Source organism: Myotis yumanensis, unplaced genomic scaffold (genome assembly GCF_028538775.1).
Source record: "Myotis yumanensis isolate MYYU_CA2020_CCGP unplaced genomic scaffold, mMyoYum1.0.hap1 SCAF_3, whole genome shotgun sequence".
NCBI classification, from domain to species: Eukaryota; Metazoa; Chordata; class Mammalia; order Chiroptera; family Vespertilionidae; genus Myotis; species Myotis yumanensis.
This window is the reverse complement of record NW_027223754.1, coordinates 93,221,328-93,439,390: the sequence shown is the minus strand read 5'-3', so window position 1 is coordinate 93,439,390 and position 218,063 is coordinate 93,221,328. Positions and strand designations below refer to the sequence as shown.

The 218,063-nt window shown below is 39.5% G+C and overlaps 2 protein-coding genes, 2 non-coding genes and 2 pseudogenes across 13 annotated transcripts; 3 read left to right on the top strand and 3 right to left on the bottom strand.

Moving 5' to 3' along the window:
• Window positions 1-1,808: 1,808 nt before the first annotated feature.
• Window positions 1,809-66,134, top strand: CPB2 (carboxypeptidase B2). Of its 2 annotated transcripts, XM_070409150.1 has the most exons (11): window positions 1,809-2,019; window positions 9,483-9,558; window positions 14,871-14,995; window positions 16,935-17,076; window positions 24,778-24,879; window positions 27,328-27,432; window positions 35,601-35,711; window positions 38,815-38,908; window positions 55,448-55,650; window positions 57,493-57,580; window positions 64,867-66,134. In XM_070409150.1, exons 1-11 carry the CDS (start codon window positions 1,946-1,948, stop codon window positions 65,049-65,051), a joined length of 1,305 nt encoding a protein of 434 aa, XP_070265251.1. In that variant the 5' UTR covers window positions 1,809-1,945; the 3' UTR covers window positions 65,052-66,134. The 2 variants fall into 2 exon arrangements, with proteins under 2 accessions (XP_070265251.1, XP_070265252.1); XM_070409151.1 differs by lacking the exon at window positions 27,328-27,432.
• LOC139007710 (small nucleolar RNA U3) lies at window positions 12,534-12,745 on the bottom strand. The gene has a single exon (XR_011470883.1). It is a non-coding gene; the product is annotated as a small nucleolar RNA U3 (small nucleolar RNA).
• A 385-nt stretch (window positions 66,135-66,519) lies between the features above and the next one.
• On the top strand, window positions 66,520-210,291 carry ZC3H13 (zinc finger CCCH-type containing 13). Of its 9 annotated transcripts, none has more exons than XM_070409142.1 (21): window positions 66,520-66,860; window positions 71,505-71,627; window positions 71,946-72,055; window positions 75,118-75,229; window positions 94,392-94,500; window positions 109,242-109,381; window positions 110,989-111,149; window positions 118,895-119,092; window positions 145,285-145,335; window positions 157,175-157,485; window positions 159,839-160,303; window positions 180,977-181,168; window positions 185,320-185,403; window positions 185,750-186,284; window positions 189,403-189,506; window positions 189,844-191,043; window positions 191,687-192,199; window positions 195,117-195,266; window positions 196,543-196,743; window positions 200,670-200,833; window positions 209,580-210,291. In XM_070409142.1, exons 2-21 carry the CDS (start codon window positions 71,511-71,513, stop codon window positions 209,748-209,750), a joined length of 5,088 nt encoding a protein of 1,695 aa, XP_070265243.1. In that variant the 5' UTR covers window positions 66,520-66,860; window positions 71,505-71,510; the 3' UTR covers window positions 209,751-210,291. The 9 variants fall into 9 exon arrangements, with proteins under 9 accessions (XP_070265243.1, XP_070265242.1, XP_070265244.1 ...); XM_070409141.1 differs by having other exon boundaries at window positions 195,114-195,266; XM_070409143.1 differs by having other exon boundaries at window positions 66,521-66,860; window positions 185,320-185,373; window positions 195,114-195,266.
• On the bottom strand, window positions 68,521-68,671 carry LOC139007859 (small nucleolar RNA SNORA23). The gene has a single exon (XR_011471002.1). It is a non-coding gene; the product is annotated as a small nucleolar RNA SNORA23 (small nucleolar RNA).
• Window positions 105,572-108,621, top strand: LOC139005105 (cell division cycle protein 16 homolog pseudogene; annotated as a pseudogene).
• A 6,455-nt stretch (window positions 210,292-216,746) lies between the features above and the next one.
• LOC139007813 (U6 spliceosomal RNA) lies at window positions 216,747-216,840 on the bottom strand (annotated as a pseudogene).
• Window positions 216,841-218,063: the final 1,223 nt, after the last annotated feature.

The following is a 218,063-nucleotide window of genomic DNA, read 5'->3' as shown; positions in this document are numbered from 1 at the left end:
CCCGCCTCGCCAGGTTTTTGCCTTTGATCTGTGGCATTGGTGACAGCACACTCCTAGCAAGCCTTGTACCCAGAGGGGCACAGGGTCAGTTCTTTGCCCAGAATGTTAGAGGTTGCAGTCGCATTTGCAGATGTCACCCAGAGCCTGATGGTGAAGGCAGCACCTGTGTGGGGTGTCCTCATAGAGGGACAGTGCGGCATCGCTCTGCGCCCTCCGGCCTCCTGGCCATCACTTTGCCAAAGCCGTGGTGCTAGCCCGGGAGCCGCCCTCAGGCAGCCCGCAGTCTGGTCTCCTGCCTCTGCTAGGTCTCCACCCTCACCTGGGTCACCTCCTTTCTTCCACATTCGGCCTTCATCCATCCCTCTCTCCTGCAGTGCTTGCACTCCAGGCCCAAAAGAAAAGGACCAAGACCAAGAAGGACAAAGCCCAAAGGAAGTGAGTCTTGAACCCCCACATCCCATTCTCCGGATTTCCTCCTGCACCTCCTCTCTGTGTCACATCTTGAACAGCACCCTGCAGCCCAGCCTCATGGCCTCCCGGCGGCCTGGTAGAGTCAGTCTCCGGGAAGCTGTGGATCTGTGGCCAGAGGCCCAGCCTGGGTCTCAGCAACCCCATGCCTGTTGGAAAGGGCTGTTGGAGGAGGACCAGAGCCTTTTGGTCATTAGCTCCTCCCCAACTCCAGAGGAGGCACCACAGGCTCACGTCCCAGCCGCAGGCCACACTCCCCACTCCCCGCACCTCCTGCCAAGCACTCATGACATTACGAGTCCCCGCCTAATTTGCATATTTCTCTCTTATTATATAGGATATAATAAAAAAGTAATATGCTAATTAGACCGAACATCCTTCCAGAGGAAGCCGGGGCCCAAGCAAAGCCCGGGTCCCAGGTGCCTGCCAGCAGCCTGAGGGCAGCAGCCCGATCCCAGGTGACTGCTGACAACTGGAGGAGAAAAGCCCAGGTCCCGGTGCCAGAGGGAAGCCAGTGCCAGCAGCCGGCGGAAAGAAGGCCTACTCTTGCACAAATTTTTATGCATCTGGCCACTAGTACTTGATAATGTCCCAGAGGTCCTTTGAAGTCTCCTCATTTTTTTTTAATTCTTTTTTCTTTTTGTTGTTCCAACAGGGTGTATCTACTACTTGGTCTTCTAAAGTGCTGATTCTATCCTCTGCTTCATCTAATCTGTTATTGATTCCTTCTAGTGTATTCTTCATTCCAGTTATTGTATTCTTCATTTATGACTGGTTCTTTTATGGTTTTTATGTCTTTTTTTTTTTTTTTTTGCTTATTGTCTCTTTGTTAAATTTCTCACTAAGTTCCTTGAGCATCCTTACAACCAGTGTTTTGAACTCTATCAGGTAGATTGCTTGCCTTCATTTTATTTAGTACTTTTTCTGGAGTTTTGTCCTGTTCTTTCATTTAGGACATTTCTTTGTCTCCTCTGTATTTGCTTCTATGTATTAGACAGATCTGCTACATCTTCCAGTCTTGTCAGGATGGCCTTATGTAGTAGGCGACCTGTGTGTCTCATTGGCACAGTCTCCCTGATCATCTGAGCTCGGTCCCTTGTGTGGGTTGTGTGTGCCTTCCTGTAGTAATTGAGCCTTGATTGCTGTTGGCACATTATTGGGTAGAGTTGACTCTCAGGCTAGCTGGCTGTGGCTCTCCAATAAGTCCAACATGTTCCTATGTTCCTGCTACATTACTACCCGTTTATTCTTGGCCTCATCTTCCCTGAGAAGTTAAATATTTTCTAGATAGTCTCAACTAAGAACAACAACTCTCATTATACTTCCTTTTTGAGAGTGGAAATGCAAGTTGATTGATTACAGAAATGGGAGGAAACAGCATTATATTTTAACCAGTGTGTAAAGAAAGCTCTTATGTAACCAGTTATCAGGGCCCTTTACTTCAGAGAAATTTGTTTTTCTGCAAAGAACTGTTGGGATGAAGTTTTATAGCTTTGGAGTCCTGGTAGCCACTGTCCTCGTTTTTGAACAACATGTCTTCGCATTTCAAAGGTAACCTAATGGAATCCTAGAGGGTGGTTGGCCATTTTCCCACTTGCATACCCCATAGAATGTGGTAAGTGCACTGGAATGGGGAGCAATTGTTAAAGTTTGAAGGTCAGCTCTTTCTGAAATTTTCCATGTTGCCCTTACAGATATTAAATTTCAAGAAAAGGATCTCACTAGATCTAGGGTCTGTCTTTTTTCTTATCTTGTTCCAGTTTTATTATCAGGATTATGTGTATATCTGGATTACATGTATATTCAGCGTGTATGGAGATTAAAGAAAAATAAACATTTATAAAAAGTAATTTTTACACCCTAACACATATAAAATATATTAACTATAGGTAATTTATTTTATTCTTGGACATGAAACATAGAAGGGAGAACAAGGTCAAGGTATCAAATAGGAGGTTAGGTTTTGCATGAGGATTCAAAGCATGGAATATAAAAGGAAGAATAGTTGTGTTATAAGAACAGCTACATGTATATATCTAATTCTTATTTTGCTTGGTAGAGTGATTCCTTTAGGGTTTTCTACTATAAATCACTTAGAAGAACACAAATGAACCCATGCTCTGGCATATATAATATGAGGTGAAAATAGTCGTAGTTCGTGGCTATGTGTAACATTGTAATGTATTCACTAGCTAATATTTAGGGTTTTTATTGATATTGTTTTCTTTGGAATTATTTTATTTTTTGTTTTGCTTCTATGATCCTTTTCTTCTCCAATTTCTGCTGAAACGGATTCCTCTCCCCATGTTAGTGATTGGCAAAGAGAGAAGGGACAGAGAAAATTATACCAGAAAAAAAGATTTTGCATTATAAAGAGTATTTAAGGTAATAGAATTTTACTGGTAAGCCTGAAGCTGTGCTTGCACATCATCACTGAACTAACTATAGTTGGTTGATTCTTTTTTGCTCAATATGATTGTCAATTGTCAAGCACAAACTTCACCACTGAATAATTACTGTTATTGAGGTGACACAGGAGTCAAATTGCTAGAAAAATCAGTGATTTATGTCTCCATATTTGATCAATAACTCAGATGACTATGATTTCTAAGGTCCTTGCCAGTTCTAATATCCCATAAATTGGTGATTGGCTTTAATTAAGGGTAAGGGAGAGGGAACAAGAAAAACTGATACAACATGTCCAACCTGGTACTGTAGACAGTGACACTCACTGACAGAGAGGGGGAAGAGAAAATGCATGGTATTTAGCACCCGTGTTATCCCATTCATCAGTCTAGGCACTTAGAAGTGTGACCTCTTCAGATGTCTGCAATCCTACACTCTAGGAATCTCCATTGACATTTTACCAAGGAGAAACCTGAGCCTCAGGAAGGAAAAACCATTTGCCCCAAATCAAATAGTAAATGTAGAGTTTGGATTCAAACCCACTTTAGCCTCATTTCCATTCTGCTCATTGCACACCATTGCCTCTAAAAAAATCTAGAAAATATGAAAAGAACCAATTTGAAGGGATATCAGATTTGCAAGTTTGTGGAGAATATAGTCAGTCTGGAATGCAGGGTAGAGAGAGGCCGGAGCTGGAGGTCCAGTCAGCTGGTCCTCACCTATGGCAGTTCTAAAAGTGGCCTCAGTGCCTGCTTCAGAGAAAGCCCGCTGGGTACAGGGCTTTGTGTACTCTTCTATAGGGAACCATATGATCACACAGTCAATCAAACTCTTTGAGAAGATAACCCTTGGCAAGATATACTAAAAGCTTTATCATGTGCCTTCAGAATGAATACGCATAGAACAGTGTGCTGAGACTAAATGTTATGCAAAGAAAATAGACAGAAAGGAAGAAGTGGTGAAGAAATACATGAGAAAACTCCTTCATGCATGGCTTTTCTTACTATTTTTTGCTTCAACATATACTTTGAAGTCTGACAGATCTGTGCTCTCAAAGAGAGAACTGAGACAATGACTATATTTTAACCAAATAATATAAAAAATATTTAATACTTTGTGTCGATGGTGATGGTCTCTGTGTGTTGGGGGAGGGGAAACTGCAGTAGTGTGAGCAGAAGCATATCTGATTTCTCAGTCCCATATCGCCACTAGAAAAAAACACAAACTCTTCTTTCTGGGAGAAAAAAAAAATTTTTTTTTTGTACCAAACAATTCTGTGTGCTGTTTTTCCAGGAATAGCCAATTACTGAAGCTAAAAGAGAAATCTAATTTCATTCATGGTGACAGACTTTGATGAATTATTTCTGAGGGAAGAATATAATTTCTTCTTGGACTAGCTAATGATGTGGCTTTTTCTAAAGTGGTTCTTTGTTATTGTTTTCTTATCATAATCATTTTCCTAATAATGTTTTGTATTCAGGCAATCTCTTAGTGGCAGATTTGTAGTTGTATTGAGATAAATCTCATAAGTGAAATGCCCTGAAAGACAAAAAAAAGTTTTAAAGGCATAAATACCATCTGCCTAGGAGAAAGGCAACAACAACAAAGAAGTCTCCATAGTCACTTGCTTTTAAAGGTCAAACACAATAAAGGGTACAGCTAAAATACTGGCAAGTATGTGGTAAACAACCAATAATTGCATTGTGCTATGATTACCTAAGTATAGCCTGTCAGGTGAGGCTATTTATTTAGAATCAGAAAGTAGGGAGCGGGGAGAGGAGGAATTAAAAAGGGGGATCCATGATACTGGTGAAGTAGGTGGAAGGTACACTCACCTCTTCCCAGGACCAAACTGGAATTACAAGTAAATTATAGACCAATCATCCTGAATAACCAACTGTAGACTAGCTGAAAAGAAATGTGTGTGTGTGTGTGTGTGTGTGTTTGAAAGGGAGAGAGAGGAAAGGGGAGAAAGAAAGATAAACATCAATTTGTTGTTCCACTTATTTACTCATTCATTGGTTGATTCTTGTATTTGCCATTAACAGGGATCGAACCCGCAACGTTAGCATATCAGGACAACCCTTTAACCAACTGAGTTACCTGGTGAAGGCCTGGAGAGAATTCTTATAACCAGGGATTTACAGAGAAAGCCACATCTAGACTTGTAGAAAGGGTAGAGATGAGAAAAGGGCTAGCCCTGCTCCCATGGGCAGCTGAGGTTCTGGAGGGATATCTCAGCTGTGGGGAGGGTTCGCCTGGGAGGTGTGGGGTCTCAAACCCAAGGTGGGCTCCCCAGCCCAGAGCACCAGAGTCAGAAAGAAGCACCCACATAACATTTGGCTGTAAAAATCAGCAGGGTTTCTGTCCACCAGGGCGAGACAAGAGTCCACTAAAGACACAGGCAATCTCTTAAAGGGCCAACACACAAAATTTTTTCACTCACCCTGGGCTCCAGCAGAGGGAGGGCAGAATGGACTAGAGTTGTGTGGGCAGAGACTGGGGTTTGTGGTTCTGGGGAGAGAGCTGAAGGGACAGCTGCCAGGACCCTTTTGCTGAGTCCCTCTCCCTTACCACAGATGCCATCTTTCTTGGGTGGAGCACTCCCCTACATAGGCCATCAGCCTGGGGGAAAGCAATAGCCCCACCCTCTGGACTCCCTCTCGCCCCACCCTACAGAGCTTATGCTCTACTGAGGAGTCAGCTGCCTTGGATGGGGTGTAGAGGTTTGGGCAAACTCAAGGAGTATCAGTGGCTGAGTTGTGTGGTATTGGGACAGGAGCCATTTCCTCCACTTTCTTGTGAACCTAACTAGCATTTCTCCCTCATGGGTAATCAATCTGCTAGTCCCACCCTCTGGGCTCCTAGCAGACCCATTTACCCAACTTCTGGTGGCTCCACCCTGCTGATGGCTGGGCAAAATCTGGGACAGACTGAGCTGTGTGGATCTCTGGTGAGGAACACAATCCCCACTTTCTCTAAAGCCTGACCAGCACCTCCCCTTCATGGGAGATTCACTAGCCTCATCCTCCCAACTCCTGGAGGCCCCACCCTACTGAGCTTGGGCTCCTGTCGGCAGAATCTGAGACAGACTGAGAGGAGCGGCTCTAGGACAGGGACCATTATTCCCTTGCAAGCCCAACCAGAGCAGAGCCCTGCCTTCACATCATCAAATCTTGGTCTTTTGGGGGATGAAAACTGCTAGCCTCACTCTGATGACTCCCTGAGACCCCACCCCAACACAAAGGTGTGAGAGCATCCAAGTTAATTATTATAAATCTATCTCATCCTATATAATAAAAGAGAAACATGCAAATTAATGGTCCCTTTGCTATACTCAAGCCACACCCACAAGCCAATCAGGAGCAAGTATGCAAATTAACCCAACTAAGATGGCAGTGGCCAGGGAGCTGGAGTGAGCAAGAGGCTTGGGTTGCCCCCAGCGATGGAGGAAGCCAAGCTTCCCGCCTATCCTGGCTAGTCCTGGGCTCTGCTCAAGGCTACAAAGTTTCAATTATAGAAGATAAATAAATCCCAGGAAAAAAAAAAAGTAAAAAAAGGAGAGGCTGGGAGCTTGGGTCACTGGGGGGCATGGCCAACCTGAAAACAACTCTCAGCCCCTCACCCAGGCTGTCCAGGCAACCCAGTGGGGACCCTCACCCTGAAAGAGGTGTGGCCAGCCTGAAAATGGCCCTCAGCCCCTCACCCAGGCTGGCCAGGCACCCCAGCAGGAACCCCCCCACCCTGAAGGGGCTGTGGCCAGCCTGAAAACAGCCATCAGCCCCTCTCCCAGGCTGACCAGGCACCCCAGCGGGGACCCCCACCCTGATCCAGGACACCCTGCAGGGCAAACCAGCTGGCCCCCACCCATACACCAGGCCTCTATCCTATACAATAAAAGGGTAATATGCAAATTGACCCTAACAGCAGAACGACTGGGAATGACTGGTCACTATGACACACACTGACCACCAGGGGGCAGACGCTCAATGCAGGAGCTGCTCCCTGGTGGTCAGTGCACTCCCACAAGGGGGGCTCTGCTCAGCCACAAGCCAGGCTGATGGCTGCCAGCACAGTGGTGGTGACAGGAGCCTCTCCCACCTCCTCAGCAGTGCTATGGATGTCTGACTGCAGCTTAGGCTTGCTCCCCGCTGGCAAGTGGACATCCCCCGAGGGCTCCTGGGCTGCCAGAGGGATGTCTGACTGTCAGCTTAGGCCCAATCCCCTGGAGAGCGGGCCTAAGCCAGCAGGTGGACATCCCCAGAGGGGTCCCAGACTGTGAGAGGGCACAGGCCAGGCTGAGGGACCCCCCCCTGAGTGCACAAATTTTTGTGACTAGGCCTCTAGTTCTTTATAATGGCTAGAAAATATTCTAGGATGAGGAGGTACTACCAATATTCTATTACTGATAAGCATTCATATGAATTCCATCTATTGTTATTATATATATATATATATATATATATATATATATATATATATATTGCAAAGTGTCCCCTTGGGAGTTCGACCAGGAGACTGGTCCTGATTGGCTGGACCCCAGCAGCAAGCTAACCTACTGGTTGGAGCATCTTCCCCTTGGTGGTCAGTGCACATCATAGGGACTGGTCGAACAGTTGAACACATGGTTGGACACTTAGCATATTAGGCTTTTATTATATAGGATAATGAGTTCACCCTGAAACAGTTTCACTTGCCAGAACACAGATTTATTTCTCACTCATATCACCAGTTGTTGAAGGTCAGGAGAGTTGGTGCTCTCCTGCAACTTGGAGATCTGAGCTGCTTCCATTTTGCAACTCCACATCTTTGGGTTCTTTGTTTCTAGCCACAGGGTGAGAGGGAACATAAGCATTGAAGACTCCCACCTGCTACTCCCACACACATTCCCATTGTCAAGAATTCAGGCACATGGTCTCAATGCAACCACAGGAGAGGCTGGGAAATGCAGTTTTTCTGTGTGCCCAGGAAGAGGAAATGGTGTGATGAACCAGCATTATCTCTGTAAAAAAAGAAAAATGTATGAAAACTTATATAAGGCAGAATTACCATAACTGAACCCTGAAGAAAGTATTATTGATTGATAAATTATACTACTAGTAAGAATAAAAAAAGAACTCAATTTCTTCTTTACATTGCACTCAAACAAATAACTTTCAAATGGATTAAATGAGAAAGACAAAAGGAGAATATGACCCAGGGATCAGAAAAGAGTTATTAACATACAGACAAAAAAAAACACAAACAAAAATACCACAAACCCATAAGGAAATGATAGATAAAAATACATCATAAAGAGAGAAAAGACAAACTGGTAGAAGATATTTTCAATACATACAACTGAAAAAAGATTAGTATTTAGACTATAGGAAGAAATCATACTAGCCTATTGCCACAAAGAATAATCTACTGGAAATAATTATACTTCATTGGTAAGTCACAAGATTCCATTTCACAACCATTAGACTAAATGTTAGCAAGGAGGAGGAGTTATGGGAAATCCTTTCCACTACTTGTGAGAATACAAATGGAAACAAAAAGTTTGAGGAATAATTTGACACTATCTCACAAAATTAAAATTGTGCATACCCTGAAGAAATATCAATTCCACTTGTAGACGAATTCTTATAATTATGAATGAATTATGGTTAGGTACTTCAACACAAATAGTAATCTTGAAAATACAATGTTGAGTGAAAAAACAAGATACAGAAGAAGACATTGTGTACCATTTTATACAGTTAAATCAAGCAAATGTAAGGGTGTTTTGATTATCCACACATACAAAAATCCATGCATGTGTTTAAGAATCCATTCTATAAAGAAAAGCAAGAGAATAAGCAAAGTGAAAATTTAGGGTAGTGGATAACGTTGGGGATGTGGCTGTGGAGCAGGGGTGGGGAACTTCAAGGACACCAATAAAGTTAGATTTCTTAAGTGGGGTAAGGGCTTCACATGCATTAATTTTATTATGTAACCAGAGGCCCGGTGCACAAAATTTGTACATGGGTAGGATCCTCTAGGCCTGCCTGGTGATCAGGGCCGATCAGGTTCCCCACCTCCCGGCCTCCCCGCCTCCTCCTTCCCTCACTCCCTCAGTGTACCACCATCATCGCTGTTCACCTGCCATGTTCCACTCTGCCCCCTGGTGGTCAGCACACATCATAGCGAGCAATCGAACTCCCGGTCTCCTGGTCAAACTCCCCAGGGGACAATTTGCATATTAGCCTTTTATTATATAGGATAAGCTGGTGTTGGCATAAATATTCCCTATGTACCAAATATTTAATTTTTAAAATCAACTCTCTCTCCTCTCTCTCTCTCTCTCTCTCTCTCACACACACACACACACACACGGAAAAGAGAAAGCACTCTGCAAACTGACTCCCATTTAAGAGAGCTGTTGATATTGCAATTGTGTAGGAGCAGAAAGAATGAGCGAGTATATGATCTCTTTTTAACACCACATAGTCTGTAGCAAGATCCTCTTTTCTTCTAACATTTAAAGTTTGTTTCATTTTTGTAATTATCTCAAAGCCCCTAATAGTATAATTTATTTCATTTTTGCTTTTTATTTAATATCAAAGTTCTGTTTTATTTTTCCCCAGTGGCCAGGTTTTATCTGCTCTTCCTAGAAGCTCTAGGGAAGTTCAAATTCTGCAGAATATTACTACAACATATGAGGTAATTTTTCCCTTATTTATTTGTAAACTAGAGGCCCACTACACGAATTCGTGCATGGGTGGGGTCCCTCGGCCTGGCTGGCGATCGAGGCCTATGGTGGGGGGGGGGGCAGCTGACCAGGGAGAGAGGGAGAGGGGCTGTGGTAGGTTGACCGGCCGGCTGGGGGGAGGGGCCATGGGAGGTTGGCTGTGGGAGCACACTGACCACCAGGGGGCAGCTCCTGCATTGAGCATCTGCCCCCTAGTGATCAGTGCATGTCATAGCGACTGATAGACCAGTCGTTCTGATTGTTCGGTCACTTAGGCTTTTATATATAAACTAGAGGCCCAATGCACAAAATTCATGCATGGGTAGGATCCCTAGGCCTGGCCAGCGATCAAGGCTAATCTGTGGGGCAACCAGTGGGGCAATCGGGGGTGGGGGGGAGAGCCCGCTGGCATCCACCTTGGCTAGCCTGGTGCCACCCACTCACCATCACCGCCCCCTGCCACTACTACCAGTCGCCTCCCTCTGCAGGGTGACCCACGGGGCGATTGGGGGGCCCTTGCTGGCACTTGCCTTGGCTGACCTGAGGCCTACAGGCTGGGGGCAGCTCCTGCATTGAGCGTCTGCCCCCTGGTGGTCAGTGGGCATGATAGCGACGAGTTTTTCCACTGGTTGTTCTGCCATTCGATCGATTTGCATATTAGGCTTTTATTATATAGGATTATTTCATTTTGTGGAAGTATTGTGTGCCATGTTCTCTCCTATATGTTGTCTAACTTGCATATCACTGGTATAAACCCCTCTTCTTATACCCTTTTTCCCCTTCCCATAATCACATGATTTTGCTGGTTCCCAAAATCAAACCTTCTTCATTTGTACTATTGACTTTTTAGCTAACCACATAATAGTACCTTGGGATTGAAAGTGTGTACTTATAAAGATACTATGATAAAAGAAGTCCAATAGGACTTTGCTTATAAAACAATAGTTTTTAACCAAGAAGCAAACATCAAAAAGACAAGGGAAAATTTACTAACATTTTCATGCCTGGGACCCATTTCCCCAGAATGCCTGATAAGAGTTACAAAATATCATGGTAAAAAATTGATGGCTCCATGTTTGTCAGACCAGATTAAAGTTTCAAGAGAAATGCACGTGAAGCATGAAGAAGGAGGACCTGGAGTGACTTGGAGCACCCTTCGACCATAATACAGCTCTGACCTCTGTGTAGAAAGGAAGATTGTGCATGAAGAGTCTCTATACTGAAGGGCAGTTCCAATGTAGGTCTGGGGGGACCAGTGATGAGTCCTTAAGCCAAAGCCACATGTAAGAAGAAACTCCTATCTAGCAGGAATAGACCTGCAATTTTTTTTTTGGACCTGCATTAATATAATCATAATGCTTGATCACTGGCTGTCTGCAGCTCCAGAGAGCATGGTCTCAGTCTCTGGTGGATCAAGAACAGGAACAGCTGGTGAGGTCAGTCAACTATGTTTCTCCCAACAGAAGAGTTGAGCAGTGAATTTTCACAGCCAACACATTGTGGACAGAGAAATACCAACAAAGGAAGCATCAGAGATTTAAAATTTAGTTCTTGGTCTGCCATTCCTAAGTGTGTGATTTTAGACAAGTTAGCTATGAGCCTTAATTTCTTCACCTGGATAGTGAAAAGAATGACACTTGCTGGGTTTATACCAAACTATGACTATAATGATCACAGGAAATGAGTGTGAAAGGGCTTTGAAAAAGTGCAGTGAAATAGGGGGAAAAATGTGAATAATTTTGGAAGATATTGACCAAAGCCCATAATTGGATTAAAGAATGGGAACACAGACATGATGATAACATCAAGAATATGGATTTTTTATTATTAAAGAAAATCACCATTTAATCAACTTTCTATACAAAATTTTCTCTTGAAAGTATCTGACATACACATCCAGTTTTATACAGTTGGGCCTTAAGTATATTCATTCACTCCTTCATTATTTTTTTTCTGTAGAACTTTTTCATCTTTTATTTTTTTAAATGAAATATTTATTGTTCAGATTATTACAGTTGTTCCTTTTTCCCCCCCATAGCTCTCCTCCACCCAGCTCCCACCCCACCCTCTGCCCTTACCCCTCCCACTGTCCTCATCCATAGGTGTATGATTTTTGTCCAGTCTCTTCCTGCACCCCCACACCCCTTTCCCCCCAAGAATTGTCAGTCCACTCCCTTTCCATGTCCCTGGTTCTATTATATTCACCAGTTTACTGTGTTCATCAGATTTTTTATTCACTTGATTTTTAGATTCACTTGTTGATAGATATGTATTTGCTGTTCATAATTTTTATCTTTACCTTTTTCTTCTTCTTCCTCTTCTTAAAAAATACCTTTCAGCATTTCATTTAATACTGGTTTGGTGGTGATGAACTCCTTTAGCTTTTTCTTATCTGTGAAGCTCTTTATCTGACCTTCAATTCTGAATGATAGCTTTGCTGGATGAAGTAATCTTGGTTGTAGGTTCTTGCTATTCATCACTTTGAATATTCCTTGCCACTCCCTTCTGGCCTGCATAGTTTCTGTTAAAAAATCAGCTGACAGTCGTATGGGTACTCCCTTGTAGGTAATTGACTTTTTTTCTCTTGCTGCTTTTAAGATTCTCTCTTTGTCTTTTGCTCTTGGCATTTTAATTATGATGTGTCTTGGTGTGGTCCTCTTTGGATTCTTTTTGTTTGGGGTTCTCTGTGTTTCCTGGACTTGTAAGTCTGTTTCTTTCACCAGGTAGGGGAAGTTTTCTGTCATTATTTCTTCAAATAGGTTTTCAATATCTTGCCCTCTCTCTTCTTCTGGCACCCCTGTAATTCGGATGTTGGTACTCTTGAAGTTATCCCAGAGGCTCCTTACACTATCTTCATATTTTTGGATTCTTTTTTCTTTTTTCTTTTTCAGTTGGGTGTTTTTTTTTTCTTTTTGTTTCTGTTTTTTTTTTTTCCTTTTTTTTTTCTGCCACTCAGAATGCATCCTGTCCCTCTTCTCCCCCGAGAGAGAGAAGAACAATCATCAATGGCAAGCGGCAGTTGCCAAAGCAACACCGAGAGCCGGCTTCACGCTCAGGAGAGAATGCTGCATCTCCTCCTCGTGGTTTCGGATGCTCTACACGTTCAGAGAAACTTCTCTAGTAACGAACTATAGAAATGATCCCTGAAAGTATAGTCTTGTTTTTTGTTTCTTTGTATTTCAAATCTTTGACTTGATTCTTGGGATGCTCTTGTCTGCTGTTGGATCTCTGTATATTATTCTTTATTTCTGTCAGTGTATGCTTAATTTCTAGTTGGTCTTTTTTCATATCCTCCAGGGTCTCACTAAATTTATCGGTGGTTTCCAGAAAATTCTTGAAAAACCTTATAACTGTGGTTTTGAACTCTATATCCAGTCGTTTGCTTTCCTCCATTTCCGTCATTTGTGACCTGTTTCTTTGTCTCCACATTTTTTATGCTTCCTTGTGTTGGTAGATTGACTCCCCAATTACCTGAGGTGGACACTCTTGGTGCACCCCTTTGTGGGCTTTGTGCAGGGTCTTGTTGTAGTCTTGTTGTAGTTAAGCCTTGACTGTTGTAGTTATCACTGGGAGAAATTGACCTCCAGGCCAATTGGCTGTGAGAATCAGCTGTGTCTGCAGTGGGAGAACTTCTTTGCTGGAGACACCCTTCTGGGGCAAGACTTGCTTCAGTGGGGCTTTGGTGCTCACTGAGTCTGCCCCCTGAGTGTGACCCTTATGGATCTGAGAAGTTGTAATCTGGATGGTCCCACTCTGACCACTGGGTACACTGGCTCTTGGATCTAAGGAGGTGCTAATTTAGCCTGTGCCTGAGGCTACCCAGCAGGAGCTATGAAGAGATCTGCAGATTCCCCTTCCTTATTTGGGGTTTGGAGGTGCCCAAATGAGGCCCAGCTGTGAAGCAATGCAAGCTGCTGTGGGGCCTTGGGCCTTCTCTTGGAAGTTCTGGGTCTGTCTGGCCCAGCTGCAATTTGTTAGGTAATTTTCAGATTGTAAAGGGCCAGGGCATTCATATGCAAAAGCCTCTGCCACAGCCTGGGTGGGGCAGGGTCTCAGGGAATCAACAGGGCTGAGCAAGCAGCTGTGGCTGATCCTCAGCCCTGCCCTAAGAGGCCCTGCGTCTCAGTGTCCCTTGGTACTTGCTGCAAGCACCTTTGAGGGAAAGCCGCCCTCGAGTTCCAAGTTCTGCCTGCTGCCAGACAGTCCAGTTTCTCCCCGTATGAGTCCTGGTCCCCAGAGACTTCCCGGAACTGGAGTTCAGAGCAGTTGGGAGCTTGTGACTCCCTCCCGATTCAAAAAGACAGCCGTGTCCTCAGGTGCCAGCCCCTTTCTGCGCGCGCTCGAGCCTCAGTACCTCTGCACTTTACTTCCGCACCTCCTCTGAGCCTCAGCGTGCTTTTCTCTTTCCTTATAGTTCTAGAATTTCCACTCAGCCAGCCTTCCTGTAGTTCTGGATGATGTCTGTTTTGTCTTTTCGTTGTATTTTTGAAGTTGTTGTGGAAGGCAGCAATTTCCGGTGTTTACCTATGCCGCCACCTTGGTTTCTCCCCTTCATTCATTATTTCATATTGAGTACCAACCATGTTCCAGGCCCTCTTTAGCAACTGAAATTACAGAGAAAAATAAAACAAGCTCCACACAAAATAAAAGTTTAGAATGCCATGTGTATAAATGAGGACCAGTGGCCAGGAAGTATATTTTCACTAGAGGCCTGATGCATAAAATTTGTGCATGGGTAGGGTCCCTAGGCCTGGCCGGTGATCAGGGCCAATCTGTGGGGCAACTGGTGGGGCGATCAGGGGGCCCCCATTGGCACCCACCTTGGCCAGCCTGGTGCCGCCTGCTAGCTAGCCCTGCCCCCCTGCCGCAGTTGCCGGTTGTCTCCCTCTGCAGGAGGTGACCAGTGGGGCGATCGGGGCATACACACCCACCCACCCACCCACCCCACCCCACCCCACCCCCCCACCCCCCCGCCGCCACCAGCCTACTCACTGGCACGCCCCACCCCCCTCCACCAGCCTGCTGGCTCCTGCATTGGCTGGCCTGAGGCCTGTGGACTGGGGGAAGCTCCTGCATTGAGCGTCTGCCCCCTGGTGGTCAGTGCGCATCATAGCAACTGGTTGTTCCAGGGGTCGCTCTGCTGTTCAGTCGATTTGCGTATATTATGTAGGCTTTTATTACATAGGATTCTCCTTATAGATACACTTTTATGACATTAGCTACAGATGAGAATAATATAAATAACCATTTTTGGTTTTATCAATTTTTCCATTTAAAACTGCAGATTGTTCTGTGGCAGCCAGTAACAGCTGACTTTATTGTCAAAGCAAAAGAAGTCCATTTTTTTGTGAATGCAGTTGATATAATCAATGTGAAATCCTATTTACATGAGAACAGAATTCCATTCAGGTAAGCATCATTCAATATTCATTGAATAAATATTATAAGCACCCACGAGGCATTTAACTAGCCGATGGTACAATTGCTTCTTGGAAAAATAAATACTTATGTTAAATCTCCAAAACAGACTGGTGATAAAGCCCAAGTAGCTGGCTCTGTGACCTTGAACAAGTGGATTAACCTCTCATGACCTCACTCCCTTATCTCAAAAGGATTGTTAGACTCAATGATCTGTGCAGTTTCTTATAGGTCTTCCTAATTCCTTCCTTCTTATAGTTCCTCTACTGCAGTGGTCAGCAAACCGTGGCTCGCGAGCCACATGCGGCTCTTTGGCCCCTTGAGTGTGGCTCTTCCACAAAATACCACCTGTGGGCGCACACGTACAGTGTGATTGAAACTTCGTGGCCCATGCGCAGAAGTTGGTATTTTGTGGAAGAGCCGGTATTTTGTGGAAGAGCCACACTCAAGGGGCCAAAGAGCCTCATGTGGCTCGCGAGCCGCAGTTTGCTGAGCTGCAGTTTGCCGACCACTGCTCTACTGTATACCCAGACTTGGGGAGCAAAATTGTCATTCACTTGAGTAGACTTTATGGTACCTCTCAAAAAAGCAGCTGGTAAAGAGGATTTTGCTTCCTTCACTAGGTCATTGAACATCCCTGAATGTCTGCCTCAAGACTAAAGTGTAGCAAATGGCAGTTTCTGCTCAGAGTTCATGCCCTCTTCCTTTTGAAGTCTCCTATCCAACATCTGCTCTCTATGTCCATTGTTCAAATGTTCATGTCCTCCTGTTGCCCTAGACCAGTGAGGGCGAACCTATGACACACGTCAGAGGTGACACTCGAACTCATTTTTTTGGTTGATTTTTCTTTGTTAAATGGCATTTAAATATATAAAATAAATACCAAAAATATAAATCTTTGTTTTACTATGGTTGCAAATATCAAAAAATTTCTATATGTGACACGGCACCAGAGTTAAGTTAGGGTTTTCCAAAATGCTGACAAGCCGAGCTCAAAGGGTTCGCCAAACTGCGGCTCACGAGCTACATGCGGCTCTTTGGCCCCTTGAGTGTGGTTCTTCCACAAAATACCGACTTCTGTGCATGGGCCACGAAGTTTCGATCGCACTATATGTGCGCTCCCGCACGTGGTATTTTGTGGAAGAGCCACACTCAAGGGACCAAAGAGCCGCATGTGGCTCGCGAGCCACGGTTTGCCAACCACTAGAACATGGCAGAGCTAGGAGTTGAACCCAGACCTTTCTGATGTCAAAGCCTTGTTTTTTATCAATTGGCCTCAATAAAAGTAAAGAAATATTATTAAAATGATAGCTAACTTTCAACTTGTTCATCTCAGATAATTAAATGGCTTGATTCAATGTTTGTCTCGTTAACAGTGTGGCACTTCTCAAGAGACATTAAATAAGATGATTTTCCCATACCTACCCTATTCCTGTGCTTCTACTTCTCTAGAGATTTTATCATCTTTGGCTATTCAGAACATCTGGTATAGTTCAATGATTATCACAATGAAAAAGAAAAAGAAAAAGCTTTCTTCTTCTCCTTGGTTTTTAACTGAAAATAGAATAATACAATATTACTCTGGGTTAAAGAAAGCTGTCCACTAATCTATATGCTCACATAAAAGACACTGATGAAGCACAGTTGAGAAATGTTGATAATAGTAGGGAAAGGGTGATATTTTGGAGGCCTTGAAAACAGACCACATAGAAGTCACTTTCACCGGTGTCCATATGGGCTCTACCAAGAAGGTTTGTGAATTTCAGCTCACCATAATGGTAGGTGATATAGTTTTCACCTTGATGAACTTTTGCTTGTTAGATTTCTTAGTGATTTTTTCCCCATGCTCACCTGTTGTGGCTACAATGGGCCATGTGGGAAAATCAGAGCCCTTTTCGAAAACCAGCTCACCCTCTGTTTTATCATCTAGTATCTTGATGGAAGATGTGGAAGATCTTATCCGCCAGCAGACTTCCAATGATACCATCAGCCCCTGCCAGCAGACTTCCAATGATACCATCAGCCCCCGGGCGTCCTCCTCATACTATGAAAATTATCACCCACTAAATGAAGTAAGCCATCATATTTCTCTCCAAAATTACTATTTTCATACCAGCATTTTTACTTCAATTATGGAAAATTACTAAAATATCATAATTAATGGAAGAGGGTAAAAAATATTACAATTAGGTTGATCATATGGTGGTAACTCATCCTTTTGTAGATATTTTCACTGGGAAAATTGCATCATATTTGGTAAACTGCCTCTAAGCAGGATTTTGTCCATAACTAAGAGTATCTGTACCTGCTAGGAGTAGTACTGCATGCTAAGGAACTGCAGGGAATAATAAATAGGGACTTTTTATTGAAACTGCCACACAAAAATTTAACAGTCCACTGTGTTAGTCTGCCATAACAAAGTACCACAGATTGGGTAGCTTAGACCACAGAACATTATTCTCTCACAGTTCTGGAGGCTAGAAGTCAACAATGGAGTTATCAGTCGGGTGAGCTTCTCCTGATGATCTCTCCTTGACTTGCAGATTGCTGCCTTCTCGCTATGTCTTTACCTGCCCTTTTCTCTATATATACAGATCCCTGGAGCCTCTATATGTCTCAATCTTTACTTCTTATAAGGACACCAGTTAGAATGGATTAGGACCCACACTAACAGCCTCATTTTAACTTAATTACCTCTTTAAAGGCCTTATCTCCAAATATAGTCACATTCTAAGATACTAGACGTTATGGGCTTCAACATATGAATTTGGGAGGTACACAATTTAATAATGACATTCCAGAAAATGCCTTGGAACTCTCCTCCCTTCCACTCCTCCTTTCTAGGAGGTTCATAGGAACCATAGTAATCTTGCTCTTAGAAAATTCCTCCAAATCCTCCTTCCCCTTCAGCACTGATCTCTTTTTCAGTCCTCACCACAAGGTGAGCAGGAGGTATTCTTTTGTCATTGACTCTCACTTAGAAAACTTAAGTAATCCGACAGAACCTAGACAAAGAACCTAGAGACAGGAGAAAAAAATGGCGGAGGCTTAGACGGACGTGTTGGTGCTTTGTCCCAGAGCAGATAAGGGCGAGCAGCTGAAACGGGTAACAATCAGCCCAATCAAGCTAAGGAGGCTCAGCTGAGAGACAGTCTGCAGCCAGGAAAGACAGAGAACTCCTAAAAAATGGGGATGGTTAGAGATTGAGGCTGAAACCTCCCCCTGGGCGCCAGCGCAGCGGCAAGACCGTGCCATCTTGTGTAGCTGTTATCCGCATCCAGAGATCGGCTACTAACCCGGAGGCAATGACTCTAAAGCAGCGCGACTGCAAGAGCCCAGAGGAGACCTGCATCCCTCCACGGAAAGCAGATTCAAGCAACAGCGGCCTCCTGATCACCACACGCTCTGCCTGGGGAACAGTGGCTGTGTGTGAAGCCTCCATCCACCAGCCAGAAGAGCCACCACAGCTGTGAACAGCACCCACCAGAGGCTCTGCTATCAACAGAGGAGCCACTGCTACCACAACCGCCCAAGGAGCAACCACAGCCCAAGGAGCCACTGCCACCCAGGGAGCAGCCACTGCCACCCAGGGTCCAGCCACTGAATGACTCAACAACTAGTCATGTCAGTGAGATCAAACATGGGTAGACAAAGAAACCCCCAAAGGAAAGAAAAGGAGGACTCGCCAGAAAAGCAGCTAAGTGAGACAGAGATATGCAACATGACGGAAAAAGAATTCAGAATAAGGTTCCTAGAGTACATGCACCAGATGTTCAAGAAGCAAGAAGAAACAGATGAAAAAATCAACTACTTATGCAAGAAGCTAGAAGAAACAGATGAAAAAATCAACAACTTAAGTAAGTCCCAAGAAGAAATGAAGAGCGACATAGCTGCAATAAGAAACACCATTGAAAGTATCAACAGTAGACTGGGAGAAGCGGAGGACCGAATTAGTGAGTTAGAAGACAAGGAAGCAAAACACACTCAAACTGTACTGCAAATGGAGAAAAAAATTAAAAGACAGGAGGAGAGCCTAAGGGAGCTTTGGGACAACATGAAACGAAACAACATACGAATAATAGGGGTGCCAGAACAAAAGAAAGGTGAACATGGATTAGAAAACCTATTCGAAGAAATAATATCAGAAAACTTCCCAGAGGTGGGGAAGAAAAAAGTCACACAAGCCCAGAGAGTCCCAAACAAGGTGAACCCGAAAAGACCCACACCAAGATACATCATAATTACCATGGCAAATGTTCAGGATAAAGAGAGAATCTTACAGGCTGCAAGAGAGAGACGGAAAGTAACATACAAGGGATCTCCCATTAGATTATCAAATGATTTCTCAACAGAAACACATCAGGCCAGAAAAGAATGGACAGAAATCTACAAAGCAATGCAAAGCAAAGGACTGAATCCAAGAATACTCTATCCAGCAAGGCTATCATTCAAAATTGAAGGGGAAATAAGAAGCTTCACAGACAAAAAAGGGCTAAGGGAGTTTATCACCACCAAGCCAGCCATGCAAGAAATGCTAAAGGGGCTGGTGTAAAAAGAAGAAATATCAAGCTCAGAAAGAAAACAGCCACACACAAAAAAAAGAAATGGCTACAAACAAGTACCTTTCAATAATAACTTTAAATGTAAATGGACTAAATGCTCCAACCAAAAGACATCGAGTGGCTGAATGGATAAAAAAACATGACCCATACATCTGCTGTCTACAAGAGACCCACCTCATTAGAAGGGACTCACACAGACTGAAAGTGAAGGGATGGAAAAATATCTTTCACGCAAATGGAAAGGAAAAGAAAGCTGGGGTAGCAATACTTATATCGGACAAAATACATCTCAAAGTGAAGGCCATAACCAGAGATAAGGAAGGCCACTTCATAATACTAAAGGGATCAATACAACAAGAAGATATAACCCTGGTAAACATATATGCACCCAATGCAGGAGCACCCAAATACATAAGAAAACTTCTGGAAGATATCAGGGGAGAGATCGACAACAATACAATCATAGTAGGGGACTTTAATACACCACTGACATCACTGGATAAATCCGCTAGACAAAAACTCAGCAAAGAAACAGCAACCCTAAATGACTCACTTGATCAGATGGACTTAATTGACATCTTCAGAACACTTCACCCCAAAGCTGCAGAATATACATTCCTCTCAGGTGCTCATGGGACATATTCAAAAATAGACCACATATTGGGTCACAAGCAAAGTCTCCACAAATTCAAGAAGATTGAAATCATAAAAAGCATCTTCTCAGACCACGAAGGCATAATGTTAGAAATAAACTACAATAAAAACAACCCAAAATACTCAAACACTTGGAAGCTGAATAGCATGTTATTAAATATTGATTGGGTTACCAATGACATCAAAGAAGAAATTAAAAACATCCTGGACACTAATGACAATGAAAACACAACAATCCAAAACCTCTGGGACACAATGAAAGCAGTCCCGAGAGGGAAGTTTATAGCTCTACAGGCCTATCTCAAAAAACAAGAAAAAATGGTAGTTAATCATCTAACTCTACAACTCAAAGAATTAGAAAGAGAGCAACAAGAAAACCCCAGAGTGAGCAGAAGGAAGGAGATAATAAAGATTAGAGCAGAAATCAATGACATAGAGACCAAAAAAAAAATACAGAAAATCAATGAAACCAAGAGCTGGTTCTTTGAAAGGATAAACAATATTGACAAACCCCTAGCCAGGTTCACCAAGAAGCAAAGAGAGAGGTCCCAAATAAACCAAATCAGAAATGATAGAGGCGAAATAACAACAGACCCCACAGAAATACAAATGATTGTTAAACAATACTACGGGCAACTCTACTCCAACAAACTAGACAACCTGGAGGAAATGGACAAATTCCTAGAAAAATACAACATTCAAAAACTCAATCAGGAAGAATCTAAAAATCTCAATAGGCCAATAACTATGGAAGAAATTGAAGGAGTTATCAAAAAGCTTCCAGCAAACAAAAGCCCAGGACCAGACGGCTTCTCAGGGGAGTTTTACCAAACTTTCAAGGAAGAACTAAAACCTATCCTCCTCAGATTACTACAAAAAGTTCAAGAGGAAGGAACACTTCCAAACACATTCTATGAAGCTAGCATCACCCTAATACCAAAACCAGGTAAAGACAACACAATGAAAGAGAATTACAGGCCAATATCCCTCATGAACATAGATGCCAAAATCCTCAACAAAATCTTAGCAAATCTGATCCAGCAGTACATCAGAAGGATCATACACCATGACCAAGTAGGATTTATCCCAGGGATGCAAGGATGGTACAACATCCGTAAATCAATAAACGTGATACATCACATAAACAAATTGAAAGAAAAAAACCACATGGTCATATCAATTGATGCAGAAAAAGCATTCAACAAAATCCAACACCCATTTTTGATAAAAACTCTCAGAAAGGTGGGAATAGAAGGATCATACCTCAACATAATAAAAGCCATATATGACAGGCCCACAGCCAACATCATACTCAATGGACAAAAACTAACACCATTTCCCCTAAGAACAGGAACAAGACAGGGATGCCCACTCTCACCACTCCTGTTCAACATAGTACTGGAAGTATTAGCCATTGCAATTAGGCAAGAAGAAGAAATAAAAGGCATCCAAATTGGAAAAGAGGAAGTAAAACTGTCCTTATTTGCAGATGACATGATATTATACATACAAAACCCTAGAGACTCCATCAAAAAGCTACTAGACTTAATACATGAATTTGGCAATGTAGCAGGATACAAAATTAACCCCAAGAAATCTGAGGCATTTCTTTACACCAATAGTGAACTTTCAGAAAGAGAGATTAGAAAAACAATCCCATTTACCATCGCACCAAAAAAATTAAGATACCTAGGAATAAACTTAACTAAAGAGGTTAAAGACCTCTACTCAGAAAACTACAGGACGTTGAAAAAAGAGATAGAGGAAGACATAAACAGATGGAAGAACATACCATGTTCTTGGATTGGTAGAATCAACATCATTAAAATGTCCATACTACCCAAAGCAATCTATAAATTCAACGCACTTCCCATTAAAATACCAATGGCCTTCTTCAAAGATCTAGAACGAACTCTCCAAAAATTCATCTGGAATAAAAAAAGACCCCGAATAGCTCCAGCGATCCTGAGAAAGAACAAAGTAGGTGGGATCTCAATGCCAGATATCAAGCTGTATTACAAAGCCACTGTTCTCAAAACTGCCTGGTACTGGCACAAGAACAGACATATAGATCAGTGGAAGAGAATAGAGAGTCCAGAAATTAGCCCGAACCAATATGCTCAATTAATTTTTGACAAAGGAGGCATGAACATACAATGGAGCCAAGATAGTCTCTTCAATAAATGGTGTTGGGAAAATTGGACAGATATATGCAAGAAAATGAAACTAGACCACCAACTTACACCATACACAAGAGTAAACTCAAAATGGATAAAGGACTTAAATGTACGACAGGAAACCATAAAAATTCTAGAAGAATACAAAGGCAACAAAATCTCAGACATATGCCAAAACAATTTCTTCACTGATACAGCTCCTAGGGCAGTTGAAACTAAAGAGAAACTGAACAAATGGGACTACATCAAAATAAAAAGCTTCTGCACAGCAAAAGAAACCATCAACAAAACAACAAGAAAACCCACCTCGTGGGAAAACATATTTGCCAACGTCATATCTGATAAGGGCTTAATCTCCAAAATTTATAGGGAACTCACACAACTTAACAAAAAGAAGATAAACAATCCAATCAAAAAATGGGCAAAGGATCTAAATAGACACCTTTCAAAAGAGGACATTCAGAAAGCCAAGAGACATATGAAAACATGCTCAAAGTCACTAATCATCTGAGAAATGCAAATCAAAACAACAATGAGGTACCATCTCACACCTGTCAGAATGGCCATCATCAACAAATCAACAAACGACAAGTGCTGGAGAGGTTGTGGAGAAAAAGGAACACTTGTGCACTGCTGGTGGGAATGCAGACTGGTGCAGCCACTATGGAAGGCAGTATGGAGGTTCCTCAAAAAATTGGAAATGGAACTCCCATTTGACCCTGTGATCCCACTTCTAGGAATATATCCCAAGAAACCAGAAACACCAATCAGAAAGGATATATGCACTCCGATGTTCATAGCAGCACAATTCACCATAGCTAAGATCTGGAAACAGCCTAAGTGCCCATCAGTAGATGAGTGGATTAGAAAACTGTGGTACATCTACACGATGGAATACTATGCTGCTGTTAAAAAGAAGGAACTCTTACCATTTGCAACAGCATGGATGGAACTGGAGAGCATTATGCTAAGTGAAACAAGCCAGTCAATGAAGGAAAAATACCACATGATCTCACTCTTTCATGGATAATTAAGACCATTACAAACTTTTGAACAATAATAGATACAGAGGCAGAGCTGCCTCAAACTGATTGTCAAACTGCAGTGGGAAGACCAGGGAGGGTTGGGGGACTGGAGGGAGGGGAGTAAGAGATCAACCGAAGGACTTGTATGCATCCATATAACCATAACTAATGGACATAAGACACTGGGGGGTAAGGGAGGGCAGGGGCTTGTTAAGGGTGGGGGGGGGGGGGGAAGGACACTTATGTAATACCCTTTGTAATACTTTTAGCGAAAAATAAAAATTAAAAAAAAAAAAAGAAAAGAAAACTTAAGTAATCCACTGTGGGGAGAAAAACAAATACCCAATAAAAATACTTTTTAAAACAAATAGCAAAAGAAGATAGTTATCCAAAGGATGTTATCTTCATTACCTCAATTAGATTGTGAAATAAAGAGTCTTCTATAAAACTACCTTCATATAATACAGCCTCCCCTGTTGAAGGAATTCTACTGAACCATTACTGAAACACAAAATAGTTGTATGTAGTTGTTCTTCCAGATGTAGTCATTCCTTAGAAGAATAGCACGGTAAACAGAGGCCCACTGAGGAAATCCCTGACGGCTAAATCTCCAGCCCCTCAGACATTGACAGCACTGGTGTTTGGCAGCAGGTAGGCTTCCCAGGAGCATCTTTGGACACCAGCCTAAAGTCATGCCTAGAAATTTTTATTTGTCCTTCCACTACAATCTTGATGGAATCACAAGTACCACTGGGCTGTCATCTAGGAGACAGGCCCAGAATCAAATGCCTTCTCAGGGTAGAAGAGAATTGTTTTCCCCTCCAGATTGTTTACACCTTTGCTTCTCATCATCTCACAGATCTTCTTGTGAATTCACAGGTTTCTAGTGGGAAATAATGGCCCTATCATTTATCCTGTGCAAAAACAGTGCCCAGGCCTTCCTTAGGTTACTCTTAAAAAGTGAAATTTTTTTTAAAAAAATTCAAATAAAAGTGAACTTGTGAATGAATGGTAAAGAGGATTTCAAACACAGAGGCAGGAATTTGATGTGATGAGCCTTTAAAAATAACTCTTAGGCGACATACTTTAAAGATGAACTTTTCCTGCTTTGTCATATGGTTTTCAGTACTTTTCTACTCTTTCTCTAAACCTTGGTAATTTTCAATACTTTACTTTTATTGATTTTTCCTAAACAACAGAAGAAACACCTGTCCCAAGCATTTTAGTTCCTCATTCTTTCTACCTACTCAGGTTTTAGAGAGCTCTCCTTCCCTTGAAGATGCTGTCTGCTTCCTTTGGTCAGGGAAATGCTTCAAACTTACTCTGTAACTGACTTCTTATGTCCATTTTGATAGATCTATTCTTGGATGGATGTTATAACTGAGCAGTATCCTGATATGATTGAAAAAATCCACATTGGATCCTCATATGAGAAGCGTCCACTTTATGTTTTAAAGGTATGTCATGGGGGAGACTCATTGATCTGTCGACTCCAGGGGATGTATTAATTCTCCAGTGGTACTTGTTATAATTTGGATTTTTTTTCTTTGAGTTCTGTAAATATTTGTGTCACAACTGTTCCTTCACTTTAATACTCAGCTACTTAGGGTTAATTTTTTTTTTTTCGCTTTACTAATGCAGTGTTGGTTTATGAGTGGAAACCCCAATTTTAGAATCAACTCTGTCTCTTTTATGTGACATAGATAAATTCCCTGAACTTCAAGATCTACTGTCATAAAATAAAAGGTGAGCGGTGTGGTCGGGATTATTTTTCATGTCCTTGTTTTATTTATACCACCACCACCTCTGACTGCCTTACATAGGAAGAAAAAAAGAGAGAGATAATCTGTTATTGGACAAACACTGACACTGACACTGACACAGTTTTTGGAACAAAACAAAGCAAATAAAAGCTGAACAACCAAACCCAGGGAAGGATAAGAACCAGGGAAATGCTGGGGTCCTGACAATAGGGTTGATATGATAGCTTCTGGTCCAATCACAGTTCATTTGGTTACTCATTTTCAGTTGAATAAATTGGCCTTAGTAAAGGTGAGTAAATGTGGCCAAAGAAGAATTTGGGGGAGACATAAAAACATACTAATTCTTTCTTGATAATTTATAATGATGTACTTCTGTTTTGTACCACTTCCCCCACCCTAAATATATATATTTAATTATTTAATATATATATTATTTAATATATATAATTATTAAATTATATATTAAATTATTTAATATATATATTAAAAGGAGCTCTGGAAAAAAATAATCATTGGAAAATATTTTATTTACTAATATTTAATTTACATTTACTTTCCCAACATTATCTAAATTGTGATAGGTGTGCCTTTTTGGTCATTCAAAGATAAGATTTTGAATCAGAATTTCTAGGTTTTAATTTGTTCTGAAGAAACTTGCAGTGCAGACTCAAGACAGACATATGAAACATTGGGTCTTCTTGGTGACTGAGTTGCTCAGATTGGATCCTTGTAATCATGGCATCCCATCCATGACATTTGCTTTCAGCATGTTGTGTGTACTTACTGGAACTTGTGTTTCTGGTACTTAGATGTACATGTGGGAAAGCCATGCTTCTTGCATGCTTTAGTCTCACTCTTACTTGGCCAAGGATGCCCAATAAGGACATAATGTAGGTCTCTAGGGTTCCTCCTGCTTGCCAGTGTCAGGACCAGTACCAGCAGAGCTTGCTTAGCACGGACAGAAGACAACTAATTCAGACAACTCGGGGTATTCTATTAAATTGAATAGATTAAGTCAGCCAGGCAGTTCTCTTCTTTGAGTAATTTAACCTTTCACGGTCAGTGCACGTGACTTTCTCACTTGCTTTCTCATTAAATATCACTATCTCCAAGTTAGTTAAGAAAATCCTCCTTGGGTAGTGCAGATGGCAATCTAAAAATCTAACTCTCTCTTTTCTTATTTTGGAATTTCAACCCCACATATTTGTTTGATTTTACAACACTCTTCTCCCTTCCATCCATACTCTAAAGTTAGTTGTAACTATTTTTTAAAAGCAAATGAAATATAATTCATTTTGTTTGGAGGTGAATTTGAGAATTCTGCTGACGATCTTAAAGGAACAAAACAGTGATAACTGAGGAAAGAAAGGTTGGAAAATATCTCTTTTTCCAGAGATTTGACATCATGCACTAGCCCCCCACCCCCCAATACTGTGAATCAGAATAAGCCTACTGTCCCCAGATATATTTGTGATAAGTTTGTGCGAAGTTAGATGTGTGATTCTTTTTGTATGAAAATGGAGAAATAGCCTACTGGCTCCCCTTTATCAAGCCTTTCTCTGTTCCACACCTCCCACAGAAAGCTGCCTACCCAACACATACCATTTACCTCTAACAATGTGTGAAGAAAGTGCCTGAAGCACTAGTTCTCTGGTCTCTACTTCTACATTCCCACTAGTTATAACTAGTCTATGAACCACAAGTTAAATGTTTGGGGAATAAAAGAGCTTTAAGTCAAAAGTCCTCGCATCAATTCTTAATTCTGACTCTTACCAGGTATGTGATCTTAATAATTTTATCTCTTCACTTTTAATCTCACCAGCTTTTCATTTTTCTTCATAATTCTCAAAGTAATTCAGAGACTAATGCATATGTCATATATTTGTTAAAAGGGTCTATAATAATAAAAGCGTAATATGCTAACTAAACCAGACATCCTTCCGGAAGACCTTCCAGAGGAAGCCAGGGCTGCGAGGGAAGCCCGGATCCAGGTGCCAAAGGGAAGCCGGTGCTGGCAGCAGGGGAAGAAAGGCCTACTCTTGCACAAATTTCGTGCATTGGGCCTCTAGTTAAAATATAAGCCCTAAATAAATGGAAATTATCCTGAGGCTCCTTGTTATTATTTTTATTTTCTTTGGGCAGGTTTCTGAAAAGCAGCAAGCAGCCAAAAATGCTGTTTGGATTGACTGTGGAATCCATGCCAGAGAATGGATCTCCCCTGCTTTCTGCTTGTGGTTCATAGACTATGTAAGTACAGTATTCACATTCTCTTAGACCAGAGTTTCTAAATATGTGGCCTAAGACCATCTGTGTCAAAATCAGCTGGATTGTTTACAAAATGCATTTTCCCAAGTCACATCCTAGAATTCATGACTGAAAATCTCTGGAGGTGAGGCATTGAAATCTACAATTTTCACAAGCTTCCCAGATGACTTATATGCATATTATGCTTTAGAGCCATAACTTCAAGCATTAAAATCATTCTAAAGATTGTCGGCCTTTTCTTTCTTACATTTTAAGCTAGGGATAAACACTAGAACATAATTAAGAAGTAGCATGCAATTGTAATATTTTTACATGTAGAAGAAAGAACTAAAGCAATTATATAAATTAAGTTTCATTTAATTTCTTATTCTTTTGATTTGAATTATCCAGACATTTTTTGCCATATTCTGCCCTTGCAAAATTAATATAAAGTACATTATAGGGCAGATCATATTTTTTTCTTATATCATAGTAGAGGATTTTTGTCCCTGAAAAAGGCCTTGGCATAAAAAAATCCATATAAAAGACAAAGAGTATGTCATAAAAGTAAAAATTATAATGACTATAAACCTGAAACTATATTTGCATATACACAGTAACACAAAACAAATGAGTTAGGAAATTAAGAGATTACCACTTAGATTGATGTCTTAACAAATAAAGTTCATCAAAAGTAAAATTATTTCTACCTCTTCTGACCTCTTGTCAAGTACATCTCTAACTATCTTCATTTGACTTATCCTTTCTTCCCCATGGATGGGAGCTGCAGCATTCCTGGACCTACTGAAAAGTTCCCAACCACCGCTGGTACTGCCTTGACCAAATGAAGGTAGTTCCCAACTGAGCAGACCCTAACACAGCCCAGTCATTGGATGATCTGGAATCTTCTCCACATTGGGTAGTTCTACTTGTTTTAGTTAATGAATGAAGTAGCAGTTGGTAGAGAGAGAAAGGTGCAAAGGAGGAGAGAGTACATTTATTTTTTATTTTATAACTGAATCTGGATTGGGCCAGAAAGAAATTTCAACTCATATTGACTCTAATTTATATTGGTGAACTTGTCCTTAATTGCTGTCTGTCCCAAATTTACAAACCTTTCCTCCCACTTGCGGAATCCTTATAAGGTTAAATTATTTATTTCACATTTATAAATTGCCTATGCAGTTACAGACCCTGGAGAAACGATGGAAAACAAGATACATTTCAAGAAACTTACAATCAAGTATTTTGCCCCAACAATGTCAGCCTGATTTTTGTAGCCTAAGTCAACAGAGCTCTTTTTAATGGACATTTAAGCTCCATCTTTGCCTGCTCCGTCTGACTTTCATAATGATTCAAACAACTGTATGAGGAAAATAAAATATTTAGCTTTAAAAAATTTGTGGGGGTGGATTTTATATTTAAAAAGTAAAGCAACCTAGCCCTGGCTGGTGCTGCTCAGTGGTTAGAATGTTGGCCCACTGTAGGGTTGTGGGTTCTATTCCCAGTCAAGAGCACATACTCTGGTTGCAGCTTCCATCCCTGCACAAATGCGAGAGACAAACAATTGATCTCTCTCTCTCTCTCTCTCTCTCTCTCTCCTCCCTTCCACTCTCTTTCTAAAAAATAATCAATGGAAACAATATCCTCAGGTGGGGATTAACAACAGCAACAACAAAAAAAGGTAAAGCACCCAAAGGTGAATTGGCTTAGCTTTAAAGTCTGTGTAAAGAAAACCAACATTACTCCTGAGTTTTTCTTTTATTTTCACATTAACACCACACTCACAACACTCTGATACCAAATGTATGAGGATTTTCCCTACACCAAGCAATTCTGTGACACCAGCTATGTGTCCTACAATTTAACTCAATTCTGACACTATTCACCTGGAGATCGCATTCGATGCCACAAGACTCCTTTTCCCCTACCTCACTTCAGATGCTAATCTAGCTGATCCATTCAGCCCTCTTCTCTACTTACAGGCATTGAGAAGTCCCCTTATTGTACAGTTTCCCTCTATCCTTCTATTTTCAAAGGCTATATTTCAGCTCTCACTCAATCCTTCTGTTTGGAGCCCTGCTTATTAAACAAGAAATTTCTGGGCTAACATTGATCATAAGCCTAGCTTATGGCTAAAGTTCCCATCTAACCATTGAAAAAGGTAAGAAGGAAATAAAGAGAGTGAAGCAAGAAAAATCTCTAATAAACTATCTAACTCTACTTCTAAAAGAACTAGGAAGAGAACAAGAACAGACCAGAATAAATAGAAGGAAGGAAAAAATAAAGATCAGAGTGGAACTAAATGACATAGAGACAAAAAAAAAAAAAAAAACCAAACACAAAAAATCAATGAAACTAAGAGCTGATTCTTTGAAAATATAAACAAAACTAATGAACCTTTAGCCAGACTCATCAAGAAACAAAGAAAGAGGGCCTAAATAAATAAAATCATAAATGAAAGAGGTGAAGTAACAACTGACACCACAGAAATACAAAGGATTATAAGAAAATACTATGAACAAGTATATGCCAACAAATTGGAAAACTTGGCGAAATGGACAAATTCCAAGAATCATGCAATCTTCCAAAACTCAACCAGGAAGATTCGGAAAACCTGAACACACAAATAACAATCAATGAAATTGAAGCAGTAATAAAATCTCCCAACAAACAAAAGTCTTGGTCCAATGACTTCACAGGTGAGTTTTACCAAACATTCAAAGAAGAATACCTATCCTCCTCAAACTATTCCAAAAAATCCAAGAGGAAGGAAAACTTTCAAGTTCTTTTTATGAGGCCAGTATTATCCTAATTCTAAAACAAGATGAAGATTCTACAAAGAAGGAGAGTTACAGGACAGTATCCCTGATGAACACAGATGCTAAAATCCTCAACAAAATATTAGCAAATCGGATCAAAAAGATAATACACCATGACCAAGTGGGAATTATTCCAGGGATGAAAGGCTGGTACAATATTCGCAAATCAATAAATGTGATACATCACATAAAAAAAACTGAAAGATAATAATCACATGATCATATTAATAGACACAGAAAAAGCATTTGACAAAATCCTGTACCCATTTTTTTATTTTTAGAAAGAGAGTGGAAGAGAGGGAAAGACAGAGAGAAATATCAATGTGAGAGAAACACATCAATTGGTTGCCTCCTGCATGCCCCTGACCAGGGCCTGGGCTAGAGAGGAGCCTGCAACCGAGGTACGTGCCCTTGACCAGAATCGAACCTGGGACCCTTTGGTATGCAGGCTGAAACTTCATCTATTGAGCCAAACTGGCTAGTGCCAGCACCCATTTTTGATAAAAATTCTCAGGAAAGGGGGGATAGAGGGAGCATACCTTAACATAATAAAGGTCATATATGACAAACCTACAACCACCATCATACTCAATGGGCAAAAATGAACACCATTTTCCCTAAGAATAGGAACAAGACAGAAATTTCCCTTTAAAAAAAAAAAATTCCCTTTTACCACTTTTGTTCAACGTAGTACTGGAAGTCTTAGCCACAGTGACCAAATTTTCTAGAATACAGTTGGGGATTTGCTTTATGTTTACAAACCAGGGTCAGATCAGTACAACCAAAGGAGCCATCAGGCTACAGGAGTCTTCCCAGCTCTAGCCCCTGTAGCTTTTAGAAAGTGTTGAATTCAGTTTTAAAAAGCACTGAAACTCAAGACTTAACAGTATCCTATCTAATAAAAGAGAAACATGGTAATTAGAGTACGACCGATACCCTTCCCATTGGCTAATCAGGGCGATATGCAAATTAACTGCCAGCCAAGATGGTGGTTAACCGCCAACAAAGATGGCAGCTAATTTGCATATGTAGGCACAATGCTGGGAGGCGAAAGGGAAAGGACGGAAGAAGCCCCCTGCCACTGACGGTGATCAGAAACCCGGGGGGGAGCTAAGAGCCAGCTGTGATCAGAGAACCAGGCACCTTTGCCGCCCCGGCCAGTGATAGCGGGAAATAGGGGTGGAGCCAGCAATGGGAACTGGGCAGGGACGGAGCCGCAGTCCCTAGGGATCCCTTGCCCAGGCCTAAAGCCTTGGCCAAAGACGTTAGGCCTGGGCAGGGGCAGAGCCTGCAACCGTGGGGAGCTGGGGATCCCCTGCCCAGGCCTAACGCCTCCGCCAGAGGCGTTAGGCCTGGGCAAGGGCAGAGCGGGAGATCACGGGGAGCTGGGGGTCCCCGGCCCAGGCCTAATGCCTTGGCCAGAGGCATTAGGTCTAGGCAGGGGCGGTGCCAGAGATCGTGGGTAGTGGGGCGCAGCTGGGAATGGTGGGAGCTGGGGGTCCCCTGCCCAGGCCTGACACCTCTGCCGGAGGCCTCAGGCCTGGGCAAGGGGCCGATCCGGTGATCAGCGATTGGACGGTGATGCGGGTCAACTCCTCTGGCCGAGGCATCAGGCCTGGGCGGGGGGCGGAGCCAGCAATTGGAGGGGGGCTGGGGGTCCCCTGCCCAGGCCTGATGCCTGGGCCAGAGGCATCAGGCCTGGGTGGGGGGCGGAGCCGGTGATTGGGGGTATAGGAAGGTCCCCTTGTCCAGGCCTGAAGCCTGCATCAGAGGCATCAGGCTTGGGCAGGGGGTGGAGCAAGCAATCAGAGGGAGATGGGGGTCCCCTGCCCAGGCATGATTCCTGGGCCAGAGGCATCAGGCCTGGGCGGGGGTCAGAGCCAGTGATCGGGAGGAGATGGGGGTCCCCTGTCGAAGCCTGACACCTCTGGAGGAGGCGTTAGGCCTGGGCAAGGGGCCGATCAGGCGATTGGAGGGTGATGGGGGTCGACGCCTCTGGCCGAGGCATCAGGCTTGGGCGGGGGGCAGAACCAGTGATCGGGGGGAAATGAGGGTCCCCTGCCCAGGCCTGACACCTCTGGCAGAGGCGTCAGGCCTGGGCAAGGGGCCGATCCTGCGATTAGAGGGTGATGGGGTCAATGCCTGAGGGCTCCCAGTATGTGAAAGGGGGCAGGCTGGGCTGAGGGACACTCCCCCCCCCCCCACCCAGTGCACGAATTTCGTGCACCGGGCCCCTAGTCCTATATAATAAGGCAGGAATATGCAAATTGACCATCACTCCACTACAACAATGACGGCGCCCACAGTGGAGGGGGGGAAGGGGGGGCTCTGTACACAAGATGGCTGCACCCACAGCTGAGGCTGAGTTCCCAAAACAAGCCTTAACAAGCAATCAGCAGGGACCTGAGGCTGCATCCCTCCCAAACCCTCCCCATGGGGCTTGACAGGGGACCTCAGGCTGCACCCCCCACACCAGCAGGGCTTAACAGGGGAACTCAGGCCACACTCCCCACCCCAGCACCAGGTCAGGGGACCTCAGACTGCGCCCCCCGCCCAACGGGGCTTGATGGGGTCCTCAGGCCATGCACCCTGCCCGGCGCCAGGCCAGGGGACCTAAGGCTGTGCCCCCTGCCTGCCGGGGCTTGACAGGGGAACTCAGGCCATGCCCCCCACCTGGCGGGGATTGACGGGGGACCTCAAAGTGTGCCCCCCACCCTGGTGATGGGCTGGAGGACCTCAGGCCGCACCTCCGGTCCAGCAGGGCTTGATGGGGGATCTCAGCCACATCCCCCACCCAGCGGGGCTTCACCAGGAACCTCAAGCATACCCCCCACCCCAGTGCCAGGCCAGGGGACCTGAGGCTGCAACCCTGCCCAGCGGAGCTTGACAAGGGTGAGACCAGCTGGGTCTGGATCTAGCCCAATGGGGGTGGGGCTGGCCAGGTCTGGGTCTTGAGCAATTTTGAGGCGCACATGGGTGGGCAGGTACTTGACTCTGGGTCCCCTGGTGTGCCGCAGACTCTGACAGGAGGAAGATTTTCATATACATTTTACTAATTTCCTTTCATCTCTGACACTTCTATTATAGGGAAAGGGCAAATAGCAATATTAAAATATTTTCTCTAGTTAATCCCCTTTTAATGTGCACAAATTTTGTGCACTGGGCCACTACTTATATTATAATCTTCAAACTGCTGAGAGACTAAATATTGATTATTCCCACCACAAAAAAAGAAATGATATGTGATGTGATAGAACATACGCACATATGCATTGCCCATGGACATAGACAATAGGGCAATGAAGGCTTGGGGCAGGGTGGGAATCTGGTAGAGGGGCACAATGGGGATAAAGGGGAGACATCTGTAACACTCTCAACAATAAAGATAAATTTTTAAAAAAGAAGGCCATGTGACAATGGAGGCAGAGATTGTAGTGGTGTAGCTATGAGCCAAGTAATGCCAAACAACCCCTAGAAGCTAGGAGAGAGTCATGGAACAGATTCTTCCTCAGAACCTCAAGAAGGAACCAATCCTGCTGACACCTTGATTTTGGATCTCTGGCCTACAAAATTGTGAGAGATAAATTTTAAGCCAAAGAGAGAGATAGAGAGAGAGGCAGACAAAGAAACCTACTGGGCTACGTATATTAAAACTTCAACAAACATTGTAGAAATTAAAATGATAAATGCTTTATTAGTTTAAAATAAATCAGGTCTCTAATCTTTTTCTGATAATTAACTGCTATGTTAATACTGAAACATGACTTCAACATAAATTTACAAATTTAGAGCATAAAAATGTATTTTACTAGTTGCTCAACTCTTGAAAAAATCGCTTCTTTTAGTCTATAAAATTTGCTTTCTTCTCATTAAGCTTTCATTTCTGACCCATAGTAGATTAAAAAACAATTTGTATTTTAGCTTTCCTTTCTCCCATATTTCATTAGTGGTTGTCCATTGCAAAAATTTTTAGCATGACTCATGATTGTTTTAGCAGAATATGAAAATGATATTTTAAATATTTGAAAAGAGAAAATGGTAAAGATTTTACTATAGTTCAAGTAGGATTAAAGACATTTTTCTTTTGTCAATAATAAAAAAATATTTTTTAAAAACATCTTTTGAGGTGTTTTTGAGTAAAGTTTAAAGCAACAAATAATTGTAAACTAATCCACAAATTAAAATATATCAATGCTGCCACTACTTCATTATGATAATGTGTTTATACCAAAGCTTAGTCCTAGAAGCAAAGGTTTAACCAGCTGAAATTTGTCTTTGTGGTTATCCTGCCTTTATATTTGGTTATTTTGTGATGCACTTCTCAGTCATCAGAATGAGGATGTCAGTAGATCATGTTGGAAAATGTGACCCTAAGGTAGGTGTGGGTCTAAACCAGTGGTTCTCAACCTTCTGGCCCTTTAAATACAGTTCCTCATGTTGTGACTCAACCATAAAATTATTTTCGTTGCTACTTCATAACTGTAATGTCGCTACTGTTATGAATCATAATGTAAATATCTGATATGCAGGATGGTCTTAGGCGACCCTGTGAAAGGGTCGTTCGACCGCCAAAGGGGTCACAACCCACAGGTTGAGAACCGCTGGAACCAAATGAGCAGTATCAGATGATGCCTATTCAGAAACTCATAGCCAGTACTTAGGAAAAGCTACCACTGATTTTAAAGCCAAATGATCTGATGCTTGGGAAACATACTGCTATTACAGCAAAAATTTAGCCCCAAAAGTTACAAAGACAATGTAGAAAATATCACTAGTCCTAGCTGGACATAAGACAAAAATTAAAGCTCTGATTGATATGGATCATTGAAAAGAACTATATCTAGGTTTTTGCTTCCTTAAATCTTTGTAGTGGGCTTTATGGATTTAATAAATAATTATTTTTGTTTCTCAAAGGAAATTTTTATAAAACGTATGGTTCTGTTTTCTGCCTCCATCAAATAGGAAGACCATTTGATACTCTTCCAAGAAGTTAAATTTGTAAATCTAAAAATGCCAAATGACTTTTAAAAAAGGGGGGCGGACATATAAAAGAAACAGACTAGCCTGACTGGTGTGGCTCAATGGTTGAGCTTCAACCCATGAACCAGGAGGTCATGATTTGATTCCATGTCAGGGCACATGCCCGAATTGCTGGCTCCATCCTCAGTAGAGGGCATGCAGGAGGCAGCCGATAGATGATTCTTTCTCATCATTGATGTTTCTATCTCTCTCTCCCTCTCCCTTCCTCTCTGAAATCAATAAAAACTAATTTTTAAAAAGGAAAAAGAAACAAACTAAGTTTAGAAGAACTTAAAAGATATTATTTAACACACTTGGTTTTATTTGTAGGTAACTCAGTTATCTGGGGAAGAAAATCTGTTTACCAATATTCTGAGGCACCTGGATTTCTATGTTATGCCAGTAGTTAATGTGGATGGTTATGACTACTCTTGGAAAACGGTAGGTGAAGGCAAAGAAAAAACTTGCCCCCTTTGGGAATACATGATACTCTGAATTAATTATTTATAAAATCCTGGATCTTGGCACAATGGTTTCATTATGAAACAAAATAATTCTCATTACAGAAAAGATCAACCTTATGTGAGTGGAAATAATTTTATAGTACACTCCTATGTATCTGTCAGAGAGCTTCAGAAATAATCATCTTAAGCCGATCTATTTTGATCTATATACTCTTCTACCTTACCCATATTATTTTAAAGCAAATCTCAGACATCATATCATTTCATCAATAAATATTTTAGTATGCATCTCTAAAAAAGCTCTTTAAAAAATAACCACAGTACAAATATATCTAAAAATTAAAAATAATTACTTGAAATAAAAGGTTCAATCAATATTTAAATTTTTAATCACATAATAACTTTTAAATAAGTTTCTTTGTTCAGGATCCAAAGAAGGCTAATATGCTGTGATTGATTTATATGTCTTTTAATTCTATTGTAATCCATAAATGCTCATGCTCTCACTCTTCCTTGCAATTTATTCATTGAACAAAAAAGTTTCCCATTGTCTGAATTTGCTAGTTGCATTTTGCCATGTTGCAATTTAACCTATTCCTCTGTCCCCTGTATTTTCTAAAAATTGATATTTGGATTCTGTAAGCTTAATCAGATTTAGAATTAACTTTTTTGGCAAGACTACTTCATTGTGATAGTGTGTTCTCAGATCAGGATGTGTATAATATCTAGTTGTGACTCTTTTTGAGATATTAGTTACCACTGATGCACAATGCCTAGATTCATTTATTCTTACTAGGAATCCTTTAAATAGCATTTTTTTATTTGTAAAATCATAAATTGCAAGATTTAGAACAGAATTAATTGAACTTTTATTCTAACTTATATGTGAATTTAAACCTTAGTACACTTTAACTCAATCATGAGCATGAGTATCCTGATCAATCTCATCTCTATTGGGAACCATTATCAATAATTTTTCTAATCTATAAGTATCATGATTCATGTAAAATTACTCAAGCACTATGAAGTACATTCCTTTCTAATTTAATGAGGGGCACATAAAACATAACTGAGCATATATCAGTTAAGAGAAACCTACTTGAGTAAGACTACAAGGAATGAGAAAAGTGCAGGGATTAGAAACATATGGGATTACACAGGAATAATTTCATGTTGGAGGTAATTTATGCAGAAGAGATCAGAATGGAGACTGATGGGAAAATCAACTCAATTAAGAGGAATACTATGAATAAAAGTTTGCAGGTGGGGGTGGGAAAATCCTAAACTAAGTAAATGAGAAATACCTAGCATCGCACATAATACTAATTTAATGTTCAATAAGTGATCACATCTAGATGTTGATGTTATAATAAATGTATGCCTTCACCAGAATCACAGTGGAATTTAGCCACCCTTTAGATGTTTCCACTTTTCAGTTGTTCTTTGTGTCTGAACTCTGCCAAATAGTAGTTCCTGCAGTTCAAGAACCTCATTTCTCCACAGAAAGTGTTGCTACCAAACCACAGGCCAAGGTTTGGAAGCAGAATGGGAGGCTTGGTAGAAGGGTTGGTGAGAGTAGGGGAAAACAGTGCCACATCACCCCAACCTTAGAACTAAAGGCTGTGCAACTATTTACATGATCAAATCTTCTAGTTTACCTCAGGAATACAGTGGGGGATTTGCTTTATGTTTACAAACCAGAGTCAGATCAGTACAACCAACAGAGCCATCAGGCTACAGGAGTCTTCCCAGCTCTAGCCCCTGTAGCTTTTAGAAAGTGTTGAATTCAGTTTTAAAAAGCACTGAAACTCAAGACTCAACAGTATTGTATTATAATCTTCAAACTTGTTGAGAGACTAAATATTGATTATTCCCACCACAAAAAGAAAATGATATGTGATGTAATAGAGGTACTAACTATCCCTACAACGGTAATCATATCATAATATATAAGTGTATCAAATCAACATGTTGTACACCTTAAATTTATGCAATGTTAGATGTCAAATATATTTCAATTTTAAAAAAAACGAAGGAACTCTCACCTTTTGCAACAGCATGGATGGAATTGGAGAGCATTATGCTAAGTGAAATAAGCCAGTCAGAGAAAGATAAATACCTCATGATTTCACTCATTTGTGGAATATAGAGAACAACATAGACTGATGAACAGGGACAGATCCAAAGACAGAGAAACAGCGATCAGACTATTAATCCCCAGAGGGAAAGTAGGGGAGGGAGAGGGCAAGGGGAAGAGATCAACCAAAAGACTTGTATGCATGCATATAAGCCAAACCAATGGACATGGACAACAGGGGGATGAGAGCATGAGTGGGGGGGGGGGGGGGGGGGGGGGGGGATGAGGACACATTTGTAATAACTTAACTAATAGAGAATTTTAAAAAAATAAAAGAAAAGTCAAACTTGGTGCCATTCAAAAAAAAAGAAACTCATGACTCATAGTTTTAATTTGAGTTGAAACACAAAGTTATTTTACTTTTCTTAGAAGGAACTCAACAATGCATAAAATTACTTTAAAGGAATAAGACTAAACAAAAAGGCCAATAAGCAGCCTAGCAAAACCAAATGACAATATTATTTCTCTAGGTCAAAATTAATCAAATATTATTATTTTGTTCGGTTTAAACTAAAATAGTTTGAGTTAATGTGATTGAGACCTAGATAGAAACAGGAGCTGTGCAGAAAGAATGCCGTGAAGAAAGTGACAGGATGAAGTGATGGGATTGCAGGAGAGAAATATAGCCTGGCCACTTAGGCATTAAAAGTCATGTCTTGCCCAGCCAGCATGTCTCAGTGGTTGAGCGTGCACCTGTGAACCAGGAGGTTATGGTTCGATTCCCACAACCCAGACATATACCCAGGTTTTGGGCTCAATTCCCAGTGTTGGGCATGCAGGAGGCAGCTAATCAATGATTCTCTCTCATTATTAATGTTTCTATCTCTCTCTCCTTCTCCCTTTCTCTGAAATCAATAAAAAATATATATATATATTTTTAAAGTCATATTTTTCCTTAAACCACAAACATGGCCACACTGGTTATCTGTATCTTGTTTACTAGAATCGAATGTGGAGAAAGAACCGTTCTGTTCATGAAAACAATCCTTGCACTGGAACAGATCTGAACAGGAACTTTGCATCCAAACACTGGTGTGGTAGGTTGTTTGTTTCGTTTTGGGTAATGTTTCTTCATTAGAAACGTGATATTCATAAAGAAAGGTGCATTAATTCAAAGATAGCAGGTCTTTCTGAATCAGGAAATAATTTAAATAATAAACTTTTTAGTTAAGAGTGGTGCTGTGAATATTAACTAGAGTCAGCAAATTATCTTAACCCAGTAGTTCTCAACCTTCCTAATGCCGCAACCCTTTAATACAGTTCCTCATGTTGTGGTGACCCCCAACCATAAAATTATTTTCGTTGCTACTTCATAACTGTAATTTTGCTATTGTTATGAATCGTAATGTAAATATCTGATATGCAGGATGTATTTTCATTGTTACAAATTGAACATAATTAAAGCATAGTGATTAATCACAAAAACAATATGTAATTATATATGTGTTTTCTGATGGTCTTAGGTGACCCCTGTGAAAGGGTAGTTCGACCCCCAAAGGGGTCGTGACCCACAGGTTGAGAACCACTGCCTTAACCTCTCCTTCGTGCTGTTTCCTCATCTGTAAAAGAAGGAAGTTAGACCAGTTCTTTAAGTCCCATCTAGCTTCAAAATTTTAAAATTCTATTTTTCTAGAATAATAAGGATGTGACTATTAAATTTCCTGTTTAATAAACAAATAATTTCATCCCTAGGATAGCAAAGACCAGGGTCAGGTGGGTATCTCTTATTTTTAATTGCATAAATGTTTACCTCTATAGTGTTTGAAAGCATTTTCTTTTGTGTTAACTCTTCACTTTCTTAACATGTTCTTACTTTCATGAATATTATAAAGATAAACTTATGTCTAGCACAGTGGGAGTTTATCATTCCTTGATTTGGATGAGTTAAGGAACTCAGTGAATATTGATCTAGGCATTCAAGAATATTGTCTGTTCTCAGGGAAGTAGGTGTTAGTTCACCCTCATACTCCCATTATATTTCATAGCCACTACATTTAAGAAACAGTTACAAATTAAAACTACACAGATAGATGTCAGAGAAATGGCAGTATGAGAGATCCCCTTAGCCTCTCCCCCTGAAATTATAACAAGTTTACCAACTATAATTCAACAAAGAATTCCCTGCTCCATACAGAGGCATGCGTGAGAGATTTGCACATTGAAAGGTCTAAAGGTGGGCAACCAGGAATAAAAAGGGATATGAGAAGGGAGGAAAGCACCGATGGCCCACAGATGCAACCCTGAAGCTGGACCTCAAGGCCCGGCCTGGAGAGAGGAGGAAAACAGCAGTAGCAGGCACTTTCTTGGGCCAGGAGGAACAGAGAGCTGTAGGGGACAGTTCAGCAGGGCAAGCAGTGAGTGGAGGGGAGAGTGACTGAGCCAGCAGATGCCTGACAGAGCATGGGGCTCTGCCATGTGGCTCTCCACTGTCAGGCTACACAGTACTGTTTCAGACAAAAAAACAGAACCACAGAACACTACTACCATTTGAGCTCTCAAAATTCACCTCCTGTTGCCCTTGGAGTCAGGTCGAGGAGCATATTATCTGTAAACCAAGAGCTATTGCAGTAAAACCGCTGTTTCCCTCTGTGACTGATCTCCACATGGGGTGCTTGGGGTGGGACCCAATGGAGGTCAGGGGTCACCATTAGGGTAGGGACAAAACAAACCCCGCCCATAAGCAGCACAGCTGAACTGTCTTATGGAAGCCCTGAAAGTCAAAACTGGGAGACCACAGAGCTAAAATAATCTTGCAATTCAGCGCCATCTACTGGAAAAATCATAGAAGGACCTGTTCAGAGAAAGCTGCTATCAGCCATTAATATTCCTAGATAATAAAAGCCTAATATGCTAAGTGTCCGGTCGGCTGGTTGGCTGTTCAACCAATCAAAGTGTAATATGCTAATGATATGATAAGGCTGCTCAACAGCTTGCTACAACATGCACTGACCACCAGGGGGCTACAGTCGACCAGTCAACCAGTCGCTTGATGTGCACTGACCACCAGGGGGCAGATGCTCAACTGGTAGGTTAGCTTGCTGCTGGGGTCCAGCCAATCTGGACTGAGGGAGATGGGCGAGACACGCCCTGGAGCCCTCCCGCGGTCACTCTCTGGCTGGTCAATCTCCCACGTCCCTCCCCAGCACCAATCATGCACCAGTAGGGTCCCTCGGCCTGGCCTGCACCCTCTCACAATCCAGGACCCCTCAGGGGAGGTCAGAGAGCCAGTTTTGGCCCAATCCCACAGGCCAGGCCGAGGGGCCCCACTGGTTGCAAAATTCATGCACCAGGCCTCTAGTAGACAGATATAGATGTCTAAGCAAAGGAGAACAGCAAATACCATGAATAACCATGGTAACAAGGGCGATTAGCAAAAAAAATGAAAAATCCCCAGAAAACAGGCTGGAACACATGGAAATGTGATATAAATGATGGAGGTTTCAACATTGCAGTTCTGAAAATACTCAACAAGATGCAAGAAAATACCGACAAGCAATTCAATGCACTCAGAAAACAAATCAGTGGACAAAACAAGTACTTTGCCAAAGAGATTGAAACTTTAAAAAAGAACCAATCAGAAATCTTAGAAATGAAGCATGCAATCAAGGAGATTAAGAGTAAACTACTGAGCCCTAGCTGGTTTGGTTCGGTGGATAGAATGTTGGCCTGCAGACTGAAGGGCCCGGGTTTGATTCTGGTCAAGAGTACATGCCTGAGTTGCAGGCTTGATCCCCAGTAGGGGGCATGCAGGAGGCAGCCAATCAATGATTCTGACTCATCATTGATGTTTCAATCTCTCTCTCCCTCTCCCTTCCTCTCTGAAATCAATAAAAAAATATATATATTTTTTTAAAAAGAGTGAATTACTGAGCATAGAAAACAGAGGCAATCAGATGGAGGAAAGAATTAGTGATAATGAAGATAGGAATCTATAAATGACACAGAGGAGAGAAGAGATAGCTGGGCATAAAGAAAAATGAAAAATGCCAAAACCGGTTTGGCTCAATGGATGGAGCGTCGGCCTGTGGACTGAGGGGTCCCAGGTTCGATTCTGGTCAAGGGCATGTACCTGGGTTGTGGGCACCTCCCCCGTGGGAGATGTGCAGGAGGCGGCTGATCGATGTTTCTAACTATCTATCTCTCTCCCTTCCTCTCTGTAAAAAAAATCAATAAAATATATTTTTTTTAAAAAAGCTTAAAATATTAAAAAAAAGAAAAGAAAGAAAAATGAAAGAGCTCAAGAATTATCTGACTCCATCAGAAAAAGCAATTGTAGAAGTTTAGGCAGGGAACAGAGAATCTATTCAAACAAATAGTAGATGAGAACTCCCCAAACCTATGGAATGAATTAGATTCCAAGATCTAAGAAGCAAACAGAACACCTAGTTACCTCAATCTAAAGAGGCCCTCTTCAAGGCACTTTGTATTAAAACTATCAAAAATTAATGACAAAGAAAAAATTCTCAAAGCAGCCAGGGAAAAAAGGAAATGACTACAAAGGAAAACCCATCAGAATTTCATCTAACTTCTCAACAGAAACACTATAAGCCACTATAAGAGAATGGAACCAAATATTCAGACATCAAAAAGAGATAAATTACCAGCCATGAATAATATACCCAGCAAAATTATCCTTTAACCATGAAGGAGAAATAAAGTCACTCCAAGACATACAGAAGCTGAAGGATTTTATCACCAGAAAATCTCTATTGCAGGAAATACTCAAGGGAGTTATTCTACCTCAAACAAAGAAAATAAGGTCACAACACTACAAATAAGATCACCAAAATACTTACAGCATAAACAGGGATAATTTGTGACAACAAAAACATAAAAGGGGTGTGGGTAAAGATCTGAACTAGTAAAGGAAGATGAAGATCAGACTCACTCAAAAGAAAAAAAACCTATAGTATATATTCAAGTTTATTATTTATAAACCTAATGGTAACCACACAGAAAAATCTCCAAACCAGTACACATAGCTTAAAAAAAGAGGAAACAGAGGAAAGAAATATGAAACACCACCAAACAAAAACAACATATAGAAACATAAAGGAAAAGAACCAATGGAGGTACAGAGCTACCAGAAAACAAAAGATAAAATGGCTATAGGAAATCCTCATACATCAATAATTACCCTAAATGTAAATGGTCTGTGTTCAACCAATAAAGAGAAACAGAATAGCCGTGTGGATCAAAAGCAAAATCCAACCATATGCTGCCTACAAGAGACACCTCTAAGCTGCAAAGACAAAGGTAGATTCAAGCTAAAAGAATGGAAAATGATTCTACAAGCAAATAACACCCACAAAAAAGCAGGTGTAATCATACTTATATCTGACAAAATAGATTTCAAGATAACAATAGACAAGGATGGACACTTTATAATGACAAAGGGGACTCTACATCAAGAAATCATAACACTTCTTAATTTATATACACTCAACCAGGGAGCACTGAAATATATAAAATAATTACTCACAGAACTAAAGGAAGAAACAGATCAAAACACAATCATAGTTGGAGACCTTAATACTCACTTGACAACTCTAGACAGATCAATCAAACAGAAAATCAATAAAGAAATATCGGCCTTAAATGAAACACTAGACCAAATGGACATAATTGACATTTACAGAAACTTTCATCCCAAAACATCAGATTATACATTCTTCTCCAGTGCACATGGAACATTCTCAAGGATAGACCATATGTTAGGTCACAAAATTAGCATTAACAAATTCAAGAAAATTGAAATTATACCAACCACAATGCCTTGAAATTAGAAATCAACTGCAAAAAAAGGAAATTAAAAAAACACATATCCGTAAAGATTAAACAACATACTACTAAAAAATGACTGAGTCAAAGAAGAAATAAAAGATGAGATCAAAAGATATAGAGAGATAAATTAGAATGATAATACAACACATCAAAACTTCTGGGATGCAGTGAAAGCATTATATAATTATAGGCCTATTTCAAGAAACAAGATAAATCCCAAGTAAACAAACTAATATTATATGTTAAAGAACTAGAGAAAGAAGAATAAAAGCAACCCAAAGTCAGAAGTTAAGAAATAATAAAAATTATAGTGGAATTGAATGAAATAGAGAATAAAAAGACTATATAAATTAATAAAACAAAGCTGTTTCTTTGAAATGATGAATAAAATTGACAAACCCCTGGCTAGACTCACTAAGGAATAAAAGTAAAAGACCCTTATAAACAAAATCAGAAATGACAGAGGAGAAGTCACCACAGACATCATAGATATACAAAGGATCATAGTAGAATATTATGAAAGACTATGTTACCAAATTCAATAACCTAGAAAAAATGGATAAGTTCCTAGTATTATATAATCTGCCTAGTCTACTCGTAAATCATGAAGAATTGGAAAATATAAATAGACTGATCAGCAGTGAGGAAATTGAAACAACCATCAAAACCTCCCCAAAAAACAGAAGTCCAGGACCAGATGGCTTCACTAGTAAATTCTACCAAACATTCAATGAAAATTTAAAACCTATCCTTTTCAAAGTCTTCAAAAAAATTGAAGAAGAGTCCATCTTTCTTAACGCATTTTATGAGGCCAATATAATCCTAATACTAAAACCTTGCAAAGATAACACAAAAAAAGAAAACTACAGACCAATATCTCTGATTTATACAGATGCAAAATCCTAAACAAAATACTGCAAATCAAATATAATAGTACATTAAAAAAATACATCACGATTAACTGGGGTTCAGTCCAGGGTCACAAGGTTGGTTCAACATACACAAATCAATTAATGCAATACACCACATTAACAAAAGAAAGGATAATCATATGATCTGATAAATAGATGCAGAAAAAGCATTTGATAAGGTACAACATTCATTTATAATTAAAACACTAAATACAATAGGAATACTGAGAAGAAAATAAACAAATGGGATTACATAAAAATAAAAAGTTTCTGCACAGCAAAAGAAACCATCAACAAATTAAAAAGGGAGCCCACTGTATGGGATAACATATTTGGCAATAATATATCTGATAAATGGCTAATATCAAAATATATAAGGAACTCATACAACTTAACAGAAGGAAGACAAATAATCCAATTAAAAAATGGGCAAAGGACCTAAATAGACACTTCTCCAAATAGGACTTAGAGATGGCCAAGAAACATATGAAAAAATGCTCAATCACTGATCATCAGAGAGATGCAAATTAAAACGACAATGAGGTATCACCTCACACATGTCAGATGGCTACCATCAACAAATCAACAAATGACAAGAGCTGGCGAGTATGTGGAGAAAAGGGAACCCTAGTGCACTGCTGGTGGGAATGCAGACTGGTGTAGCCATTATGCAAAACAGTATGGAGTTTCCTCAAAAAATTAAATATGGAACTGCCATTTGACTCAGAGATCCCACTTTTAGGAATATATCTTAAGAAACTCAAAACACCAATCAGAAAGAATATATGCACCCTTATGTTCATAGCAGCACAATTTACAATAGCTAAGATCTGGAAACAGCCCAAGTGCCCACCAGTAGATGAGTGGATAAAAAAGCTGTAGTACATTTATACCATGGAATACTATGCAACCATAAAAAGGAAGACTCTCTTACCCTTTGAGACAGCATGGAGGGACCTGGAAAGTATCATGCTAAGTGAAATAAGTCAGTCAGAGAAAGACAAGTATCACAAAACCTCACTTATACCTGTAACCTCAGTAACAAAATAAACTGATGAACAGAGTAGATCCAGAGACAAGGAAGCATGAAACAGAGTGTGGAATCCCGGAGGGAAGGCGGGGGAGGGTGGATGGGTGGGAGGTAATCAACCAAGGACCTTGTATGCATATATGCATGGCCCATGGACACAGACAATGGGGTGGTGAGGACCCGGGGTGGGGGACAGGGGTGGGCTGGATGGGGTCAATGGGGAAGTGGGGGGAAATATGAAATACTTTCAATAATAAAGAATTTTTTTAAAAAAAGAAAAGAAATATATTTAAAAAATTAGAATAGAAAGAAAGTACCTCAACATAATAAAGGGCATATATGATAAACCCTCAGCTCATATCATATCCAATGGTGAAAAACTGGAAGCTTTTCCTCTAAGATCAGGAACAAGACAAGGATGTCCACTCTCACCACTCTTATTCAACATAGTGCTGGACATCCTAGCCAGAGCAATAAGGCAAGAGAAAGAAATAGAAGGCGTTCAAATAGGGAAGGAAGAAGTAAAACTGTCACTTTTTGCGGATGACATAATTCTGTATATAGAAAACCCTAAAGACTCCACCAAAAAAAAAAAAAAAAACTATTAGAAACAATAACCAAATACAGTCAAGTTGCAGGATACAAAATCAATGTGCAAAAATCCATTGCCTTCCTGTATACTGACAACAAAACTTCAGAAAAAGAAATAAACAAAGAAAACAATTCCTTTTGCAATTGCAACCAAAGGAATAAAATACCTAGAAATAAATTTAACAAAGAATGTGAAAGATCTATATACTGAAAATTACAAAGCTTTACTAAAAGAGGATGAAAAAGACACCACAAAATGGAAAAATATCCTGTGTTCATGGATTGGAAGAATCAGCATAGTTTAAATTGCCATATTTCCCAAAGCAGATTTAAGGCACTTCCTATCAAAAGCCCAGTGTCATTTTTTAAAGATAGAACAAGAAATCATCATATTTGTGTGGAACCACAAAAGACCCCAAATAGCCAAAGCAATCCTGAGGAAAAAGAATAAATCTGGAGGTATCACACTACCTGACTTCAAATTATACTACGGAGCTATGGTAATGAAAACAGTATGGTATTAGCAGAGAAACAGTCACACAGATCAATGGAACGGAATAGAGAGCCCAGCTATAAAACCACATATATATGGACATATAATTTTTTTAAAAAGAGCCCAGAAACACACAATGGAGTAAACATAGTCTCTTCAATAAATTGTTCTGGGAAAACTGGAAAGGCACATGCAAACAAATGAAATTGGATTGCAATTTGTCCCTATATACAAAAATTAATTCAAAATGGATCAAAGACCTAAAACAATAAGTTACATAGAAGAAAATATAGGTACTAAACTTATGTACCTTGGTTATAGAGAACATTTTATGAACTTGACCCCAAAGGCAAGGGAGAAAGGCAAAAATAAATGAATGGGACCTTATCAAACTAAAAAGCTTTTGTACAGCAAAAGAAACTGACAACAAAACAAAGAGGCAGCTAATCAGATGGGAGATGATATTTTCAAACAGTAGCTCTGGCAAAGGTTTAATTACCAAAATATATAAAGAACTCATACAACTCAACACCAAATAAATAATCCAATCAAAATGTTGGCAGAGGACCTCAAAATACACTTCTCCTAAGAAGACATACGAACAGCCAATAGATATATGAAAAGATATTCAACTTCACTAGCAATTAGGGAAATGCATATCAAAACTACAATGAGATACCACCTCACACCTGTTAGAGTGGCCATTATCAATAAGACTAGCAATAACAAGTGTTGGAGAGGTTGTGGAAAAAAGCGAACCCTCACTCACTGCTGATGGGAATATAAACTGGTACAACCACTATGGAAAGCAGTCTGGTGATTCCTCCAAAAATTCAGAATAGAGCTACCATACTACCCAGAAGTCCCTCTCCTGGATATATACCCAAAAAACTCAAAATCATGTATTTGCAAAGATATATGCACCCCTATGTTCATTGCAGCATTATTCACGGTGGCCAAGACATGGAAACAAAGTGTCCTGCGATAGAGGACTGGATAAAGAAGATGTGGTACATATACACTATGGAATACTGCTCAGCCATAAGAAAGGATGAAATACTGCCATTTGTGACAATATGGATGAACCTTGAGAATATCATGCTAAGTGAAATAAGTCAGTAAGAAAAAGCTAAGAACCATATGATTTCACTCATATGTGGGATATAAACCTGAAACTCATGAACATAAACAACAGTGTGGTGGCTGCTAGATGGAAGGGGATGGGGGGGGGGGGGGGGAGAGGGTTCTAATATATGGTAATAGAAGATTTGACTTTGGGTGGTGGGCCCATGGTGCAATATACAGATCTTGTAACATAGAAAACCACACCTGAGACCTATATGTTCATGTTGACCAATGTCTCTCCAATCCATTAAATTACACTGAACAATAAGTTTGAATCAACTATATTTTGGGAAGTGGGCACACGTGGATCCTTGGAGACTACAAGAGAACAAAGATAATGTAACCTCAGAAACACCCTCTTTTTCTTACTCCTTTGTCCTACACAATCCTATGATAATGATCTTACATTTTTCTTTAAATTTGTGCTTTTGAACATTTCATCATTATTCCAAGGCACATAGGGAAACCCCACAACAGAATACTTACCTTATTTGCTTATTTCCTTCCCCCTCCAGGTTAGAAACTCCATGAGGGTAAGAATCATTATCCATGACCTAGTCCAGTCCCTGAAACATGGAGGGTTCTCCAAAAACCTTAATTCAATGATCATGTAAATGGATTTAGTTGTTCTAAGAGAGCTAGAGATGTACTCAGTAAGGAGAGGAGAGTTGTTAATCCTGCTTCAGGCTCAAGGTAATTATATAGTGGTTTCTCCATAGAGCCGTGCTTAAGATTATTCAATAGAAGTGCCTGCTGAGGCCCAAAGACTGCTGAGGCAGTAATTAGTTGGCAGGGAGTCAGAGAAGCAGCAGCTAATCTATCCTAAAAGGCTAATATGCAGATTGTTCCCTCAACTGGGAGTTCGACCAGGATTCGACCAGGGGGTGGGCCGGCCAGACCCCACCCATGCACGAATTCATGCACCGGGCCTCTAGTATATATATAAAAGGCTAATATGCTAATTGTCTGACCATCTGACCAGTCACTATGATGTTCACTGACCACCAGGGGGCAGATGCTCAATGCAGGAGCTGCCAAGCTGCAGTGACTTGGCAGCAGCAGTTCTCGGGTGACGCACCCCAAAACCAGAGAGGAGGAAGAATGATTCCTTGCGGGGCTGCACAATTCCACCTTCAGCTGTAGGTTATGTTGTTGCTGGGGCACTGTCAGCCCTGAATCTGGTTTACTGCACACTTGCATTTGCATTCCACACCCTGTATGACAGCAACTTTGCAGAGTGCCCTCTTGCACTCCAGGACCCCTCAGGGAATGTCAGAGAGCCGGTTTTGACCGCATCCCCGCAGGCCAGGCAGAGGGACCCCACCTGCCAGAGGGACCCTGCTCACTCTGCAGATGCCGGGTAGGGACCGTGGGAGGTTGGCTCCAGGGCATGTCTGGCCCATCTCGCCCAGTCCCGTGCCACCAGCCACCTTCTAATTAATTTCCTTTCAATGTGCACGAATCCATGCACTGAGTCACTAGTCCTATATAATAAAACTCTAATATGCAAATCGACCAAATGGCGGAACGACTGGTCACTATGATGCACACTGACCACCAGAGGGCAAGAAGTTCAATGCAGGAGCGGCCCCTTGTGGTCAGTGCGCTCCCACAGGGGGAGCACCGCTCAGCCAGAAGCCAGACTCACAGCTGGCCAGCACAATGGCAGTGGCAGGAGCCTCTCCCGCCTCCGCAGTAGTCGGACATCCACTGAGAGGTCCTAGACTGAGAAAGGGCACAGGCCGGGCTGAGGGTCCCCCCCCTACCCATGCAAGAATGTTGTGCACCAGGCCTCTAGTATAAAATAAAGCTGAATAAATAGGGCTGACAGTTACTAAGTGTGGAGCAGTTTACATAGTGTATCTCCTAGATTTCATTATCAAAATATCATGAATGGAGAATCCCAGACTTTAAAAGGTTAAGTCCCTTGCTGGAGATCATGGAGCTAAAAAGTGGCAGATATGGGATATAAAGCCAGGCTTTGTAATTTATTGATTTTTAGAGAGAGAGAGAGGAAGGAAGAGGGAGAGAGAGAGAAACATGGATGTGAGAGCATAACACCGATGGGCTGCCTCCTGCATACCCCCTACTGGGGATTGGGGATGGAGCCCACAACCTTTTGGTGCATGGGGTGACACCCAACCAACTGAGCCACACTAGCCAGGGCTTACTGAAATTCTTGGATATCTGACAATCACTCTTCAGTTATATATTCCCTTTTGGAACTTCTTATTTTATCTTTAAGCTCTTTTGGTGCTCTATTTTACTTAAAACTTCCATGGTGAAACCAATATTACCTAATTTAAGTAGCAAAGTGGTCAAAATATATTGTTATTGCCAAAAAAAAAATATCTCAGACCCTTCTTAGGCATGGTGCTATATTATATTATGTTGCCATATATTATTACATATCACAAGAATTAAAAACAGAAACAGAAGCAGCATGCATATAGACAAGAGAGAGTTCCAAGTAAGCCAGTGAGAAAGAAGAATTAAATCTTCTGTGTTCCCTGTCCCTACAACTAGAATGTGCCTTTATGATACTTTCTAAAGGATCTATTAGAGCACCTCATTTACTAATAGGAAATGACATATCAAGCCTACTTATTCATTTTATGTTTATTTTACCCTTCTTCTGTACTAAAATTGTCTGTATGTTAGAGATGGGAATGAGGTTGAGGATGCCTTATTCTGCTAGGGCTGTCATAGCAAAGTGTCACAGACTGGGTGGCTTAAACAGGAGAAAAACTGGAAGTCCAAGATCAAGATATCAGAAAGATGAGTTTTTCCCAAGACCTCTCCCTTTTGGCTTGCAAATGGCTACCTTCTAATTATGTTCTCGCATGGCCTTTTATCTGTGTTGTGCATCATTGCTCTCTTCTCTCTCTCTCCCTCTCTATTCTTATAAGGACACCAACCATAGACTTACCTCTATGACTTCATTAAAACTTAATTACCTCCTTAAAGGCCCTATTTGCAAACACAGCACATTGTGGATTAGAATTCAAACATAAATTGGCGAGGGGGGGAGGGGCAGAATTCAGCCTATAACATGGGGAATTTTGTGAAAACCTCTGTTCTCAAACTTCCTAAGACAGATCCACTCATTTTCTCAAATGGTAAGTTAAATTACAAAGTTTTTGCAATGGGTATGCACTTTTAAAAAATCCATTATTTCTCTTTCTATGGACGGTAGTATCTCTTAATTATTTTTTATTGTAGTAAAATATATATAACATAAAATTTGTCATTTTAACCATTTAAGTGTACAATTCAGCAATGTTAAGTCCATTCACAATCTAGCTGAACCATCACCTATATTCATTTCAAAACTTTCATCATCCTAAACAAAAACTCTGTAATCATTAAGCAATATCTCCTCATTCCCTGCTCTCTCAGCTCCTGGTATTTCTAATGTATTTTATGTCTCTATGAATTTGCCTCTCCTGATATTTCTTGATTCTTTGCCTACAAAGCAAATAATGTTTGAACTTGAAGGGACCTGGTAGACCAGGTACCTCTTGGCACAGATGAAGCACGATGAAGCAGCTTATTCAGATTGACATGCCTGCTTAATGGAAAAGCAGTCTCAAACTCAAGTTTCTTGACTGCCTGTCTCTTTCCACTAAAATGTTTGACATCTCTAGAATGAGTCACAGAATGAGAATCTGAAGCTTCACTGTCCATTACAGTCGCCACTAGTCACATATGGCCATTGAGCACTTAAAATGTGGCTTGTTTAATTGAGATGTGCAGTGAATGTAAAATGCACACCAGATTTTGAAGTCTTAGTGTGAAAAAAGTAACAAAATATCTCATGAATAATATTTATATTGGTTATGTTTGAAATGATAATGCTTTGTAATATTGTGTTAAATAAGCTGTATTATTAAAATTAGTTTCACCTGTTTATTTTTTAAAAGTGATTACTTGAAAACTTAAATATATGACTTATATTATATTTCTATTAAACAGCTCTGGTTTGAGGATTTACATGAGGACAAGCCTCTCCAACTCTTTCATGTCCTCTCCTACATCTACACCCAATATCCATGGTGGGGTAGGTAGTGGAGGCAGGGTGGAGAGGGTCAATGGGGTAAAAGGGAACATCTGTAACATTTTCAACAATAAAGATAACTTTTTAAAAGTAGATTATATGAATACACGAAACACAGTTTATTATTATTTATCAATTATTGTATTACTAGAGGCCCAGTGCACAAAAATTTGTGTACTCGGGGGGAGAGGGGGTCCCTCAGCCCGGCCTGTGCCCTCTCGAAGTCTGAGACCCCTCGGGAGATAACGACCTGATGGCTTAGGCCTGCTCCCGGGTGGCAGAGGGCAGGCCCAATCCCTAGGTGGAGCCCCTGGTCGGGCTCAGAGCAGGGCCGACTGGGGAGTTGGGGCACCGCCCCCTGTCATGCACAGAGCAGGGCGGATCGGGAGGTTGCAATGCCACCCCTAGTCACGCTCAGGGTAGGGCCGATTAGGGGGTTGGGGCACCACCCCCTGTCACACTCAAGGCAGGGTCGATGGGGAGGTTGCGGCGCCACCCCCTGTCACGCACAGAGCAGGGCCCATCAGGGGGGTTGGGGCTCCGTACCCTGTCATACACAGAGCCACAGGCGATCAGGGGGTTGGGGAGCTCCCCCCTGTCACACACAGACCAGGGCCCATCAGGGGGTTGGGGAGCTCCCCCCTGTCACGCACAGAGCAGGGCTGATAGGGGAGTTGGGGAACTGCCCTCTATAACCCACAGAGCAGGGAGGATCAGGGGATTGGGGCGCCGCCACTGTCACACTCAGGGCAGGGCCGATGGGGGGGGGTTGGGGTGCCACACCCTGTCACACACAGAGCAGGACCGATCAAGGGGTTGAGGAGCTTCCCCCTGTCACTCACAGAGCAGGGCTGATAGAGGGTTGGGGCACCGCCCCCTGTCACCCACAGAGCAGGGCGGATCAGGGGGTTGAGGTGCCGCCACTGTCACATTCAGGGCAGAGCCGATGGGGGGAGGGGGGGGTTGGGATGCTGCACCCTGTCACACACAGAGCCGCAGGGCGATCAGGGGGTTGGGGAGCTCCCCCGTCACACACAGAGCAGGACAGATCAGGGGGTTGGGGCGCCGCCCTCTATCACCCACAGAGCAGGGCCGATCAGGGGTTGGGGAGCTCCCCCCTATCAGGCACAGAGCAGGGCTGATCAGGGGGTTGGGGTGCCTTCCCCTGTCATGAACAGAGCAGGGCGGATAGGGAGGTTGTGGCCCCACTCCCTGTCACACACAGAGCCACAGGGTGACCAGGGGGTTTTGTTGCTGCCCCCTGTCACACTGATCCCGGTGCTGGGAGGCATATTACCCTTTTACTATATAGGATAGAGGCCTGGTGCATGGGTGGGGGCTGGCTGGTTTGCCCTGAAGGGTGTCCTGGATCAGGGTGGGGGTCCCCACTGGGGTGCCTGGCCAGCCTGGATGAGGGGATGATGGCTGTTTGCAGCTGGTCACACCCCTTTCAGGGTGGGGGTCCCCACTGGGGTGCCTGGCCAGTCTGGGTGAGTGGCTGAGGGCGGTTTTCAGGCTGGCGGGTGACTGAAGCTCCCAACCTGTCCTTTTTTCCTTTTTTTTTTTATTCTGGGCCAGCTTTAGTTCTGAGGCTCAGCTCCAGCTATGAGACCTCCGCTGCTGAAAGCAGGTTTCTGGCCTTTGTTTACCTTCTGTATTTGAAACAATGTTGCGGTCCGGCTGGCTGAAACCTGGCTGACTAAAGCAGGTTTCCGGGGGTTTGTTTAGCTTCTATATTTGTTACAATGTTTCTTAGAGTTGCAGCTCAGAGGCCAGCAAGGCAGGCGGGGAAGCTTGGCTTCCTCCGTCACTGAAGCAAGCAAGCCTCATGTTCCGCTTCAAGCTGCCTGGCTGCAGGCCGCCATCTTGGCTGGCAGTTAATTTGCATATCTCCCTGATTAGCCAATGGGAAGGGTAGCGGCCGTACGGCTAATTACAATGTTTCTCTTTTATTAGATAGGATTTTCCATATAAACAACTGTAAATTAACTTTTTACCAACCCTGTACAATCTCTATTCTTTAGAAATATATATCAGGGAAAAAAGACCAGGAGTATTCAAAGTTGGCCAAACTCTCAAAACTGGTTTGTCCATTCACATTATTGGTTAAAAATTAAAACAAATAAAATACTTGGAAATGCGTTGGCACATTTCCACGTGGGTAAAAGAACATTAAGGTTGTTTCTGTTGCAAATAACAGGAAGAAAGCAGAACAAACTTAAATAAGAGACAAGCTCTGTAAGGTTAATGGAGTGGCCCAAGGAACCCAAGGACAAGGATGCAGCTGAGACTCAGAAACAGACTAGAACTGGGCCTGGAGCAGTGTAGGGGGCTCAGTGCGTCCTTTCTCTCCCCATCTCGTCTCTGTGATGCAGACTGGCTGTTTTAGGTTCCAGTACAAAAGATGGTAATGATAATGATGATGACTACAACAAGAAACAAGAAACAGTAAATACTTAGTATTTGCCAGGCACTGTGTAAAACACGTTATATGCATTAACTCATGGGATCCTCATTAAATACTCATTTAATGTATTTTTTTTTTCATTTAACAAATAAGGAAATTGAAGTATGGATAGGTTAAAAAAATTACCTAAAGCCAAGATTAGAAACAAGTAATTGGGTGATTAACAATATGTAACATAGATCTTATTGTAAAGGATGGTTACCAACAAGAGTGCCCAAATTGCATCTCCTAAAACAACAGCGTTTGCTTCATAGGGTTGCTCTGAGGCTTAAATAAAATATTTTGTGTAGATCTTTGTAGAGTTCCTGATATATAGCATGTGTTCTGTGGGTGTCAGCTGGCGGTGTTATCTTCTTTGATCAAAAGAGCAACTATACTGAAACTAGTATTTTCATCTTGATTTCAATTTATCAGTGGGGGGATTCAGATTTTCAGGACACAAGTTAAGGACCCAATTCAGACCTAATCAGCTATTTCCAGAGGGGAGTAATTTTTCAGTCAGGGGTGGCTCCCTGGGGATCCATCCCTATGAATTAGGGACAGAAAGGAAAAGTGTTGGGGGGCAGGCTACCATTCGAAGTAATATATGCTATACTCTTTCAAAGGAATGAGTAAACATTACTCTGGCACCAAATATCACCATCACATTTTATTTACTAAGCCACTTTAGCAACTTAGAAGTAACACTGAAAGCAGACTTGTATATTCTCAGTTCCCAAATGAGTCTTTTCTTTTATGGGCTCTGTTAATTAGCAGTTTTTAAACAACATAAAAAATAAACTTACAATGGATTAAAGAAAATGGGGTTTATTGTTCTCACATAAGCAGGAGTTGGGAGACAGGGCGAGCATTTCTGAGACTCAAATAGACTTTCTCAAGGTTGCAAGATGGTTGCCCCCAGGCAGCAACTGTTAGAGGTCTGCTATTGGGCATGTGAATAATCAACTTCAAACGGGACATAAACAATTTAGTGGATATCATAAGTATACTATTTACAGAGCTCTATCTAATCCATTTCTAAAAATGTTACACCATAGATATTAGGAGAATACATTGTAAGGGAAATCACAAATTACAATAGAATGTAATATAATTTCAGTCTATCAATTTCACAACAGAGAAGGGTGCATCAAGTTTCCCGTGCTCAGAAATCTACTGTGGCCTTTTCCCTGAGTCAGAACCAGAAGTGAAGGCAGTGGCTAATTTCTTGAGAAGAAATATCAATCATATTAAAGCTTATATCACAATGCATTCATACTCCCAGAAGATAGTGTTTCCGTATTCCTACAACAGAAGCAGAAGCAAAGACCATGAGGAACTGGTAAGTGCTGCTTAATTATTTTTATCATTAGCATTTCAGAAATAAAATAATATTTAGTTTCAAGAATTAAAAACTCTTCTAGGGTTTTGGCCTAACTCTACAAGAAGTAACCCAGGGGGAAAGTTCATTGCATGACTGTAAAGCACAGGGGCCTTACACTGAGGACATGACCTTCAGTCCAGCCAATGGGCTTTCTAAGAAAAATATCACACTCCTTGAAGGTCAAGACGGAACCATTATACCTGGATGTGATCTACATGTGAAGCCATATGAGCAAGGACCAGGACAAGAGTCTCTGGAATTATGCATCTGCTTTGTGGTCACTAGATTTCTACAATAGCCACCACAGATCAAGTCTCAGCACAACACTTATCGATTTGGTATCAGCATTAGGAATTGGTTGCATGCTGACATCTCTAACTCCAAAGGGTCCTATTGAAAGCATCTCCAATTGCAGTGTTGAGCAAGAGCAGCCCCTCCCCTTTTTTTGGAATGTAGTGGACAATACAGTAAAAGTAAAGGGAATGATAACATGCTATGATGCCAAGGAACAGATACAATTTCAGCCAAACATTGAAAGATGGGATTTCTATATATGGACAGGGAAGTGAAGACATTCCAAGCTGAGAAGATGGTGTTTCCCACAAGAAGTATGTTCAGGGGATTGTGAGAGTGCCAAAGTGAAGGGTGATATCATCAGAAAGTAGGCGAGGTCAGCTTGTGAAGATAAGATCAGTTTATTTGAATGTCAGAATAAATTTACATTTCATTCTATAGACAATGGGGTTCCATTCACATTTTTATTTTGAATAAAGGAATGGCACAGCATCATACCCACTGATATTCCTCTGGGTTATTCAAGAGAGTGACAAGTGAGCACCATCCAACTTCAGAAAAGATCTGAGTATGCTAGAAACAAATATAGTGGCACATGGGACTTATGATCTTGCTTCATAACCAAAAACAGATACTTTTTTATTGGATGAGTCTTAGGGAGTTACTAGACATTTTACTCAAGACTAAAATAAAGTTTCTGAGAAGGATGAGAAGGGAATCAGGCACACTTAGGTATAATATTGTTTAGAGAACTTGGATTTAAAGTTTGGTGATAATTTTATCTAGGAATGGGGTAGCCTCAAGTTGTTTGCCTTTGAAATACAGTTATACTTCATTTTATAAAGTTAATAAATTCCTATAAAAGGCTGATGAGAATTATTTTTTTCTTCAAATTAAACACAATTTTCAAGGTATTATAAGAGTTTACGGTTAGAGTCACTCAATTGTGATTTCCATAAAGCAAAACAGATCTTTTTGAAGTTAATTTATTCTTCTTGATTTACCTTTGGGTAAATGCAGATTTTTTCATACATACAGTTTTTTTCCAAATTTATTGAGATATAACTGACATATAAAATTATGTAAGTTTAAGGTGTAAAATGTGATGATTTGACACACATATATGTTGTGAAATAATTACCACAAAAAAGTGAGTTAATACATCTATCATCTCACATAACTACATTTTTTTCTTTTGTGGTGAGAACATGTAAGATCTACTCTTTAAGCAACTTTCAAGTATATAGACAATATTGTTAACTATAGTCACCATGCTGTATATTAGAGCCCCAAGACTATTTCATCTTATAATTGGAAGTTTGTATCCTTTGACCAACATCTCCCCATTCCTCCCACCCTCAGCTCCTGACCACTACCATCCTACTCTATATTTATTCATGTATATAGTCTGAGTCAATTAATATATGATTGAATTTTTTAGAAACTTCCACCTGTCCTGTTTTAAAGTTTTACATTAACTGAAATTTCATATTCTATTGATTTCAGTATCTACTGGCCAGTGAAGCAGCCCAGGCTATTGAGAATATTAGTAAAGATACTAGATATACATATGGCAGTGGCTCAGAAAGTTTATGTAAGTATTTCTTAAGATCTTAGAAAACTGAGATATTTTTAAAAATCTGTGTTTGGTTTTTCTGTATAGATTTAATTTTTCTAAATGGAATCTTTAAACAAGGTCACATGTAAAACAATTGGATTATAACAATTACAAATGGAAGCATAATAGCTATGACAGCACTGAACAAGCTATATTAACAAGTGAATATTTAAAAAGAAGACAAAATTCTATTTAGGAAATATGCTCATTGCTCTAGAGTAGGGATTATAGAAATGGCATCACACTAGTTGAGTGAAGCAGAAAAGGTAATAAAGGGTGAAAAGAATATGTAAACAGTCCAAGGCCACCCTGTAAGGTTGTGCAGGTTGAACACTGTACACATCTAGTGTATAACCATTACATTAGTTGCCTTTTAGTGACAGTCTGTGCCCTAGAGTATAGTACACTATAGTTGAATGTCTTTGGTTTCAATCACAGTGACGAGAATATGTATGTGGCAAACTCTTAACAAATATTCTAAATATTTGTTGAGGGATTCCTTTGTAGGTACAGTGGGATAACAGACAATGATTTTACTTTTTTGAAGCTGGAGGGGGAGATTAGAGAAGAGGAACAGAAAATAAACCTGTAACCAAGAATCAGCAAATCATGACCCGCAGGTCATATCAGCCCACTGCCTGTTTTTGTATAGCCGGAAAGCTAAAAATGATTTTCCAGTTTTTTTTATGATTAAAAAACAAAAGAAAAGAAGAATAAGATTTTGCGACCTTTGAAAAGTATATGAAATTCAAATTTCAGTGTCCTCAAATAAAGTTTGAGGACACAGCTACAATCATTCATTTGTTTGTGGTCTATGATAATTTCATGACACTAGAGTTGAGTAGTTGTGACATAGACTATGCTGGCCATAATGCCTAAAATATTTACTATCTGGTCCTTTACATAAAAATATTTCCATTGTTGATATAAGCAATTAAATAGTAAAATATAGTATAATTCCATTGATGAGTAAAGATAATAAAATAGGTTTATGGGTTTGAGAATGACTGTAGTAGAGAGAGGCTATTTGGTTAAAGTTCTCTGGAAGGTCTCTCTCTGTAGCTGACATTTCTGGGAGACCTACCTGATACGTGGCTTCCAAACAAAGATGTGAGGGAAAACCAGATAGAGGAAATAGCATGTAAATAGGTATGATCTACAGGGTTATAAAAAACACATTCATAACAATAATCACACCAGATGCCCTATTAATAGAAAGTCCAGACAGGAAATTTCCCCTTCCTTCTCAACAACCCAAAATTGTCTCAGAAAAAAACTGAGGCCACGTGGTATCTCTGTCTCTTGTGTCACTGATCCATTTATTGCTGCTTTATCTGACTTGGGTCCCCGCTCTGTCACAGAAAAATCCCACAACTTCCTTTCACAATTCAGAGCTTTCTTGATTCTTATCCTCTTCTCTACTAATGTTCCCCAAAGCATGACCATAGTGCCTCAGGGCTAGAGGAACTTATAGAACAAACTTCCTGTTATGAAGAAATCAGTCCATCTCCACTCATTCATTCATTCATTCATTCATTTATTCAGGACACATCTATGTGTATGTGTATGTAAGCATAGGAGAATGGTTAGAATAAACAGCAAATATTGATAATGGCTGTCAGAAATATTTGCTGAATGAATAACAATTAATCCACTGTTGATTAATATTTTTCAATATTAAAACAATGTTTCAGTAAACACCTTTGTATTAATTCAAGTGTAAGTATGAGAAAGAAGCAAAAATGATCACTTTGTATATTATACTAGAGGCCCAGTGCATGAAATTCATGCACTGGAGAGAGGGGGTCCCTCAGCCTGGCCTGCGCCCTCTCCAAGTCCAGGAGCCCCTCGGAGGATGTTGGGCCTAAACCAGCAGTCGGACATCCTTAGCGTTGCTGTGGAGGTGGGAGAGGCTCCTGCCACTGCTGCTGCATTCGCCAGCCCTGAACCCAGCTTCTGGTTGAGTGGGGCTCCCCTTGTGGGAGCACACTGACCACCAGGGGGCAGCTCCTGCATTGAGCGTCTGCCCCTTGGTGGTCAGTGTGCATCATAGAGACTGGTCATTCTGCCCTTCAGTTGATTTGCATATTAGCCTTTTATTACATAGAACTAGAGGCCCAGTGCACAAAAATTTGTGCACTCGAGGGGGAGGGGGTGTCCCTCAGCCCCACTTGTGCCCTCTCGCAGTCTGGGACCCCTCGGGAGATAACGACCTGCTCTCCAGTGGCATACGGTAGGCCCAATCCCTAGGTGCAGCTCCTGGTCGGGCTCAGAGCAGGGCCGATTGGGGAGTTGGGGTGCCGCCCCCTGTCATGCACAGAGCAGGGTGGATTGGGAGGTTGCAATGCCACCCCTAGTCACACTCAGGGTAGGGCCGATTGGGGGGTTGGGGTACCGCCCCCTGTCACACTCAAGGCAGGGTCGATGGGGAGGTTGCGGCGCCACCCCCTGTCACGCACAGAGCAGGGCTGACCAGGGGGTTGGGGAGCTCCCCCCTGTCACGCATAGAGCAGAGCCAATCAGGGGGTGGGGGAGCTCCCCCCTGTCATGCACAGAGCAGGGTCGATCAGGGGGTTGAGGAGCTCCCCCCTGTCATGAACAGAGCAGGGCTGATAGGGGAGTTGGGGCACCGCCCCTTGTCACACACAGAGCAGGGCAGATCAGGGGGTTGGGGCGCCGCCACTGTCACACTCAGGGCAGGGCCGATAGGGGGTGGGGGGTTGGGGCGCCGCACCCTGTCACACACAGAGCCACAGGGCGATCAGGGGGTTGGGGAGCTCCCCCCGTCACGAACAGAGAAGGGCGGATAGGGAGGTTGTGGCCCCGCCCCCTGTCACACAGAGCCGCAGGGCGATCAGGGGGTTTGGTCGCTGCCCCCCTGTCATGCTGATCCTGGTGCCGGGAGGCCTCGCTGCTCCACTGATCCCAGTGCTGGGAGGCATATTACCCTTTTACTATATAGGATAGAAGCCTGGTACACAGGTGGGGGCTGGCTGGTTTGCCCTGAAGGGTGTCCTGGATCAGGGTGGGGGTCCCGCTTGGGTGCCTGGCCAGCCTGGGTGAGGGGATGATGGCTGTTTGCAGCTGGTCACACCCCCTTTAGGGTGGGGGTCCCCACTGGGGTGCCTGGCCAGTCTGGGTGAGGGGCTGAGGGCCGTTTTCAGGCTGGTGGCTGACTGAAGCTCCCAACCTGTCCTTTTTTCCTTTTTTTTTAATTCTGGGCCAGCTTTAGCTCTGAGGCTCGGCTCCAGCTATGAGACCTCCACTGCTGAAAGCAGGTTTCTGGCCTTTGTTTACCTTCTGTATTTGAAACAATGTTGCGGTCCTGCTGGCTGAAGCCCGGGGTTTTGTTTAGCTTCTATATTTGTTACAATGTTGCTTAGAGTGCAACTGAGAGGCCGGCAAGGCAGGCGGGGAAGCTTGGCTTCCTCCGTCACTGAAGCAAGCAAGCCTCCCTGTTCGTGTCAGCTGCCTGGCTGCCAGCCGCCATCTTGGTTGGCAGTTAATTTGCATATCTCACTGATTAACCAATGGGAAGGGTAGCGGCCGTACGGCTAATTACCATGTTTCTCTTTTATTAGATAGGATGGTTGTCTACATGGAAAACAGTAGAAAATTCACAAAAAATATTAGTAACAATTAAAAAGTTGAGTAAGGTTTCTGACTATGAACTAAATATACACAACTCTACAACTTTCTTATATACCAAAAATAATCAGGTAGAAAATAAAATGAAAAAATGATCCTACTTCCTCTATATATGTACATATATATACATGCACACATATTACATATAGTTACATACATATATGTGGATTCATTGTTAAATGTATATATGCATGTACACACACAAATCCATATAATCTATATATGTTAACACTTGGATTGCGGGAAACGAGTTAAGTCGGCTCGCGTGAATTGCGCGTACTCCGCGGGAGCTGTCTTAACTCGGTTCATATAGATTTGCGGTGGAGTGCGGGAAACGTGTAAACTCGGGCCGATTGTAACTGCGTATTACCAAATATTTGTTTGTTTGCCGTTCACAAAGATACCTACCTGCGTATGCGAACCGCCATCTTATATTTTGGCGGGAAATTCACCCGACACCGTAGTGTTAAAAACCTAGAAAATTTTACTGGTGTACATAAAAGAAGATGAACAAAAGGAGAAATCTGCCATGTTTTTTGGTGGGAAATCAATGTAAAAAATGTGTCAGTTGTTCTAAATTAATTAGTGCATAAATCCCAATGAACACTTAAATGATTTTGAACTTCATTTGAAAGAATACATTTAGTAGAAGAGCTTGTAGAATTCCGAAAAATAAGGCTAATAAGAGAGAATTCACCCCAACCAAATATTAAAATACGTTAGAAACCTCAAATATACAAGAGATGTAGTATTTCATAAATAAAGCATTTCTAACCAGTTAAGAATGTTAGATTATTCAATTAATAGGGTTGAGAAACCTGATGTTACTTAGAAAAATAATTGAATTACTAACGTATTTTTCTCCAAAATAAATTCCAGATAGAGAAAATATTTTTATATAAAAATCCAGTCATAAACCAAGTTGAAAGCTAAATAACCAAATAAGAAGAAAAACTTCTCCCCATATTACACAAGGATAACACCAATGTTGCTTTTATAAACAATCTGTAAATTGAACAAAATAGAAATTAGTAAGACAATTAATGAAATATCTACACTAATAAAAGAGAAACATGGTAATTAGCGTACGACCGCTACCCTTTTCATTGGCTAATCAGTGAGTATATGCAAATTAACTGTCAGCCAAGATGGCGGCCGGCAGCCAGGCACTGAAGCGAGCATGAGGCTTGCTTGCTGAGGACTCAAACATTCCCCGCCTCACTTGCCATTCCCCGCCTCACTTGCCGGCCTCTCAGCCGCAAGTCTAAGCAACTATGTACTATGTTGCAAATAAGAAGCTAAAAAAAACCCCAGAAATCAGCTGGACTGAAAGCCAGGCGGACCGAAACATTGTATCCATGTTTTCAGAGGCGAGGCCTCAGAGCTAAAGCTGGCCCAGAATAAAAAAAAAGAAGAAGAAAACAAGGAGCGGTTGGAAGCTTTAGTCACTGGCCACCCAGAAAACAGCCCTCAGCCCCTCACCCAGACTGGCCAGGCACCCCAGTGGGGATCCCCACCCTGATCCAGGACACCCTTCAGGGCAAACCAGCCAGCCCCCAGGCTTCTATCCTATATAGTAAAAGGGTAATATGCCTCCCGGCACCAGGATCAGTGTGACAGGGGGCAGCGCCCAAACCCCCTGATCGCCTTGCAGCTCTGTGTGTGACAGGGGGCGGGGCCACAACCTCCCTATCTGCCCTGCTCTGTTTGTGACAGGGGAAGGCACCCCAACCCCCTGATCAGCCCTGCTCTGTGCCTGATAGGGGGGAGCTCCCCAATCCCCTGATTGCCCTGCGGCTCTGTGTTTGACAGGGGGGAGCTCCCCAACCCCCTAATCGGCCCTGCTCTGTGTGTGACAGGGTGCAGCGCCCCAACTCCCCCCCCCACCACGGGCCCTGCTCTGTGCCTGATAGGGGGAGCTCCCCAATCCCCTGATTGCCCTGCGGCTCTGTGTTTGACAGGGTGCAGCACACCAACCCCCGATCGGCCCTGCTCTGTGTGTGACAGGGTAGAGCCATAACCTCCTCATCGGCCCTGCCCCGAGTGTGACAGTGGTGGCGCCCCAACCCCCTGATCAGCCCTGCTCTGTGGGTGATAGAGGGTGGCGCCCCAACCCCCCTCCACTGGCCTTGCTCTGTGTGTGACAGGGTAGAGCCATAACCTCCCCATTGGCCCTGCCCTGAGTGTGACAGGGTGCAGCGCCCCAACCCCCTGATCCGCCCTGCTCTGTGTGTGACAGGGAGCGGTGCCCCAATTCCCCTATCGGCCCTACTCTGTGAGTGACAGGGGGGAGCTCCTCAACCCCCTGATCGGCCCTGCACTGTGCATGACAGGGGGGAGCTCCCCAACCCCCTGATTGACCCTGCTCTGTGTGTGACAGGGTATGGAGCCCCAACCCCCTGATCGGCCCTGCTCTGTGCATGACAGGGGGTGGTGCCTCAACCTCCCCATCGACCCTGCCTTGAGTGTGACAGGGGGCGGTGCCCCAACCCCCCAATCGGCCCTACCCTGAGTGTGACTAGGGATGGCATCGCAACCTCCCGATCCGCCCTACTCTGTGCATGAAGGGGCGGCACCCCAACTCCCCAATCGGCCCTGCTCTGAGCCTGACCAGGGGCTGCACTTAGGGATTGGGCGTGCCCTCTGCCACCTGGGAGCAGGCCTAAGCCAGCAGGTCGTTATCTCCCGAGGGGTCTCAGACTGCTAGAGGGCACAGGCCGGGCTGGGCGACCCCCCTCCCCCTGCCCCCCGAGTGCACAAATTTTTGTGCACTGGGCCTCTAGTATATATGTAAACATAGACAATAAATGTATCAAACAAAACATTCAATTCACTGGTAATAAAAAAACATAAAGCAAGACAATTTGATATTATTTTTTCACCCATAAAATTGCAATAAATGCAAAATTTCATGGATAATGTGGGAGGGAGAAGTGGGCATATTCATACCTTGCTAGTGCAGGTATAAATTGGTGAACCTTTTGAAACTATTTGACAACATGTAGAATAATTGTAAAAAGTACATACCCTTATGCTAGCAATCTACTTCTAGGAAATAATATTCTAAAGAACAAAGAAGCAGTTATGCATAAACAAGGTTTTCATTGTAACGTTGTTTATATTACTTAGAAATTAGAAAAATCTAAAGGTCTCAAATAGGTATTTAAATTAATTTACATCCAACTTTACAGTGCAGTGCTATGAGTTAAACATTATTTGAGCTAATCAATACATAAAACTGGTCACGACAGATATCATGTTTAGAAATGTTACAAAACAGAATGTATAGAATGATCTTATGTATGTAGGAAAAATATTAACTTAGAAAATTTTAAAAATTAAGTTAAATATTTTTTGGTTATAGCCTTCACTACAAAAAAAAAGGCACTAAGACATTAATGGTGATTATCTCTTCTTGGTAGAGTTATGGATAATTCTTATTTTCTTCCTTAACCTGTTTTCCATGAATCTCCATTGTTTTTACCAACAATGTATATTACTTACTAATCAGAAAAATGCAAAGCAATTTTCATTTTTAGGGAAAAAAAACACATTTTGTTAGTTAATTTGAAACATCTGTATTTTGAAAAGTAATTTCTTTTTTCTTCTTATAGATCTAGCTCCTGGAGGTCCAGATGACTGGATCTATGACTTGGGCATCAAATATTCCTTTACAATTGAACTTCGAGATACAGGCAAATATGGATTCTTGCTGCCAAAGAGTTTCATCAAACCTACTTGCAGAGAAGCTCTTGCTGCTCTCTCTAAAATAGCTTGGCATGCCATTAGGAATGCTTAATGCTCTTGATTTTTACACTCTGTTCTCACATTTTAATTTAAAAATTCCAAAACCAAATCATTGTACCAGTTTCTTTTTTAAGTTTTATCAATAGTTTTGGTTAAAACGTTTTCTTATTCCTTGGTTTTGTCAGAGAACAAAATAAGTGTAATAAATAAATTCACATTTTCCCCTTTTGTTTAACTTGTAAGAAGCTAGGTACTGAGTTTTTTTCTTTGATTCATGATGTTTGACTAATTGTAATCGGACAACCAATGGGTCCTGACTGCCTGTCACTACTTGAGCTAATTGAGAAGAGACAGGGTTGAATCATATATGAGTGTTTATTCCAATAAAGCCGGCAGCATGGGAGAGGGAGAGCAGCAGGTCATCCACAAAAATCTGCTCTGCCCCTCCCCACAAGCCAGCTGCTTATATTGGGTAGAGGGACAAAGATTATGTAGGAAAGTAGGCAAGGTATAATGGTTACAGGCCATGTGGGTTTGGGGGTCGCCCAGGGACTAGGACTAAATTGTTTAATCTTTCCACAATAGGTAGTTCTGGAAGAAGGAAAATGAACTGCATTCTGATGTAGGCTCTCATATCCCAGGGCCTACATCTTTCAGCCAGGTTAAAATGTGCTTTCTCTCATCAGAATAGAAAAATCATGGTTAACAGAACATGATTAATATTTTTTATAATTATAGCTAGTCCCCAATAGTCTATTTCTGCCCCTATCATAACCATCTCAAGTAATTTTAATAACTAGTTTAACGCAAATGATTAGACCCTAAACAAGAAAAAAAAAAGGTTGCCAGAAATACATTAAATATTTTTGCTTTAATTTTCAACAAATTCTGCTTGTGCCTTTAAAAACACAGCTGTGCTTCCGTTCGCTCCACAGGAATAGACCATGGCCCAGAAAGTGGAGTGTCAATAACAGAATAAATATTTCCTTTCGCTCCAGCTCAGCGTTCATTAAACTTTGTAACTTTGTAGAGCCAATGAATGTACTTACTTTCGACAACAAATGTGGCCTTTACCACATTTACAACAGCTTATTGCAAGAACTAAGAACTAATGTAATAAAAGAACAAAACTCTCCCTCTTAAAATATTTTTATTGATTTCAGAGAGGAATGGGGGGAGGGGGAGGGAATTAATGATGGACAGAATCATTGGTCAGCTGCCTCCTGCACACCCGCACTGGGGATCCAGCCCTCAACCCAGTCACGTGCCCTGGCCGTGAATGGACCCTGACTTCCTGGTTCACAGTTTGACGCTCAATCACTGAGCCAGGCCGGCTGGGCTTAAAATCATTTTTAATTGGGAATTTGAGATCCTCTCCAGGAATCTCTCACCAAGACCAGCCAATTCCCACTGCCGCCTCCGGGGGCGGTCGAGGGCGTGTCCACGGAGGGGCGGTGCCTGCGTGCTGACGTCTAATTTGGCAGCCGGAAGCTGCCTCGGCCTGTAGAGGAACAGGGCAAACCCTCGACTTCCGGCGGCATTTTGAGGCGCTCCTTCTGGTGCCCTGAAAGTGTTTTCGTTGGCTTTTCTTATTTCCCAGCGTCTCTTTGTTGTTTTTCTCTCTACGTCCCAGTCTCGCTTGATACTGGCGAAGCGGCTGGCGAGTTCCGCTTCTCAGCCGCCCCCGGGCCCCCTCGCCAGCCGAGGGCCGGTTCCCGGGAGCCGCGCGCGCATCTCCTTCTTGTTGTCCTCCCGGGGCCACGCGCGGGGACAGAGAGTCGCATCCCCTGCTCCTCAGAGCGGTGGCGGCGGCGGCGGCGACGCCTCCCGACTGTGCCTGCGAAGGGAGCTCGGGGAGGAGGTAAGCTTGAATTGTGTGCTTTGGTGCGGGTATCGGGGGAAGGCGTCGGGCGGACCCGGGCTGGGAAGGCCCGGAGTCGTCTCCTTACCACTTGGGACAAGCCGCGATTTTGAGCCTCTTGAGCATCCTTCTCTCCGTTCTGCAAAGCCTCCTGTGCTCAGGTCTCCTTTCCCGCCCTCTTTCTGGTCCTGGTGAGTTTGTCTGAGGGGCAGGTGGATTCAGACGGAAGGGCCGTGTTTGAGGTGGGCTTGGGAGCCCTTGCGTGGTATTCGCTTTTGAATGCAGTGGAAGGCTGTAGGAATATAGTTTTAGATTTAGAAGCCGCCCCCCCCCCTTTTTTTATTACGCATTCCAGACTTACTGGGGGAAAGTATCTTCCTTTGGTTGTATTTGGTCTTACTTCCCGGCACTGGGAACTTAACGACTTGGGCCCTCGGAGTTGAGGGGTGCTACTTGATCACATTCCCTAGGGAGGTAGTTTTGGCAACGACATGGCAGAAACCGGGAAGAATGAAAGGAGAGGGCCTGGTGTTTGGCATTATCTGATGTATGGCAAAATACCTCATGTGGCTGCAGGATTATTCGGAGTTAATATTACTTAAATGATATTGGTAGGATCTTGTCTGTGGAGTGGAGTGTCAAGCTATTCAGTTATTTTGCGAGGTTTTCAGATAATTTGAACTACTTTGAAAATTATGGGCATATGCAATCTCTTCAGGTTTTTGGTTTTGTGAAAAAAATTATTTACAAAATTTAGAAAAGATCTTCACACCTCAAGTTTTCAAAGTTCATGATACTGTTGCAGCAAATCTAAATATGTTTGTGAAGTACAATCCAGGCATAATTAGCAGTCTCGTTCTGTAATATTTGAAATTACTGATTGTCTTTAGTACCTAAGCGAAAGTATTTTGGAGAATTTTGTGAACAAAATCTATAGATTTTCAAATAATTTACAATTTCTTAATGAAGTATTTAGATTGTAACATGACAATTTCAACAAGATACTGAATGTTGATGCAAATTGTGTCTGTAAAAATAGTTGCAGGGTGAAACTAAGACTGGATCTGGTAGGATCCAGTTTTATCAAATACATGACTTTTACTGGCTTCCTAATTATTGGTGATTTGAAATGAACATTGATTGCATATTTTAAGATATGCAAATCCATCCAATTTCCATATCTGTAATTTCTGCGGGCGGATGTTATTTTAACTCACGAACAAATTATCAGTGTTACTTTGTATTATAATATGCATTGCATTTACATATAGAAAGCAAAGTTGTTTAACTTACAAGTATTTGAAGAAATGGTTTTCAGTGCTCATTACTTTCCCCATCTCCCCCAAACCTCTCTCCTTGTCATATAGAGTTAGAACTGTTTCAGCAGATACTTAGTAGCAGTTGAAACGCTAACTTGTGTTGATATATAAAGTGCCTTTTATTCTTTTCTTTGTGTTTTTGTTTGTTTGTTTGTTTTGTATTTTGCAGTTCTGTTTACTTCTCTTTAGTTACCAGAAAGGGATTTTTCTGCGCATAGTCTTTTTAACAAATTATTTTTTCTGCACAGTGCAGCAGTATTGCCTTGTTCATACCTGTGTAGTCACGTTAGTTTGGTCACTTCTTTTTTTGTTTGTTTGTTTGTTTTGTGGGATTTTTTTTGCTCTTTATGGGAATTTGGAGGCTGGCCAGTGGTAAATTATGTCCAATGAGACAACACTAGACCAGTACTATGATCCCAACTTACTCTTTGGCTGCATGATGTTTGTGTGGATAGCAAGATCTAGTTTGGTCACTTCTGTTCACAATTCAGTTTGGAATTGTTTTAGTCTATTTACATATAAGTGATGTGCAAGATTGTTTTAGAAAGTTCTTTTTAAAAAATTCTACCAGACTATGCATCAAATAAATCTAAATTTTTTCTTTCAAAAATATGAAATATAAATGTGAAGAGACCTAATATTTAACATAACCCTTTTTATTTTAGAACTGCAGTAGATAAGGATTTATTCTACTACCAGTTAGTACACTTATGTAGTTTTAATTGTTTAATTATTTGACGATTTACTAATATGCTGCTGCTTATCAGATTATGCTTTCATTTTTGCTACTGGAAGATGAGGCCTCAAAAAGATGTAGTTAAGGATTGAAGAGAGCATACTAGAACTGATACATGTTTTATTGACAAGATTTCAGTCATTAGACCTCAGAAATAATTGTTTACAAAGAGGCTGCTGTATGTTTTTTCTTTCTCAGTCAAATTTATAGTACGAATTACAAACATTATGATGTTTGTAAGTTTTTGAGGGGCGGACAGTTCCTATTTATTGAGACTGTGCTTTATTGTGTCTTAATGATTCAAACTTTATCACCTATTTTTTTTTCAATTGAAAAAATATAATGACCTCTGATCTTTTATTAACTCTGAAAATGAAGAGGAGAAATAGGAAAATATTGTAACGATAGACTCACCAGTGTCACTCTGGTTTTAATAATGCTGCTGTTTGGGAAAGATATAATGTGAAGTGTGGTGGCAACTTAAAACCAAAGAAAAATTTGAAAACAAAACTAGAAAGAAAACCTTCAAAGACTCTGAGCTAGGGAAGACTTTAATATTTGCATTTAAAAAAAATTTATGGTTTCTAATTTTTCTCATACTCTGAAACATTTACTTCTTATTGAAGCCTTTGTAGATATTAATTGAAAAAGCCCCTCTTCCCCAGTCAGATTTGCATTTTATTCTGTTGCGGTATTTATCTTCCTTTGTAGGCCCAAATTTTTAGATTGAAAATCCTAATTAAGTCACACTAGTTGGTAACAGTTTTAAATTCATTAATTACTATATATGAGTAAATGCTTTTCTGGTGTACTTTAGATTATGTGTACATATTTAGAAAATTGGATATAAAATATTATTTTTTGTATTTGCAAGCATAGAGCATTTATCTATGCAAAATCATGAATGTTTCAGTAATATTTAGATAACTTGTTGACTACCAATGAAAGTTCTTAGATAGATGATCAGAAGAATTCTTCTTTCTTTCATTTAGAAAACTCCAGTTCCTACTTTTCCCCCTTTGCTTCAGATTTATTTTTTATTTTTTTTAGTCTAGGATCTTCCTGTAACCTAGACCTGGTACTCAAACTCATTGGGGCAAGGTCTGACACTGTTAGACTCTGAGAAAAGAGAACACACCTTTACTTCATTGCTATTCTTCTTTAAGTTGGTGGACTCAACAGTAGCTCGAAGTAAAATTCCTGGATAAGCACTATGTTGGTGAATCTCTTGAGATGTTCTTACGTCACCGTAAAAGCAACTTTGTCTCTGTGTGAAGGAACTTTTTTAGTGGCAAGAATACAAGGAGAGGGGCAATATGGAATTATTAGTCATCACTTGATAGTCTTTAACATAGCAGTCCAAACCCTTTGAAATCTTTAAAGCTTATGTTACGGATCTGGACTTGAAGAGAAGCTGGGAGACTATACTTTCCAGCAGGTCAGGGAAGGAGAACAGTGCTGATCCAAGCCACAGGTTACAGAGCAGGAAGAGAAACAAGAGTTAATACCGGGAGCCCTCAGAAAAACAAGAAGCTGACAGATGACCATTGTTACAAGTATGATAATAAATAGCTTGTTGCCCCAACTGTGGCACCATTGGAGGAGAGTGTATTGGGGATGAGGGCATGTTGGGAATATGGGTTTTGAGGACAGAACTAACCATTTCAATTGATAGTGGAGAGAAAAAATTGTAAGGTTAGGGTTAGTTTTCTTTGAAGCAATATGGTGGGATGGGTGCCTCTTTTCCACATTCCACATACTAATAATAGCTACTATGGAAATTTTAAAACTCATGTGATTTTAAGTTTATTAACAAATGTTTTTAAAATTAGTGAGTGAGCATTACAATGTAATCTATATGTTAATATTTTAGTAACAAAATGAAACTTTAAAATGTGTTTTTGTTCTAACTTTTCCTATATATTTTATTACATATGTACTTTTCAAATTCTGCTCATTTTTAAATTATAAAATAGTAGTTTTCTTGGTTAATCAAAGTTCTACATTTTCTACATATTTCTCATCTCCACTCATATTGGCTTTAGTTCTTTATGTTCAGTAAAACAAATAGACATACGAAATTTTACCAACTTTTCCTCTGTAAATTCACATTTGGACTGAGAATAAGCCCAAGAAAAGTTAAATCAAAGATTGTCTTATAATACTGAGTACATGATGTAGAGTTCACTGTATAGTTTTTTTACTTGGAAAATAGGGAGGAGGGGAGAGGGAGAGAGATAGAAACATCAATGATGAGAGAGAATCATTGGTTGGCTGCCTCCTGCACGCCCCCCACTGGGGATCAAGCCTGAAACCTGGGCATGTGCCCTGACCTGTGTCTTAGAAGATAACGTCTGTTTACCTATATTTACTTGTGACCTCCTATTCCTTTCTTTTTGTTCTGAGAAAAATCCCTTATAATTTTACAGTGTTATCTACAGTTTTATCTACTTGCAAGTTATGTGCTATGTGCTCAGTTATTTTAAATTGAAGAATTTTACTGTTTAGCTTCTCTCTCTCTCTCCCTCTCCCTCTCCCTCTCCCTCTCCCTCTCCCCCTCCCCCTCTCTCTCGTTTTTTGTTAAAGTAGTACAAAATGTCAAAAATTAGAAGGAAAGTCACAGTGGAAAATACGAAGACCATATCTGAAAGCACATCCCGAAGACCCAGTGTCTTTGAGAGACTTGGACCCAGCACTGGCAGTACAGCAGAGGTGAGTTGTCACTTGTAGTTTCAGGGATTCTCTTGCAATCCTTTTTTAAAAATACCGATTTTGTATAATAAAGGTGAACTGGTTGTATGTATGTTGGTTCAGTACATTTTTAAAAAATAAGTTTCATTAAAAGACTTGAAAAGAGTGATAGGGTTTGTGAGTTTGTTTGTGGGGTTTTTTTCTCTGATGTTTTATTATTTGGGGAATAATGTATATCTCAGGTTAGCTGCAATTTTGATAGCATTTATTTTAATTTTCCACTAGCATCTTTTGTCCAGAAATAAATATGAAATTTACATAGTAATATCTGTCTCTTAGACACAGTGCCGTAACTGGCTGAAGACTGGCAACTGCCTCTATGGAAACACATGTAGATTCGTACATGGCCTTTCACCCCGTGGTAAAGGTTATAGCAGCAATTACAGAAGGTAAATTGAGAATTTTGAATTGTTCATATACAATTAAAAAATGGCTTTTATAGTTTATCTACTATAAAAATCTGAAATAAAACCATATATTTGATCAGATTTTTATCTTGGTAGTAGTCTTGTTGATGTAATCAAATATAGATAAGATCTTTTTAGTTTTAAATTCAAGGTTAATAAAATATTTGCTTTAAAGTTAACTTCTTTGTTCAATATTTGCTGTTTTGACAATAGATCTTTTTCATAATATATGTGTGGCTTACTTAACCCTCCCAATTATGTATTAAACTGCTGCTAAGACAGAATTTTATTGAAATTTAAATAGGATATAATTTTAGCTTTTTAAGATGTTCTAAATTTTAATCTTGATGACAAAAGATAATATAATGCGAACTCTGAAGGTTAAAATGCATTTGCCAAATCCTTATCGCAGTGTATTAATGTAAATGAAAATATGTATTTATATAAGGATAAATGGAGCTATTTTGAATATCATATGCCTTTAATAATGGCAGTACTAAATTAATCTTTCCTAATAAAGACCTTTTATTTTTCTTTTGGTTTCCTTATGATGATTTTATTATGGTTGGTGTTTAAAGATGTAGCTTATGTAAAGATTGTCACAAAAAGTTTAAACTTGATTGGTAAAGAAATAATTTATCTAGTTTTAAAATTGGGTGTACTGATTGCTTTGGTTATAGGAATAGTATAAAAATTGAACATTAGGATTTGGAGATTTTTTGTGTGTATATATAGGTTTTCAAGTTTAATTGCATTTAATATATTTTATTGATTTCAGAGGAAGGGAGAGGGAGAGAGAAACATCAGTGATGAGAGAGAATCATTGATTTACTGCCTCCTGGGGATCGAGCCCACAGTCTAGGCATGTGCCCTTGACCAGAATTGAACCCCAGACCCTTCAGTCCATAGGCTGATGCTCTATCCATTGAGCCAAACTGGCTAGGGCTCCAGTTTACTTGAATTTAAAATTCAAACTTTCTGTTCACTTAAATGTTTTATATTTTCGTTTACTTGTGATGCTGAATATTGTCTTATTTGTGTTTAGATTGTCATTTGTCTTTTCTGTTAATGAGGGGAGATTAGTCTTCATAAGTTTAATTACCTGTATAAACACATACCTGGTCAACTATTTCAGTAATATTGTTTTGTTTATATTATTACTACACTTTTAACAATTATTTAATTCATCTTTGAAATTTATTACTAACTGAACAATTTTATACAGGAGACAGTTTTGAGGAAAATGGCAAAGAAATTTGTCTAAAGTGGAAAAAAATAGTATCATACTAGACAGCATAAAGGAATTTTTGTTATAATTTTGCTCTTTTGTGTATTTTTTCTTTTATCTGATAACTTGTATTTGTGTAATTTACTTTATTTGTAGGGAAGAAATATAGTCATAATGTGATTCAAAGAAGGAAAGAAAAGCAATGTATTTCAGATAATGCTTATTTAGTCAAAAGACGTTTAAGTCATTTTTTGAGCATTCATGGTATATATATATAGAGTACTCTGTTAGGTGCTGTTTAGGATAGAAACAGATTTACAATAAATTTTTGTATTATGCAGAAAACTAAGACAAAAATTTACATGTACATAATTATAATTTAAAGGATTTATGTACTGGTTTATAATAAGAATTCCATTTTTTAAATATATATATTTTTTATTCATTTCAGAGAAGGGAGAGAGAGAGATAGAAATATCAGTGATGAGAGATAATCATTGATTGGCTGCCTCCTGCATGACCCCTACTGGGGAACGAGCCCACAACCTGGGCATGTGCCCTTGACCAGAATGGAACCTGGGACCCTTCAGTCGGCAGGCCGACACTTTCCACTGAGCCAAACCGATTAGGGCTAAGGAGTTCCATTTAAGTAAGCTTTAACTGTTAAAACATTTAATATAGATCTATAAAATAAACATGTAAATGTTAGATCCTTTAAAGTGAGTTAACAAGTTATTTCTTCACTATGTGATTTGTATTAATGACTGATACATTAAAGGAATTGATATGATCGATCAACTGTTACTTGAAATAGATGTGAATATTTATGTGATTTGTATTTATCGTTTGAAGATATTATATATAATATTTTTTAATGGCTAAAGAGAGGCATATTCTTTAACTTATATTGCCTTCTTTTTTAAATGTTCTGGGAATATTCTTTAAAGGCAGTATGTTTTCTATCTCTGTTTTGTTTTTCCTACTTAGTAATGGTGTGAAATAATTGAACAGCCATTTATCAAATTTCCAATTTAAATTATAAAGCCTTACCAGTGTTGAATATAAATGTGGGTATTTTTTTAAAATCCAGAGCAGAATATAAAATCACTGTCTAAAATATTACTATGAATCATTTCTTTTTATTATGAAATAATTTTAAATTTAAGAAAAGTTATAAGAATTACACAAAACTTCTCTATTTAACTTTGATTTTTAAGAGGCATAAAGTATTTTCTCAGTTGTTGATGTTGCATCCAACTAAATACATGTGTAGATGATTATACTGTTGCTTTTAGATTAATTTTGCAGTGCCATGGCTTAAAACTTTATCTTCCTACTTTTTTGTTTTCAAATATAACTAATACAGGGTGGGGCAAAAGTAGGTTTATGGATGTGAGTACTCAAAACACAGAGTTTACTCTTGTTTATTATTTATTAGTTATTGTATTTTCCATATGAACAACTGTAAACTTACTTTTGTTACACCTTGTATATTTATGTGATTAAATTGTTAATTACTAATTGGTTTTTTCTCAGCTCAGACATAGTTTCTTATTCATGTTACCAGTACCTGCCCCCCCATGGAATTTTAAAGTATACATTGGATTGGTATTGGGAGAAAATTTGTTAAATGATGCTCATATTATTTATGTTAATATTAAACTGAAACAAATTAATTATTTTTTCTGAAATTTAGGAGCCATGGGCAGTTAGAAAAATTATATTGAGATTTTTGAGTTTATTTCTGCAAATATACTCTTAAAAATGATATATAAATATAGATTTTTGCTGTTTTGTTTTTGTTTTGTTTTTAAAGGTCACCAGAAAGACCTACAGGGGATCTTAGAGAAAGAATGAAGAACAAACGCCAAGATATGGACACTGAATCTCAGAAACGAAATACAGAGGAGTCATCCTCACCTGTTAGGGTAGGAATAAATTTCCCAAAGTAAAGTTAAATTTCAGTAGTGACCTATTATTTATGTTCCATTTTAAATATTATCTTGTGTGGTAAATATATGGTAAATGTGTACTATTGCATTACAGTGTTCTGTATAGATAATGTAATTTAGAGAAAAAAAGTCCTCCGGCAAAACTCATAATTCTGATTGTTTCACTTCTTGGTGGTAGCTAAGGTGAAGACAATTCATTGGTAGAGCTCAAGCTGAACTTCTTAAGGTTTCTTTACCTTGGTAGGGGTCATGAATATCTAAACATATTCTTAAGTTTTCAGAGTTCAAGCCAACCATCATATTCTGCCTGCTTCCAAGAATGAAAAGGCTTAAAATAGAACACTTAAAACAATGAAAGTAAGGCATGGTGGTAACGGAAACTGAACTAGAAAATTTAGGTAAAGTAAAGCTCATGTGACCACAAAATTTAGTGATGAATTCCTGGCAGTTAAGCTAAAGAGAAACACAATTTATGATGTAGTAATTGGATAGAAGGACACAGGTGTTTGCTAGGAATGGAAGTCTTTTCCAAAGCTTCTCCCCATACCCCCAAGAATGTAACATTTATTGAGATATAATTCAAACTAGAGGCCCGGTGCATGAAATTCGTGCACCGGGGGAGGGGGAAAGGCCCTCAGCCCAGCCTACAACGACGCCAGCGTCCCTCCGAGCAGCTGGGGTCCCTCTCCTCCCTCCACGTGGCTGGGGCGCGGATGCTGGGCTCACGTTGCCAGGGTGACACCGCCAGGGTGCCGCCATCTTTGTCATGGAGTGACAGTCAATTTACATATTACTCTTTTATTAGATAGGATACTGTACCATTCACCCATTTAAAGTATACACTTTGGTGATTTTTCGTATATTCACAGTCATCCAACCATCACCACCATCAATTTTAGAACATTTTCATCACTTCCAAAAGAAACCCCATGTCCTTTAACAGTCATCCTCTTATCACTCCAACTTACCTGAAACCCTAGGCAACCACTATTTGACTTACTATCACTGCAGATTTGCCTGTTTCAGATATTTCATACAATAATGCAGCCATACAATATATTTTTGTGTGTGTGATTAGCTTCTTTCACTTAGCATAGTGTTTTCAAGGTTCATGAAAGATTATAGGGTGTATTCGTATTTTATTCCGTGTTTTTGCCAAATAATATTCCATTGTATTAACATATCACATTTTGTTTACTCATTCATCAGTTGATGATCATGTGGGTTGTTTCCACTTTCTGACTATTATGAATAATGCTGTTATGAATTATGAACATTCATATACAAGGTTTTGAGTAGACATATTTTTCATTTCTCTTGGGTTTACTAGTATATCTAAAAGTAGAATTGCTGTATCATGGCTTAAACCTTTTTTAACCTCTGTGTTTAACCTTTGGAGGAACTGCTTGATTGTTTTCCAAAGCAGTTGTACCATTTTACATTCTTGCCAACAGTGTACAAGGTTTCTAATTCTCTACATCTTTGCCAATAGTTGTTGTTATCTAACTTTTTGATTATAGCCATCTTAAATGGGTGTGAAGTGGTAATCTCGTTGTAGTTTTGATTTGCATTTTCCTGATGGCTAAATAATGTTGATCATCTTTTCATGGGCTTATTGGCCATTTGTATATCTTGTTTGGAGAAATGTCTATTTAGATCTTTTACCCATTTTATTTTTATTGTATTGTCTATTGTTGATTTATAACAGTTCTTTATTTTGGATATAAGTTTCTTATATATATGATTTTCAAAAACTTCTTTCATAGTATGGATTGTCTTCATGTTTTTGATGGTATCCTTTAAAGCACAAATGTTTTTAATTTAGTGAAATTCAATTTATTTAAATGTTTGTTGTCTAGGTGTCATTTAAGAAACCATTGTCTAATTCAAGGTCACAAAGATTAATGCCTATGTTTTCTTCAAAGACTATTAGAGTTTTAGCTCTTACATTTAAATCTTTGATCTATTTTGAGTTACTTATTATTTATAGTACTAGAGGCCCAGTGCAAAAATTCATGCACAGGTAGGGTCCCTAGCAGCTGCCAGCTGCCAGCGGGGGCCTCCCTTCCCCAGCTGCCAGCTGGGGCCTTCCTTCATTCTGCGCTGCCCCCTGGCGCACGTCATAGCAAGCGATCAAACTCCCGAGGGGACACTTTGCATATTACGCTTTTCTATTATTATTATTTACTAGAGGCCTGGTGCACGAAAATTCATGCACTCAGGGAGGTCCCTCAGCCCGGCCTGTGCCCTCTTGCAGTCCGGGACTTCGCAAGGGATGTCCACCTGCTGGCTTAGGCCCGCTCTCTGGGAGAACAGGCCTAAGCTGGCAGTCAGACATCCCTTTGGCAGCCCGGAAGCCCTTGGGGGATGTCCGATTGATGGTGCGGGACACTGGCCTAAGCAGCAGTCGGATATCCTTAGCACTGCGGAGGAGGCGGGAGAGGCTTCCGCCACCGCCACTGCGTTCGCAGCTATCCATCCGCCCAGCTTGTGGCTAAGCGGAGCTCCCCCTGTAGAAGCGCACTGACCACCAGGGAGCAACTCCTGTGTTGAGCATCTGCCCCCTGGTGGTCAGTGCGCATCATAGCGACCAGTTGTTCCCGACGGTCCTGCCGTTCGGGTCAATTTGCATATTATCCTTTTATTATAAAAGACTAGAGGCCTGGTGCACAAAAATTTGTGCACTCGGGGGTGGGGGGAGGGGTCCCTCAGCCCGGCCTGTGCCCTCTCGCAGTCTGGGACCCCTCAGGGGATGACCACCTGCTGGCTTGGGCCTGCTCCCCAGGGGATTGCGCCTAAGATGGCAATCAGACATCCCTCTGGCAGCCTGGCAGCCCTTGGGGGATGTCCACTTGCTAGCGGGGAGCAGGCCTAAGCTGCAGTCAGACATCCGTAGAGCTGCTGAGGAGGCAGGAGGCTCCCACCACCACTGCTGTACTGGCAGCCATCAGCCTGGCTTGTGGCTGAGCAGAGCTCCTCCATGTGGGAGCTCACTGACCACCAGAGGGCAGCTCCTGCATTGAGCATCTGCCCCCTGGTGGTCAGTGTGTGTCATAATGACCAGTCATTCCCAGTCTTTCTACTGTTAGGGTCAGTTTGCATATTACCCTTTTACTATATAGGATAGAGGCTTGGTGCACAGGTGGGGGCCGGCTGGTTTGCCTTGAAGAGTGTCCCGGATCAGGGTGGGGGTCCCGCTTGGGTGCCTGGTCGGCCTGAGTGAGGGGCTGATGGCTGTTTGCAGTTGGTCACACCCCCTTCAGGGTGGGGGTCCCCACTGGGGTGCCTGGTCGGCCTGAGTGAGGGGCTGATGGCTGTTTGCAGCTGGTCACCCCCCTTCAGGGTGGGGGTCCCCACTGGGGCGCCTGGCCAGTCTGGGTGAGGGGCTGAGGGCCGTTTTCAGGCTGGCGGGCGACTGAAGCTCCCAGCCTCTCCTTTTTTTTAATTTTTATTCTGGGATTTATTTACCTTTTATAATTGAAACATTGTTGCCGTTATTGGCGCTCCCAGCTCTGAGTCCGCGGCTGGCTGAAAGCAGGTATCTGGGGTTTGTTTAGCTTCTATAATTGAAACTTTGTTGCTTTTGGAGCTGTTGCTTTCGGAGCTCAGAGCCAGGCCGCGGCAGGCAGGGAACCTTGGCTTCCTCCATCACTGGAGCAAGCAAGCCTCATATTCGCTTCAGCTGTGTGGCTGCTGGTCGCTATCTTTGTTGGCAGTTAATTTGCATATCGCCCTGATTAGCCAATGGGTAGCGTAGCGGAGGTACGATTAATTACCCTTTTTGTCTTTTATTAGATAGGATAGTATTAGGTAAGGATCCAACCTCATTTTTTACATGTGGATATCTAGTTGTCTCATTGTAGTCTTTGTATGAAAGTTATTGAATAGTATAAGCAGCAACCTCTTTAATAATTTAAAACCTAAAGAAGCTTTCTTATGGCTATTTTTTGATCCTTGATAAAACAAAAAAAAGCTGTGTCACAGTTTTACTTACAGTTTGCAGAGACTTATTTTTGGGTCTTAAAGTAATGCAGTTTTCTGTATGTCTCTTTCTAGCATCTAATATGGTAGATACATAATATTGTTTTAGATACCTCAAATAGTTGTTCTTAGGTGGAGGTGTGTATCAAAATTTTTTTGGAGGAGAGATGGTCTTTTTAAAAATACATGTAAAAAAATACACATGTATATACTCCTACTGAATTTTAATTTTTGGGTAGGGGCTGAGCATGTGAATTGCATTTTGAAATAATCTGTTGATTCAGAATAATGAATGGACTTTGTTGTTTGCTGGTAAATGTTTAACAGTTACTCAGGGAAAAAAGAGAAAGCCATGCTTTGTAGGATTTACCAGTTCCTTTGTGTAAACACTCCTGTCATGGTCAGTTTCAAGCTACCAAAGTATTGTCACTGAATAAAAAGCTGGGTAAAAATACTATTTCCTACAATTCTATATTATTCTCACACACGAACATACATACGTACATACATGCATACATAAATATAATAAGTGTAATTAACCACAGAGTAAAATGTGCTGAATATTTAGGAAGTGAGTTTGGACTAATTATTACCTTTGTCATATTATTTGTTTAGTTTTTACTTTATATAATTTAATTCTTAATCATAGTTTTGTTTAACAATGACTTGTACAGTTCTTGAAATTTTAACAGTTGGGCCCAGCCGGTGTGGCTTAGTGATTGAGCATCAACCCATGAACCAAAAGTCACCGTTTCGATTCCCAGTAAGGGAACATGCCTGGGTTTTGGGCTGGATCCCCAGTTGGGGGCATGCAGGAGGTAGCTGATCTAGTATTCTCTCTCATCATTGATATTTCTATCTCTCTACCCCTCTCCCTTCCTCTCTCTAAAAACAATTAAAAACATTAAAAAAAAATTTAACAGTTGGCTCTTATGAGTCAGTGTATACTGGTTCCAGCACACTACTCATGGACTATAGTTAATGTAAAGGACAAACATCTCGAATTTATATTCTGAACACATTACTTTAGAAATTATTTAACTCTAGTTGAGTTTTCTCTCTAATATAAATTGGTTTTAGGTTCTTAATAGGAGATGAACATCAGCAGTAGAGATTTAGGTACTTAACGGGTATCTTAAGTTTAAGTGTGTTGTTGATCATAAAGATTTATATGCTTAGCATCATAACAGTTTACGTATTTATCATATCAGCTTAGTAAACAGCAAGGTTGACATTTGATTAAGAACTTTAAAGCCTGATTTTTGCTTTCCCTAGATGAGAAAGCCCTCAAAGGCACTGAGCTTCATGCACACCTAAACGATAGAGTCATAAGATTGTAGAATGGTCAGTTTTCAGGGAATTTGCTATCCAAACTTAAAAAAATATATACTGTTAATAAGCTAGTGTATTAGGATATTCATTATTTTGAGTGATAACAGGGTAACAGCTGCTAATCATTTCTGCGCTACATTTCTACTGCAGTTCATGTGACTCTTGATCTTCATATAATGAATTTCTACGGGAAAATTAGATTTAGTTTAAGTAGGGGCAACTATAGCAAAGACAAAAGAGCATAGTTAAATAATGTGTATGTAATTCTACCCCTTCTCTGCCGCTGACCTCAAATCCAATGTGTCTGAGTTATGAGGTTGATAACCCCTGATCTTGTGGAGAAATAAATTGTAATTCTATAGTGTGCTGGCATGTCCGAGACATATGAACAAATGGAGAGAATAAAGAACTGTCTTAAGAACCAGAGAGCACTTTACAGAGGAGAATGACATTTTGCACTGGGTGTGAAACATAAATGGCATGGAGGAGGGAAGGGGTGAGTCCAGGAAGAGGAAAAAACCAGCACAGTAAAAATAGGAATTTTAAAGGACTACTGTGTTTGAGAACCTACTTTGTTTAAAGGACTACTATGAAGCTTTGTGTCCAGTGTATAGGAATTATAGCATGTGAATGTGAGTTGAGGGCTGAAGAGATCTATCTTGTTCACCAACTCACCTCCAGACCCTGGAACTAGTAAGTTTACTTACTGAGTAAGTGAAAAGTGATTCTGATAATGCAGCCAGTATTGAGAACTCTGGTAGTCTCAGGTCTGCACTGTCCATTAGGGCTATTGAACACTTGAAATGTACCTAGTCTGAATTGAGATGTACTGTAAGTGTAAAATACATCCTGAATTTCAAAGACTTGGTATGAAAAAAAGAGAGTAAAAAATCTCAATAAGTTTTATGTTGATTATGTATTATATTGACAGTATTTTGGATATATTTGGTTTAATAAAATATACTATCAAAATTTTAATTTACCTGTTTCTTTTTTCTTTCAAATGTGGCAAGAAGAAAGTCTTAAAAATACACTTGTGGTTTGCATTATATGTATATTGGAAAGAGCTGGTCTAGGTATTTGAACCAGATTTAAGACAATGAAACTGAATTTAACACAATCAGAGGCTTATTTGAAGTAGAGTCAATAGGATTTAATGAGGAGACAGAATTGGTTTGTGGTCCCTTTTTTATACTAGACTCATATCATCATGAACAACTAATTTTTAGCACTATTTACAGTACTTGTGCTGACACTAATAGGCTATTTTGAAACATTTATGAAATACATTTTATGGTACTAGATACTTTTTATGGTACTAGATCTATAGAACTTTGCAAATGCAGTAATTGAATTGTGTTTTCTTCTATATTAGAGACTATACTGTGGCACACCAAAAAATATTTATTTTTGTTGAACTGACAAAAAATAGGTATAATTTGATTGATTTACACAAAAAAATAGTAGTAATTAGTCACTCTTGCTCCAAAGTAACTTTTTAAAAAATCATGTGCCTATTCTTGAATGTAAGAATTTCTGGTACCAAGAGTTAACCAATCAGACATAATTTTATTATGCAACAGGACCAATAAGATGCAACTCTATTGTATGACCTGTGTATTTATGATTTAAGATCAGATGGCGATTGTTGCTTTGGCTGTTGTCATTTTTTTAATTTGACAATCTAAAGGAAAAGAGGTCATCACCACCGATAATTAGCAAGTATTGCATGTTGTAAAAATTCTTGCAGCGTACCAATTGAAAATCAATGATCTACATTATCAAATGTGGGTACAGTATTGTTAATAGTATTCTTTTACTGTTCTTGGGATCTATAGTGATGTTTTCTGTTTTGTTTCTAATATTGATAACTTATCTTTCTCTCATTTTTTCTTAGTTAGCCTGGGTGTAGGCTTATTGATTTTATTGATCTTTTTAAAAAACAAGCTTTTGGCTTTATTGATTTTTCTCTGTCGATTGCCTGTTTTCAATTTCATTAATTTTTGCTCTAATCCAGTGATGGCGAACCTTTTGAGCTCGGCGTGTCAGCATTTTGAAAAACCCTAACTTAACTCTGGTGCCATGTCACATATAGAAATTTTTTTATATTAAAGATTTATATTTTTTATATTTATTTTATATACTTAAATGCCATTTAACAAAGAAAAATCAACCAAAAAAATGAGTTCTCATGTCACCACTGACACGCGTGTCATAGGTTCACCATCACTGCTCTAATCTTTGTTATTTCTTCTGCTTGCTTTAGATTTAGTTTGCTCTTATTTTTCTAGTTGTCTAAGGTGGAAGCTTAGATTATTGATTTTAGACCTTCTGTTCTACTATATGCATTTAATGCTATAAATTTCTAAGCACTGCTTTCACTGCATTCCACAAATTTTGATGTTTTATTTCATTTTCATTTAGTATGAACTATGTAAACATTTCTCTTCACGTGTTAATTAGAAGTGGGTTGTTTAATCTCCATATGTTTTGGGATTTACCATCTACCTTGTTACTAATTCTAATTTAATTCCATTGTGGTCTGAGAGGAGACAGTGTATGATTTCTGTTTTTCATAAGTGTTTTATGTTCCAGAATGTGGTCTGTGTTTTGTTTTTGAATACTCATCCAAGGATATATATTTCTGATTTCATAGAGAGGGGAGGAGAGAGAGAGGGAAAAAAAGCATCCATGTGAGAAAAAAACATCGACTGGTTGTGCCTCCCTTATGCACACCAACCAGAGATCAAATCTGCAACACAGGTATGTTTCCTGACCAAGAATCTAACCCACCGCCTTTTGGTATATGGGATTAAGCTCCAATCAACTGAGCCATCCGACCAGAGCTGAGGATGTTTTTTTAAAGGATCTTATTAGTAGAATGTTTCTGTCTAGTCCTCTCCCCATCTCCTGTGGTTTCCGCTCTTTACTATTGTATTATTGGGTACATAGATACAGAGATATTAAAAAGAAAAATTTGGATTAACATTAAATTTAATTATATCCCAGACTATAAAAAGCTAAATGTTGATCACCACCAAACCAGTATTACAAGAAATGTTAAAGGGACTTCTTTAAGAAGGGGGTGGGAGGAATCATAAATATGAATAATAAAATGACAAAAACTACATACCTCTAATAATCATCTTAAGTGTAAATGGATTAAGTGCTCCATTTAAAAGATAAGGTTGCTGAATGGATAGGAAAATAAGATCCATACATGTGCTGTCTACAAGAGACCCATGTCAGATGGAAAGACACACACAAACTAAAAGTAGAAAGAGATGGAAAAAGATATTTCATGCAAATGGAATTGATAAAGAAAAGCTGGGGTAGCAATATTTATATTAGACAATATAGACTTTGAAACAAAGGCTATAACAAGAAACAAAGAAAAACATTACATAATGATAAAGTGGTCAATCTAACAAGAGGATATAACCCTTGCACCCAACATAGGAGCACCTAAATATATATTGATGGATATAAATGGAGAGATTGACAGTAATGCAGTTATTGATGTCAATGACAATTGGCATCAATGGATAGATCATCCAGAGAGTAAATCAAGTAAACAGCAGCCTTAAATGACACATTAGACCAGATGGATTTAATTGATATTTTAGAGCATTTCACCCTAAAGCAGCAGAATATAAATTCTTTTCAAGTGCACATGGAACATTTTTCGGGCTAGACCACATGTTAGTTCACAAAACAAGTCTCAATAAATTGAAGAAGATTGAAATCTAATCAAGTATCTTCTCCAACCACAATGGTATGAAATTAGAAATCATTTACAACAAGAAACTGGAAAACATGCAAACACATGGGGCTAAATAACATTCTACTAAAAAATGGATGGGTTAACAACAAATTCAAGGAAGAAATCAAAAGATAGCTTGAGACAAATAAAAATGACCTAGAATGATCCAAATTGAAAAGTAGAAGTAAAATTGTCATTATTCGCATCTAACATGATTTCCTGCATAGAGAACCCCAAAGATTACAAACACACACAAAATTATTAGAACTGATAAATTCAGCAGAGTAGTTGGATACACAATTAATATTCTGAAATGGATTGCATTTTTGTACACCAATAATGAACTCTATCAGAAAGAGAAATTAAGAAACATAGACTTGATTCTAGTTACAAAATGTCAATTGTAGTAATATAGCAAAGAGTGGCATGACCTAACAGTAGTTTTGGAGAAATCCAAGGGTGACTACTTGACTGTATTTTAAACCAAGGGTGGGGAATGTCTGGCTTGCAGGCCATATAAGGCCCAAAAAATCACTTGGTCTGGCCCTGCCACGGCAACCGCAGGTGGAACTAGAAATTCAGTAAATCTAGGAACTTTTTTCATAGCAACACAAAATCGTATTAAGTGAATCAATAACGTAAATTTTTAGGGACAAGGAAAGAACGTCGGTTACGGAATAGACAGCACACGTACGAGTACATGACAGGACAGACATGTTTGCTTCTCATCTGCTCCAGGCCCATCTGCCTATATTACAGTGACTCAGGACAGTCTGTGCCAGGTAGGCTGGGAGTGTACACATTGTGGAAGTGTTAGCATGCTCGCGAAACCACAATGATCTGGTGGTAATGAGATGAGATGCAATGAGATAATTCCTCAAGATGTTGATGACCTTGCCTCCAATGATTGACAATGTTGTTGACTTTCTTCTTGACACAGACAGTAACTCCAATCCAACCTTTATCCACATGTCCACGATCAACAGTCTTCCCAAAAACGGAATCTCATGAAGATTGTGGAAATTACACTACACAGAAAAGACCTCAAGAGTCAAACGTTGGATATGTTCCAAATCCAAGATGTAGGATTAGAACAATAGCAAAACAATAGTGTCTCTGGCAACACACACACTGGATAGTTATTAAAACGTAAGTGGTATAACATTCTACAAATGGGAACTACAAAAGAATAATAGTTGATACAGGGTGTCGATCTTTCCAAGAGAAATGGACAAATTATTATTTTTTTGTTGTTGAAATCAAAGGCAAACCTATGTGCCTAGTTTGTGGCAATGCATTAGCAGTAATAAAGCCAACCTGGAGCATCATTATAGCTCAAAACAGGCTAAACTCAATGAATTGGGAGGCCAAATGTGTCTGGATAAAATCAATGCTCTGCAGCAGAGTTTGGAATCTCAACAGGCCGCTTTTGTTAGGACTCGTGACAGAGACAATGTTATTCAGACCAGTTATGTAGTGGGAGAGTTCATCACAAAGAAGCTGAGGTCTCATGTAGGTGGAGAGTTTGTGAAACAGTGCATGGTGGCTGCTGCAGAGTTGTTGGCACCAAACAAAGTAAAATTGTTTCAGAGTGTTAGTTTTTCTCAGAGAACTGTCTCAGATCAGAGTACTGACTTAACACAAGGTATTAAAACACTGAAGGATTCTGCAGGAGATTTCCAGTTTTTCTCTCTGGCTTGTGACGAGACAGTGGACATAACAAATACTGCCCATTTGACCTTTTTTGTTCATGGGATAACTGCAGAGTTTGACATGAGAGAGGAACTGCTATCACTGGAAGCCAGGCATGGTATTACAAAAGGTGAAGACTTATTAGAACTTGTTTTATCAATGAAGAAATTTGAGCTAACATTTGAAAAGGTCTGATTACAGGTGGAGCTCCAGCTATGGATGGCTTGCAAAAAGGGTTATAATTGTGCATTTATCAAGAAAGAACCAAATTGTCTGTCTTGATCCAAGTGATTTAATTATATGCCACTGCATCATACACCAAGAAGGTCTCTGTGAACAGTGGTTGCGACCCAACAATGTAATGTCAACTGTAGTGTCATGTATAGATTTTGTTAAAAGCAGAGGGTCTAACAGCCACCAGTTTAAGGAGTTGCTGAATGATCTTGACGCTAAGTACAGTGCTCTTATTTATCACTGAAGTGTGGTGGCTGAGTCACAGGAACATGCTCAGGAGGTTTTACTAACTGCAGGATGAAGTCAAGCAGTTCATAGAGCTGAAGGGAAAACCAGTCAGGGAACTCAATGATAGCAAGTGGCTGTGTGATCTAGCGTTCATGGTGGACATTACAAAGTACCTCTCAGCTGAACATCAAGCTGCAGGGCCCCAACCAGCTTCCCAGCTCCCTGCTTTCAAATGTGAAATCATTTGAAGCTAAATTAAGGCTGTGGAAAGTACAACTTGAAAGGAATAACACAGTGCATTTTCCCACTCTAGAAGACAAAAGCCTTCTACGACACTTGAGTGTTGGTGAATGTGCAAAACTAATTGAGGCATTTAATGTAAGATTCAAAGATGTGAAAAGTAAATGGAATTGAACATCCTTGCTACACTGTTCAATGTTGAACCAGCTGATATGCCTAATAACCTACAACACGAAATCATTCAACTGAACTGAAAGCCACATACAACAACCTCCCACTGCTTGTGTTCTATAAATGTTACATAAGCAATGATGAATTACCCACTTTGAGAAAACATGCATTGAAATATGCATCTGTGTGTGGACAACTTATTGCTGAGAGCCGTTCTTTTCAAAACTTACCATCACAGAATCAACTGTGCTCCATGGAAAAGCAGTTGCAAGTAGCAACATCATCAGTACCAGTTAACATCACACCCTTACCAAAGAGAAGCAGTTCCAGCCATCACATTAGGGATGAGTTAATTAAATGTTTGACCAAATATAGCAGGCTAATTTTTAAGTTGGTAATTTTGTATGGCCTGCAAATGATGTTATAAAAATACAAATGGCCTTTGGCAGAAGGAAGGTTCCCCATCCCTGCTTTAAGCAATAGGCAAACATGATTTCTATAAAAGTGTAAGTCTTAATTCCTCTTTCGTCATTATTATGGGTTATATACTCTGAGGTTCCTTCCTCCCATTACAATAAAGCTGGATTCTGGATAAGAGACAGCAAGTACATTTTTAATGCAGTGCTGCTTTCTGAAGAACGCAAAAGAGCAGCAAAAACAATTAAAATCAAGGATTGAGCAACAAATCTGAAAGCTGATGATGGCCTTGAAATTTTTATAAATATTAGAGCTGGTTAGAGACTAATTAAGCCTTATTGAGAGAATTGGTGAACTGCAAGATGGAACTGAAAAATTTATCCTGAATGCTGCACATAGAGAGGGTTATAGAAAATATTGAAGAAGTTAAAAAATGTGGGGAAAACACTTAGAAAATCTAATGTACATCTACTTGGAATCCCAGGAAAATTAGAATGTGAGAATGACAACATTTAAAAGAAGTAGTGACTAGAAATTTTCCATAATTGATGAGATATAAATCTACAGATACAGAAAGAACAATGCATGTCAAGTAGAGTATTATATTGAAACTGCAAAACTCCAGAAACAGACAAAATACTACAAATGCCCCGAGAAAAAAAGACAAATCTTCCTACAAAGGAGCAGCAGAAGGACAGAACGACAATGGAAGCCAAAACGCAGTGGAATAATAATCTCAAAGTGTTGAGATAAGTCCTTAAACCTATAGTTATATACCTAGCAATTGGTTTTTCAGGGAGATACAATAAAGAGGTGCTCAGATAAAATGAAAGTGCTGATTACTAGGAGACCTTCACTAAATAGGAATGTGTAAAAGGATATATACATCAGGAAGATGTTTCTTCTGAAATGTAAAGGTGAAAATGTTTACCAGGTTGGAAAAGTCTGTTTTGTTATGATCTATGTAGTTATCAAAAATGTAGCATGGTACTTTGAGAAGGTGAAGTATAGTATCAAAGGTGTAGTGTAAATTGCTTTACATTCCTCAGAATCCATTCTATCACCTTTTCATTTTGTACCTGCACTATGGTTTGGGGAAATTGACCCAAAGATAACAGCTGGGCCTTGATTAATGCACTCTAGTCATAATAATCCCATTCTCCTTGCTGCTAATTCACTTGATTCAGCAATCAAGTGCATGGCTATTATCTTGCTATCAATTATTGATTCAGATGTGGCCAGAAGGAAAGAATTCTTATGTTGTAGAAGGCGAGAGGCACCCTGGGGAAACCTAAATTGGTTGGTTGTTATTATAGTAAAAGAAATATGCCTTAATGTGAAGTGAAAACTAGGAATAGTAATCTGTGGAAAAGGAAAAAAACAATAAGAAATTTTGGTTTCTAAGGAAAGTTAGGCATAGACTTATTTGTCAGCAAAGTGATCTTAATTGGCATAAAACTATCGTTTTAACCCAATGGGTGTAGTTTATTTTGCTGCAAATATTATTAGCAAGTTTGATCACAGGTTGTTGCTCCAGAATCTACTGTCAGTGTTACTTAATATATTTAGAAATCCAAGTAAATTCTGAATTGTTAAAATACCTTCTTCCAAGAGCACTGGTTAAAATATTGTGTGTGTGTTTTTTTAACAAATATTTTAACATGTACATGTTGCAGGGTGACTAATTTATAACATATAATAAATTAAATGGTTGCACTTTCAATTAATGTTTGCACTTATGAGAAGAGGACAAGCCATTCTGTTCAAGAAATACAGGAAGGTGAAAGAACAGACTATGCTGTAGTACATGGGACAAGTAATATCAGGCCCTATTTATTAGAATATCAGAGAAGGGGGGAAATAACTTTATTTGACAGTAACATGCCTAAACAAGTTATATACTGGTGAAGTGGAGAAATGAGGATATACAGGTTTTTTTGTTTTGTTTTTTACTGATCTTAGCCTCCTTAATAAGTGTTATCAAAATAATTTTCTAGTCCGGCCAGTTATTTCTTATAAGGTTAAATGTATACTTGCCCAGCCAATGTGGTTCAGTGGATTGAGCATTGTCCCATGCACCAAGAGGTCACTGGTTCGATTCCTGGTCAGGGCACATGCCTGGGTTTCGGGCTCAATCCTCAGTAGGGGTCTTCCAGGAGGCAGCTAATTGATGTTTCTCTCTCATCGATGTTTCTGTCTCTTTCCCTCCTCCTTCCCTCTGATTCTCTAAAATAATTTTCTATATTATGGTCTGAGGTGTGATATTGACAAAAGTATTAGAATAAAACATATTTCCTAATTTGAAATTTCTCCAAATATTGAAGACTGCATTCAGTCTTTAGTACTTACTGAATATATATGATCTTATGGAATAGTATCAGAGTTATATTGAAAAACAATAGACAAGTCAATATTGTATCATTTTAATATATGTAAATTGTTATTAATGAAATTTAATGAGATTACATTTCTGGTTCTAAATCTGTTAAAAATATCCTCTATAATAAAGAGAAACATGTAAATTGACCGTCCCTCTGCTACGCTCACCAGCCAATCAGGACTGAGTATGCAAATTAACCTAACAAAGATGGCGGGTCAATTTGCATACGCAGGTGTCAAGCGCCTTGAGAGGCGACGGCAGCCGCGGGCTCCCAGGACCATCACTGGCCCCGAGAGGTGAGGCCGGCCATGCCTAGCTATGCCCACGGGCTCCCCGGACCTTCGCCGGCAGAGAGCAGAGCGGGAGAGTGGGCGGAGAGAGGGAGGTTTGGAGGACTTGGCAGAGCAGGAGGCTGCTGGACATAGAGCAGAGTGAGAGAGAGGGCGGCTTAGAGGGTGTGGCTCCCTCTGTCACCCCAGCTTCCTCATCACAACTGTGGAAACTGACGGCAGGGAGGAGGAAGTCCCACCCCCACAGAATCAGCCATTGGTCAAACAGCTCTCAGCGGTCTGACAGCCAGGACTCTTGTTCACCTGCATCTCAGACCGTGACAGAAAAGAGGTAGGACTATGTTTAAAGAACAACTGTTGATACAACGTAGCTCTGCAGCTGAAAGATGTCGGCATTATTGACAGAAAATGTCTGAAGGGCAACGTGCATCTGATCTTGAAAGAAGGCGGCGCCTGTGACAAAATGTATCTGAAGACCAGCTATTGCAGGGGTCCTCAAACTACGGCCCGCGGGCCACATGCGGCCCGCCAAAAACATTTATCTGGCCCGCCGGGTGTTTTTGCCGCCGCTGCCTGCTGCTTAGCAGCCGACTCGTCCAGGGCCCGTGGTGTGCATGTGTGGAATGTGCGCTGCACTCTCCGACTCCCCTCCTTCTCTCTGTGTCTCGACTCCTCCTCTCAGTCTTGGGTGTGATCGGATGAGTCACGAGCTTGCCTGTGCAGAGCCTGCTGCTGCCTGAGGACCAAGGTAAGAACAAGTTAGGATTTTTTTTTTTTTTAACTTAAGAGGTCTAATTTTTTTTTTTTGCAGTTAGTAGGGCCTTTTTTTTGAAGTTAGGAGAGGCTTTTTTTTTTTTTTTTGAAGTTTTTTTTACTTCAAAATAAGATATGTGCAGTGTGCATAAGAATTTGTTCATAGTTGTTTTTTTTTAAAAACTATAGTCCAGCCCTCCAATGGTCTGAGGAACAGTGAACTGGCCCCCTGTTTAAAAAGTTTGAGGACCCCTGAGCTATTGGAAAAACGTCGCTCTAATGTTGAAAAACACTGGCGTCATCGACAGAAAATGTCTAAAGACCAACGTGCCTTTGAAGTTGAAAGAAGGCGTTGGTGACGACAGAATATGTTGAGAGGACAGTCATCAGCAAGTACTACCAATACTGGTAGGAACTGCCTTCTCAGCAAAAATGGAGTACATGAGGATGCAATTCTCGAACATAGTTGTGGTGGAATGACTGTTCGATGTGAATTTTGCCTATCACTAAATTTCTTTGATGAAAAACCATCCTATGGGAAATTTACTCGATGTTGTAGCAAAGCGAAAGTCTGTCCAAATGATATACGTTTTCCAGATTACCTGGCATATTTAAAAAGATTAATGACAAACAAAGATTCTGACGGCAAAAATTTCATGGAAAATATTCGTTCCATAAATAGTTCTTTTGCTTTTGCTTCCATGGGTGCAAATATTGCATCGCCATCAGGATATGGGCCATACTATTTTAGAATACACGGACAAGTTTATCACCATACTGGAACTTTACATCCTTCAGAAGGTGTTTCTCGGAAGTTTGCTCAACTCTATCTTTTGGATACAGCCGAAGCTACAAGTAAAAGATTAGCAATGCCAGGAAACCAGGGCTGCTCAGAAAGACTCATGATCAACATCAACAACCTCATGCATGAAATAAATGAATTAACAAAATCGTACAAGATGCTACATGAGGTAGAAAAGGAAGCCCAATCTGAAGCAGCAGCGAAAGGTATTGCTCCCACAGAAGTAACAATGGCGATTAAATATGATCATAACAGTGACCTGGGTAGATATAATTCTCCCCGTGTAACCGAGGTTGGTGTCATATTCAGAAACAAAGATGGAGAACCTCCTTTTGAAAGGGACTTGCTCATTCATTGTAAACCAGATCCCAGTAATCCAAATGCCACTAAAATGAAACAAATCAATATCCCGTTTCCTACATTAGATGCAATGACATATCCTATTCTTTTTCCACATGGTGAAAAAGGCTGGGGAACAGATATTGCATTAAGACTCAGAGACAACCGTGTAATCGACAATAATACTAGACAAAATGTAAGGACACGAGTCACACAGATGGAGTATTATGGATTTCACCTCTCTGTGCGGGACACGTTCAATCCTATTTTAAATGCACGAAAATTAACTCAACAGTTTATCGTGGATTCGTATTAAAGAATGGAGGCCAATCGGATAAATTTCATCAAAGCAAACCAATCTAAGTTGAGAGTTGAAAAATACAGTGGTTTGATGGATTATCTCAAATCTAGATCTGAAAATGACAATGTGCCGATTGGTCAAATGATAATACTTCCATCATCTTCTGAGGGTAGTCCCAGAAATATGCATCAGCGATATCAGGATGCTATGGCAATTGTAACGAAGTATGGCAAGCCCGATTTATTTGTAACCGTGACATGCAACCCCAAATGGGCAGATATTGCAAACAATTTACAACGCTGGCAAAAAGTTGAAAACAGACCTGACTTGGTAGCCAGAGTTTTTTGTTTTTGTTTTTTTTTAAATACCAATCTTTTTTTTTTTTTTTTAATATATTTTATTGATTTTTTACAGAGAGGAAGGGAGAGGGATAGAGAGTTAGAAACATCGATGAGAGAGAAACATCGTTCAGCTGCCTCCTGCACATCTCCTACTGAGGATGTGCCCGCAACCCAGGTACATGCCCTTGACCGGAATCGAACCTGCGACCTTTCAGTCCGAAGGCCGATGCTCTATCCATTGAGCCAAACCGGTTTCGGCGGTAGCCAGAGTTTTTAATATTAAGCTGAATGCTCTTTTAAATGATATCTGTAAATTCCATTTATTTGGCAAAGTAATAGCTAAAATTCATGTCATTGAATTTCAGAAATGCTCACATATTATTGATACTAGATAGTGAGTCCAAATTACGTTCCTCTAATTAATTCCCTTTCAATGTGCACGAATTTCATGCACCAGGCCACTAGTTCTTTTATAATTTCACAGAATGTTTATTTTACAGTATAAGCACTACTGCTCAGAAACTCTTTTCAAGTAAATCTGTAGTTGGATATTACATGATAGTTTAAGTAGACCAAAACAACAATATATTATTGAACAATTTGGAGATAATCACCTATAAAAATATTTTTATATTACACACTAATATATATTTATAGTGGATTTAATCCACAGAATATTCAAAAGTTATGTGGTATATAGAATAGTTTTTGATAGTCCATAGAATATATTTTAAGAATAATGTTACTTTTTTCCTCTTGTCTCTATAAATAGGAGTTGTTTTTGTTTTGTTTTTTGTTTTTGGACCTTTTACCATTTTTTCATGTCTGGTTCAACTGATGTAAGTTTTTACGATTTATGGCAGCTTGTGTTGTCTTACCAGCAATCATATGTCATTTCATTGATCAAGTAATGACTACATACCTAAAGATATAAAATTTACTAGTTTCAATAGTCTAACCACTAAACTGTACACCAAAGTCAATACATAATATAAATAAACAAATACTTAAATAAAAAAATAAAATGGAGAAAATAAAAAATCTTCAAGGATAAATTAATTTGTGTTTTAAGCAGCCAAATTTCATGTCTGATAATGCCCCAAAAGAACTTTTACCCTTTATTGTCTTTGTGTGTTAGTGTCTTTCATAGTTAGGATTTAGGGTTAATAAAAGTGATACTGTGGGTGGGAAGATAATTATATGATACTGGTTACTTTATTTTTTTTACCACTTAGTAAATTGTGGTTTGAAGTTTTTTTGTTATGCGATATGTGTTTATTAAATGTTATAAGCTAATTACTATTCTCCTGTTTTGTCTGTAGGCTGCTGTTACACCTAGAATAAAGTGTAAAACCTTTTTTTATGTATAATATATGCACTGATTTCTAACTGTTTTGGCTACCATTTTTGTTTTCATCAAAATAGGGCAAGTCTCTTTTTTTGAAAGCATTTTTAATGAGTTTGGATTTATCTTTAGGGTGTGTAGGAAAATGCTGTTATGTTAAAGTTACAAACCCTTGTGTATATTATCCATTTTAAACTGTCTTTTACCCTGTGAATTTCACACAAAAAAAGTATGTAGCACACTATCAAAATTTAAAATAACATATTTTCTCTGTATATTTTAAAATCTTAGTTACTCCTTATATGTACTACATTGCTATTCTTTAGTGAAATAAGTATTCTATAATGTCTTCATTGCGGTGCTACATTAGAACTTGTCACATCCTCTCCTTAGTGGATAAGTGATTATATGCAAAACTGATTCTTTGTTAAAACAAAGATGAAGTTAGAAATATTTTGTATTATAATAACTATCTCATTCAGTTTTTTAAAAAATAACAGTAATTTCTATGTATTTATATACTTTTTAGAAAGAATCTTCAAGGGGGAGACATAGAGAAAAGGAAGACATAAAAATCACCAAGGAGAGAACTCCAGAAAGTGAAGAAGAAAATGTAGAGTGGGAGACTAATAGAGATGGTAAGTTTCAAAAATCTTTGTTTATGTAGTCAATTTATTGATTATTCACTTTGCAGACACTTTTTGTGCGCTTCATTCAGCCCAAGTGCCCATCATAGATGAGTAGGTTCAAAACACTTTTCAACTGTGATCTCCCTGTCAGTAGAAAATGGCATACAGTAGAAGAACAAAGGCAGAAAAAGCTGTTTACACTGCATTTTTCAACTTCACTATCCTTTTTTTCTTCCTAGAATTTTATTGTGTACCATCACAATTCTTTGGAATTTTTTTACATTTGTAGATTTTTCAGTTCTTCAACATCAGGGTTAAAAAATTAAATCTAAATTTATGTTTGTTGTTTTTCATAAAATATTAAAAGATTACAAAATTTTAAAGACCTGGGGAAATTATTTAAAAGGTATTGTTGACTTTCATTTTTCAAAGGAGATTTAAATCCAATAATAATTAAGACCTGGGATTTTTTCATGAAAAATTAGCAAAATCATCTTTGGGTCATTGTCTTAACAAGTAAGGATTTATTTTCCACATCACAAATGTTCACTTTTATGATCTTCTTCAAGGTGAGCAATAGAGCCACACATTACCAAATATAGAGAATGGGAACTCAATTGTTGAATGTGTTGGGTGTGCTAGGCATTTTAATATAATTTATATACTAATTCAATAGCTTTGCTATTTCTTATACATAACATAACTGAAGAGTTTAAGAACTTAAGCAACTTCTCAGCAGTAAGCTGAAAACAGACCAGGGGTTATAACATTAAAGGTTGTGGACCAGGCACTTCTTTACAAAAAAAGCTTTGTTGGAACACAGCCATATCCATTTGTTTACATATTTTTCTGTAGCTGTTTTTGAGCTACCATAGGTGAGTTGAATCCTTGTTGAAAGACAAGAGCTGCAAGCCTAAAATAGTTACGCCTATTATTAAGAACAATCTCTGAAAACTTACATAGTCTAATACTTGAATTGTACCCTAAATGCCTTTCCAGTAATTTGACCATCATACTTTTTAAGGGAATTTATTCCATCGTCGAACAGCATTGTCTGTTGAAGAGTGCTTCTGAGAACAAACAGGAAACTCTCTTATGATTAGTTCATTGGGATTTCATAAGCCAATCTAATACCGTTTATACAGGGTGTCCCCCCAAAATGTATACACCCTTTAACAACTGATAGCTCAATTTTGAAAATGAAATGTATTTTAATAAACACTCCCTTTGTAATTATTCAAAGTGTGTGAATACATTTTGGGGGGACACCCTGTAGTTGTAAAGGCAGCTGTGATGTTCCATTGTGGTTGGATCAATTAGTTAATATCCTATCTAATAAAAGAGAAAGATGCAAATTGACCATAACCCCGACACCCTTCCCATTGGCTAATTGGTGAGATATGCAAATTAACTGCCAACCAAGATGGCGGCCGGCAGCCAGGCAGCTGAAGCAAACAGGAGACTTGCTTGCTCCAGTGAAGGAGGAAACCAAGATTCCCCACCTGCCGCTGCTGGGCTCTGAGCTTGCACTCTAGGAAACAATGTTGCAATTATAGAAGGTAAATAAACCCCAGAAACCTGCTTTCAGCCATCAGAGCTGGAGCGAGCAGGACCGCAACAGTGTTACAATTATAGAACCCAAACAAACGCAGATACCTGCTTTCAGCAGCCGAGGTCTCAGAGCTGGAGCTGAGCCTCAGAGCTAAAGCCAGCTCTCAGTTCCAGTGACAGTCATAGAAGGTAAATAAGTCCCAGAATAAAAAGAAAAAAGAAAAAAAGGAGAGGTTTGGAGCTTCAGTCACCTGCCAGCCTGACAACGGCCCTCATTCCCTCACCCATACTGGCCAGGCACCCCATTGGGGACCCCCACCCTGAAGGGGGAGTGATCAGCTGCAAACAGCCATCATCCCCTCATGCAGGCTGGCCAGGAACCCAATTTGGACCCCCACCCTGATCCAGGACACCCTTCAGGGCAAACCAGCCGGCCCCCACCCGTGCATCAGGCCTCTATCCTATATGGTAAAAGGGTAATATGCCTCCCAGCACCAGGATCAGCGGAGCCGCGAGGCCTCCTGGCACCGGGATCAGTGGAGCAGCGAGGCCTCCCAGCACTGGGATCAGCGGAGCCGCGAGGCCTCCTGTCCCCTGGAGCAGCGTGAAAGGGGGCAGCGCCCACACCCCCTGATCGCCCTGCGGCTCTGTGTGTGACAGGGGGCGGGGCCACAACCTCCCTATCCACCCTGCTCTGTTCATGACAGGGGAAGGCGCCCCAACTCCCTGATCGGCCCTGCTCTGTGCCTGATAGGGGGGAGCTTCCCAACCCCCTGATCGGCCCTGCTCTGTGTATGACAGGGTGCGGCGCCCCAAACCCCCATGGACCCTGCTCTGTGTGTGACGGAGTGGAGGCGCAACCTCCCCATCGGCCCTGCCCTGAGTGTGACAGGGGGAGTGCCCCAACCCCCTGATTGGCCCTACTCTGTGGGTGACAGGGGGTGGTGCCCCAACTCCCCTATCGGCCCTACTCTGTGCATGACAGGGGGGAGCTCCCCAACCCCCTGATGGGCCCTGCTCTGTGCGTGACGGGGTGGCGCCGCAACCTCCCCATCGACCCTGCCTTGAGTGTGACAGGGGGCGGCGCCCCAACCCCTCAATCGGCCCTACCCTGAGCGTGACTGGGGGTGGCATCGCAACCTCCCGATCCACCCTGCTCTGTGCATGACAGGGAGAGGTGCCCCAGTTCCCCAATCAGCCCTGCTCTGAGCCCGACCGGGGACTGCACCTAGGGATTGGGCCTGCCCTCTGCCACCCGGGAGCGGGCCTAAGCCAGCATGTCGTTATCTCCCAAGGGGTCCCAGACTGTGAGAGGGCACAAGTGGGGCTGAGGGACACCCCCCCCCCCCCCCCCCCCCCCGCCAGTGCACCGGGCCTCTACTATTGAAATAAAATACTAGAAACCTTGACTCTTCAAAAATTGGATAACTAACTTTTCTGGAATCGTAATTAATTAATTCTTAACATACCCAACATTCTTTTCTTTTTATTTTAATTGTTTTTGGATTAAAATTTTTCTGAAATTTCCTGGGAACCTTCTATCTTTAAAAGTAAAAATTTCTCTATTACAATAATTCATGCATTTTATTGAAAATTTAAAAGGTTTAGAAACACCTGTCATTTTCTCCATGTTTTCATGCCTATTTCAAAAACCTCTCCTTAAATTTCTAATCCCTTTATTCGTCCTGCTTGCTCTTTACTACACAGAGGTGATAGAACTCTTCATCCACAAGCTCCCTCAACTTCCTGCCAATAATCACTTACAAACTCGTTTTTTATGTACACCTACACTTTTTTATTTCCCTTTTGTTCTGTGGAAGAGGCCTCCCCCCTGCTGTATAAGGTTATATTCCCCTGTATTCTGGATCCAAATTCCTCCCACCTTTACAATCTTGTTTATTTAATACTAGAATCCTGGTGCACAACAAATGTGCATGGGTAGGGTCCCTAGGCCTGGCCGGCGATCAGGGCTAATCTGCAGGGCGGGCCAATAGGGCCGGTCCCCCCCCCCCCCCCCCCCCCCCCCCCCGCTGGCCTGGGGCCTGCGGGCTGGGGGCAGCTCCTGCGTTGAGTGCCGGCCCCTGGTGGTCATTGCGCGTCATAGCGACTGGTCAGTTCTGCTGTTCAGTTGATTTGCATATTATGCTTTTATTATATAGGATACATTCTCTTTTATATCTTTTAACATGCATCTTAACACATTTTTTCCTCTCCCCATGATACTTTTAGCCATCACCCTGTTTGTTCCCACTTTGTAAGTAAATTCTTGAAAGGGTTCTATGCCTTACTGTCTCTACTTTTTCATCACATATTTATTTGTCTTGTGACCCATGTCTTCACTATAGTTGTTTTTCAAGGTCCCCAATAATCCCCTCTTTGCTAAATAAATTGAGACATTCTTGTCTCCATCTTTTATAACCTTTGTGTAGCACATAATACATTCAAGAACCTGTCTTCCTGAAGTACTTTTCCCCTTGGCTTCCATCTATCACTCATCAGATTTTCTGTCTTTCTGTTCAGGCTCTTTGTTTTTATATAGACTCCTTATAGTCTGTCTCTTCCTTAACTGTTGATTGCCAATGCTTTGTTCTAGACTTTCATCTAAAAAAAAATACTAAAGTGACTTTATTACAAGAATCTTTTATATATTCAGTTATTTTAAAAGATGAGTAAATGTCTTTTATGGTGGTTTCACTTACCAAGTATTCACATGGCTATGTTTTCTCTTGATTGAAACTGGCAGGTTTTAAAAATAGTGTATCTTTATGATTTACAATTATCTGTTTGAAGAAATATTGAATCATGGATTTAGACATTCACTCCTGTCCCCAGATAGTGATACTGAACTGGTTTTAAAGACTCACCTTCTGCATTTTCAAAGTGAATAGCAGCTTTAGCTAAATGTAAAAGAAATTGGTCTGTACTAATATGTCTAAAAATTTATACTCTTTTTAAGGACCCCATATTAGAAATTGAATCTGAGAAATTTTTTAAATATTTACTCATTAATTCATTTTATAATGACAGTACTAAACCCAACATAAAATTATATGGAAAATAACTATGCTTTGCAAAACAAAAATAAAAATTGTGAGGTGGTGGCATGTTTTACATGTTTTTCCAAATCTTTTTAATGTTCAGTCAAGAAGCCGGAAGAGCTAAACTCTGTGCTTGCCTTTTCTTATGACCACATCAGCGCTATAGCTAAATTATAGAACAGTCAGTCTGGATAACCATCTGAAGACTAGTTGAATAGTGGTCCTATAACTAAAGTTATAGCCCTAACCGATTTGGCTCAGTGGATAGAGCATCAGCCTGCAGACTCAAGGGTCCCAGGTTCGATTCCGGTCAAGGGCATGTACCTTGGTTGCGGGCACATCCCCAGTAGGGAGTGTGCAGGAGGCAGCTGATCAATGTTTCTTTCTCATCGATGTTTTCTCTATCCCTCTCCCTTCCTCTCTGTAAAAAATCAATAAAATATATTTTAAAAAATAAAATAAAGTTATAAAGAAGCCATATCAAGACTGGTAGCGGGGCAGAGATGCAAAACGGGTTGGCCCCACACCCAGAGGTGATTTAGAATTGGGAGGGATATCTCAGTTGCAGAGGGATCCCATACATGCACCACCAGACACTCTTTTAGAGTGGGCTGTGCCGCACCATCACGGCCAAGGGTGAACCAGAGGAGGGGCGGTGAAGGATTGAAGAAAAGACAGACAAGAGAATACAGCATGGGCTCGGTGGATCTCCTGTGCCTGGATGAGGACACAAAGGACCCAGCCTGCAAGCCAATGCTTTATTTTATATTCTGATTAAAACAAGGGTAGATTAACATGTATACAAATGTTCTTGTTTTGCCAACACTTGCTGCACCTCCCACAGCCCATTAGCTACTTAGGAAGGAATTAGGGAGGGCTACAAGATCAGGCTCAATTATGCTAGGATAGCTCTGCCCTTCCAAGTTGGGACTTGTTTGTGGCCCTGCCACAGGTCAGCCGGAGCCTTGACCCTAGAGCTGCTCCCTACAGTAGGCAGCCAGACTTGATCAGGTGATCAGCTACAGTCTTTTCTTAAAAACTCTTGGAAGTCCATAGGTGCCAGGCAGGCAGCAACTGTGCCCTGTCCCTCTTGCTGAGTGGCCCAAGGGTTGGCACTGGTACAAAATCTGAATCTGTATTAACTTGGTGAACACTACTCCCCCCATTCTGCTGACTTTCAGAGACTCCGCTTTACCCAACTTGTTTATATCCCACAGCTCTTTCAGTGACTGAGCCTTATGGGCAGCTGTCAGGTGGCAGCTGGCCTCAGGGTATCCTGTGCATTTTTCTCTGGCCCCACACCTGGTACTGGTGCCACCAGCCTTAATTAGCATCATGGCCTCTCCGACATGCCTCCAGGCCCAGCACAGGAAGCTGCCAACTATAGATCATTTTGTATGTTCTCCCAGGTAACCCCAGGTTATCATAGGGAGCAGCTGACCTTGGCCTACACCAGAAACCTACCCAAGAGGCCCCAGAACCAATACACCTGGTGGCTAATTTGAGACCATAATAGAGTACCACCTAATTAACTCCTCAAGCAGCACACACAACTGGTGGTCTTGGCAGGCACCAGAGCCCTGCTGGGGTGAATCCTGTTCCATGGAGAGAGCCACCACAGAGCAGTTTGTACTCTGTGGTTGTGGTTAGTCCTCACAACCAGTTAGCTTAAGGGTCAGCCCTACTCCCTGATGTGCCAACAGTAGTCAAGTTTCACCTACAATATGGGGGCACATTACAACTCATACAAGGGATGCTCCTGGAGCATCCGGCTCAGGTGATCAGGGTGACTGCACCACTGGGCCTCCTGGGTCACCTATTACATAAGACCACCCTGCCAAGACTGAGAGACATAGCAGATCTACCTAGTACATAGAAGCAAACATAGAGAGGAAGCCAAAATGAGGATACAAAGAAATATGCCCTAAATGAACAAGAGAAATCCCCAGAAAAATAATTATATGGAATGGAAGCAACAAAATACCAGATGCAGAGTTAAAAACAGTAGTTATAAGGCTGCTCAAGGACTTTAGGGGAAGAATGGATGATCTCAGTGTAAACTTAAACAGAGATAGTAAGCATTTAAAAGGACACAGAAACCATAAAAAAAGAACCACTCAGAAATGAAGAATACAGTAACTAAATTGAAGACTACACTAGAAGGAATCCAGTAGATAAGATGAAGCAGAGGATTCAGTCAGCAATTTGGAAGACAAGATAGCAGAAAACACCCAATCAGAACATCAAAAAGCAAAAAGAATTTTTTAAAATGAGGAGAATTTAAAGGACCTCTGGATCAACACCAAACGTAACAACTTTCACATCACAGGGGTCCCAGAAGGACAAGAGACAGCAAGGAATTGAGAACCTATTTGATTAAATAATGACTGAACATTTTTCTAACCTGGCAAAAGGAATGTACATACTAATCCAATAATCCCAAACAAGGTGAACTAAAGAGGCCCACATCAAGATACATCATAATTAAAATGCCAAATGTTAAAGATAAAGAGAGAATCTTAAAAGCAGCAAGAGAAAGGTCATTAGTTACTACAAGGGGGCTTCCATAAGACTGTTAGCTTTATTCTCAACAGAATCTTTGCAGTCCAGAAGGGATTGGCATGAAATATTAAAAGTGATGAAATGTAAGGACCTACAACCAAGACTACTCTACCTAGCAAGGCTATCATTAAAAATTAAAGGAGAGATAAAGAGCTTTCCAGACAAGAAAAAGCTAAAGGAGTTAGTCATCACCAAACCAGTATTACAAGAAATGTTAAAGGGACTTCTTGAAGAAGGAGAAGAAGAAGAAATGTGTCATAAGTACAAATAATAAAATGGCAATAACTACATAGCTTTTATTAATCATTTTAAATGTAAGTGGATTAAATGTTCCAATCAAAAGGTATAAGGTAGCTGAATGGAAAAGAAAACACCACTCATACATAGAGACCAATTTCAGATCGATAGACACAGACTGAAAGTAAAGGGATGGAAAAAGATACTTCATGCAAATGGAAACAAAAAATCTGAGGTAGCATAACACTTGTAAACTTTTATAAAACAACATAGGAGCACCTAAATATAAAGCACATATGGACAGACATAAAGGGAGAGATTGACAGCAATACAGTCATAGTAGGGGACTTAGCACCCCAATGACATTAATGGATAGGTATCTAGACTGAAAATTAATATGGAAACAACAGCCTTAACAAACACATTAGAACACATGCTTAAAGCATTTCACCCCAAAGCAGCAAAATATACATTGTTTTTAAGTGTACATGGAACATTTTTCCACAGTAGACCATATGTTCATCCACAAAACAAGTCCCAATAAATTTAAGATTGAAATCATATCAAGCATGGTGTTTGTTTGTTTTTTACAACAATGCTATGAAACTAGGCATCAATTACAAGAAAAAAAACTGAAAAATAAATACATAGAGGACATACATATGGTCAATTGATATATGAAATGATGCTCAGTATCACTAATTATTAGAGAAATGCAAATTAATAGATATCACACCTGTCTGAATAAATAAACAATTAAGTCTTGTCAAGGATGACAATGAGATATCACACCTGTCTGAATAAATAAACAATTAAGTCTTGTCAAGGATGTGGAGAAAAGAGAGCCCTTATCCACTGTTGGTGTGATTGCAAATTGGTGCAGCCACTATAGAAAACATGGAGATTCCTTAGTAATTAAAAATAGAAATACCTTATGACCCAGCAATTCCACTTCTGGGTATCAATCCAAAGAAATCCAAAACACTAATTTGAAATGATATGTGCATTCCTATGTTTATTGCAGCATTATTTACAATTAGAAGCCCAGTGCACGAAATTCATTCACGGGTTGGGCGGGGGGCCCCCTCAGCCCTGCCAGCACCCTCTCCAATCCAGGATATCCCACAATCCTGGACTGCTGGTTCCTAATCGCTCACCTGCCTGCCTGCCTGGTCGCCCCTAACTGGCTCCCCCTGCTGGCTTGATCACCCTTCACTGCCTCTGCATGCCGGCATGGTGGCCCCTAACTGCCCCTGCTGCCGGCCAGGTTGCCCCCCCCCCACTGCCCCCTTATGCCAGCCTGGTCGCCCCTAAATGCCCCCCGCTGCCGGCCTAGTTGCCCCCAACTGTCCCCCCTCAACCGGCCTGGTCGCCCCTCACTGCCCCCCCTGCCAGCCTAATCGACCCCAACTGCCCCCCCACCCCCCCGCCGGACTGGTCGTCCCACGCAGTCTGCTTGTTCAGTCATTTGGTCATCCCTCACTAACCCACCTGCCGGCCTGGTCGTAGGCAGACATCTTGTGAGGGTGTGAAGCTTAATTTGCATATTACCTCTTTATTATATAGGATAATATATTAAATGCCTGTCAATAAATGACTGGATAAAGAAGATTTGGTAAATATATACAATGGAATAATATTTGGCTATAAAAAAGAAGGAAATCTTACCATTTGAGACAACATGGATGGACCTAGAAGGTATTATGCTAAGTGAAATAAGTCAGACAGAGAAAGACAAATATATGATTTCATTTTTTGTGGAATCTAAAAAAAAGTAAGCAAAACAGAAACAGACTCATAGATATGGAAAACATACTGATTATTGCTAGATGGGTGGGGCTTTGGGAAACCTGATGAAAAAGGTGAACAGATTAAGTGTAAATTGACAGTAATAAAATAGCCCTTGGAATGTAATGTCAATAGGGAACAATAGTCAGTAATATTGTAATAATTACGTATGGTGCCAGGTTGCTACTACTAGGCTTATCAGGTTATCTCTTTGTATGTCTAGAAATGTCTAATCACTATGGTGTACACATGAAAAAGAATAAAATCAAATTGCCCAGAAATAAAAGACAAAAAGAAGTACTTAAATATATATAGTCTTTAATTCTTATATTTTTTATATATCTACTAGAGGCCCAGTGCAGAGTTCATGCACTTGTGGGATCTGGCCACCAGCCTGATCGGAGGCAGCCTCAGGGAGAGGACATGGGAGGTTGGCCGGCCGGCTTCACCCCCGATTTTGGTTAGGGGGGGGTCGATCAGGGTAGGAGGGGGGCAATTTGGGCAGGCCAGCCACAGGAAGAGGCCGCAGGAGGTTAGGGGGGCCAATCGGGGCCCCAATTGGGCTTGGCCAACACAGTGCATGTCATAGCAACTGGTCATTTTGGTCATTCCGATCACTTGGCTTTTATATATATAGATAGATTTTTATATATCTACTAGAGACCTGGCGCACGAATTTGTGCACGGGTGGGGTCTGGCCACCCACCCTAATGGGGGTCGATCAGGGACAGGGCTGGTGGTGGGGAGGGGACACAGGATGTTGGGGAGGCGATCAGGGCCCCAATCGGGCAGGGTGGCCACTGCAATGTATGTCATAGCAACCGGTCTTTTTGGTCGTTCCGGTCACTTGGCTTTTATATATATATAGATAGGTGATTATTTGTATACAATTACTAAAAGTAAAATTGTTAAAAGTTCAGACTGTTCTTAAAGCTTTACCCATATTGCTAAATTATTTTCCAGGATAGATGTACTAGTTAATATTGCTGTCACTAGAGAATGAACATTTTCTTTATATGTACCTTTACCAATACCTAATATTATAATTAGGAAAAAAAAAAGCTCTTTAATACATGAAAATAGCATATTTATGTATCATTTACATTTCTTTCTTTTTGTAAATTGCCTGTTTATGTCCTTTGCCCATTCTTTTTTTAATTGGTAACAATTATTTGTATATAAAGAAAGTCAACCTTTTCTTATGTATTACATGTGTTTTTGTTATATATTTTTTAAAATTGCCTTCTTAAATATGCCATTTTAATTATATTTAATATTTTTCTGATGACAGAATCTTCTGTATGAGTTAATTGAAACTAATAAACTGTAATATATGAGCCATTTTCTACTTTTATTAAATGGCTTCAGACTCATTTTTTAGTTTCGTCCTAAGTTTTAACTTTTGTTGCTTTTTTGGTCAGGAGACTGTTACTTGCAGTCACTCTCAGTGGGAGGGAGTGTTTGGGGGTTGATGATAGGATTGAACAAAAAAGAAAAAAGAGAGAACTCATGGACATGTACAACAAACAGTGTGGTGATTGTGCGGGGGTGGTGGAGCTGGAAGAGGGCATAGAGGGGATAAATGGTGATGGGAAAATAAGTTTTTAAAGTAAAAAAATAAATAACATTCCTACTTTGTAGCCCATTTCTTATGGACCAGGAAGGCATCTTTCTTTTGATTATAAAAATATACATAAAATAAGAATAGTTTCTGATTAAAGACTCAACTTCCTTTAGGCAAATTATATTAGCTGTAGTACATACATTGTCTTTGACATGTGTTTTAACTGTTCAGGCCTACTTCCTTGGTTGGGTGGTTGGGGAATGAAGTCTGAAAGCCAACTTCTCAGTTCTTACATGTATTCTGTGTTGGTGATATTTCCACACAGCAGCTTTTTGATGGGCACAGTATTATTGACAATACTCTTTGTTTTACCCTTAGTATTTGGTTATGGAATTTCATCTGTCTATTAATAACTTAAGAATACAATCAGAAGGACCTCGGCGGCTGCAGCACGGGTCCTGTCAGTTCAGCCGGGGTTAGGGCGATCGCAGCGCGGGGCTGGGCTCCGGGTCTGCTCAGCGGGCAGCGGGAAGGAAGGCGCGCGGTGGAGGGCGCTCGTCCGGACCCTGGCAGCGGCAGCGCGGCCATGAACCTGGAGCGGCTGCGGAAGCGCGTCCGGCAGTACCTGGACCAGCAACAGTATCAAAGTGCTCTATTTTGGGCCGATAAAGTAGCTTCACTCTCTCATGAGGAACCCCAGGACATTTATTGGTTGGCTCAGTGTCTTTACCTGACAGCACAATATCATAGAGCGGCGCATGCACTTCGGTCACGAAAACTAGATAAATTGTATGAATCTTGCCGCCACCTTGCAGCTAGATGTCATTAGATGTGAAAGAGCATCAGCAGGCTGTCGATATTCTTGATATAGAGGAGCCTATCAACAAACGATTATTTGAGAAGTATTTAAAGGATGACAGTGGCTTGAAAGACACCCCCAATGACTGGGAAATGTCACAGTCCTCAATAAAGAGTTCTATTTGTCTTTTACGAGGGAAAATCTATGACGCTCTAGATAACCGAACCCTAGCTACCTATAGCTATAAAGAAGCTTTGAAGCTCGATGTCTATTGTTTTGAAGCATTTGATCTTTTGACATCACACCACATGTTGACAGCCCAAGAAGAAAAAGAACTTCTTGAATCACTACCTCTTAATAAGCTCTGTACTGAAGAACAGGAATTGCTTCGTTTTCTACTTGAGAACAAATTAAAGAAGTATAATGAACCGAGTGAAACTATCATCCCCGAGTCTGTAGATGGTTTGCAAGAGAATCTGGATGTGGTAGTATATTTAGCTGAAAGACATTATTATAACTGATTTTAAAATGTGCTACAAGCTTCTGTAGTAATGGAAAAAGATCCTTTCCATGCAAATTGTTTACCTGTACATATAGGGACACTTGTGGAGCTGAATAAAGCAAATGAACTTTTCTATCTTTCTCATAAATTGGTGGATTTATATCCTAGCAACCCTGTTTCTTGGTTTGCAATGGGATGCTATTATTTCATGGTTGATCATAAGAATGAACATGCCAGAAGATATCTCAGTAAAGCTACTACACTTGAGAAGACCTATGGGCCTGCGTGGATAGCATATGGACATTCATTTGCAGTTGAGAGTGAACATGATCAAGGAATGGCTGCTTACTTCACAGCAGCACAGCTGATGAAAGGGTGTCATTTGCCAATGCTCTATATTGGATTAGAATATGGATTAACCAGTAACTCAAAATTGGCTGAAAGATTCTTTGGCCAGGCTCTAAGCATTGCACCAGAAGATCCTTTTGTTATGCATGAAGTTGGCATGGTTGCATTCCAAAATGGAGAATGGAAAACAGCAGAAAAATGGTTTCTTAATGCTTTGCAAAAAATTAAAGCAATTGGGAATGAGATAACTGTTGACAAATGGGAACCTTTGTTGAACAACTTGGGGCATGTCTGCAGAAAACTTAAAAAGTATGCTGAGGCACTGGATTATCACTGTCAGGAATTGGTGTTAATTCCGCAAAATGCATCCACCTATTCTGCCATAGGGTATATCCATAGTCTGATGGGCAACTTTGAAAATGCTGTGGACTATTTCCATACAGCCCTTGGACTTAGGGGAGATGATACATTTTCTGTTACAATGCTTGGTCATTGCATTGAAATGTACATTGGTGATTCTGAAGCTTATATTGGAGCAGACATTAAAGACAAATTAAAATGTTATGACTTTGATGTGCATACAATGAAGACACTAAAAAACATTATTTCACCTCCGTGGGATTTCAGGGAATTTGAAGTAGAAAAACAGACTACAGAAGAAACAGGGCTTACACCACTGGAAACCTCAAGGAAAACTCCAGATTCCAGACCTTCTTTGGAAGAAACCTTTGAAATTGAAATAATTAAAAGTGACATGATGCTAGAGACATCTATGTCAGACCACAGTACGTGATTCCAAATGGGTCCTGATTTTGTTCTGTCCTAGCATAGAGTAGGTCAGTCAGTGTTCTTCACATCCGTGTCATGTCTTAAGAGTTTCCCATTTCTTAACATGAATCCAGACCATATTTCTACTTTTAGGAACGGAGACCAGCCTTAAGAGACTGCATAGCACACCTTTACAGCAGATATTTTCTGATCCTACAAAATAGTTATACATAGTGGAATAAAGAAGGTAAAGCATCTAAAAAAAAAAAAAAAAAGAATACAATCAAACCATATCTTTCAGCCCTATTATTTACTGATCTATGTCAATGGGATATAAAATAGTAACTAGATAGAACCATTTTTAATTTAATACACCATCTCTAATTATTTTACCTAGTAAATTTTATATGCCTCTTAATGATTGCTTTGTGACTGACAAACATGCTTTAGTCTAGTTTATATATTTACTGAGAAGTTATCATATTCCAATATAACATGAATAATTAAGTTTAATCACACAGATAACAGATATAAAAGCTACCCTCAGTCCCCATCCATGAGTGGATAGGTGACATTCTAATGTATTTTATCTGTACATGACAATGATGTCCATTTTCTTGTGCTTTAAGCAATCAAGTAGAACTAGTTTATCTTTGTTTTTTAGTTCATTTTATTTCTTTACTCCAGGTTAAGAAATGGTGATCTTAAGTGCTGACAGTTTGAGAAGGTACCTTAGTTTGTAATCCATCAAGACCAATTAGTCATGTGTTAGGTTAGAAGTCAGTAAAATTCCCATCTCCAGGCTTCTTGGCATTTGTAGCAAATGAGAATGAGATGTTGGGTGGCAGTGCCAATAGCCTTTGAAAACATGTATGTATTATAATGAAATAGCTCTGCACACCACTCTTACTTTTCTTTTCCTTAACCAAGTTTCTTCCTCGCCACCTCCCCTCCATTGGAAGAGATGAATGGAAATAGAGTCATAGTATCAGATCCACTGAGAAGATGTACAGTTCTAATCTAAGGAACTAGTTCAAATCACTTTTAATGAAAATATTATAGATCCTTCAGAAATTAGCTCATGTACACATTAGTATTAAAAATAGTTAACTGTATTTAGTTATAGATCAATTGTGCCACTGATAAAAAACAACAACAAAAAACTATGGGAGCAGTGTTGCCCACCTAATGTAACCTTTTTATAGTACTAATGTGTCTAAGAAAATTAAGGAGGTAATGATTCATTTTATATGCAGCATGTAATATTGAAGGCTTTGGTATGTTTAATGCTTGGAATTTATAATTGAGTGCTTTATTTTATCTTTTAAAAATCCCATCTCTTAATCAAAACTCCAACTCCCAACAACCCAAAATTACTTCCAGCAAATCCAGGAACCTTAAAAATATTTGGCTTTTCATAAATCAGCCATATTGATTTTAATCCTTTATAGAAACGTGTATATTTATCTTTTAGAAGTATGTTAATCTAATAAAGGCTCTACTATTTTGTATAAAAATTATTTGAAAAGATTCTCTAGTTTTTTATAGAGATTATTAGAGTTTCTGAAAAGTAATGAGATTTTTTGTTTAAAGATTCTGACAATGGAGATATTAATTATGATTACGTTCATGAGTTGTCATTGGAAATGAAGCGTCAGAAGATACAGAGGGAATTAATGAAGCTAGAGCAAGAAAACATGGAGAAGAGAGAAGAAATTATTATTAAAAAGGAGGTATGCTATTTATTGAAATATATGTTAGTCAATTAACATCAACATGGATATTGATCGAGAACTCATTAGCTCTTGGCACATCTTAAATTGTATTGGACTATTGATACACATATTGGTCAACTTGCTCTATATCAGTCACTTCATATGTGTTAATCATTTAATCTTCACATCACTCTATTAGATAAATAGATAATAAACAGGTGAACAAAACTGAAGTTCTGTGCCCAGAGTCACCAGCTAATGTAAAATGGGATTTGAATATATATATGTCTGTTGTTTAGGCCCATGCTATCCTATATAATAAAGAGCTAATATACAAATGGTCCTCGCACCCTCGCGCCAGGGCCAGGGGACCTGAGGTAATACCAGGGGACCTGAGGCTGTACCAGGGGACCTGAGGCTGCGCCCCCTGCCCTGTGGGGCTTGACGGGGGTGGGGCCAGCCGGGTCTGTGACTCGCATGATTTCGATGCCCATGCGGGTGGGCAGGGACTTGACTCTGTGTCCTGGGGTCAGAGGGAGATTTTCATGTACATTTTATTAATTTTCTTTTATCTCTTACACTTCTATTATAGAGAAAGGGCAAATAGCAATATTAAAATATTTCCTCTAATTCATTGGTTCTCAACCTTCCTAATGCCGCGATTCTTTAATACAGTTCTTCATGTTGTGGTGACCCCCAACCATAAAATTATTTTCGTTGCTACTTCATAACTGTAATTTTGCTACTGTTATGAGTCGTAATGTAAATATCTGATATGCAGGATGTATTATCATTGTTACAAATTGAACATAAAGCATAGTGATTAATCACAAAAACAATATGTAATTATATATGTGTTTTCCGATGGTCTTAGGCGACCCCTATGAAAGGGTCGTTCGATCCCCAAAGGGGTCGCGACCCACAGGTTGAGAACCGCTGCCCTAATTAATTCTTTTTTTTTTTTTTTAATGTGCACAAATTTCATGCACCAGCCCACTAGTTTCTAGAATAATTGCTTCATTACTAAAGAGTAGAGAGAGATAATTTATTTGAATATAATTTGTGATTTTTTAAGGAGATTTTGAAATTTCATAACTTCATTTTGTTTTATTGGTATTAATGTTATTTAGGGGAGTTAATTAGCATTTTGTGTTAATATCACATGATCTCACTCATTTGTGAATTATAATGAACAACATAAACCGATGAACAAAAACAGATCTAGAGACAGAGAAACATCGATCAGATGCTCAAACCTCAGAGGGAAGGTAGGGGAGGGTGGGGGTAAGAGGGAGAGATCAACCAAAGGACTTGTATGCATGCATATAAGAATAAGTAATGGATGCAGACAACAGGGGTTGAGGGTGAGGGCAGGACTGGGGGTGTGTGGGGACAATGGGGGGATAAGGACACATTTGTACTACCTTAATCAATAAAGAAAAAAAATGATCTATAAAAATAAAAGCAGTTTCATGAGTCTGACTACTATCAATACATGGCTATTATAATAACACTTAATATTTCATCTAAATTTTGGCATGGTTTAAAAATCCATGCTTTACTGCCTGATTATTATTACCATGACTGGAGGAGTTTCTGAATTGACTTACTGAATTTTTTGAAAGGTTTCACCAGAAGTGGTTAGATCAAAGTTATCTCCATCACCTTCTCTAAGAAAGTCTAGCAAATCTCCAAAGCGAAAATCAAGCCCTAAGTCATCATCTTCAACTAGCAAGAAGGACAGGAAGACAACTGCAGTTTCCTCTCCCTTGTTGGACCAACAAAGGTTAGTAGGGTGATAAATAGTGCTGGAAAGAAATAGCTTTTTCTGAAATTATACTCTAAGGAATTAGTAGATTACAGAAGGGTACTTTTACAAAAGTTCAGTATTTAATGTAAGCTTTTTTGTTTTAAACAAGTGTAAAATGTTTCAATTCAAAAAAGTTAATAGAGAACAATAAAACAGATGTCTGTCACATCTACATATGCTTCAGAACTTTTAATTTTTAAGAAATGAAACATAACAGACACATTTCCTGTTTTTCCTCTCTTGAATTTTGTTTTTATGATACTTGTGTATGTCTTTGTACTTTTATAGTATGTATTATTTTGCAATATATAGTATTTTCATCAGTTTAATGTTAATACAGATACATAACTTTTTCGCTTAACATTTTTTTTACATTTATATGTATTGACATATGTAGCTTTAGGTTTTTTTAGTATTTATACTATATATTAATCTACCTTGTTGAACATTTAAGTTGTTTCTAGTTTTTACCTATTAGAAATGATACATAATGAACTTAATTTTTGCCTTCTTGGGTACATGATCAAGAGATTAAATTCTTTACAGTATATATGTAGCAGGAATTATTAGTTTTATTGTAGTAGCCAGTTGAAGAAATAAAAAGAGAAATGATTGAATATTATTACATTTCAGGACTGAGAATAAGGCATAAGACATGCTGTACTATTTAAATTTTAATTAAAGTACATACACTGATTTTGTTTAAGGAAAACACTAAATAAAAATCTCTTCCCAACTTTTGACCAGTTGGAAACCCTCTCTATCTGAACCCATAATGAAACTCATATTTTACTCCTTCCTTTTAGTTTCTAGAGGCTCTAACCCTATTTTAGATTCTAGTTACTTTTTGCCTAGATTATTATATCATCTTTCTAATTATATCAACTTTATCTAGTGTCTATTCTCTCCACACATATAAAGAATCACATACCCCAACCCATTTATTTTACAAATGTTGTAAGAGAAATCTTGAGAACAATTCCAGTTAGTTTATTATACCATTGAAAAACTCAGTGGTTTCCATTCTCTTTAGTGAAATTCAGGTTTTTTAAAATAACATTTTACTTTGATATTTCAGTATTGCCATATTTTTATCCAAACATCTATCTACAGTCTTCCATCTTTAATCCTTCGATGTCTAACCCAATTTTTATCTTTCTGCTAAGTTTTCCCATTTTTCCTTACTGAACATAATTTGTATTCCCTTTGTGTTTATTAAATTTTACTTATATCCCCCTCTTAATATTAATTATTGTTTGTATTATATTGTAGCTGTGGCATACATGTTTTACAACTTCTATTAAATTTAAGGCCTTGTAGATTGGGATTTTTTTTAAAATATATTTTTATTGATTTTGGAGAGAGAGAGAGGGAGAGGGAGAAACATCAGTGTGAAAGAGAAACACTGATTGGCTGCCTCCTGTATGCCCCTTTCTGGAGACCGAGCCTGCAACTCAGGCATGTGCGCTGACCTCCAGATTCATGGTCAATGCTCAACCACTGAGCCACACTGGCCAGGCTAGATTGGGATCTTGATGGTTCATTGTTCTAGCTTCTCAAAACACCTAGTTTGCATAGAGTTTTGCATTTTAATAAGGCACTTTGTAGAGTTGACTTGATCCTTTCCTTTGCTCCTGGGATTGAGTAAATATGGCAAGGGATATGGGAGAGGTTAAACATAGAGTGATGTGATTTACCCCTACTTGCTGTATATCCACTTGGCTAACCAATTATTAACTTTTTCTCAATTCCATTCATTTCCCCCTCCCCCCCCAAAAAAACAGCATACCAGAAATATTCTTTTTATTTTCTTTCTTTTTTCTATTTATACAATCTTTGATGCGAGAAAATAGAATCTTTGAAATTTAATCTATTCATAGAAATCATAACTGTTTAGATGAGCAGTTAGTTTTATCCTATTCTTTTTCATGTAGTCTTCTCTTACTGCTTTTTAGTAGCTCACTTATCTTGTGATGAGTATTTAGTATGAATAATTACTTATTGATTTAACTATGATATTTCCTGTATTCTACAATGGTATTGACTCTAAGATGCACCATTAATTTAATAATAGAAGCAGAAGGATCTGGAAAGCAGTACATTATAGGTTCAAAGAAAACATTGCATTGCACATACCATTTCTTTAGCTATGCAGTTTACCTTACCTAGAGTGTGTTAGCTCAACTTTCAGTTTCATTTCTTGATCATACTATAAACTGTTTGAAGACTTACTAAGCATCAAGTAAGGATTAGAATTTCAGTTAAAATTCAGTGGAATGTTGCAACCAATGCCAATAAGTCAACTGAGGTGACAATCTGGTAAACAAACTCCTGGGTCTTAGTTTTACATGGTTATCAAATTGGGGAGGCAGAGATAATTACAAATTAAAACTGACCATTCTCCCCGAGAGCTGGCAGTTTTCTTTCTTTTTTTTTTTTTAATTTTTATTGATTTTTTACAGAGAGGAAAGGAGAGGGACAGAGAGTTAGAAACATCGATGAGAGAGAAACATCGATCAGCTGCCTCCTGCACACCTCCTACTGGGGATGTGCCCGCAACCAAGGTACATGCCCTTGACTAGAATCGAACCTGGGACCTTTCAGTCTGCAGGCCGACGCTCTATCCACTGAGCCAAACCAGTCAGGGCTGACAGTTTTCTTTTACTTACTTTTTTTTTTTTTTAAATATGTTTTATTGATTTTTTACAGAGAGGAAGGGAGAGGGATAGAGAGTTGGAAACATTGGTGAGAGAAACATCAATCAGCTGCCTCCTGCACACCCCCTACTAGGGATGTGCCTGCAACCAAGGTACATGCCCTTGACGGGAATCGAACCCGGGACCCTTCAGTCCAAAGGCCGACACTCTATCCACTGAGCCAAACCGGTTAGGGCTTCTTTACTTTCATTGTGAGATATAGCCTGATAGTAAACTTTATGTTGATATGTGAGATATAGAGTGGCTTAGAATCAGCAAATGCATTATCTGTTTTTGCCATCTATATCAAGCATGTCAAACCCACAGCCCGTGGGCCACATGTGGCTCACAATGAATATTTTTGCGGCCCAGCCATAATAATGGTATCTAAGAAATGTTTTAATAAAAATTTAATAACTTAATTTTTACAATATCCTGTTATACATAATTATTAATAACAAACTATAACGTTCACTAATGACTGATTATTTTTTAAAAATATATTTTATTGATTTTTTACAGAGAGGAAGGGAGAGAGATAGTTAGAAACATCGATGAGAGAGAAACATTGATCAGCTGCCTCCTGCACACCTCCTACTGGGAATGTGCCCACAACCAAGGTACATGCCCTTGACCGGAATCAAACCTGGGACCTTTTATTCCACAGGCCGATGCTCTATCCACTGAGCCAAACCGGTTAGGGCTAATGACTGATTACTATAATCATGTTGGATTTCCCTTACACGCAGGCCTACCATTTCTCTCCACTAACATAGCAGCAAATATTTTAGCAGCCGATTGCCACGTCATTAATCTTGGACTGACATTTGGTGTGCGCAACAGAAAATATTTCACTTTCAGAGAACAAAAAAAAAATAGGTTTATTTCCGTTACGCTTATTAATTTGTGCAGTTAGTTATTCAGTGTCTGGTAAGTTAATGTTCAAGAAAATTATTAATTTTTATTAAAATGTTCTATTATTTTATGTTAATGATTACTCATTTATTTCAGCCCTTTGTATTCACCATATCTCTATTGAAAAAAACCTATTCTTTCTGTGAAAATTGAAGCTTTGGTTTTTTTGCGGCCCACATAAACTTAAACCTTGTTTATTTGGCCTGTGCTAGCCTTTGAGTTTGACATGCTTGATCTACATTTTTTCTTAGTTTTTATTAAGTAAATTTTTTTTATAGCTCTTTGTACAAAGATATATGAAGTATGTCAAATGCTCTTTAAAAGAAGTAGTTTGGGAAAGAGAGAGAAAAAGGATCTAAAAATGATAGAAGTATTTAATTGAGCTGTATGCCACAAATAGGAAGTGGGCTCTGTGCCACTAAAGAATAATCAATTGACTTTAAAAATGTTGAAAGATCTTCTTTACTTCAAAACATTCAAAACCAATTTAGCCCATTCAATTGGAAGGCACTTGAAAACCCTATACCTATAACATAAGCATATTTTCCAACCACATACACTTTTTATAGTAATGTGAAGAAATTCTGTACTTTAGTGAGTATATTGGCATAATCCTGGTTGCTTTAATAGGTGTGTGTTTGTTTGTTTGTTTGTGTGTGTGTGTGTTTTGTTACTAATCCTCACCTGAGGATATTTTGATTTTTTTGTCCTTTTTTTTAAGAGAGAGAGTGGAAGGAAGGGAAGAGGAGGGGTAGGGAGAGAGAAACATCTATGTGAGACACATAGGTTGGTTGCCTCCTGTACACACCCCAATTGGGGCTCGGGATCAGACCTGCAACCCAGGAATCAAACCTGAGACCCTTCGGTGCACAAGCCAATGTTCTAACCACCGACAAACACCAGCCAGGGCCTAGTTGTTATAATAATTTAATCTCAAAATGTGAGTTTAACACACAGAAGTTTATTTCTCACTCAAGTGAAGTAAAAGTGGGTATTTCTGATTGACAGGTGGCTCTCCTATGCATGGAGATTCAGTAACCTAGGCTCTTTCTGATTGTGACTCCACTTTGTTAGGTTTTTGAGGACACCAAAAAATGGAATGTGTAAAGAAAAAATTAATTGGATTATTACATTTATTTAACTATATAGTTTCCTACTGACTGGAGCATGAGATTCTTTCATTAGTTAGGCCAGGAAATAGTATACATCACTTCCCCTTACATTCTTTTGGCCAGAAGTTGGTCATATGGCCATACCTGATTTCAAAAAAGTCTGTACAGTGTGATTAAACATTGTGCCCAGGACGGAAGTTTAGTAATGTTAAAATACAGTTTGTAATAAGAATTCCTGTATTTTATCTTCAAAATACTTTTTTTTAAATGTATTTTATTGATTTTTTACAGAGAGGAAGGGAGAGAAATAGAGAGCTAGAAATATCAATGAGAGAGAAACATCGATCAGCCGCCTCCTGCACACTCCCCACTGGGGATGTGCCTGCAATCAAGGTACATGCCCTTGACCGGAATCGAACCCAGGACCCTTGAGTCCGCAGGCCGATGCTCTATCCACTGAGCCAAACTGGTTCGGGCTACTTTTTGTTTTTTAAAAGGGGAAATATTTAGAAATGCAGACATTTATCACTGATCTGTTAAATACATAAAATATTTTAGTCATCTGGATCTTGGCAGAAGACAAAGTTGAAAAAGAGATTTGGTTATTTCTGACTTGCTAGGTGGTTAGCCCTATCTATGATAATAAGAATTAGGGATAAAGGAGTAAGAGAACTAAATTTTCTGAATGGTCACCATAAATCAATTGCTTTTATAGTGTTTTCTTTTTAAAATTTTATCAACATTTTGAGGAAGTTACTGTACATTATCTTTTTATAGCTAAGGAATCTTTGGATTAGAGAACTCAAGGTCACAGGAAGTAAGTTTTAGGATTCAGGCTCAGCTCGTCATTTATAAAAATCATTAGATAGTGAAATGAGTAGCTAGTGAAAACTTGCCAGATGTATGAAAAGAAAAGGCTAATTAAAAACTCAGTACCAGACTGAACACTCGTTACAGTAAATGGGAACAAATTTAAATAATTATTTATAATTTTAGTACAGTTTGAGAGGATATTGCATTGACATGTAAGAGCATTTGATGAAAATATGAACAATCTGTGAACAAATATATTTTGGAAGAAAAACAATTTTTAAACTGAAAATAGCGCAATCATGAGATTGCCAAGTTTAGAATAGGAGAATGAGTGTGGCTTAAAAGAAAAATTACCAAATTTGAGGACATATTTAGATTATAGGAAAGCAGAGGAGAGATGGAAATAACAGAAAAATAAGAAATGGAAGAGAGTTCCAGGAGATTATAATAAAAAACCAGAGATACTTGAGTCATATAGCAAACTGATGAAATAAAGTAGAAGAAATTGATTTGAAGACAAGGTTTCAGATGAAAATAGCTCACTGAGTACTGGAAAAAGCTTTTTAAAAAAGAAAAAAGAAAATTTATCTTGAGAATTTAAAAAAATATTTTTTGTTTTTAGAGAGAGACATCGATGTGAGAAACATTGATTGGTTGCCTCCCACGTACTCCCCAACCAGGGATTGAACCCACAACATGGGTATGTGCCCTGACCTGGAATCATACCCACCACCTTTAGTCATATGGGATGTTGCTCCAACCAGCTTAGCCACACCAGCCATGGCATTTTGGGGAAATTTTTAATGTCTAAGGAATAATATATGCATCCCAGCAGAAAAACCAAGTAAACTTCATAGAAAAAAAAAAAAAAAGCACTCTCTTTGGACTTTTTATCTACATTACTAAACACTAGAAGATATTGTGAAAGTATTTACAGAGTTCTGAGGGAAAAGAATAGTGACACCAAAATGCTGCATTCAGTCAAATTGTTGTTCAAGTATAACATAGACAGATAATTTGGGGTATATAAAGGCTCAAAGTTATACCACTTGGATAAAATTACTTAAAGTGACAAATGAAAGATGATAAACTATACCCCCAAATTAATTCTAGGTAGATTAAATATGAAAGACAAAATTCCAGAATGTTAGAGGACTATCTTTATAATTTAAATGTTGTAAAAAGATTTTTTAAAATAAGACTCAAAGATTTAAATGTTTACTAACAGTGCTTAAGATTTCATTTGTAGTTTATGTAATTGTGTGTTCTTTGTAATGATAAAAACATAGAAGCCATTTAAAAGCTATCAACATGTAATTTTTAAAAGAAGTTATAAAATATATGTATACAAGGAGGTTCTGTACAATCTATAATAATAATTATCTAAATCGCCAAACCGGTTTGGCTCAGTGGATAGAGTGTCAGCCTGCGGACTGAAAGGTCCCAGGTTCGATTCCGGTCAAGGGCATGTACCTTGGTTGTGGGCACATCCCCAGTAGGAGGTGTGCAGGAGGCAGCTGGTCGATGTTTCTCTCTCATCGATGTTTCTAACTCTCTATCCCTCTCCCTTCCTCTCTGTAAAAAAATCGATAAAATATATTTTAAAAAATAGTAATAATTATCTAAATCTACATTTTGTTATAGAAAGATACCCATGTTATATTTAGTACAAAAAAAAACTTTTTGTACTAAATATACAAATTTAGTAGAAAAATTAGGGTTGTGTGTGGCAGGGGAAGGAGGTAAAGAGACATGGATTAGTGTGAACATATATCCAAGGTTTTAACAATCGTTATCCTTGGGTGATAGAACTATAGGTGATTTTTACTTTCTTCATCTACTTTTCTATATAAGCTTAAAAAAACAACCTCCAGTTCATGCAACTGTTTTATTTTACATTTTATCTTTTCCTGAATCTCTTCCTACTCTACCTCTGTCTTAGACACCTACCCTGTAAATTATTTAATAAGTATTATTAATGATATAAATAACAAGTAAATTATTTCTTTGCTCATTTCTGGGGTTTTTTCTAGATATTGATTACCTGTATAAAAAATATTCAAAGGCAATTTATTGAAAGGAATGCCACCATTTTTAAAATGTGCTTTGTTAAAATGAAAAAAAAAATCCGTTAGACCTTCTAAAAGTATTTGGATCTCTAATGATAACTTTGTGTTATCTTCAGGAACTCAAAAACCAACCAAAGTAAAAAGAAAGGACCTCGTACTCCTAGTCCACCCCCTCCTTTACAGGAAGATATTGCTCTGGGAAAAAAATATAAAGAAAAGTATAAAGTAAAAGATAGGATAGAAGAAAAACCAAGAGATGGAAAGGACAGAGGACGGGATTTTGAAAGACAAAGAGAAAAAAGAGACAAGCCCAGGTAAGGAGGATTCTGAATTGTTGACAGTCTTACTTTTTGTAGAATCTAAAATACTTATTCAGGAGCTCTTAGGCATTACTGTAATGGATTTTTTAGTGGTATTAAACTGTTTATGTATACTTAATAATTCCCATATTTAGTTATGGATAATTCAGTAAATATTAACTTAAAATGTTTTTATTGTGATTAAAAAAAACAATTTCCTATCTTCATTTTTAAGTGTTCAGTTCAGTAGTGTTAACTATATTCACATTGTCATGAAACACATCTCCAGAACTTTTTCATCTTGCAAATCTGAAACTCTAGACCAGTGGTTCCCAACCTTCTGGCCCTTTAAATACAGTTCCTCATGTTGTGACCCAACCATAATTATTTTCATTGCTACTTCATAACTGTAATGTTGCTACTGTTATGAATCGTAATGTAAATATCTGATACGCATGATGGTCTTAGGCAACCACTGTGAAAGGGTCGTTCGACCCCAAGGGGTCGCGACCCACAGGTTGAGAACCGCTACTCTAGACCCATTAAAAAACTCCCTTTCCCTCTCCCCTTGCTCCCAACTTCTCAGTCCCTAGTAATCACTATTCTGCTTTCTATTTCTATTAATCTAACCGCGTTAGAAACTTCATATAAATGGAATAATTTTGTCTTTTTGTGACTGGCTTAGCATAATGTCTTAGGAATTCATCCATGTTGAAGTGTGTGACAGGATTGCCTTCCTTTTTTAAGCTGAGTGATATTTCATTGTCGTATATACCAAATTTGTTTATCCATTCATCTCTCGATGGACATATGGATCGCTTCTGTCTCCCGGCTATTATGAATAGTGCTATTATGAATATGGGTTTAGTATGTTGATCTTCTGGTTCACAAGATTTATGAAATGTTTACAGATTGAATAGGGATGTTTTATCCTTATTAATATTTTAAATTCATTTTCAAATTCTTTCATGAAACTAATATTTCCTCAAGAAAATATATAACTCTAGAGACCTCTTAGTCTCTTTTCTTTTTGAGTTACAGTGTAATAGAAAATGCACAACCCTTCAATTTGTACAAACAGGAACTAGTATCTTGGCTCTGCCAATTACTTGATGTGAGACCCTGAGTAAGGTATTTGTTTTCTCAGAGCCTCTATTTATTTCACTGTAAAATATGCATGATACTGCCTCATAGGGTTGAGGTGAGAATTAAATGAGATAAAGCTTAAAAATATGAGCAGTGCTCAATAAATATACTCTTTTTTTTTTTTTTGCTAAAAGTATTACAAAGGATATTACATAAGTATCGTTTTTCGCCCCCCCACTTGACAAACCCCTGCCCTCCCTTACCCCCCAGTGTCTTATATCCATTAGTTATGCTTATATGGATGCATACAAGTCCTTCGGTTGACCTCTTACTCCCCTCCCTCCTGTCCCCCAACCCTCCCTGGTCTTCCCACTGCAGTTTGACAATCAGTTTGAGGCAGCTCTGCCTCTGTATCTATTATTGTTCAAAAGTTTGTAATGGTCTTTATTATCCATGAATGAGTGAGATCATGTGGTATTTTTCCTTCATTGACTGGCTTGTTTCACTTAGCATAATGCTCTCCAGTTCCATCCATGCTGTTGCAAATGGTAAGAGTTCCTTCTTTTTTACAGCAGCATAGTATTCCATCGTGTAGATGTACCACAGTTTTCTAATCCATTCATCTACTGCTGGGCACTTAGGCTGTTTCCAGATCTTAGCTATGGTGAATTGTGCTGCTTTGAACATCGGGGTGCATATATCCTTTCTGATTGGTGTTTCTGGTTTCTTGGGATAAATTCCTAGAAGTGGGGTCACAGAGTCAAATGGGAGTTCCATTTCCAATTTTTTGAGGAAACTCCATACTGTCTTCCATAGTGGCTGCACCAGTCTGCATTCCCACCAGCAGTGCACAAGTGTTCCTTTTTCTCCACATCCTCTCCAGCACTTGTCGTTTGTTGATTTGTTGATGATGGCCCTTCTGACAGGTGTGAGATGGTACCTCATTGTTGTTTTGATTTGCATCTCTCGGATGATTAGTGACTTTGAGCATGTTTTCATGTCTCTTGGCTTTCTGAATGTCCTCTTTTGAAAGGTGTCTATTTAGATCCTTTACCCATTTTTTGATTGGATTGTTTATCTTCTTTTTGTTAAGTTGTATGAGTTCCCTATAAATTTTGGAGATTGGGCCCTTATCAGATATGACGTTGGCAAATATGTTTTCCCACGAAGTGGGTTTTCTTGTTGTTTTGTTGATGGTTTCTTTTGCTGTGCAGAAGCTTTTTATTTTGACGTAGTCCCATTTGTTCATTTTCTCTTTAGTTTCAACTGCCCTAGGAGCTGTATCAGTGAAGAAATTGCTTTGGCATATGTCTGAGATTTTGTTGCCTTTGTATTCTTCTAGAATTTTTATGGTTTCCTGTCGCACATTTAAGTCCTTTATCCATTTTGAGTTTATTCTTGTGTATGGTGTAAGTTGGTGGTATAGTTTCATTTTCTTGCATATATCTGTCCAATTTTCCCAACACCATTTATTGAAGAGACTATCTTGGTTCCATTTTATGTTCATGCCGCCTTTGTCAAAAATTAATTGAGCACATTGGTTCGGGCTAATTTCTGGACTCTATTCTATTCCACTGATCTATATGTCTGTTCTTGTGCCAGTACCAGGCAGTTTTGAGAACAGTGGCTTTGTAATACAGCTTGATATCTGGCATTGAGATCCCACCTACTTTGTTCTTTCTCAGGATCGCTGGAGCTATTCGGGGTCTTTTTTTATTCCAGATGAATTTTTGGAGAGTTCGTTCTAGATCTTTGAAGAAGGCCATTGGTATTTTAATGGGAAGTGCGTTGAATTTATAGATTGCTTTGGGTAGTATGGACATTTTAATGATGTTGATTCTACCAATCCAAGAACATGGTATGTTCTTCCATCTGTTTATGTCTTCCTCTCTCTCTTTTTTCAACGTCCTGTAGTTTTCTGAGTAGAGGTCTTTTACCTCTTTAGTTAAGTTTATTCCTCGGTATCTTAATTTTTTTGGTGCGATGGTAAATGGGATTGTTTTTCTAATCTCTCTTTCTGAAAGTTCACTATTGGTGTATAGAAATGGCTCAGATTTCTTGGGGTTAATTTTGTATCCTGCTACATTGCCAAATTCATGTATTAAGTCTAGTAGTTTTTTGATGGAGTCTCTAGGGTTTTCTATGTATAATATCATGTGATCTGCAAATAAGGACAGTTTTACTTCCTCTTTCCCAATTTGGATGCCTTTTATTTCTTCTTCATGTCTAATTGCAATGGCTAATACTTCCAGGACTATGTTGAACAGGAGTGGTGAGAGTGGGCATCCCTGTCTTGTTCCTGTTCTTAGGGAAAATGGTGTTAGTTTTTGTCCATTGAGTATGATGTTGGCTGTGAGCCTATCATATATGGCTTTTATTATGTTGAGGCATGATCCTTCTATTCCCACCTTTCTGAGAGTTTTTATCAAAAATGGGTGTTGGATTTTGTCGAATGCTTTTTCTGCATCAATTGATATGACCATGTGGTTTTTTTCTTTCAATTTGTTTATGTGATGTATTACGTTTATTGATTTACCGATGTTGTACCATCCTTGCATTCCTGGGATAAATCCTACTTGGTCATGGTGTATGATCTTTCTGATGTACTGCTGGATCCGATTTGCTAAGATTTTGTTGAGGATTTTGGCATCTATGTTCATGAGGGATATTGGCCTGTAATTCTCTTTCATTGTGTTGTCTTTACCTGGTTTTGGTATTAGGGTGCTGCTAGCTTCATAGAATGTGCTTGGAAGTGTTCCTTCCTCTTGAACTTTTTGTAGTAATCTGAGGAGGATAGGTTTTAGTTCTTCCTTGAAAGTTTGGTAAAACTCCCCTGAGAAGCCGTCTGGTCCTGGGCTTTTGTTTGCTGGACGCTTTTTGATGACTGCTTCAATTTCTTCCATACTTATTGGCCTATTGAGATTTTTAGATTCTTCCTGATTGAGTTTTGGAATGTTGTATTTTTCTAGGAATTTGTCCATTTCCTTCCGGTTGTCTAGTTTGTTGGAATAGAGTTGTCCGTAGTATTGTTTAACAATCATTTGTATTTCTGTGGGGTCTGTTGTTATTTCGCCTCTATCATTTCTGATTTGGTTTAGTTGGGATCTCTCTCTTTGCTTCTTGGTGAGTCTGGCTAGGGGTTTGTCAATCTTGTTTATCCTTTCAAAGAACCAGCTCTTGGTTTCATTCATTTTCTGTATTGTTTTTTTGGTCTCTATGTCATTGATTTCTGCTCTAATCTTCATTATCTCCTTCCTTCTGCTCACTCTGGGGTTTTCTTGTTGCTCTCTTTCTAATTCTTTGAGTTGTAGAGTTAGATGATTAACTACCATTTTTTCTTGTTTTTTGAGATAGGCCTGTAGAACTATAAACTTCCCTCTCAGGACTGCTTTCATTGTGTCCCATAGGTTTTGGATTGTTGTGTTTTCATTGTCATTAGTGTCCAGGATGTTTTTAATTTCTTCTTTGATGTCATTGGTAACCCAATCAATATTTAATAACATGCTATTCAGCTTCCAAGTGTTTGAGTATTTTGGGTTGTTTTTATTGTAGTTTATTTCTAACATTATGCCTTCGTGGTCTGAGAAGATGCTTTTTATGATTTCAATCTTCTTGAATTTGTGGAGACTTTGCTTGTGACCCAATATGTGGTCTATTTTTGAGTATGTCCCATGAGCACCTGAGAGGAATGTATATTCCATGGCTTTGGGGTGAAGTGTTCTGAAGATGTCAATTAAGTCCATCTGATCTAGTGAGTCATTTAGGATTGCTGTTTCTTTGCTGATTGTTTGTCTAGCGGATTTATCCAGTGATGTCAGTGGTGTATTAAAGTCCCCTACTATGATTGTATTGTTGTCTATCTCTCCCCTGATATCTTCCAGAAGTTTTCTTATGTATGTGGGTGCTCCTGCATTGGGTCCATATATGTTTATTAGGGTTATATCCTCTTGTTGTATTGATCCCTTTAGTATTATGAAGTGGCCTTCCTTATCTTTTGTTATGGCCTTCACTTTGAGATGTATTTTGTCCGATATAAGTATTGCTACCCCAGCTTTCTTTTCCTTTCCATTTGCCTGAAAGATATTCTTCCATCCCTTCACTTTCAGTCTCTGTGAGTCCCTTCTAATGAGGTGGGTCTCTTGTAGACAGCAGATGTATGGGTCATGTTTTTTTATCCATTCAGCCACTCGATGTCTTTTGGTTGGAGCATTTAGTCCGTTTACGTTTAAAGTTATCATTGAAAGGTACTTGTTTGTAGCCATTTCTTTTTTTGTGTGTGGCTGTTTTCTTTCTGAGCTTGCTATTTCTTCTTTTTACACCAGTCCCTTTAGCATTTCTTGTATGGCTTGCTTGGTGGTGATATACTCCCTTAGACTTTTTTTGTCTGTGAAGCTTCTTATTTCCCCTTCAATTTTGAATGATAGCCTTGCTGGATGGAGTATTCTTGGATTCAGTCCTTTGCTTTGCATTGCTTTGTAGATTTCCGTCCATTCTTTTCTGGCCTGATGTGTTTCTGTTGAGAAATCATCTGATAATCTAATGGGAGATCCCTTGTATGTAACTTTCCGTCTCTCTCTTGCAGCCTGTAAGATTCTCTCTTTGTCCTGAACATTTGCCATGGTAATTATGATGTGTCTTGGTGTGGGTCTTTTCAGGTTCACCTTGTTTGGGACTCTCTGGGCTTGTGTGACTTTTTTCTTCCCCACCTCAGGGAAATTTTCTGCTATTATTTCTTTGAATAGGTTTTCTAATCCATGTTCCTCTTTCTGTTGTTCTGGCACCCCTATTATTCGTATGTTGTTTCGTTTCATGTTGTTCCAAAACTCCCTTAGGCTCTCTTCCTGCCTTTTAATTTTTTTCTCCAATTGCAGTACAGTTTGAGTGTGTTTTGCTTCCTTGTCTTCTAATTCACTAATTTGGTCCTCCGCTTCTCCTAGTCTACTGTTGATACTTTCAATGGTGTTTTTTATTGCAGCTATGTCGCTCTTCATTTCTTCTTGGGACTTACTTAAGTTGTTGATTCTTTCATCTCTTTCTTCTAGCTTCTTGCATATGGTATTGATTTTTTCCTCCATCCGGTGCATGTACTCTAGGACCCTTATTCTGAATTCTTTTTCCGTCATGTTGCATGCCTCTGTCTCACTTAGCTGCTTTTCTGGCGAGTCCTCCTTTTCTTTTCTTTTCTTTGGGGGTTCCTTTGTCTACCCATGTTTGATCTCACTGACATATCTAGTTTTTGAGTTGTGCAGTGGCTGTTCCCTGGGTGGCAGTGGCTGCTCCCTGGGTGGCAGTGGCTCCTCGGGCTGTGGTTGCTTCCTGGGCAGTTGTGGTAGCACCTGCTCCTCCGTTGATAGCAGGGCCTCTTGTGGGTGCTGTGCACAGCTGTGGTGGCTCTTCTGGCTGGTGGAGGGAGGCTTCACACACAGCAACTGTTCCCCAGACAGAGCGTGTGGTGATCAGGAGGCCGCTGTTGCTTGAATCTGCTGCGTTGATTTAAAGGCACCAAATACAACACAACAAGGCACAACGTACCAGGCACTGAACACCAATGTATTTACAATATTAATAACCCCAAATAAAGGTGGCCACCCGAGCAAAGAGAGTTAGGAGATAAGGAAGATAGAAGAGAAAGAGAAAGAAGAGAAAAAAGAACGAAAGAAAAAAAGAAGGGAGTGTAAAAATGAAATGGGAAAAGGGAGGAAAAAAAGAAGAGGGAAAGAAAAAAAAGTAAGAGAGAAAAGAGAATGAAGTATAAAAGGGGAAGAGACTATTTATATGAGGAGAAAACTCCTATAGAACCGCCACTAATACCAACAAATTACAGCAACAGATTCCTGGAGATGAATACAAACTACCAACAACCAATAATATCAAGCGACGCAAGGAAAAACAGAAGCACCAAAATAACCGGCGGGGGGGGGGGGGGGGCAGAAAAATAAAAAGAATAAGCAGAATAACCTCAAAAACAATCCTAAAAAAAAAAACCCAATATACTCATCAATCAAGCCAACAACAATAAAACAATAGAGAGAGAAAAGAAGAAGAAGAAAAAAAATTTGGATAGTGAAGGAAGATAAGGGAACGTTGTATAAGGATTTAGAGAAGGGGATTGGACAAAGGATATATAAGTAGGGTGACATTTTGACAGGGGGTAAAAAGAATAGGGAAAATCTAAAGCTGGAGTAGGGTAAGAGAAACAGGACAACAAAAGGGAAAAAGTGGGGAAGAGGGTTTTAGCACAGAGGCAAAATTGAGGTAGAGAGAAATGTTGCTAAAGGGATGATGAAAATAGAATGGAGAACAATAGTCCCAAAATAAAATAAAGACAAAATAAAATGACATTTTAAAAAATGGTAAAATGGTAGCAGTAATAATACTAGTTAAAAATAAAAATGTAGTAATTGAAAGGGTAAAATCAGGTGATGGGGAAAAAAAATGTTTTCTTATTTAAAAGGTGAAAAAGTAATTTAAAAAAATAAACATAAAAATGTGCAGTAATGCAGGTGCTTCAGATCTTCTACTGTTCTTTTTGGCACGCTCGGAATTCAGGAGCATGTTGAATTTCCCTCTGATACACTGTTCCTCCGTGTTGTAAGCCACAGTCCTGATTTTAAGGCCGGCTGTATTGGTCCCCTATACTGCCTTATCTGTATTTACAGAAGAGTCAATTGGTGGCTCTGCCTCTGGGTGGCAGTGTGTCTGGATTGACCTCCAAGGCTATATGTCCTCTCTGACCAGGAGTTCTCTATTGTACCTGAACCAGCTCCGCCCAGAGCTGGCTTCCCAGGCGCCACTCCCAGCTCTGTTTCCCAGGCTCCCCAAAAACAATCTTCCCCTAAAGGCTCCGCTAGCGACCCCAACTGGGCAATCCCATGCACTGGGCTCAACAATCAAACTCACAGATTTAAGAGGAAGTGTGTAAACAAGAGCCTGGGAAGCTGTGGGAACTCTCGGGGCTCCACCTTCCAGATTTGCGCAGAGTCTCTGCGTGCGCTCTGGCCCCTGGCACCAAGTAGCAGGCCGGCTGGAGGATTCTGAGGCTGCCCCTTTGCATCCAGTCCAACTATGGGCTTATTTATAGTTTTACCTTCTGTGAGCAGCCCTGCAGGAGCCCTCCCCACTTACGGGTCACACTGGCCTCAATGGGCGCGGACTTTGTGGGGCGCAGATTTCCCCCCGCGCACACGCGCATTCCTTGCTCCAACCTGAATTGCAAACTGCACCTTTGGGGGTACTCTAACCTTTCCGTGGAGGGAAGCAGGTCTCCTCTGAGTTCATGTAGTCGCGCTGCTTGAGAGCCGTTGCCTCCGGGTTAGTAGCCCATCTCTGGATGCGGATAACAGCTGCTCAAGATGGCGCGGTCTCGCGGCTGAGCTGGCGTCCAGGGGGAGGTTTCAGCCTCAATCTCTAACCATCCCCATTTTCTTGGAGTTCTCTGTCTTTCCTGGCTGCAGACTGTTTCTCAGCTGAATCTCCTCTCTTTGTTCGGGCTGTATGTTACCCGTTTCAGCTGCTCGGCCTTATCTGCTCCGGGACAAAGCACCAACACGTCCGCCTATACCTCCGCCATTTTTTTCAAGTCAATAAATATACTCTTTATCTTTATACTTCAGTAATAATTTACCACATAGTAATATTTAAATATGCCTTTCCATTTGCAGGTTTTCACTTAAACTAATACTTAATCGAATGTTGCCATAAAATTATTTAGTTTTTCTAATTTTTGTTCTTCTTTTTCTAACTGTTACTGATGCAATATTGTTAGATTTAGAATCAGCTTTTAGAACTAAGGATTCATGCCCAAACTTTGCTGCACATTGGAATCACCTGAGTGTCTTTAATATGTATTGATACCTAATTCCAGTCCCCAGGTATTCTGATTTATTTAGTATGGGTTGCTACATCAGTATCCAGATTTTTAAAAGCTCACTACCATTCCAGTGTTCAGCAAAGGTTGGGAATCATAAATTGTGATTTATTGTCTCATTTAAAGAAGGTCAGAGGGAGGTGGGTCTGAGACCGATACACTATTCCTCAATGTCATGACACTGAATTCCTTGTGCATGCTCACTTTTTAAGCAAAAGCTTAGATATCTTATGGTTAAATATGACTGCTAATGCTGTAGCCTTTACATCCATATTCCAGGCAATAGGAAAAATTAAAGGAAGAAAGCCTTAACCTTCCTAGAAGTCTCACACATTTCCTCTTACATCCTATTGGCCAGAATTTAGTCACATGGTTACATCTAGCTATGAGGGCATCTTGGAAATGTAATCCTTTAGCTGGGCATATATCTCAACCAAGTAAAATTGGGGTTACTAAAAAGCAAGGAGAGAATATGTGTTGGGATAGGACATTGCAGTCTCTGCTACACCTGTGAGATGTCATTTCTCCTCATGTTATTAAGTAACAAGATCATTAGAGTAAAACCACTATTATCTGGCCCTTTATCTGGAAAGCTCTGTGAAATGGTATTTGTAATATTAAGAATAAATGATCTACCTAGTAAGTAGTTACTATAACTTTGTAAGTTCACCAAAACCCAGTAATTTCCTAAAAATATATTTTGGTGATATGCTTAGTCCTTTCTTTGTCTTCATAAGAGATCTTATCTAACTTATTTAGGTAGATCAAATTTTTTTTTCTTGTCCCCTGTGGTGACTTAGAAGAACCAGAATGATTCTCTCAGCTGTTGCTAGGATCTGGCATCATTGTGTTTTACTGGAGCAATAAGAAAGTGGTTAACTGGCACATCCACAATTCCTGAACATAATTTCCTAAAATATACATTGTATTTTATTCAATCCAATAGGTATGTTTTGAAAATGACATGTAAATCAGATATAAATTATGTTAAATGTTCTTGTTGACTTGCAGTTTAAGAAGTTTTTATTCTTCTCTGATGGTTCTTGGTGTTCTTATTTTGTTATTGTGACCCAGAAATTTCTGAGAGGTGGTTCTTAACGTATGTCCCTACATAGTTCATCATTGAAATGATAACACATTTTGTATAAGGAGGAATTGAGGTTGATTGTTCATTTTCCAGTTTTTCTTTCTGGCTGTCCAATAATTGCCCATTAAAATTAATTTAGATGTTATTATATCTAGATGTGTTTTCAAATAAAAGTACAGCAGATTCTCAGCATCATTTTATTATAACATTGATGCGGTGCCATAGGAACTTAGTATTTGTTTATATCATTTAGCCTTGTGGTAGAATTCGTCTTATTATACATTGTTTTACCAGGAGCAACAAAGAATGCCTAGGACTCAGATTTACTCGGTATATAGAAAAGGCTGAACTTGGTTTATTTCTTTTGTCTAAGGAAAGAAACAGCAGAGCTAGGAGAACTGAAGAACTGCATGGGTACCTGACTTACACTGGAATTCTAACATCATACATGACAAAGTTGAAAAATTGCATTTTCATTTCAGATAAATTAATTTTAATTTCCAGGTTGTTGTTTTTTTACTGTATTTTTATTGATTTCAGAGAGGAAGGGATAGGGAGATAGATAGAAACGTCAATGTTGAGAGAGAATCATTGATTGGTTGCCTCCTGTATGCCCCACACTGAGGATCAAGCTCACAACCCAGGCATGTGCCATGACCGAACTCCAACCAAAGTAACAAAATAAGTCCATACGGCTTTTATTTCATATGTTTATAAGTTGACACCCAAATACCGAGCCATGCCAGCCAGTCAATTTCCAGGATTTTTAAAAAATATATATTTTTATTGATTTCAGAGAGGAAGGGAGAGGGAGAAAGAGTTAGAAACATCAATGATGAGAGAGTATCATTGATTGGCTGCCTCCTGCACACCCCCTACTGGGGATGGAGCCTGCAACCCGGACATGTGCCCTTGACCGTAATCGAACCCGGGACCCTTCAGTCCATAGGCTGACGCTCTATCCACTGAGCTAAACCAGCTAGGGCTCCAAGATTTTTTTAAGGTCTGTTTAATTTATCTCCATCAATGTGAATAAAGAATTTATTAATTCTAAAACCAAACACTATATTCAGAATCTTTGTCATTTGCTTTCATATTGATGGGGTATGTAATTAAATTCCTTTTGAATAAAATTGCCCCTGAAAATTAATTTAGATGTTATTATATCTATATGTGTTTTCAAATAAAAGTACAGCAGATTCTCAACATCATTTTGTTATAACATTGATGAGTTGCCATAGGAACTTAACTCTTGTTTATATCATTTAGCCCAGTGGTTCCCAAACTTATTTGGTCTACCGCCCCCTTTCCAGAAAAAAATATTACTCAGCGCCCCCTGGAAATTAATTTTTTTAAAATTTTAATAGCAATTAAACAGAAAGATATATGTATTAATGTTTCTACCTTTTTTGTAAAATATAGTAAAGAAAGGTGTAAATTAGAAACATTGAAGTTTGAAATTATGAAACTATTTATTGAACTCAGAATAGAAAGGTAATACAAAAAAAGATAAAACAAATGCACCTGTGGCCATCACCGCCCCCCTGGATCGCTGTAGCGCGCACTTTGGGAATCACTGATTTAGCCTGTGGTAAAATTCGTCTTGTTTACATTATTTTACTTAAAGTTAAGGAACCTATCAGTGATGTTAAGTGAGGACTTACTGTATGCTAATTTATCTATTTGTCCAATAGTAATTGAATACCTAATATGTGGTATAGGTTCTGTTCTAAAAGCTGATGATGCAGCAGTGAAATGTCAGAAGCTTTGTTACTTGCTTGTAATAACAGTAATAATGTGTGTGGAAGTAATAACAGTAATAATGTAATACTGTGTGTGTATAAAGTAATGTATTTTTTAATATGGATTTTTTCCCTTCCTTCCAAGTAAGACTTGCAAGGCCTATTTAATATGGGAGGATTGTTCAGGGGTTTCCTATTGAGTTACTAGAAAAGTATGCATTCACGTGGGACAAATGATGCAAGAAAACCACATGACTCATTAAGTCCCTGTCTTCTGTGTCTCAATTCTACACCCTTATAGATCAGGGGCTGATAACCTGAGATCCATTGGTGGATTTTAGTATTCTGCAAATGTCTTGATATTCAGGTAAAATTTTGCCCCTGTGTTTTGGTGAGGGAGAGTACCCATAAGTTTCCAAGCAAAATTTATGATTTCCCCCTCCAAAAAATTTTTAAGAATTCTTAAACATTCCTTAGGCCTCTGTCACTGAGCTGCCATCCAGGATTTGAGTATTATCCCGAAATCTACATTGGCCACATTAATTTTGTTAAAAATTTATTCTGGTCCTGGCTGGTTTCTTCAGTGGTTAGAGCATGTGCCAGGGACCGAAGAGTTGTAAATTCAATTCTACTCAAGGACATGTACCTCCATTGGAGGCTCGATCCCCGGCCCCAGTCAGGCCCATGCCCCCGCTTCCCTCCCCTCCACTCTCTAAAAAAAAAAAATCAATGGAAAAAATATCGAGTGGGGATTAAAAAATAATATTAATAAATAAAAATATAAAAATAAAAAAAGAATATATTCTGTTCCCAGAACGTTTGTTAACTAGAATAGCACTGAAATCTGTCGTGTGGTTGCTTTTGAAATGAATAGTGTGGAGGCCACAGTTATTAAACGCATATTTATTAATGTCTTTTAGTTTGAACAGTAGAATTTACTCAGCTCCGAATTATTTATCTAGTATTGATCAAAACCTGAATGCTACTGGTTTATAAAATAAAAGTCATATGGACTTATTTTGTTACTCTGCTTTTAGAAAATGTAGCAGTTTCCCATAATTTTTAAAAATAAACTTTCAGTAACCTACTCTGAATAGAAAATAGTAAAATCTTGATTATCTAGAACTCACCTGAATCATTTTTTGTGGAGATTATTGTGTGTTTTCTTTCTTTGCTTGTTTTTAATTTAAATTATTTATTTAAGTATTACATATGGGGTTTTTTTCCCCATTGACCTCTCCCCATCCACTCCCCCCCACCAGCACAAGCCCTGATCCCCCTGCTGTCTGTGTTCATGCGATATGATTATATGCATGCATACAAGTCCTTTGGTGGTTCTCTTACATCTCCTCCCCACCCCCAGCCTTCCCTATGAGGTTGCACAGACTGTTCGATGCTTCTATGTCTCTGGATCTATTTTTGTTCATCAGTTTTTATTGTTGTTTATATCCCACAAATGAGTGAGATCATGTGATATTTATCTTTCTCCGACTAGCTTATTTCACTTAGCATAATGCTCTCCAGGTCTACCTAGTTGCAAATTGTAAGAGTTCCTTATTTTTTACAGCAGCAAAGTATTGCATTGTGTAGATGTACCACAGTTTTTTAACCCACTCATCTGCTGATGGGCACTTAGACTGTTTCCAAATCTTACCTATTGTAAATTGTGCTGCTGTGAACATAGGGGTGCCTGTATCCTTTCTGATTGGTGTTTCTGATTTCTTGGGATATATTCCTAGAAGTGGGATTACTGGGTCAAATACGAGTTCCATTTTTAATTTTTTGAGGAAACTCCATACTGTTTTACACAGTGGCTGCACCAGTTTGCATTCCAACACCAATACACGAGAGTTCCTTTTTCTCCACAGCCTTGCCAGCACTTGTCGATTATCGATTTGTTGATGCTAGCCATTCTGACAGGTATGAGACGGTACCTCATTGTGGTTTCGATTTGCATCTCTCAGATGATTAGTGACTTTGAGCATGTTTTCATAGGTCTCTTGGCCTTCTGTATGTCATCTTTCAAAAAGTGTCTATTTAGGTCCTTTGCTCATTTTTTGATTGGATTGTTTAGCTTCCTTTTGTTAAGTTGTATGAGTTTTCTATAAATTTTGGAGATTAAACCCTTGTCGGGTATAACATTGGCAAATATGTTCTCCCATTTAGTGGGCTTTCTTGTTGTTTTGTTGATGGTTTCTTTTGCTGTGTAGAAACTTTTTATTTTGATGTAGTCCCATTTGTTTATATTCTCATTAGTTTCCATTGTCCTAGGAGCTGTATTGGTAAAGATATTGCTGCAACATATGTCTGTTACTTTTCTGCCTATGGAATCTTCTAAGATTTTTATGGTTTCCCATCTTACGTTTAAGTCCTCTATCCATTTTTAGTTTATTTCTGTGTATGGTGTAAGTTCGTGGTCTAGTTTCATTTTTTTGCATGTCTCTATCCAATTTTTCCAACACCATTTATTAAAGAGACTGTCTTGACTCCATTGTATGCTCTTGCCTCCTTTGTCAAATATTAATTGAGCATAGTGGTTTGGGTCGATTTCTGGGTTCTCTGTTGTGTTCCATTGGTCTATATGTCTGTTCTTGTGCCAGTACCAGGCAGTTTTGAGAACAGTGGCTTTGTAATACAGCTCGATGTCTGGTATTGAGATCCCTCCTACTTTGTTCTTTCTCAGGATTGCTGTGGCTATTCGGGGTCTTTTTTTATTCCAGATGAATTTTTGGAGAGTTTGTTCTAGGTTTGTGAAATATGCCGTTGGTATTTTAATGGGGAGTACATTGAATCTAGAGATTATTTTGGGTAGTATGGACATTTTAATGATGTTGATTCTACCAATCCATGAACACGGTATGTTCTTCCATTTGTTTATGTCTTCCTCTATCTCTTTTTTCAGCATCCTGTAGTTTTCTGAGTACAAGTCTTTTACCTCCTTAGTTAGGTTTATTCCTCAGTATCTTTTTTTGTTGCAATGGTAAATGGGATTGTTTTTTCAGTTTCTCTTTCTATGAGTTCATTATTGGTGTATAAAAAAGCCATAGATTTCTGGGTGTTAATTTTGTTTCCTGCTACATTACCAAATTCATTTATTGAGTCTAGTAGTTTTTTGATGGTGTCTTTAGGGTTTTCAACGTACAATATCATGTCATCTGCGAATGACAGTTTTACTTCTTCTTTTTCAATTTGGATGCCTTTTATCTCTTCTTGTCTAATCTCTATGGCTAGCACTTCCAGTACTATGTCGAACCGGAGTTGTAAAAGTGGGCATCCCTGTCTTGTTCCTGTTTTTAGAATTTAGTTTTTGCCCATTGAGTATGATGTTAGCTTTGATTTATCATATAAGGCTTTTATTATGTTGAGGTATGATCCCTCTAGTCCCATTTTGCTGAGAGTTTTTATCAGGAATGGGTGTTGGATTATGTCAAATGCTTTTTCTGTGTCAATTGATATGATTTTGTGATTTTTGTCTCTCAATTTGTTTCAGTGATGTATAACGTTTATTATTGGTTTGCAGATAGTGTACCAGCCTTGCATCCCTGGAATAAATCCCACTTGGTCATGGTGTGTGATCTTTCTAATATAATGCTGGATCTGATTTGCTAGAATTTTGTTAAGGATTTTAGCATCTATGTTCATCAGTGATATTGGCCTGTATTTCTCTTTCTTTCAAGTTTCTTTATCTAGTTTGTGGGTTAGGGTAATGCTGGCTTCATAAAAAGAGCTTGGAAGTGTGCCTTTCTCTTGAATTTTTGGAATAGTCTGAGGAGGGTAGGTTTTAGTTCATCTTTGAATGTTTGGTAAAAATCTCCTGTGAAGCCCTAACTGGTTTGGCTCAGGGGATGGAGCGTTGGCCTGCGGACTGAAAGGTCCCAGGTTCAATTCCGGTCAAGGGCATGTACCTTGGTTGCGGGCACATCCCCAATAGGAGGTGTGCAGGAGGCAGCTGATCAATGTTTCTCATTGATGTTTCTGCCTCTCTGTAAAGGATCAATGAAATATTTTTTTAAAAAAAAAAAATCTCCTATGAAGCCATCCAGAAGAGGGCTTTTGATTTTTGCAAGTTTTTTTATTACTGCTTCAATTTCATTGGTAGTATCAGCCTATTCAGATTTTTTTATTCTTCCTGATTGACTTTTGGAAGCTTGTACTTTTCTAGGAATATGTCCTTTTCGTCAAGGTTGTCCAGTTTGTTGGAGTAGAGTTTTTTGTACTATTTTTTTACAGTTCTTTGTATGTCTATGGAGTCGGTTGTTACTTTACCTCTTTCATTTCTGATTTTGTTTATTTGGGTCCTCTCTCTTTGTTTCTTAGTGAGCCTGGCTAGAGGTTCCTCAATCTTATTTATCCTTTCAAAGAACCAGCTCTTGGCTTTATTGATCTTTTATATTGGGGTTTTTTTTTTTTCTTTTTGGTCTCTATGTCGTTTACTTCCGCTCTAATCTTTATTATTTCCTATCTTCTGCTTTCGCTGGGCTTTTCTTGTGCTCTCTTTCTAATTCTTTAAGTTGTAGCGTCTGATAATTTACTAGTAGCCTGGTGCACAAAATTCATGCACATTGAAAGGGAATTAGAGGAACGTAATTTGGACTCACTATCTAATATCAATAGTATGTGAGCGTGAGGCAGTCCATGTTTCTGAAATTCAGTGAAATGAATTTTAGCTATTACTTTGCCAAATAAATGGAATTTACAGATATCATTTAAAAGAGCATTCAGCTTAATATTAAAAACTCTGGCTACCAAGACAGGTCTGTTTTCAACTTTTTGTCAGCGTTGTAAATTATTTGCAATATCTGCCCATTTGGGGTTGCATGTCACGGTTACAAATAAATCGGGCTTGCCATACTTCGTTACAATTGCCATAGCATCCTGATATCGCTGATGCATATTTCTGGGACTACCCTCAGAAGATGATGGAAGTATTATCATTTGACCAATCGGCACATTGTCATTTTCAGATCTAGATTTGAGATAATCCATCAAACCACTGTATTTTTCAACTCTCAACTTAGATTGGTTTGCTTTGATGAAATTTATCCAATTGGCCTCCATTTTTTAATACGAGTCCACGATAAACTGTTGAGTTAATTTTCGTGCATTTAAAATAGGATTGAACGTGTCCCACACAGAGAGGTGAAATCCATAATACTCCATCTGTGTGACTCGTGTCCTTACATTTTGTCTAGTATTATTGTCGATTACACGGTTGTCTCTGAGTCTTAATGCAATATCTGTTCCCCAGCCTTTTTCACCATGTGGAAAAAGAATAGGATATGTCATTGCATCTAATGTAGGAAACGGGATATTGATTTGTTTCATTTTAGTGGCATTTGGATTACTGGGATCTGGTTTACAATGAATGAGCAAGTCTCTTTCAAAAGGAGGTTCTCCATCTTCGTTTCTGAATATGACACCAACCTCAGTTACACGGGGAGAATTATATCTACCCAGGTCACTGTTACGATCATATTTAATCGCCATTGTTACTTCTGTGGGAGCAATACCTTTCGCTGCTGCTTCAGATTGGGCTTCCTTTTCTACCTCATGTAGCATCTTGTACGATTTCGTTAATTCATCTATTTCATGCATGAGATTGTTGATGTTGATCATGAGTCTTTCTGAGCAGCCCTGGTTTTCTGGCATTGCTAATCTTTTACTTGTAGCTTCGGCTGTATCCAAAAGATGAGCAAACTTCCGAGAAACACCTTCTGAAGGATGTAAAGTTCCAGTATGGTGATAAACTTGTCCGTGTATTCTAAAACAGTATGGCCCATATCCTGATGGCAATGCAATATTTGCACCCATGGAAGCAAAAGCAAAAGAACTATTTATGGAACGAATATTTTCCATGAAATTTTTGCTGTCAGAATCTTTGTTTGTCATTAATCTTTTTAAATATGCCGGGTAGTCTGGAAAACGTATATCATTTGGACAGACTTTTGCTTTGCTACAACATCGAGTAAATTTCCCATAGGATGGTTTTTCATCAAAGAAATTTAGTGATAGGCAAAATTCACATCGAACAGTCATTCCACCACAACTATGTTCGAGAATTGCATCCTCATGTACTCCATTTTCGCTGAGAAGGCAGTTCCTACCAGTATTGGTAGTACTTGTTGATGACTGTCCTCTCAACATATTCTGTCGTCACCACCGCCTTCTTTCAACTTCAAAGGCATGTTGGTCTTTAGACATTTTCTGTCGATAAACACTGGTGTTTTTCGGCATCAGAGTGACATTTTTCCAGTACCTGGTGTTCAGATACATCCTGTCACAGGCACCGCCTTCTTTCAAGAACAGACGCACACTGCTCTGCAGACATTTTCTGTCGATAACCCCAGCATCTTTCAGCTGCAGAGCTACGTTGTATCAACAGTTGTTCTTTAGACATAGTCCCACCTCTCTACTGTCATGGTCGGAGATGCAGGTGAATGAGAGTCCTCGCTGTCAGACCGCTGAGAGCTGTCTGACCAACGGCTGTTTCTGGCTGATTCTGTGGGGGTGGGACTTCCTCCTCCCTGCTGTCAGTTTTCACAGCTGTGATGAGAAACTGGGATGACAGAGGGAGCCATGCCCGTCAAGCCGCCCTCTCTCTCTCTCTGCTCTATCAAGTCCTCCAAACCTCCCGCTCTCTGCTCGCTCTGCTCTCCGCCGGCAAGGTCCTGGGAGCCCGTGGGTGTGGCTTGGCGCAACAGGCCTCGCCTCCCAGGCTGGCAATGGTCCTAGGACCCGGGGGCCACGGTCGCCTCCTGGGGCGCTTCATACCTGCGAATGCAAATTAACCACCATCTTTGTCGGGTTAATTTGCATAGTCATTCTGATTGGCTTGTAGCTGTGACTTGAGCATAGCGGAGGGATGGCTAATTTGCATGTTTCTCTTTTATCATATATGACTAGAGGCACAGTGCACAAAAATTTGTGCACTCGGGGGTGTGGGCATCCCTCAGCCCGGCCTGTGCCCTCTCGCAGTCTGGGACCCCTTGGGAGATAACGACCTGCTGGCTTAGGCCAGCTCCCGGGGGGCAGAGGGCACGCCCAATCCCTAGGTGCAGCCCCTGGTCAGGCTCAGAGCAGGGCCGATTGGGGAGTTGGGGCGCCACCTCCTGTCATGCACAGAGCAGGGCGGATCGGGAGGTTGCGATGCCACCCTCAGTCACCCTCAGGGTAGGGCCGATTGGGGGGTTGGGGCACCGCCCCCTGTCACAATCAAGGCAGGGTCGATGGGGAGGTTGCAGCGCCACCCCCTGTCACGCACAGAGCAGAGCCAATCAGGGGGTTGGGGTGCTGCCCCCTGTCACTCTCAGAGCAGGGCCGATCAGGGGGTTGGGGCACTGCCCCCTGTCACTCACAGAGCAGGGCCAATCGGGGTTGGGGCGCTGCCCCCTGTCATTCACAGAGCAGGGCCAATCGGGGTTGGGACGCTGCCCCCTGTCACTCACAGAGCAGGGCCCATCAGGGGGATTGGGGGTCCGTACCCTGTCACACACAGAGCAGGGTCAATCAGGGGGTTGGGGAGCTCCCCCCTGTCACACACAGAGCAGGGCCCATCAGGGGGTTGAGGAGCTCCCTCCTGTCATGCACAGAGCAGGGCCGATCAGGGGGTTGAGTAGCTCCCCCCTGTCACGAACAGAGCAGTGCCGATAGGGGAGTTGGGGCACCGCCCCCTGTCACACACAGAGCAGGGCGGATCAGGGGGGTTGGGGCGCTGCACCCTGTCACACTCATGGCAGGGCCAATGGGGAGGTTATGGCTCTACCCTGTCACACACAGAGCAAGGCCCATGGAAGGGGTTGGGGCGCCACCCTCTATCACCCACAGAGCAGGGCCGATCAGGGTGTTGGGGCGCCGCCACTGTCAACTCACGGCAGGGCCGATGGAGAGGTTATGGCTCTACCCTGTCACACACAGAGCAGGGCCCGTGGGGGGGGGGGGGGGGGAGGGGGTTGGGTCACCGCACCCTGTCGCACACAGAGTAGGGCGATCAGGGGGTTGGGGAGCTCCCCCCTATCAGGCACAGAGCAGGGCTGATCAGGGGGTTGGGGCGCCTTCCCCTGTCATGAACAGAGCAGGGCAGATAGGGGGGTTGTGGCCCCACCCCCTGTCACACACAGAGCCGCAGGGCGATCAGGGGGTTTGGGCGCTGCCCCTTGTCACGCTGATCCCGGTGCCGGGAGCCTCGCTGCTCCGCTGATCCCGGTGCTGGGAGGCATATTACCCTTTTACTATATAGAATAGAGGCCTGGTGCACTGGTGGGGGCTGGCTGGTTTGCCCTGAAGGGTGTCCTGGATCAGGGTGGGGGTCCCCACTGGGGTGCCTGGCCAGCCTGGCTGAGGGGCTGAGAGCCATTTTCCGGCTGTCGGGTGTCTGAAGCTCCCAACCGCTCTTTTTCTTTCTTTTTTTTTTTTTATTCCGGGCTAGCTTTAGCTCTGAGGCCTCGGCTCTGGCCTTTACCTTCTGTATTTGATACAATGTTGCAGTCCGGCTGGCTGCAGCCCCGCTGACTGAAAGCCAGTTTCTAGGGTTTTGTTTAGCTTCTATATTTGCAACATAGTTGCTTAGAGTTGCAGCTGAGAGGCCGGCAAGTTAGGCGGGGAACATTGGAGTCCGCAGTCACTGGAGCAAGCAAGCCTCCCTGTTTGCTTCAGTGCGTGCCTGCCGGCCACCATCTTGGCTGACAGTTAATTTGCATAAGGATATGATGATTAGCCAATGAAAAGGGTAGCAGTTGTACGCTAATTAGCATGTTTCTCTTTTATTAGTGTAGACTAGAGGCCCAGTGCACAAAAATTTGTGCACTTGTAGGGGGGGGGAGAGGGCATCCCTCAGCCCGGCCTGTGCCCTCTCGCAGTCTGGGACCCCTCCGGAGACAACGACCTGCTGGCTTAGGCCTGCTCCCGGGTGGCAGAGGGCACGCCCAATCCCTAGGTGCAGCCCCTGGTCAGGCTCAGAGCAGGGCCGATTGGGGAGTTGGGGCACCGCCCCCTGTCATGCAGAGAGCAGGGCGGATTGGGTGGTTGTGATGCCACCCTCAGTCACGCTCAGGGTAGGGCCGATTGGGGGGTTCGGGCACCGCCCCCTGTCACACTCAAGGCAGGGTCGATGGGGAGGTTCCGGCACCACCCCCGTCACTCACAGAGCAGGGCCAATCGGGGTTGGGGCGCTGCCCCCTGTCACTCACAGAGCAGGGCCAATCAGGGGGTTGGGGCGCTGCCCTCTGTCACTCACAGAGCAGGGCCCATCAGGGGGATTGGGGGTCCGTACCCTGTCACACACAGAGCAGGGTCAATCAGGGGGTTGGGGAGCTCCCCCCTGTCACACACAGAGCAGGGCCCATCAGGGGGTTGAGGAGCTCCCCCCTGTCATGCACAGAGCAGGGCCGATCAGGGGGTTGAGGAGCTCCCCCCTGTCACGAACAGAGCAGTGCCGATAGGGGAGTTGGGGCACCGCCCCCTGTCACACACAGAGCAGGGCGGATCAGGGGGTTGGGGCGCTGCACCCTGTCACACTCATGGCAGGGCCAATGGGGAGGTTATGGCTCTACCCTGTCACACACAGAGCAAGGCCCGTGGAGGGGGGTTGGGGCGCCACCCTCTATCACCCACAGAGCAGGGCCGATCAGGGTGTTGGGGCGCCGCCACTGTCAACTCACGGCAGGGCCAATGGAGAGGTTATGGCTCTACCCTGTCACACACAGAGCAGGGCCCGTGGGTGGCAGGGGGTTTGGGGCGCCGCACCCTATCACACGTAGAGAAGGGCCGATCAGGGGGTTGGTGCGCCGCCCCCTGTCACACACAGAGCCACAGGGCGATCAGGAGATTGGGGAGCTCCCCCCTATTAGGCACAGAGCAGGGCTGATCAGGGGGTTGGGGCGCCTTCCCCTGTCACGAACAGAGCAGGGCAGATAGGGAGATTGTGGCCCCGCCCCCTGTCACTCACAGAGCCTCAGGGCGATCAGGGGGTTTGGGCGCTGCCCCTTGTCACGCTGATCCTGGTGCCGGGAGCCTCGCTGCTCCGCTGATCCCGGTGCTGGGAGGCATATTACCCTTTTACTATATAGAATAGAGGCCTGGTGCACAGGTGGGGGCCGGCTGGTTTGCCCTGAAGGGTGTCCTGGATCAGGGTGGGGGTCCCCACTGGGGTGTCTGGCCAGTCTGGGTGAGGAGCTGAGGGCCGTTTTCCGGCTGGCGGGTGACTAAAGCTCCCAACCGCTCCTTTTTTTCTTTTTTTTTTTTTTTTTATTCTGGGCCAGCTTTAGCTCTGAGGCCTCGCTGCTGAAAGCAGGTTTCTGGCCTTTACCTTCTGTATTTGATACAATGTTGCAGTTCGGCTGGCTGAAGCCTGGCTGACTAATGCAGGTTTCTGGGGTTTTGTTTAGCTTCTATATTTGCAACATATTTGCTTAGAGTTGCAGCTGAGAGGCCGGCAAGTTAGGCGGGGAACGTTGGAGTTCGCCAGTCACTGGAGCAAGCAAGCCTCCCTGTTTGCTTCAGTGCATGCCTGCCGGCCACCATCTTGGCTGACAGTTAATTTGCATAAGGATATGCTGATTAGCCAATGGGAAGGGTAGCAGTCGTACGCTAATTACCATGTTTCTCTTTTAGTGTAGATTACCGTTTCTTCTTGGTGTTTTTGTTTGTTTGTTTGTTTGTTTGTTTGAGGTAGACCTATAGCGTTATAAACTTTCCTCTCAGGAATGCTTTCACTGTGTCCCATAGATTTTGGATTGTTGTGTTTTCATTGTCATTTGTTTCCAGGATCCTTTTTATTTCTTCTTTGATATCTTTGGTAAACCGATCACTATTTAATAGCATGCTATTTAGCCTCCAAGTGCGTGATTTTTTTTCATTCTTTTTATTGTAGTTGCTTTCTAATTGTATGCTTTTGTGATTCCAGAAGATGCTTGATGTGATTTCTGTCTTCTTGAATTTGAAGAGACTTTGCCTTTGTCCCATTATGTGGTTTGTCTTTGAAAATGTCCCTTGTGCACCTGAGAAGAATGTATATTCTGAAGCTTTGGGGTGAAATATTCTGAAGATGTCAGTTAATTCCATCTGATCTAGTGAGTCATTTAGGATTGCTGTTTCTTTGCTGATTTTTTGTCTAGAGGATTTATCCATTGATGTCATTGGGGTATTAAAGTCCCCTACTATGATTGTATTGCTGTCTATCTCTCCCTTGATATCTTCCAGACTTTTTTTATGTATTTGGGTGCTCCTGTTTTGGGTGCGTATATGTTTATCAGAGTTACATCCTCTTGTTGAATTGCTCCCTTTAGTATTATGAAGTGGACCTCCTTATCTCATGTTATGGCCTTCACTTTGAGGTCTATTTTGTAAGATATAAGTATTTGCTACCCCATCTTTTTTTTTTCCATTTGCCTGAATAATTTTTTTCCATCCCTTCACTATCAGTCTATATGAGTCCTTTGTTCTGAGGTGGGTCTTTTGTAGACAGCAGATACATGGGTCATGTTTTCTTATCCATTTAGCTACCCTATGTCTTTTGATTGGAGCATTTAATCCATTTGTGTTTAAGAATATTATTGGTAGGTACTTGTTTTTGCCATTTTTATTCTTTATGCCTGTGTTCCTTCTTCCCTTTCTATTTCTTTTTACAGCAATCCTTTTAGCATTTCTTGCATTTCTGGCTTGATGGTAATGAACTCCTTTAGACTTTTTTTGTCTGTGACACTCCTGATTTCACCTTCAATTTCGAATGATAGCCTGGCTGGTTATAGTATTCTTGTATTCAGTCCCTTGCTTTGCATGACTGTATATTTCATTTCATTCCCTTCTGGCCTGATGTGTTCCTGTTGAGAAATCAATTGATAGTATAATGGGAGATCCTCGTAGGTAACTTTCTGTCTCTCTCTGTGGCAACCTTTAAGATTCTTTGTCATTGATGTTTGCCATTTTAATTCTGATATGTCTTGGTGTTGGTCATTTTGGGTTCATCTTGTTTGGAACTCTGTGTGCTTCCTGGACTTGGGTGAGTTTTTTCTTCCCCAAATCAGGGATGTTTTCAGTCATTATTTCTTCAAACAGGTTTTCTATTCCTTGCTCAACTTCCTCTTCTTCTGGTACCCCAGTTATGCAGATGTTGTTTCATTTTGTATTGTCCCAAAGCTCACTTAAGCTCTCCTGCTTTTTAAGTGTTGTTGTTTTTTTCTGGTTGCTGCTTTGCTTGAGTGTTGTATTTTTTACCTTGTCTTCTAAATTGCTGATGCAGTCCTCAGCTTCTTCTAGTCTACTCTTGATGCTTTCCATTGTGTTCTTTATTGCAGCTATGTCATTCTTCATTTCATCTTGATTCTTACATGTGTTGTTGAATTGATCTTCCATCATTTTCAGCATCCTTATAACCATTGCTCGGAATTCTTTCTCTGACAAATTGCTTACCTCCATTTCATTTATTTCCTTTTCTGGTGATGCCACCTTTTCTTTCATAAAGGGGTTGTTTCTTTGTCTTCCCATTTTTTTAAATATATTTTATTGATTTTTTACAGAGAGGAAGGGAGAGGGATAGAGAGTTAGAAACATCGATGAGAGAGAAACATCGATCAGCCGCCTCCTGCACATCTCCTACTGGGGATGTGCCCGCAACCCAGGTACATGCCCTTGACCGGAATCGAACCTGGGACCTTTCAGTCTGCAGGCCGACGCTCTATCCACTGAGCCAAACCGGTTTCGGCATGTCTCCCCATTTTTGCTGTTCTTTTGTGGTTGTTTCTGTGTATTAGATCAAACTCCTATGTCACCCAAATTTTTTTGAGTTTGTCTTAATATAGTAGATGTTTTGTGGGACCCAGTTGTGTAATCTCTCAGGTCTTCTGTGCCAGTTATTCTAGGGATGCCTCTTGTTGGGATATTGGGTTCTCTTGGTGTAGTTGGGTCTTGAGTGTTACTGTCCCGTTCGTGGATGATGTTTCCTCTCAGGGTGTCTGGTTATGTGGCTCACACTCTGCCATCTTGACCAAACAGCCCAAAATAAAACTCGACAAGACACAACACAAAGGGAACAAAACAAGAATGTACTCACAACACCAATAACCCCAATAAAAGTGACCACCAGAGAAAAGAGAATTAGGAAAAAGGAAAGATCAAAAATTATACTGAGAAAAGGAAAAAGGTAAGAGAGAAAATAAAACGAAGGGGGGATAAATATATGTGTGTGTGTGTGTGTGTGTGTGTGTGTGTTTGTGTGTGTGTGTGAGTGTGTGTGTGTGTGTGTGTGTGGAGAAGACTCCACAAAACAAATAAATAAACCAAAAAAATACAAACAACAATCACCCAGAAAAAAAAAGGGGGGGGGGGACAGAATCTGTAGAGACAGAGTTTATATACAGAAAGTAGGGTAGAGGAATTCAATGAATAGGGAAGGACCACAGTTTAACATAGAGGAGGTAGAAAGAGAATGAGTGGATAAGAAAAAAAGAATAACTAAAACAACATTTTTTAAAAATTTGTCTATTCACTTATTTTTGGAAAAGGAGAATAGAGGCAAGAGCAGATTGGCTTGAGTTTAGTGAGTCAAACTAATTAAACAATTAGGAGAAGATAGTAAGAGAAGGGAGGAAAAACAAAAGCATAGAAAAAAACTGACTAGTGAAGAAAGAGAAGAGAGAAGGGTGTATGGACGTGGAGCAAGGGAGAGGATATTAGATATATGAGTAAGCCAACAGAGACTACAATAATAATAATGGGTCACTAACAGATAAAGAAGATCAATTTTTAACAAAGGGTTAAAAGAAAGGTAAGAGAAAAACTAAAGTGGGGACAGGAGAAGAGAAAACAGGATAAAAGAAGAAGTGAAGAAAAGGATGGAAAAATAAAATAACAATAAAAATAGAATGAAGAAAAGTAATACAATAAAAGATAAACAAAAAATTTTTTTTAATAAAAGATTGAAAAAAAAGTGAAGTGTCATTTGCTTCAACCAAGTTTTACTGGCCCAGTGGGGCTGGTTTAAGACCCCACTCTTCTGTTCTGTCTGCCATTTCTCAGTTTCCTGTTAGATAGCACTGTATTTAGGTTCCAAGTAATCCATCGCTCCTCTGTGTCTGTCTCCACAGCCTTGGTTGCAAGCAGGTGGGTCAAATCTGCCCGCTTTGCAAGTCTGCCTGCTGTCAATCTTAATCACTCAAGTGTCTGTTTCTGGCAGGGCTTTAGGTGGGTGTCACTGTCCAGACTGAATGGCCCTTCTTCAATCCAGTCTCTGAGGGCTCTTTGGGACTATGCAGTGTCTTTGTTTCATTTGTACAGCTCAAGGTGTAGTCTGGGTATGGCTGAATTAGCTGCCTTGAGGTTGCTGGGAGGGGCTGGCTCTTCAGTAGAAAAATGGCTGCTTAGGTTTGGAAGGTCATGAATATCTCAGGACCGAATTCCTGGTCACCTCTCCCTGCCCTGCTTTCCTCCACAGCCTCTCCCCAGACTCCACAAATCTGCACCTCCACTGGCACTGCAGACTCGGGTGAGTGTTTGTAATTGAAAGTTCCTATGAACTGGATTTAGCGAATAAAAGCAAAGGCAAAACAACCACGGGACTGCAAGTTTCTCTCCCGGCACTGCACTGCTCAGGCAGCTCTTCAGGCTGCCTTTCTGGGCACAACCTCTCGCAGCTGTGGACTTAGATCTAGATTCCCCAGCCGCAAGTAGCCCTGTGGACTTCCTTTCCACAGTTGGATGTTAGGCCTGTCCCCAAGGGACGCGGACTTGGTGCAGTGCAGCTTCCTTCTGACCATTTTGGCCTGGTGGTCGTGTGTCTCTCTCTAGCTCAAGTCCCTGATCCTACCATTCTCCAAGCGCATTCTGCTCTTCCAGCTGCAAATTGTCTCACCAGCTGTGTCCAATTTACCAATTCCGCATGGATGTTCTCCAACTTAATTGCTCCTTCAGTCTGCTCCGGGAAAAGGCGCAGGACCCGTCTGCCTATTCAGCCACCATTTTCACCTCTCTCTCTCTCTCTCACCTACATCATTTTTATTCTGTAATTTGCTTTAGGAGAGTTAAAACTCTCAGGAAAGTTCGTATTGAATATTTAGTCAGAAAAATTACTTGTGAGGGGAATATTGAATCTCAATATCCCAAACTTAACCTATTACATCTAGATGATCCTATTGTAGATGTTACCCTGATGGTTTAGTGTACCTGTAATATTTTCTTTATCAGTGAAAATTTGTATCCTATATACTTTGCTGAATCAGGAAAGTTAATCAGTATATCAAGGGCTTTGACAAAGGAAAACTTTATGGGTATTAGTTAATCAGAGAAGTTACCTCATTCTGCTGGACATTTAGTTAAATATGTTTTCATTGATGACTAGTAATACGCTTTAGTCTAAATGGTAGGTAGCAGAATTTTGTGTTTAAATGAGATGATACTATTAACAGGGTAGGTAATTTTTTTTATCTTTAATCAGTTCATTATAATTACCTGAATATTGAAATCTATTTTACTTGAAAAAGTTCCAAAGGGTGACTTATTTTTTTAAATATATTTTTATTGATTTCAGAGAGGAAGAAAGAGGGAGAGAGAGATAGAAACATCAATAATGAGAGAGAATCATTGGTCAGCTACTTCCTGCATGCTCCCTACTGGGGATCAAGCCTACAACCTGGGCATGTGCCCTGACCGAGAATTGAACTGAGATCTCCTGGTTTATAGATTGATGCTCAACCAGTGAGCCATGCCATTTGGGCAATTGACTATTATTTTTAAACTGCACTAAAAGCTTTTGTAAACTCACATTTTCTCACTTTTTTTTCAATGTCATATTATTTTTCTGGTGTATACCCCAGTGGTTAGACATAATATAACTTACTAAGTGATCACTCTAATCTCATACTCATCTAACACCATACATAGTTATTATATTATTATTGACTGTATTCCCTGTGCTATACTTTACATACTCATGACTATTCTGTAACAACCAACTTGTACTTCTTAATTCCTTCACCTTTTTTACCCCTTCCCCCTAAACCCCCTTCCATTTGGCAGCCTTCAAAATATTCTCTGTATCCGTGAGTGTGTGTCTGTTCTGCTTGTTCATTTTGGTGTTTTTGTTTTTTGGGTGTTTTTTAGATTCAGTTTTTGATAGATATGTATTTATTGTTCGTATTTTTGACAATATTTTTTCTTCTTAAAGATGACCTTTTAACATTTCATGTAATATTCGTTTGGTGGTGATGAACTCCTTTAGCTTTTTCTTGTCTAGGAAGCTCTTTATATATCCTTTGATTCTAAGTGATAGCTTTGCTGGATAGAGTAATCATGTTTGTAAGTCCTTGCTTTTCATCACTTTAAATATATTTTGCCAGTCCCTTCTGGACTGCGAAGTTTCTGATGAGAAATCAGCTGAAAGTTTTATGGGAGCTGCCTTGTAGATAACTATTTTTCTCTTGCTGCTTTTAAGATTCTTTCTTTGTAATTAACCTTTTCCATTTTAACTCTAATATGTGTTTGTGTGATCCTTTTTGGATTCATCTTATTTGGGAATCTCTGCACTTCCTGGACTTGTGTGTCTATTTCCTTCACCAGGCTAGGGGAGTTTTCTGTCATTATTTTTCCAAATAGGTTTTCAATTTCTTACTCTCTTATTCTTCCGCCACTCCCATGATGCTTATGTGGATAAGCTTGAAGTTGTCGCACAGGCTTCTTACACTATCCTCATTGTTTGTATTCTTATTTTTGCTATTCTGATTGGGTATTTTTTCTTCATTTTATTCAAAATCATTTTTTTTATTCTCTGCTTCATCTTCTCTACTGTTGATTTTCTGTAAATTATTCTTCATTTCAGTTAGTGTATCCTTCATTTCTGAGTATTTCTTTTTTATAGTTTCAATGTCCTTTTTTATGCTGTTGAAATTCTCACTAAGTTCCTTGAGCATTAGTATAACTAGTATTTTGAACTCTGCATATAGTGGATTGCTTGTCTCCATTTTGTTTAGTTCTTTTCCTATACAGTAGGTCCTCGGGTTACGTCGGAGATCCATTCCTACAGTGTGACGTAACTCGATTTTCGCTGTAAGTTGGAACCCACCTACATAAGCACCTATGTCACTCACATGGAGCACATACACAACAGTAATGAAGTGAAACAGTAAAAAAAATTTAAAAGAAAGATAACAATTCCTGACCTTTACTTGTGATAAATAAATAATAAAGAACATAAAGCACATATGTACATACGTTGAAATGACAGAACTTTTTTTTTATATAAATAAATGGGAGATGGCGACTTAACCATGAAACGATGTACTCCGACGTAACCCGAGGACTGTATTGTTCTATTCTTTCATTTCAGACATGTTTGTCTCCTCCTTTTGTCAGCCTTCCTGTTTGTTTCCATGTATAAGGTAGAGCTGTTACATCTCCTGGACTTGGTAAAGTGGCCTAATGTAGAAGGTGTTCTGTATAATCTAGTGGCTTAACTTCCACGGTCACATGAGCTAGGCACTCCAGCTTGTCCCCCTCTCCAATCTTGTGTGGACTGTATACATCCTTCTGTTGTAGTTGATCCTTGATTGCTGTTGGCACATCAATGGGAGGGATTTACTCCCAGGCCGATTTGCTGCAAGGACTAGCTATGACCACAACCACTGTGGAGAATCTGCTGTACAGGGTCCACCCCACAGAGATGGGCCTGCTTCAGTGGAGCTCTAGTGCCTGCTGAATCTGCCCCAGAGTGTGTCACTTGTGCAGGTGGTTAGATAGTGCTTCAGTGTGATCTGAAGCTGTCCACCAGGTGCACTGGCTCTGGGGCTTCCTGGGAGGTGCATGCAGCCAAGGTCAGCTACCACCTATCTGGAGCCACCCAGCATGAGCTACAAAATAATTGCAGGTGGCTACTACTTGAGCTAGAATTAGAGGTGCCCAGAAAAGGCCAAGCTGGAAACTAAGGCCGGCTACTGCTAGTACCAAGCCTGGGGCCATTTAGCAAGTGGTACAGGCCACACTGAGGCCAGATGCTGCTTGTCTGAGAAATTTTAGGAAAGTCTGAAGCATGAGCCAAGACAGGCCATTTGTATGGAAACAGCTTGGGTGTGCCTGCCAGTTTGGTGGAACAGGATTTCAGGGAATCACCAGGGCAGGGTTAATAGTGTTACTCAGGTTGATGGAGATTCAGATAATGGCACCTACCTGCTGACTCTATTGGGCAGGGTGGGGAAGGGGGGTAGCCTCAGAAAACGTTCAGTGTCCTCTGCAAGCATTTTCGTCAAGAACAGTGGTCAGCAAACTGCGGCTCATGAGCCACATGCTGTTCTTTGGCCCCTTGAGTGTGGCTTTTCCACAAAATGCCACATGCGGGCGCACATGTACAGTGCAATTGAAACTTCATGGCCCATGCGCATAAGTCTATATTTTGTGGAAGAGCCACACTCAAGGGGCCAAAGAGCCACATGTGGCTCGCAAGCTGCAGTTTGCCGACCACAAAGCTGTACCCTCAGTTCTTTCCCGATGTCAGACAATTCACTTCCTCTACTATGTCCCTGGTGCCTTTTGATATATTTCCCCAGCACTGGAGCTTGGAGGGAGTAAGTTTGAGTAAGTGAATGCACAGGCCCTTTAAAAGGAACTGCTTGGAACTCCAACAGCCTCATATTACTCAGCCACAATCCTTACTGATTTTTACAGCCAGAAGTTATGGGAACTTCTCTTCCTGGCACTGGAACTCTGGGTGGGGAGGTTGGGAGGGCTCTTGGGGGGCTGGGACCCCTTGCTTCTCAAGTGGTACCTCCACAGCTGAGGTAGTTCTCCCAATTTTTATCCACCACACGTGGGTGTGGGGACCAGCCCATTCTAGATCTCTGACCCTCCTGCCAGTCTCTATGTGGCTTATTCTTTGAATCCGTAGTTGTAGGACTTCCATTTTGCTAGATTTCAGGCAGTTCTGAATGATGGTTCTATATTTTAGTTGTAATTTTTATGTGGTTGTTACTTTACTTCTTGATAGGAGTACAAATGTGCACATGAATCTTTCTCAGATTTGAAAAACAGATGTGGCCATTTAAAGCTTGTTGGTTTTGACTTCAACTTAGAATCAGCAAATTACCACCATATTGGCAGTTATTTCCTTTTAGGTATTGCACCTATTTATTAAAATAATTAAAAGAAGAACATTTCAGACATTTGTCAAAGAATATTATCTGTTGGATTCATTCTTTGATTTCTTCATTATCTATCATTCATTTTCAAACACCAGGTTCTGGAATGGTAAATCTCATCCTGTGACCATGACCCACAGGACAGGAAGGAATCCATATGCAACAAGCATTTTCTATAGACTAAATTGATAGTTTCTTGAGTAACTGTATACTAATGTTGCTTGGTTATATACAGTGGGTAGAAAAAAGTATTGCATTTACATTATTATTATTATTATGGAATATTCACACACATAAAAATAGAACAGTATAAGGATCCTTATATCCATCTTGTTTCATTAGTACCCCTGTTCACCCCCCCCCCCCCCCCAGTATTATTTTGAAGTAGATTCTGGCCATTTTATTTCTTTTGTATACATTTTAGTATATCTCTCCAAGAAAGAACACTCAGAAAAATATAATGATCATACCAGTATCACACTTAAAAGAAAAAGAGAATAATGTAATTTTAAACACAAATTTTACAAGCACTGATTTATTTGTCATATCTTTTATAACATTTTCCCAATTGATGGATGTGAACAGAAATATCATGAAGAATATGCAAACCTTTTAGTAATAGAATGGAACCTGTGTGTTCAGTCAAGTTGGAAATTGTTTGCCTAAAGCATCGTCCTTTTTTCTACATTTAATTGAGCCCTGTCTGTCGACCTAAAAAGTTCTTTCATTTGAATGCTAATTTAAGCTAGGGATATAATAAGGCACTTAAAGAAATGTGTGACATAGCTAAACGTAATTATATACTAAATTTATGATAGACTTGTGTTAAACATGAGTTTTGTAAGTACCAGAATAACTCGATTGCATTGGTAAAAAATAAAACCTTTCCATTTCGTCCAATTGGTCAAGGCTTAGGCTCTCATTTGTAGGTGTGATATTGGGAAAACTTGTCAAGACAAAATCTAGAGTGTCATTTATGCCCCTAAAAGTTGTATTTTTATCCAACAAGCTTGGTAGAATTAGAGACTTGGAAAGAAAGTTGTTCTCAAGAAATTTCAGAGAGGTTTTCAGTAACATAAGGTGGTTAGGATGTTTAGTCCTGTTTCAGTAATTGGTCCAATCAGAAATGCATAACATGGTAAATGCCAAAAACTCATTTTGGTAAAAGTGTGGGGTTGTGTTGTATGTGATAAGATTATTGAAGTAACAGACATCCATTCCAATCTGGCTGTGGTTTAGTAGTGTATGATGGTAATTTTTTCACTGACAGTTCTGACCTGTGTCTGGATAGAACTTCCAGGACAGTGGCAGGGATTTCAAGAATCTCCCTTATTTGGCACCCATTTTGTTGGCCTGAGCTGAGGAAATAACGGGCCTGGGAAATTGGACCAGAACTTGAGAACCCTCTTTCCCAGTACTGGATTGTGTATTGTTTTTATGGCATGGTCTGGTCATCTTCTTCATCATCTTACCATCCCATCCCACCCTATCCCTGAAGAAAATAACTTTAATTAACTAAACAAGGTAGAGGATAGGAGCCAGTTGTCTTAATTCATGTTATGCTTGTGTGTGTTGTTTCTGAATTTTATTGCATTTGGAATACTGACTCTCTTACTCCTAGAGCTTAAAAACAATCTTGTGTGCCAGGAATACCAGATACTTGTCTCTTTTGACTCTGGGTCACAATGGTAGGTTCAGTTACCAGCTAAGTCATGTGATTGAACAAGTCCGTGTTAGGCTCCTGAACCTGATTCTGAATATCATTGACGGATGTATTGATGTAGGGATTATCTTAACATTCTTCATTCTTAAATTGAGATTTCTTTAAATTACTTCATTTCTACATAAATGCAGAAATGAAATCTAACTAAAATTATTACTATTTGGCTTACATTTACTTGTATTATCTAGAGCTTCTTATTAGTTTGTTTGAATCAGATGTTTTACAAGTATCATTATATATATTTATGAAGGAAATATCTTTCAAAAGATAAGTATTCTCCTATTTCTTTAGATCAGCGGTCGCCAACCTTTCGGACCTCACAGACCACCGGATGGCGACCGCTGCTCCAAAGGTTTCCTTAAACCAGCGGTCTCCAACATTTCAGACCTTACGGACCACTAGTGGTTCGCAGACCACCAGTTGGCGACCGCTGCTTTAGATCATTTAATTAGAATTGATCTCCTTCCAGGGAGTATTTATCATGATCCAAAGGGACAGCAAGCTACTAGGCCTAAAACAAGTTATTACACAGGAACATTTTCTTTCTCCATGTTCATATTTAAGCAAGTAAGATCTTGTTAGATTTTGAATGACACTTCTCTGTCTAAAACTATGAAGTGATTTCCTTCATGCTTAGAATAAAACCAGACTTCCATCACGACCTAGAAGACTTTATATCATCTAGCCCCTGCCTTCTCTGTGTCTCTCTCTCATAAGTCTCTTGACTTTCTCATAAATTGTACTTAACACTTGTCCTCTTTCTGTTCAAATTATATATGACTAGAGGCCTAGTGCACAAAATTCATGCATTGGGGGGGGGGGGTGTCTCTCAGCCCAGCCTGCGCCATCTCATAGTTCGGGACCCCTCGGGGGATGTCAGCCCACCTGCAGCAGAGGTGGGAGAGGCTCTTGCCACGGCTGTTGCGCTCGCCAGCCAGCCTTGAGCCTGGCTTCTGGCTGAGCAGGGGGCAGCTCCTGCGTTGAACGTCTGCCCCCTGGTCGTCAGTGCACATCATAGCAACCGGTCATTCTGCCGTTCAGTCAATTTGCATATTAGAGCTTTATTATATAGGATAATCTCTCCTGCCTCATGGGTGGTTGCTGAGCCCTCTGCACAAAAAGTTCTGCCCTCAGATTTTCAACTTTCGACTCAAATGTCAAGTTATTAAAGGCTTATTAGTAAGCAACCTGACAAACTATTTTTTTGGACCTAACAGTTTCTATTTCATTACCCTGTTTTGTAGACTTTGTTGCATTAATTAGCTGAAATTGCATTTCTTTATTCTAAGTGGTCTACTCCTAGATCCTGTAATTAAGACAGACTGGTTTTCAGCCCTCTGCTTCAGTTACCTCATAGGGTTGTTGTCATACAGATGAAATTAGTTAACAGTATCATGCACATAGTAGCAATATATTTATTACCTGCTGTTGTTAGTATTATTATCATGATTATGTTAGTGGTTTTGTCCATCTTCTTCACTTCTCTATCTTCAGTGCAAAAAATAATGCTTGGAGCATAAAATATGCTCACTTAATATTTGTTCTGTATGTAATAATGTGTTGTATTTTACTATTGGAAATAAAGTTGAATTTAATATAGTGTCCATATTTTTCAAAGTATACTTTTTTTACATGATGATTTTAAAGGTTGAATTATGAATGTTAGTTATATAAGCATATTTTCATATTTGAAAAATAGAAACTACTGACTGAAACATCAGTGTTATTAATTTTAAGAAAGTCTGTGGTAGGCCTTAGCCAGTAGCCCAGTTGGTTAGAGCATCATCCTGATACTCTATGGTTACAGGCTTGATTCCTGGTAAAGTCCAATGAATGCATAAATAAGTGGAACAACAAATTGATGTTTTCTCTCTCTCCCTCCTTCTCTTCCTTAATCTCCCCTTTCCTTGCTCTCTCTCTAAAAATCAATAAATAAAAAATTTTTTAAATCAATAAATAAAGTCTGTTGTAAACATGTTGGTTTGTAAGTGAAATTACTTGCATCTTGAATATGAGGAGTTTTTCTTTTTTTGTGTTATATTTTTCATTGCAAGGAAAATATAGAAAATTCTTCTATAATGTTACTTAATATAGTAAGACAGTTTATGAACAGAACATGTGGAAGATTCTGCCTATAGATGCACCATGTCTGATCAAAGAATAAATGTTACATTTTAAAAACAAAATAGAAATGTGTACAATACTGGTCTCATTCTGAAGGGTATGTTTCCTGAAACGCCTGCATAGGTAGAGCAGTGACTAGAGATAGAAATGGCCAGTCACTAGATGTTGGGGTCCAGCCCCAGCAGATCCAGGGGTTCCCAAAGGTGTGGACGGAGTTGGTGAAGAAGGAATGACACGGAGGCAGCATTCAGTTGATCAGCATAGCGAGGTTCTCCAGCCAGGTTCTGTCTTTTATTGTCTTGCTACATCTGTATTTATACCAGTTCATTTTAATCCTATCAATTTCTATTCCAAAGGTTAGGGCGTTTCTTATCTCCATTCCAGGGAGTAAAGATTATTTAGCTTTAGCGTGATTGTTCGAAGTTAAAGTGATTAACTACCTGCCTGGCACTTAGTTAAGGGGTTTTATTCCCTCCCTAACTTCAGGGAAAAATCCCAACCTTTCTTGGAGAGGTGACCTTGGTTAAAACATAGCGCCAAGAAGGAGAGCAAACATATAAAGAACAGTATGCCATATACGCCAGGTCCCTTGAAACATATGCTGTGCAGATGTTTCTTCCCTGCAGCGACTGTGTCAAGCAGCAAGGATGGACCGGCTTCCAGCAAATTCCCCCTTTTTTATTTTTTAAATGATAGCGCATGTAAATCAGCGGCCACCTCTCGGATTGGGTTGTTTAAGACTCGGAAGAAGACTGACAAGCAATGATAGCGAGCATAGCCATAAACACAGTGGATGGAGTGCACAAGGAGCCTTTTTCCTGTAGAAGGTTGCTGGCCTCTTCAGTCAAGGGATTTCAGCTGTCCTCAAGTCGGTGGTTTGGTTGTCCTTGTTGATCTGGCTAGCGGGTGGCATCATTGGCGACGGGCTTCCTGAAGCGTCAGCGAGTTGAAGGGCTGCATCAAAGGGTCCATCAGGGCCACCCATAATGGTGGTGTCGGTGTCCGGGGAGGAGTCAGCTGTGCCCTCTGGGTCGGCTAGGGGAGTCCTGTTTGGGCGCCTTATGTTGGGGTCCTGCCCCAGCAGGTCCAGGGGTTCCCAAAGATGTGGACGGAGTCGGTGAAGAAGGAATGACACGGAGGCAGCGTTCAGTTGATCATCATAGCGAGGTTCTCCAGCCAGGTTCTCCAGCCAAGTTCTGTCTAGGTTCTCTTGCCATGTTCTCTCCCTAGGTTCTCCAGCCAGGTTCTCAGGAGTTTTTCTTTTTAATTTCTTAACCTTTTACATTTTTCCCCAAATAAAATATACTCTGAATATTCTCATTATACATCATATCCTAATTATAGCAACATTAAAAATCTTTTGATGGGAACCAAGTCAGGCTAAAGATCATCTTTCCCTTTTTGCTATAAGTCACAGTTCTCTTGCTGATAGTAATCTTGTGCACTCCATCCACTAAGATTATTAAGATGTTAAGCTTCTCATTGTGCACTACACTTTCCCTTTTTCTTTATTTGAATTTTAAGTTTCACTTCTTATGCCTCAGATAAGAAACCAGCCAATTCTAGAGCATAAAACTAGTTAATCTGAAATTACTGCTATTCTAAGTGGAAATGTAATTTAATACTGTGTATCTCCACAATAGACTAGAAGCCACAGTACTGATAATTTTGTCATATTTCAAGATGATTTTATTAAAGTCACACCTTTTATATGTGCAGAATGAACATAGTTCTTGGTCCAGTCAGTCTCACATCCATAATTTGATCCATCTTGTTTCAGTAACAGATCCTCTCTTTTCACTATTCTTCGGTCCTCAAATTAAAAGAATAGTAACAGAATGAGAATGTAAAGATGCTGTCTTAGCCAACCGGGGCTACTATTACAAAATACCGTGGACTACTAATAAGTGGGTTAAAAATAGACATTTATTTTTCATAGATCTAGAGACTAGAATCCAAGGTCTAGGTGCCAGGCAGATTTGGTTCCACTTCAGGACTCATAGATGGTTGTCTTTTCAATGTGTCCTCACATGAAGGGGAGAAATAGAAAGGGGTGCTCTGGTCTCTTTCTTTTCTAGTAAGGACACTAATCCAGTCATGGGAACCCCATCCTTAGGACCTCATCTAAGCCTAATTATTCCTGAAGGCCCCACCTCCAAATACCATCATATTGGGGGTTGGTGTTTCAACATAAAAATTGAGAGACACAAACATTCAGTCTATAATAAATGCTTAAATTAAACCAATTTTCATAAACTATTTTTCCCTAAAGGATTGGTAAGAAGAAAAATATGGTTAAAAGCTGAAACCATAACTTGACAACACATTGGTGCTCTGACCTTAATACGATTGCTCGATTATTCAAAGTTTGAACTAAAAAATTTGTTTCCACCAAATTTGAATACTAATTATTATAAGCACTGAAGGTAATTCTAAAATACTTTGACTGGAACTTCAGAATGTTTTTTGAGTAAACATCTAGCCCTCTAAATGATTTGAAGAATATGATATTTATCTGGGTATGTGATATCTAGAATGTTATTTTTTAAATATTAGTCCTGTTTTTAATTATTGCACAAATGTTTGTATTCCAGCTCTTCATTATGCACACATTTTGCATATTCATTGTAGACAGGGCCCAGGTCATAATAGATAGTAGGAGTGACTCAGTATGTTATTTCTTTGGCATCAGTGAAAGAAGATGATTTTAAAAGGTGTATAGAATGCCTTAGTTAAACCAAGACTTACAGACTAAATCTCATTTTGTGCTGTCCAAGACTGAAGTCAGATTATTTAATATGCAACTATATAGACAGTACATTCTTTCCTTAACCCTAGCAATTTTTCCCCATTCTAGATGTCAACTCAGGCAGGGCAGACTAGGTTTAACTTGAGATTTTCCCTTTCCCACCTTGAAGTGTAGGCATTCTCACAGCTGCTTTCTATCTAGATCTTACCAGTATGTGTTTTCTTTAGCTCTTTGTGGGTTACCCCCTCCAAGTACCTACTCACACTGTCAGAGATTACCTCTAATAAAAGTGAATTCCATATTTTAAGTAAGGGTTACACCATCTGTGCTCAGGGAGAATGTTACCTTGCATCCAAAGCTTGGGAGAAAGGCAGTGCATATCTCCTCTAGAACTGTTCCTTCGAGCTGATTTAAAAATCCATCAAATCTTTAAAAATCAACTTATTATTTTATAGCAGTGTGAATTAAAATTTATCCTAGAATTATTCACACTCAGCTTTTTTACATGCAGTTATTTTTGTTTTATTTTGAAAAAAATATATTTTCTTTTGGCTAGAAATGAAGGCTCTTAAACTTATTTTTTATTAAATGTTATTTTTCCTTATAGGTCTACTTCCCCTGCAGGACAGCATCATTCTCCTATGTCTTCTAGACATCACTCATCTTCCTCACAGTCAGGATCATCTATTCAAAGACATTCTCTTTCTCCTCGTCGAAAAAGAACTCCTTCACCATCTTACCAGAGGACAATAACTCCACCTTTACGACGTTCTGCTTCGCCTTATCCTTCACATTCCCTGTCTTCTCCTCAGAGAAAGCAGAGTCCTCCAAGACATCGCTCTCCAGTGCGAGAGAAAGGGAGGCATGATCATGAACGAACTTCACAGTCTCATGATCGGCGTCATGAAAGGAGGGAAGGTATGCACTGTATTTTATCTGGATTTTTAAAAGTCACTTAAGTAGATTTTTTAACTTAAACTTGGACATTCAGATTTATTATTATAATAAGGGATAGAAGAGAACTCTGTTATATTAAGTCTTCTGTAACATACAGAGGAGAGGTCTTGAGGACAGTAGGAGGTGCTTAATGGCATGGGCATGTAAACTGTTAGCATGTGTATTAGTTAGTTATATGTATACTAAGTTGGTGCTTTCTTTAAGAAGTTTTACTTGAGTACTCTCAAGTTCTAGAAATTTTTGGTCATCTTATTTTTAGCACACCCTCCTAATTGCTGAGTTAATTCTTTTAAAAAATAAAGAGGTGAAGGAATGAGAAGCAGCCAACCACAGGGCAGAGTTTGAAAGCATCAGAAGTGTTTTAATAAAGAGGTAAGAGTAGGGGGAGCATTCAAAGGATCAGTGCAAACCAAGTGATAGTTTTCCAGGTATAACTCAAGAAAGAAGTAAACAAAGCAGTTTCCTTTCTTAGATACCTGAGAATTAAGTTAACTTTGAATTTGCTACACCCTATACAAGCTGAGATGCTATCATTACATGACAATACAGTGTAATATCTCATCTAATATCTCTGTAATTGTCTAAGCTTCTTATCCTTGTTTATTTACCTTGACAAGTTTTTCCCTAACTTCTCCTTAGTTAGTTTTAACATAATGAGTGCTCAGAAAATACTTGCTTACTTGCAACATTTCTGTTTCATATGCATTTTCAAAGGCTGTTTATGAGTACAGTATAGCAGTCTCCCATGAAACATGTTGAATTTAGTTATTCTCTTCCTATCAACATTGCAAGCAATAATTAATCAAGTTTTGTTTTTTTTTAATATATTTTATTGAATTTTTTACAGAGAAGAAGGGAGAGTGATAGAGAGCCAGAAACATCGATGAGAGAGATCGATCAGCTGCCTCCTGCACGACCCCCAGTGGGGATGTGCCCGCAACCAAGGTACATGCCCTTGACCGGAATCAAACCTGGGACCCTTGAGTCCGCAGGCCGACGCTCTATCCACTGAGCCAAACCAGTTCGGCTAATCAAGTTTTTTTTATTCAAGAAAATAATGGATACATAAGTAGAGACTGGAGAGAGCACCTATTTTATAGAATTATCCCTGTGTACATGATTTTTGGAATGAGATCAGTACATTAGTATTTTAATAAGATATTTAACAACTAGAATTGATTAGGAATATAGTATTTCTTTAGTGACTACTTACTGAATGGAAACTCTTTATTTCAAAACATAATTATTAAACACACTAATGAAGTGGAATAGTATGCAGTTGATTATTTGGGGGATTGCTTTTTTGTGGTAAGAGTGGCTTATGTTATAGGAAGAATCCATATGTGTTTAGCTTCTTTGTAAAGAGGACATTTCTTTAACCTTCCATACATGAGTGTAGCAGATGTTTGTTCCTCTCTATTTAGATGTCATTTTCTGAAATAAGAATAATTTTAGTGGAAGAATGAAAACGGAGGTAAAAAACAAAATATAGTAATTAGATGTATTTGTACAGACAGATGGGGAGCATCATGAAAAAAAATATTAAGTGAACATATTTTTAGGCATAGTTGGTATTAGAAGAGGACTAGAAGTAATAGATGTTTACAAGAAGGGATGGAGACATATCAAATCCTTGCCTTTGCTGTCCAGCTTACTAACTGTATGCCACTGTAAAGTCTTTAATGCCATTTGAGGTGGTCATGAGTGGTCTCCCGGTCATCTGACCTAATATTTGGTAGAGATGATTAAAGTAACTGTGTGCCTCTGCATCTCAAAGTGATTTCTTAAAAGTAAGCCACTAATTATATGAGATCAATTTATTTGTTTCAATTGTCTAAGAAATAAGTATGGGTAAATTGGAGCAGGGGAAGATCTTATTTAGAGTTTATTCAATAAAAAACAATTATCTAAGCCAGTGGTTCTCAACCTTAGCTGCACATTAAAATCACCTGGGAATCTTTTTAAAATCCTGATTTCTGGGCCTCATCCTTCGGAAATTGTGTTTCTTTGTTACTAATTTTGTGGCCTTACCCCTTAACAAAGAAGCAGAATTTCCAGGGGGTGAGGCCCAGAAATCAGGATTTTAAAAAGATTCCCATGTGATTCTAATGTGCAGCCAAGGTTTAGAACTACTGATAAGCATTAGTAAAAAATTGCCTTTGGAATTTTAGCTTTTGGATGGATTTAATTTTCTTACTTGACCATATTTTCTCCTTTTATTTTCTTCAAAGAACATGAATTATCATTGTAATAGAATTTTTAAAGATCCATATTAAATATATTGGGGGTTTTCATTTCCAAAATTGCATTACAGAGACGAGAGGCAAAAGGGATAGAGAAAAGGACACAAGAGATGAACGAGAGTATGAACAGGATCAGAGCTCTTCTAGAGACCACAGAGAAGACAGAGAACCTCGAGATGTCCGGGATCGAAGAGATGCCAGAGATACTAGAGACCGGAGGGAACTAAGAGACTCCAGAGACATTCGGGACTCCAGGGAGATGAGAGATTATAGCAGAGATAACAAGGAGAGCCGTGATCCCAGAGATTCTCGGTCTACTCGTGATGCCCATGACTACAGGGAACGTGAAAGTCGAGATGCTCATCGAAAGGAAGATACATATCCAGAAGAATCCAGAAGTTATGGCAGAAACCATTTGAGAGAAGAAAGTTCTCGTACTGAATTAAGGAATGATTCCAGAAGTGAGTCTCGAGGTGAAATTAGGAATGACCGGATGGGCAGAAGTAGGGGAAGAGGTCCAGAGTTACCTGAAAAGGGTAAGGTTTTTAACTTGTCAGTCGACTGTATCTTGTATATTTATATAGAAATTATTAAATCTCCTAAGATTTCTTTTCTAAATATATTATTGTTACATCTAAAGTAATTTTCAATTAATTAACTCTTAATTCTGAATAGAAATTGTGAGCTAAAGTAGTAAAAGATAAGTTGAGCCTGACCTAGACCCCCACTTTGAATTATATCATGCCTAAAATCTTAATTAATGTGAAACACTAAGAAAATTGTTCTCAGGAGAAAAAAAAGGCAAAAGGAAATAATTTCTATACATATATTTAATTTCAAAATGATCATTAAAATGGGATTAAATGGTGGCCTTTCAAAACTGGTAGTGTCAGAAATGACTGATTTGTGTATTCTTCAGTATTTGTACTTGCTTCAAAACACCTCAGATCATCACATATCAGGATTTTGAGCCATTTTTCTTATCTTCCCCTATAAAAGCATTTGTCATACCATAAAACTACTACCTAAATGTATTTGACTATCTCCAAACTGCTTGGAGTGGATTAGCTTTGTCTTCCTCCACCATCCTTTCTCCCTTCCCCAAAACACTGCTGCACAGCCTGATCACTCAGTCTTTTCATTGGTCTATTGGTCTCTCTTGGTCAATATTACAGCTTCACATTAAGCTGAAGGCCCCTCACCATCTTCTTCATCGTTGTCTTGGGTTTTCTTAGCCCTTTGCTTTTTCATTTACATTTTGTAAATGTAAATAAAAATACCCATTTATTAAAAAAACACACACCTATATACTGCTCTATACCCTGCTGTTTTCACTTAAAATATATATTGGAGATAATTCCATATTATTCAGTTTGGTAAACAGCCACCACCTTTTTTTCTGGTGCATAGTGTTTATTTAATAGGATAGACCATCTATCCTATCTGATAATAGACAAACATGGTAATTAACCGTACCTCCGACACACTTCCCATTGGCTAATCAGGGCGATAGGCAAATTAACTGCCAACCAAGATGGCAGCCGGCAGCCAGGCAGCTGAAGCGAACAGGAGGCTTGCTTGCTCCAGTGATGGAGGAAGCCAAGGTTCCCCGCCTGCCACTGCCGGCCTCTGAGCTGCACTCTAAGAAACAATTTTGCAATTATAGAAGCTAAACAAACCCCAGGAACCTGCTTTCAGCTAGCCGGGCCTCAGACCTGGAGCTTCAACAGTGTTTCAGTTATAGAAGCCAAACAAACCTAGATACCTGCTTTCAGCAGCCGAGGTCTCAGAGCTGGAGCCGAGCCTCAGAGCTAAAGCCGGCTCTCAGTTCCAGTGACAGCCATAGAAGGTAAATAAATCCCAGAATAAAAAGAAAAAAGAAAAAAAGGAGAGGTTGGGGGCTTCAGTTGCCCGCCAGCCTGAAAACGGCCCTCAGCCCCTCACCCAGACTGGCCAGGCACCCCAGTGGGGACCCCCACCCTGAAGGGGGTGCGACCAGCTGCAAACAGCCATCACCCCCTCATCCAGGCTGGCCAGGCACCCAAGCGGGACCCCCCACCCTGATCCGGGACACCCTTCAGGGCAAACCAGCCAGCCCCCACCCGTGCACCAGGCCTCTATCCTATATAATAAAAGGGTAATATGCAAACTGACCCTAACAGCAGAAGGACTGGGAATGACTGGTCACTATGACACACACTGACCACCAAGGGGCAGACGCTCAATGCAGGAGCTGCCCTCTAGTGGTCAGGGCGCTCTCACATGGGAGGAGCTCTGCTCAGCCACAAGCCAGGCTGATGGCTGCCAGTACAGCAGGGGTGGTGGGAGGCTCTCCTGCCTCCTCAGCAGCGCTAAGGATGTCCGACTGCAGTTTAGGCCTGCTCCCCGCTGGCAAGTGGACATCCCCCGAGGGCTGCCGGGCTGCCAGAGGGATGTCTGATTGCCATCTTAGGCCAAATCACCTGGGGAGCAGGCCTAAGCCAGCAGGTGGTCATCCCCTGAGGGGTCCCAGACTGCGAGGGCACAGACCTCTAGTCCTATCTAATAAAAGAGAAACATGGTAATTAACCGTAACTTTGCTACCCTTCCTATTGACTAATCAGGGCGATATGCAAATTAACTGCCAACCAAGATGGCGGCAGGCTGCCAGGCAGCTGAAGTGAACAGGAGGCTTGCTTGCTCCAGTGACAGAGGAAGCCAAGGTTCCCCGCCTGCCTTGCCGGCCTCTGAGCTTGCTCTTCTATATTGTTGCAAATATAGAAGCTAAACAATACCCAGAAACCTGCTTTCAGCCATCAGAGCTGGAGCGAGCAGGACTGAAACAGTGTTGCAATTATAGAACCCAAACAAACCCAGATCCCTGCTTTCAGCATCTGAGGCCTCAAGCTGGAGCCGGCCTCAGAGCTAAAGCCGGGTCTCAGCTCCAGTGACAGCTATAGAAGGTAAATAAATCCCAGAATAAAAAAAAGAAAGAAAAAAGGAGAGGTTGGGAGCTTCAGTCGCCCGCCAGCCTGAAAATGGCCCTCAGCCCCTCACCCAGACTGGCCAGGCACCCCAGTGGGGACCCCCACCCTGAAGGGCGTGTGACCAGCTGCAAACAACCATCATCCCCTCTTCCAGGCTGGCCAGGCACCCAAGCAGGACCCCCATCCTGATCCGGGACACCCTTGAGGGCAAACCAGCCGACCCCCACCCGTGCACCAGGCCTCTATCCTATATAGTAAAAGGGTAATATGCCTCCCAGCACCAGGATCAGCAGAGCCGCGAGGCCTCCCGAACCCATGATCAGCAGAGCCGCAAGGCCTCCCGAACCCAGGATCAGCGGAGCCTCGAGGCCTCCTGAACCCAGGATCAGCAGAGCTGCGAGGCCTCCTGGCACCGGGATCAGCGGAGCTGCGAGGCCTCACTGCCCTGGTGTCAAGCGGAGCCGCGAGGCCTCCTGGCCCCTGGAGCAGTGTGACAGGGGGCAGCGCCCAAACCTCCTGATCGCCCTGCGGCTCTATGTGTGACAGGGGCGGGGCCACAACCTCCCTATCCGCCCTGCTCTGTTCCTGACGGGAAGGCGCCCCAACCCCCTGATCAGCCCTGCTCTGTGCCTGATAGGGGGGAGCTCCCCAAACCCCTGATCGGCCCTGCTCTGTGCCTGATAGGGGAGAGCTCCCCAACCTCCTGATTGGCCCTGTGTGTGACAGGGGAAGGCGCCCCAATCCCCCCCCCCCCCATGGGCCCTGCTCTGTGTGTGATGGGGTAGAGCCACAACCTCCCCATCAGCCCTGCCCTGAGTGTGACAGCAGCAGTGCCCCAACCCCCTGATCCGCCCTGCTCTTTGTGTGACAGGAGTCAATGCCCCAACTCCCCTATCGGCCCTACTCTGTGTGTGATGCGGGGAGCTCCCCAAACCCCTGATTGGCCCTGGGGGCTGAGGGACACCCCCCCCCCTCCCGCCAGTGCACAAATTTTTGTGCACCGGGCCTGTAGTATATATATAAAAGGCTAATATGCAAAGTGTCCCCTCGGGGGTTCGATCAGGAAAACGAGTTCGATTGCTCGCTATAACACTCGCTGACCACCATGGGGCGGCATGAACATGGCAGGCAACAGCAGGGCGCTGAGAGAGTGAGGCAAGGAGGAGGCAGGGGGGACTGCAGGGTGGCAAGGGAAGGAGGAGGCAGGGAGGCGGGGGGGTGGGGAGGGAACCACGTGGTGCTGGTGCTTGGATGGCGATGGCGAGAGAAGGAGGAGGCGGGGAGGTGGGGAGGCGGGGAACCAGATCGGCCCTGATTGCTGGCCAGGCCTAGGGACCCTACCCATGCACGAATTTCATGCACCATGCACGAATTTATTAAAAGTAATAAGCCCTACATTGTTGGTTATTTAGATGTTCCAATCTTTTTTTTGGAGCAGTGCTTAAATGAATAACAATGTACAGGTGTCACTAAATGATGTCTTTAAAAGCATTTCATTTTCTTACGCTTATTCCAGGTGTATAGAAATAATAATTGATATTTGTATATTAATCTGACATTGTGATGTGCTTTATTTTCTCTGTAGAGCTAATTAGATCAGTGATGGCAAACCTATGACACGCATGTCAGAGGTGACACGCGAACTCATTTTTTTGGTTGATTTTTCTTTGTTAAATGGCATTTAAGTATATAAAATAAATATCAAAAATATAAGTCTTTGTTTTATTATGGTTGCAAATATCAAAAAATTTCTATATGTGACACGGCACCAGAGTTAAGTTAGGATTTTTCAAAATGCTGACACACCGGGCTCAAAAGGTTCGTCATCACTGAATTAGATGATCTTAAACATCTATGTCTGGGAACAGGCCAATTTGACTCTTCTTTTCTGGTTTTTATTTACTTACTGTCAGTAACCTGCTGGCCAGCTTTTGTAATACACAGTGCTACCTCAGTTCTGTAATTTAATTCGTTCCAGAAAGCTGTTTGAGAGGCGGTTTGTTCGAAAACCAAATCATATTTTCCCATTAGAAATAATGTAAATGGAATTAATTTGTTCCAGACCCCCAAATGATTTCCTGATTTAACCTTACTTACAGTACAGCACTTCCTTACTTAAATTTATTGAACCACCCCCTACTATCCTTAAATCACTTTCAGCGGTCGTTCCAGGGGTGTCTTTCAGGAGGTCAGTATGCAGCATTTTTGGTTTTTCACTCATCACTGTCTCTGTAATGCTGTTGCTGGCTAACTGCTTTTCCTTTGCCCAGTTCAGCTTCAATTTTTCTACCTCTTCAATTGCCTGTGATCATTGTTTCTTTCACACCCTTAGCAATAATAGCACTCTTGATGGCCTCTTTATGATTTAAAATTGTGCTAAGCATCCATTTTGCCAGCAACAAAAGCAAAAAAAAAAAAAAAAAAGACAAAAACATTCACAGCACAGTTTCCTGAGGTGTTAACAAGGTGAGGTTTAGCCATAGACTGACTCATACAGGAGCATTCTCCTTTGTTTTTGGCCTGACAGACACTTTTTATCATGTGGATGTATCGAAAGAAAGCATGGTGTTTATAGATTTTTTTTAGCAGATGCTTTCTATTGTGTTAAAGATGTCTCCTAATTTTCCCATTTTAGCTAGCATCTTTTATCATGACTGATTTTTCTGTATCTTGAGAAGTTCATAGAGTATGTCTCTTTAGCTTTGTTACTTACGTTAATTTTTTTAATTTAGAACTATCCTTAAATTACTAAGATAAATGGCATTTTTAAAGTTTTTTTAAGTTCTAGAATAAGTTTGTTAAACTTTAATTTTCATTTAAATTTCCATGATTTTAATTGAGATTCACATAAAATTAGTGGTTTTATTTATGGTAAATATTTAATAACTAACTCTTCAGGAAAAAGTCCTCACTTGTAGCTTTTACCAATACCATGGTATAAATACTTCTGCTATAGCAGATTTCCATCTACTACTGAAAGGAATTTTAGGGATAAAATAGGCAGGTTTAGGGAGTTTTAGGAATAAAGAGGGTCCATGGAGAGGACTGCGTAGGTAAGGGCTTGGAGCTGCCAAAAGGCATACATTCACAGAGGGGGAAAAAAAAGAGGTGCCACAGAATAAGGGGATAGGAAGACATCCATTCACAGAAGATAGGGGAAAGCCACAGGGTATGGGGAGAAAAAGAAAACAAACTTTCACAGAGGATAGGTAAATGCTGACAAATGGGAGAAGTAGGAAAACAGATTTTCACAGGAGATAGAGAATTCTACCACTGAAGCGGGAGAGAAAGAGGGAGGCACCATGTGGGTTTTGAGCTTTGAAATTTATATTCTACCAATTGGGAGATAGTGTGGAGAGACAGAGATAAACCTTAGAAAAAAGGAGCTTAGCGGGTTACCCCCCTTGGGACTCCCTCCCTACGTGGAGTCTGTACTTACTTCCAATAAATTTCCACCCTTTTCATCTACCACCTTTTGTCCGTGGCTTCATTCTCTGAATCCATCTGGACAAGGACTGGGGAAAGAAATCACCCTTGCATCCTGCTCAGGAAAACAACCTGACTCACTAACATGTCACTTAATGTGGAGTTGGGAAGAGATGTGCACAATTGACTCTTTCAAGCCAGTGTGAACCGGTTCTACAATACCACTTGCTGCATAGTTTGTTTTATTGTATTTTCCTTCTTTGGGTTAGGGATCAAAGTTATACTAGTCATAAAATGTGTTGGGAAGTGTTGCTTCTTTTTTTCTCTTTGGCACAATTTGTAGATGATATCTGTTCTTTGACAATTTGATAACATTTCTCTTAAGCCTTGTTTCTTATTTTTCTGGTATTTAGAGCTTTTACTACTAATTGACATTCTCTAAGAGTTAAATATTTAGATTATTGTAGTAATTATAGATTTCTGTTTTTTTCTTGAAGCAGTATAGTAAATTATTTTTCTAGGAAATTGTTTTCAAGTTTTTATACAAAGCTGTTTCTTTACCCTCTCCCTCCCGACCCCCAGGGAGAGCTTTTATCATTTATTAATACCCAGGTAGAGCTTTTTGTAATTTATTGCAAACTAGTGGCCCAGTGCACGAATTTGTGCACATTGAAAGGAAATTAATTAGAAGAAATATTTTAATCTCGCTATTCGCCCTTTCTCTATAATAGAAGTGTCAACCAAATTCACAATCAACAATGACAAATCGAAACACACGCATGCGATTGGCGCCAGCAAGAGCTTTATATGTATCGCACATGAGCGGGTCAAATTAGCCTTTTGTATATATATACTGGAGGCCCAGTGCACAAAATTCGTGCACGGGGGCGGGGGGGGCGGATCCCTCAGCCTGGCCTGCACCCTCTCCAATCTGGGACCCCTCGGGAGATGTCCGATTGCTGGTTTAGGCCTGATCCCGCAGTCAGACATCCCTCTCACAATCCGGGACTGCTGGCTCCTAACCACTCACCTGCCTGATTGCCCCTAACCACTCTGCCTACTGGCCTGATGCCCCTAACTTCTCCCCTGCCGGCATGATCACCCCTAACCGCCTCTGCCTGCTGGCCTCATCACCCCTAACCGCCTCTGCCTGCCGGCCTGATCACTCCCTAACTGCTTCCCTGCCGGCCTGATCACTCCCTAACTGCTCCCCTGCCAGCCTGATCACCCCCTAACTGCTCCCCTGCCAGCCCAATCGCTCCCTAAATGCTCCCCTGCTGGCCTGATTGCCCCCTAACTCCCTCCCCTGCCAGCCTGATCGCCCCCTAACTCCCTCCCCTGCCAACCTGATTGCCTCTAACTGCCTCTGCTTTGGCTCCCGCCACCGTAGCTTTGTCCCGAAGGACATCCAGAAGATGTCTGATCTAATTAGCATAATACCCTTTTGTAAGTATAGATATAGAATAAACTTGCTTAATTAGACCTGCTTTCTGATTTAGCTAAACTTTTTCCAGCCCAGTAAAGCACCCCAACTTCTCTTTCAGGTAATTGTCAGCAACACAGCAGTAAATATCAACACAAAGCAGATTATTATTGTAGATCACGCAGGGAGAACAAAGGGTAAAATATTTAACTGCAGCAGTGTTTGACTATTCTATGCAGTAAGAAACCCTGAAGTAATTTTCAAGGTCCACCATTTCTTACTTCTTTTCAGTTGGGTCAAGTTTCTAAGCTTTCTAAATCTCCGTTTTTCTGACTAATGAAAAGAAAATAGGATTCCATCAAGTCTCCTATCTCCAGGACTAATGTGAGAATCAAATGAGATGAGGCATGGGAAAACGCTTCACAGACATTTGCTTACAGTGTAAAGTCTTTCTACCTGGCTATAAAGCAAGTCATCATAGTGACCGGTCGGAAGGTGGCAAGGACACTTAGCATATTAGCCTTTTATATAGATAGATTACAATGTGGGTGGCCCTTGCCCATGCTGCCTGCCAATCGATACAAAGCTGTTTTGAAATTTCTTTTTTAAATCTGTAATTATTGTTAGGGTCACCAAAGGAGGAACGCATGATGCCAAAGGGGGTAAAGAATTATGAATTTATTAGGTCATCTTGATACCAGATGGACTGAGCCCCAAAATGGCGCCAGCACACAGGGACAGAGAGTCAGAGATTTTAAAGGACTCTAGGCAGGCTTTTTCTGGGCAGAGAATTCTCTGGTGGGTCCTGAGGGAAAAGATAATGGTCTTAGTAAGTGGAATGTGGTCTAAGCAAAAGGGAATGTCCATTGTGAAGTGGTCTAAAGGTCAGTTCCCAGGGGAAGGGGTGTCCCTTCAACTATTCTATCAGACCTAACAATTATGTTCCCTTATTTTCTTTTTCTTGCTCCATCTTTCCAGAGGTTTGTGCATTTTGAGTCTTTTTAAAGCACTAATCTTTGGTTATGTTAATTTACCTTTGTATCTAATTTGTTCAATTTTATTAACTTATGTTTTACTTTATTGTGAAATGAGTGTTATTTATATTCGTAACCATTCTAAATACTTTCTAAGCCAAAACCGGTTTGGCTCAGTGGATAGAGCGTCGGCCTGCGGACTGAAAGGTCCCAGGTTCGATTCCGGTCAAGGGCATGTACCTGGGTTGCGGGCATATCCCCAATAGGAGATGTGTAGGAGGCAGCTGATCGATGTTTCTCTCTCATCGATGTTTCTAGCTCTCTATCTCTCTCTCCCTTTCTCTCTGTAAAAAATCAATAAAAATATATTTTAAAAAAAAATACTTTCTAAATTTTAATACAGTTTTTTTCTTGTATTCATGAGTTATATGGAAATAGAATTTTAAATTTTGTCATGCCCTTCTCCAGTTTTAATTATTGTTAGAGAATACTATACACTCTAAAGTCAGTTCTTTAGCAGTTGTATTTGTTAAGACTTATTTTGTGGCATAGCAGTCTGTTTTTATAAATGTTCTTTTTATGCTTTTAATGGTTGGATGCAGTTTGTTAACTGTGCTTTCAAATCTGCATTTAAAAATTTTTCTTTAGTGTGCTTTATCTAACATTGCACTATCATTGTGAATGTGTATAATTTGATCCATTACTTTTTTAAATTAAATTATTGGGGTGACACTGGTTAATGAAATCATATAGGTTTCAACGGTACAATCTATAATATATCATCTATATCAGAGGTCCTCAAACTTTTTAAACAGGGGACCACTTCACTGTCCCTCAGACCGTTGGAGGGCCAGACTATAGTTTAAAAAAAAACTATGAACAAATTCCTGTGCACACTGCACATATCTTATTTTGAAGTAAAAAAACAAAACGGGAACAAATACATATTTGTATTTGCATGTGGCCCACGGGCCGTAGTTTGAGGACCCCTGATCTGTATATTGCATTGTGTGTTTACCACCCAAAGGCAAATATATTTCCATCACTATATATTTTATCTCCTTTACCCTTTAATACTTCCCCCCACTCCCTTTTACTCAGGTAGCCACCATACGATGTCCATGTATGAGTCTGTGAGTTTTTGTTTATTAATCTTTTTTGTTCATTTGTTGGTTTCAGTTTTATATCCTACATGAGTGAAATCATGGTTTTTTACTTTTTCTGTCTGACTTATTTCACTTAGCATGATATTCTCAAAATCCATCCATGTTGTCGCAGAAGGCAGTATTTTATCTTTTCTTACTGGCTGAGTAGTATTTCATTGTATATATGTACAAACTCTTCTTTATCTAATCATCTGTCAGAGTACACTTTGGTAGTTTCCATGACTTGTACACCGTGAATAATGGTGTAATGAACATGGTGTTGCATCTATCTTCGCAAATAAGTGTTTTCAAATTTTTCAGGAAGATAACCAGGATAGGGATTGCTGGGTCTATTCTTAATTTTTTTTAGGAACTTCCATATTATTTTCCATAGTGACTATACTAGTTTGCATTCCCACCAGCAGTGAATAAGGTTTCCTTTTTCTCCACAACCTCTCCAGCATTTGTTTATTACTTGTCTTGTTGGTAATAGCCATTCTAATGGGTATATAGTGGTATCTAATTGTAGTATTTTTTTCATATAGTTTTGTTGATTCTAGAGAGAAAGAAAGAGGGAGCAAGAGAGAAACATCAATGATGAGAGAGAATCATTGATTGCCTCCTGTATGCCCCACGCTGAGGATCAAGCCCAAAACCCAGGCATGTGCCCTGACCGGCAATCGAACTGTGATCTGGTTCATAGGTTGACATGACACTCAACCACTGAGCCACGCTGGCCGGCTCATTGTAGGTTTTTGTTGTTGTTTTTTCAAATATATATATATATTGATTTCAGAGAGGAAGGGAGAGGGAGGGAGAGAGAGATAGAAACATCAATGATGAGAGAGACTCATTGATTGGCTGCCTCCTGCACCCCCTACTGGGGATCGAGCCCACAACCCAGGAATGTGCCCTTGATTGGTATTGAACTGGGGACCCTTCAGTCCATAGGCCAACACTCTATCCACTGAGCCAAACCAGCTAGGGCTCATTGTAGTTTTGATTTGCATTTCCCTAATAGCTAGGGAAGTTGAGCATCTTTTTGTATGTCTTATTGAGAGAAGTATCTGTTCAGGTCCTCTACCCATTTATTAATTGGATTTTTTTGTATTTTTCTTGTTGAAGTATATAAGTTCTTTATATATTTTGGATATTAACCCCTTATCTGATGTGTTACCAGCAAATATCTTCTCCCATTTTGTTGTTTTCCTTTTTGTTTTGTTGAAGGTTTCTTTTTGCTCTGAAGAAACTTTAGTTTGATATAGTCCCATTGACTTATTCTTTGTTGTGCTTCCATTGTCTTTGAGGTCAGATTCATAAAATTTAACATCATCTTTTTTTCTTTTTTTTCTTTGTATTGATTTCAGAGAGAAAGGAAGAGAGAAAGATAAAAGATTCACTGACGAGAGAGAATCATTGATTGACTGCCTCCTGCACACCCCCTATTGGGGATAAAGCCCGCAACCTTGGCATGTGCCGTTGACCTGAATCAAACCTGGGACTCTTCAGTCTGCAGGCCAACATTCTATCCACAGAGCCAAATGGTCCAGGGCTAACATTCTTTTTAAAGGGTTTTTTTCTAGATATTTTCATCTTTTTTGTTGCAATTACAAAAGGAATTATTTTTCATTTCTTTTTCTAAAATGTCAATGTTAGTATATAAAAACACAATGGATATTTGTACATTGATTTTGTATCCTGAAACTTTACCGTATTTGTTTATTTCTTTTTTTTTTTAATATATTTTATTGATTTTTTACAGAGAGGAAGGGAGAGGGTTAGAGAGTTAGAAACATCGATGAGAGAGAAACATCGATCAGCTGCCTCCTGCACACTCCCCACTGGGGACATGCCCGCAACCAAGGTACATGCCCCTAACTGGAATCGAACACGGGACCCTTGAGTCCGCAGGCCAACACTCTATCCACTGAGCCAAACCAGTCAGGGCTATTTCTAATAATTTTTTAGATGAGTCTTTAGGGTTTTCAATATAAAGAATCCTGTCGTCTTCAAAAAGTGACACTTTTACTCCTTTATTCCCGATCTTTGCTGCCTTTCATTTCTTTCTCTGACCTGATTGCTCTAGCTAGGACTTCCAGTATTCTATTGAATAACAGTGGTAAGAGTGGGCATTCTTGTCTTGTACTTGCTCTTACAGGAAAGGTTTTCAGTTTTTTACCACTGAGTATGATATTAGCTGAGTGTTTGTCATATGGCCTTTATTATCTTGAGGTACTTTCTTTCTATACCCATTTTATTGAGTATTTCAATTATAAAGTGGGTGCTGTATCCTGTCAAATGTTTTTCCTGCATCTAATTAATGTGATCATATGACTTCTATCTTTTATTTTGGTAATGTGATGTATCACAATGATTGGTTTGCATATGTTGAACCATCCTTGTGACCTTGGAATGAACTTTACTTGTTCATGATGTATTATCTTTTTAATGTATTGTTGTATTCGATTTGCTAGTATTTTGTTTAGGACTTTTGCATCTGTGTTAATCAGAAATATTAGTCTGTAGTTTTCTTTTTGTGTAATATTTTTGCCAGGTTTGGGTATCAGGGTAATGTTGGCCTCCTAAAATGTGTTAACAAATATTGCCTCTTCTCCAATTTTTTGGTAGAGTTTGTGAAGGCTGTGTAGTAAATCTTCTTTCAATGTTTGGTAGAATTCACTAATGAAGCCCTTTAATCCTGGACTTCTACTTGGATAGTTTCTGATTGCTATTTTCATTTTCCTTAGATTTTTCAGTTCTTTATGATTCATTCTAGGAAGGTTATATATTTCTAATAACTCAACCACTTCTTCTAGGTTATTGAATATGGTGGCATATAGTCTTTCATAGCATTCTTGTGTGATCTTTGTATTTCTGTACTATCTTGCGTAACTTCCATTTTATTTCTAATTTTATTTTGTGTTGTTCTTTTTCTTTAGGTTTAATTATTTTTTCTTTTTAAATCTATTTTTGGTTGTTAGATCAAATATATCAGATATCTCCCACACCCCCATCCTTCCAGTTCTTCACTACCCTATTGCCCTTATCCATGAGCTATGCATCTAATTATATAAGTTCTTTGGTTTATCTCTTCTCATCCCCCTAATGCCACATCGAGATAAATCAGTGTGTTCCATGGCTCCCTGCTCCGGGTCTTATTTTCTTGGTCAGTTCATTTTGTTCATTAGATTCCACAAATAAGTGAGATCATATGATATTTGTCTTTCTCAGATTGGCTTAATTCACTTAGTATAATATTTTCCAGGTCCATCTACGCTGTCCCAAAGGGTAAGTGATCCCTTTTTACAACTGCATAGTATTCCATAGTATAAATGTCTCACAGCTTTTTTATCCATTCATCTACTGATGGGCACTTGGGCTGTTTCCAGATCTTAGCTATGGTAAATAACGCTGCTGTGAACATAGGGGATCATATATTCTTTCTGATTGGTGTTTTGAGGTTGTTCGGATATACTCCCAGAAGTGGGATCACTGGGTCAAACAGAAGTTCCATTTCTAATTTTTTGAGGAAACTCCATACTGTTTTCCATAGTGGCTGCACCAACCTGCATTCCCACAGTAGTGAACTAGTGTTCCCTTTTCTCCACATCCTCACCAGCACTTTTTGTTTGTTGATTTTTTTATGATAGCCGTTCAGACAGGTGTGAGGTGATTGTGGTTTTAATTTGCATTTCTCTGATGATTAGTGACTTGGAGCATTTTTTCTTGTGTCTCTTGGCCATTTGTATATCCTCTTTGAAGAAATGTCTATTCAGGTCTGCCCATTTTTTAATTGGATTATTTGTCTACTTTTTTGTCGAACTGTATGCTTTATATAGGTTTTGTACTTTATATATATGTTTATCTATATATGATTGTTACTTTATATATTTTGGATATAAAGCCTTTATCAAATGTATCATTGGCAAATATGTTCTTCCATTCAGTGGGTTCCCTTTTCAATTTGACAGTGCTTTCTTTTGTTTTGCAGAAGCTTTGTATTTTGATGTAGTCCCATTTGTTTATTTTCTCCTTAGTTTCCTTTGCAGAGAAAATAAAGGAGCTCTTCTAAGAGATGCATCTGCAAACATACTGCTACAAGATAGGTCTCAAATTTTACTGCCTATGTTTTCTTCTAAGATTTTTATGGTTTCATGCCTTACGTTTAAGTCTTTAATCCACCTTGAGTTTATTCTTGTGTATGGTGTAAGTTGGTGATCTAGTTTCACCTTTTTCATGTTTCTGTCCAGTATTCCAAGCACCATTTGAAACAGAGAGGAGGGAGCCCAATATTAAAATATTTCTTCTAATTAATTTCCTTCCAATGTGCACGAATCCATGCACTGGGCCACTAGTTGGTCTATATGACTGTTCTTGTGTCAGTATCAGGCTGTTTAGGTAATAATGGCCTTGTAGTATAGTTGATGTCCCATATTGTGATCCTTCCTACTTTGTTCTTCTTTCTCTAGATTGCTGCAGCTACTCAGGCTTTTATGATTCCATGTAAATATTTGGAGTATTTGTTGTAGCTCTGTGAACTATGCCATTGGTTTTTTAATAGGGATTGTGTTGAATCTATAGATTGCTTTGCGTAGTATAGACATTTTAATGATGTTAATTCTTCCAATCCATGAACGTGGTATATGTTTCCATTTGTTTGTATCTTCCTCTATTTTTTTTTCCAATGGTCTATAGTTTTCCAAGTACAGGTCTTTTACCTCCTAGTTAAGTTTATTCCAAGGAATCTTTTTGTTGTTGTTGTTGCAGTGGTAAATGGGATTGTTTTTTTAGTTCTCTTTCTGACAGTTCATTATTGGTGTATAACAATGCCATTGATTTCTAGATATTGTTTTTGTATCCTTCTATCTTGCAGAATTCATTTATTAAGTCTAGTAGTTTCCTGGTGGAGTCTTTAAGGTTTTCTATGTAGAATATGTCATCTGTGAATAACAACCGTTTTACTTGCTCCTTTCCAAATTGGATGCCTTTTATCTCTTCTCCTTGTCTGATTGCTGTGGCTAGGACTTCCAGTACTATGTTGAATAAAAGTGCTGAAAGCAGACATCCTAGTCTTGTTCCTGTTCTTAAGGGAATGTTTTTACTTTTTGCCCATTGAGGATGATGTTGGCTGTAGGTTTGTCATATATGGTCTTTATTATGTTGAGGTATGATCCCTCTATTCCCACTTTACTGAGTTTTTTTGTTTTTTTTAAATATATATTTTATTGATTTTTTTTTATAGAGAGGAAAGGAGAGGGATAGAGAGTTAGAAACATTGGTGGGAGAGAAACATTGATCAGCTGCCTCCTGCACACCTCTTACTGGGGATGTGCCCGCAACCAAGGTACATGCCCTTGACCGGAATTGAACTTGGGACCTTTCAGTCTGCAGGCCGAAGCTCTATCCACTGAGCCAAACCGGTTAGGGCACTTTACTGAGTTTTTATCAAAAAAGGATGCTGCATTTTGTCAAATGCTTTTTCTGTATCTATTAATATGATCATGTGGTTTTATCTTTCAATTTGTGATGCATCACATTTATTGATTTGGAAATATTGTACCAGCCTTGCATCCCTGGAATAAATAACATTTGATCATGGTGTATGAGCTTTTTAATATATTGCTTGATCCAATTTGCTAATATTTTTCTGAGGATTTTAGCATCTATTTTCATCAGTGATATTGACCCGTAATTTTCTTTCTTTGTAGTGTCTTTACCTAGTTTTGTAATTAGGATAATGCTGGTTTCATTAAAAAAAAAAAAAACTTGGAAGTGTTTCTTCCTCTTAGATTTTTTGGAATAGTTTGAAGAGGATGGATGTTAGTTCTTTTTTATAATGTTTGGTAAAATTTACCTGTAAATCTATTTGGTCTAGGACTTTTGTTTGCTGGAAGTTTTTTAATAATGGTTTCAATTTCATTGGTTGTTAATTGGTCTACTCAGGATTTCTGATTCTTCCTGATTGAGTTTTGCAAGATTGTATGTTTCTGGAAATTTGTCCATTTTGTTTTTTTTAAATAGTGCACTTTTCTAATAGGTTGGTAAGAAATCTTTTGTTTTCTAGTATGTGGCACTGAAGCACAATTTTATTTTTTTAGTTTCTCTTTCGCTGCCTGGCATCTCTGTGGGGTGGTAGAAAATGCCCTGTATTACCTGGGGAGGTGAGCATCTCCTCTGTGACAAAGTCCCTTCAGTCTCAGGGCATGATCCCTGTGGGGGAATGTGGTAGCAATGGGGTTCAAAGCTGGTGAAATCCCAGTGCCGTCCCTGCAGCCAGATACTGCCAGCAGTCCAGCCATGATGGGTGGAGGTGGGGTAAGCTGGGAGAGGCGGGTTGGTGCTTTTGTGGGTTTGTTCTCCTCCCAATAATGGCAATTACAAGACCTTTGCTGCCAGTGGCGACTGCCTGACAACCAAGCTACACCTCTGTCCTCCATTTCTGCCCAACTCACTGGATTCAGCCACAGCATGTACCAACTACTCCTATAAGAATGCTCACCTCATTGTATCTCTGCTCCTTTGGGCTGTAGGGAGTGCAGACAGCAACCTGATTTCTCTCCTCTTCGATATCCACAGTGAGCTCCTTGCTGTGTCCTTGGCACCTGTCTCTACTCTGCTCCCTTCCCTATTTCTCTACTGTCAGCTAAGCTACTTGCCCACCTTCAGATTTTTCAATGCATGGATCTCTCAAATGTATTTGTGCATTGAGCAGGGAATCCTTTGATGAATTATAGCTGTTCAAATTGTTGTAACTTCAGTGGGAATAGACAGACCAGTGGAACCTCTCACACTGCCATTTCTCTGACGTCACTCCACCAATTTCTTTTAGTTAGTATTTGTTTGATATGACTTTTTTTATCCTTTCAAGCTTTCTGTATCTTTTTGTTTTAAATTACTCCAAACAGTATATAGTTAGACAAATGTTAGACACATTTTGAATCTTTCCTTGTGTCTTTTTTTACTCCTAACTCTCCTTTCAAATTTTTCATCTTTTTATCTGTCTTTCATTCTCTGGGTTGTATTCTCAGACATATCTTTTTTTACTCATTTTTCTCTTAGCACCATCTAATCCAACATTTAACCTGTTCGTTCCCAGAGGTTTTATGTAGTATTTTAAACAGTGTTTCCAATTTCTTCTTTTTGGTCTTTAATTATTAAAATATTCTTTATAAATATTTTGATTATTAAAATACTCTCTTCCAGTATTTAGAATTATGCTATAATTTGTTCAGTGCTCCTAAAGCTATTATGTGTGTGTGTTTGGTTCCATGAACTTTTTTAAAAACCATTTTATTGGGGTATGATTGACATACAAAAAGCTATACATGGGGACCCTTTCCCCCTCCCCACGTGGGAGTCCATTCTGTGGGACTCTTTCCCTCTCCCCATGTGGGAGTCTGTACTTGTTCTTCAATAAATCTCCACCTTTGCTATACTACCCTCTGTCCGTGGATTCATTCTTCAACTCCAGCGGACAAAGAATCTGGGTTCCAGTCCAAAAATTCCGTATCACTAGGTTTTTTTCCATTTTAGAGAGCAAGTTTTTCTCCATTTGGGGAACTCTCCCCAGAGGGGTCCCCTTAGGGGACCCTTTCCCAGAGGGAGTTTGTATACCTTTGCAGTAAACTTCTACACTTTGCTTAAAATCTTTTAGTCTGCAAATTTTATTTTTCAAACTTTATAGGACAAGAACCTGTGATGATAAGTGTCCTAGCTTGCCATTTGGGGTATCAGATTTGGCACCCAACGTGAGGGTTGTGCAATGTCATCTTTCCACACTGAGTGGATATTGACTCAGACAGACAGCTCCCACTGGGGTCCTGCTGTGCTGAGCTCCGCCCCTCGCAGGCCGCCTTCTCCTCGGTTTGGACCCTACTCTTCTCTGTACCTCTGGATTAGAGGGGAACTAAATCCTGCATAGACTGTTAGGCAAGCCCTCCCTAAAGTATCCATGGTGCCCCTTAGGCCATAATTAGATGCTCCCCAGGGCTTAAGGGACAGGGACAAGCTGTGCCACAGCAGCAAGTCACGCAAGCACTCCCCATCTTGCCCAGAGAAGTCCCCCGCCCTGGGGCCTGGTGCGCGACTCAGTTTCGGTGCCAGCCACCTGGCAGGGTGAATGGGGGAAGAAGGAACATCCCAAGGCCCTGCAACCCCCATCCTGTGCAGGGCAGGTTGCATCCACGGGTGACCACCGAGGTGTGCATCCTCAAGGCGCAGCTGAGCAGTCGCTCACAGCTGCTGGGGGTGGCTGACCCCCGGGGTGTGGGGGCATTCCCAGGGCCCCAGCCCCATGGCACCTGTGATGTCACAATCACGCCGGTCTGGGCTGTAGGGAGGCGTGTACGGAGGGCAGGGATTCCTGAGTCTCGGCCTGACCCTGCCCCTCCCAGGCCATACCCACCTCTAGCTGCGCCCGCCCCCCCAACCCCTCTTTGCTGGGACTAGCATGCCTGCCTGGGCGGCTCCAGAGGGAAGGCCCTAGAAATAACTGCATCCCCTTTGGCTCCAGTGCCAGCACCTGGCCTGCAGTACTCAGAGGGCATGGACTTGGGGAAATTGGCACACTGCGGCTGGGAGGGACTGCGTCCCAGCGCACAGCTTTTCTCTATCAGGTTACCTAAAATGCTCCCAATAGAATGAAGAGCTACAAGATACCTAGGGAAATTAGTTTTATTCCTGAGAAAGACAACCATGTGCTTCAATCAACTTAACTCATTTCAGCTGTCAAACTATTGATGACTAGATCACCTATTTTTGTCTTTATTACAAAAAATCTCTAAAATAAAGCTATAAATATGAAAAGAAAGCTATATACATTTAATGTACACAACTTGGTGAGCTTGGAAATAAGTATATACCAAAATCTGCCATAAACATAATTGTCACCTGCAAAAATATTTCATCCTGCTCTCTTTATTTTTTATTATTTGTGTACTAGAGGCCCGGTGCACAAATTTATGCAGGGGTGGGGTCTGGCCGGCCTGCCCTGATGGGGCCCATCAGGCCGGCCATGGAGAGGGGCCATGGGAGGTTGGGCAGCTGGCCCTGCCCCCAGTCGGGGTGTTGGGGTCCAATTGAGGGTGGGGCCAGCCAGGGGGAGGGGCCGAGGATGGTTGGCCAGCTGGGGAGGGTGGCGCAGGCGTAGGCGGCTGGCCCCACCCCCGATTAGGGTGTTGGGGGCCAATCGGGCCGGGCTAGCCAGGGAGGGGGAGGTTGGGGCCCGGATCAGACTGGTTGGCTGCCCCAGTGCGCGTTGTAGCCACCGGTCCTTCTGGTCGTTCTGCCGTTCTGGTCGCTGGGCTTTTATATATATAGACTAGAGGCCCGGCGCACAAAATTCATGCACTTGGGACAGGGGTCCTCAGCCCAGCCTGTGCCCTCTCACAGTCCGGGAACCCTAGGAGGATGTCTGACTGACAGCTTAGGCCCGCTCCCTAATCACTGTGCTTTAATTATGCTCCCTAAAGGGAGTGGGCCTAAGCTGGCAGTTGGACACCCTTAGTGCTGCTGCAGAGGCGGGAGAGGCTCCTGTCACCGCCGCTGCGCTCACCAACCGTGAGCCCAGCTTCTGGCTGAGCAACACTCCCTCTGTGGGAGCACACTAACCACCAGGGGGCAGCTCCTGCATCGAGCATCTGCCCCTAGTGGTCAGTGCACGTCATAGTGGCCAGTCATTCTGCCGTTCAGTGGATTTGCATATTAGCCTTTTATTATATAGGATGTGTATAATGAAAATACTTAACATAAGATCTACCCTCTTTACCAAATTTTTTAGTTTCTGGTACATATTACTAACTATAGGCACTATAACATACAGAAGATATCTAGGACTCATCATCCTGTACAAATGAAATTTTGTACCCTTTGACTGATACTTCCCTGTTTCACTCTCCCTCCAGTCCTTGGCAATCACCATTCTGCTCACTGCTTCTATGAGTTTGACTGTTTTAGATTTTACATATAAGTGGTATAATGCGGTATTTGTCTTTCTGTGTCTGGCTTATCTTACTAAACATAATGTCCACCAGGTTCATTCATGTCGCCAATGGCAAGATTTTCTTCTTATTTAAGGCTGAATAATATTCCATTGTATATATATATATATCACATTTTCTTTAGGTTGCTTCCATTTCTTGGCTATTGTGAATAATGCTGTAATGAGCATGGGAGTACAGATATCTCTTCTAAATCCTGATTTCAGTTCCTGTGGATGTATACCCAACAGTGGAATTGCTGGATCATATAATAATTCTATTTTTAGTTTTTTTAGGAGCCTCTATACCAGCGATTCTCAACCTGTGGGTCGCGACCCCTTTGGGGGTTGAACGACCCTTTCACAGGGGTCACCTAAGACCATTGGAAAACACATATGTAGTTACATATTGTTTTTGTGATTAATCACTGTGCTTTAATTATGTTCAATTTGTAACAATGAAAATACATCCTGCATATCAGATATTTACATTACGACTCATAACAGTAGCAAAATTACAGTTATGAAGTAGCAATGAAAATAATTTTATGGTTGGGGATCACCACAACATGAGGAACTGTATTAAAGGGTCGTGGCATTAGGAAGGTTGAGAACCACTGCTCTATACTGTTTTCCTTAATGGCTGTGTAACCTTGCATTACCATCATCACAATCTAGATATTCAACTTTACCATCACAAAACTCCCTGTGTTATCCCCTTATAGCCACAGCCTAAATCCCTTGCCCCTAATCCCTGGCAACCACTAATAAGTCCTCTATCTTGTGATTGTTATTTCACAAATGTTACATAAATGGAATCATGCTGCAAGTATTCTGTTGAAATTGGCTTTTTCATTCAGTATAATTTCCTTGAGGTTCATGTATCAATAGTTTGTTCCTTATTGTAGTATTCCATGGTTTGGATGTACCTCTGTTTTTTTAACCAGTCACCCATTAAAAGTCATTTGGGTCCTTTCCAGTTTTTGGTATTACAAATAAGGCTACTATGACTATTCATTTCCCACATTTTTTAATGTAAATTTTTAGGTACCGCTTAATGTCAACAAAGTGTCTTGGAATGTTTTCACTCATAAACTGTAATCAAAGCAATAATATATATCCATAAGACAACTTAGGTGTTCTGATCTAACAGCTAATATTCTTTTCAACAATGATTAGTACACTTTTGAATTAAGTAAAACACCTTTATCTGTATGGGTTTTGGTCGGAAAAATTGTGACTGATGAAACTTGTTGAATGAAGTGTATAAGTAAACATTTGTGTGAATATCCTTTTTAGGAAGCCGAGGCACAAGAGCTTCTCAACTTGATAGTCACAGTAGTAGTAGCAACTATCATGAAAGCTGGGAAACTCGAAGTAGCTATCCTGAAAGAGACAGATATCCTGAAAGAGACAATAGAGATCAAACAAGAGATTCTTCCTTTGAGAGAAGACATGGAGAAAGAGACCGTCGTGACAATAGAGAAAGAGGTTTGTCAAATGGAATATTATTAAATAATGACCAACACTGATTGGAGAAATTATTATTTTTTAAATAGTTATCAACTTACTTTTTAATGAATAATGTCTTTTAAGATTTTTGTTTGTTGACACATTTGAAGCTATTATATTTACTCATATAATCTTTTCTTGTTTACTTAGTTTAGGGGAGAATGTGTAAATAACTAGCTACCATTACCTGTTGGGCAACAGTGTAGGTAGTTGCACACTGAAAGAATTGAGGTGCACTGTTGTATGTCTCTCACCTTAACCAAATAACTCATAACCCTTTAAAAAATGTAGATTTGGGGTACCATTCTGGCATTTCTGACTCAGGAGATACTTAAACTTTCTCATCTGAGTATCCTGGCCACTCCCTCACTAGCAGTGATAAACAGTTTTGTAAAGACTGCCGTAGAGGAACAAAAAAAGTGATAATTACAGGGCTGGGGTTTTCTGGAGAAACATTTTATTTATGTTCTTTCCTGAGAATATGTAATGCTTGCTTTAGCTAATTTTAGATTCTTTTATATCTTAATCTAAACATTTTCTGTCACTCTATTAGGTGACCTCTTAAATAAATTTTGAAGCAAGGCTACTAGACGGCATTTAAGAAGGGCAATAAGTACTTTCTTTAACAAGCTTTTATTGCCAATACATATTAGGGCTGTAAATGGTTAAGATTTTATGAAGGTCTTACTAACCTTGGCTGGTTACTAAAGTAAGGTTTGCTGTAATGCTGAGATTAGTATAGTATAAAACTTGATGGAGTAGAGAATTGAATATTGATGCTTCACAGTGAGCTGAATCAAAGAGGTAATACAGTATACTGATATGGGAAGTACTGAGAGGAGAATGAATGAAGTCTCTAAGACACAATGTACTTTGGGGAGTGTAGATGAAATCAGTGCTGGTTGGGTTGAGTTTGTTAGGGTAAGCCTAATATTTAGGTTAAAAGATGATGTGTATGATTTCTTTAGTTACAGACGAGGCTGGAGTTTATATGTTCTGTGTTTATATCTGAAATTATTTCTTTCCTGACACTGATTCACCTCTCTTTACTCTCTTTAACACTGTGTCCTGGTAATGCTTTTTTTATACCTTATTTTTTTCCTTTTTTTTTTCCTAGTTTCATATTCTGGCTCAGGTTTTTCTCATGGCATAGCATTTGGTTTCAATTTTATATTTAGTTAAACCCCACATGCATTAAGTTACCAAGAACTTTGATAGTTGCTTTATATATATTCTCTGACTTAATATCCTTTTATAATATTAAATCAAAGAACATATGTATATTTTTTAAAATCGTAAAATCCTTTTAAAATATCCTTGTAAGTGTAGATATAAAATCCATGTTTTATAATTTAGGAGATTTAGGCCAAGAGAAAGGTAGTGATTTTTCCAGTATTACAGAGAAATAAGTTCCATAGCTGGAATTCAAATTTAGGTCTTCTGACTACAAGGCCTGTTCTTTTTCTGTTTTACTTTACCATAACTATTTCAACAAATACCATTTGTATAACAGATAGAAATATATTTTTGAGGTTAATGATATTCTACAAATGTTTACCAAGTCCCCACGCATTTTGCTTGGTTCTCAGAGTACAATAGCCCTTGTCCTTGTAGAACTTAATAGAAGTGAAGATAACCCACCCCACTCCTCAAAAAAAATGGAACAGTGATTCAGTGCTATCAAGGAAACAAACAAGGGACCCAAATATAGAAGTAAAGGTTTAAGAGATGGAGCTTTTTTTTTTAATCTAGATAGAGTATTTATGAAAAATTTTAAAGAAATTATATTTATGTAAAGGCATAAATACAAGAGACGTTAGTATTGCACAGATTGAGGGTAAAAGCATTCTGTGCAGAGAGAAGAGTATATGCCATGGGAAAATTTAATATGTCCTAGTTTGAAAGAAGATCAATGTGACTAGCGTATGGTGACAGTAGGGAGATTAAGGGAGGTTGAGGTTAGAGATGCACCCAGGCACCTTGTTCTGTGCTTAGGAATTTAAATCTTCCCTTTAGTTCTTCACAGCCTAAATAGGTACAAATAGACAATTGAAGTGTGATAAATGCAACTACTATATAAAGTTCTATGAGAAGACAAAGGAGCAAACAGAATTCTGAGGAAATCCAAGAAAGCTTCCTAAATAGGGGACATCTGAACTAGGGTCTGAAGGATAGTAAGAGTTGCCTAAAGGAACAATGGAAGAAACACTATTCAGGGAGAGGGTGCAGCATGTGCAGACATACAAGACTAAAAGAAACATGTTTTGAAGTAATAAAGAAGTATGAGGTTAGGGTAGAAGTATGCTATATTTGGTAGAAAAGGAAAGAAGCTAGGAAAAAAAGATTGATGAGAGTTGATAGACCAGGTTGTCAGGCTTATAAGTCAGGCTAAAAATTTTGTATTTAATTGCCTTTTCACTATTTATAAGGTAACTGCTTTTAAGCAGCTGGAAGAACAGAGTTTTCATCAAAAACTATAAGAGAGTCTGGGGAAAGACTGAAGACCAAGAATACCAACCAGTTAGACTATTGATGACATAGACATCTAAGAAGAGCTTATCAAAATCTGAGTTAATAATATTAACTGTAGGGATGAAGAAAGGAAATAGAAGAAATATTTTGAGAGTGAAATTGATGGTTACTTGAATATGATGGGATTCAGAGATTTCCAACTTTGATGAATGGGTATGTCACTCATTAAGATAAAGGAAATATATTACGAGAAGCACATCTTCAAAGAACACATTTTTGGGGGAAACATAGAGAAGATAGTTTAGACATTAAACTGGTGTTCTTATATTTTTTCTATTTTCTCTGAAGTAAGGAACATTGTTATTTTGGTTGGTAAAATACTTTTTATACATCAAAATAGTGTCTGGGTAAAATAGTCTATTCCAAGGGTGGGGAAATCCAGCCCATCCAGCCCATGGTCTGTATAAGGCCCGAGAAATCATTTGTTCTGGCCCTGCCAGGCATTAGGGATGAGTTAAATGTTTGACCTAATATAGTAGGCTAATTTTTAAGTTGATAACTTTGTATAGCCCGCAAATGTTATAAATACCCAAATGGCCCTTTGCAGAAAAAGGGTTACCCATCCCTGGTAGTAGTCCCTTATTACTATAAGATGCAGTATTGAGTTTGTTTCAGCATTTTGTAATCATTGTGACATTACTATGACCCCCAAACCAGGAATTGAGACAATCATATAACATCTGGGAATCAAAAGTGTAATACAATAAAACCATTTTAAATAGTTTCAGAAAAAAAAGTAAAAAAGTTCTTAAGAGAACTGAATTCTAATTCTACTGTCCTAATGTATTTACCATCTAAGACTTTGACACACTTCTGGAACATAATTTCTGTGTTTTTAAGAGGAAAAGGAGGAAGGGGGCAGAACAAGGTTTGGTTTTGTTTTAGTTTTAAAATGCTATGAACTTTTATATCAATCTATAACTTCTAATGAGTATATATGGATAATTTGTATCTTTCATATGTGGTAAGAAAGGAAATTTAAATTACTGTATTGAGCCCTTTTCTAGAAATATCCTAAAATTATTCTGCTTAATAAGTTGATGTTAGATATGCCACTTATAAATCTGTTGGCCATATTATAGTATGACTTTATAATTAGCCTGTAAATATTATTATATTATATGAAAGTGGCCATCTCCATGGAACAGTGCATGCCATTTTATTATACATTTTTGATCCCAGACTAATTTCCTGCTCAACTAGGCATTTGAGCATCATGCATTAATTTTCTCTGTTTATATGATTTATGTATCAAAAAATATACGTACATATATAATGTAATGAGATTATTAACTCATTTTAAGAAAACAGCTCTTCATCTGAGTAATCAGTTATGTGATTAAATAAAACTTATTAGTAGTTAGTTATTAATTATAAATATATCACGAATATGAAACACTTTTTACATTTGATTATTTCAAGATTGCTAAGTGTCAGTACCCTTAATATTTTAATTTATGATAAATTGATATTGCAGCAACAAATATTTGTTTTGTTCTACTATTTTTTCCTCACATAATAGCTGCACTTTTATGTGTATATATTTTTGCCTGAAACTAGAGGTGTGACTTACGAGGGAAATTTTTTTTTTCCTTCAGCTCCTATGTTCTACACCTCCTGCTGCCCCTATCCTTTGCCACCAGTGTTCTCAGGTCCTGCTGGGGGGACAGAGAAGATCAGAGGTGAAGGGTAGAGATGGCAGAAAGTGGGGTTGGAGCAGTGGGCTGGAGGTAGGGTAAGGAGCATGCAGAGAAAGGTCAAAGGTGGATCAGTGGGAGGTGGGCGGGGGATTGATGGGGAGCAGAAAACATGTTAGTTAGAGGGCAAAAAAAAATACCTTTAAGAAAAAATATTTTTAAACATCTAGGGGTGATTATTTGGATGATTAAATTAAATATAAAGGTGGTATCTGATTTATATTTATTGCCACTGTGACCCTATACACATAAAATTTAAAATTTGCCATACTGTCTTACCAATAGGTTATCTGTCAAATTAATCACTGACAAAACTTGATTTTCATTGTAGATCAAAGACCAAGCTCACCAATTCGACATCAGGGAAGGAATGACGAGCTTGAGCGTGATGAAAGAAGAGAGGAACGAAGAGTAGACAGAGTGGATGATAGAAGAGATGAAAGAGTTAGAGAAAGAGATCGGGAACGAGAGCGAGACAGAGAGCGGGATCGGGAAAGAGAAAAAGAAAGAGAAAGAGAACTAGAAAGAGAGCGGGCTAGGGAACGGGAGAGGGAAAGAGAAAGAGAAAAAGAGAGAGACCGTGAAAGAGATCATCGTGACCATGATCGAGAGAGAGAAAGAGAGAGGGAGCGAGATAGGGAAAAAGAACGGGAGCGAGAGAGAGAAGAAAGGGAGAGGGAGAGAGAGCGAGAACGGGAGAGGGAGAGAGAGAGAGAGCGGGAAAGAGAAAGAGAAAGAGTAAGGGATAAAGAACGAGAACGTCAGAGGGATTGGGAAGACAAAGGACGAGAGGACCGCAGAGAAAAGCGAGAAGATGTCCGAGAAGACAGGAATCTAAGAGATGGACACGATGAGAGAAAATCAAAGTAAGAGTTATGAATCAGTTTTTTGTTTTTCTTTTCTTTTTAGGCCACCCCACCAAAAATTTTGGTTGCCTCCCCCCAAAAAAATTGGGGGAGAGAGAGAGATGTGAATCAGATTTTTAAGTTACATCTCAGTAAAGAATTAAAAACGTTTTATTTAATGCTTTTTAGTGTGCCCCTAATGGCTTGTTAATTTTTTTTCCTCTCTACACGTTTCTGTATTTCAATTTTATTATATAATTTTGTGTTTAAAAATTTTTGAATTGTCTGGAAAATAATAGTTTTTTCATTCTTGTACTTCTTAATCCAGGGGCTGTAATTAATTATTCTTATTTAATTTACATTTTTGATGGCACATAAGCTTATTCACCTACTTCAGAACTGTTTTTAATAGGAAACCAACATAAAAGTGATAAAATTATTAAACTTAATTTTTTCCCATCACATTCACTTTATAACTAGTTATGGAGTTGATCAGTTACCAAGAGATATTGCCTGTGCTATTCCTAATAATTCTTCATGAGATTTGCATACTGAAAATCTGGACTCACTACTTCCAGGCTACTGAAACATTCACAGTGTCTTAGAACTGAGGGCATTTCTGTAACCACTGCAGAGCTAGAAAAAGGCGAAAGATAGAGAGGTATCCTCTTTTGAGATGTGGAGTATAGAGATAATTAGGAACAAAAATGTGTTCTTATTCATAAGTATACTTGAAGGCATTTTCTCTCCCCCGCCTCCCCTCCCCTTTATTTTTTTTAACTAAAATGAATTTATTTGCTCAAGTATCTGGGAAATCTAGGGTTACCTTTCATTTGTTCTGATGTATCCACAGTCTCAAAGCATCAGGAATGGTATACCTTCATTCCTCCACTGTTTTCTTCTGTGCTAGTTCCAGTCTCAGAAAGGTTTTCTCCAAATGATGGCTAAGACAGCCCCATGGTTATACCAGTTAGCTTAGCAACCCTCTGTATTGGGGCTTTGATTAGTTGAGGAGCAGACAAGGGAACCAAGCCAGTCACTTTGGCCATGAAAACTTTGGATTCTGATTGGTTGTTTTTGAGATTTTACAGGCACAAAACCAAATTGGAAGTTAACTGCTTTGTAAAAAATATTATCTTAGAAAAAGATAATATTTGCCTCTTGCTAAAGACAGACTCCAGCTCCATGCTTTAGGCTTTTTCATCATTACTATTACGGATTGTAGTTATGGAGAAACAACATAGCACAGAAATGAAGGCCTCTTTCATTAGGTCCTGGCTTCCCTTCAGTATGCAGCCAAGATTTTCTATAATTCACCCTCATTTTTTTTTAAAAAAATCTTACATTAACATAAAATTCATATACTACTTTTAACACATGTAGCACACAATACACATTATTTCTCGTATCTCCTCTGACCTCTTTAACTCTTTTCTAATATTAAAATTCTGAAATCTATTTTGTATTTAATATGCAGTCTTATGCTTTGATTAATATTTTTCCATGCTTCTGTTCTCTGCTTATAATAGCAAAAATTTTCGTGTGTGTGTGTGTGTGTGTGTGTTGTTGTTGTTGTTGTTGTTGTTGTTTTTTGTGGCTAAACAATCTAAGCATTAATAAGGACCTCAGTAACTACTTATATGAGGGTAATTTTACTTTACTTTCGTTTCTGTAGATATTGTTTTGAAATTAAGGTCTATTTTTTGCATGTTTTAAATTTTCACTTCATTCTAGTGTACTGGTTATCTCTTGCATAATTTAAAACAATTTTTTTGTTCATGATTCTGTGGATTAGCAATTTTGGCTGGGCTCAGCAGAGCAGTTCTGCTGGTTTCACTTGGGATCAGTCATGTTTCTACAGTCAGTATGGCAGTTCACTTGGGTCTGATTGACTCCAAACGGCCTTACTCACATGTCTGGCAGTTGCTAGGCCATCTCATTTAAATAGGCCATCTCATTTTTCCTTCATATGACTTCTTATCCACCAGTAGCCTAAATTCTGCTTTTACATATGATGATAGAAACATACCAAGCAGGCAAAAGCAGAAGCTGCAAGGCCTCTTGAGTCTTATCTCTCCAAACTTACACAGTGTCACTTTCACAACATTCTCTTGTCATAGTAAGTCACTGGGCCAGCCTAGATTCAAAGAATGGGAAAGTATACTGCCTGAAGATGGGCGGTGCTTCAGATAATGAATTGCACAAGGTTGGGTTTGTAAATTGTCATACTACATCTGAGGCCTCCTTCTCCACCTGGTTGCTCATTTATAAAAATGAGCTATCAAGGAAATAACTGTGCTACGATATGTGTCACAACTTTTGAACATAGTATTTATTAACAAACAATCTTATTAAAAAATAGTTGGTCAAAATTTAATGAACATGTAGGAAAACACCAGAATTACCTAAGTACCCAGAGATATGAATCACTACTCATTTAAAATCAGTGGAAGAACAAGAAAAGTAATGAATATATGAATTATTTTATTAATTTTCACCAAGCAAGTGCTTTAGTTCTAAGAAAAGAAAAGGAACTAATTTTTACATAACATGCCTGGCACTGGGCTTACATAACTAATTTATTCCTCTTTACAATTTTATGGTATGGACCCTTGTTTTTTCCCCTATTTTCAGGTGAGAAAGCTAAAATTCAACGACTTTAAGGAACATACCTACGGTTGCATACTAGTAATAAGTAACATGGCTATAAGTTTAACTTGTCTTTTGACTTTAAAGCTAATATTTTTTTTTCATTTGGCTTCCCAACAGTATAGAAGTATAAAATTAATTAATAAATTTTAGTAGAGGGCTCGTGAATATTTTGATTCTTCTGCTACATGCTTTCCATCTTGCAGTATTTATATCTAGTGCTTTTCAGTTTAGTGATTCTACATGTATAATGAAAAAAGGAAGATGTGTTGCTATGTATTTTTTTAAGTTCACAATTATAAGTCATAGCAAATGAAGTTCTTCATTTTATTAAAGATGCTGACTGTATGATATAGCGCTGACAATATTGCTATCCTACAATTATCCTAGTATAGTGAAGAAATAATAGTAAAAGAAAAAAAAGACATAGTAAAGAAATCTCTTTACAACTCCTAGACTTTTATGAATTACATTTGTTTGTCCAACTTAGGAAGCGCTATAGAAATGAAGAGAGTCTTAGCCCTCGTCAGTCACCTAAGCGGCGACGAGAACATTCTCCTGACAGTGACAACTACAACAGTGGAGATGATAAAAGTAAGCAGAGTCTGTTTTCTGTGTTTCTATATTCATATTCATTTGTAACCATGAAACTACTCTTTGACATTAGTAGGAAGTAGTGGATTCAGATTTAAATTTTTTCTTTTGCTGCCTCTGAATGTCTTCAGTGTGAGTAAAGTATATATTAGAAATAGTTATTTTATCACAATGGAATTATCATTTCCTACTATTTGCAGAAAAGCCGTATTACTAAAATGATTGCCATTTTTCAAGTTTTAAAATGAAAATAAAAGATTGGTTTATTATTAGTTATATGTTACATGAAAGTTTGTTAATTTGGTGAAAGTTTAATTACTTTTATCTGTTTGAGTAGATGAAAGACACAGACTCTTGAGCCAGGTGGTACGACTTCAAGATTCTCATTCTCTCAGTCCATCACACTTTCCAGAAGACAGGCAGGGTAGATGGAAAGAGGAAGATCGTAAACCAGAAAGAAAAGAGAGTTCAAGGCGCTATGAAGAGCAAGAGCTCAAAGAGAAAGTTTCTTCTGTAGATAAGCAGAGAGAACAGACAGAAATCACAGAAAGCTCAAGAATTCGAGCACAAGACATGCTAGGACACCACCCATCTGAAGACCGTGATACTTCTGATGGAGCTCATGATGAAAACAAGAAAAAAGCAAAAATTCAAAAGAAACCTATTAAGAAAAAGAAAGAGGATGATGTTGGAATAGAGAGGGCTAACACAGAGACAGCATCTGAAGATGGTCAAGTATTTTCACCAAAAAAAGGACAGAAGAAGAAAAGTGTTGAAAAAAAACATAAGAGATCCAGAGGTGATTCTGATATTTCTGATGAAGAAGCAGTCCAGCAGAGTAAGAAGAAAAGAGGCCCCCGAACTCCCCCTATAACAACCAAAGAGGGATTGGTTGAAATTTCCAATGATAAGGATTTGACTATAGAAGATCCTCAGAGAAAAGAAGATACAGCGTTTAGTGACTGGTCTGATGAGGATGTGCCTGACCGTGCAGAGTTGACAGAATCAGAGCATGCTGCCACAGCTGCTGCTCCTGGAAGGACTTCTTCTCCATCTTCCCTTCCCCCTCCTCCTCCTCCTGTGGCTACAGCTCCTACTATGACTGCTTCTGCTACTCTTGCCACTACTGCTACTGCTATCAGCACCTTCAGCCCATGTGCCACCACTATTTCTACTTCTGTCATCCCCACCAATACAAGTGAAGACTCTCATAGAAAATGCCATAAAACACGAGCTGAAAAAGTAGAGGCACCTCATGTTACCATAGAAGATGCATCACATCGCAAACCAGTGGATCAAAAGAGGAGTAGCAGCCTTGGAAGCAATCGGAGTAATCGTAGTCATACATCTGGTCGTCTACGTTCCCCATCCAGTGATTCGGCCCATCGAAGTGGAGATGACCAAAGTGGTCGAAAGAGAGTACTGCATAGTGGCTCAAGAGACAGAGAAAAAACAAAAAGCTTGGAAGTCTCAGGAGAGAGAAAATCAAGGATTGATCAGTTAAAGCGTGGAGAACCCAGTCGAAGTACTTCTTCAGGTAATAAATTGAAATATGATCTAGCTGGTGTTTCCTGTGTTAACATATTTTGTACAAATTATAATTTTAAAGTAAATGCTAAATTTATTACTTCACTCGCTGTCCTAAATTTCAAGGAACTTAAAATAGAAGTTTAACCATCCCTCCAAAATGTTACCTGTTACCACATTAATATCAATATTATAATAAAGGTACACTCAGTGATGTCAGTCTGCTTAATATCAAGATTTTAGTAGGATATCTTGGTGAAAGGGCTTATGTATTCAACTCATTTTTTCATGCCTAAAATTTTAACCTTTCTGCTCTTCCAAGAGTCAGTTCATTCTCTTTTGACCACAGAGAATAAAGTAGGGGGATAAGAAGAGATCAGATAATGAAGTGATGATTCTGTTAATGTGTAATCATTTTATGTACTTACTTCTTTGAAGTTATTTTGTGGTTATAGTGATAATAGACAAGAAAACATGTGTTTTACATATTTCAGTTAGCACTTTGAGAGATCAGTTTTTCCTTAAATGAGTTCTTTGAATAGTGGGAATAAATATAGAAAAAGATAAATTGTAAACTTTAAAGGACCCTAAAATGAAGCATATTATTACTATTTTATCATGTTAACTCTTTGTGTATGATATATTTATTTTAGATCGCCAGGATTCAAGAAGCCATAGTTCAAGAAGAAGTTCTCCTGAGTCAGATCGACAGGTTCATTCAAGATCTGGGTCATTTGATAGCAGAGATCGGCTTCAAGAACGTGATCGGTATGAGCACGATAGAGACAGGGAAAGAGAGAGGAGAGATACAAGGCAGAGAGAATGGGATCGAGATGCTGATAAAGACTGGTCGCGTAACAGGGACCGAGATAGATTACGGGAACGAGAGAGAGAACGAGACAAAAGGAGAGACGTGGACAGGGAAAGAGAGAGACTAATTTCTGATTCTGTGGAAAGGGACAGAGACAGAGACAGAATTTTTGATAGTTCTCAAGCAGAGTCTGTAAAACGCAGTGAAGCAAAAGTGGAGACTGAACATGAAAGAGACCTAGAAGGCACTTCTCGAGACTCTGTAGCTTTGGATAAAGAAAGAATGGATAAAGATGTAGCATCCATACAGGGATTTGAAGATATAAATAAAGTTGGAAGAACTGAGAGTCTAGAAGGTGAGTCACACCTTACTGTCTGTTGTACTGCTCCATTCCTTTTCAGATTTTATAGAAAACCAGTGTTTTAAAAGGTAACCTACTGACTCCATTATTTTAAGGAAAAATAGATTTTATAAGGCATATTTTTAAAATGTGTTCTCCTTGCCCTAGCCGGTTTGGCTCAGTGGATAGAGCGTCAGCCTGTGAATCAAAGGGTTCCAGGTTCAATTCTGGTCAAGAGCACATTCCTTGGTTGCAGGCTTCTCCCCAGCCTAGGCCCTGGTCGGGGCTCGTGCAGGAGGCAACCAATCAATGTGTTTCTGTCATATCAATGTTTCTCTCTGTCTTTCCCTCTCTCTTCCACTTTCCCAAAAAATAAATAAATGAATAAGAAAAACAAAATCTATTCTCCTCATATTACTATCAAGGCAGACTTAGTTCAAATAAACCTAAATAAAATAAAAGATTATTAGATGCAGTGTCTGTAGATATTAAAAAAAAAAATAGAAGAAATCATAAAAATTGAAGTGACTTCTTGGTTGTGAAAAGGATTAAAAAAACTATTAATTGTTTCTGTTTCTATGGCAGTTGAGAAGAAATATATATGAAAATAACACTACCTGAAATGGCATTTAACGACAGATTGACTATAGAATACTATTTGCGCTCCCCATTCCTAGAATGTGGAACCCTGAACAGTTCACATCAGCCTTTTAGCTCACTCAGAGCCAGCCTTAGCTGTGTGGAACATCACTCTTTGTCCTTCACCCCCAGTCTGCTATAGAGACTGACTCATGCCTCTGCATTCTCTGAATGGGTTGCATTCTTTAGCCTTCTTTGCACCTGCTTTTCTCATTATCTCATAGATGTTTTCCTTTTTATCTTCTCTTTTTAACTCAAACTGCAAGTCCCAGTTTATGGATTATTTATTCTAAGAAGCCTCCTCTGCTAAAGTCTTAACTCTTTAAAATTAACATGGCGCTTTATTTATACATCTTTTATGGCATCCCTGCACTCTACTATACTTATTTTATAATTATTTGGATTTCTCTCCAGAATTATAAAGGACCTTAGCTTTTCATTTTTTTATCATCGATACTATAGCAAAGACACAATAAATGATAGATAAATGAAAATGTATTTTGATTATACATACATGCCCTACATTTTATTCTTTGGTAAATTATAGCCTAGGTAATAATAGTATGGCTCCCCTGAGAATTCTCCTGGAAATTCTGTCTCCATGGCACTGTCTAGTTCTGATACCAGTGCTTACAACATTGTTCTCTCATAACCTGTCTACTTCAAGCCCCCAAAGAAACTTCTGGTATACTTAGTATATAAACAGTAATATTTTATTGGCCATCTTGTAGCATTGGGCCCAGAATAAATTCACATTCTTTTAAAATGAAACATCCTTACATCTTTTGGTTATCTGAATTAATATCCCAATATGTCATCTGTTACACATTTTTCTACTTGACAAAAACATTCAACGTTCTTCAATTACATTTTCCTCTCAGTTTTGAGTTCAGATAGCATCAGTTTGGGAGCCATAATAATAATGGAGGTACGTAATTGAATATAATTGAACTAATGATTATAATAGTTCTCTTGTGACCCTTTTTTAAAACTGTATCATTCATTGGTTGTGGTCATTGATAACATAGCATAGAAATATAGAGGTGAATTACCTACTGTGAGATGAAACATTTTATTCATCTAAAGTAGGAAAATGAGTTGGATAAACTTGAAAATTGAAAAATCCTATCATTTGCACTTGTTTAAATGTATATTTATATAATGAAGTTATTAAAATTGGTTGTCTTATAACTGAATTGGTGAGGGTATGGGGAAATTATTATAGAATTTAATAGAATAGAAAATTATTAGAATGTTTAGAAACACCTCATAGTTTATTATATTTTATTTGCTGCAAATATTTATAAAGCATACTGTTGCATTTTGAAAACTCATGTTATAAACTTAATAAAGTATATTGATAACTAATGGTTAGAAACATTAAATGTACTCTGTAATTTTAAGATAATTTAAGTTCACAACTAACTCACCAGGGGAATAAATGGTTGAGAAAAGTTGGTGAAATCAAGAAGTAGAATATATACCAGTGGTACTAATAAAAATGTCTTAAAATTGTATTATAGCATTATTTATAAAGTTATGTTCATTAATTAAAGAATAATGTTGGGATAGGGAAGGTAAATTGGGATTTAGGGGGAGAATTAATAGCACTTTTATATTTTTACCTCACTGCTATAAAGTCATTTATATGAGCTAAATTTTATTAACATGTTTGCAAGTTTTTAATGAGGTTTGCCCTGGTTGGGTGGCTCAGTTGATTAGGGTGTCATCTACACACCAAAAGTTTGCAGGTTTGATTTCCTGGTCAGGGCACATACCTCGGTTGGAGGTTCGATCCCCAGTCAGGGCCTGTGTGGGAAGGCAGCCTATTGATGTTTCTCTCCACATCAATGTTTCTCTCTCTCCCTTACTTTTTCTAAAAATCAATAAAAACATGAGTTTAAGTAAAGCAATTAATGCATCCTTTTGAAGTTAGTATATTTGTCTGGATTTACTTAAAGTTTTACTATATAAAATTATGTTATATAATATGTTAATTAATCAACATTAACATGTTAGCTTCTATTTCACATATTTTAACAGTTATAACCTATTTTAATATGGCTGTTCCTATGGTGTTCTTGCCATTAAAATTAAATTTGACTAATTGAGTTATATTTCTTCAGGTTTTTTTTTTATTCAAGTGTTTTGAATAATTAAGAAATATCATTTTCTGTGAAAATACTTTTCTGATTTTTTTTTTAATGACACAGGCTCTACATCTTTGTTTTGACTTAGACATTCTTTCCCTTAACACCCCCTTTGACATGAGATTAATTTTTCTAATTAGCAGGAGATGATGAATCCAGGTTAGATGATGCACATTCATTAGGATCAGGTGCTGGAGAAGGATATGAGCCAATCAGTGATGATGAACTAGATGAAATTCTGGCAGGTGATGCTGAAAAGAGGGAGGACCAGCAGGATGAGGAGAAGATGCCAGGTAATCATTTGCAGAGGTGGTTGATCACAAAATTATATGATTTATGGTATGAAGATATTTTTGTTCCCTTTCGTGCTATAAGAATTGAATAAAGTCAGTTAGAACTTCCCCCTTTATGTTTTAATTAACATTGACAGTCCAGTAAAATGAAAATTGTAGTAATTATCAATAATTATAGTCAATAAAAATGCTTTGTTCATTTTTAAGTAGACTTTGAATCGGGAAAGGCCTCATTTAAAATAGCAAAATCGTAAGATTTCCTTTTCAGAGTTTAAGATTCATATTTTATATAACTTGGAATCTAGCCAAATAGTCCTGATTTTCTGGCAGTGTTCTAGATAGTAGGTATATGGTACAGAGCTTCACAACTGTGGTGCCTTAAACCAACTGTGGAAATAATTGTTCAGAAATTTATAATAGTTGAAATTATATTTGAGCACTATTTCTATACCTCTTTCTATCAATTTTCTAAATTCAGTAATTATTTTCACTTACACAACTTTATGCCTTGCCAGAGCTTACTTTGTTGACTATATCAATCACCCCATTTAGTCTGGTTGTTAATAACAAGTTTTGGAGTTTGTTTTTAATCATAGTGAGGGTCTTTGCTTTGTCTGAGAATGTAGAATATTACATTTGATTTTTTTTTAATTTGCTCTTATATTTCACGATTTATTTTTTTTTTACTAATGTAGAAGGTCTGTATGATTATTATCTTTATTACTGGCTACTGTGTATTTCTAAATAGAACATTATTTTATTAATTTGCTCAACTACTCCTTGTCATAGATGGATTATTTGTTCTTAATAAGAGCAACTGCCCGAGTTATAAAGTAATTTCATAATGAATTACTTGTTTTTAAAAAGTAAAATGTGTGCATGCATGTGTGTGTGCACATGGATGCAAAATAGATTCCTAGATTTAACCTGTGAAAGAATTCTGATACCAAGTTTCAAAATGTCAGACCTATTATTCTTTGTGAAATAATGGAGTTCTTTCATTGGGATCTCTCAAGCAATTTGTAGGAATGAATTTGGTTGGGTTTTTGTTTGCTTGCCTGTTTTCTTTTGGTGAGAAAGTTCTGTTGTTTTTTGTAAAGGTCCTTAGATTCTAAATATGAGTGTTCCTAGAAAGCTTTCGTCTTAAGAATATGACATTTTTTGGTTTAAAGTATTATTTAATGGTTTTTTATGTTTTGCAATTTGTATTTCTCTCTAGATAACAAGAATACTATTTCTTCGTGTAAAAATATTCCTGTTCTTTAACTTTTTACAGATCCATTAGATGTGATAGATGTGGATTGGTCTGGTCTTATGCCAAAGCATCCAAAAGAACCACGAGAGCCTGGGGCTGCACTCTTAAAATTTACACCTGGAGCTGTTATGCTGAGAGTTGGGATTTCTAAAAAGCTGGCAGGTTCTGAACTCTTTACTAAAGTCAAAGAAACATGTCAGAGACTCTTAGAAAAACCCAAAGGTAATTCTGTTCTACTTGATTGTACATTGTGTGTTATAAATACTAAGATGCCTTTGAAAGGATTATGTTCTGTTCTTATGTAACACTAATAATATTGTAATATTGGATTTATCTTTTTTTTTTTTTTTTTTTGAGAAACCACTTATTCATCATTTAATTCTCATGGAGAGAATTTCTTTTTAAAATTTATTTTGAGAAAAAGTTACTCTCATAGAAAAGTTGTGAAAATAGCATAATTATCTTTTTGTATCAAAATTACTTTGAACAAATTACTCAATTGTTTCACCAGGGCTAAATGAAGCAGAGCATAGGGAAATAGACTAGATATTTCCATATCTAAGCAAAATGGATTTCTTGGCAACCCTTTTTCCTGCGAAATGGGGAATTCTACCCAAATACAGTTGTGTAGGCTGAACCTTTAAAAAAGTTGTTAAAAACTGGGTCTTTAGGCCAAATGGTCTGGATTCCAATAGACATACCCCTTACTAGCTATTATTTAATCTCTCTGTGTTAGTGTCACCATCTTAAGCTGGGAACAATGACACCACCAACTTCATATGATTGTTAGGAGGAACATATGAGTTATTACAAGTAAAATACTTACAACAGTTTCTGATGTGTTGTAACACTCAGTAAATATTAACTGCTACCCCTTAATTTGAAACTATTTTATCACATTGATTTTAGACCTTATCAAGACAAAAATGAGGAGGGCGTATGGAAAGGAGGTAAAAGATGAAAGTAACATTATTTACTTTTATATAATGTTCATGAGAGTGAAAATGTTTAGTTAAAAGAATTAAGCTTTTTATTAATATTAAAAAATTCTTTTAAGAGTTTCATGAATCCATGTCCTTTCAGCTGCTAACAATCAGTAAAACTCTTGATTTTAATATTTTTCAGTCAATATAGAATGTATGTGTATGAAACATATTTAAATTATAATTGTGAATGTGTATAGCCTGACAGGTGACCGAAGTCTTAGGTTATTGCTCTACTCTTTCTACCGTTTTTGGATGCTCTGTGATCTTAAGCAAGTAACTCCTATGAGCATAAAATGTTGAAATGAAACCTCTAAGGTCTTATCCACCTTTGACTCCTGTGACTTTTGCAAATGGCATTTCAAGTTAAAATCTTGAAATTATATTATAATTTTGCTAATTATAATATACAGTTTGACCCTGGCTTACTCTCAATAATGAAAATACGCTGAACCGGTTTGGCTCAGTGGATGGAGCGTCGGCCTGTGGACTCAGGGGTCCCGGGTTCGATTCCGGTCAAGGGCATGTACCTTAGTTGCGGGCACGTCCCCACTGGGGGGCGTGCAGGAGGCAGCTGATCTATCTCATTGATGTTTCTGGCTCTCTATCCCTCTCCCTTCTTCTCTGTGGAAAATCAATAAAATATATTTAAAAAAAAAAAAAAAATAATGAAAATACACGTGTAGAGAGGGATTTCACTGTTCTTTACCAGTCCTATATTTTGCTATGATTGCTTTGCTAGAGAACTGACATAGGATGCTGAATATAAGTTTTCTAAGAAATAGAACTTAGTTTTGTTTACTGCTCTATCCAGTGTCTAATAATATGTTCTTACTAATTATGCCAATGCCTAGAAAACTACCTGACACATAGTAGGTATTCAATAAATATTTGTGAAAGAATTGATACCAATTTTTCTATTTTACTGGGTCTATTTCAGTGCCCCAATCCCCACATTCCATATGTAATTTTGTTGTTAATCCTCACCCGAGCATATTCCATTGATTTATTTTTTTTAGAGAGGGGAAGGGAGGGAGAGAGGCAGAAAGAGAAACATCGATGTGAGAGAGTCACATCTATTGGTTGCCTCCCACACGTGCCCCGACCAGGGCCAGGGACTGAGCCTGCAACCTAGGTAGGTGGTGACCTTGGCCAGAATCAAACCCAAGACCCTTCAGTCTGTAGGCCAACACTCTAATCACTGAGCAAACCGGCTAGGGCACCATATGCAATTTTTTTAAAATATATTTTTATTGATTTCAGAGAGAAAGGGAAAGAGGGAGGGAGGGAGAGGGGGGGAAAGAGAGAGAGAGAGAGAGAGAGAGAGAAACAGAAACATCATGATGAGAGAGAATCATTGATCAGCTGCCTCCTGCATGCCCTTCACTGGGGATTGAACCCAGAACGTGGGCATATGCCCTGACCAGGAATCAAATCCTGACCTCCTGATTCATAGGTCGATGCTCAACCACTGAGCCAGCTGGGCAGCACCATATGTAACTTTTAAAAATATTCCAGGAACCTTAAATTCTTAAAGTATAAAACTTATTGTATGCACAGTTAACTGTTGAGCAACACGGGTTTGAACTGTGTGGGTCCACTTATATGTGGATTTTTCAATATACATACAGTCACCTCGGGTGAAAAAGCAGTATTTTTGATCCACAGTTAGGAATCCATGGATGCATTGTTCTACGCCATTTTATATAAGGGACTTGAGCATCTCTGGGTTTTGGTACCTGTGGGGGATCCTAGAACCAATTCCCCTGTGAATTCCAAGGAACAACTGAGTTTTGCGGGAGTCAAAGTTATAGGCAGATTTTTTACTGTGCAGTGGGTTGGCACTCCCCGCCCCCAGCTCCCACCTTGTTCAAGGATCAACAATATACTAACATTTAAATTGCTTTTTTCTAGGTTTTCTCATTGTAGTATGATTAAATTCTTTTGAGTTACACTTTTCCAATTATTTTGTTTCCTTTGTTCTGCTTGTACTTAAGTATGTGTTTAATCAGTCTAGGGAGGTTTACAAGTATATGTTAAGAATTCCTATACAAAGAAATTTGTCTTGAGCAATTTTCAAGGATGGCATGGGTCTCCTTGCAAATTCTTCTATAATGGAATGGTAGTTAATGGGTTTTTTTTGTTGTTTTTTTAATGGTATACATATGTGACTGTCATTGTTTGGCCCAGACATTTGTATCTCAGAATCACCTGAGGAACTGCCTTCTTTGCCTATAAGGTATCCTGGTCCAGCTGTGGAAGCTTTTCTTATATCATATACCTATTGACTATGTATATAACTTATTTGCTAAGTATATTGTCTGAGACTAGGTTTTTGTTAATTATCTAATCTCACTATGCTTTACAGTTCAGAAAATGAGAATGAAATATTTAATGCTGTTTCAATCAAAGGTGTCTGTTTTGTTTTTACTTATGTGTTATTTACTGCTTTTCCTTGTGGGCTCTAACATTAACCTATTGGATCATCTTGTTATAGAAGCAGTACCTGGTACCTTTGGCACTCTTGGCCAATTCTTAGAATGCTAGTTGTGAAGTTATTGCTTAGTCTGTAATTTATTTTGATTATTGACTGGCTCTATTCTGTTATAATGTTTCCCTATCTTGCATGTTTTGACTTAAAACTAAGTATTTTAATTTAATACATTGCCAGGATTTTATAGTGACCCAAATGTAGGATAAAATTTGCAGATTGTCTAACACCTAATCACTTCCTAACTGGTTTTTTAAGAGATCACAGACTGTAGTCATATTATTACATTTGAATCTTGCTACAGTAAGGTCCTGAAATCTAGAACTTTAAGTAGTTGTTGATGGTGTGCAATATTCTGAATTTGACTTCATTAATTCTTAACTTGATCTTTTCTTCCCAGTTAATAGTTGTAATCAGTGTCTAAATTCTCGCTTCCGAGTCTGCTTTTCTTGTACCTTAAACTTAAAGTGGCTGTCAAAAAGTTTATTTTTGTTTCAGACTAGCAACAAAACTACACACTGAATAACTTTCACAGAGAATATATCGCCTTTAATGTAAAATAATTTTTATCAATGTTGGTAACTTTGATGAAGTACAGACTGTGGAATATTCATCTAAGCAGTATTACTTTTATATTTTAGGAAAACTTAATGTGTGTTTTTGGTTTTTGAAAGATGCAGACAATCTTTTTGAACATGAATTGGGGGCTCTCAATATGGCTGCATTACTACGAAAAGAAGAAAGAGCAAGTCTTCTTAGTAATCTTGGACCATGTTGTAAAGCATTATGCTTCAGACGGGATTCAGCAATCCGAAAGCAGCTTGTTAAAAATGAGAAGGTATTATTGTTTTGGTACAAATGCAAAGTGTTTGTTGAGTATTATGAATTACATACTGTTCATTTGGTTGCTTTAAATATTTTTCATTTCATTGTGAAAAGTTTCTTTAGATAATTAAACATACTAGAAATTTATTTAAATTGAGGGTTAAGGAAAAATATTCCCCAGAATATGGTGAGAATATTTATAGAATTTATGAGAGTGTATCAAGTTGAAAGAGAGGGAGATAAATACAAGTGATTATATGTACGCATTTACTTGGGAAGAATAAAGGGAATTGAAATATGAGAGAAATAGAAATTAGTTTAGATTGAGAAGGGATCTGATATTAGAAATTGAAAATGTTTTAGACTTTTTGAAGCTAAGGATTTTAATTTGGGAATGTGATTTGGTGGGCATGGGTAATGTGACAAAAGAAAGTTGGTCCTAAAAATTTAGATAAGCATTTAATTTGTTAACTTTTTACTTGGAAACATTAAGGAAAACATTGCTAAATAAAGGATACTTCATTAAAGAAAAATACTCAGATTTGTGGAGGACATTAAATTTATGAGAAAGAGAGGGATGAACTCATCTCTAAACATTTAAATGGAAACAGATATAAGGAATAGGAAAATTTTAAAGTCTTCTCAGCTTAACGACCTGACTGAAAATTACTTTCGACAGAGTTGCTACAATCATTCTCTCCTTTGTACTCCCATTTCAGTATGTACCTAGTAATCTTTATTCTGTTGCTTAAGTACTCATCTCTCCTTGCAGCCTTCCTCAACTGGAAATTTCTCTGAGAGAATCAAGTGCTAGGGCCCTAAACCTGTATATACTGAATCAACTTCTTTTTTCTTTCTTTCTTTTTTTTAATTCTCACCCGAGGATATTTTTTCCATTGATTTTTTTAAAACTATATTTTGTTGATTTCAGAAAGGGGGAGTGGGGGGGAGAGAGAGAGAGAAACATCAGTGATGAGAGAGAATCACTGATTGGCTGCCTCCTGCATGCCCCACACTGGGGATCAAGCCAGCAACCCAGCATATGCCCTGACTGGAAATCAAACTGTGACCTCCTGGTTCATAGGTCAACGCTAAACCACTGAGCCATGCCAGCTGGACTCCATTGATTTTTAAAAAGAGTGGAAGGGAGAGGGAGAGACAGAGAGAGAGAGAAACATCAATGTGAGAAAGATACGTTGATTGAAGGAAACAATAATACCTTCACATGCCCCAACCTGGGTGGTGATGAGCTTGCAACCGAGGTGTGCCCTTGACCTCAATCAAATCTGCGACCCTTTAGTCCGTGGGCCAACGTTCTAACCACTGAGCAACCGGCTAGGGCCGAATCAACATCTTATGTATCTAAAATGGTAATAGTTATATCATCCTTGGTATTTAAATAAAATATAATCACGCAAATTATTTTTTGTTTATGTTTAGTTCATGTAAGGAACCCCACTTGAGAAAGACTCTATGGATTTTAATCTAATCAGAATTGTGTATCTTTTTATTTATTTACTAGAGGCCCGGTGCACAAAAATTTGTGCACTCGGGGGGGTCCCTCAGCCTGACCTGTGCCCTCTCGCAGTCTGGGACCCCTCGGGGGATGTCCACCTGCTGGCTTAGGCCCGCTCCCTGGGGGATTGGGCCCAAGCTGGCAGTCAGACATCTCTCTGGCAGCCAAGGAGCCCTTGGGGGTTGTCCACTTGCCAGCGGGGAGCAGGCCTAAGCTGCAGTCAGACATCCTTAGCGCTGCTGAGGAGGCGGGAGAGGCTCCCACCACCACCGCTCTACTGGCAGCCGTCAGCCTGGCTTGTGGCTGAGCAGAGAACCCCTGTGGGAGCGCACTGACCAGCAGGGGTTAGTTCCTGCATTGAGCGTTTGCCCCCTGGTGGTCAGTGTGTGTCATAGTGACCAGACATTCCCAGTCATTCTGCTGTTAGGGTCAATTTGCATATTACCCTTTTATTATATAGGATTATTTTATTCTCACCTGAGGGTATGTTTTTATTGATGAGAGAGAGAGAGACAGAGATTGAGAGAGGGAGAGAGACATCGATTGGTTGCGTCCCATATGTGCCCCAACCAAGGATCAAATTCACAGCCTAGATATATGCCCTAACCTGGAATTGAACTTGCAAACCTCTTTTGGTGTATGGGTGACACTCCAACCAACTGAGCCACCTGGTCAGGGCCTGCCCCTTTTTATTAAAAAATATTTTGTAACATTCCCTGTTTCCTTCTCTAATATGCCATAATGGCTTCAAAATTTTTGATAACCAAAAATGCCCCTGAAAATTTCTTGAGAACCATTGCTCAGAATCTTATAGTCCTTCATACGGGGCACAGGCCATTGACTATGAAAGAAAAGTACAGAATAGGAGGTAAGGGGTACCAAGTGACAAAAAGAAAGTAGAAAACCATTGACCCCCTCCCCCCGTAAATTGGCATGATTATATTTAGGAGAATGATTTTTAAAGTATCTAAATTATAGTGCATAGCAGAAAAGATAGGTGAAGGGTACTAAAAGAACTCTTAGCTGCATTGTAGTATTAAAAGAATGTACAGAACCTGTATCAAGCAAAAGGAAGGAAATAATACCAGAAATCAATAAAATTCATACTGGAAAAACAAGAGAACATTCATGAAACCAAAAGCTGATTCTTTGAAGAGATGAATAAAATTGACAATCCCCTACCCATACTGATAAAGTGAAAAGTAAAACTCAAATTATCAATATCCGTGAAAGAGGGAATACCACTGCAAATCTCACAAATATTAAAAGGATCACACAGTACTGTGAACAACTCTATGCACATAAATTTGACAATTTAGAAGAAAAGAATCAGTTCCTCTAAAAGCTACAAACTATCAAAACTTATTCAAGAAGTGATAGATAGGAGAAACCAAGATGGCGGCATAGGTAAACACCTGAAATTGCTGCCTCGCACAACAACTTCAAAACTACAACTAAAGACAAAACAGACATCACCCAGAACCACAGGAAGGCTGGCTGAGTGGAAATTCTACAACTAGAAGGAAAGAGAAAAGCACACTGAGACTCAGAGGAGGTGCGGAAGTAAAGTGCAGAGGTACCGAGGTACACGTGGAAAGGGCTGGCAACGGAGGACGCCAGTGTCTTTTTCAATCGGGAGGGAGTCTCAAGCTCCCGACGGCCCTGACTCCAGTTCCAGGCAAGTCTCTGGGGACCCATACTCATACGGGGAGAAACTGGACTGTCTGTCATCAATTGGAACTGAAGGGTGGCTTTCTCTCTCTCTCTCGGAGGTGCTTGCAGCGATTACCACGGGACACTGAGACGCGGGGCCTCTTAGGGTAGGACTGAGGAGAAGCCATAGCTGCTTCCTCCACCCTGTTGATTCCCTGAGACCTCGCCCCACCCAAGCTGTGCGGAGAGGCTTTTGCATATGAATGGGCTGGCCCTTTGAGATCTAAAATTACCTAACAAACTGCAGCTGGGTCAGAGAGACCCAGAACATCCGAAAGAAGGCTCAAGGCCCCACAGCAGCTTGCATTGCTTCACAGCTGGGCCTCATCTGAGCACCTCCAAACCCCAAACAAGGAAGAGGAATCTGCAGATCTCTTCGTAGCTCCTGCTGGGTAGCCTCAGGCAGAGGCTAAATTAGCACCTCCTTCGAGATCCAAGAGCCCATGTACCCAATGGTCAGAGTGGGACCATCCAGATTACAACTCCTCAGATCCATAAGGGACACACTCAGGGGGCAGACTCAGTGAGCACCAAAGCCCCACTGAAGCAAGTCTTGCCCCATAAGGGTGTCTTCAGCACAGAAGTTCTCCCACTGTAGACACAGCTGATTCTCACAGACAATTGGCCTGGAGGTCAATTCCTCCCAGTGATACCAACAACAATCAAGGCTTAACTACAACAAGACTGTGCACACAAAGCCCACAAAGGGGTGCAACAAGAGTGTCCACCTCAGGTAATTGGGGAGGCTGAGCCACTGGGCCCTATAGGGCACCTAGCACACAAAGCCACTCTATCAACACAGGGAAGCAGCCAAAATACGGAGACAAAGAAACAGATCACAAATGACAGAAATGGAGGAAAGCAAATGACTGGATATAGAGTTCAAAACCACGGTTAGAAGGTTTTTTAAGAATTTTCTAGAAACCGCCAATAAATTTAGTGAGACCCTCAAGGATATGAAAAAGGACCAACTAGAAATTAAGCATACACTGACTGAAATAAAGAATAATATATAGAGATCCAAAAGCAGAATAGAGGATCCCAAGAATTAAGTCAAAGATTTGAAATACGAGAAAGCAAAAAACACCCATCCTGAAAAGAAAAAAGAATCCAAAAATATGAAGATAGTGTAAGGAGCCTCTGGGACAACTTCAAGTGTACCAACATCCGAATTATGGGGGTGCCAGAAGAAGAGAGAGAGCAAGATATTGAAAACCTATTTGAAGAAATAATGACAGAAAACTTCCCCTACCTGGTGAAAGAAATAGACTTACAAGTCCAGGAAGCACAGAGAACCCCAAACAAAAGGAATCCAAAGAGGACCACACCAAGACACATCATAATTAAAATGCCAAGGGCAAAAGACAAAGAGAGAATCTTAAAAGCAGCAAGAGAATAAAAGGCAGTTACCTACAAGGGAGTACCCATACGATTGTCAGCTGATTTCTCAACAGAAACTATGCATGTCAGAAGGGAGTGGCAAAAAATATTCAAAGTGATGAATAGCAAGAACCTACAACCAAGATTACTTTATCCAGCAAAGCTATCATTCAGAATTGAAGGTCAGATAAAGAACTTCACTGATAAGAAAAAGCTAAAGGAGTTCATCACCACCAAACCAGTATTAAATGAAATGCTGAAAGGTATTCTTTAAGAAGAGGAAGAAGAAGAAAAAAGGTAAAGATAAAAATTATGAACAACAATTACATATCTATCAACAAGTGAATCTAAAAATCAAGTGAATAAAAAATCTGATGAACAGAGTAAACTGGTGAATATAATAGAATCAGGGGCATAGAAAGGGAGTGGACTGACAATTCTCAGGGGAGAAAGGAGGTGCGGGAAGAGACTGGACATAAATGGTACACCTATGGATGAGGACAGTGGGGGGCGGGTAAGGGCAGAGGGTGGGGTGGAAACTGGGTGGAGGGGAGCTATGGGGGGGGGAAAGGAACAACTGTAATAATCTGAACAATAAAGATTTATTTTTTTAAAAAAAAGTGATAGATAACCTGAAGAGTGCTATGTCTGTTGTTTTTTTTTTAATTGAATTTGTAGTTCAAAACCTGAGAAGGAAATCTACAGTCCCCAGATGGTTTCACTGGCAAAATCTACCAAACATTAAAGAAAAAATTAACACCAATTCTGTACAATTTCCTAAGAAAATTGAAGAGGCAGAAATACTTCCCAACTCATTTTATGAGGCCAGCAAAACTCTGATATTGCAACCAGGCAGAAACATCATAAGTAAAGAAAACTTCAGATCAATATCTCTCCTGAACATGGACGTAAAAATCCTCAAATATAATAAGACATCAAATTAACAATGTATAAAAAGAATACGACACCACAACCTAGTATGCATTATCTTCAAAATGAAAGGCTGATTTAATATTATAAACTTGAAAAAATACATGACAATATCAGTTGATGCAGAAAAAATATTTGACAAAATTTAGCATTCCTTTACAGTAAAAATTCTCAACTAACTGGAATTGGAAGGAGTCTTAACCTTATAAATGGTATCTACAAAAAAGCCTTAGCTAACATAATAATATTTAATGGTAAAAGTTTGAAAGATATCCCGCAGCGAACAGGAGCGAGGCATGGAGGTTCTCTCTCACTACCCTATTCAACATTGTACTGGAAGTCCTAGTATGTTCAGTATGGCAAGAAAAATAAAAGGCATACAGATTGGAAAGAAAATAAAACTGTCTTAATCACAGACAACATAATTGCCTATATAAAAGGTCTAAAGTAATTTACCAAAAAATATCCTTAGAACTTATAAGTGAGATAATAAGGATACAGGATATAATCAGGATGCAAAAAGCAATTGCATTTCTGTACCTAGGAACTGAAATGAAAACAAAATTGTCCTTTTCAACAGCTCCCCCAAAATGAAGTGCTTAGGTATAAATCTAACAAAATGTTCAGGGTCTATGTGCTAAAAACTACAAAACACTGATGTAAAAAATCAAAGGAGACCTAAATAAATGGAGAGGCATATTGTATTTATAGATTGGAAGACTCCATATAGTTAAGATTGTGATTCTCACTAAGTTGATATACAGATTTAACACAGTTCTAGTAAAAATTCCAGCAGGTTTTTTTTTGTAGATATAGACAAGCTGATTCTAAAATTTACATGGGAAGTCAAAGAAACTAGAATAGCCAAAATAATTTTTAAAAAGATGAACAAAAGATTAATAAAGTTGGAAAGACTCACACTGCCCGATTTTAAGATTTACTATAAAGCCACGGCACTCAAAATGGTGTGGTATTAGTGAAGGGATAGACACTTAGATCAATGGAACAAAACAGAATCCCGAAATAGACCCACACTCTTATGACCAGTCAGTTGGGGGGAAAGAGTTTTAAAAGCCGTTGTTGTTTTTTTAATTAAAACTTTCTATTTTGAAATAATTTATTTTCAAAGTTTAAAATTTTTATTCTGTGACAGACAGATACTGTAAAGACAAGTATACTGGGAGAAAATATTTGCAAATCACATTTTGAAAAAGAACTTGTATCCAGAATATATAAAGAACTCAAAAATTAACAGTAAGAAAAAAGAAACCCAATTTTTTCAGTGGGTGAAAGACTTGAGTAGACACTTCAAAGAGGATGAAATGTCTGATAAGCACATGAAAAGATGTTTAACATCATTAGCTTTAGGGGATGCAGTTACAACTTCAATGAGATACCATTAACAACCTATTACAAATAGCTAAAAAACAACAACCCTGAAAAAATCAAATTTGGTGAGAATGCAGAACAATTGAAACTCCGATGTATTGCTGGTGAGAATACAAAATGGTAGAGCTATTTTAGAAGAGAGTTTCGTAATTTCTTATAAGGGTAAATGTATACTTACCTAACAATCCCATTGCTATGTATTTACCTTAGAAAATGAAAACTTGCCTGGCCAGTGTGGCTCCGAGGATTGAGCATCTTCACATGCACCAAGAGGTCACTGGTTCGATTCCCAGTCAGGGCACATGCCTGGATTTCGGGCTTAATCCCCAATAGGGGGCATGCAGGAGGCAGCTGATAGATGTTTCTCTCTCATCTCTCTCTCTCTCTCTCTCTCTCGCTCTCTTCCTCTCTATCTAAAATCAATAAAAACATGTTTGTTTGTTTTTTAATGAAAACTTATGTTCATATAAAAATCTTTACACAAATGTTTATAGCAGCTCTATTTACAATCTCTAAAACTAGAAATAAGCCCAGTGTTGTTGAACTGGCTAACAGTGGCACTTCCATACAATGGCTTACTAATTGGTAATAAATAACCAAGCCTTTAGTACTATCAACAACATGGAAGAATTTCAAAGGCATTATGATGAAGTGAAAGAAATTAATCTTAAAAAATCATATTTGCTGTATGATTCCATTTATAAGATGTTCTGGAACAATAATAGACATTTATTGTTTGTCAAGGGTTACAGAATAAAGAGGGTGTGAATACAAGGAGGCAGCAAAGGGAGTTTTTTTCAGTGATGAAATGTCTCTGGGGTCATGATTTTGCATGGGTAATAATTCACAGAACTATGCATAAAAAGTCAGTTTTTCTGTATTTTTATAAATGCACATGTGATCAAAGAATACACTGTTCCTTTAAGGATCCTAGCAAGAAAATAAATGGCAGAAGGCTGGAGATACTCAAACTTTACTTCATTATACACATGGTTGGAGAACATTTAACAAAATTTTATAACAATAACTTCCAAAAATGCTAATGTAGCTTTAAGTTACCATAATAGAGATATACATTTTAGTTCAAGGGAGATTTATTCCATTCTAGAGCCCACATCTTACGGAGCATTAACATATCAGTAAGGAGTGTAGAATGTTTAGTGCTTCTCTTTAGAGAACTGAAAGACTATCATGTAAAAGGAAGATTGAGTTAGTGTATAGCTCCATAAAAGAGATTTTTATTTCAACATATAAAAGAAGTAGTACTGTTCAACTTAGATTGTACAGTGTGGTGTGGTGTGTTTTTGTTCTTTTTTTTCTCATTAGAAATGAAGTAAACACTAGTCAGTTACCTGTCAGGGATTGTTGAGAAGGCTGCTACATTAGGTAAGAAGTTAGACCAGGTGCCCTCTAAAGATTGCTTTCTTGTCTGGCTGGTGTGGCTCGGTGGTTGAGTGTCAGCCTGTAAACCAAGAGGTCACGGTTCTATTCCCAGTCAGGACACATGCCCAGGTTGTGGATTCAATCCCCAGAAGGGGTTGTGCAGGAGGCAGCTGATCAATGATTCTCTTTCATCTTTGATGTTTCTTTCTCTCCCTCTTCTCTGAAATCAATAAAAATATAAATAAATAAATAAATAAATATTGCTTTTTTTCCTTAGATTCCTCAAGTCTGAAAACATTTCCTAATTTTACTGTTAGATATCCAATACAGCTAATAGCCATCCCCAATTAATTTTTTTATAACTTTTATATTTTTGTTAGAAGTTAACCTTTTTATTGTCAACTAATAATGTACATTTGTTTTGTTTTGTTTTGTTTTCTCCAAATAGGGCACGGTAAAGCAAGCTTACACAAGTACTCCAATGGTAGACAATGAATTATTACGATTGAGTCTGCGATTATTTAAGCGGAAGACTACTTGCCATGCCCCAGGACATGAAAAGACTGAAGATAGTAAACTTTCACAGTCCATTGTCCAACAGGAACTGTGTGTATCTTAAGACTGAAATTCAGTGACATTTTTGGTACTCTCTTTCTTCAGCAGTGCATATTCTTTTTCAAAGTTCTTTGGTTTCACAAGCATTAGTAGTGAGTGGCAGAACATTTATTAGCCATGCTAAAAGAATGAAGAAAAATTTTGATGTAAAGTTTAGACATTAGTTTTGGCTAACTCAAGATTTTACACTGTACTTAATACTCATGCAAAATAATGTGGAAGCATCTAGATTTAGTAGTTTATTTTGTACATTTTGTTAAAAGCGAAGTTTTGGAAAACGGTTGTCACTGCTCTTCCAGCCTACAAAGATTTTTATTAAATGGAGCCACTCACATGTTCTGGATTATCCCTAAGGAAACTGCAACTTTATTCAGAAACTGTATTTACAGAATGAATGCACACATTGTGCAATACTGTGCTGTACAGAACACTTGAAAGAGGACGCAGATCCAGCATGTCGTGTTTGTAGGCAGACCTCTAGCAGGAGGGAGCCAAAATACTTTTTTTTTTCCTTTCTAAAGTTCTAATAAAGTTACTTAATGGGTCTTTGGCTTTTCTAAATATATATGCATTGTTACAATGTATATTGAACGTTCTTGGAATCTAAATGGTTTTGTTTATTATCAGAGACTGTCTGCTATTTTTATTTTAAATAAATGTACCTTCTTCCCTTTCCTTGTTCTAGATTTACTTTGCTTTTTGGTAACCTTATTCCTGGTGTTCTGAAGCATTTGTCACCAACATTACATGCTTCTTTATACTTCACATATTTTACTGCTGAAGTCCTTATAATTGGACAGCTATAAATAATGTGAAGTTGAAGATGTTTTTCAAGTATAGCTCAGTAATACTAGAAACAAGCCAAGAGCTAACAAACCTGTGTGATCTGAGCTTTAAAATACTGCCATCAGATTTTTCAGAACAAGAACCTCATTACATTAAACTGCCTCCAGCCTATAATATGTAAAATGATTTACTTCTTAAAAAATTATAGTATATCTGCTGCTTTATTCAGTATGTACATATTTAACTCATGAAGTAGACTATTAGAAATTTGAAATAGGCTCTACACTGCAGAGTTTTGGGGGAGATAGAAATAATAACAAAGCAAACCAATCAAAATTGTAATTTGGTCATTGCCTCTCATAGTTTTTTGTTAAAACTGTAAGCCTATGATACCTGTCTCAGTAGTTTTGTATCCTCTTCTCCAAAGGTAACCAAGTTTCTGTTCATTTCAAGAAACAGTTATTTGCACTTAATTTGTGCAAAGGAAATGGTCTTATTTTTAAATGACTTTGAAAGCATATGTAAGAAAAATTTCAAACAAAATAATTTATTTTCTTGATCTAGTTTCCTTTTCCATTTAGTAAATGTTTTGAGTAAAGAAAAAAGGTAAAAAAATTTTAATGACCCTAGAGAATGGAACTTCCCTATTATAGTTGGCAATATTGTGCTCCGTAGTATAAAGATTTAAAAATCCTAGAACTTCTAGTTCTCAGAATTGTGAAATACAACAAAAATGATTTTCCTCTTTTGTCCACTGACTTTACTTCACAAGTTATTTATAGAATGAAAACTATACATGTGGTCTCTGACTTACAATAGTTCAATTTACAATTTTTCGACCTTACAATAGTGCCAAAGCAATATACATTCAGTAGAAATTGGCTAAGTTAGGCTATGATGTTTGGGAGGCTAAATCCATTTTCGACTTAATGATATTTTCAAGTTACTATGGATTTATCAGGACGTAGCCCTCTCATAAGCATCTGTAGTTAAGTTTCCTTATACGCAAATCTGTTGCCTTTTCAGTTTGAGTATCTTTTTATGTTGTGAAGAATATTTTAGAACCATTCCTTTGTTTCCCTAGTCATAGTATTGAGAGCATTTTGTTCCCAGTGGGAATGTACTGTTAAGTTACCTTATAATTTTTAAAAGAATTCATATATTCTCTGTATGACTAATCATAGAAAGTTCTGAAGCAGATCTTTTATTGAATTTCCCATAAAACTCTTGGGCCATAATTTAAAGTCTCAATGAAATCAGTATTTATAGTCCATCTTATAGTTCATAGATTATTTACTAGCGAAGTTAAAAGTCTATCATAATTGATGGATCAAGTTTCTCCATTTTCCATAATTTTACAACTGGACTCCAGCTGCTGGTAATAAAGAGTTATCTAAATAGAGAAAGGGCAAGAATATGTCTGAAATCCAAAATAAAATGAGTCAGTACTTACATCACTGAGTCAGTTTGATTTTCATGGACAGCTGTCCTCACCACTTAGGAAAAGGTTATACTGACTTACTATGTGAGGACAGCTTATTTCACAAAAATTTGTGTCGATAAATAAAAGTATAATATGCTGAAAAATCTGACCTGTCACTTCTCTATTTTGATCGGTAACTGCAGATTATCTTCCCAATCATACCCCATAACTATATTGAGATCTTATGGCTTAATTTTTATTAACTTGAAAGTTTGTGGAATTGGCAGACTATCCCACATTATTTCTTATTGTTCAGTCAGGTAAATGTTAAGGCATATAGTACCTAAATTATTTTTTTAATTTATTTTTATTTTTCAATTACAGTTGATAATCAATATTATTTTATATTAGTTTCAGGTGTGTAGCCTAGTGGTTTGACATTTATATAATTTACAAAGTGATTTCCCCTGATAAGGCTAGTACCCACCTGGTATCACACATAGTTAATAACATTATTGGCTACATTTACTATGATATACTTCACTTTTCATGATTATTTTGTAACTGCCAATTTGTACTTCTTAATTTCTTCACCTTTTTTACCTATCCCCTGAACCATCCCTGCCCCCCTGTGTGGCAACTATTCTCTGTATTTGAGTCAGTTTCTGTTTTGTTTGTTCATTTATTTTGTTAAGTGAAATCCTGTGGCTTTGACTTTGTCTGATTTATTTTACTTGGTATAATACTCTCTAGGTCCATCCAAGTTGTCACAAATGGTAAGATTTCATTCTTTAAAAATTGATTGATTTTAGAGAGGAAGAAAGAGAGAAACATACCATATTTTTCCATGTATAAGATGCCCCCACTTTTCTAACCCAAAATTAAGAAATTAACATTTTAAACATGTTGCTGGTTTTTCTCTTAAGGCCTTCTTTGTTGGCATCTTAAGGAGTTTTTCCACTGTCTGATCATACACTCAGTGGGAGGAGGTTCAAATTGTCTCTCTGCAGCTCTATTTCCATGCTCTTTTGCATAGCTGATTACATTCAGTTTGAATTTTGCAGAGTAAGACAATCGCTTACTGGTATTTATCTTTTTATTTATTGACGTCTTTATGGGCTCAGAACACTCCAGTCCCTATTGCATCTGCACACTCTCCACCTCCAATTAAAGCATCAGCTAATGTCAGTAACAATAAGACTCATGATTGGAGGAAACCTGTTTGACAAGGTATGGGAAGCTATGCACCGCAGGGTTCCCTCCTTGGCTGACTTCCATGTATAAGATGCCCCTCAATTTTCAGTCTAAGGATTTTAGAACAAAAGTGTCTTATACACGGGAAAATACAGTAGATTTGTTCCATTTATTTATGCATTCATTGGTTGTGCTCTGACCTGAAACATTGGTATATAGGGACAATACTCTAACCAACTGAGCTACCTAGGCAGGGTAGCCATTTTGATAGGTGTGAGGTGGTCTCATTGCGCTTTTAATTTGCATTTTTCTGATGATTAGTGATGTTGGGTATCTTTTCATATGGATATATGTGTCCTCTTCAGAGAAATACCTGTTCAGGTCTTCAGCCAGTTTTTAATTGAATTGTTTGCTTTTTAGGTATTGAGTTGTCTTGGTTCTTTATAAATTTTTGATATTCATCCTTTAACAGGATATCTATAATAATAAAAGCATAATATGCTAATTAGATTGGACAGCTGAACGACCTTCCTGACATCCTTCCTGACGAAGCCGTGGCAGCGGGGGCCAAAGCAGAGGCGGTTAGGGGCAATCAGGCAGGCAGGCAAGAAGTTAGGGGTGATCAGGCAGTTAGGCAAAGGGGTTAGGGGCAATTAGGCAGGCAGGAGAGCAGTTACGGGTGATCAGGCAGGCAGGCAGAGGCGGTTAGGGGCGATCAGGCAGGCAGGTGAGTGGTTAGGAGTGATAAGTCTGGCAGGCAGAGTGGTTAGGGGCGATCCGGCAGGCAAGTGGTTAGGAGCCAGCGGTCTCTTTTGTTTTTCTTGCCTGAGGAGATATATCAAATATATATACATAAGAGAAATAGAGTTTAATGCCTATATTTTCTTTAATGAGGTATATGCTTTTGAGTATTACATTTAAGTCTTTAATCCATTTTGAACTTATTATTGTATACAGTGTAAAAAGGTATTCTAGTTTAATATTTTTACATGTATCTGTCTAGTTTTCCCAGCACCATTTATTGAATACACAGTCTTTAGTTCATTGTCTGTTTTTGTCTTCTTGTCATAGATTTGACTATATAGGTGTGGGTTTATTTCTGGGCTCTCTATTCTGTTCCATTGATATATGTATTTGTTTTTATGCCAGTACCATGCCATTTTGGTTAATATAGCTTTGTAGTATTAGGTAGTGTGATACCTTCAACTTTGTTCATAAGATTGCTGTGGTTATTCTATTGTAGTTTCATATAAATTTTAGGATTATTCTAGTTCTGTAAAAATACCATTGCAACTTTGATAGAGATTACATTGAATCTATAGATTGCTTTTGATAGTATGGACTTTTTAACAATGTTAATTCTAGTTATGAGCATGGTGTATGCTTCCACTTATTTGTATATTCTTCAGGGTCTTACATTCTTTTGAGTACAAGTCTTGTACCCCTTGGTTAAATTAATTTCTAGTTATTTAATTTTTTATGCAATGTAAAATGAAATTCTTTTCTTAATTTTTTTTCTGATAATTTTTTTTTGGTGTATAAACATGCAATTCATTTTGGAATATTAGTTTTGTATGCTGCTCCTTACTGAATTCATTTATTAGTTCTAATAGTATTTTTTTTTAGCTTCTTTTTGTTTGTTTGTTAATCCTCACCCGAGGATATTTTCCCATTGATTTTTAGATAGAGTGGAAGCAAGGGAGGGAGGGAGAGAGAGAAACATTGTCAAATCAGTTGGTTGCCTCCCACTCATGCCCTGACCGTGATTGAGGCTACAGCAGAGATACATGCCCTTGACCAGAATTGAACCCAAGACCCTTCAGTCCATGGGCTGATGCTCTATCCACTGAGCCAAACTGGCTAGGGCCAATAGTATTTTTGTTATTGGAATTTTTAGGGTTTTCTCTATATAGTATTATGTCATCTGCAAATAATGACCGCTTTCCTTCTTTCTTTCCAATCCGGATGGGGTTTTTTTTCTTCTCTGCTTGCTGTGGCTAGGACTTTCGACATTATGTTTAATGAAAGTGATAAAAGTGGACATTCTTGTATTGTTCCTGGTTTTAAGGAAAACCATTTTAGCTTTTCCTCATTGAGTATGATGTTAGCTGTGGTTTTGTCATATAGGCCTTTATTTTGTCAAGGTATGTCTTCTCTGTTCCCAATTGGTTGAGAGTTTTTATTATAAATGGATGTTAGGTTTTGACAAATGCTTTTACTGCATCTATTGATGTGATTATGTGATTTTTATCTTTCATTATGTTTATGTGGTGTATCACATTAATTGATTTGCAGATATTGAGCTAACCTTGTGTCCCAGGAATAAATCCCACTTGATCATGGTGTATGACCTTTTCTAATGTATTGCTGAATTTGGTTTGATAATATTCTGTTGAGAATGTTAAGGTGTTTTTTTTTTAATATATCCTTATTGATTTCAGAGAAGAAGGGAGAGGGAGATAGAAAAATATCAATGATGAGAGACAATCATTGATCAGCTGCCCACCCCCCCACACCCTGCACACCCCATGCTGGGGTTCAAGCCCGCAACCCGGGCATGTGACCTGACCAGTAAATGAACTGTGACCTCCTGGTTCATAGGTCGATGCTCAACCACTGAACCACACTGGCTGGGCTGTTTCTTGTAATTTGTCTTGTTTTGCTATCAGGGTAATATTGGCCTCATAGAGCCTTTTCTCTTACATTTTTTGGAGTAGTTTGAGAAACCTAGGTGTTAATACTTCTTTGAATGTTTGATAAAACTCACCTTTAAAGCCTTTAGGTTCAGGACTTTTGTTTTTTGGGGGATTTTTGATTACTGATTCAATGTCATTAGTAGTAATTAGTCCATTCAGATTTTCCGTTTCTTCTTGACTCAGTATTGGAAGATTGTGTGTTTCTAGTAATTTATTTCTTCCAAATTATCCAATTTGTTGACATGTGATTCTTTGTAGTATTATAATTCTTTTAATTTCTGTTATATCAGTTGTCACATCTCTTCTTTCATAGCTGATTTTATTTGGTTCCTCTCTTTTTTTTGATGAGTCTGGTTTAAGGTTTATCAATTTTGCTTATATTTTCAAAGAAGAAGCTCTTGATTTCATTGACTTTTTATATTTTTTTTACTCATTTTTTTAAATTTATATTTTTATCTTTTTTGTTGAAAGTAGTACAGATGTACCCTTTTTTCCCCCATTGACCCTTACAGGCCTTTACCACTCTTTTGTCTGTGTCCATAGGTTATACATATATGCATACAAGTTCTTTGGTTAATCTCTTCCAACCTATCCACTGACACCCACCTTCCCTCTGAGATTCATTAGTCTGTTCCATGTTTCTTTGTCTCTGGATCTATTATGTTCATGAGTTTATTTTGTTATTTAGATTCCACATATGAGTGAGATCATGTAATACTTGTCTTTCTCTGACTGGCTTATTTCACTTAGCTTAATACTCTCCAGGTCCCTCAATACTGTCTCAAAGGGTAAGATATCCTTCTTTTTTACTGCTGCATAGTATTCCATAGTGTAAATGTACCATGCTTTTTTATCCACTAATCTACTGATAGGCACTTGGACTGTTTCCAGAAAAAACATAGAATATATAGAACATTTCAAAAATTTTCATGTCATCCTTGTGCAGGGTCTATGCTAATCTTTTCTATATCATTCCAGTTTTATAACTTTACTTATTTCTTGTCTGATCCCTATTATTTCCTTAACTAGAGGCCCGTTGCAAGAAGATTCCTGCAAGAATAGGGCTTCGCTCCCGCCTCTACTGCCTCAGCTCCCTCCCGCCTCCCGCCACCTCCCACCTCCCACTGCCCGCCGCCACACGCCAAAGTGCCCTGCCGGCCGCCGCTCCCTGGCTCTGCTCCCGCCTCCCGCCTCTGACGCCTTGGCTCCATTCCTGTCTCCGCCGCCTCTACTTTGCTCTCTTCTGCAGCGCTTGGCTTCCTCCTACATTGTCTTCAGTCTTCGCTCTCAGCCGGTATATGCAAATTAACTGCCATCTTGGTTGGGTTGATTTGCATATAGTCGCTCTGATTGGCTGGTGGGCGTAGCGAAGGTACGGTCAATTAGCATCTTTGTCTTTTATTAGTGTAGATTCTACTCACTTTGGGCTTTGTTGGTTTTGTTGTTTTCCTAGTTCCTTTAGGTTTAAGGTTAAATTTTTTTTAATTTTTTTATTAATTTTAGATTGGAAGGGAGAGATAGAAACATCAATGATGAGAGACAATATTGATTGGCTGCCTCCCACACGCCCCCTACTGGGCATCGGGCCTGCAACCTGGGCATGTGCCCTTGACCAGAATCGAACCTGGGACCCTTCAGTCTGCAGGCCGATGCTCTATCCCAGTGATGGTGAACCTTTGAGCTTGGCGTGTCAGCATATTGAAAAACCCTAACTTAACTCTGATACCGTGTCACATATAGAAATTTTTTGATACTTGCAACCATAGTAAAACAAAGACTTACATTTTTTATATTTATTTTATATATTTAAATGCCATTTAACAAAAATCAACCAAAAAAATGAGTTCGCGTGTCACCTCTGACACGCGTGTCATAGGTTCGCCATCACTGCCCTATCCACTGAGCCAAACCAGCTAGGGCTAAGGTTAATTTTTTTTTAATATATTTTATTGATTTTTTACAGAGAGGAAGAGAAGGGGACAGACAGTTAGAAACATGGATAAGAGAGAAACATTCATCAGCTGCCTCCTGCACAACCACTACTGGTTATGTGCCCGCAACCAAGGTACATGCCCCTGACTGGAATCGAACCCGGGACCCTTCAGTCTGCAGGCTGACGCTCTATCCACTGAGCCAAACCGGTCATGGCTAAGGTTAAATTTTTTACTTGAGATATTTCTTGTTTCTTGTGGTAGGCCTGTATTGTTATAAATTTCCC

Coding starts and splice junctions, on each gene's coding strand:
- CPB2 (XM_070409150.1), top strand. CDS start 1,946: ATGAAGTTTTATAGCTTTGGAGTCCTGGTAGCCACTGTCCTCGTTTTT. Junction 9,559..14,870: donor ATATTACTACAACATATGAG/GTAATTTTTCCC, acceptor TTAAAACTGCAG/ATTGTTCTGTGGCAGCCAGT. Junction 24,880..27,327: donor GTCCACTTTATGTTTTAAAG/GTATGTCATGGG, acceptor TTCTTTGGGCAG/GTTTCTGAAAAGCAGCAAGC.
- ZC3H13 (XM_070409141.1), top strand. CDS start 71,511: ATGTCAAAAATTAGAAGGAAAGTCACAGTGGAAAATACGAAGACCATA. Junction 71,628..71,945: donor GCACTGGCAGTACAGCAGAG/GTGAGTTGTCAC, acceptor TCTGTCTCTTAG/ACACAGTGCCGTAACTGGCT. Junction 75,230..94,391: donor AGTCATCCTCACCTGTTAGG/GTAGGAATAAAT, acceptor TATACTTTTTAG/AAAGAATCTTCAAGGGGGAG.